The sequence below is a fragment of the Perna viridis genome, chromosome 8, assembly GCF_037379345.1.
Source record: "Perna viridis isolate PV_CMFRI_1.1 ecotype Kerala chromosome 8, ASM3737934v1, whole genome shotgun sequence".
Lineage (NCBI taxonomy): Eukaryota > Metazoa > Mollusca > Bivalvia > Mytilida > Mytilidae > Perna > Perna viridis.
In genome coordinates, this window is record NC_142452.1 from 38,625,898 (window position 1) to 38,910,776 (window position 284,879).

The 284,879-nt window shown below is 33.3% G+C and overlaps 13 protein-coding genes and 1 long non-coding RNA gene across 29 annotated transcripts; 8 read left to right on the top strand and 6 right to left on the bottom strand.

Moving 5' to 3' along the window:
- The first annotated feature begins 2,856 nt into the window (after positions 1–2,856).
- LOC148610419 (uncharacterized) lies at positions 2,857–35,292 on the top strand. Of its 4 annotated transcripts, none has more exons than XM_088543228.1 (6): positions 2,857–2,993; positions 18,636–18,733; positions 21,357–21,446; positions 29,784–29,948; positions 32,547–32,636; positions 33,669–35,292. In XM_088543228.1, exons 2-6 carry the CDS (start codon positions 18,639–18,641, stop codon positions 33,859–33,861), a joined length of 633 nt encoding a protein of 210 aa, XP_088399354.1. In that variant the 5' UTR covers positions 2,857–2,993; positions 18,636–18,638; the 3' UTR covers positions 33,862–35,292. The 4 variants fall into 4 exon arrangements, with proteins under 4 accessions (XP_088399354.1, XP_088399353.1, XP_088399355.1 ...); XM_088543227.1 differs by lacking the exon at positions 2,857–2,993 and adding an exon at positions 14,503–14,656; XM_088543229.1 differs by lacking the exon at positions 2,857–2,993 and adding an exon at positions 14,840–14,862.
- Positions 35,293–37,868: 2,576 nt separating this feature from the next.
- On the top strand, positions 37,869–39,888 carry LOC148610420 (uncharacterized). Of its 3 annotated transcripts, none has more exons than XR_015914558.1 (3): positions 37,869–38,013; positions 39,241–39,346; positions 39,733–39,888. It is a non-coding gene; the product is annotated as an uncharacterized LOC148610420 (long non-coding RNA). The 3 variants fall into 3 exon arrangements; XR_015914557.1 differs by lacking the exon at positions 37,869–38,013 and adding an exon at positions 38,183–38,502; XR_015914556.1 differs by lacking the exon at positions 37,869–38,013 and adding an exon at positions 38,698–38,862.
- Positions 39,889–42,633: 2,745 nt separating this feature from the next.
- LOC148610421 (uncharacterized) lies at positions 42,634–45,398 on the bottom strand. Of its 2 annotated transcripts, none has more exons than XM_088543246.1 (2): positions 45,280–45,398; positions 42,634–44,455 (listed from the first exon to the last, which is right to left on the bottom strand). In XM_088543246.1, the coding sequence occupies exon 2, from the start codon at positions 44,399–44,401 to the stop codon at positions 42,824–42,826; it is 1,578 nt and encodes a 525-aa protein (XP_088399372.1). In that variant the 5' UTR covers positions 44,402–44,455; positions 45,280–45,398; the 3' UTR covers positions 42,634–42,823. The 2 variants fall into 2 exon arrangements, with proteins under 2 accessions (XP_088399372.1, XP_088399371.1); XM_088543245.1 differs by lacking the exon at positions 45,280–45,398 and adding an exon at positions 44,678–44,826.
- A 10,637-nt stretch (positions 45,399–56,035) lies between these two features.
- Positions 56,036–116,918, top strand: LOC148610422 (signal peptide, CUB and EGF-like domain-containing protein 3). Of its 3 annotated transcripts, none has more exons than XM_088543247.1 (24): positions 56,036–56,129; positions 61,401–61,635; positions 67,615–68,259; positions 83,659–83,778; positions 91,911–92,033; positions 94,005–94,130; positions 95,861–95,971; positions 96,633–96,749; positions 98,105–98,221; positions 98,652–98,774; positions 99,345–99,461; positions 100,914–101,036; positions 101,369–101,578; positions 102,995–103,114; positions 106,091–106,249; positions 106,707–106,809; positions 107,375–107,478; positions 108,182–108,346; positions 108,723–108,890; positions 109,261–109,422; positions 111,316–111,513; positions 112,175–112,327; positions 114,021–114,100; positions 114,898–116,918. In XM_088543247.1, the coding sequence occupies exons 2-24, from the start codon at positions 61,599–61,601 to the stop codon at positions 115,039–115,041; spliced, it is 3,525 nt and encodes a 1,174-aa protein (XP_088399373.1). In that variant the 5' UTR covers positions 56,036–56,129; positions 61,401–61,598; the 3' UTR covers positions 115,042–116,918. The 3 variants fall into 3 exon arrangements, with proteins under 3 accessions (XP_088399373.1, XP_088399374.1, XP_088399375.1); XM_088543248.1 differs by lacking the exon at positions 56,036–56,129 and adding an exon at positions 61,149–61,167; XM_088543249.1 differs by lacking the exons at positions 56,036–56,129; positions 61,401–61,635; positions 67,615–68,259 and adding an exon at positions 78,042–78,739.
- A 1,398-nt stretch (positions 116,919–118,316) lies between these two features.
- LOC148610423 (uncharacterized) lies at positions 118,317–151,239 on the bottom strand. 2 transcript variants are annotated; one of them, XM_088543253.1, is made up of 17 exons: positions 150,094–151,239; positions 143,384–143,521; positions 140,425–140,493; positions 139,844–139,873; positions 138,765–138,950; positions 137,083–137,178; positions 136,212–136,332; positions 135,019–135,127; positions 134,250–134,343; positions 132,601–132,705; positions 130,922–131,036; positions 127,647–127,771; positions 126,800–126,887; positions 126,113–126,182; positions 125,254–125,321; positions 124,812–124,981; positions 118,317–122,292 (listed from the first exon to the last, which is right to left on the bottom strand). In XM_088543253.1, exons 1-17 carry the CDS (start codon positions 150,337–150,339, stop codon positions 122,254–122,256), a joined length of 1,869 nt encoding a protein of 622 aa, XP_088399379.1. In that variant the 5' UTR covers positions 150,340–151,239; the 3' UTR covers positions 118,317–122,253. The 2 variants fall into 2 exon arrangements, with proteins under 2 accessions (XP_088399379.1, XP_088399380.1); XM_088543254.1 differs by lacking the exon at positions 150,094–151,239 and adding an exon at positions 146,351–146,469.
- A 1,872-nt stretch (positions 151,240–153,111) lies between these two features.
- On the top strand, positions 153,112–158,147 carry LOC148610424 (large ribosomal subunit protein eL32-like). Its single transcript, XM_088543255.1, has 4 exons — positions 153,112–153,192; positions 156,113–156,215; positions 156,895–157,047; positions 157,965–158,147. The coding sequence occupies exons 2-4, from the start codon at positions 156,123–156,125 to the stop codon at positions 158,121–158,123; spliced, it is 405 nt and encodes a 134-aa protein (XP_088399381.1). The 5' UTR covers positions 153,112–153,192; positions 156,113–156,122; the 3' UTR covers positions 158,124–158,147.
- A 3,241-nt stretch (positions 158,148–161,388) lies between these two features.
- Positions 161,389–173,607, bottom strand: LOC148610425 (leishmanolysin-like peptidase). Of its 2 annotated transcripts, none has more exons than XM_088543252.1 (4): positions 172,671–173,607; positions 169,817–170,347; positions 168,667–168,953; positions 161,389–166,801 (listed from the first exon to the last, which is right to left on the bottom strand). In XM_088543252.1, exons 2-4 carry the CDS (start codon positions 170,302–170,304, stop codon positions 165,567–165,569), a joined length of 2,010 nt encoding a protein of 669 aa, XP_088399378.1. In that variant the 5' UTR covers positions 170,305–170,347; positions 172,671–173,607; the 3' UTR covers positions 161,389–165,566. The 2 variants fall into 2 exon arrangements, with proteins under 2 accessions (XP_088399378.1, XP_088399377.1); XM_088543251.1 differs by lacking the exon at positions 172,671–173,607 and adding an exon at positions 171,478–172,631.
- Positions 173,608–179,498: 5,891 nt separating this feature from the next.
- On the bottom strand, positions 179,499–180,781 carry LOC148610426 (transcriptional adapter 2-alpha-like). Its single transcript, XM_088543257.1, has one exon. The coding sequence runs from the start codon at positions 180,779–180,781 to the stop codon at positions 179,504–179,506; it is 1,278 nt and encodes a 425-aa protein (XP_088399383.1). The 3' UTR covers positions 179,499–179,503.
- On the bottom strand, positions 179,499–187,417 carry LOC148610427 (nudC domain-containing protein 2-like). 2 transcript variants are annotated; one of them, XM_088543260.1, is made up of 5 exons: positions 187,179–187,417; positions 184,746–184,794; positions 183,669–183,820; positions 182,796–182,841; positions 180,804–180,942 (listed from the first exon to the last, which is right to left on the bottom strand). In XM_088543260.1, the coding sequence occupies exons 1-4, from the start codon at positions 187,362–187,364 to the stop codon at positions 182,809–182,811; spliced, it is 420 nt and encodes a 139-aa protein (XP_088399386.1). In that variant the 5' UTR covers positions 187,365–187,417; the 3' UTR covers positions 180,804–180,942; positions 182,796–182,808. The 2 variants fall into 2 exon arrangements, with proteins under 2 accessions (XP_088399385.1, XP_088399386.1); XM_088543259.1 differs by lacking the exon at positions 182,796–182,841 and having other exon boundaries at positions 179,499–180,942; positions 187,179–187,416.
- Positions 187,418–187,570: 153 nt separating this feature from the next.
- On the top strand, positions 187,571–216,853 carry LOC148610428 (leucine--tRNA ligase, cytoplasmic-like). Its single transcript, XM_088543256.1, has 29 exons — positions 187,571–187,722; positions 188,437–188,583; positions 189,434–189,521; positions 190,027–190,107; positions 190,768–190,899; positions 191,487–191,648; positions 192,095–192,207; positions 192,680–192,743; positions 194,944–195,011; positions 195,875–196,100; positions 197,255–197,342; positions 198,172–198,248; positions 198,757–198,810; positions 200,040–200,180; positions 201,408–201,485; positions 202,545–202,630; positions 203,193–203,341; positions 204,159–204,297; positions 205,194–205,406; positions 206,413–206,470; positions 207,268–207,331; positions 207,854–208,037; positions 208,654–208,744; positions 209,507–209,887; positions 211,325–211,432; positions 212,645–212,749; positions 213,872–213,967; positions 215,195–215,330; positions 216,586–216,853. The coding sequence occupies exons 2-29, from the start codon at positions 188,438–188,440 to the stop codon at positions 216,786–216,788; spliced, it is 3,531 nt and encodes a 1,176-aa protein (XP_088399382.1). The 5' UTR covers positions 187,571–187,722; position 188,437; the 3' UTR covers positions 216,789–216,853.
- A 10,786-nt stretch (positions 216,854–227,639) lies between these two features.
- LOC148610429 (transmembrane protein 45B-like) lies at positions 227,640–239,286 on the top strand. 5 transcript variants are annotated; one of them, XM_088543263.1, is made up of 3 exons: positions 227,640–227,656; positions 228,044–228,101; positions 232,548–239,286. In XM_088543263.1, the coding sequence occupies exon 3, from the start codon at positions 232,551–232,553 to the stop codon at positions 233,430–233,432; it is 882 nt and encodes a 293-aa protein (XP_088399389.1). In that variant the 5' UTR covers positions 227,640–227,656; positions 228,044–228,101; positions 232,548–232,550; the 3' UTR covers positions 233,433–239,286. The 5 variants fall into 5 exon arrangements, with proteins under 5 accessions (XP_088399389.1, XP_088399388.1, XP_088399391.1 ...); XM_088543262.1 differs by lacking the exon at positions 227,640–227,656 and having other exon boundaries at positions 227,707–228,101; XM_088543265.1 differs by lacking the exons at positions 227,640–227,656; positions 228,044–228,101 and adding an exon at positions 229,006–229,128.
- A 6,001-nt stretch (positions 239,287–245,287) lies between these two features.
- LOC148610430 (ER degradation-enhancing alpha-mannosidase-like protein 2) lies at positions 245,288–259,030 on the bottom strand. Its single transcript, XM_088543266.1, has 10 exons — positions 258,823–259,030; positions 256,694–256,804; positions 254,806–254,951; positions 254,088–254,213; positions 252,656–252,867; positions 252,071–252,212; positions 250,476–250,600; positions 249,495–249,639; positions 248,836–248,957; positions 245,288–248,026 (listed from the first exon to the last, which is right to left on the bottom strand). Exons 1-10 carry the CDS (start codon positions 258,942–258,944, stop codon positions 246,896–246,898), a joined length of 2,382 nt encoding a protein of 793 aa, XP_088399392.1. The 5' UTR covers positions 258,945–259,030; the 3' UTR covers positions 245,288–246,895.
- LOC148610431 (small ribosomal subunit protein eS10-like) lies at positions 258,967–267,121 on the top strand. Its single transcript, XM_088543269.1, has 6 exons — positions 258,967–259,015; positions 261,765–261,906; positions 262,150–262,327; positions 263,991–264,056; positions 266,184–266,239; positions 266,964–267,121. Exons 2-6 carry the CDS (start codon positions 261,766–261,768, stop codon positions 267,009–267,011), a joined length of 489 nt encoding a protein of 162 aa, XP_088399395.1. The 5' UTR covers positions 258,967–259,015; position 261,765; the 3' UTR covers positions 267,012–267,121.
- A 2,892-nt stretch (positions 267,122–270,013) lies between these two features.
- Positions 270,014–282,931, top strand: LOC148610432 (dolichyl pyrophosphate Glc1Man9GlcNAc2 alpha-1,3-glucosyltransferase-like). The gene is given in 14 exon segments (XM_088543268.1): positions 270,014–270,111; positions 271,766–271,844; positions 272,110–272,303; positions 272,650–272,759; positions 273,692–273,759; positions 274,035–274,155; positions 276,285–276,382; positions 277,109–277,229; positions 278,549–278,688; positions 279,634–279,773; positions 280,716–280,813; positions 281,983–282,055; positions 282,687–282,912; positions 282,914–282,931. Coding segments are annotated over 14 exon segments (1,551 nt in total). The 5' UTR covers positions 270,014–270,046.
- Positions 282,932–284,879: the final 1,948 nt, after the last annotated feature.

Below are 284,879 nucleotides of genomic sequence, written 5' to 3' on the forward strand. Positions count from 1 at the left end.
AATAATAGATTGTTTGTTTGTTGGAGTTTAACGTCCGAGCAGCAATATTTCAGCTGTATTCAGACGATGAACATGAAATTGATGATAAAATGAACATGAAATGATGATGAAATGAAAAAGGGATGGGACACAAGGACAATGGGGTCGACAAATTTTGATTACCACTGGAAATAGGGAGAGATGGGTAGGATCGGGCAATTTAGCCTCCTGTGGCGGAGCCCTATGGTTTCTACTGCGGGAGAATACCAAAGTAGAGTTCTTTAACGTGCGAGGAACGTGGCACTTTCCCAACACGGTGCACCACTATGGTTTGCGGTCAGGTTTTCCGTATTATAGCCTGACAACCCCAGCATGTAACACGCCAGGAGTACCCCATTCCAGCTCCTGGGACAGACATCCCAGTTGCTCTGAGCACTATTTAGTCGCCTTTTACGACAAGCTTAGCGCTGCTGCAGGCCTATTCTTTTAACACCCGGACCTGCACGGGTCATTTTTTATTCAATATATCTTGTGAATATGCTGAAATGTTGCTTTGATGCGGCTTATTATATGTTCACGCATTTTTTATTTTTTCTTCACATGTCAAAATGAAAATTTGATGAAATTTGCGTAGAAAAATTTTAGGGAAGGGTTGTGAAACGGGTACACAAAAAAAAAATGATATTGTTTTAAAATTGAAGAAACAGATACTTACTCAATTTCTCATGGATTGATTAAAGACTTTAAATCCTCCTTTACTCGCTGAAGCTCGCATGTTAAAAAATCTTGATTTTAACTTTCTGTAAAATAACATATAAAATAATAATTCATGTAGACACATTTTAAGAAGTTACATAATATAAAATAACATAACGCGGTACAAAAATTTATGGCAGACGTAGTCATCTGAAAGTGTAGTGCACGGGTATTGTTTCATACAGGAAACCTAACACCAGGTATAAAACTGCACTTCCGAAGTTACACTATTATAACGAGAATATGTATGGTGAATATTTCAAAGAGACAACAACCCCACCGGGATGAAAATGTCACAAGACCGCTAGTTGGTCTTCAATAAACGACGGTACCGTGCAGGTCCGGATTTCAAAATAATATGCCTGCAGCAGCGCTACGCTTGTCGTAAAACGCGACTAAATAGTGCTCAGACACCTAGCCGGGGGCTAGGCGCTCTGCGCACAAAGCAACTGGAATGTATACCCCAGGTGGTAGAATTGGGTACCACTGGCGTGTTTCATGCTGGGGTTGTCAGGCTATAATACGGAAAACCTGACCGCAAACCATAGTGGTGCACCGTGTTGGGAAAGATGCCACGTTCCTCGCACGTTAAAGAACCCTGCTGTGGTATTCGATAGGAGTAGGAACCTTTGCGCTCCGCCACAAGAGGTTAAATTGTCCGACCCTTTTTATAGTGGCAATAAAAATTTATCCTTGTGTCCCATCCCTTTTTCATTTCATCATATCATCCATTGCATATTCATCGCCTGAATATAGCTGAAATATTGCTGCTCGGGTGTTAAACACCAATAATCAATCAATCAATGAACGACGAGGAAACCCTCACACCGCAGGGCTGTCTGTAGCTGTTCCCATATCATCATTGTACACAGGTACAGCGAAATAGTTGCCCCTTAAAGTAGTCAAAGACAGAGCATTGAAAGGAAACAGGTAAAACAGTCATGCACATATAGCAAAAGAATTACTCGAACACAACTAAAATAAAAAGAAAACAACAACACAGACGCCACTTGATACTGGGCCAAATTTATCTTTAAAGTATTTGAATTTTCTTTTTTGGTAAATTCATATATCACTAACTTTTTCATGTCAGATCCTGTTTAAGATGAAGAATAATGAAGAAGATTTATTGTATCAGTATAAACAGCTACAAAACATGTCAATGGTTAGGACATGACATAAGATACTTAAAGAAAAGACTTCATTCAAGAAATTAAACTATAGAATAATAACCACATAAAACAAAAATACAAATGCACATGTAATTCAGATATACCGTAAGTATTTATGAAAGTAAACGAGTCTTTGTACCCCAACTCTCTCCTCAGAAATACATAATGTTATATTTTTTTCTAAGATTTTGTATTCAGGAGCCTCATGATAGAAATAATTATATCATCTCGGTTACAACCTCGTACAAACTTTTAAATGATATTAATCCTGAGTAGGTAAAAATGCATTTGCGATTAATATATGATACCCTGATATATGTTTTCTGAAACTTCAATGTTCTTCAAAAAAAGGAAAAACTGGGTAAAAAAATACATCACACACAGACACGATATTCATACTAAGGTCCCAACAGATGTTGCCGCATCTCACATTCATCACGCCATAGAAATTTAGGACCAGCAAAATCATGAATGTGACCCTTTTTTAACATTATAACTTGCAAAATGTGATGATCACCTGAGAAATTTAAAAATTGCGAAACTATCATGATTGTTTGTGTTCCATTGAGTTTCTATTCCTATCATATCTATCTATCAATATCACGACAGAAGGTTTTATTTGTTCATAATAGCCTAACTCCAACAGTAATTGGGTTCTCAACCCCCTCAATGTGGGCCTTGCATAACAACTTCACTTTTTTCCTCGTAATGTTTTGACAAGATTAGTATATCGTAATAATTCCAGTTTGTATCATTTCACATCGTCATTCTGATAAAAAAATATTTCACGTACTTTAAGCATCATTCCTGCCTTATCAAATTGGGGAATCACTGTAAAGGATGAAAGACAATTAACATTAATTGCATTATTTGGACACGATTTCTCGAATCTACTTTAATTTCCCCAATTCCTAGAGTGTCGCTCGGCACACATGCGTAGAACAGAGGTGTATATTTGCTATTCATTTAATTATATTGTCGTCGTACTTTTGTCTAGCTATAAAATTAGCACTTAATTTTTACTGGCTCAATTCAGTTCCCTGATATCAACAATTGATCTGCTATACAGGCAGGAATCTCTTACAGGTAAGAACGTCAAACTTGTTCTTTCTTATAACTGTTTTATTACCATCAACGGCATTGCTCTATTTAACTATACCTTCTAGACAATGCAATCCACCAAAAGAAATCAAATTTAATTGTCTTCAACTTAATTTTAAAAATGTGCTATAAAGATATCATGAAACATTTGATAATTTCAATATTCTAAAATGTTTGATTGCATATTTAAAATAAATTTAAGAAGATAATTATGTAAAATTAAAAGTACTTTCAAATCAGAAGTTTATTCCAAAAGGATAATTGTAAAACATGGTGCTTTTTAAATTTGTTTATAATGTAAACGCCAGATGTTCAATGAAACCTTGATGGAAAATTCGCTTTGCATTTCCTCACGTTATACCTTAAAAACCTTTCCCCTCAATGTTCATAGGCCACCAAAAATGTGTTTCCATGTGACCCTGTCCTGCACTGTACTTCCTAGATTTTTCCGGCCCTCTTCCATTTCATCAAATCTGATGGTTCTGTTTAAAGGTCATGGCATTGTTTCACAAAAGCCCTGGTAAGACTTACGTACATATAAGTTTTACGTAAGCTTTGTAAAACAGTATCAATGTGTTGCCTATTCAACTCCAACTAGATCGAAACTTGATTAAATTGTTTCTTATTGTAATAGCATTTAAGTTATGCATTTATAAGTCATATATATAGGAAAAAAAACCAAAAAAAGATTTGCATTCAATTCAAATGTTTTTACTGATAACAAATATTTGCCCATATTTTTGGGGATGGTATCAAGATCATTTTAATATGTTCGTCATTTTGTATTTGATGGAATCCGATCCATCGTTCGTAAGGAATTTGTTGTCTTATATGTCGTAGAACAATTAGGCGACTAAATGGTGTTCAGTAGAAACTTTTGTGCTCCGTCGCAGTATGCTAAATTGTAGATCCTACCCACTCTCTTTCTTTCATGTGCAATCATTATTTGTTGACTCTATTATCCTTGTGTCCCATCCCATTTTTCATTTCATCCTCCTTTCAATTCCATTTTATCATCCACTTCGTGTTCATCGCCTGAATATAGCTGAAATATTGCTGCTCGGACGTTAAACCCCAACAAACGAACAAAATCATTTGGGTGTTGCGCTTTTTGAAATAAAATTTATATAGGTTGTACACGAAATTAGCACTTTACAAGAGTTATCGTTCTTGATTTCTTTTGATTAGGTTGATTTTAGTGGGAGGATAAAGTGAAAAAACTTTAATATTCAAAATGTAAACAATCTTTATTTTTCTTATTAAGAAGGTAGACATAAGGTAAGGGACATTACTCATGAAATCAGTGATATGTTTGTATCATATTCAATTTCACCAAAACCTCTCAAGCAGAAACTTTGAAACAGAATTAAATCAGTCCAAGTTGATTAGATGCTTACATTAGATTGGTGTAAAATGCTGAATACAAACATTCCAATGATTTGTAAGAGTTGTGTCCCTTACCCTAGGTCTACCTCCTTAAGTTGTGGTCTGTATAAAATCAGGCAGGACGTACTGTAAAAGTATTACTGTTTGTTGGGTACCAATTATCGCGTTTTTCATGGGTTTTGTAAACCGCGAATTTTGGTTCCGAACAAAGGTCATTTGCAAGGGTTGTCAGGTCCACAAGTTCAAGAATCTACGAACTGACGTCTTTCCCTAAACTACTAAAATTGGTACGCACGAATAAAAGTACTTTCACAGTAAACCATGCACGGCAAAAGCCTACCAATTAACTATTATAATACAGATGTAATTAATAATCAGTTTTAGACTTTGAGATTGGTACTTTGCAAGACTTAATGCTTGTTAATTTTAGTAGGAAATGAATGTATGGTTTTTCTCCTGCAAAAATGTATTCTTCCACTGAATATCGTCTCTTGGTTACCTTTTTTTCAGTTGTGATCAACGTCAAAAACAGGAAACCGGTAACAAGTTTAAAGGTGCCCTCTTTGACCGCCGCGTTCAAAGGATTGCTGAAAAAAAAACATTTGAACAAATTTCACCTGTTTTAAAGAGACAATACATGAACATTGCCGAAAATATCAATATATTTATTTGTACTCGCTTCGAAACATTCAAATTAGCTCGCGATCTGACTGTTCCTAAAGCTCGTCAAATGAATTTGATATTTTCCGGCATTATACATGTATTTTATTTGTAAACAAGCCTATATAGTTTATCTATTTATATGGTGAATAGATCGAAAAAGGCATTAGGACCCGTCCGTGCGAGACCCGACGGTAGTCAAGGACGTTCAAAAACCCCTTAGTAGTAGCAAAAGCATTGTTTATTTGATGGGTTTACTGCTCCTTCAATTCCTCAACCATTGGCAGTGCCTGAATTTTATATTGACTGATGCATAAAATGAACATATTTGTTTGTTGAGGTTTAACGTCCGAGCAGCAATATTTCAGCTATATTCAGACGATGAACATGAAATTGATGATAAAATGAACATGAAATGATGATGGAATGAAAAAGGGATGGGACACAAGGACAATGGGGTCGACAAATTTTGATTGCCACTGGAAATAGGGAGAGGTGGGTAGGGTCGGGCAATTTAGCCTCCTGTGGCGGAGCCCGATAGTTCCTACTCCGGGAGAATACCACAGTAGGGTTCTTCAACGTGCGAGGAACGTGGCATCTTTACCAACACTGTGCTCCACTATGGTTTGCGGTCAGGTTTTCCGTATTATAGCCTGACAACCCCAGCATGTAACACGCCAGAGGTACCCCATTCCACGACCTAGGGACACATTCCAGTTGCTCTGCGGGCAGAGCATCCTCGCCCCCGGTTAAGGTTCTGAGCACTATTTAGTCGCCTTTTACGACAAGCTTAGCGCTGCTGCAGGCCTATTCTTTTAACGCCCCGTGCAGGTCCGGGTGTTAATGATGCACCCTGGTAATCTATCTGTTAGGGCCGCTATTCCCAAATTTATGGATTTTCAACTGACATCTTGAAAAAGTGCAATATTTTTCTTAAATTCTGCAATTTAGGTTATTAGATTTGAAATTCAACATTTTTATTTATAGGACGTCCAAGTTAATTATTTAGAATTTCAATTTAATCAATGGAGAAGAAATCGGATTACGTTGACTTTTGATAATTAACAGGGTACCACAGGGACCTACAAAGTATGCGAAGCAAAAAAAAATGTCTTGTCCAGGTCGTGATCTGATATGTAGACTACATTTATAGCCTTAGACGATGTATCACAATAGAGATGACGATTAAGATGATTATTTACTGAACCTATCTTATTTTGATGTTTGTTGGGGTTTAATATTTTAATATTAATAATTTTCATTGCCGTTACGGGATTGGCTAGGTTTTTAACATTATATCAAAATTTTCGACATTCATTGTTATTGAAGATCGGATCCAATTAAAACGACGCATTAATGACTTGACATTAGAATGAAATTAAATGAATCTTACGAAGAGGAGGAACCGTGATATAACATTACTGCTTTTGACAATTTTTGCGACATTATCTTTGTAACTACTCTTTGTACTGAGATATTTTAATACAGCAATACATGTTAAGAGAACAAAATAATTTATGTTTTGTGCATTTCTCCTATAATACGATTTAAACCTATCTAAATCTGCGGAAACTGCTCACTCACGAATTCTGGCTTTTCGAGACTCACTAAGAAACGAGTATTAACTGTTTCTGAAGTGAAGTTACAAGTCAAATAGTAGTGCATACTGACCAATATAATTTCCTGCAAATATACAAAAGCATGTTTTCTCAAAAAGATATGATTAACTTTGTTTATATTAAAAAACGGAAGATGAACATTCCACCTGAATGTGAATAAGATTTAACACGAAAAATATCCGCTTCCTCGACAGAATTTGAAGTAATCTTGTTAATACTTTAACTTGACTCATTCTATAAGCCCCGTGCAGGTCCGGGTGTCAAAAGAATAGACCTGCAGCAGCGCTAAGCTTGTCGTAAAAGGCGACTAAATAGTGCTCCGAGCCCTAGCCGGGCGCTAGGGCGCTCTGCTCACAGAGCAACTGGGGTAACCCTGGCGTGTAACATGCTGGGGTTGTCAGGCTATAATACGGAAAACCTGACCGCAAACAATAGTGGTGCAACGTGTTGGGAAAGATGCCACGTTCCTCGCACGTTAAAGAACCCTACTGTGGTATTATCCCGGAGTAGAAACCATAGGGCTCCGCCACAGGAGGCTAAATTGCCCGACTCTACCCACCTCTCCCTATTTCCAATCAAAATTTGTCGACCCCATTGTCCTTGTGTCCCATCCCTTTTTCATTTCATTCCTATTTTCAAAATTTGTCGACCCAATTATTGTGTCCTTTCCCATTCTACATTTCATTATCATCCATTTCATGTTCATGCTCGGTCGTTAAACCACAACATCCAATCAATCTTTCGGGTATGCTTTAAAAATGCGAGATAAGGATGTATTTAAGGTTCCTTTACTGTTGAAATGTTTTGATGATCATATTTTTGGTTTATATTGTTTATGTGGTCCACATTGTACTCAATCGGGTATTTTATTTCTAAAGGTTCCAAGAAAATGCCGTTAAATTAATGTCAGTATTGTCAAAGAGATGTTTTTATTATTAATTTTTTTTTCATTTTTGTAGACAGAAAATTCTCATTTTATGTGTAAAGCAATACCACCCATCAAGTATTCCTTTTGACGTTCTAAACCGGAAGTGAAAAAGATAACTGCTTTTTAATGACCTTTACGAAAGAAAATGATCTTCTAAACTACATTATAGTAACGTAATTTTCCATGTTCAGCTGTTCAATGAGAACTTTTAACCACATTTCATGTCGATGTCTAGTTATTATTCAATTTTAACTAAAAATTTTAAATAATTAACACTGAAACTAACAGCTAATAGCCTGTTGTCCTTGACATAGCTATATCAGAAGAGGACTCCTTTGGAGTTAAGGTTCTAAGTAACCTTGCTATTACTGCATATCTTTGGGATAAAACTCGTTGCAATAAATAGTTTGTTCATGTATTCAAAACAAAACAATTAATTACAACGAGTTTTAAATGCATCTGCAATCATCATTTAATTTATAGTTACATAATGCCTGAGTTATTATTAAGTAGAACGCTTTTTTCCAATTCCGCATTTTGTCAAAATCAACAACATATGTTGGGCTATTCAATTTTAGCATGTATCTTTATCGTAATAAATTGTCAGCATTTGTCAAATAACCATAGTTATCTTTCAAACACATCACATTTAACCATTATGTTACAGTTACACTTAATATATGACTTTGAAAGCTTCGTGTTATTGCTGTTTAGTTGCATCACATTTTTTACACCTATAGCTGTTGAAAAGTTGATAAAATATATTTATGAATAGTAAGCAACTAATCAAAAAAGCCATGATGTTTGTTTGTTTGTTTGTTGGAGTTTAACGTCCGAGCAGCAATATTTCAGCTATATTCAGACGATGAACATGAAATTGATGATAAAATGAACATGAAATGATGATGAAATGAAAAAGGGATTGGGACACAAGGACAATGGGGTCGACAAAGTTTGATTGCCACTGGAAATAGGGAGAGGTGGGTTGTTTGTTTATTTGTTGGGGTTTAACGTCCAAACAGCAATATTTCAGCTATATTCAGACGATGAACATGAAATGATGATGAAATGAAAAATGGGATGGGACACAAGGACAATTGGGTCTACAAATGTTGATTGCCACTGAAAATAGGGAGAGGTGGGTAGGGTCGTGCAATTTAGCCTCCTGTGGCGGAGCCCTATGGTTCCTACTCCAGGAGAATACCACAGTAGGGTTCTTTAACGTGCGAGGAACGTGGCATCTTTCCCAACACTATGGTTTGCGGTCAGGTTTTCCTTATTATAGCCTGACAACCCCAGCATGTAACACGCCAGGGGTACCCCATTCAACCACCTGGGGCACACATCCTAGCTGGGATTCTGAGCATTATTTAGTCACCTTTTACGACAAGCTTAGCGCTGCTACAGGCCTATTCTTTTAACACCCGGACCTGCAAGGGGCCCATGATGTAATCTTTGTAAAAAAAATAAATCCTAATTCAACAACAAATGTAAAGATAATAAAATAATGATTGTGTTGAAATGTTTCATGGACAACATATTAGTACAGTTTGGTGAAATCATGTTCTTTACCAAAAATAGACAAAATGCGGAGCTTTAACCGAACCATTTGACACACATGACGAATTTTGTTTCTCAACACGTATGCTTTGTTGTTCCACTGTTTTTCTGAATACATGTAGAACATAGCGACTTACGCATATTTACTTGGACATGGATGTGTATCCCAAAAAGTAAAAACTTGTCAAAAAGGATCAGCAATATCCAATTGTTATTGATGTCCTTGCTCACATTGTTCGAGCTTCAAAGAGCAGCTGCGGGTTTCTAGCCAGGCGCAGGAAGTACTCACTATTAGATAGCACCTAATTTTAAGGAGGTAGACCTAAGGTAAGGGACACAACTTTTACAAATCATTGGAACGTTTGTATTCAGTTTTTTTTTCATCAATCTCGTGTAAGCATCAAAGTAACGTGGACTGATTTCATTGTTTTTCAAATGAAAGCTTGAAAGACTGAAGTGAAATTAACTGTGATGCAAACATATCGCTGATTTCATGAGTTATGTCCTTTACCCTATGTCTACCTCCTTAAGTAAAAACATTGTTCCTTTTTTGATCTTTTGTATTGCATTGTTTGTTCGTCGTGTGTTGTCCTTTTATCGTTCCTGGTGTTATTTTGTCAAAGGATTTTCGATTATGTTTACCTCCGATAGTAATACTTCTTGTTTTGTGTAAAACGATTTCGAAACAAGTAACCAAAATACATCATAATTTAGATAAAGTTCAACAATATTTAAAAGCCGTTGTTACTTTAGAAACCATGTTTTAATTTTTGCTATTTTCGCGGTGGACATAAAATTGCGAAAAATTGTACCCGCGAAATCAATTATAAACACTTTATAACTGAAATCATTTTGTGAAACCGCGAAAATCGATTCCCGCGAGTATATTCACTTGACAGAATCCGCGAAAATTAATACGTTTATAGTATTCAGATATTAGAAACATTCCTTTTAATTTGATATTTTGGCAAAACTATGATAAATTCATATTGTTCTATTCCAATACACACACTTTTTTAGTCGTAGGCCTTTTGAGCTATTGCAATCACTGTCTGTCGTCGTTGTTCTCAACAATTTTCAAACATCTTCTCCTCTGAAATTGTTGAATGGATTTGGATGAAACTTACCTAATAGTTTCTAAGGGTATCCTGCACAAAGTTAATGCTTCGATTTTTGATTCGTCGAAAACCATGGCTGTCGTTACTTTAAATAGAATAGTGTTTTTTCGTATAAAACTTCAAAACCGTTACGTTTAGACAAATTCTGACGTTGTGATACAAGTGTTCAGCATTATGAGAGCTACCTGTGTCCACCGATGTTTGAGTTACTGTCCTTTTTCGACGTTTTTTGGCTATTATTTATGCTATTATTTCAAAAATGTTTTCTCTCAAACTACTATTCAGAACTAATTGAAACTTAGATTGTTCTTCTGAATTCTGAATAAACTGATTGTTTAAAATGTTTGAACCATTGAAAAATGTGACTGCTATAACTAAAAATAGAACATAGCGGTCAAAATAGAGTTTTTTTGCAAATAAAAAAAACTGTTGAATTTAGCAGAATTCTGTGTAATATTGTTTACCATCAGAAGATGATAAACATGATCACCTGAATTGAGTGGTGATAATGAAAATGTATAGCCATGGTTTAACTTTTTCAACAAATGTATACTTGGCTTATGAACGATTCAAGCTCTTCGAGAGCCCCTTGTTTCAAGGATTATTTAGTTGGTCCTGTCAAAAGGGGTGTGGTATGAAATTTATGAGCTTGATATCTTAATGATCAGGTGATATGAAAATGTTTTATCGAAGATAAAATAGAAACGACGGCAGCTTATCTAACAGTAAAAACGGTCATATCGAATTATTTTGTATTATTGCACGTTTGGCGCTTTGATTACAATCATATTGCGCTGCTGTCCTATTGACTCAATCACATTAACTGTTTATAAAAAATATCTGACTTAAAATCAAGATGAGCAGTAACTTTGTGAGAAGGTCTTAATATACGAAGAAAGTATTTCAGTTCAGTGCATGCAATATCAAGTTTAATGGAATATTCAAAACAGATGTCGAATCCAGTGATTTGTAATACTTTTATAATATGTTAAATAATAACTTTTCCAAGAAACTTCTATATAGCTCTCTCAGTTCCATAAATAGATCAAAATATCACACCTATAGTCATTCCAACTTAGTAGAAGATTCACACCATTGGATGTCGCCAAATCAAGATAAAATTACATTTTCTCTTCGAAATGTTTATGTCTAACACAGCAGTTTGTCACGTTAATTTAATCTATGCCATTAATTATTAACGCTTATACTTTTCATTTTTTGAATGATAAAGCTTTAAAGAACTTTTGCAGAAATAAGATTGGTTGTCTTGTCAACTTTTTTATACAAATAAGTTAAGTAAGATTTAAGATTTTGAAATATGTATGCAATTTGGTTACATGTGGAAGTAGTATTTCAATAATATGCTGCCCGGTTACACGTATATCAATGCGTTAAGACCAAGACTTTGCTATATTAATTAGAGAAGCATGGCAATATAACAATATGACAATATGAATTTGAAATATATATATTTTTTGGAAATAAATTAGTTCTAATTTTTTATGCCCGTCCTTCAAGACCGATTTTCTGACGCTACTATCTGAAGTAAGCACATTAAGCAAAAATTATAATGTTGATAATTCATCGGGAAATTTGCGCAGATGATAAAACATTATGTAATTGCCTGTCATGAACACTTATCCTGGAATCAGAAGCTATTCAAACAATTACAAAACTATTGATAAAAAACAAAACGTTATCTTTAACAATCCTTAGCTATTTTTTAACAAATGAAGAAAATATATCTATGAAGTCTAAATAAGCGTCGTCTTCTGGTTCTGTGTGTTGAACAATATTTGAAATATTTAGAAACCAGGCAATTGTATGTTAGCAAAATTTAACAAGTCCGGTTTTATCATTATTATCAAAGGCTAGAGTTTTAAATAGTGATATTTTATATATTACAGTAAATCTGACGTAACTGAATAAATTTAAAACCTGTAAATCCCTTCGTCTCAATTTAAGTAGAATGTCAGCTAAGAATCATGCGAATTCTGTTATATGTGATGTACCCAAAAAAAGGCTTAACATTTTTATTTTTGTTATTAAGTTGCTTTCTAGGTCTATATGATGTAATGTATAATTATTCATTTCAATATGTCTGCTCTTAGAAGATAATCCACGTTATAAATCAAACAGTTTCTATTGTATTTTAGTGTCATTTACAGAGTTACTTCCTTCATTTTGAACACTACAGTGCATTCTGTATAGTTTATATCTCCTATGAACAAAGACACCTGACCGCAAACCATAGTGGTGGACCGTGTTGGGAAAGATGCCACGTTCCTCGCACGCTAAAGAACCCTGCTGTGGTATTCGATAGGAGTAGGAACCTTTGCGCTCCGCCACAGGAGGCTAAATTGCCCGATCTTACCCACCCACCCCCCTTTTTCCAGTGGCAATCAAAATTTGTCGACCCTATTATCCTTGTGACCCATCTTTTTTTTTTTCATTTCATGTTCATTATATCATCCATTTCATGTTCATTGTCTGAATATAGCTGAAATATTGCTGCTCGGACGTTAAACCCCAACAAACAAACGAACAAACCTTTAAACAGGGGCAATGTTATGTTTACCATAACATTTTAAACGAAAGTTCAAAAATAAAAATATGTAGGCTCACCAACCATAAATCACATTTTGCATGATTCTTAGCTGGAGTACTATTTAATCTTTTGGTCTACCGTCATCGAAATCGTAAAGAAAAGATACTGCTTCAAATCGCCTTTAGATATTACCATCTTTGTTGGTTCATGCATGTTAAAATGATCTGTTCACATTCAAAACTCGTTCACTACAAGTGGGTTAGAAATTGTTGAGTTAATTTGCCAATGTAATGCAACAAAATGGGAAAAAAAATAGTTATTTTCTTCTAATATTCCCTTGTAATTTTAATTGCATCGCAAATGTTATTAGAACAGAGTTCAGTAGCTGATAAATGTAAAATTTAACTCCTCAATGTGTATTAGATTAGATAGTTTATCGATGTTATAAAATTTGTTGAAATGGACGACGGTAGTCTGCTTGTTATTGGCTTAGCACAAAACTTTACACTAAAAAATAAGACCTTTTTATCCTTTTTTATTCGCTGAGACCATTTCAATATGTTCAAGCAAGCATACTTCATGTTTGGAAACATTCTTAAGAAAGAGGATTTGATTTGTTTTGCAAAAATGTGTTGAAGTTTTGTGAGAAAAACGAGTACTCACTTTTATTGTACAAGATATAGAAGGGTATTTTATCAAACTGAGTTGGTGAATGGTTTAAATTGTGATATATTAAATTTTGACAATCGTGTTTTCCTGAATGTTTTGATAGTTTGATGCATCGAAAATTATCTATCGAAGGATTAGATTCACTAGCACTTGTTTCAGGCCTTTTATTTTGGGAACATTTCAACTTATATTCTTTAATTTCCTATTTCGTACTTTGAAACTAACTGAAATCCGAATTCTAGCGTTCACAAATTATACGATTTTTGTCATACTGACGTCATTAGCTACTATGTGGTTTTCGAAGATTTCTGTGAAAATGTGGTTTTAGGGTGGTTTGCCATTCAAAAATACAGATCAAAGTCTAAGAATGACAAAACATTTTGCCAAAAGTTGTGATGAAATGGAAGACAGTTTTTGTATAGATATTAGAGTTCGACACTTCTACATATTAACGTCTCTTGAATAATCTGTTGTTCTATAAGTTGTCTAAATTTTCTCATTGAAATTTTTTTCAGTTTTCAACTTTACTGAAATACATGCATGGACGGCAATAAACGTGTTTTCAAAAACACATATGTAACAAGTGAATTATGATTTTTTTTAAAAAAATTATTAAGAACTCTTTTACTTTTAACGCTGATTTTGACATTATCACAACATACCCCTTTGAGCTATTATCTCTCTCAGACACAATTTTACCAATTTTTATTGATACAAAAATTTCTCATTAATCCTGTTCTTACGGTAACCATGAATATATCTGAATTATATCAGAACCCAAATTATTTAAAATAAAATATTTCGATTATTCACGTTTAGCAAGTCTTGATATCATAAAATGATTATTTCAATTTCATGCATGTCTTCTCATTCCTACACAATATATCCTGATAATAGATACTTCGCCATGTGTCACAAATTAAAACTATCTTCAGACTACTTTACGATATCCGGGGTAGATTAAATGATTTGCAATCCATTCTAAACAGCTGATAATAATAGAATAAATTATGATCACGGTAAATTTATGAATAAACAAATTTGTTTACCAGTGTATTGATTCTTTTCTTTTAATCAAGGGATTGTTTAAATGCCTATCGTAAATATCTTGCACTACCCAGGATTAACATACGGTAGAACTGATATTTGACAGAATCGTGGTAAGGATTTACTATAATTTTAGTTGAAATAATTTTAATTTGTTAAAGCAATTTAATTGAATGTCGATGAAAAGATACATGATATTCAATTTTCAACATACATTTAGTGTAATAACAAAATAATTGGCGGATATAAATAGTGATTTTTTGGCAGAAATGTTTAGAATTTCACAGCAATACATGCGATGCGTTTATTCCTGTAGCAAGTAAGCATGTTTTGTCACTTTAAAAGTGAATTATATTGAAAAACATTTTTCTAAAAACTGTGTAAATGAGTACATAATCCTTCCAATAACAGGTTTTTGATTAAAAGGTTTGATAAATAAACTTGAGAATAAACCGTTATGGGTTGCATGTGTCAGTTGAATGATAAAGGCTTCATCCTACTTTGGTCCTTGACAAGGACAATATGCACATGGAGGGGTTCAAACTCTGCCCTGTCTATACACAGTCTAAAAATATGGTGTTTGGGTCTCTCTCTCTCTCTCTCTCTCTCTCTCTCTCTCTCTCTCTCTCTCATTTTTAATGAGTGAATTAAATTAATTTACGTAGTCTAAAATCTGTTTATCTTTGATATCATTCAAGTCAAGGTAATTGACCTTTTGAAGTATTCTAAGTGGAATAATCGAGGTTGTCTGTTCTGACTTAAGTATAGGGTTTCACAAGTAGTACGAGATGTGCATGATATAACTGTCAATAGAATACAGATTTGTTTAAGATAAATATATATTTAACTTCAGTTAACAACCATTTATGACTCTGCATAATGATAAAGGAATTTTCCTCAAAAGTTCAGGTGGCGATGCATTATGAATGTGATTATGAACTTTAAATTATTATTTTTTTTATTATTCTTTTGTATACAGAAAATACAAATTTATTCATTTTCACATTTAGTACAAAATTTGTCAATTATAACAGGAGTTACTTTACTCTCATTGCGATTTTGTCGAAAAGCATTTTATTATCAAATTTATTTATTTTTATGGAAATTTAAAAGAACTATTAAGGTAAGCGATTCCATAATGCGATTGTTTAATATTTAGATTTTAAGTCTATGACATTTTTTCGAAATTTTGATTAAAAATAATTTCCGCAGGACTTAAAAGTGCATCTGTTTATTGTAAATTGTACAATTGACTACTTAATGGCATTATCTTGATTAAAACCCCTTTTTTGATATGAAACGTAAATAAACATCGTTACTAAATACTATATAAACTAAACAATACGGTATTCCATAGCATCTACCTCCTTTATAATAATGCCTGCATGCTTCTGAAAACGACTTTAAAACGGTCAGTAAACAATATTAAACAGTCGCATTTCAACCCCAATCAGGCTGAGTACATGAAGATTGTATAGTACGTAATTAATGTGAAGGATATGACTTATTCCATTTTTAAATGCTTCGTGCAGTGTACATTTAAAATTAGCGCATGGAATTACATTGTAAAGTACAAAGTGCTAAAAGGTCATCACTAATATAAGACGATTTTTACTATTAATGGGCAGTTGTATAGTTTTTATTTAACAAATACGGTATGTAAGTCTCGTCATGTGACTCCGTGGTTTCGTAAGAGTGGGTCCTAGTCTACTATTCAAATGTATGGAGATTCATCATTAACATAGCATTGAGTATCATTTTTGGGTAAAAATACTGATCAAAAATGAGAATTATCAAGTTCTAAAAGATAAAAATGTTTAGAATAGCATAAAATAGAAGATTTTGCATTGTGAAGCAGCGTTTGAATTTCCCGGAAGTACACACTAAAATGCAAATCGGTCTTCGGGTTTCAATACGTTCTACACCGGAAATTCGAACCTAGAACAAGACTAACAAACCCCATTGAAACCCCCAAATGGTAACACTGCATTAAACATCAAAGATTGTTTCACTCAGGAATAATAATTCCTCGGCAATAAGGCGAGTATCGAAGTGTCCAATTAAATGAATAATAATTTGTAATACTCAAATAAAATATTTTAATATAAAATGATACAAATTGCAATCAAATACCTGATATAATTTGATATTAATTTTGGTAATGTCTTAATTTCAGGAAATTGTATCAATCGATATTCAAAGCGCAGGAAGCATTTAACACCTTAGTCCCACGACAATAAAATATATCTTTTGTTTCTGATTCTTAAAGTGTCCTGCTACAGCTTTTGTCTCTATCTTTAATGGAACAATGTCGACTTATATAACACTTGCACCACGTTTGTTGTCCTAATGGTGAAATGATCGTTGAACTGCAGTGTCAATTTAGTAGCGGTTCATTCGTGTGAAAGTAAAATTAGATTTCATGTTTAAAGGTGTTTTTTTTAAATTACACAGTATATAAAATTTAAGGATTCCGACTGCTTACATACCAGCGAGAATTTCATGCATTTTCAAACGCTGTATTGTATAATTCGCTTTTCATGAGTAATATTATGTGTTTTTTTTTGTTCAGTCTCCATCGGTTGCTTGCAAATTCTGTTTTTTATTCTGGTAATTGTACACATTTCGCACTAGATATCAAACTGCAAACCAGTTTTTGAGAAACGATTGATATTGATATGCGTTAAAATATATGCTAAAAAGTCTGTTTTTCCTTTTGTTTCACCAGCCCCGTGCAGATCCGGGTGTCAAATGAATAGGCCTGTAGCAGCGCTAAGCTTGTCGTAAAAGGCGACTAAATAGTGTTCAGAACCCTAGCCGGGGGGCTACGGCGCACTGGCCACAGAGCATCTGCGTTGTGTGCCCCAGGTGGTGCAATAGGGTACCCATTGCACCACATGCTGGGATTGTCAGGCTACAATACGGAAAACCTGACCGCAAATCATAGTAGTGCACCGTGTTGGGAAAGATGCCACGGTTCTCGCACGTTAAAGAACCCTGATGTGGTACTCGATAGGAGTAGGTACCTTTGCGCTCCGCCACTGGAGGCTAAATTGCCCGACCCAACCCATCCCCCATTTTCTAGTGGCAATCAAAATTTGTCGACCCTATTATCCTTGCGTTCCATCCTTTTCTTTCATTCTAGCATCATCATTCCATGTTCATTTTATCATACATTTCATGTTCATCGCCTGAATATAGCTGAAATATTGCTGCTTGAGCGTTAAACCCCAATTATCAATCAATCAATCAATCTGCTTCACAATCACTAAGAATTTTAATTTATGAAACTTGTTAAAAGATGGTATAAAAATAAAAATGGTAAGCACGGTGATAAAAGTATCAATAGACGAAGACACCTGAACACAAATTTTAAATCAGACAAAACAATATATATATATATCAACTGAAAAACACAAAAAGACATGAACATTTTGCTTTGGTCATTATTAAGGACGTGTAATTAATAATTAACAAAATTATACTATTGAAAGTACATGTATAAGTATCAAGTACCAAACCATATAAAATTAAGACAGTGGCTATGGTACATATGTATGTAGAGGATCATGATCTACAAAACTGTACCGAACAAACAATGGTATTTGGTCTTCATATGCTATATTTTGATGTAACGATAGTCCTTTGTGTAATCTGTGTTTTCTTTTTTCTCTTTTATTTAATTTGCCTTATTTGTGATATTTTCTCGTTTTCTTGGTCTAGTGTTTGATTATAGATACCCAGTTACTCATTCTTATGGTAGTGTTTTTTGACTCAAGAAGACTTTGGTAGGACTTGCCATAAGGATTATTTCATCAATTGAAAGTTTCATCCTATTGAATATAGTTGTCAAAATTGTAGCTGAAAGCTGCTCAAAAATATAATTTTTTGCCTTTAAAGAGCAACTACACTATCAAGGATACCACAAGGAACATTCATACCAAGTTTGGTTCAAATTAGTCAAGTAGTGTCAGAGGAGAAGAGTTTTGAAAAACTGGTAACGACGACGACGGGTCAGGTGAGCTAAAAAGTAATTTTTGTTCATGCAAATTTAGAGCTATTTAAGAATTGACTATTTTTTACCCTTTTCAGGAAATGTATCAGAGCCTACGGAGATGTTTATTACCTGTCGTACTTTTACAGTTGGTAGACTTTTTACACGCAGATGACAGAGAAGACGACGCCAGCAGGTGACATAAAATTAATTCTGGATTGTTATATATTTAAAAAATCATTGTGCTGATAATGCAGATGTACAAATGTTTCAGTTCTAATTTCACTATCATTGTATTTCAATGGTTTCTAAAGCAAGGGTCTTAAATACTTACAAAAGCATCACCATTTTTTCAAAATGTAGAGGAGTTAATTATGAGATACACTAGTACTTTCAGAATCTAGAATACGTTAAAATCTATGTTGTTTGATTGGTTTTGAATGAACTGAGTATCTACCAACTTTAACCTGACATGGAAGCCCGGGTAATATTTTCGTTACACATGTTTCTCTCAAATATAACCCCGGGTCACCAGTGACGTCTTCTGTCGTTTGATTGGCTGATCGCTTATGATATTGACCAGGGAACCAAATTACTACCAAAGTATAGAAATTAAGCATTTATAAAGAATCAATAACAAAATGCTTAAAAATGGAACTGCAAGATACATGTTCTTAGCACCATTTAAAGTCCACCTTCTCCGTTCGTTTTATAGAAAAAGTTAGCAGTTGAAGCCATGCTAAAATTGATGAAGCCGATTTTAAATGTGCGAAGAAAAAATTGTTAATACATGAATTTCACATTTCTACAGTTATGTGCTTGCTTTACGAAAAAAAAAATTGCATCAAAGGTATTTTGTTTCCTTAGCATAACTCATTTCAGTGTTACAATATGAACTTGTCATTTAAAGAAATAAGGAAATAAGCATAGAACTTGGGCTTTCAATATTGCATTTTCAATGGGATTTTTTCTAATTGTATTTATTAAATGATATACTTTTTTATGACAATATTGTATTTTCTGGGTTTCTTAATTTCAAGGCTGTATCATGTCTTTTTTCTGGGTCATATCTCCATCAACAAAACGCATTTATCTTTCCCTTTGCGTACTTGATACCAATGAGCATATCAGGTAACTGCATGACTACTCCTATTAAACCTTAACAGATACCTGTCATTATTGAAAATATTTCCTCGAAATTAGTTGCAAACGCTTTCCATGAAATCAACTGCCATTCCTCAAATAAACTACGTGATTGGACAGGAAATTCTTCCATAAACAATGCATGTCAAGTTATACACTTATTCGTTTGTATCCTTTTTTCTTTGAAAATATTCATTTCTTTCTAAAAATGTCTGAACTATTGGACTAATACGTCTAGCACAAATTTCCACATCCTTGACATTTGATATTTTACGGTATGAAAAATAATCACGGCACGAACCTGGACCGGAAACAAGAGAATCGTGTCGTCAAATTTCATTTGTTGCATTAAAACATTAGTTTTTTTCTAGAATATCTGACAAGAACACGAGTCAAACATCTTACTTAATAAATGTGTCTAATTTCCTTTGTTTCTAGTAATATTAACATTGAACTATGATCAAGGATTTTTTATTCAATGTTATTTCCGTTTTTGTGCTCATCAAAGAAGTTTAAATATACGTCCTGATATTATATAAAATTAAGTGGTTCTTGGTGAAATGGTATTGTTTTGAACCTAAAATTGAAAAGAATGTACATCAACATTTTTCAATTACAATTGCGAACTTAATACAATGAGTTTCCCTTTTATGGTTGTGCATTTTGATATATTGCCAGACATAAACTCGGATCCGAGAAAAAAACGATATAAGGTCTCAACAACAAAATTATAGGCTATGTAAGTCTCGTCACTTGACTCCGTGGTTTCACGAGAATGGATCCTCTACCATTCGTTATTAACATATCGTTGAGGTCAATATTTAATGCAAAATATCTTTTTGTGTAAGAAGACAAATTAAAAATGACAAATATTTAGTTCTACAGGATACAAATGTTAAGAAAATCATAAAATGGAAGATTTTGCATTGTGATGCAGAGTTACGATTTCCTGGAAGTAGACAATAAAATACAGATCGGTCTTCGGATTTCAATACGTTCTACATCGAAAATTCCGGAAGGGAAACTGTAACCAGAACGAGATATTTTTTAGGTTTTGACATATATATATATATATATATAGAAATGTCTGAAAAATTCCCAACGATGTTAGAACTGTCAAATTTGCGATGGAAATTTTTGGTCGTTCCCTTCGCGGGACTCGAACTTGTACCGCTGTGACATCTATGGCAACACAGCCTGCACAAAGTCCAGCGCCCTAAACCACTCGGCCAGCTAGGCTATATATAAATATAGCTTTCGCTGGCCGGGTCGTTCCTCCTCGTAGGATTAATCTAGGGCTGTAACTTAGTACACGATATATGGTAGTACGGGACAGTTCATTTAGATGTTATTATGTAGGATAGAGGATCAAATTAATGATGCAGGTCACTTCAAATCAATATTATACAACGTCTCAGACTGTGACGACTCTATTCGCTACACTGCTTCATCGGATCAAATTGCTATAAGGAAGATATGTAAACGTATATAGAAAGGTCTGAAAAATTCCCAACGATGTTAGAACTATCAAATTTGCGATGCAGATTTTTGGTCGTTCCCTCCGCGGGACTCGAACTTGTGCCGCTGTGACATCTATGGCAACACCGCCTGCACATATATATATGTAGAATATTCATTTTTTGGTTCCAACTTGATTTCTTTGCTTCGCTTTTCAGATTGATGCAATCGCTGATGGACGCACAGAGTGAAATTACATCTATGATGAATACAATTAACAGTTTAGATGGCCTGTTGTCAACACATCAGTATGTATCAATCTGTTATACTTTTAAAGCAACAAATAAATATGTATTTGGGAGGATGGGTACTCTACGGAGTAAAGAAACTATGACTAACGATTAAGAAGGAATATGGGAGTTGGTATCGAGGCAGGTATTGAATAATCGTAATATTAAAACCATTAATTATGTTTTATCGACACAAATAAACTAAGAAAATTGATACACCTACTTCTGTTTCATACCGACACTTAAACCTATTAAAACTATACCTGGATGATACAGGACCTTTGAAACTTTATAACAAACGTGATGGCTTTGGCTTTTAAATTGTAATAGAATGTTTTTTTCAACTGGTAGTATACCATCATTTCCAACCTTTCAAGTTAACATTTTACACCTGTTTTGGTGCTGTCGTACCTGTGAAATGTACACGGCGTTGTTTTGTAGATTGAGAATACTGTCAAATAAGCTTTACAGTCATTGGTATGTTAATCCTTTGTTGATATCATCGTTACAGAATTTTTTTCCCATCGTCATACTCTGGTTGACCGATATTAGGTTTCTCGCATATGAGATACCTTCATTGGATTCAGCCCCGTGCCGGTCCAGGTGTCAAAAGAATAGGCCTGCAGCGCTAATCTTGTTGTAAAAGGCGACCAAATATTGCTCAGAACCGTAGCCGGAGGCTAGGGCGCTCTGCCCACAGAGCAACTGGGTTGTGTACCCAAGGTGGTACAAAGGGGTACCCCTAGCGTGTTATATGCTGAGGTTGTCAGGCTTTAATACGGAAAACCTGACAGCAAACTATAGTAGTGCATCGTCTTGGGAAAGATACCATGTTCCTCGGAACGTTATAGAACCCTACTCTGGTTTTCTCTCGAAGTAGGAACCTTTGCGCTCGGCCTCGGAGGGCTAAATTGCTCGATCCTACCCATCCCTCCCTTTTTCTAGTGGCAAGTATAATTTGTCAACCCTTTTATCCTTGTGTCCCATCCCTTTTTTCATTTCATCATCATCAATTCATGTTCATCGCCTGAATATAGCTGAAATATTGCTGCTCGGGCGTTAAACCCCCATAATCAATCAATCAATCATTAGATTTAGTCTCATCGGATTGACAACCCACCGAACTTGACATGTCGGATTCACCTCCCTTGCAATGTGACGGGGCCGCTTTCGGAGCAGGCATGCTTACCCTTCCGAGCACCACTTATAACTCCCATTGGCAGTTGTGTGAGAATTCCTGTTGCAAGTGCCATTTTTTCCCTTATCTTCTCATTTGAAATAACATTTAATTCTGATATCTGCTCCGTTTTCATGTCTTGGACATAAACTTGGATATTGATATTTTTGTATTGTCCTTCAGTGAATCTTATCTTGTTCAGCAGAAAAGTCCTACTTTCGCTTGAAGATATTATTGAAACTTATGCTCAAAAAGTGCCACATTTCGGAAAATTGTCGGGAAATTCGGAGATTTGCAAAAATGGGACATCATATCTTCAATAAATAAAAGATCATATGCTTATAAAAGTGTTAGAGCATACAAAACATTCATTTAAATTTTAAAAGGAAAAAATTTCTCCTTATCAAATTTCAAATTTCCAGTTGGGGAATACGGGCCTAATCGTTCCTGGATCTTTATATTTCCAAGATCACCTATTGATCACAGCTTTTGGAAGTCAAAGGTCAAAAGTTTAGAATAAGTGTCTAATACAGGACTAATACATGTTGTACTAGATCATTTTTGTTAATTTATGTCTCTTTGTTATATTTTCATGACACTTATCTCGGGACACCCTTCCCACTAATGCCCGGAACTTTGGTCAAAGCATTTAAAAGGTCTTCCCTATTGTGGGCTTTGAGATACCCGTTTTCTGATTTACGCTTTTTTTGTTTCGTAAAATCTGATTAAAAAGATTAATTCCGTTTATGCTTTTGTCGCCGTCGGAACTTCACTTCCTGTATGGTGACATGTTTCATTTTAGTGTCGTTTGTAAGTTCTGTTATAAAATTTAAAGTGATTACACATCAATGGCCTTTAAGGAGGTAGACCTAGGGTAAGGGATATAACTCATGAAATCAGTGATATGTTTGTATCACATTCAATATCACTAAAGTCTTTCAAGATTTCATTTGAAACGGAATGAAATCAGTGTTAGTTACTTTGATGCTTATATGAGATGTAAAATGCTGAATACAAACGTTCCAATGATTTGTAAGAGTTGCGTCCCTTACCCTAGGTCTCCCTCCTTAAATAATTTATAAATTATTGTATGCGAAAATGTTCAAATACTTTTGCTATTGTGTACTGATTGAAAATCAATTATAAATTAGATCTTTTTGACAACTAGTTCTGCTGGGAGCAGTTAACGTGAAAGTTAACACTTAAGTATTAAAGTAACGTAATTTTGGCCCATAATCTATGTTTATCTAAACTGTCCTTTTGATGTACCCTTAGATTGTGACGTAATACAGCATAGCCGTATCTCTTCGATATTATTTTATTACATGGAAAGTTCCTGTATGTTGACTTCCTTTTTGATATACATATTTAATTCAAATACACGTTCTGTCAAATATAAATAAATGAAATAGTTAATTTTATAGCACCTGGCGCTTCTAGTTGTAATCACACCATATAAAATCTTAACTGTGCAACATATCGTAATGTGTATCTTTAAATGTCTCCCTTTCATTGATGAGGAAGATCTTTGATCAAGTTTTTTGTTAGATTAAACACGCAATCGCTGTAAATTACTCAATATAACTACATTTTATTGTTCAACATTTTACACTTTTATGTAGTAAAATAATGGTCTGGTGTTATTAAAGGTCTTGAGAAAATTATCGCCAGTTAAGATGTTTAAGTAGGGAACGACTACTGCAGCAAACCAATAAAATTCACACATAAAACCGGAAAACTAAAAATTGTCTACAATGTGGAATAGTTCGCGTTATTTTTGGAATGCATTCCTAAATGAAATTTATTAGCGTAGCAATTAAAGCTGTTTTTTTTCCCAATTTACGTTGAAAGTGTAATCATGTAATGCAATCCTATCGCTATGATCTTTGTAAGAATACATATATATATATATGTTTATGTTTTACTAGACAAAAAAGAACAATATTTATTGGAGTTGCAGAAATGAAAGCATAGTTATGTAGAGTGCCATCAAATTATCATAAAAAGGATGATTCATTTCTAACCTAATATTTTATCATAAGTAGTATATAATAATTCATTTAAAAAAATCTATGCAATGTTTGTGTCTAAGGTAATTCTGTATATTATGATATAATTTTAGATTGTCGATGTTCAAAATTGGGCGGGAAATTTCCCGAGCTCATTCGTATAATAAATCCATTGGAATGTACTCAACCAACAATTACTGACACTTTCACTGATAAGAAAAATCTATTAGGCCTTTTGAACTTCTCAGAGGCGGAATTGGCTTACATTTTCATCCAGGTTGGGTTGTTGTCTCTTTGGCATGTACACCATACATATTCTCGTTATATACGAACATTTTTGACGTTTCTAATATTGGCGGATTATAAGGAGGGAGACCTAGGGTAAGGGACATAACTCATGAGGTCAGTGATATGTTTGTATCATATTCAATTTCATCAAAGGCTATCAAGCTTTCATTCGACACAGAATGAAATCAATCTAAGTTACGTTGATGCTTATATGACATTGATGTAAAATGCTGAATACAAACGTTCCAATGATTTTTAAGGGTTATGTCCCTTACCCTAGGTCTACCTCCTTAAGCTCAGAGTAAATATTTTGCGAAATTTATTTTGACGATTTTAAACCGTCCTCCAAAATTAGCACCCAACGAAAATTTCCCGCAATACAGAATCCGTTGAAATTTTCAAATGTTGTCTTGTAAAAGATAAAAATGAATTAATTTGGTAAAAATTTACACTTTATGGTGGTAGTCGTTACGATTACAGAAGCTAATATATAACTTCACCTCTTTCCTTTTATTAAATAATTCGACTATTTATACTTTTTTATGCTGTCCCTCAATCTTTTCATGACTTATAGAAGTGTCAAATTATGTCATTAAACATTTCATGGTGCTTTATGATAGCGAAAGAGCCCAGCTTTCCCTGATACTTTTATTTTATAATTATTTTTTTTCTATTACTTTTTATCATGACATTATTTCAAACTAATAGTTTCAAATACAGTCTCTTAAGGATTGTTTCTGAGATTAGTCATATGTTTTATGAAGGAAGTTTTTAATATCATAAGGACCAATTTAGTAAAAGGGCACCAATTTAATGTTCATGTAATTATTAAGGTTACTCGCTTGGCATACTTTTCTAAATGAGGGGGTAATAACAGATTTACCGAACGGATAAAATCTGCGCAATATTCAAAAAAACTTATGTAAAAATAAAGTCAGTATAACAAATGACAATACAAAGGTAAAAACCGGAAAGTTTGAACCGCTGAAATAGTCCTGATTTTGTACAGGCATTTCCGATGGAATAAAGCGGGTTTTGATTGTTTTCTGCTATCAACAGGAACACTTCAAAGTGCAATTTTAGTTATGCCTCGTTTTGTTGATATAGATTTAAATGTTTATATTGGAGCGCCTTTGAAAGTAAAACGCTTACGCTGTACTCTTAAGTGACCACTTGAACGATTTAACGATAGCCATTATCAGACACACAACGTGTGTCATAGGAAGTCTCGCATATTATTGTTGGTCGAGATAAAGCGGTACATTATCAACCAAATTAAATGTTTTCTGAAAAATTTGTATAAATAGCCCGTCTCTCATTAGTTAAAAAAACTCGAACATCGCTCACAAAATTATCTCTTTCAGATACTAGCCTCATAATGTTAATTTCAATTAATACAAAATTCAACATTGCGATATTCAGTGGTATTTTAAGAAGACAAACCTTTGAAATTTCACTGCAATCTATCTATCAATTTGAATGAATTAATGATACAAAGCATTTAGGACCAGAGTCAGTCTGAAAGTTCTTCTGTAAATGAAATGCACCAATAAGCTCATATGAAAATAATAGGTTTATATCAAATGTAAGTTTAAGGAGGTAAACCTAGGGTCAGGTACATAACTCTTGAAATGAGTGATATATTTGTATCATATTCATTATCACCAAAGCCTATCAAGCTTTAATTTGAAACAGAATGTAATCAGTCCAAGTTACTTCGATGCTTACACGATATTGATGTAAAATTGTGAATACAAACGTCCCAATGATTTGTAAGAGTTGTGTCCTTTACCCTAGGTCTACCTCCTTAAATATATTTTGACTTTATAAAAGTTTGTCCAAACATCAGAGTACAAGTATCTCTGTACATGCCAAAAACCATAAGAAACAAATAATTAATGAAATCAGCTTTGAAATAACAGGGTCAACATAAACAAGACTTTAGTCTGATAATTAAAAAAATGGTTTTGCCATTTTAGTGGCGGATCCAGATATTCCGGAGAAGGGGAGCTAACTATCCGAAAGGAGGGTCTGCTCTCGTGATGTTCTATATAATCAATCAAATTTTACGAGATCGAGGACCTCCTCCTTGAATCTGTCTGCGTGTTTTGTTTTATGGTCGTCATCATGAACTCATGGATCGGTACGATGTATCCGATGCATGATAATAACTGATTTGTTCAATCGGTCATATTTTTTCCTCTTTCGTCTACCCCGGAATTGACTTTTAATGAGCAGCTCGGCGGGTATTTCTAGAAAATCAGAGGAAGCTTATTGTATTGGTGCACCTGGTCCATGCTCCCAGTTTTCAGTGGAGTCTGAGTCGCTCATATTTTTTGCATGAATCGCCTCCTGTCTGATTTTGATAAATACTGCTATTTAAACATATATAGTTACCTATTTACTGCTATTCAGTTTTGGCAATTCATCTCTCATAACTGTGACATAGTCTTCATGCATGCCAAATATTTTCGAGAGGATATTAATTTTTTTTCTACATCAAGCTTTACCTTAGACATATTCATTGACCTACCATTGAAATTTGGATATACAATTTTGTCATGTTCCCATTGCACTTTGGACATTTATGTTGGCCGACCAAAGCTTGATTAACCGATCACGTGACCCATTTTTATTGCACATTTTGACATTGTGTTGATCTTTTTGTGCATGGGAAGTTTTATTCTATGAACTGGTATACTTAAAATATGAACATCGACGAAATATATTGTAAAATTCAGCTTAAGGCAAGTTAGCTATACCCTACTAGTCATTAATAAAGAATCTATTATGTTCCTAGCTTACCCTGTCAGTGCACCTGGTTCATTCTCACAGTTTTTAGTGGGGTTCGAGTTGCTCATTTGATTTTGTTACTTTGTATGTAATATATTGGTTATTTCATGTTCTGTGTTGTATGTGTCTGTTTTCCATGTTCTAGTCTTTGTCCCAGGATCACATTCATTTGATTTCCGCTAGGATTTTGGTTCTCTTGAATATACTTACTAAAACTCACTAGGTAAAACAATTAGATGTAGGCGAGCCAATGACCGAATCCGTTAAGGGGGTAGACCTAGGGTAAGGGACATAACTCATGAAATAAGTGACACGTTTGTATTATATTTTATATTCAATTTCACCAAAGCCTATCAAGCTTTTGTTTGAAGCAGAATAAAATGAATCATATAAGAATAAGTTAATTAGATGCTTACATAAGATTGATGTAAATTGCTGAATACAAAAGTTTGAATGATTTTTAAGAGTTGTGTCCCTTACCCTAGGTCTACCTCCTTAAATACTGTATATACACCCATGTGAAATGTTTGTATATATCTTTTGTGATTCGTGACAAAAAGCAACAAAATATAACATCACAGACATAGATAGAACGACAACATCGTCAAACAAGAAGTGAGTGTTCAACGAATTCAAGATACTCGACGTCAAATCTTTGACATAACAGAAGGAAACTGGCAAAAATTTCCAGAACAAGATGAATTGTAAAGAATAACATACAAACAACACAAAAATCGAAACAAGTCATCAAACAGGAAAAAAAAGTACCAAGGGTATGACCGAACGAATGGAAACTTTGGCAAAAAAGTCAAGAAAAACGAACAGGGTTAATTTCATACCACTATGCAGAACTTATACATGGCATTTAAACAAATGAAAAGAGTGTTAAACGAATCAAAGATGCGAGACATCAGTACTAAGCTTCTGACCTATCAGAAGGAAACTGATAAATATAGGAAGAAAAGCGAGTAAGGTTAACGAAAAACGACGAACAATGTTCCGATGGGCCCGGCCTGTAAACAAAGCCAATTATATCATGCACAAAAGATTGTAGTGTAGTTTAGATGTAAAGTATAGATCTTATTACAGAGAGGAATATTTTCATATAAAAATATAGTATATGTACACCAAAAAAGCATCGTCTGGTCAATGGGTTTTTCTACACCATGAATCACCTATCATAGGCGGTGTCTGAATTTTATATGTACTTTAAAATAGAAATAACCGAGGTTTGTATCGTTGGATATCAGTTGAAAAACTGGAAACAGGTACTAGTTCGTGTAGAAATTTGTGGTAAGCATTTTACGCGAAATGGTACCTTCCATTAAGAAATGTAATTATGGTTCATAATCTGTGTTATCTATTGTCAACTGGTAAAGGTACTTCAACATTTCTTTACCTTTTGGCGTACACTTTGAACTGTGACGAAGCATTTCACATCAATCTATGTCATATATATTTTAAGTGCTTAAAAATGTTATAATAGTTTCTCTTATTCCTTTTATTTAATTCAGATATACATTATATCGACTAAAGATTAACTGGAATGTTCTTTTCATTAGCTTCTTAAGCATCTTGTCATAACAACACAAACATGTTTACTGTGCAACTTCTGTGAATGTGTATCCTTAATTAAAAACTCATCTTAAAGACTTATAATCGTTTTCTGATTTACTACGTATCTCTCTGCTAGATTATAGTAGTTTCAAATTCGCCAAGCTGTTTCCGGTTTTTACTAATTTGCATGAAGGGACACTAAGTATGGTAGAGGTTTAAAAGCTTTGAAAAAGCGAATACACCTTTTGCGTAGGAGATTGTTCCCTTGTCGCTCTTCATAAGATTATATGTATTATTTATCAGACAAATAAAGAAAAAACATTTGTTTAGCCGTAAAACAGTTGAAGCAGTTAGATTTGTACCGGTTAAGGCACTACAAGGTATAGTTCCATCTTGTTTTGTTTTGTTTTGGTTTTTTTTGTTGTTGTTTTTTTTCTGCACCAATTTCTAAATTTTATATGGATTAGTACTTACAAGAGGGTATTTCTTATAATAATTTGTTCTTCATACAATTTGTTTCTACTATTTTAGGAAAAGAGCATGCAGATTGGGTATTAACAGTCATCAATGTATCTTGGCGGAATATGATAGCAGAAAACAATCTCATGAATATTTAGCAGGTGGCGACAGTCCGGGAAAGCGATCTTTGATATCCGATGAGAAATCAAAAATACTTTCTAAGGATGAATTAAAAAGGTAAATAGTATTAGGGAGGTTTAATCTTTAAGAGGACAAAGTATTAAGCCAGAGTGGCTTTATCAATGACAACTGAAGTTCTAGTAGACTTGGGACGACTTGTCCGGCTGGGTTTCCCATATGATCAAATACGAAACTAGCTTACTCTAAATTTCAGGTTGTTAGTCTCATTCGGAAGTATTCGATATTCTTCCAATATAACAATAAATTCCCAAAGCCAAAAGTTCCACTGAATGTAACTTCCTGTCTGATTGAAAACAGGCTCTCGGTGCTTCAAGTGTTATATCTTGAATTCGTATGTATCATCATTATGAGGGCTTCATCCTCCACATTGAAATGGATAGCTAGCAATTAATATACAAAAAGTAACATTTTTTTATAACTGCCAAATCACATGGTCGGTGGACGTGCATAAAGGAATAATAATTAAAGTCACGGAAAAACGATTGGATCTTAAATTCTCTATAAAATTCTGCATTTTCACAAGACAATGTTGCACTTAAGTTTCATTTTACTAGCAATTTAAAACTAGATTCTCAAAAAAGAAATGACAATTACATTTTCTTATGTGCAATGATTGGCTTAGTGCCTTATTCTTCCGCAAGGTAAATCCTTACTCTGATTGCCTTTCCGAGAGAAATAGTCCTTATTTTATCGAGCGCTTAACATTGTAAAAATAAATTGAAGTACTTTAAACAATTTGGAATGGAACCATATAATTTAATTTTCTCTTGGAAGATAAAAAAAGAAAGCGTATCTTTTTTTTTTGGCTTGGTTCCGTTGTTTCAATATGTTTTGGTGTCACAATGACATTAGTGCATACTTATATATATATATAAAACAGTACGTACTAGAATCTAATTACTTGGGGAATATTTTATTACACGACGTGTCAAAATAATTGCTATTGCTTTTATAGTAAAGGAAACGGTCGGTAATTTGCTTTTTATTCCTATCTAAGAATCTGTGAATGAAAGGGAACGATTTTAAAACTTGACGCTTTATTGCAATTTAAAGATTTGTTGATTAAATTAGGGAAATAGGAACAAAAAATCGGAATGTAGCAATATAGGTTTGATGGGTAATCTCGTTATGTTCACGCGACTACGATAATACGCCTCGAGGGACGAGTTAGTAGTATTTATCGTCTGATTAAAATCAAATGAACAAGATATATTGCCATTTATACTGATTGATTTTGTCATAATTGTTTTATGAGTTACTAGGTGTTTACATGCGATACATTAATAGCACTGAATACAAACAAGCAATTTCCGTTTGTCATGTAAATTGACAAATGAGTCCCTCATATCAACGACAAGTTTGAACCGCGACACTTAATCAAATAATCCCTTATGTCAATGTAAACAATTAAGCTGTTTCGGAAGTGACGTGAGTTGATGGAGTAATTTTTATTAAATTCCTCTTATTCGTTGTAATGACAAAATGATATCTTTTTTAATTGCAATAATAATAAGTTCTGTATGAATGCCTATATATAATTTTGTTGCAAAGGTGACCGTTTACACATTCTATCGTTTGAGACTCTCGGATAGCCTAGGGCTAAGGAATCACATCTTTTTTAACGGCCCTCCTTTTTATTGGCAAATTTATTATTTTTATGTGTAAAATTGACTAAAATGGTAAATAATGTCCTTGTATCCCCCTTTTTCTGAGGAACCCCAGCTGGCACCTCTCTTTTTCAAGGTGTTTGGATCCGCCCTAGTGAATATGAAGAAAATATAAACAGTGTAAAAAATATAATAGTACAACAAAATCTGTTTTAACCGGTCCCTGAAAAACCGGAAACTCGTCTAAACAAGACACTTAAAGTAGCACTCCAACTAAGAATCATGCAAAATTTAATTGATGGGTGAAAAACCTACATATTTTTATTTTTGATATTTTGTTTGAATTGCCATATTAAACCGAAATAGAATACTAAAATACTATAGAATATATTGGTTTCTCAATGTTGATTATCTGTTAAGAGCAGACAGATTGAATGAATAATTACACATTTCATAGTATCGACCCGCTGACAACTTAATTACAAACAAAAAAAGAGAAAACATGAAGCCTTTTTTGGGGTATATCTCATTTTTCAGATTTTGGAACCAAATTAAAAACTTAGACTTGTTATGTGATCAGTAACTGTTTCGGAACAAGAATTGAATTTGGTGGGTTTTTGACATGCATTAATCACCTCCTCCTGTCTGATTTTTATAAAGACTGATACTTAAGATGTCCCTTTATGTAAGTTTAAATGTATGTTTAACCTGAATAAACTGAACACCGGTCCTTACAGTCCAAAGATTTCAATTTGGACAGGTTTCACTGTAGCTACTCTTTTAATTTGTCGTTTAAGGAGGTAGACCTAGGGTAAGGGACACAACTCTTACAAATCATTGGAACGTTTGCATTCAGCATTTTACATCAATCTCATGTAAGAATCAAAGTAACTTGGACTGATGTCATTCTTTTTCAAATGAACGCTTGATAGGCTTTTGTGAAATTGAATATGATACAAACATATCACTGATTGCAGGAGTTATGTCCTTTACCCTAAGTTTACCTCCTTAATATATTTTGTTCTAGATTATTGGATGATATTGTGAAGAAACGAACAGATTTGAACAACATGCGGGCTTTGCTTAATGACGCTAATGACAACATTATACAAAACAGGTACAAATCAAAGTATTTGTTTACACAGTATGAAGTATACAGTTGATCGAGTTACGGCGGTAACAAAGTGCATACCATCATGATGGTGACAGGCAACTATCTGGGAAAGTCGAAATTATTATTTAATAGGGAAAAAACGAATGTAAATCTGAAAAGCATGTTAATCAAATGATACCTAAAAATGCGCCTGTTATGGTTGGATATCTTTGTCAATTGGTTTGTGGTAAACTATGCTTAATCTTGCTGCCTTGTGACCGATAACAAATCCGCTCGTAATTCATTACTGTAAACCGTATTTAACGGCACAATCCTGTATTTTATCAGATTTTTACTGATTGGGTTTCAGTCGTCTCATGAGCACCCGCCTACGTTTTTACTTCAATTGTCACATATAAATACCAGCCATTGGAATTTTCAACTTGCCTTGGCGGAGAGACTATCCATATTTTGCATCTTGTATTGTTCAGCTACCTTCATATTGTAACATATGCCAGTTGTCATAAACTTGCCTTTATTTTTCCCAATGATTCAGCATGAACGCAACTTTCAAAGAAGTCTTAGTCATTAATTAACATAGGAAAAGAAATCTATTCTGTTTAAAGATTCTAACATTCGCTTAGATAAATTATAAAGCTCTTTAAATACTGCGTTTAGCGACATATGGACAACACAGTTATTACTTTGTGGTCAATTATACCATTATGGTAATTCAAAATAACCTATGACCGGTCAATGCACCATATCAATAAAATATGGAAACAAGTAAATATTTAAATTTCGGGTTTTCACAGTGGAGACCAATAGTCTTAAGTCGACGAGCATTCTCAAAATACACTTCCGCAAAGTATGGCTTGGGCAGAACAAAAAAATATTACAAAATGGCGCATTTTTGTTTGTTTGGTTGTTTGGTTGGTTGTTTTTTTTGTTTTTTTGTTTTTTTTTTAAATTGTTTAACCCACTGCCTATTTCTTAAAGAGTAATGAACTTAAAAATTACATCATTAAAATGTTGGAACATATTCTTTTCTTGTAGTAAAAGGACGTGCACGGTAGAGTTGGGAGGAGCATGCCGAACAGAATGGGCGTCATCAATAGCAGACCAGTACTACTACCTTAAGTCCCCGAACAGTCCGGGACGGAGACGTAGGTCATTCCGGAAACCTAAATCAGTTGTTAAACTCTTTCACAGTCGACTCAATGAAATAAAGAAGAGGCACTCCGTTTAGACTGTTATACATATAACTGGGAATACGACAATATATTATTGATCTCTTTTCAGTATTTTACCTTTACCATTACATTACATTTTTTTATTGTGCAGCATTGAGGTATTGAAGAATCTTCATTACTTGCATTGAATTTTAATAAAAAGACCAACACAAGGATTGATATTTAAAAGTTATCCATGATTTGGATATGCATTGAAGTTTTAAGTAGTAATCTTAAATACGCAAACCAGCAAAACTACTATAAATGACATATCTCCAGATTAGTAACTTTTTAGACAAAATATTATCAATGTCAGAAAAAAATAACAAAAATTAATGGTGATTATGATTGTGTATGTATTGAATGTTGAATTAAATGTATAGAAATAATTTCATGTATCAGAAATATATGCACATGCCTTTATTACGTTGTGTTGCTATCTGAATACACGAATTAACGGGAACGACGGAGAAAATGACCGTGTGTAGTACATAGTGGTGGGTTTCAGGGGGGAAAATGTCGATTTTGAGCTAAATTTTGGCAAATGAGCTAAATTTTGGCAAATGAGCGAAATTTAGTCTAAAAGCCCACGACCTTTTCAAAATCTCTAATTCCGTATCTGGTACAAGGTACACAATAACTGGACGCTTGATAATATTCCGTTCTTAATCCATTGATTTCTCAATGGCGGTGGTATAATTATGCTGGGGACTGAAATTCACGTATTTGATAAAGTATGTACAATGAATCAGTTATATACAGAATAAGTTAGAAGCCTGAATTAGTGAAATATTAATTAATAAGAGGTTGAAGGGAAATAGGGTACACAAAAAATGTATCATTGATTAAAAGTGGGCGAGGAAATAGGGAACCGTAAAAGGTCTTGTTATCTTGAACCTATGTAGAATTTACCCCAAAAAATCGAGTTTCCTTATGTACCGTAACTTACTTATTCTCTTCACATCCTGAATTTAAAGCGTGATTCATTAATAAAACAAGCATAAATTTATTTGAATCTCTCATAATATGCTTTCATATGAATATGTGTACAAGATTTATGTTTTGCCATCCCATCTTCCCATCTTGATTATATACGCATCAATCTCCTATTCAGACCGAATAACCGCTGATTTATTACGTACCACTCCGCTAGCGTATTAGCTATGCTATTCGAAATGCGAACATGCATTCTAAGACTTTAAAATCTGCGAAGCTCTTAGCGGTTTATTGTACAAACTTGAATAAAAACGCAGGGTTAAGCACTGAGTAACACTCTGAAACAGCGAATATAATTCTGTGCAGAAGATGCACATGTATATCGAACCATTTACTCGTGGATCTCGGACTAGACTGTAATATACCTGATAGGGTAAAATAATTCAGAAAAAAATGTGGTGTTTTAAGAACATGTTACATGTTTTTGTTGCATTAAATGGGACTTTTTAATATATATGTGTTGTTTTTATACCCCACTAAACAAGTGGATGTTATACAGAAATCATTTAGTCCGTCCGTCTGTCATTTCATTCATTTTTTTTGCCTAAGAATTATATTCCAGAAATGTACCAATCCGCGGCCTGGGATGTGATAGATGTCCGCGACTACCTAGTTAAAATACAAATCATAGACGGACCCAAGTGAGGGGCGGGAACCCCTCCCCTCTTCAGCTTGAAAAGTTTGGTTAATTATAAAGAAAAAAATAACTGGCACAGATGTGGGCTTAAATTTCTTGATTTCTGTTCCCACCACTGCGTATTACAGGTTATTACTACACCTATATGTATCACAGAACAGATGCAATGAATAAAAAGCACGGATAATCTTTAAATTCATTGCAAATATTATTACTCCGTTAACTATAGTTTCATACCTAGAAAGTGCCATACATCAGAATCATGCACATATGGTACGAATCATTTATGCAAGAATCGAGAAAAATTTGTGAGCTACCATCAACCAACAATGAAAATTATCAAGTATAATCATCGGATCTTAATTGACAGTCTCTGTAAGAATCAGGCAGTGGATGAAACATAGTATGAAAAAAAAGCATTTCAAAGGTTAATTTCAATTCATTTTGTACACCGTCAGAATGAAAAAAGGGATTTTCAATATCATTTTTGAACATTGAATTATAATTTCATTAAAATGCACTGTAATTAAACATTGCAAAGGCAGATAACTTTGTCAAAACTCTAATTTTCCTAACATTCCCTTTAAAAATTTCTGAGTAAATTCAGTGATGCCGAGATCTAATATGGTCTTTTTAAGTCGCTAATATTGTTAGCGACTTCTTGCACTCGTAAATACAATACTTTATATTCGCATAATGATTTGTATTATTATTTATTACTACACCACATTACGCTGCTGATCGATGCCGTGTTTATCGTCAATTCTAGCTTCATACGAGTTCAATATTTACTTCTTAAAAATATCAAACACATGTCTACGTGTGTTTTTTGCTTGTATGAGAATGGGAAGCTTACATTAAAAGATGAAATGATCGGTTAACATTGAACGTAATGTAATATTACCCAATTCCCAATTCAGACACAGGGGCTCGTCACAATTGACTATATAGGTCATAAACATTATCAGGACCACGATATATCTGATAATGTTTACGACCTACAGATCAGTTCTAATCTCTCACAAAACTGTCCTAGAACTGTTCAAAGACAGATTTAGGGCAGTTCTAGAACCAACTCTTCTGACATTTCTAGCAGTAGAGCCGGTTCTACTAGTAGAACTCTTCTCGTAGAACCGACACTCTAGAACTGCCAGAAGAGCTTGCTCTAGTAGCAGAACTGTCAGCAGAGCTGGCTCTAGTGGCAGAGCTGCCAGAGGATCTGGCTCTAGTAGCAGAATTGTCAGCAGAGCTGGCTCTAGTGGCAGAACTGTCAGAGGAGCTTGCTCTAGTGGCAGAACTGTCAGCAGAGCTGGCTCTAGTGGCAGAACTGTCAGAGGAGCTGGCTCTAGTGGCAGAACTGTCAGAGGAGCTGGCTCTGGTGGCAGAACTGTCAGCAGAGCTGGCTCTAGTGGCAGAACTGTCAGCAGAGCTGGCTCTAGTAGCAGAACTGTCAGCAGAGCTGGCTCTAGTAGCAGAACTGTCAGAGGAGCTGGCTCTAGTAGCAGAACTGTCAGCAGAGCTGGCTCTAGTGGCAGAACTGTCAGCAGAGCTGGCTCTAGTAGCAGAACTGTCAGAAGAGCTGGCTCTAGCAGCAGAACTTTCAGAAGAGGTGGCTCTAGTAGCAGAACTGTCAGAAGAGCTGGCTATAGTAGCAGAACTGTCAAAAGAGCTGGCTCTAGTAGCAGAACTGTCAGAAGAGGTGGCTCTAGTAGCAGAACTGTCAGCAGAGCTGGCTCTAGAACTGTTATATAACACCTTTATAACTGTCCTAGAACCGGTTCTTGAAGGCTTAGAACTGATTTTATCTATATGTAGTCACCTGTGTCTGAATCGGAGACAGAGTAATATCACATTAAGTTCAATTCTAACCGATCATTTCTTCTTTTAATGTAAACTTCCCGTTCTCATACAAGTAGCACACGTAAATACTGGGACCATGATAATGTTTACGACTTATATAGTCATTTTCAGCTGTTTAATCTGGTTCCCTGGTCAATATATATCATATGCCACCCAAAGATCACTAAAATTTGAGAGAAACTTGCGGGACAAAAATATTACCCACACTTCCAGTTATTTTGTTTGAGAAACATTCGGGTCATCACGGTTACGAAAGAGTAATAATATCAAGGGAACCAAGATTCTAGCGGAAGTCACCGGATTTTAGAGCATATCGAATTCGTGCCATTTCGGATGTTGAAAGCAAGCCAAAATCAGTAGCATAGAATATTTGACGATTGGCGACTTAGAAGACTTCATTCTTTAATTTAAATAGAGAATGCATCCTTGAGTGAAATAGTATTGTCAAATCGGTGTATATATATAATTTATATGGACGAAGCGTCAGCAACGTCCTTTATATGTAAAATCAGCCCATGGAAACAGAAGTTCGGAATTCTCGGACTTTTACATGACTTTTGAACTAAAATCAGACTTCCGAACGGTATTTTGTGAAAAACCATGCTGTCAGATTGGGGGGGGGTCGTCTGAATTTGAGTTTTGTGTACTCACATATGGACATATATTCCACCAAAAAGTAAGTGACACATTAAGGTGAATACAAATGAACCTGAAAATCGTAGTTTGAGATAATTCCAAACCTTCTACAAAAAACGCCAAAGTATTTAAAATTTTCTCCATTGTGTTTTTTTTTATCAGCAGCTTGCTTATGAACTTCGGCATATTTGTCGCTAAATTAATGTTTTATTTTAGTATATTTTTTCATTTCGAACATGACAGTTTGTTTTTATTTCAATTGTTTGCTATATTTTTTTGTTTTTATATTTTTTGTATATCAAAACATTGATTAGCACGAATATTAATGATATGCATTCATTATTGTTTACAGTGCCGCCATGATGAAAATACCAATATTTTATTTAGCTCGAACACAGTTACAATAATGAAGAATTATGATAAATAACTTAAATGTTTATCATATACCATGTATTTGTTAATTATAATTTGTCTAAATCATGTGCTGTAGTCTAAGTAAATGAGTGCAGTTCAAATTACAGGAGATATGGTACACAAAAAACTTTCTTAAGCCTTATACGTGTACTGTATACATGTTCCATAGTCCATACAAACATTTTTAAAGACATGAAGAGTTGTCGTTGAGTCAATGACTGTTGATTTTCATTTAAATGAAACAGTCTATGATACAAACTTGTTGAACATGATGAGTTGTACAGTTACTTGATTATAGGTAACACAAAACCTTACAAGAATCTGTTATTTGTGTATACAGTACCCCATATTTCATTTTTGAGAACAAAAATAAATTCATGTACAAGGTCAAGGAAACTCCAGTGAAACAAGTATTGCTGAATAGTTGACCAAGAGCAATCAAAAACAATATTTAATGTTCCTTGGTATTGTACATGTAAGTCATATGAGAACATTTCATACATAACTTGAGGTAAACTACATGAATTATATGATTTAGAAATTAATCTAAACATTAACATTTGTATGACCTTATATAAGACACAATTTCCAATTTTTTAAGAAGTTTATCGTGCTATATTTTTTTTTCACTTTTTTTAGTAGATCCATAAATACAAGATGTTGACTTACATTGTATATCTGTAACTAAGGATAAGGAACTAGTTTTGTCAGTCATCAGATTTCTTTTGCACAGTATGTTGTCATGAACATGTACAATTATACCACAGTCATGACAGTATGATGAAAGTCTATCCATGTTGATTTTCAGTATCTCTTTCCATATTAAAAGGAAATATGTTTTGCTATTTTCCAGAAAATTTTGGATGCAGCCGTCATGTTCACCTACCAATGATACAAGTTACCAGACAAGTCATACATAACAGGAAGCTCTGTTCAAATGAAGTATGATAATAGATTGTGTAGGTATTTGAGGTTCTGTATACAATATTTTTATGCCTTGTTTTTATTTTTTAATTAATATTGATTTGGGGTGTTCCAAAGGTAGGAACCACCTCTTTTGTTGGGAAATGTTGGAAGTAATGTGGAAATTTTTTTGCAAAAACGAGGAAATTAATAGCTTTGACCCCCACTTTCACAGTTCCCATGACACTTAAATGAAGGTTGTAGCATAGACGTAATATTTTAACATAATGTGATGTTTTGTTTGAAGAAAAAAAAACATCCAATGAACCATATAATGTAGGGTTTACTTAAATAGAGGTCTACTTCAATACAGAAATCATGAATCACAATTACTTTGAACATGAGTATTATGTATATTTATTACTGATTTTTATACTTCCAGGTCATCCATGGCATATATATGACTGAAAAGAATTCATACATGTAGAATTTAGATGATCTTCAATGCTGTTCAAATCTCTGCTTACACTGTAATGAAAGCTGATATGAAGCTGAAGTTTGAAAATAAAGATTTTCAAAATCATATTTCTTATGCAAATGTACAAGGTTTAAATGTGTTGTGCTTCAAAAGTAAAAGTCACTTTCATACATGTATACAATAACAGCCATGTACACTTCTTGACAGTACTATCCTGGAATACAACCTAGAATCCCTTGCACTGCAAGGTTTCACTCTATCAAATGAGCTAAAAAATACTTCATTGTTTTCTGTAGATTAGGTTGATTATGGTCTTTTGTAAACAGTTTTACTTTATTTGTTTTTGGGCCTTTTTATAGATTGCTTAATGGTATGTGGTTTGCCCATTATTGATAACCATGTGGTGATTTCACTTGTAGAAGCTTAATCGTTACTTGCTTGGTTTTTTGAATGACTATCTCATTGGCAAACATAAATGGTACATGTATTTAAGTTTTCTACTTATGACAAGTGAGTGCTAAATCTTTCACTGCTTCTCAAACAAGTAATTTTGTGTAACAACTATTTGGCTAAGCAACTGTTGATTCTGTGAGGTAGCACTATGAAACCGCCTCAAAATGTCATAATAGTAGAGTAGTATAAAGCAGGATCATTTCATACAGTAAAACATTCTTGTCCTGAAATGCAAGAAATAATTGCAATATGCATTGAAACCACAACCAATCAAAGTGTCTGGAGCCGTTCCTGTTCACTAACCTGTAAATAGCTTTCATCATATTTTGCTTTAACCGTTTAGCATGAAACAAGTTGCCTGTTTTGAAACTATGCTAGAGGTTGTCTGGCAAGCTATTTTCTGACTTAGTGCCATCCTGGGGTATAGTGGAACGGAATTCCAACCTCTTACGTTGTAGGAGTAACAGGGACGGATCCAGGATTTTAGATAGGGGCGCACAGTAAAATTCTGCCCAGCGGAGCGAGGTGACACAAATTTTGAGGTTATTTTTTTTGAAATATTATAGAGTGGGTGCAATGTAGATATCTTTTGTGGTAAAATTAGCGAGAAGTTTAAAGTTTCAACTTGAAACCGCCTAAATCTACCACTGACAACCCATGCTTTGCAAATTTTAGGGGGCGTACGCCCGCCACTCCCCCACCCGAATACGCCTCCGAGTAACCATGTTGATTTTTATGAGTGGGGGCCGGGGCCAGAATCACATTTGAAATAGAAAGGCAGGACAAGATATATGATTTTATATAAATACATGGATGCAATAGGCGAAAAAAAGGTTCTGGTTTGAATATTACATAAAAAGATCCAGGACACAAAATTTGACTATATAGCCCCCTTTTTCCCCTTACGATTCAAATGAATATAGAAATTGATCATTATTTACCTGGGAGGGGGGACTGGTCATTTTGAAATTATATAAAATTTTCTTGACCCCCCATGATATTTTCTTATTTCCTTAAAAACATTTTTTTTCAAATGTGATACACCCTCTATTAAACATGCGTATGGAGTTCATATAACAACTCCCACATTATGCCAGAGCTTACCGAAACTACGCAGAGTTTTTTTTATCTCGCTAGAATTATAACAAATAAACTTCTGGAACAGGGTTGTGTTGCTACAAGATTGAAGTCATCCCTATAGAAGTTTTATGTTGTGGTCGTCATCATGAAATCGATACGGTGTATCCATCTGCGTCATGAAAACTGATTTGTTCAACATGTCATGGTTTTCCTTTCCTCTTTCGTCTACCCCGGACTTGACTTTTTATGAGCAACTCGGTGGGTGTTTCTAGAAAAGCAGAGGACGCATACCCTATTGGCGCACCTGGTCCATGCCAAGTTTTTAATGGAGTCATAGTTGCCCGTTTGCTTTTGTTAATTTGTATATTTGATTTTAACAAAATTTCATATTCTTTGTACGTCTGTTTTCCATGTCTGGTCTTTGTCCCTGGATAACATTCTTCTTATTACCGTTATAACCGTAGTTCTCTTGATTACTCTTTGAAGCAAAAGCAGCTGAGATGTTAAAGAATTCTTACAATAAAAAATTCAAGTCTTCAATTCCAAAACTTGATACTTTGGAAAAGTCTGATCAAAATCAAGCAGAATCAGACACAGCTCTTCATATTCAAGATATTGGTGAGGAAATTGAATCGTCAGCAGATAAGTCGGACCAATTTGATTTTATAACTGTAAATGTTTTAGGTCCTGATGGTTATGTTGATGTGTGAACTTGATTTTACCAGAGATCGTGCATTTGACAATGAAATAAAATGTTTAATGGTGGTAAAATATGTTTTAATTTGACTGGTGTAATGCTCTGCTTAAGTAAAAATTTGGATCCCCCTTGAAATCCACTTACAGAAAAAATGACCCCCCTGGATATATGTACTTGCTTTGTTTAAATTTTCAAATAAATGTCTACGGTTTGAATATTATTTGTAAATTATTATATAAAGGATATCGAATCTAGCGGTTTAACCAAAAAAACAAAGCTGTTATATATGCACGTGGCTAATTACAATATTCGTTATGTTTCGGCTAAGTTTACAGCCAACGAAATGAACATCTCGTTAGCGAGAACACAGCGTTACTTTATATATTTATCGGGAATTTTTAAAGAACCCAAAGCTTTTCCGAGAGGAAATAATCGCCATTTTCTTGCCGGATATTTCTCTGTTTCCTTCCCCTTTCCCTATGATATCCCCTGGTAAAATGTAAGACCAAACCTATGAATGGTTAAAAAATATTCAGACGGAAGGGAAGAAATTTGTCGACATGGAAGTAGCTCATTGTGCAAGTGCGGACCCTCTGTTTTTTTTTATTTGTTTGTTCTTTTAAAACGTCGATGGATACTTTTTAATATTTATTTATTTATTTAATAATGATAATTTTGAAAGTATCGGCTGCGTAGAAATGTATTAAACGTTTCCTGAGGAAAGTTTTACACATTCTCCTCACCGAATGGGACTTCGCCCATACCAACTTGGCGCAGAACCGTCAACAAAGAATGAGCTTCGTCCACCATAAACATAGCCCAAAATCAAATTATTTCCCCTATTTCAATGTCTGTCCTAGTTATGACCTTTTCGGATATTTTCAGTTCCTGTAAGCACAGACACTGACTAAACATATTCTTTAAAAAGTCTATATCTACATTGTCCATTCCTGTAGTCAAGTTAAGTCTGGTTAAATTCGGACAGAACGGAACTATCAGAAGAACTGAATCCTTTGTCAAATTGATGCACATTTCTAAATTAAGTTTACTCAGTTTTGAAAGAGACCGTCGAGTGTCAGAACAATGTTTTCGGTTAACCGGAACATCTTCATTCGTTTTATCGGCAGAATTGTCTTGATTGTTATCTCCGTTATTCTGTTTTATGTTTCCTGGTTGGAACGGACTCATATCAGTTAGATCCGTTATACCTTTGCAGAGTGAAACATTTAGTTCTTTTAATTGAAGACATTTGTGAATTAGTTCCATCACCCCTACCAATGATATTTTCGGACATTTACAAAAATCTGCCATTTCTAAGAGGGAGCAGTTTTGTGCCACTGTTTTCAGTGAAGTGTCAGTAAGTCTAAAACAACCTGTTAGTCTAAGTTGTTTTAAATTCAATAAAGAAGATACAAGGGCAATAACTCCATCATCGTCGAGTTTTTTGCACCCTTTGAATGAAACCGTATGAAGCTGACTGCATTTGACAAGGTACTCCAATGCTGATCCAGTTATTGATGGTCCGTTCACTGGCGGGTTACTTCCAACGAATATAGATTCTAATGAAGTACAGTTGTCTGCCAGACATTCGAATGCTTCATCACTAACACCTAAGGCTGTTTCTATGTTAAGGTACTTTAAACCGCGAGCTCTTTGCACTAATCGCTTCAGGTCACGATCGCCAAACATCGGAGAATGAACAGTTACGCTTGTGAGATTCAGACGTTTAGACGTTGTTTTAAATGGGGACCCCTGAAGAAAACAACTCGACATTAAAACTGTATCGATAGATGGACACGTATCTATCACTTTAGCTAGAATATCACAGCTTTCCTCTTCTGTCTCGAAAGTAAGACTGAATCTTTTCAATTGTTTCTGTACACTTACGAAGGCTAAAAGTAGTCCTTGGTGTACGGCATAAAATGAACCTATTCCAAACGATTCCAATCGAAAATTTAATAGAGTTTCTAGGAATTTTTTCATATCATCGCTTTCTTTAGGAATGAATTCAAACTCTTTTAGTTTTCGACAATTCAAAATGAGTGACCGAATAGATTGAGACCACTTCAACTTGGTCGTAATCTTCAGAGAAGTCAAATTGGCGAAGAAAAATGAATTATCGGAAGATGCTATTTGGTTAAACAATTCAGCTGATAGCTTTAACTTTTCGACAGTGATGTGTATTTCGTTAATGTGCTGAAGGCTATCAGGATATGTTTCGTAAAGAGTCTCGGTTTCAACTTCTCTCCATAAAGAACCTGCCTTGCTAAGTTTTTTCCAATGTGTACATACATCGCTGATATTATTCAGCAGATCCCTCTGTGGTAGGTAAGAAAATATTTCGCACAGTACTTCCGGAGGCAGACCGTTTATGCCCTTGACTTTGTCAATACAACGATCCATTTTTCGGTATATTCAGATGGGCATTGTTCTGTTTTGATCCAGCTGTTGACTAACCTGAAATGAATAGAATGGAATTAGCTGTGGATTTCTTTGCTCTCATATCCCTACTACCAACTGATCATGACGGCAGTGGCTTCCATTTAGGCTAGGGCGAGGCAGTTGTCTGACTAAAACTTCGTCAAAACATTGAGAGTAACCATTTAAGCCTACATTCGATCGTGCTTAAAGCAAAAAATAAATTTGATATGATGGATATTAATTAAAACAAATACTTACCAAGTACCGCCATTGTATTCTATACAAGACTGCTTTGAACCTTCAAGCATGCCAGGAATGGCGATACAGATTCTATGCTTTAAGTTTCTGAGCGGTGTTTTGAAATGGTGTATTCTTTCGTTACACATCGGTAAGAATGTAAAACATACACACCCTTCGGAGTTTAAACTATTTCGTCCTCGATAATGACCCAAATATAGAAATAATTTAAAAAACTCACTTAAAAGCATTAATTGATTTATTGATTGATAACAGTTTAACGTCCTATGATAGATATATCGCGCATCGATTGACCACGTAAAAATGACGAATACTGTTCCTATATCATTTAATCCCGATACAACGATAGGAATATAGAATGACGATTAGCGGGTCCAAGGGGAGGGGTACAGGGAATTGGCACCACTCCTTTTCATTGTAAAAATTTGTCATTTTCATGTGTAAAATCTACACAAAAATGGCAAATAATGTCCTGGCATCCCAGCCCTTTTTCTGAGGAACCCCGGTTGGCAAACATCCTTTACAAAGTGTCTGGATCCACCCTTGTTTTAGTGCGTGTTCGTCTTAACCTCAAAAGGGGAGACGTCATAATTGGAACTTACTTCTAAGAAGAAAACTGCTTCCTCTAAGCAACACAGTGTACTTTGAAAATACATTTTGAATTAAATGTCGGTTACTCGTTAAAACACTATCCTGTGTAATATAATTCTAAATATGATCATCAACCCACGCTTTCAAATATATTATATACATTAAATCCCTTTAAATGTAACCCGGGTCAATATATATCACGAATGGGTTAGGTTGAAATTAGGTTGAAATTGAGGTCAAGGGAGGTTCATCGGCAATAGTGTCTAAGATGTTTACTGAAAAGGTTCTTAAAACGGTGTTACAAAAACGCATTTCCAAATATATTTTGTAAATATTTTGTCAAAAAGATGCATTAACATTCATTTGCAAGTTTATTTCTCAAGATGTACGTGTTGCAATAAAGGAACATGACAGAAAGGGTATGTTCTGTTTGTATCAAATTCAGTCTTGAAAATAAACTTTCTCAAATAACCATAAAATTTGTCATTTTCATGTGTAAAATTGACAAAAAATAGCAAAGTATGTCATAGAATGCCCTTTTTTCTGAGAAACCCCGGCAGGCACCCCTCTGGATCCACCCTTATTTTAGTATTCGACTTAAATCGCAAATAATAAAGGAGCATTATTCTTAAAGAAATCGTATTCTTTATTTTTGGCCAGCAAAACCTTTTTTTTTGCGGTTGGTCTATGCATATCACAGAAGCTTAGTGCAAAAAATGAAGCCAGAACACGATAATTAACATGATGTTATTGGGCCTATTTGTAAAAAAAATAAATTAGGCAACTTAGCCTTCTGTGGCGGAACGCAAGGTTACCTACTCCTATCGAATACCACAGCAGGGTTCTTTAACGTGCGAGGAACGTGGCATCTTTCCCAACACGGTACACCACTATGGTTTGCGGTCAGGTTTTCCGTATTCTAGCCTGACAACCCCAGCATGTAACATGCCAAGGGAACCCCATTCCACCACCTGGGGCATACATCCCAGTTGCTCAGTGGGCAGAGCGCCTAGCCCCGGCCAGGTTTCTGAGCACTATTTAGTCGCCTTTTACGACAAGCTTAGCGCTGCTGCAGGCCTATTCTCTTGAACCCGAACCTGCACAGGGAGTCTCATCCTCCCAAGTCAGGGTTTTGAGACCACCCTCGCTCCCTCAAACCCCTGACATCACTCATTCATATTTAGCGGGTATCGTTCAGCGCCATCTAGTGAGTTACTTAAATTTAACCCGGATCCAAAATCCAATCAAATCACTCGTTATAGAAACTTTTCGATATAACTTACAAAATGGCTACACATAACGTCATTTTTTTCAGTAAAGACTTAACTGAATCTACAGTTATCATTTTTGCTCATATTGCATTATTTGTGACATCATACAACTTTCAGTTACTATAGCGGATCGTCCATTACCTCGTATTATTGTTCATCTTTCCACGGACATTTTATGTTAAATCGATTTTCATTGGTGCTTCGCTCCCGAAGAAGCAACCAATCGGATTTGGCTGGACGGTACCCACTAAATATGAATGAGTGATGTCAGGGATTGGAGGGAGCAAGGGTGGACTCAAGATCCTGACTTGGGAGGATGGGGGAGCCGCGAAAGAAAATTTCTGATGGTTTTACTCGTACACGGAACAAGTTTCGCACACTTGTTAAATCTTGACACTCGTTGTCATACTTAGGTTGTTCACTCTTTCCAATTTTCATCGTTTTAATACAAAACAATTTTAAGGTTCACGACTTTATTCGGCTACAATTAATCGTAGTATTGGTTTGAAAGAAATTTAAAATGGTCGAGCTCGTGCAAAAGGAGCTAAATAGGTTTCGCTTTAATGCTATCTACTTACCCAGCACATGCAACATGGATAATCGAACATCTAGGGTTAAGAAAAAGAAAAAAGTCTTATCCTTCCAACGGAGGTCCAAGTGACGAGAATATTTATGAACTATTTTCTTGTTTACCATAGGTATGCAGGGGCGGATCCAGACACATTGGAAAGGGTGGGCGCCAGCCGGAGTTTCTCAGAAAAGAGGTTGCTAGGACATTATATACCATTTTTTATCAATTTGACAAATGAAAATGACAAATTTTCCAATTAAACGGTGGGTTGCCAACTCCCTGCACCTCTCGGATCTGCCACTGTTACGCTAAGAAATTGTATCATTGACTCGCGCACTTTTATTGATCGATCTCCATTTGAAAAAAAATCACTTGTCATTCTGTAAGCATCTCTTTGGAACAAAAAAAAAAAAGACTTCTTCGAATATTGAAGTAAGAACAGAGGTAGACTACCTGTTGAAAGTATATAAATACGCAACTAATTTATATCTGGCCATATATACGGACAACATAAACAAATTGATTAAAGAGGCTTACTTTTTGAACTTTCAATGTATCTTGATTCACCAGGGGTACTCTTGGTATACATGAGTAAACAACATTGGTGTAGACAATGCTCAAATAAACAAAAATTGACTGTTGCAAGAATAACAAAGAGGTAAAACAATAAAAAATAGATTTTTAAATTGAAATATCTGAAAAATAAAAAAAAAGTATTTATAAGATAATTAGACGAACTTGATGAGAGCAGCAAGTTTTTCCTATACATGTATATAAAAATTAGAACTTTCATAAAAATGAACTTCTATCAACAGTTTAATGACTTCTCAATTAGGAGTATATGTTCTTAATTTCGAATTGGCGACCATAGTCTTGGAATAGAATAAGACCGTTATAATAAAACTCCACGAACTTAAAGAAAGTGAAAAAAATTTGAAGTTTTTGAAGATAAAATCCATTTCATAATAAAATAAAAAGTAAATAAAAGTTTGAGAGAAACTGTTTAAAAATATAGAATTAGAGAATATAACTTTCCAAAGTATTCAACTGAACAAAAATTAGAATATTTATTAAATCTCACTTCTTTTCGACATTTTCGAGTTATTGTCTTCTTTTTGACACGGTCATTAGAACTGAGGATATAGGTATTACATATATCAATCAATGTTTTTTTCTTCTTTGTTATTTTGTTCATAAATGCAAATTTTGCTGTGTTGTTTTTTGTTTTTGCTTGGGTCGCAAACATACATATAGAAAAAACAAAAAGGAAATTTCACTAAAATACTCGCTGCCATTCACTATTTCAAACATGATATACATACAAAAAATATCTTCCGATATGAAACGCATGACATTACGAAGTACCGTGTAAAGTGAAGCATATGTACATGTACAAGCATGACAAATGATGTCAATACAGAAACAATCATGGACCACACTACTAGTATTTCCGGTTTATCCTCGACCTCGGATTACTCGAACCTCGGATAACTCGAACATTTTTGCATGATCCTTTCGACTTCGACTTAATGAGGATCGACTGTAAATGTTATGTATATTTTATGACGATACAGTTTTTTTTATTTGAAAATATTATAAGGTATAGAATTTGATTAAAAAGGAAAACACGAAAGACGATATTGATCTGAATATGTACATAGGCATGCATGTAATTGTACTTTTTGGTTTAAGATAAGTTAGTATGTGGGGTGCTTGGGAATTACTATGGAGCATACGAGTGACATATCAAAGTATGATTAATACGATTACTGAAAGACAAATAAAGGGAACCAAGATTCTAGCGGAAATCAAAAGAATGTAATCTAGGGACAAAGACCAGACATGGAAAACAGACACACAAAACAAAGAACATAAAGTAACTAAAATAATAATTCAAAGTAACAAAAGTAAATTAGCAACTCGGATTCCAATAAAAACGGGAAGCACGGACCAGGTGCAACGGTAGGGTAAGCGTCCTCTGCTTTTCTAGAAATACAGCCGAGTTGCTCATAAAGTCAAGTCCAGGGTAGACGACAGAATGTTTAATACAGATCTATGTTTTCAATTATATAGAGTATCTGTAAAACGTATGAATGAATCTGAATTTGGTTATCATTACTGTAAATATAAATGACACAGATGACAGACGAGTCTAAACCGTTCTAAACGCGATTTGGATTGATTGATTGATTGATTGTTGGTATTTAACCCCCAAGCAGCAATATTTCATCTATATCCGGGTAATGAGCATGAAATGGGACGTCATTTGGAGCAGGTTCATATACATGTAGCTGTTTGAGGGTCTACATACAGGAACACCTGTATTTTTTTTTTAAATGTAATAGGATTGTTCTTATGAAAGTTCAAGCTCAATTTTCTGATTTCAGATGTTTTAAACTGCAGTATAATCCTAAGTTGAACGACGTAATGATAAAATGAAACTTCCGCTGTGCATTGATTAATGTTGTACTTCATCTTTGTCGTTTAACACGTGTAAAGGGAACTAACTCCGTTTAGAAAAAAACTTCTCCATACAGATTAATACAACGCGTACTTTATTGTCTTCTGGATTAGAATTCCCTCCAATTTCTGATTTTCAAAAGTGAAATCTAAATTTAAAAAAAAAGTTTAAAATATCGTTTATTGACGGTTGTCACAAGATATTTTTGGTTTTGTTCAGTTTTATTATGTGATAAAAATAATATTTACTATGTGACTTGCGAAAACAAAGGAACTGTTTCCCCGAATTTGTAGAAAACAAAGTCGTATCAAGACCGCCACACTAGACGCGCGCCCTTTCGTTTTTTTTTTCATGAAAAAAATCGGTAAAAATAAAAAAAATTCTGAAGTGTGACGATGCTCTCCCCATCTTTGGTCAGCCAGACCCCATCCCCGCCCCCACCTCCCCCAAAAAAATATTTCTCTCATACATTGAATTATTTATTTTCAAATATGAAATTCAAACATAATGTTCGATTTGAAAGAGTGGTTTGATGTTGATAGGATCAAATTATTTTCTCCCAAAGTGTTCTTAGTCAAAATATTTATTTTGAACTTTTTCCAAGCCCCCATTCCTCCCTAAAATGTAATGGACGTTCCTTCTCCTAAAAATGCGCATTCTGAGCTGCCAATTTTCCCAAAGCAAAATATATATACGTATCTTTGAAAGGAGTATTAGACACGTTGGTGGGTTAAGATGCAATTGGCGCTTTATGGTAAGATATAACTCTTGAAATGATTGATACATGTATGTTTGTATCATATTCAATTTCACCAAGACCTATCATGCTTTCATTTGAAACTTAATGAAATCAATCCAAGTTACTTTGATGCTTACATGAGAATGATGTCAAATGCTGAATTAAAACGTTTCAATGATTTGTAAGAGTTGTGTCCCTTACTCTTGGTCTACTTCCTTAAACAGTAAAATTGAAATTATTAGGAATCATTTATGAATCCAACCTTTTATTATGGGCAATTAATTTTCAAATAATGATCGACATTAAGGGACTGTTCGTAAATATGAGCACTAGAGTTCAAACACTTAGTCTGATAGTTCGTAAAAGTCGCAGCATTTCTTCCTTAAACATGGTTAAACAATTGACACGTATCCATACACTGAAAATTTGTTACGCCCAAATTTTACGATTCATACAAATGCAAACTTCGTATACTTATCCCTGGAGCAGAATGGGTTACGCGTGCTCGTCTTAACTCGTTCTCTTAACCAATGAAACGTCGTAAAAGTGGCAGCGTCATAGAAATGTTCAAAACCAAGGCAAGAGAAACAAAGGTAAGAGACGCATAACCACGTCTTATACGGGTCGTCTCAACTCGCAAAGGCCCATTTCCGATGAAGATCTAGTCTTTTACTCAGTTTTGTTGGAGTCTCAGTTACAAATATTACTTTAGGGCATGTTTTTAGCATTGGCAAAAAAAAAAAAAAAAAAAACACCGATTAGAATAACTCAAAAACATGAAAATCCATGCACATGGCCTAAACGGCGAAACAGGACACGGAGAAGTTCTACCTTTATATTGTAATGAACAGAATAAAAAAAACAATGACATATTAAAAGCGAAGTTAGGAAAAACAAAACACAACACAAAACAAGACCCCCAAAAAATCAACAAAAAAACCCAAAATATAGGAAATTTATATAATAAATAGGATAATCAATTGGTTATCGCGAATAACCAAAATATTATCACTCGTGCCAAGAACGCATAAAGATTTAACTCGTGCGCGGAACAAGTTCCGCACACTCGTTAAATCTAGGCGTTATTCGGCATTCGTGATCATGTTTTGGTTATTCACTCATTAATAATCCTATTATTATTATATTTACAGATAGTTACTTAAAAGAATCTTCGTCACAATAACTATAAAGAGAAAACAAAACTAGAGAGCAGTGTCAAAAAAAAAATAGAGAGCAACGTCTAATAAAACTAGAGAGTAACGCCAAACAAAATTATGGAGCAACTTCTAACTAAACTAGAGAGTAAGGCCAGACATAATAATGGAGCAACGTCTAACAAAAGTAGAGAGTAACGCCAGACAAAATAATGGAGCAACGGCTAACAAAACTAGAGAGTAACGCCAGACAAAATAATGGGGCAACGTCAAACAAAACTAGAGAGCAATGTCAAACAAAATTATGGAGCAACGTCAAACAAAATTATGGAGCAACGTCAAACAAAAGTAGAGAGCAACGTCTGAGAAAACTAAAAAGCAACGTCGAACTTAGACCTCACACAATTTAACCTTAACATTGCTATCTTTTCTCTTTCTTGTTGTATCTATGTTCATTAAATTTTATTTGATATTATAGTCTAGGTATCTCAGACCGTGATTCTCCTTAAAAAAATAGTTCATCATCAAATAAACCCCTTAACTGCAGGGTAGTCGATGTGCATGCTGAATGTACACTTCGTTGAGGGAAATTCTTTTATTCTAACCCAAGCCCTATCAATTGGAAATATATTCTTCACGCATGTTCTATAATTACATTTACAAACGACACTTCACGGTGAAACGATATAAAATTTTACCAGTGTAAAACTTCATGCCTAACCAATATTGAAGAAGAGAATATGATTGTATTATTGTTAGTGTTTGTTTGTTGGGGTTTAACGCCCGGGCAGCAATATTTCAGCTATATTCAGGCTATGAACATGAAAGGGATGATAAAATGGACATGAAATTATGATGATAAAATGAAAAAAGGGATGGGACACAAGTCAATGGGGGTCGACAAATTTTGATTGCCACAAAATAAAAAGAAAGGATGGGTAGGGTTGGGCAATTTAGCCTCCTGTGGCGGAGCGCAAAGGTTCCTACTTCTATCGAATACCACAGCAGGGTTCTTTAACGTGCGAGGAACGTGGTATCTTTCCCAACACGGTGCACCACTATGGTTTGCGGTCAGGTTTTCCGTATTATAGCCTGACAACCCCAGCATGTAACACGACAGGGGTACCCCGTTCCACCGCCTAGTGCACACATTTCAGTTGCTCTGTGGGCAGAGCGCCTAGCCCCGGCCAGGTTTCTGAGCACTATTTAGTCGCCTTTTACGACAAGCTTAGCGCTGCTGCAGACCTATTCTTTTGACACCCGAACCTGCACGGGACGTATTATCGTTAATGCACCGACCATTTTTATCCTGATTGGATGGGAGTGTGATTGGTGGATAAGAAATCAAGTAATGGGGAAGATGTAATGTTATTATTTTTATTTTTATTGGAGTAAAATATTGTTTTCTCCAAAATTTGGAAAACATTTCTCAGCTAATATAATGATTGAAGCCTTTCGAAGTTCAACCCGGCTTTCTTTTAACAAAATACATGCATAGTTCTTTTCGCACACTTTGTATTTCTTTTAAAATACATGGAAAATGCATGGAGAATTGATCTGGATAACATGTCGAAATCATGAGAAATAGGTTATAATTTGAACTGCAATAAAACCTTGCAGATGATCACTACAAACAAAACTGATTTTACTGAACGAACATCTGACCATCAACCTGTGTACATCTGATTTGTATTTAAGGGGAAACATTTTGTCAATATTCACAAGTCACAAGCGATATACTGTAAAAGTACTATTGTTCGTGGGGTACCAATTTTTACGGATTTCGTGGGTAAGGTAAACCATGTTATTACCTAATTATAAGGTTTTATCTTGTTTATTAAATATACACATATTTTTTCAAAATTTATTCAGGACGGGGCGATCTATTGCACTGTCGATGTACTATTGCACTGACCCCATAATGACCTTTATCTAAGCCTTTTGATTGGTTGAACTTTTTTAAGCGCTTCATTGAATTGGAATTTACACACAAAAAACTCGTCTGTAAAAACGTAGATGTGACTCTCGTCTGCCAATTCATAAACATGGAGCGGTCAATTTCATATTCCTGGTCGAATGGTTGTCTCTTTGACATATTACCCATTTCCATTCTTTATTATATCTCATAGACCAATTAGGTAATAAAACAGTTATTAAATGGGTTGGATGCAATAGACCAGAACATTTGTCCTTTTGTACTGAGAATGACCAAGTGTTCTATAGCACTCGGCCAACAGAACACTTGATCATTCTCAGTACCTCAGGACAAATATTCTGGTCTATTGCATCCAACCCATTTAATAACTGTATAATATTTGATTCCCAACGAAAAGGTTTATTTACTTTAAACTTCATAACAGGATCATCGAAACCACAAATTGAAGGATCCACGATCTTGTGCTTTTCCCCTAAACCACGAAAACCATCATAATGGTGAGGGATATTATAACAATAGGTCTCAAACGAAATTTCCATTCTCCCTCAATTGTTTGCGAATACATGGAACCCTCCCAAAATCTATTAGCATAATTACATGTATAGTATAGAGCTACATTTCCCGAGTATTTTGTAAGTACTTCATTATATTGAAGCTGAGGTCCTGTCATTATTTTTCTCTATTCTGCATTTACAGCCATGTTATAAATGTAAACTTAACTGCACTACTCTTCTTGTCGCTAAATTTGAAGTGCTTCTATCTGTTATACGGTTCCATTATTGGTTCGTACGAGTTGTTCGTCTCAAACGACGAATCAGACGAACCGGAAGTAGAGTTAGAGAAAGTTGATTCGTACCGGTTAATGGAAAAGAAGCCAAGTCTGCGTCTTGGTCTGATACATCTAGCTGTCGATTCGACTTATTCACCAGACTATGACGTCAGCTCAATTTTTGCAACATTTATAACAATGCACCAAGCTAACTCCATGTGCAAATATATTAATGATGGTACCAAAGGAAAAAAAGTAAATACATACGATAGGAATGTTGAGTTTTTTTTTCTACTATTCTTTGTTAGAAATTAGTTACATAAAACTAGATTTACCCGCAAACAAGCATGAAACGTCTTGAAAGACAGTACGCAGTCTTGTTTTATGACGTTTTTTTTATTAATTGACGTCATTGGTGTGCTTAGAAAAGCTTAGAAAACAAAATTAATAGTTGGTATCAATCCATAGAAATATAAAAAAAATCGTGGCACTGAAGTAGTTAAGTGTTTTCATCCGAATGCTTTATGATATTTCTATTTTGAAACTATCTTACTGTTACATACTAATATGTTAATCGGGGCACTTAGTTCGAATTCCAATTTCTTCGAGAAGTGCAAATATATGATTTAATTTTACCTCCAAGTATTTATATTTTGTTAAATATTGATGTTCAGTTTTCTCTCGTATTTTGACATTATTGAATTAATTTTTAATTTCACTTACACTGGGTACAGAACAAAATAGTTGTACAACATTTACATGGAAGTTTACGATCACAAACACGAACACCTATCTTTGCCAAATTACCCATGAAGGAATTATCAACCACTATAATCAGAGAGCCGTATTGGTGAAACGGAATATGCTTAATTTCCCACAAAACGATTTGATGCTACATTACTCTCCACAAAGATATAAACAACTGGCACATATATTATACAAACAAGGGATATCGCTTACAACGTACAATATGCTCCTGTCAGCGAGGTCATACATTTCTGTTGGAGTTTGTATGGGTCCTATCATCACCGGGCTAAATTACCAGATAGTTGATACTGTTAAACTAAAGCAATTATCCTTCATCGAATTTCAGTTTGGTCAGTAAGGCCGGGCAAATGTGATTTTTGTTTAAGTTAAAGAGTTATTAAGGGAACCAAGATTCCAGCTGAATTTGGCAGAATACATGTACATTCCAAAGGTAAAGACTAAACAAGGAATATATACACACACAAAAAAGAACATAAAGTAACCAAAATAACACGTACAAAGAAACAAAAGTAAATGAGCAACTCGGACTCCACTAAACCTGGGACCATGGACCAGGTGCGCCCGTAGGGTAAGCGCCAATCAGCATTTTCAATAGTATGAAAAACATGATTATATGTAAAATGAAAATTCAAAATATTCCGTCATTTGTTAGTAGAGATATTTTCAATATAACAGTGGTTTTGAATACATTCGTCGCTGTGTCATCCGCCTTAACAATTAATCCACAACAATTAATTATCTGTCACGAAAAGATGTATCGTGCTTTCTGGTAATCCTTTTACTAATAACAGTGAATTTACTTTTTCTGTTGAACAACTGTATAGGTGGGTAATCGCTCACTAATCTGTTCGTCTAAACCAAGACATTTTTAAAACTTAGCCTAAAAAGACGTCAATTTGTAATCATTTTCATCTTTATTACTTCTTATCTAAATAAGCAGAAAATCGCCCCAAGGTTCTGGACCGTGAAACATCGAATTTTCGTGGGACCGTTTTATATATTAGTTTAATACAATAACAATAATTAACAGATTAGCACGAAATGGAAAAACTGATATAGTTTGCATACACCTTATTCAACCGCAAGAATATACATTACATTGTATTGATAGATAATTTGATTACATAATGTGTAATTATTTATTTATACTTTGGGTGGAATCGGAAAATATATATTTGTCTGATAAATTAAGGTAAGACCCTTTCTATAACTTGCACATATTTTTGGTGTATTTCTAACAACAATAAACGAAGTTATAGATAATAATCAACACTTCCCGGTAAGAATCAATCTTAGTTTAAAATTAACAAAAACTCTCTCTCAATTAACGTTTAAATAACATACAATTCTCAACTTTCTGTATTACTTAACAGTAAACCGCGTAATAAATTGAATTGATGACAATTGCAAATATGTTTTATCCTCGTGAGCAGCTTCCGCATAACCGTGCTGATTTGTTCTTCGTACCTCTAACACTTGAAATCTTATCACACAATTAAATGATAAATCCCTCGAACTAAACGTGATAGCATAGCACAAATTCAGTTACTTCACCGCGTGGCTAAACGGGATGACATGATTTGTATGTCCAGTAAATTTTGAATACTCGAATTAGTTTCGTAAAAATTATCCACAAGAATGTAAAAATAATAATAAAAATCAATAATTCAAAACCTACATAAAAAATCATTGTATATATATGTTAATAAGTAATTGAAGATATCTGTCGACTGGATATGTTTCCCTTGAACATATTTATTGGATCAAACGAAATATTATATCTTATGATTGAACAATATGCCCTTTAGACTACTATTTATACCCTGTTTGCAATCTAGATAGGTTTTTTAAACTACTATCAGTAATTATATTGTTATAACGGATTATCTATTTATCGATAGAGCAGGGATCACTTAGAGAGCAGATTTTGGGACTTGAGGAGATCAGACATTTCTGTCAGATTTTCGGACTCCTCTGGTTTTATCCATTTCATAACATTGATATTTTTTGCCAAGTGACCCCATTTTCCCTTTCATAATTTCATTAAGCACACCTTAAAATGTTATTTGGGATTTTTTTTAATGAACACTTTGTCTTTTTTTGCGGATTTTTTTTTTTTTTTTTTTTTTTTTTTGAAACTGTCTGTCCTTTTGATTGTCCAGGTTTGAAGATCGTGCAAGCCGTGATTTCAATTCAAATTACTTTGTAAATACATTATACTTACAAAGGTTAGGTATTAAAAGATGAAAAAAGGTTACTTAAAGGGGGCATTATCATACCGACAAGTTTGTTTATCTAAAACGTCATATTCGAAAATGTCACGCGATTACTTAATACTTTGAAATTGAGGTGAACATTGTTACAAATGAGTAAACTTTTTTTATCGTTTAAAAGACCCAATTGTAACTAGTAAGAAGAAAATGGCTTTTAGTATGCCAACTAACATTATTGCTACAGTGAAACTTGTCTAATCGGAACCCTCAATAATCTAAAAACCTGTCTAAACCAGACATTTTTAAAAGCCCCTTAAGGAGGTAGACCTAAGGTAAAGGACATAACTCTGAAATCAATGATATGTTTGCGTCACATATGCTATTTCACCAAAGTCTATCAAGGCTATCAATATATACAAATGTTCTTTAAACCTGGGTAAACCGAACATCCGTCTAAACCAAATTTTTTTAAGTCATAAAAGGCTCGGTTTAGACAGGTTTCACTGTTAATTACTGTTGTTCACGAGAGCTAGTTATGCTTACAACTCGACAAAACCACAAAATCACGAACTTTATCATGTTTTAAGTAATTGCGCTATCATTACATTGTCTGTTTATGTCAACTGTTTTTTTGTTGCATATGAAGTCCCATCATCAACGCCAAGAAGTTTTGTAAGTGGTTGTTTTTATTAGAGATTAGGTGTGGTTTTATTTGTATATAAGAATCTTTAATTGCATTAGCACGAAAATACTTTAGTTTTAAAAATTACACTTCAGCGCAATTTCAAGTTTATTTATTTGTAGCATTGGGTTAAATCCGAGAAACTCGAAGGCGTTTATGTAAACCACCTGAAGTCAGTCGAATGCATGTATAGTGTTTAAAAGTTACAGCATGTACGAGCGCCTTGTGTTCATTTTCATACGAAATAAAGTAAACGATTTGTTTGGTTTGAGGATGCATGTTTAGTATCATGCTACAGCTAATGAATTAATGATTGATTTGAACTTCTTGATCGTATCGTGTTAAGTACAAGGGGGTTGCGATGACTGAAAAAAAAGTCTTGAAATATCTTTGTTTCTATGGTAGATTTTAGCGTGTGGCAACTATCCATATGGCGGTTATTATTAGATAACAGAGGGAGCCTGTTGGTGAAAAAGGTGGCAAATTGAAAGTAAACAAATTCATATTATCTGATGTTGTTACTATAGTTGAAATAAACAAGTAAAAAGTGACATCTCATAGATTGATCCAAGGGAGACCCCAGGGCCGCCCGTCCCCTTCATACTCAAAAAGTTTGGTTGAACCCACCCCACTTTATACTCGAAAAGATTGAATGAACCCCCGTTAGGTCAGCCAGATCCCCTTCATAATTTATGGATCTCCATATGGTGAAACCTGGTGGCTAAAAAAACGAAGTTTTGGATTTCTTATTCTTTCAAGTTGCTAACAAAATGACGAAGTAAACAGGTATTATACCACTTTTCATCAGTCCGGCCAAATATGAAATGTCACATTGACTAGCGTCATATCCGGTAATAAGAATGAAACTACTCAAATCTAACGATAAATATTAGACAATGATGCGGTTATCGACCTACCATTCGTGATTAAGTGGGTGAACCAAAATAAATCAAAATGGCTTGTTATAACAATTACAGCAAATTACTTCGTCCTATCTTGTTCAATAAAAAATAAAATAAACTCCTTTACAATTCGCTCTAATGCAAAAGGATACAGTATAAAATTAACATAGTGATAAACTAGAAATGAAGGCATTCAAGGACAATTTTGTCCCTATAATACCTAAAAATTAAAATTACAACAAATAAAGAGGATAGCGTTGATCTATGTAATCCTTTAGTAATGCACAAAACTCCTATCTATTCTTGCTGGTTGTAATTATGCATGAAATCTGTTGTTTTAAAATGAGTCCTTCCTTGTTTGTGATGGCCTATTACATCCTGAATTCAAATACATCATCGTATTTACCTATGTTACATTTTCATCTAGTCCAATCACATACAACCTTGCAGGAACTATGAAATAATTATCTACTTGTTAGGTCTTTAAACTTGCCGCACATATAGTTAATTTTCACGAGCTGTTAAGGCGTTGTGAAAACACATGGCTGAAAGGGCAATACACAAAACCGTAACAAGTTATGTGGCTGTTTTGTAAGAATCATGCAAAATCTGAAAAATGTGATACACCCCAAAATAGGCTACATATTTTTATATTTGTAATTAAGTTGTTTTATGGGTCTATATTGTGAAATGAGTAATTATTTATTCAAATCTGCCTGCTCTCAGGAGATAATCAACATTGAAAATCCCATGGATTCTATTGTATTTGAGTGTCATTTACAGAGTTCCCTGTATTTATAAATCTACAGTGCATTCTATATAATTTTTATCTCTTATGAATTTGGGATATACGAAAAAAACACGTGCTACTTTCTCTTTACTATGACATTTTAAACAAAATATCAAAAATAAAAATATGTCACGTGAAGTATGTAGGCTTTCCAACCATGAATCACATTTTGCATGATTCTTAGGTAGAGTGCTACTTATGTGATGAACAGATCATTGAATTATTTAATATACTTTATTTACTTTGATTTATATTTCAATTTACAAACAGTTCGTCTGACTTAAGCCCCAAAATATCCACTAGATTTTTTCTTTATATCATGTTAATCATAAAATTACTAGGAAAGTAAAGGGCACTTACCTCATTGTTGGTGTTGATGGAGCAAGTACGTCATTGTCTGTGCTGATGGAGGTTGACCTGTTTAATTTTGAATTTATATATTTTACATATATATTTTATTGCCTGTATTTTGTTTGTTGATTCCTCGTCCCGATTTCGATTTGCTTACAGAATGAAGCCAGGTCCTCTCAGCACCAGACATTTGTTCCTCCTGTAATACTAACCGCTAAAGACACGCCTTTCGAAATTCTTGCACTTGTTTCATATCAAACATCATAATGTCGCGCATTTCCCAACATTCAAGAGTCTTGCATATTCTGAGAGGGTGGTCTGCGATGTCTGCAGCTAACTTCGAACGACAATTGATGTTTGGAGCATGAGAATTAAGATGCAAATGAATGTTTGACTCAAAAGCTTAATATTATTGAACAAAGATAACTTAAGCCCTATATTTATGAGCATTTTCTTTTCTTATAAAATCTATTAAAACAATTTAGAACCATTTTCATGAATTGCATCTTTTTGTACTTTCACGTGTAATGCACAGATGATTTCTGCATAAATTTTAAATAATCCTAATTTACATTTTTACGCAAAAATGACTCATCGTATGCAATTATAGATATTGCTGTTGCAAATACTCTATCTTTCTAAAAAGATTATTTGGTCACAAAATATAATTTTGGTTTAAATATAGTTTTATTGGTATCTTCTAGTCGTCCGGAACAGAACTGAATCGAATACAATACTTATTGCATGACGGATCAGTCAATGAAGTTTAATGAACAACTAAATCTCAAACATATCTCAATATTATACGGCTTATCATTTCATTTACCCAATATCTTCTTTTCAGTGGTATTTCATGATTATTAGATTGCTCACGTGTACGATTGCATCAAGTCCAACTGTATTTCTTATAAAGGAAATGACTCGTCGTCAAAATAATTATCGATGTAAGGTTCTTTTTCTTTTTATTTTACCGCTCAGTTGAAAAGTTGTAGATAATTTGTTTCACAATGTTCTGCTTATTAATTCAGATATTGTCGAGCGGAACGATACGATCTCACCTGATTTGATTTTGTTCAATGACTGCTGTCACAACGGCGAGGAAACAATGGAGTTCACCCTTCTAAAGTTACACGATTGGGCCTTTTCCTCCCTTGTCAATGAAAATGACGGCTGATTTAAACCCAACAATACCGTTGACGTTAAAATAAATATTAAAAGGAAAACCATATATTTGATTAAGAAAATAAAATTTGAAAGAAAACTATTTCATTTTATTATGCTGCAATTTTTGTGTAAATAAAGTCGCCTTCCTCTATGTATTTTATACGTTTCATTTCAAAGGATTCGAAATTAAATAAGTTACTAAAACTACTAAACTTTTTAAGCATTCAAAAAGTAAATTTTGATAAAACTTAATTCCTGGAGTTTTAAATACGTTCCTTTGACAGTTATAGTTTTAGAGAAATGTTGTTCATTTACTTTTATCAAAGAACTAGCTGAATCTGGAAAATTTCTTACTTTTCAGCAAGCATTTGAAGGTTTGTGAAGGAACAACTTTGGAATAAACAAACAGATGCTGCAAAGACTCATCCCAAGGAAGTCTAATGTTTCGTTAATCACTTTCAACTCAACCGTTTAAGCCTTTCGCCACAGTGCCGGTACATGATACGATGACAAGACGTAAATACTCGGAACGTTGGATAACTTGTGGTGGGACAAACTAATGTCAACAATGTTCCAAACACGTTACAAGCTTCTAAGTAAGTTATGTTCATTACTTAAAACATATTTTTCTGTCTTTTTTTTACATTAATGTATATTTTCTTGATTCGTAAAAACAATCGTTGAAATTCATTTTGTTATGTACAATGAAATGCGCAATTTTCAATTATTTTACGTGTCATTGTATTTGCTTAAACAGCTAACAACGATATATAGTATTTTCATCAAACTTATAAACAAGCAGATGTTTACTAAAATTTATTAGGCTCGAACTTATTTTTAATTTATGCATAACTTAACTTCGTATTCACGGCTATTCATTGGTTCATTGGTCTTTTTGGCATTAATTTATCATTAAAAATTCTTTGAATCTTTTTTCAGTAATTAAAAATATTAATTAACCCTTCCGGTTAATTGACTATGCATTTTTTAATCTTATACTGTCAATTTGACCAAGTAGACCTATAAAGAAATTTAACCCCACAAAGTATCTTGGATTGGAGTGTTAAAAGTTAAAATCTATTTTGGCCTCATCGTACGAAACTATTCTTTCTCGTCAAATATTTCAAGATTAAAACCGTGTAAATTAGTACACTTTAGATGACTGAGTGCATCCTACAGGAATCTAATCCATGTCAAAAACTGTTGTATTTCGTAACAAATCAATGTTTTTTCACATAACTGTCAGAATGGTTTGTAAACATATATACAACAAACAGGCGGGGATCTTAAAAATCAGTCATTTGTATTTTTGTGAAGTACATAAAATTGACCTTGATGAACCTTCCGTCTCTGGCTAATTTCTTCGATAATTGTAATTTACTGTAACGTCTGACGTGTACACTATATCGATTGTCGTTTACCTTAATCTAAAATTATGAAAATATGAAAAAAAAGATCATATAAGAAAAGTCACCATTTTTTAAACAGAAGTTGAATGGGGGTAATACAATACTATCTATTCAATGCAATATTATGGTATATGGGGAATGTGGATTTCGGATGTTGGGCATTGGGATCTTGAATGGGAAAATTAGTTTAAAAGTCGTTATTTATTGTAAGAATATAACGAATTTAAATAAATATCATAGTTTGAATGTTTGACAATCTGAAGATATATAATTTTAGTTGATGTTTTGATGACGTAATAGTATAATAAGAAAAAAAAAACTTATTGGTGATTCTTCGGGAAATGTGAATAGGGATGGAGACAAATGAAGAAAACGGGGTGGTATATGATTAAATGTAAAGTTTATAACTTTCAAAATCTGAACTGGTTCAACATTGTACACATTCAAATACATATCAAGTCTTTTTTGTCATTTAGTTAAGTACCCTGCTGTAACTATTCTACTATATTGAATTTGAAAATTACGTAGAAAAGATATATTTTGGAAATGTTTTATAAGTATGTGAGGAATACACCCGAGTCAGACATTCTTTTATATCAAATTTGTTCACCTTTATACTTTTTCACCGTTTGGAGGATAGTCCTCTTCAATAACATTAATTTACCACTGTTCGATTAATACCAGATATATTGTATATCTTTATAATGAAAGACCCCTTCTTTTTGTTTACAACTCGGGAAATAATTCAAATTGTTACGAGCTCTTATAAGGAAAAAGTAAACGGTGATCGGCGTTTGATCGATTTGAAAAAAGGAATATTGACTCAAACAAAAATTTGTACTCCACTTTAAAAAATTTCAAACTGATTTTTAGAGTGTGAGGCATGCACTATATTTATTAATTGCCAGACTTCTTGTATATGCCCTTTAAGTTGTGATATACACAGGCAAAATTATTTCACATAATTTTCACACGAATCTCACATGTTTTTCGCCCAAGTTGAGCAAATAAACTTTGTGACCGAGTTCTAATGAAATTCGGGTGAATTGAGCCTTCGCGTGAAATGCACGTGAGTTGTTCACATGTAATTCGTGTTAAGTGAATTTCACCTGAAAATCATGTTAATTTTATATGAAGTTCATGTGAGTATCACGTGAAGCTAAATTAACATGAATTTCACGTGAAAGATATTTGCCTGTGTATTTGAAATTAATTTGAATGAGTTTACTTCTAAAATCCATGATTTCATTACAACTCAAAGTTATCATCTAATTCTTTCGGGGATTAAGGTACAATATATTACTTTTAGTACAGTTTTGTCTTTGCAGTAGAAAACACCTTTTTCGTTCCCAATTCCATACTAGGACTTATTTTGTTATCATTTTTTTAATGAGTACCGTGCTGTAACTATTTTGCTAAATTGTATTTAGAAAACCACATTAAAAAAATGTTTTGGAGAAGTTTTACAAGAGGCGAGGTATCCACATTAGTTATTCAGACTTTTGTTTGTATCATAAAATATTTGTACATTTTTTATCACCATTTAAAGGATAGTCCTCTTTTATGACCTTAACTAACCACTTTCGGTTAATTCTAGATATATTGTGTCATTATAATGAATAACTCTGGCAAATAAGGAAATAGTTTAAATTATTACTATCCCTTGAAAAGAGAAACGGCGTATATTTAACAGTGTTATCACGATGATAGACGTTTGACCGAATAAGAAAAAAAAAATGGAATTTTAACACATTCAAAATACAAAATTAAAAATTTTAAATGTGAGGCATGTAATGTGTTCATTTGCATTTGCAAGAATTTTTGCATACTTTATTTGTAGCCTTTTATGGGAAAATAGAACTGGATTTTGAAGTTGTTTTACTTCCACTTGATTTTATTCAATATTACCGATGATATAAATTTGAAAACCTCAAAAGAACGTGTTTTTGTAACTTTATTCAGGTATCATTAATAATTTGCTCTCAATTGTTCTCTCCTTTCATATAAATGCCATTTCCCACTATACTATATATAGAGAGTACTTGGGAGCGACCTCGTCCTTGTGCACTTTGTTTTTAAATGTGAATGGGCTAGTGGATTTTGTCTGTACAAGTACATATTTTGTTTCTTTAAACCCGATGCGATCTGGTGTTTGAATGTATTTATCTCTTTATTTGTAAACATTTTTTTTTCATTTTATCAGCAATTCATCACCAAGAACCCTTCTCGAATTTCCTGTAAAAATACAAACATATCAGAAACATAAAAAACAAACACTTGCTGAGATAATGTGATATATTTAATGTCCTATCTTGTTAAAAAAAATCGTTCAAAAGAAAAAGGTTTTCTTGGGGAAGTAGACCTAGGGTTAGAGACACAAATCATACAAATTTGTGGAACATTTGTATTCACCATTTCACATCGCTCTCAAGTAAGCATCAATGTAACTTGGACTGATTTAACTCTGTTTCAAAAAAGCTTGAAAAAGCTTTGCTGAAATTGAATATGATACAAACATATCACTTATTGCAAGAGTTATGTCCCTTACCTAAGGTTTACCTCCGTAAGTTTAAACAATAATATACCAGTATTTAAAGTTATCCAATAACTGGTAATTTATATAACTGCGATTTCATGTGATCTTCACGACCACCCCGCATCATCTCTGAAATCTGGAAACGTAAAATCATAGATATAAGTAGATTTCAAATAAAAACTGGAAGATTGTTTTTTATCTTTATACTTTCCGTGGAAATGATGGCATAGCAGCCGTTTCAGTAATTTTTGTTGGTCTGAATCACTCACGTCATCTTAGCATCTATTTATGAAGCAATGATATTGCAGTGTCGTATCCAAGTACTCCATTAAAGTATTCTCCAGTTCAAATATATAATTAAGCATTATTTTAGACATATTTTATATCATTCTCGGGGCATTTGTCGAACATATGTTGAATTTGTTCTTCGATATTTGAATTTTTCTTCTTTTAAGATAAATATAAACGACATGTTTGAAATGGACTGAATTCATTAGCACTATGCGCACTCCCCATATAAACCGCAACATGGAATGCTAGTATGTATATCGAAATAAAATCTGAAATAAACTCATCCTAAAAACAATCCTTATAAAACAAAGTCGAAAAAAATGAACCAATACCATAAAATAATTCCGTGGAGGAATTTAGGTTGCTGTCATCATTTTCATGGTATTATTTTATTAAAACAAACGTTTTCTTTAAGACAATACATAAATCACTATTTATTATGACCGGTTGTGAATGTACATCTTATTCAATTAATATATACACAATTGTTGATGCTTTTATTGTGTACATAAATATACACCTAAATCAAATGTTAATTGAGAATTTATTGACCCCTTTATGGCAGAATCTCTGTTTTCCATTTTATGACGAGGCTTTGATTTCAATTGTACTGTCTGTGGGTGGATATTAACAACTACACTATTGTATGTCTGTTTGCACGTCGTATGGTAGATCCAAATATCTTTCAGGAAGTTCTTTTTTTGTTTTTTTTTTTATTGTTTTTCGCATTTTTTGTTTCAGAATAACCGATTTTAGGTATCGTAAAAAGTGGGATCCTGTATATTGTGCCTTATTACAACAGATATATTTATTTTCTTGTTACATTTAATTTTAAAATTCTACAATATTTTATTAAAAGAAAAATTATAAGGTAAATACCACAAGTGTATAACAAATTGACTGTAGGCATTGCTAAGTTTTTTATAGGACAAAACATATTTAGCTTTCGACACACTGATTTTACTTTTTTCCAAAAGAAGTTGAAATCAACTGCTTATCCACCATTTAAATATTTTAGCCTGGTCATGAAAACCAGTTTTTTTCCCTTAATTTTGTACAGAACGCATTCATTCTACGAAAAGTGATATTCAGTTACTTACTTTTCATAAAAGAATCACAAAAATGAATTTAAATAAATTTATTTATTTGCGAATTTGTCTAGCAATGCGTACTTATGTTTACCAAATTTCCCTTTTGTGACTTGTTGACAATTTAATTAATTTGTATATTGCTACAAGATCACAGTAACAAGGCACTATCTGCCACAAAGTGTAACTGGCTGCAAGGTGTAAACAATACATTTGTTTGATACGCTAAGTCTATAACAAAATTAGAGTTCTTTCCCTTTCCTTCATTTTCACAATGACTTTCAAATATATTCAGATATAATTCAAATGCATAGTCATTTTTCAATGCCTTGTCTTACATTACGATGACAGGGAAATTGAAGACGGCTCCGATACGATCGGTCTAATTACCTAATTGACTTGTAATCTACACTAACCAACAATGCACCGAAAGGAAATTTACTTAATAGTTAAGCTATACACTTCAGATGATTGGCATTCTGTAATTCGACACGATCGTATTCAGGACTAGAGAAATATTTTAATAAACTTGTACCTATAACAGGTGATAGATTATATAAACAATAGTAATACCATACGGGACATTCCAATTGCTTACCTGTCAAACCTTAATACTGGTCTGTGGGTGTAAAGTGGTCTTGAATGTAATTCACACTTTCTATCAAGAGTTTTGAGAAAGTTTTCTTCAAATGACCGAAGATATCACGTAATTGCCAAAGAATTTATTTACAATTTTATTATTCTATCTGCAGATTATTCATTACCTAGGGATAACACTCTGAGAGATACTATCCATCATCTCGAAATCGTATTCAGGAACTGATTCGTGAAGAAGAAACAAAAATAAAAGCAAATATTTGATTAGAGCTATACAAAAATACATTAGAACAGCATTTGTATATAGAATATCTATGTATAACAATAAAGCACAATTTTAAACAAAAGGCATGAGTGCTGTAAATGATTAGAATATACATCTTTATGGTGTATAGACAGACAAATCAAGACTACAAACAAATTAAAGAAGAAAAACTTCATTGAATGTCGCACATAAACTGCATTAAGATAAAAATAAAAAAAAGAAGACTGTTATGGTTTTGTTTTTGTTTTGTTTTTTCACATATATGTATGTAATTGTTTTCGTAGTTCGTTACATCATTAAGTTTCATATGCGAAATGTTAGTACAAAGTAAAGTAAAAAAAAATCATAGTATACATGTATATTTTTTTAAATTTTAATTTCTATTTCAGTTTTGTTGCTTTTTTGCGTATTTACATCAGCTCTCTTAGACAACGTCGTTGACCTTGACCTTCGTAATGGAATAGTTAAAGGATATAGCCCTTATATCTCCTTCGTGCACCGACCAAATACTCGCGGTGGTTTCGCTTGTAACAAACAGGTTGTGCTTAAAATAGATTTTTCTGGGAAATATGATGGCGCAAGATTTGTGTTCGATTATTCTGAACCTCCTCGGATGTGGACAATGGATATTTCAGATTCTCCGACCGGCGACGGATACGGAGGTGATAACGGTACCACGAGCAATATGGCGGAAACTCAAATGCATAATAAACAGTTCCGTATCTATGGTAATAACCTTAAAGGTCACATGGACGCATCATCGGACGGAGGTCTTTTGATTCGGACTATTGACAATTTCATTAGGAAGGGTTCCCGTGTGAAAATTGATATAAGCGATGAAAGATTAGAATACAAATCAGGAAAATATAAAGACTTTTTAGAATCAAGATTTCTGTATACATTAAGCGGACAAGACACAAAGTACGGCCTAAAAGATTACAGTATTTATGTTGGTTTAAACCGTGTAGTAGGTGGTAGTTACAGGAGCGGAAGTGGCCTCTGTCGGGCGACGATAACTTTGTACTCACTTCCAGGTAATTTAACTTTGTTGGTATATAACTGATATACGGTTTTATATTTATGTATATCGCATTTATCTTACGAGTTTATGCTAAGTTACAATACCAGTTAATTGATCATCCTCCTCAATTCTTTAATGATTACCGTTTGCGTTTAAACTGTCTCGTGGAAAAAGATTTAATTTGGTACATTTAGTACATAGTGAAATGACATATTACAGAAGTAAACCAGTGCTATAATGTAGTATCAGTGTGACCGGCGGTACATTTGTTGTTCGTTGTTATCTTTGAAAATATATTGTAGAAATCATTTCAATTTCGACCAGTTAATGGAAAAGCGGTAACTTATTACAGGTCAAATATCAAAACAATCCTCCCGGTGGACCTGGTCAATGCTCCCAGTTTTTAGTGGAGTCCGAGTTGCTCATTTGCTTTTGTTACTTTGTATGTATGATTTTAGTTACTTTGTCTTCTTTGTTGTGTACGTCTGTTTTCCATGTCTGGTCTTTGTCCCTGGATTGACTGCATTCTTTTGATTACCGCTACAACCTTGGTTCCCTTGATTACTCTTTGATTACCGCTATAACCTTGGTTCCCTTGATTACTCTTTGATTACCGCAACAACCTTGGTTCCTTTGATTACTCTTTGAAGATTTAATTTCCGAACATTTTTATTCACTTTCATTAAGAAACTTGGTCTATTTGAATACATTGTTGTAAATAATTTTCGGATTATTTTAATACTCAATTTTATGGCATTGAATCTCCAATATGGGACAAGTAGATACACAATAAGTTTGTTTTGTTTGTTTGTTAGGGTTTAACTTCCGAGCAGGAATATTTCAGCTATATTCAGACGATGAACATGAAATTGATGATAAAATGAACATGAAATGATGATGAAATGAAAAAGGGATGGGACACAAGGACAATGGGGTCGACAAATTTTGATTGCCACTGGAAATAGGGAGAGGTGGGTAGGGTTGGGCAATTTAGCCTCCTATGGCGGAGCCTTATGGTTCCTACTCCGGGAGAATACCACAGTAGGGTTCTTTATCGTGCGAGGAATGTGGCATCTTTCCCAACACGGTGTACCACTATGGTTTGCGGTCAGGTTTTCCGTATTATAGCCTGACAACCCCAGCATGTAACACGCCAGGGGTACTCCATTCAACCATCTGGGACACACATCCAAGTTGCTCTGTGGGCAAAGCGCCCTAGCCCCCGGCTAGGGTTCTGAGCACTATTTAGTCGCCTTTTACGACAAGCTTAGCGCTGCTGCAGGCCTATTCTTTAACACCAGGACCTGCACGGGGCGATACACAATAAGAAAATACATTGAAGTCATACGCAGATTGACGACCGAAAAAAATGCAGCGACCAAGCTGCCATTCTTACAAACATGTTTCCGGAATTGTTATCAATACATGTTTTTAGCAAATTTAGATTGATTAATTATGGTTTAACGTCCTATTAAAATTAAAAAGCTTTCTATTTTCCTTAATATCACCAGGAAAGATCTGATTCAAACTTATCGATTAAAACTGTTCAATTTGCCATTTAAATGATATAGATAACTTGAATTAACAATACTAAGTAAAACCTGGTGCTTTTCGTGATTCCTGATAGCGTTATGTTTGATATTATTGTAGGATAGTTTGATATCATGTTTTGAATTTAACAATTTATAAAATTAAAAATATGTTCTCATACCTGTCTAACTCAGTATAACACCTTTCAACTTCCAAAGTTTGTGTGTTTTTCAGTGTGTACATGCTTCTTTATTTTGAAAAAATTCTGAAATAAAAATACGACATTTTTGCCAAACGTTTTAACAGTCAAGCTAAATACACAAACACAGGAGGCAACAATAATTTGGTCGCTTTCTCAGGGGGATTCGAACCCCTTCTCTTCTCTGATATCTATGTCAATAACGCCTTGTAAGTAAATATATATATATATATATATATATATATATATTGTTTATTTACATATTAAAATTGTGGGCTTTGTTGTATATATGCGTTAGAAATATTTTACCCTTTACCCTATACTGAAACGCTATTATAGCGGACCTGTTCTTGCAACACACTTTAAGTATATTTGAAATATATGATATAATGAACATGACATGTCCAATTCGACCCATATCAACCCTCAGGGTAATCGACCTAGTCTGAAATACGGGTCTCGGGTTGATACGAGATATAGATGTGATATAGATTTTAACAGGTTAAAATTTACTGTATGAATATATCTGATACTAACAAAAATACATTGTTTTTGGCTATGCTAAGGGACGCATCGATCAACACAGTTTTGGCGAGGTAACTTTATTATAATATAGATCACAAAAAGTTATGGTCTCCAACACTGTGCAAATACCAGATATATCGAACAATGTATAATGCTGATCTACTTTTAAGCAGAAATATCATTCACCCATCTGAAATCAACAGAGTAGTTGCTTAACCATAGAAGTCAAACTAATCATTGAAGGATATATATTTTTCGGTTTTATTTGGTTCTTTTGTATATGTGTTCTACGTTTTGTTTTTCGAGTGTTGTAATTTTGTCAAATGACTTTCCCTCCTTTACCCATTCCATATTAAAACTTCCTCAAATGAATCTTACTAATGAAGGGCTTTTGTAAATATGATTTATGGCTTATCTTTTAAGGGACTGGGCTATTTATACTCAAATCACATTTAACGTTCTTATTAATGCACCATTCTGTTGTTATATCGCTGATGTCTCCACCAACGGGCATATATGAGACTTCCTATAAAGCACGATATGCGTCTGCGTTAAGAGTTCCAACAATCACATCCTTACTGTATACATCACTACCGAAGTGCGTCACTTCCGACGTTTTGACAGATTGCGTAACTCACGGTACGAAACAAAAATTTGGAAATTTTTAATTCGTGAAGTAGGCACTCTTAAGTTACCCTTAGGAACGTTTTGCAGGATATCGATTTCGCGATTTTGTCCTTAAGTGTCCGAAAGTGGCCAATTAATTTCGGGACTTTAATGTTGTGGAGCTGTTCCCATATTTTCTAAGATGTATCGAAAATGACGCGCTTGTTGATAATGTCTACAACCGTTCCTCAGACTCATACCTCCCAAGAACTAGCTCGTGCAATTAACGTGATAAAAATACTAATTTCAACATGAATATTGATTTAAAATAAATTCAATTTTGCGTTTCTAGCTATTCAAAGCTCTTAGTGGTGTCATAAACTCACCATAGGAGGCTATCGAAACAGGTTAATGTTATATAAATTGCGCTTAATGTGTGAATTTGATGTTTTCAAGATCGTAGATTGTGATGCTTTATTATCAGCACGCGTCAATTCAATATAGATCCTAGACTGGAAATTACATAATGTTTGAGAAAAACCTCTGTGGTTAAATGTGGAACTGGTACAAGTATATTTTGATTAATGTTGATGCTATCATGGAAAAGATTTTTTTTTACTTTGAAAAGAAGAAACTGCATCAGAATATAAAAAAAAATTGTACCCACAAGGGAAAAACGCTTTCTAGACAATTGCGAATGAAAAATTTTGAGTGTAAATATTTCAAAGACTCTAATTTTAATCATAATGGTATGCAAAATAAATACAAAAAGTGGTTCTCCCATACTGTCAGTGAGTTTCAGACACGGACACTACTGGTAGTCTCATTCGGTCAATTTTTTTCCTAGACCAACCACAATAGTATGATAAACCATTACGAAAAATGAGTCTCTTATTCTGTCTGTAATTTTTAAACATCAACATTACTGGCGGTCTCCGGACAAAACTAACCCGAATCACCCTAATGGTATGATCGATGATTTCAGAAAGTGACTCTCTCCTTCTGTCTGTTAGTTCCATAAAACACTCGTTCTGTCTGTGAATTTTACACGCGGACATTACTGGCGGTCTCATCCGGACAAAACTAACCCGAATCAACCACAATGGTATGATAAATCGTTACGAAAAATGACTCTCCTTCTGTCTGTGAGTTCCAGACAAGTAAACCTATTGACCGGACAGAAGAACAAAAGCTATGATTGCACCACTTGACTGCGTTAATAACTTATTTTAAGACTCTTGTGTCTGTGATGTTCATCACACAACGTATATCTGATTGATTGTTAAGCTGAAGAAGTAATTTTAACTCAGTTTGTCAAAACCCATATCCTAACCCTTCAGAAACGATTGATGTTCGATTTATTTATTTCCGCTTGAAATATAATACTCTGGTATTCTGATGTAAAATATAACAACTCATTTATTTTTGGCCATCATCATGTATGTTATGGTTTGGACATTATCCCTCGTTGTGAAAATAGGTTTAAAAATGATATGGTACAACAAATGAATCAGGTTTGCTTCATACATTTTCAGTGCATTCAATTGTAGCGTACAGAGAATAAACTTATCATGAAAAGGAATTATTAGATTTGATTTTGGTTTTTCAAGTTCTTACTTTAAAAAATAAGATATTGTAGGAAATAGATTAATGGCCAAACTATAACAATACTCAGAATGAATCCAGAACTTTTGGATGGGGTTCCAGAAACAGGGGATTCCGGGTAACTGTTTTCCCATAATTGCACAAAAAGAAGAAAGTTTTCCTACAAGTGGGAAGATCAAACTCTAGGAACCGAGCTTTTGTGTCCGCCACTGGCACAATGATGGCAAATGTTTTCCTCACACTGTAAACAAGAAACAAAAGCATTGGAATCTGAATCTCTCATCGTGACAGAACTGCTTTGTTTAGTAGTAATATTATCACTAATATCCCAATAAGCTCGATTTGCTTGATTACCCTACCGGTGCACCTGGTCCATGCTCCCAGTTTTTAGTGGAGTCCGAGTTGCTCATTTACCTTTGTTACTTTGTATGTATGATTTTAGTTACTTTATGTTCTTAGTTGTGTATGTCTGTTATCCATGTCTGGTCTTTGTCCCTGGATTACATTCTTTTGATTACCGCTATAACCTTGGTTCCCTTGATTACTCCTTGATATGCTTGATGTCATAATGATATTTCGTCTGAAAAAAAATGCTTCAAAATATTTAGGTATTAGAATACGATTCATTTTTTGGTTATGGACTTTCATTGAGGTCAAGTCGTCATATATATAGACCTGACATAGTGATATTAAACGAGGACTACGTCCGAGGTCAAAATCACTCCACCAGTTCCACGTATGGCATTTTGAAATAGTAAAAGTCCTATTTGTTATACTGTGAATTTCAACCAATATCATCCTCTTTTTAGGCTAGCAAAAATCATAAGAATGCTATAATGAAAGTGGTCGGACTTGTTATTTCCAAATTTTAAAAGAAAAACGTGGCTGCTTTTACTATTTACAGAATCGTAAGGTTTCCAGGGAGTCAGAGACCAGGTCCGTGTGAATTGAAATATAAGCCCAACCGATAACAAAGAAGATATAGTAGTACTCATGTATTTTTATCAACGATATCAGCCGATGCCGCGTGATATAATCTTTCCAGTATCTCGGCAACAGGCAGATGTTGTTAAAACAACGATAAAAAAAACCCTTAAGTCCCCTTTATACGTAATTTAATAAATAGTTGCAGAGGTACGATCTCTATAAGGTTCATGTAATTTAAGGATTTTCATTTTTTTTTATTTTTAAATTAACTTAATATATTTGAGTAAATAGTTAGAATGACGAGCATTTTGCTTTATCTATGCTTCAAACTAAGACCCATTTCTTTTATACTATTCTTTTATTGGACTATTTTTTATGGTACTTTGTATGTGTGTTCCCCAGGTTCAACGCGAACAATCTATTTTCTGAAGTAATTCATAAATATTGACGATTCCATGACCTTTTATTTTATAAAACGTTTCCTGCCCTGCATTCAATGTTAAGACAAACCACCGCAAAAAGAATGGACACTTATCATTTGTAATTATCACAAAAAATGGAAACCGCATCATTCATAAAAATTGCCATAAATGACAATGTATATTTATCGACTTGTTCTGTTGTATTAAACTCCTCGGAAGTCGGGAGATGAAAGCTATATGGGTCATCCAGGTTCACCAAATGATGTCTGGGAATGTCCTGTGTTACAGACGGAGAAATTCACAATAATGTGGTAATTTATTCTGTAGATTTATTCACATAGACCGTCTAAAGGTAGAGGCCATATAAGGATACATTTTACATGAATAGTATTGTAAGTAAATAGAGGCTTGGCTTCCTACGTGAAAGGCCGTAATCTTTCAGTAACCAAAATGACACTTACATTGACCAAATCATATTTATTGTGACATGATTGACTACTCATTAAAAAGTTTTTAAAAAAGATTTTTTCCTATTGGTGACTCAAGTAATACGGTATTTTCTCAAGTCATACGATCATTTTTTTCACAATAGGTCAATTCGGTTGAATGATGTATACTTTATTGCTAACATTACACAAGCTTGATAAAAAATTCCAAAGAGAAACACGGCGATTTCAACAATAAAGTGGGAATAATAACGGTTATTAAAACCAGGATATTCCTTTTTTCAAATTAAAGTAAAACTTTCTTATTTCTTTGACGATTTGCATTAAAATTTTATTGAGATTTAACTTTGACAGTCTATTTAATTGTGATACTTTGAAGATTAAATTTAATTTGAATTTTCGGATGAAAAAAATATGCACCTGTGTTTCGCTGCATGAGGTAAATCCATGGGCTTAGGTCTTAGGCTATTATCCCAGTGATTTTAACGATGATATAGATTGATCCGTTCTCAATAGATTGACAAGCGAAAGTGAATCTATTTCCGATAATAGAAAAGACCGATAGAGTAAAAATGCATTCGGGAATAACAGCGCCATATATTTTTGTTACTGCCATTGCTGTACGTTATTTAAAAAAAAAGATTAAAACATGTATCTTTTCGGAAATAGTTTAAAGATAAAGCTGTCCTAATATATTTCCAGTGTGTCGGTGGGTCCATATAAACAATTTGCAGTTTTCTCGTTTAGAAAACTCAGCCATTTTTATGCATATCCTATTTTAGCTCATATATGATTTATCCTTGCTGGCTACCTGGCACTGTAGCAGAATTAAAGGACGCCTGGGTGCAGAGAAAAGGGGGGGGGGGTTCCAGGATATCATATTCTACTTTTTGACCAATTTTGCACGAAATTAAAAAACTTTTCAAATCAAAGGGAGACAGAATCCCCACAGAAATTTAAATTCTTCCTGACAGAGTTGTCCACAAAGCTTATTATAGATTTACTTTATTTGATCATAAGCTCAATATTTTGGTTATTGTTTGATCCTGAACTTTGTGACGAACTTATACCAATTGCGCCGGCCAAGACTGAATTTATTTTGCTTGTGTTAATGATGGGACGGGACTTGCTTACCATGAAACATTCAACGATTTTGAGAGTGTAATACATGTGTTGTTCTGGTTATTTTCTTCATATTGTTGGATTATATATACCAACATTCACATGTTTTAAAACGGAAACATTGTTTGTAAGTATGTTTTACTTGAAATTACTATCTGAATCGTTGTAAAATACTTTTTTACCAGTGTGTGTTCAACAAGGGTTTGTACTGGTCGCTTCAGCTTCTACCACTACCAGAAAATTTAAATAGGACGTAAAAACATATACGTACTTTGGTCCAAAATGTTCTACTGTTCATTTTACAAGGAAAACAAGAATTAAGTTAGAATCTTCAGTTGCATGATAGTGTATGTTTCGTGAAATAGACCCTTTTGTGGTAAGTTGATGAAAATGCTCAATATACACTTCCTTGAGGTAGAGCTTTGGTAGAACAAAAGATTTTTTTTCTCGCGGAAGTATATATTGAGCATGCTCTGCGCATGCTCATCGGAGTAGTCTACAGTTTGCACAAAAGAGTTTATAAACTATTTCAGTCTTTATTTGTCAGACAACTACAACACCCTCAAATTTGCTGCGCACAGATATCCCATAGATGTATTTCGAACATTGAATATCAATCTCTGCCACACTCGGCACTCAATGCGCCATTTTCATATAATCAGTAGTGCTCATCCCAATGCAAATTTTTTAAATTCAGGGTAGCAGAGCTAAAAGCTGGTGGGTTGCTACGTTATGATAAATCCGGAATGGGTTGTTAGGTCTGCAGAAGAAATTACAAAGTTGTTTCCATGATTCTTTACCTTAATGGTTTTAATGGTCAGTTATTAATATCCTGGGCATAACATTGATCTGAAACAGTAAAAAGACTATTATTGAATTTGAACATCTATAATACTGGGATATCAATGTTGAATTTATTAAAGATAAGATGTCACTCAGTCTAGCTCCAAGCTCTTGATTTGAATCATTCTGTAACTTATTGTATTTTTTTCTGCGTTTTCCTTAAGTTTATTTATAATAACGATTAGTTATTCTTACTATTTCTCGGGCACCGGTTGTCAGCTTCTAACGAAACTTTGGTGGAGGGATGCAAACGCATATTAATGAAATAATTAGATTCATGGGGTTTTTTAATCACTTTTCTCAGACTGCACAGATTCACCTTATCAATACTATCAGTGCTTCCGAAGTCAAAGGTAATTTTTTTATTGACGACTCCGTCCTCTATTTCTGTTTGTGGACACGTGTCAATCGCTATCAAGTTTTTAAATGGATCCCTCTTAACTGTTCATAATTTATAAGTTGATAATATATGACAACAAAAACCCTATCTTTTTGTTAAGTTGATTTTATTACCAAATTTTTTTTCATATTAATTTTAAAGTTTTTTTATGATATGAAAATTGGAATCCGTTTTCTTCTTTTTGCTAATGAAGAGGGCCGGCAGTTTTTGAAAATAAATACCTTTGATTTGCAAAATGTTGACATGAATATTCTAGTCTCCAGATTGTACTGTAATAAATTATTTAGCCGTGTAGCATTTGAAATTAACTTTTCTGATTCTCTAATTTAAAAAAAAAAATTAATATTCTGTCCCCTCCAAAACTGCCATGCCCCTCCTCAGAATCAAATGGCTGTCCCCTCAGGGATCCCTCAGTATGGTTTATATCTACAAAATATTTACTAACTACTTAAGGAGGTTGACCTAGGGCAAGGAACACATAGTTGGAACATTTGTACTCAGCATTTCACATCAATATCATGTAAGCATCAAAGTAACTTGAACTGATTTCATTCTGTTTCAAACTAAAGCTTGAGAGGATTTGGTGAAATTGAATATGATATAAACATATCACAGATTTCAGGAGTTATTTGTCTTACCGTAGGTCTACCTCGTTAAAACTTAGTTTCCTTTCGATATACATTTTGTAATGTGATTTAGTTAATGTGGGGCAATATATATTCTTCACGACAAGTGACGAGTTTCACACTTGCATTATACCTTTGTGCCTAGTAATTCCCCCTCATTATTACGTTGTAGCATTAAGTTATGAAAGTGTCATTAAAAATCACATCAACTGAACGTGCATTGTCATCGTGTATAGAGCGACAAATTCCTTCATGCATACTAAACTTCAATTGTTAAAAGTCGGTAAACATATTAATAACACAATCACAATTTTAATATATATTTTTTTTAAATTGTGGAATAATTCGCATCATTGTGCGAACACTTATAACTTGTTTGATAAGATCGAAAGGCCACAAATGTCTTTGATTTTGTCGTTCCAGTTTGGATGTATTTTATATTCTTGATAACAATCAGTTTCACTGTCGTTTATGATTTCATCTCGATTAACTCCTCGTAATTTTTATACATTGATACATTTGCTAATATTATACAGCAATTTCTAACCTTTGTGGAAGGCGCATGCTTGTATATTGACATAAGAAGTTATAACTAATTGTTAAAAGGTATTTGTGCAAAGTTTTTGATGATTTCATATCTTTACTTTCATTGTGGATAGTTAGATAACTTGTGAGTTAGAAGGAGGGATTACGTCGTGTACTTGCAACATACTCCCCTGTTTCGTGATCAAATCGATACAAATTTATACGGACAAAACTTTTGTACAATAAGCATTTAAATATTGAAAAAAATATTCTGTGTTCGACGTTTTAATTCATTTACATTTATTTTCCATTTATTATACAATGACAAAGTTGCTAAGATTAGAAAACGGCTATCCTAACTGCACGTTACATATTTTGAAGAGCTATGAACTGAGAAGAAACCGTCAATATGGAATGTAAAAAATTTGTTAGTACAAGAATTCAACATTGCACCACAAGCAAAAAGACGTGAAATTTCATTGACATTTATGACGGGATGATATCCATTCCTAAAGGTGGTATAAATCGTCATGATGAGTTCGAAAATAACCTAAAACGGATAGTTCAAAATACGACTGTTTAATTCGATTCCTATAATTAGTAATACAATGAAATTTAAGAGAAATTTACTTATAAGTGGTTTTACTATACTTTTTCTGTTGATCATCATAACCTCGACGGCAAGTGCGAGAAAAGGAAAACGTAAAAAATCTAAAGGTAAGAAAATGATTATATATCTTTTTTTCTCATTTTATTATTATTTTTTTCTGAATAGCTTGAGGCCGAAGTATGTGTGTGGTATTTGGCGGGACATTTATTGATGAATGATTGTAAATTTTATAGTCTTATTATTGATATACGTCTCGACTGATGGAAGGTTGAATATACTTACTGACTGATGCGTAGTTAGGTGATAGGAAAGCTTGATTAAACCATTTTGAATGGGTCTGATATGGCCCGCAGTCAACATTTGGGTCTGTATGTCTGTTTGTTAAGCTTGCGTTTAGTGAAGGAGGCTTCACATCATGAACAAATCTGATGTGCATGTATTCCCATCATGACCAAGAACTCTTTAACACGTATATGCTATTTTATGGTTGTGCCTCGAAAAATGTATCCAACCGAGTAATAGTTCTTTTCTTATCTGTCGTTTTTAATTGTGTGATTTGAAGCTATTTTGTCTTCTGAAAGGACCTTTGTACAACTCTCTTACATCAGAGCTAAGTTAGAAGAGAATTTTTTTATTTTATTTGTTTGTGTGTGTGTGTGTGTGTCTTTTTTGTACTAGTCGAGTAGGATCAGTTTTTCACCCTACTTCATAGTATGTCATGATAAATATAAATTAAGATTGACCAGTGGTGGATCCATGAAATGGGGCCACTTACTGGTCAAATGGGGCCCTAAACTGATTTTCATTTTTTTGCAATATTTGCAACCAATGTATTCGAGCACAGGGACCCCCATCTTATCTTGGATCCACCTAAGTCGAATAATTTTCCTCTCCGTTATTCTCGTAGTTGAAACGTAATTGTACATTTAAATATAAATCAGCTGATTGTTCAGGAGAAAGAGTTTCAGTTCAATATGCATTGGAAAATAAATTCCAGATTATACAACCAGTTCTAAAATTGTTGATCATTTTCTTTTGTCAGTAGGAGAATTACTATCCTTCTGTATAGAACCATTCTATTCAAAGTTTATAACCAATTTCTTAAATTTCACGTAACATCCAATCACGCAATCAATTCACAAAAATTAAATGAATTGACACATTGCATTTGCCAGTAATGCGTGCATAACGGTCTTAATCAGGTATCTACTTAAATCTTTGATCTGATAGAATTTTAATGAACCACTTACGTTAGAAGCCTATAAACATGAGGTAAAGGAATTCTCTGAACGCATGTTATATTTCAAATGCACTTCGACGCCTGCCATTCTAATTAGTAAGAAATTAAGTACAAAAGTTTTTATTGCCTGTTTATTGACGAGTTACACTCGCTACTTTTCATCACTTTGTAAAATTAACCACAAAAAAAAACTGTCATTAGAACTTAATATGTTGCTATTTTGAAGCGACGAAAGGCTTGTTTGTTCGTCTTTACGACCTAAATAGGTCTCCTTCTGTTCATTGTTGTTTTTCTATATACTACCTTTAGCAACGTTTAATTAAAATCTAAGCTATTTTGTAACAGTTTCTAATTGAAAATTCTGAACAGGGAATCAGTGTCTTGTCTTCACATTATTTACTTTATTGTGTTTGTTTGTTGTTCTATGGGTGGTTTTTGTTTTGTTGTGTTGATCTTGTACGAAATTGCTTTTTCGCAAAATAACAATGTGTAGAGAAAAGGGAAAAACAACTAACGGATATGCATTTCCTACGTAATTATATTTTATTTCTTGAGGGTATGAAGCAATAAAATGCCTATTAAACCCCCTGCACTCAGATTCGTATTAAATGGCAATAATTTGCCAAGAATGGAGTACTTGAAACAGTCAAGGATTGTTCTCCCGTTCAAATCATTGTAATACCACCAAGAAAGATGCAAGTTGATTCATCTTGAGAGTCTCAACAGGACGTTAATGTTGTAATAATTTGTTAAAGAGTTTAACACTGCATAGTTAAAAGCAACATTACATCACTATAAAAAAGTGTCTGCATTTTCCTATTTTAATTTTGCAATGGAGACGACCACCCAAACAAAGCTTGATCGATCAAGATGTTGTATTACTTTTTTATTGCACACCTTGTGCAGGTAATTTGTTAACAGTGGTTTGGCTTTCATGTTACAGTTGCGTTGGTGATGTATTATATAGTGTATACAATTAATACATCTATCTTGTGGTAAATGGCTGTATGGGACTACAGTTGCCTTCAGTGTTTTACGGAATTATTACATTGTGTACTTTTGTAATTGTTGTTTGTTTTCCCGCGGTTACTGATCTCGGTTGCCATTTTCTGAAAGCACCAACTATTTCATTTGTGAAGGGGGCTGGGATTTTTTTAAATTCAATTATTCTAAATTTTAGCAATTTTTTTTCTTTTCTAATGAACAGAAATAGTTTATAATTCAATATAACGCCCATTATTTATAAATGACGATTTTTTATAGAAAATTAAAAATCCGGCTGCTGCTCACCCCAAGGTGTTTGTGACTTTAGCAATAGCTTTTATCACTATGAACATATACTACAGAAGACAACTACACATTATAATGTTAAATTTAGAGCTCTTGTGTTTCTTTCAAATTAGCCCGGGTGCCATGTACAAATAGAGATCATAGGTAACTGGAAAACCGAGGACACTTACTCTCCCGTAGCACGTGGTCAATTTTCTCATTTTTTTTAAAAGTGTACGGGATTTATATTTAATTTGGGTTTCTCTGCGTTTTCTTCCTTTTTCCAAAGCAGTCGGTATAGTTTCGCTTTTTACCCTTTGACCTTAAAGACGCTCTTCCATGGAAACGCAAGTCACCTGATCGCAATTCTGTTTCCCGATTGGTCAAATACTGATAACATAGTGGCATTAGAAAAAACTGTATCGAAAATTAAAATTGCATGCCTTGTGTTATTTCCTGAATGAAATGTAGAAAATATGTGTAAAAGGACCAAATTTTACTGCGTCAGCTATCTTTATTTTTAAAGAGAGTACTTGTTTATGTTTATGGTTGTTCCCGTCTCAATTGTCTATATAGAATATTAAATGAGGAATTACTTTCGAGTGCGTCTCTTGCTTTGTTAATCTGATTTTACCTTCACTATTACTAAACCCTATTTTGCCGTTTTCTCACGTTTTGGTAGTAGATATCTCTCCAACACTTCGAAAAAATATTGTATTACTATTCGGAAGTGCAAATGACTTGAAGATAAATACTTAGTACTTTAATGAATGGATCGCGCCAACCACAGCGTGTTCCGGCATCAGGAAAATATATAAATTTATGAATCAGAAATTTTGTAGTAATTTTACTCCCCGATGATAATATCAAAATATGAGATATAAAATATTTTAAACACAGTGTTAGCAGTAAAACGATAAATTAAATGTGAATACACTGTGAAAGTTGCATAATTTGGCAATAACATCCTACTAATATAAATAGATTTACCCACCAGAAAAGGGCAAAACATCGCTTTCATGTTGTTACAAAACAATTATATTTGTGTTCCACAGTATAGGTGGTCGCTTTAATATTCAATATAGAATTTGGCTTACACACATAGATGATTTATTGTGTTGTTCCAGGCATAATTTAAGTGTAAGTATTTGTAAGAATCAGGCAAAATGGAAAAAAATCTGAATCATGCATGAAAAGACCCATGCACCGACCTGACAGTATGTTTTCATTCAAGGATGCTTTTTTTTTATTTAAAAAATCCATTATTTGATCTCAGCATCATTGGATTTACTCAGAAACTTTTAAATAGAAAGTTATATCAGTGAGGTTTTTGACAGAATTATCTATCCCTAGCTTTTCAGTGCATTTCAATAAAATATAACTCAATTGCCAAAAATGATATAGCAAATCTTGTCTGTTTTCCTTGATTCTGAAGATGCAAATAGTCAGATTAAACTTTAAAAATGGTGGTTTTTGTCACACCATATTTCACCCACTGCCTGATTCTTACAGGGACTGACACTTAACACGCATTCTTGTTTTATTTTCACAAAGTTTTACTTTACAAGGCATTATACGGCTGTCTACTTTATTACATTTTAAACTTTACTAGAATAAAGTACAAGTTAAATTATTTGATTAATCTGTGTGAATGATGAAGCCTTTCGTGAGAGAACACCGGCTTTAACGTGTAGGCTTAGGAAAACTATAATTTCGATGGGAAAAACTCCATGATATCCAAGTTATTAAATAAAGTGTATTTAGTAAAAACTTTCATCTACTTGAAGGTTTTAGTCCTCAACAATAACCAATCTCATAGCGAACTTTGCCCAACTAATAAATTGAAAAAAACACATAGCATAGATATATTAAACAGAGAAAAACACTTTGTCTTCTACTTTTGAAAGTAGGATAAAACATGCGACATACATATAATGTCATCGTAATTTCTAAGCAGAGGACGCTTACCCTACCGGTGCACCTGGTCCATGCTCCCAGTTTTTAGTGGAGTTGCTCATTCACTTTTGTTACTTTGTATGTATGATTTTAGTTACTTTATGTTCTTTGTGGTGTATGTCTATTTTCCATGTCTGGTCTTTGTCCCTTGATTACATTCTTTTGATTACCGCTATAACCTTGGTTCCCTTGATTACTCTTTCTAAATAGTGTCTATCCTTTCCCTATTGCAAAGGAGCTTCTATCAGTAAGATATCCTTAAACAATGGCGCATCGTAGAATTTTATAACGGGGAGGCGTAATTACGAGAATCAGTATAAAAGGATACCAGATTATGACGGGTTTAATGAATGAATATGATAAGTTGCCTTATTCAATACAATATTTAAGAGATTACAATAGATTTTTTTCTCTTTGAAAAGTGGGGGCGTACACCACCCATTACGCCCTCACCTGGACCCGCCTCTGTTAAATATCAATATTGTTTAAACTGTGTATGCCTTATATTTACGGACCAAATTGTGTATCTCATGTAAAATACGATTGTTTTTCTTTTTGTAGAAGACGCCTGCAAAAAGGGGACCCATGATTGCAAGGAAAATGCCATTTGTGTTAGTACTAGGAAGAGCTATAACTGTAAATGCAAACCCGGATATTATATAGATAAAAAGACTTGTGTAGGTAAGATCTTCATTCAGCTCTTTCTCGTTTACAGAGAGACATTCTTTTTTTTTTACAGATGTTTATATTACAACATGCATACAATATTGTACCAGAAGCAATCGAATAGGTTATGAGTTTAAGGCACCGACCATTTTTATATTGAGGGGGGAGGGGGGGCTGGGATATGTTTGAAAAAAAAAAAAATTAATTTTACTTTGAAGAAAAATTTCAAAAAAATGTTTTTGTGTTGCAAGAAAAAAATAAATGAAGTTCCTTATTGGTAAAAAAAAAATAATAATGTTGCATTCTGTTTTTCATAAAAAAAATGTTTAGATAGAAAAAAAATTAAAAAAAGAAAGGAGAGGAGAGGAATCTCAGGTACATATAATGAATGTACCATAAACTGCCACTCAACATGTTATTATATAATAAATTATGTATGAAGAATTATGTAACAAATGTCTTTTATATTAACATTTTACAGTTTATAGTCGAAAAATTCATAATGGTATAATGAGCAACTAAATGGATATCAATATCCAGAGATACTTTGTGTTATATTAATCACGTATGTTAATCAAAGTATTAGAAAGATGCAAAAATTTCATGTACTATTACTAAACATAACCAATTTAGATTTTATCTCCATAATAGAGAAAAAAAATAAGATTACCATGCCGTCCGATTATTTCCCATTGTGGAAATTGCATAGACTTCTTGACTTTTTTTTTGCTACCTATAGTTAAAGATCAGGGGACTTATATACGAGATAGCTCGGAACTTTTGCAGTTTTTAAAAACAACAAATTCCCTATGTACTTATGACATGACAAGCATGTATACAAGCATGTGCATTAATGAACTAATTAAGGCGGCTGAAAACGTTCACTTTGAAATGAAAAAAGAAGTCTATGCTATACTTTTGAGCAATGATAACTTACTTCTAACATTATAATTTGTTCTATTAGAATTAGTTCTTAATGCGATGTACAATGAGGACAGTTCCTAGCCCTGACATATGCGACATACAAGCGTAAGAACTTTATGGTTGATAAGTTCCCCAACAATAAAAACATAATTAGCTCCGAGATGATGGTTGTATTATCTTTAATGGGTCTTTTGATCAACTTCTAATGTTATTTAACATAGCTAATAAGAACGTGAAGTACTCAAATTTACTTATACGTTATCTAAGTCCACAGTAAATTTCTTAGAGAAAGTGCAATTAAATCCAAACGGAATAGGGTGAAACCTTACGACACTTAAGACTAAATAGTAGTCCAGTGTGCCTAATGCACAATCTCAAAAGTTTTAATTCATTAAAAAGTTACTCAACTGCAAAATATACAGCTTGTACTGCCCATAAGCAGAGCGTGTACTCTCAGACGTAAAGTCAATAAAAAAAAATAATAAAAGGTTATTAACATTTGTAACAAATTGTATCCAACATTACACGCAATCTCGTATCTGTTAGGAAAACACTGGTCTTGTATAATTAATGGCCCTGAATGCTCTCAACTATTAGAACCACCACTAAAGCAGACCCTGGTCAAACCTTTATAATGCACGTCTTTCAAGAACAATTAAACTATAAATATTACTCCATAGCACTTTTTTTTATCTCTTGAAGATCAAATCATCACATGTATATACTGTTCTTTATATATACATCCTTTACATAATGCATTTAATTACGAAACTAATTAATGTATTCACTATATGATCTGAAGCCAATGCAACATTCCTGAAATATACTTGTGATATGTGTATATGTTTTACAAATTACGCCCCGTGCAGGTCCGGGTGTTAAAAGAATAGGCCTGCAGCAGCGCTAAGCTTGTCGTATAAGGCGACTAAGTAGTGCTCAGAAACCTAACCGGGGGCTAGGCGCTCTGCCCACAGAGCAACTGGGATGTGTGCCCCAGGTTGTGGAATGGGGTACCCCTGGCGTGTTACATGCTGGGGTTGTCAGGCTATAATACGGAAAACCTGACCGCTAACCATAGTGGTGCACCGTGTTGGGAAAGATGCCACGTTCCTCGCACGTTAAAGAACCCTGCTGTGGTATTCGATAGGAGTAGGAACCTTTGCGCTCCGCCACAGGAGGCTAAATTGCCCGACCTTACCCATCCCCCCTTTTTCCAGTGGCAATCAAAATTTGTCGACCCTATTATCCTTGTGACCCATCCTTTTTTATTTCATTTCATGTTCATTTTATCACCCATTTCATGTTCATTGTCTGAATATAGCTGAAATATTGCTGCTCGGACGTTAAACCCCAACAAACAAACAAAATAAAACATTACAAATTACATTCGATTTCACTTAACTATAATTTTTCATCCGCCGATGAAACTTTTCTCCCTTAAGACTGCCTTAATGGTTGCAAGCTGGAGTGTGGACACATTATACGAAACCGGAAAAGCTGCCCGGGCTGCAGTAGAAATGGAGCGCTACAACTTTGATATTTTGGGACGAGGTTAGATGGACATCTTCTGGAGCGGTCATGCTATCTTCAGGGCAAACTCTACTGTACTCTGGACCGCCAAACGAGGATGGTAACCATCAACATGGAGTAGAAATCTCACTCAACATGAAGGCCAAATCATCATTCATCGAATGGAATCCTGTGAGTGAAAGATTTATCGTGGCAAGATTTATGTCATAGGTACAAAAAGTAACACTCATTCAATGCTACGCTCCTACCAACGTAGCAGAGGAAGAAGACAAAGAAGAGTTTTAAAACCGGCTCCAAGCAACCCTAGATTTAACAACACTTGGGGCATCTTGATTGTAACGGGTGACATGAATGACAGAGTTTGAAAAAAAGAACTCATCACGGGGAAGGAATGAATTGGTAACATCAATGAAAATGGAGAACTCAGAATGCAGATTTTTCTCCCAGAACGATCTGGTCATAGGAGGTACGACATTCCAACTCCCTCACAAGGAAATATACAAAATAATTAACCCGGATATCTCCAGAGATGAAAACTAGAAACCAGATAGACCACATTACGGTTGGCAGGAGATGGAGAAAGAGCATGACAGCCGTTAGAGCTTATCGAGGTGCTGATATAGCATCCGATTATCAACTTGTGGCGGCCAAATTTAAGATCAAGATAGCCATGGCAAATAGACAAGATCAGATTAGGAAGCGAAAGTATATCATAAGAAAGAGGCGCAGTGGACAAACAATGGGAAAGAGTAAAATCCACAAATAATAACACATGCCAAGAAGGACTTGGATTCTCAAAGAAGGAATACAAGCCATGGTTATCTGACGATACAATCGAGACAGCTGAGAAGCATAGGCCTGTTAAGATATAACTTGACCAGGTCAAGACAAGATTGCAGAAAGAATGGTTGACGAGCGTACATATAAAGCATTAGGAAAGAAGTAAAGAGAAAGGACTAGACAGGATAAAAGAACCTACATCAACAAGCTCGCTTCAAAAGCAAATAATGCGATGGGCAGAAATGACACGAAAACTGCGTACATCACACGCCAACTGGCAGGTAGAAAGATCAAAACCAGTGAAAGACAAGATGGCAATGTGATAACAAACCTAGATCGACCACTTTTAAATGGAGAAGATATATCAGATGCTGATGATCTACCTCTTGGAGAAGACCTTAATGTTGATATTGGCCCAATCTCGAAGGATGAAATCATAAAAGCCCTACGAACAAGGACTGAAAAAGTCCCAGGACCAAACCAAATTTCCACCTGAGGTCTTGAAGATCAACCCGGAAAAAACCTACATCTTGAATGATTGATTGATTGTTGGGGTTAAACGCCCGAGCAGCATTATTATCGCCTATTCTTTTGGCACTCGGACCTGGACTGGGCCCTACAGCACCTTGCATGAGCTGTTTGAAAACGTCTGGGAAACACTGGAAATCACTTGGGAGTGGAGTTTAAGCTCCATCATTTTGCTTCCAAAGAAGGGCGACCTCAGCAACTGCCAAAAACTGGATAGGAATTCAGCTACTCTCCAGATTCCGATGCGGTCGATCATGTATTGACCATATTGCCACATTACGGGTCATCATCGAGGAGTAAATAGAATGGCAATCAGCCCTCTATATAAACTTCGTGGATTTTAAGAAGGCCTTAGTATAGAAATGTACTTTGGAAGGTAGTAAGACACTGTGGAATCCCTGTCAAATTGTAAAGATTATCCAAGGACTCTACAAAAACACCAAATGTGATCCACAGTTCAACACTCTCACCATCCTTCAATGAACATACAAAAAATACGCCAAGGTCGTCTCCTGTCACCCCTTATTTTCTATATAAGTGTGCAAGAATTTTAAATAGATATAATTTACAATCATGAATGTTCTCATAAATTGCTTCTTGCCTAATTAATATAATTTGGGGTGCTTAAGGGCTATAGACTCTAGATTGGCTATGCATAATTGATTGTGACGTAGGCTGCTTCCCTGCACAAGTCTCAGACTTTCTCGTGCTATCGCAGGGGAAGCTAATCCCGGCCTGCACGAATCCCAGACATTCTCGTGCTTGTATGGTTTAGACAAAAGAAGCAACTCCTCATCGATTTTTGGCTACAGACAAAGCCATATCCTGTTGCGGTAAATTTCATCCAACCCTCACCAAAAACATGGAGTGGTTGGGAGGATTTTATTTTTTATTTTTTACTCCTTACCATATATTTGCTGGCCTAATTTTATCTTTTTGGTGTGTAGACATGTCCTAAATCCATAGTCACATCAGTATCAGAGAAGAAACATTATTTTGGTCACCAAAAATTGAAAGATTTGTGTATTATAGTGCCTAAATACAAGAAACCGAAGTGAAAAAATCCCGATTTTGAAATTCCCGTCCCATTTAAAAAAAAAATTGTCCCTTTTTTTAGGATGTAAACCTATTATAGTAATTTTATTTGGTCTTAACAAGAATACAATATCTGATTATCTGTGTCTTTACTTTCATATGTCCTCCTTTATTCCTGAAAAAAAACTGTAATTCAATTGGTATTGAAAAAAAAATAATTATAAGAAGAGCAGAAAAAAAATATTTAGCAACATTGAAAATCCCCCCCCCCCCCTCAGTATAAAAATGGTCGGTGCCTAAGCACAAAACTCATACAAACTAATGGTAGTACCAACCCCGGAACCATCCCCTCAAGATCTACCACTGCTACACAAACACCACATATTGCTATGAAACGATATTAAACTTGGTAGTGTAACGCCTCATACCATACAATTTACACCGTGAGCTAAGTTAATAAGAAACTGACATGATTTCAGCATAAATGTACAAGTGGAAAAAGAAAATTGTGTTGACACTTCAGGTGGAGAATAATAGGATAATTAATTGGAAAGCGTGATTAACCAAAAAAAAAACAAGATCACGAGTGCCGGAGAACGCCTAGATTTAACGAGTGTGCCGTGCATGTGTTAAATCTTCATGCGTTCTTGGCACGAGTGATCATATTTTGGTTATTCACGATAACCATTGATTATCCTATTTATTGCTTTATTTCTTCCATTATTCATAGCTATTTTTAATATGAATTTTATATTTTGTGAACGGCAGATTGATATTCGTGTTGTGGCGGGAGAAAGTGCGAGAGTGAAATTACCGAATTTTTACGCTAGGAAGATTCGGTAAATCACTGCTATCTATATAATAAAATAGCTTATCTCTCACGAGCTAGTCCTCTTATTGTTTACTTTTAAATATATGGCAATATATCGATAGTTTTCGATGAAGTAGATATCCACCTAAGATTTATACGAGTTATTTAAGGCTAAAAGAATAACAAGTTAATGTGTTGTTAAAATGCGTATTTACTTTTAAAGGGAGGTAACTCTGATTTAGCCGGCATGTGACAAGATGACGTCATTCCACTTCACAAATGCAATTATTCTAGTTACCTGGCTTAAAACGTAAAAATATGTGACCTTACTTCGAATGTATCATATAGTTCTAATTTTGCCCGGTGGACAGCTTCTTTTAGTCATGCTTTCAGTATAAACATTTTTTTACTCTAAAGGGATGCACTCAATCCGAACTAAGTGTGAACTTTCAATCTACGTAATAGAGAATATTATATTGATCTTTTAATATAAACTTCAGTCCCGACTCAGATAGAATCAATTCGATATTTATGAAAGTATAAAAAAAATACACATAAGCAGTCAATGCATTTTGAACTCCGTAAATTAAATGACGTGCACATCAATGGTTCCGCAAAGGTTGATTTCCATTATCAAGATTGTTTTATTTGTCAAGGATCTTTATAGTAGACTATATTTAACTCCTTGTACTTGTAGATCTGATTTTCATATTTAAAATTTCTCTCAGTTACTGTAGTAACTTTATTATTTTATAGACCATTTTGAAGTGGATTCCATTCTTAAACAACCGCAAATAATTGCGACTGTATATTGGTATTGCGCTGTCGTATTGGTCGTCCGTAGACATTTGCTTTTCGTGCAAGAACTTGATTATTAATGTATTGATCTTTATAAAATTTTATAATAAGGTTTCAAATCATACAAGAAAGCCTGGTATTGATTTTGGGGGTTATGGCCTCAGTCGTTTTTGAATTAGGTGCCAAAAAGGGTCCAAAACAAAAATTTCATCGAATTTCAACTACCAGTATTTAACTGCAATAAAAGCAATTAGGACCCTCTATGGTGTGGTTCCATAATATTCTATACCACAATAGCGAGACTGGGATTGATTTTTGAGGAAAGACTTGAACTTTTCAGAAATTATGTCCCATAAAGGGGTCAGACACATGTAATTTCCTGATGTTCAGACAATAACTTCACTATTAGTGAATGAGTCTTTTTGAGATTGTATTAGGTGCTATACCACAAACAGAAGACTAGGGTTGAGTTTTTGGAGTGGTGACTTGAGTCACGTAAGAATTAGAGTCCACAAAGGGTGCAGAAAAAAGCATTTTGTTTATGATTTCTTGACGATAGCATGAAAATTTCTGGTCTGATTTTGAATTTTTTATTAGATTCCTCAAGAAAATCCTTCAATCAGATTTCAAATATCTTTCACAGTTTTCGAAATATAAGGGCCAAACGAGGGCACGCCCTAAAAAATTCGTCTTTTTTATATTAGTGCGATTTTGAAAAAAAATCAGATTCCTCATGAAAACCCCTGCCTGCATTCAGATATCTCTTACGGTTTTGAGTTCTAAGGAGCCAAAGGGGAACAAGTCTCAATGCAAGAGCTTTAAGAAGCATGCTTACCAAATTAACCCTATCATTTAACGGGGTACAAAGTGATCCTTGAACGCACCCTGAAGCAGACATTTTATGTGCAGTATTGTGTCCAAATGAGTTGGCTGTGTCCATAACGAAACAGTTAGTCACTACGTGACTAGCGTGCCAAAAACTAGTATTGTGTCCACACTTGCCTCAAGTAAATATAGTTCAGCTGGCTGTGGTCGTATCATGCTGCCCTTGTCGAAGCTTATTATTTTAATTTCAAAGAACTCTTTCTCATCTACTAGTGTAAGTTCTTTTCAAAGACAATTAATACATTCTTGTGATGTTTTCTTTCAATAGACCCTTTTTGTGTTAACTGCTGGATAGTCGATGTGCATGCTAAATATACATTTCCGCGAGAAAAAATATTCTTTTGTTCTAAGCCAAGGACAATCTCATCCTCGGAACTATAACCGCTTCATGATTTTCAATGTATCACTCCGCTTGCTGATATGATACCAAAACAATTCACATGGCATGGGCACTACGCATTACAAATCCGCGGATCTGTTTCCAGTTTACTGTACTAATTTGCATAAAAGAGTGAGATTTTACACTGAGTATGGCAGAGGTGTAAAGCTTTGAAATAGTGAAAATACTCTCTATGCAGAAAATTGCCACAAGCCCTAACTGCGGAAGTATATGTCACGCATGCTCATCGACAACCCCGCAGTTAACACGAAAGGGTATGTTGTTATGAAAGTATCTGTCTAGGATCTATATTTTCGTAGTTACAAATTATATTTATCTTACATATATGGACACTTAGATATTTTACTGGTACCAACTGTTAGGATATAAAGCTGCAAGTGAAACTTTGTTCAATTAAATATACCGATTTTAGTTATAAATAAAATATTTAAAACTTATCTTATATATTCAAAACAGATAGAAACGAGTGTAATTATGATAACGGCGGGTGTGTTCATTTCTGTCACAACACACCAGGGAACTATACATGTAGCTGCAAACCTGGTTTTGTCCTAGACAAAGATGGACATAACTGTTTAGGTAGGTTTGGCTTAGATAAAGATGAACACAACTGTTTAGGTGGGTACGGTCTAAATGTACATGGACACAACCTTTGGAGTGGGCATGGTCTAGATAAATATTGACACAACAGTTTAGGTGGGTTTTTGCCTAGAAAAAGGTGAACACAACTGTTTAGGTGGATATGACCTAGAAAAAGATGGACAACTGTTTAGGTAGGGTTTGGCCTAGATAAAGATTGACATAACTGTTTAGGTGGATATGATCCGATAAAGTAGGACACACCTGCTTAGGTGGGTTTTGGCCTGAACAAAGATGGACATAACTGTTAAGAAGGTTTGGCCTGGATAAAGATGGACACAACTGTTCAGGTGGGTATGGCCTAGATAAAGGTGGACAACTCTTTATGTAGAGTTTAGCCTAAATAAAGATTGACATATCATCTTACGTGGGTATAGCCTAGATAATGGTGGGCTTAACTGTTTAGGTGAGTATGGCCTAGATAAAGGTGAACATAACTGTTTAAGTAGGTATGGCCTAGATAAAAGAGATACTGTAAAACAATTAATTTTCGCTATTTTCATGGTGGACAGAAAAGCAGGGAAAAATGTACCGGCAAAATTGATTTTTAACACTATAAACGCTTCATTTTTTTGAAATCGGGAAATTGATACCCGCGAATATGTTCACTTGATAGAATCCGCGAAAATTAATTCGTTTACAATATTATCAAGATAAAGGTAGATATAACTGTTTAGATAGACATTGCTTAGATGAAGTTGTACACGACTTTTTAAAAGGTTTGGCCTAGATAAAAGTTGGACAGAACTGTCAAGGTAAGTATTGCTTTGATAAAGATGAACAAAACTGTTAAGGTGGGTATTGACTAGATAAAGGTGAAAACAACTGTTTAGATGGTTTGGCCTAGATAACGGTGAACACGACTATTTAGTAGGTTTGGCCTAGATAAAGATGACCATAAATATTTTGGTTTCGGTCATTACTTGTTTTATATTTCGGCAGAATAAGTCTTGAATATAAGTTTGGTGTTCATTTGTAAAGACGGATAAAACTTGAATCCTGAACTGTTTTATTTTAAAAGGACGTCGTTATTTAGGCAGTAATTTTTTAAAGAAAAAAAATATATTTCAGAAGTCTGAACCCATGATTTATTTTAGAAATTGGCAGTTGTTTAAGTTAGTCTGGACGTAATTTCAAGATTGATACAATACATGTTAGTTTAGGCTCGATGCTTACTTTTAATTAATCAAAATGTAGTCAGATTGACGTTCACTTACTAGACACAGATGTTTGTTTTCAAAAGAATGACACTTGTTTCATTGAATTGCATGTCTAGCCGTTTACAGTTGGACGAAATGTCGGTGAACGTTGGATTTGCACTTTACTATCATTCATTTATTGCTATCATGATATTTCAACTAATATAGATATACAAATCAGGCGATAAAAGGTTTTTCTTTAGGGCGCATCCAGAGATTTAAAAACGGGGGAGTAGTCATGAAGGGGTCAAGAAAAAAGGGAGGTATTAAGCTATAGTTTGTTCATATTTGCCAAAATTTTGCACGGAATCAACACCATTTGCCAACAAAGTTTGCCACTGGGTTTACAATTTCATATTTATATGTATTATTTCGAGCTATTATTTATAACTCTAATGATGTAAAAATAAGACATTTACCGAAGAATAAATATTTATTCTAATATGACATATTTCAAAGCTCAGTAGACCACAGCTGTAGTAAAAAAAAGTGATAAACATATGACTAACATTTCATGCAACACATTGTCTATGTCTGTTTAAAAATATGAAGAAACTAATCCTATTAGAATCGAAATAAATCACGGAAACTCCATTTTATGTCGTTGTTTAAAACAATGCGACATAAATGGCCAGCCCGTGGTATAACAGTGTTAAAATAGAGGTTCCGTGAATCATTTCTCAATTGATACAAGATTGAATTATAATTTCAGATGAGAATGAATGTTTCACCAATAAGGGAGGCTGTCAGCATCAGTGTGTAAACAGTATAGGAAGTTATGAGTGTAAATGCAATGCAGGGTATTCTTTATCTGCCACAGATTCCAAGTCCTGTCAATGTAAGACACATTCGTACAAATGATAAATGTCAGATAGTAATTTCCGAAATAAAGTCAATGGAGAACAGTTCGTGGTCGAAACAAGCGAATGTGTAGGAAAATGTTTCTTAGTAAAACGTACATGAAACAACAGGCATTGTATTGCTTTGGTGCCATTGAATTTTGTTTCAATTAAGTACCTGTCCATCTAAGAATCATGCAAAAGGTGCTACACTGATAGACAAAAACAAATGTTTTTATACTTATAATTTATTTCATTTTCGTCCTAAACATCGAAAAATATGAAAAAAAACATGTGTTTGTCATGTTGTTGCTATGGTAACAAACCTCCAAGAGGTGGCTTCTTATTCCTTCTTCAAACTTTCCTTTTCACGTGTAAATTTACCTTTGGTATTATTTGAATAACATAAACACCCCACAATTTAAACATCTAACTTTCCTAGCCATCTTATATCTATTATTTCTCTAAAAAAAGAAATGTGTTGGCTTTCAAATCTTGTTGAAAAAAGACAGTCAAAACTGTTTGAATATTCTAAAGTTGCTCAAAAGATTAATCGTCTGTCTCACTCGAAATTCGTGTTTAGCGTTGTTGCCCTTGAAAAAACAAAAGATTCCTGTTGTCGTAACGAAGTTTTCTTTAAAAATAAAAGATTCCTGCTGTCTTAACGAAGTTGTCTTTAAAAACAAGATTCCTGCTTCATGTTTTCGTTTCTTACTTAACGATATATTTATGTTGTACCGAGTCAGCAAGTCTACCTAGCTTGTTTAATCCGAATCTAATGTCAACAATCCTGCTGTGTGTCCGTCAACAAACTATCCTTTAACATGTATTTCATGAATAAATCATTCGATGCTGTTTGTTAAGCAGGAGTCGGAAGGCATCTAATGATTAGGACTAACTTATGTTTTAACTTTTCGTTGATATTTGACGTCATATCAACTGTTGTGTTCAATACAGTTCTCTGGCCTGCAGGAGGAAACATCTTTTTTTTTAAATCTCAAGAGACATAACAAGCTCTTTATATTTTATGTCTTCAGATGAAAGTCTTAATTTAATACCTTCTGAACTTATTTCTTATCTTTTTGACGCGGTTATAGGTGTGAATCCTTCTCTTTGGCTGCCTTATGCCTTACCGTTTGTATTTGAATGTGCATCAAAATGGGGCTTATAGTATACTCGTAGTTCCGTTCCGTCTTAGTTTTGTGTACGTTAAATTATTTATATTCCTATGATTTTTGTTTATTTCTTTTTCTCATCTGGCTTTTGTACGTTTTTCTTTTACATTTCTGTGAAAAAGTTTGTGTGAAAACACTGAATCAGAATAAAATTTCAATCTCTGGTGATATTTTTATGAATTAAGGAACTTTACTCTCACTTACACTAGTAAGTAGTTTTAGTAAAATGTTTTGCATGGCTCCTTTCCTAATACTAGTATGGTTTGATAATGGCGCGCAGTTCTAGTTCTATCATAGTCAGATATGTATATTTCTAAATGCAGCAATTCCAGACTTGAACTCGTTGTTTGATAAATTGGCGTTGAATGTGGCAAATTCACCAAAGCCTATCAAGCTTTCATATGAAACAGAATGAAATCAGTCAATGTTACTTTGATGCTTACATGATATTGATGTGAAATGCTGAATGCAAACGTTCCAATGACTTGTATGAGTTGTTTCCCTTACCCTATGTCTACCTCCTTAACTAAAATTATATTTGTTTTTTTGCTCAGATGGAAGATGGTGTCAGGACCGACTTGGTTGTGAACATTATTGCCTAACCAACGGTGTATGTGGGTGTAGACACGGTTATAGATTACATTCCGATGGAAAACGATGTATCCGTAAGTAAACATGGTCGTTACATTCCAATGAAAAACGATGTATCCGTGAAGTACACGATATTGTTACATTCCAATGAAAAACGATGTATCCGTAAGTAAACGATATTGTTACATTCCGATGGATAACGATATCTCCGTAAGTACACGTGAACTTTACATTCCAATGAAAAACGACGTATCCGTAAGTACATGAGATCGTTACATTCCAATGAAAAGCGATCTACCTGTAAGTACATGTAATCTTAGATTTTTTTTATATACAATCGAAATATATGGGAACGTTAACTGGCGATCAGTGATCGATTTCACAAACGTCTTAAGTGTAAAGGTAGTCGTAGTTTTCGTCATAAAAGAAACTGGCATTGTGATGTCATTATATTCTATCGAATTACCTTTACGACGCAACGACTCTTTATCTTCCATGAAGACAAAATTATTTCACTTTCCATGCTCCAAGTTTTTATTTTTAAGATTTTTATTCCTTTCTTCCCTATTTTTTCATTGTAACTTATTTCTTTCTGTATGTCTTGTGCTATTTCTGTCTTCTTTAGTATTATTTTGTTTGTATTTTTAATCGTTTTTCCAAATGGACATCGTTTTATACCGTTGTTGTCACTATGAAATAAGAAAAACCAATAAATGTGTTGTAATTGTATTATAGAAACGTGTGAAGCTGGAAATGGCGGTTGCCAACACAACTGTACTAATTCACGAGATGGAACACAGTGTTATTGTGCTCATAAATATCTCTTGTTGAGTGATAAAAAGACTTGTGTTGGTGAGTATTTATGAGATATTATGGAAACCAGAATATAAATGATTATCAAAAGAATATATTCCAAGGATAACCACTAGACAGGGAAAATAGACACAACAAAGAATATGAAATACTAGTAACCAAAATAACGCATACAAAGAAACGAAGAAACGAAAGCAAATGTGCAATCCTGACTCCACTACACAGGCAAATGTGCCACACATGAGAATCATGGTTTGCATGATATGATTATCAAATAAATCGAGCACCATATGATAATCATTTGTTTCGGTATACATATGATTATCGCATGATTATCATATGATAATCATGGTTTTCACGAACATATGATTGTCATATGTTTTTAAGCCAAAATTACCATATGAGAATGATATTACTATCATATCTTCAATATCATATGATTGTCATATGATTACCATACGATTATCATATGAATCGAGCACCGTATGATTATCATATGTGGCACATTTGGCTGTGTAAAATCTGGGAGCATTTACCAACGTCGATAGAGTAATCTTTCTTTGCTGATACGGAGTGAGTGAGAAGTCATCTCGTTTGTCGTATAGAATGTTCATGAGTTGTCCCTTTCCATGGAGCTCTAAGACTGGGTCAAGACATGAGGCTGACTTAATAGTCTCTGTTGTATCCTTTATCTCAAATTCTTAGGTGTCGTTTTGATGTATTAGGTCCCCAAATCTAGAATTGTTTAAATACAAATACACATACATAGGAAACTAATATCAAAAGTTCTGGCTAAACGAGGTTCCTTCTTTTGGAGAAAGTCAGCTATAAAGTCTGATATCAGTGATCCAGAATCAAGTTCAGGAATATTTTTGAAAAACAAATAAGTACTTTCAATGCAACTTTAAAACATCACTGATGATTTGCTACTAATGGAAACACATGTGCAGCATTTCGAAATTTGCTATATAAACTGTTAAAATTTTATATTTGATAACCACTGGTCGATGCTACTGCAAAGGACCAAAGCTTCATGAGGGTATTCACTATCCCAGTAGCCAGACTTTTCTTATTCAGAATTATATCAGATTTTAATCATCATTTTATTATAATTTGTAGTTATACAAATTCCTCATTCCTCGTATTGCACATGGCATAACCTCTCGATGATGGAACTGCCTGCCTATTTCGATATGTTTGGTTTTGAATACTTCATGCATGCTTTTCAATTTTGGTTTTAGATCTTCCTTTCTAGAATTCGTATGCCGCTGATGAGAGGTCACTCCTTGAGATACGTGTACAACATATAAAAATTTGCAATTTATATGATTGGTAACTGCATATATAAAAAGCCTACGGATTCTTAACTAAGCTACTCTTATGTTTAACTTCAGCAACATGTGATGTCAATAATGGTGGTTGTGATAGAAAATGCTCTGATACCAGAGATGGTCCGAAATGTTCGTGTCCGAAAGGATATAAACTTCATCAGGATGGACGCACATGTCTTGGTAAGTCTTTTTGTAAATTGGTTTTTGTCACTTTTGGTTTTAGGGAAAACCTGGTAACATCTCTATTAAAAGACTGTGTGTGCAAATTAATTGATTCAACTTTAGGATACGAATATAAAATTATAATCAATTATTCATTATACAAAATAGTGCATTTCAGTTCAGTTTTCCTATCATTAAGTTCAGATGGAAATCGAGCTGCTTCATGCATTTTCTTCGAAACTTGTTTTCCATTTCATTCTTTCGTTCCTTGCATTATTTTATTTAACACGATTTGTTTGGATCTTTTTTCTAAAAAATATATATATTTTTTCAGAAAAAATTGAACTGTTTATTCCATTTAAAGAGTTTTTTTTCAAAATCATCTTTTCTTGCGTTTTGTCGTACGCTATGGGACTTGATTTGGTACAATTTGCTTCAATTTTTGTAGATATTGATGAGTGTGAAACAAACAACGGTGGATGTAGCCACGAATGTGTCAATAGCGTAGGAAGTTATGAATGTGTCTGTCCAAAAGGCTTTAAAGTAGAAATCAATCAACTCAGATGTGTAGGTATGGTCCTGAACTCTATTTTATACAATATGATTTAATGTGATTTGTTATAAGTCTTCTGATTGGGTGGAGCAACTTATTTTGTGTAAACTAGTTTGTTACTGTGGAGTCATTATCATCGATTTATTCGCAGTGCTCGATTTGAATAATACCAAACTAAAACATATTCATTAAACAGCAAATCTTAATCTGGATTTGAGTTTATATGATAAGGATTTGACTAAAGAATGCTTGCCAAAACGCCTTTTGGGGCAATTTATTCTTGTTCATTTACTGCTCCGTTCATGGAGCGTAAACTGCCCAAAAGTTGGTTATATCGCATATCTTGATGCAAAAGGAAAAAAAACAAACCTTAAAAATCATGTTTTCATTATTATATATCAAGAAAAAGTGGTTTTTTTTAATAACAAGAACCATAATTCTATTGCTGCTAAATGTAAATAGTTTTTAATTCGTATTTTATATTGCTGTGGTAAATTGTAGATATTTCAATGCCATATATATAATAATTTACAATTTATTTTACCTTTGCATGCTATAAATGATGATTACTTCTATGTTTAATTCTAGATATAAACGAGTGCGACCTGAACACTACCTGTGACCATACCTGTGTTAACACACCTGGCGGTTATCACTGTAAATGTAGAGAGGGGTATCAACTGTATGGCACTACTCACTGCGCCGGTTGGTATTTATCATTTATTCAGTTAACCAATTCATTATTTCCTTTTGTAAAAATAATGATATTGTAGTGTCACTGCATTTTTTTTTTATAGTTTTAAGTACCAACCCATATAAAATTCGGACAATGCCAATGGTAGATGCATATGTGCATATGTGTTTACCTTTGAAAACCCACTATAGGGGGAAGGGTTTCTCACGTAAAGTGTTCCTAAAGAGGGATATCTGTTGCATCGTCGTTTTCTCGAAATGTTTTAGCTGTCAACATTATTTGTAATAAAACTATATAAGTATTCGTGTCAATTTGGTTTTTTTTTTCAAACATTTATTATAAGTGATTCAAGGCACGGGAAACCCAACTGAACAAGTAATGTATTTTCGCCATCATACGATAAATTTACACCAATATTGTCCTCTCTACTTAAAGACCTGTATTTTTGGAAACCAAACGTTCATCTTCCTCTTAAAATAACAAAACTTAGAACTATATCTCTTGCAAGGTGCCAAATTAGAACTCACTATATACAAAACATGTAATAAACAGAGGACGCTTACTCTACCGGTGCACCTGGTCCATGCTCCTAGTTTTTAGTGGAGTCCGAGTTGCTCATTTACTTTTGTTACTTTGTATGTATGATTTTAGTTACTTTATGTTCTTTGTTGTGTATGTCTGTTTTCCATGTCTGGTCTTTGTCCCTGGAATACATTCTTTTGATTACTCTTTAATCTAAAAGTGATACAACCTAATGACAAACTAAGACAGGTGTTTTGCTTTAACTGAATTATTTGGTGGGTTTTAAAATAAAATCATATAGACATATATTTTCTATTAATTGAAAGTGTTTTAAATGATTTAAAATTAATCTGTTTAAATTATTTCAAATGAATTTTTTACCTAAAAATTAGAATGAAGATAAAAAACATTTTTTTTTAAAAGTCTCTTTCAAGGGGAGATGATTGGCGGGAAAATGTTCTATTGAAATGTGAAGGGAACTTTCGTTTTTTTATATTGTTAGAAAAAAGTTCGGTGACCCCCAATTTATCTACTAGATTTTTAGAAATTTGCGAAATATTGAAAATTTCCTACATAATCCATATAAAATGTAGTAAAACATTGGCTGTTTTTAAAGCTCAATTTTCTCAAAAATCAAGTTCGGTGATCTTTGTTTTATATATTAAAATTCTAAAGTATGTTCATTCAGGGTCATCTTAGAGAAAAACTAGGAAAATTTATCTGCTAGAAATATTATGATCTACCTTACCGAGTCATTTAGACCAAGTCATTCGTTAAGGAATATCAAGGAACGAAATACAGATAACTAATTAAATTATTAACAAACAGCGGGTTACTCAAGTTAATGAGTTACTGATGACTAGTAAGCTCTTGTAAAGATTCCCTTTCAGCATCAGGTACTAAACTTATCGGAATAACACTGAATTTTGTTTTATCTAAAGACATAAATGAATGTTACATAAACAAAGGAGGATGTCAGAACAGCTGTCAAAATACAGAAGGTGGTTTTACATGTAGCTGTGGGAAAGGGTTCAAGCTTCATGCCAACGGAAAAGATTGCATTCGTAAGTAACTGATAAAATTTTAAAACTTCAGCATGTCATTGAGCCAACATCATGATAACTGATCCAGTTTTCATTTTGATATTCAATTAAGATTCCTAGAACGGCTCTGTGTATGTTTTCATGTCTATGTTCATGTGCCTATAGATTACAAGTGCCTGATAATATATATTCTTTTCAAAAGTGTTTTTTTTTTTTTTTGTTTTTTTTTTTGTTTTGGTTTTTTTTTGTTTTTTTGTTTTTTTTCATTCTTTCACTACTTGTTGAAGATTTTGACAACTACGTCATTACGTATTGTAATTTCTAGAAATGAAAATAAGCCTTCTTAATTGCAGCCAACAGTGTCTGTGATAAACTAACACCATCTAGTAACTCACGGCTAGGCTGTACCAAACAAGGCCCTACAGAGGTATGTAACTTCAAGTGCGACTCAGGTGCCCAGGCAACCAACACCGACAGCCAATTCTCCTTTTCATGTGGTCCTGCAACAGACTATAAATGGAAAGTAGGAAATACTACAATAACAAAGGTTCCATCTTGTTCTAGTAAGTTAATGAATAACGTTCAGCATTATTTAAGGAATGACTTTTAATCTTAATTCTGCATATTTGAAATAACCTCATTGCCCGTGGTGCACAGTCTGGTAATTGGTATAATTTTATTTTAGTTCCAAATCATCAAAAGGTTAATGATGTAATCGTCGCATAATTAACATTGGTCTAAGAGATGGTAAACATATTGTTATCTAGGTAGAATTCTGAAATCTTTAGATTATTTCATGCTTTTGATAAGTTTGATCTTTATAAAATAAACAGTATCTATTATTAATATAGTATTCAAATCTCGAAAGAAAATGATTTAGCATTAGCAGAGAAGCAAAGAATGAAACAAAAATGGTAAACATATACAATATCCATGTTGAAATAAGATGATAACGAAATATTTAGTGGTAAAACGCTATGATAGTTGTATAAATGAATGGTTTATACCAAGACGGCTTCGTTAAATGTCTTCCTTGCATTTTGATGAATTATATGGTAGTTTACTAGACAATGCAGATTAAAATTTGGATATAAAAATATAATTCGTTTTCTTCATCAAACAATAAGGACCACTTACCTATTTCTTATCTGAATAAATACTATATTTACGTAAGTGTGAAATTGATCGTAAATTATGACGTCAAAATACTATTTTAGGTTGTGACGTCATTTATTACGATCAACTTTACTTTTACGATTTTTTGGTGAATTCGACGCCTGGCTAAAACCTGAGAGCTAGAGATGTATCTTCACCTGTCGTTGCATCGTTTAGAGCATGAATTCACATCTTTTAAAATTATGGGGGGGATTCCAATCATACTTGCAAATTTCGATATGCTGTGCACGTGTAAGGAGTAACCTCTGATCAGGAACATAAATATCAAATACTTAGAAAATCAATTGTATGCAAGAAGTAAAGACAAGTCAGACAAGTTTGACTACAGGGTTGGCGAATACCCCGGGACCTTATTTCCACCGACTGGCATCTACCCAGTGCTTATTAAATACAAAAAATGCCAATTAATGTATTGCAAATTTCGATGTGCAGTACACCTGTTTCAAGAAGTTACCTCTCAACATGCAGTAGCATAAAAGTTAAATATTTCAGACAAACTTTCAACAACGTATCTTTATTATTGCCAGAAACTTTCGTCATAAGACTGTTCGATATATTATGTAATTCTGATGGATTTTCAGCAAATCATCGTTAGTTTTAGTTTTTTGCTGTAAAATATTTATAAATGTCTTGTAAACATGAAAACAAAAGGATGTTCGTCGTTGCTAATTGGCATGTCTATATCAGCTTAATTGATGTTTTCTTTGACGATCAACAGATTTTTTTTATAATTTGCTTTGCCGCACGACTTAAAAATACATTTTAATTATCTATTTTATTTTTATTTATTTTTTTTTTTGCAGAATTGGTAAAAGGTCCAAAATTAAAACGTGTTTTGACGTTTTTATTCATATCTGAAAAATGTCGGACAAGAAGAAGTTTGAGGGAATTAATTAGAAGAAATATCACGCAGCAATTAAATGGTATGTGTCAATGATAAATTGTTTCATCTTTGCTATAGCATGTTTCTAGTAGTGTTGGCATAGTTGTTCTGTTGAACATGTCATATCTTTTGCCTAAACATCTACTGTAATATTTACAGCGAATAAAACAGTAAACTCTAGCTGAGTTTTTGTTTCCCCTTTTTATGATCATTATTTAATTGTGATTATCTGGTGATTTGCCTGAGGTAGTTAACTGGATAATTGAGAAGGAGATTTAAGGTGTCTATCAAACGATTCATTCACCAGCTGATTTATTCCTTAGATGTTTGAATCTGTTTTTTTTTAATGAAAATATTATCATTATAATTTCAAATTTGCACAGATAACATATACAGATATTCGCAACTGTCTTTAAAATGTGTCACTTTCTCAGAAAGGATAATAAAATTCTGAGAAAAATTATATTTACAAATTCAACATTTGCATTTATTGCTGCATATCTGCTGTGAAATTATGGCTAGACAAAAGGAATTACATAGAAATATAAGATTTGTTTCATACAACGGCAAATCTTCAAAAGTATACCTTATTGCTGCTCGGGCGTTAAACCCCAACATTTAATCAATCAATCAAAAGTATACTTAATTGAAGCGCATAAGCATATGTGTTAGCTAACTGAAAATACGATTAAGTTTTGTAGATTGACATTTGTAATGTTTGACACGATGATACAGTGAAACTATCTTTAACCGATTACTGAATATTCTGAAAACCTGTCTAAACCAGACAGTTTTTAAAGTCCCATTATATCAATGTAAATGTATTTTAACCTTGGTAAACCGAACACCTGTCTAAACTGATATAATTTTAAAGCCGGTGAAGACAGGTTGCACTGTAAAACAAACAAGAATTTAAGAGCCAGGCAGTGGGTGGCACGTGACAAATTGTGTTTTCAATATTTTCAGACCTATTCCATTTTACAAATGCATCCTTTCTTAATGTTGATTGTTGGTTTGTGATTAACTGCAAAAGTCAAAGAGAAATGAATTACATTGACATTCGTTGAAAAGGGGAAATGAATCTAGATTTAGTTGCTCTGTCAGGGAATTTAAAATTTTTTCCTGAACCATTCACGGTCGATTTGTAAATATCTTTATACTTTTTGACATACATGTGGTATGACCATTACATTGGAACAAAAATAGTTTTTGAGGATAAAGTTTACAGTGTGTCACCCATATTATAGAAACTGCCTGCATGGACAGCGTCTTTAAATCAGTGATATGTTTGTATCATATTCAATTTCACCAAAGCCTATCAAGCTTTCATTTGAAACAGAATGAAATGATTCCCTGTTACTTAGATGCTTACGTGAGATTGATATAATGTGCTGAATACAAACGTTTCTATGATTTTCAAGAGTTATGGCCCTTACCCTAGGTCTACCTCCTTAAACATACTTGCCCAGTTTGTTAATGATCTTTCAATCAATGGAAGCCTTATTCTTTCACCGAAATTTTATCCTTGTACACACTGTAAGTAGATAAAACAACCGAGAAAACAACAACATACATGGTTTACAAACCTATAAAACAACAGCGTACGGGCTTTACAAACCGCACAAAAAATACTTCTAAAAAGCTAAAAGACTATCCACAGAGAACCAGCAGCGTGGACCAGAGGAACCGATAGTATTGGCGTCCTACTGATTCTGAACACACTAATTTAGTTCAAAATCTTAACAACAGACATATTTAAATATATTTTCGAAGTAAAAAATGACTCACTTAATCAGTAGACATTTGGTAACGAACATAGTGAGTATGAAAGAGTAATCAAGGGAACCAAGGTTATAGCGGTAATCAAAAGAATGTAATCCAGGGACAAAGACCAGACATGGAAAACAGACATACACAACAAAGAACATAAAGTAACTAAAATCATACATACAAAGTAACAAAAGTAAATGAGCAACTCTGACTCCACTAAAAACTGGGAGCATGGACCAGGTGCACCGGTAGGGTAAGCGTCCTCTGCTTTTCTAGAAACACCCGCCGAGTTGCTCATAAAATGATTGATTGATTGATTGTTGGGGTTTAACGTCCGAGCAGCAATATTTCAGCTATATTCAGACGATGAACATGAAACGGATGATAAAATGAACATGAAATGATGATGAAATGAAAAACGGGATGGGACACAAGGACAGTAGGGTCGACAAATTTTGATTGCCACTAGCAAAAGGGAGGGATGGGTAAGGTCGGGCAATTTAGCCTCCTGTGGCGGAGCGCAAAGGTTCCTACTCCTATCGAATACCACAGCAGGGTTCTTTAACGTGCGAGGAACGTGGCATCTTTCCCAACACGGTGCACCACTATGGTTTGCAGTCAGGTTTTCCGTATCATAGCCATGTAACACGCCAGGGGTACCCCATTCCACCCCTGGGGCACACATCCCAGTTGCTCTGTGGGCAGAGCGCCTAGCCCCCGGCTAGGCTTCTGAGCACTATTTAGTCGCCTTTTACGACAAGCTTAGCGCTGCTGCAGGCCTATTCTTTTGACACCCAGACCTGCACGGGGCGTTGCTCATAAAAAGTCAAGTCCGGGGTAGACAAACGAGGAAAGGAAAACTATGACCCGTTGAATAAATCAGTTTTCATGGTGCTGATGGATACACCATAACGATCCACGAGTTCATGATGACGACCATAAAACTTCTGTAGTGATGACTTCAATCTTGTAGCAACATAACCCTGATCCAGAAGCCTATTTGTTAGAGTTCTAGCGCGATACAAGAAGTCTGCGTAGTTTCGGCAAGCTCTGGCATGAAATTATGTTTCTCTTTGATAAGGAACAAAACCTGTGCTTCATCTTTATTTCTGTAGTTATTGCAATGATGCATGAGTTTTAAAAATAGAGACTCCATAGGGTTATGGTCTGTTTGTATGATATACAATGCTTCATAGTACATGCGGTGAAAACAACCAAAAATTAATTTTACCTTTATTTACTTTAGAGCAAAAGAAGTATAAATGTAGGCAGACTTGTAACATACATTCAGTGGACATAGATTGTAGTGCTCGACTTCCGAAGAAATTCCGGAAATACGCTAAACCAAAGCAAGCTGTGGTTACTGTAAAGTTAGAAATGGAGATTGATTCTCTGCCACTGAAAGGTAGGTAAAGGGAATTTGTTTTGACATTGGTTTATATTTAATAAATGCCGACGTCGATATCGTACTTCCTCCTGTTGATAAGTTTACCCCCAGCGTCATAGCGTCAGTAGTGACCAATGTGACATTTTATGTTGACAATAATTCAAATACCGTATAACAAGAATTACCAATTTAAATAATGAGATAAAGCTGATTTGTAGTTTAAGTAGCTCGATTTTAGTTTCCCAAGTACCGCTATTGACTACAAAGAATTGATTTGGGGGAACATTTTAAACAGCGTCTCTGTCAAACGCGGTAGAAAAAAGGTCTACGAAAACATAAATTATGCAATACATGTGTTGCATCTGTAATTAAAAATCTAAAAAAAATGTATCATTTATACTTAATAGTTGTAGTTAATACAATATTTTTTAATTACTGATCTTGTTTACGCATATAATGTTGATTCAAAATATAGGCAAATGTGATGCTGCTTGTACCAAGAAAAGAACTGAAAGACGAATGAAGAAAGCATTGAAGAAAATGAGAAAAGCTGCCAACAAAAAAGACTTCTTTTTCAAGTATTTTTCTACAAAACTACCTTCTGTATAAATGGCCAAAAGAGAACACGTTTGTTTTTAACTCGAACTCACATGAATTATGACTTAATGTTTGACCATGAAAGCCAGCAACATTTAAACAATACACAATCAACTCACTGCAAACGTACACGTCTAATGGTCAGCATTTGAAGCAGTTTGAACTACAAAAAGGGGGAATACGTAATAAGGGTGTGAAACTAAACCCCAGTCAAGTTTCCCATGCGTTTAAACACGACCAATCCAAGCGCAGACCCTGCGATTTAGAGAAATGGAAATAACTAGGGCCCCAATACTGTTCTCAAAAATACATGAAAGTATTTTTTTTATAATATTCACGTATGTTAATTAAGTTAAATTGCTTTTTGAGTATTTTACATTGTTATAAAATAATAAATACCCCTATAATGTTTAAAAGTTTGTTTTTTTTTCGTTTCCGTTAGGGGTTAAGTCATCCTGTCCCCTTTTGGATCCGCGTGTACAGTTCTTATGTTCTTAAGATATGCATGTATATGAACCTTTTATTTCGCTGTCTGTTCGTTTTCAGGTATGACAATAGTGATCGCTACGTTCTAAAGAAATCATTAAAATTTAAGAAGAAAGTTGATATGTCTTGTAATGAGGGGTATATCTTAGTCAAGGATGCTTGTGGTAGGTGTAATATCAGATATAAATCATCTACACTGTAAATGGTTTCAGTAATTGTGTAATTGTATAAATGCAGGTTATTTTGTATGCTTACAACTCTGACGTTATTTATGTGGATTTGTCTGCACTTATCAATTCAAATAATCTTGAAGATTATGATTTGATTACGATTCAAATATTATTATTTGGACTGCCATTCATTAGAAATGGGTTTTTAAGGAATGTTTCTAAGTTTGGAACAGGTATGGGCCATTTTAACGGTTAATAAAAAGTATTAAAGAGTAATCAAGGAAACCAAGGTTATAGCGGTAATCAAAAAATCAAATTAAACTATACCAAATAACATATTTGGGCTACTTCACACTTTAAAAAAAAAAACTGACTACAGGTCTATCGTCATAGGAAAGTACACAGGTCATCCAGGGACTGTTCTGGAATATTTATCAATAATTCTTAATGACTGCTTGATTGAAGTTGTTTACTATTTATCTCCTTTAGATCTTGAAATGATAATAATAAAAACGTTATAATTTATACATAAATTTAAGATACGAATCTCAGCTGTAAACAATTCATCACTTTAATTTCTTACCATTGAGTTTTATATGTGCATTAATTTTTAGTTAATGTTAAACATGTATGTCTGACATATATTTCGTGTTTGTTTTGCTGTCTAGAATCAACTGTAAATACAACTTTGTTTTAGTTTCATGCAGTGTTGGTATGTTTTATGATGAGAATACTGGTACCTGTAAGTTTTGTGGACGGGGTACTTACCAGGACAAGGAGGGTCAGACGTCTTGTAAACGTTGTCCACAAGTCAAACTAGGAATTGGAATTATGGGAGCTGTCAATATAACCCAGTGTACAGGTATGTATTAGACATTTAGTTAAAACTGGACAAAATAACTTTCTTTGGTATATTTATTTGTCACCAGGGCCTGGTAAATTAGATTTAAACACAGGGCTAAAGATTTGCAGTGGATACGTGTAGTACAACTGGTACAAGTGGATAAATATTAACCCAACGTGTATTGTTTTGAACAATTGTGCCCAGAGCACTGATATATTTTTGCCAGAATCTTACTGAGCTAAAAAATTGGACTTTTTGTCATCATTGATAATCCTTCACTCAGTCTACAGACACTATTGGACTGATCCATTGCGTTAACAACATATTCTTTTTAGTATGAATTGTAATAGAATTATAAAATAATTTCTTATTTTTTAACCAACACTATTTATAGTCCTGTGTCCGCCTGGATCATACTCAAAGGATGGCATGTTGCCTTGTCTTGATTGTCCGAGAAACTTTTACCAAACTGAATACGGTCGGCTCCGGTGTGAACCCTGTGGTGGAGGATTGCAGACAAAAACCACTGGAGCACGAAGTTTTACTGAGTGTTCAACTAAAGGTAATTTGTTAAATGATTGTATTCATAATCAGTGCTATTATTCAACATATCCTTTCTCGACATATTATGAAAGTTTATACGACAATACAAAAAGAATGTATTTTTGGGATCGTACGGACAGCCATCAATTCTTATGATAAAAAATTGAAGTATACGAAAAAAATTACAAAAATTAGAAAGAAACAATTATAACGCATTTAATACACCTTTTAAGGATGGTACTCTAATTCCAGTAACATGTATCTCAGTCCACATCTTGCATTTCCAGAATTAAGAACTTAAATGTTTTTTTTAACGAATGAATAGTTGATAGATGTTGAGAACAAAGAAGGTGTAGGTGTTCAAACTTATGAAAGACCTTTAATTTCAGCCACATGTTCTCCTGGACATTTCTACAATGTACAGACTCACTCGTGTGCTGTGTGCCCTACTGGTACCTACCAGATGGAGTATGGACAGAATTTCTGTATTGCCTGTCCCGGGGATACAGTCACAGATGGAAGTGCTACTGCAAATGTCTCAGAGTGTAAAAGTAATGACTTACAGTTAAACCTGTCTTTAAAGACACAAATCGAAACATCCCAATACAGTGCATTCTATGTAAAGTTAACCTGTTTATAAAGCCCACCTGCATAATGTGACCATAAATTTTCTCTTCCTTGGAAAGTCACTTAAGACAGATTTCACTGTAATTTTAGCGGTATTAATTCATTGTTTTCGTTGATATCAATTATCGATGGTAAAGAAAAACATAGGCACGATATCGATGATTATTATTAAATCATTTTGTCGCAGTTAACGTTAGCTATTGTCTGTTGTATGCTTGAATCCGTGGTTCCATACTGTCCACGAAAAACAGGAAAGAAACTGATGCTTCGTGTATGATTATGAAACCACAGTATGACTTAATCTCAAATCAAACTTCAAAATTGTCCTTTCCTCAGTTGATCCGTTGCAGATTTGCAGAAGTGAACGATGAGAATTGACCTGGTTCATTAGTCTCACTCTCAATTTATAGAGATCTACAAAATCACGCGTTTGTAAATGGTATCTACTCCACTCCATACATATTTTAAATAATGGCTTTATAAATATTGGTCATTTGATCTTCAATTTTTATCTACTCTACTAGCTTGATACTTTACATTCAACATTATGAATGTTCCTTTGTTATTAATCACAAAACCATCAGCTGTTATAAATAGGCTTTTTATAAGACAACATCATACGTTGTTTATCATATTATAACTTAATTTGATCTGTGAGAAGCTTTCTGATTCTCTTTAGGCAAACCAGGTTATTTTGTATAACCTGGGTGTACTAGAGTGTAATTTACGTCAATTGGTATGCACTCTGCGATTCAAAAAATTCCATACAACATAAAGCTTTGATTACGCATCAATTATCGATATTTTGACTGTCATCCAGTAGAAATTAAATTGTCAGAAATTATTCTAATTTCTGAACAGGTTATTGGGCCAGTTTACACATTTTTTAAGTGTAAACTACCGCTAACCAGGTTATTTCGTATAATCTGTTAAAAATTGAAAAAAATTCTTAAAATAGTTATACAAATACACTTTTGAAGCAGGTTCGTGTTACTTCAAAACTTAACTTTTGATATGTACCTACGATATCTCAAGTTTAAGATTATGAACTTGTTGACCGTATTGACTTGTCACCATTAACCAGACAAAATAACTTTCGTAATTAACTTTATTATTCCGTTTACTGCCTGACATGGCATGAGCAACCAAGCTCCGAACAGCGTGCAACATTCGAAATTCATTCATGATGTTGCAGCCAATCCTGTCTAAGAAAATGCAAGAACTGCGGGAAATGTTGAATGTTTTTACGCGACGTGTGAATTACGCACGAGAATTTCGAAAGGCCTGTCTGCAGCGGTTAGTAAAAGAGGAAACGAGTTTCTGTCGCTGCGCGGAGTATGATGAACAACTATCTAGATACGCAAAGTCGCAAAGTACGCTTACTCTTCTGGTACACCTGATTTATGCCTTTAAGCTTTGAGAGGTGTCTGGGTTGTTCGAGTATTTTCAAATTTCAGTGAATTTGCTTCCAGTATGTTAATGCAGTTTGCCGTCTCTATTATGTATCTGAATGCAAAAAAAGATATTAATGAAACATTGAGTGATACTCTACTGGATAAAGGTGGGGGACGTAAAAATGTACATTTGGGATTTCGGTTTAAATTGAACTTAATCTGTATTTTATTGTACATAACAACTGTGCAAAGTATCGTCTTGAAACCGTCGGGACGGACGCGCGAATTTTCGGAGGGTATTACATAATGACTCATCACTTTGTGTGACATGTTATGAAAGAGTGAATTTTATGAAATTGTGCTTTTTTCGTTTGTTTCTACTTCCTTTAGTGATCTCACTTTTCTTTTTTTTTTGTTCTTTAGATACCGTGTGTGGTGGGCTTATTGGAAAATTACATGGATTTATCCAGAGTCCGAACTACCCAGGAAATTATCCAAATAATGTCGAATGTATATGGAAAATTAAGCCTGGTAAAAAGAGAAGAATTCTTGTAATAATTCCAGAAGTGTACCTGCCAGCAGTGGATAGATGTGGAGATGTTCTCGTCATGAGACAATCAAGTAATTGTTCAGTCGATTGTTCAGCTACCTAGTTTCTGAAAAAAGATGTTATTAATAGGATAATTAATTGAAAATAGTAATTAATCAAAATATGGTCACAAATGCCGAAGAACATACAGATTTTAAGAGTGTGCTGAACTTGTTCTGTGGTATGAGTTAAATCTGCAAGCGTGCTTTGCGCACGATATATTTTGCTTAAATCGGGATAACCAGTTGATTACCCCATTTTATGATATAGATTTAGGTTAAAGAATAGTTTATGTAATGGTTTGCTTTACATTCGTACTTTCAGTCTTGATAACGTTCATAACTATGTTTTTTTTAATACTTGTAAGGACAATCAGCTTTCTTCTTTTTTATTGAATACTGGTCTTAACATCTCAATCGCCGATTTTAGAAAAGCTGAGGACGCTTTCTCTACTAGCACGGCTTATCCGTGCACTAGACTTATGGTGCTGCTTTGTGTCAGTTATTGTGTGAAATGTACATTTGGTGTTTTTTAACGTTTCTTTTTTTCTGCAAAATTCCATTTCTAATTGGTGTTCTAATCGATACTCTATCGCATGATTTTAGATACGGCTTGTAATTACCATAAAATATAACATACGCCTGAATATATCTATTTTCCCTTTTTCCATCTTAATGATATTTGTCTTTGCAGAGAAACCATCTTCTGTTACATCATATGAGGCTTGTGAAACGAAAGAGCGACCAATAGCATTCACATCTCGTTCAAAAAGAATGTGGATTAAGTTTAAATCAAATGAACTCAATACTGCTAAAGGGTTTTCCATCCCTTATGTAACTTACAACGGTGAGTTACGCATTAAGTAGTACTCTTTGTAAGAATCATGCAAAATGTGATTCGTGGGTAAAAAGCCTATATCTTTTTATTTTTAATATTTTGTTTGAAATGTCATAGTAAACAGAAATTAACATGTGTTTTTTCATATAACCCGTGCTCTTAGGAGATAAAAATTGTATAGAATGCACTGTAGATTTCAAAATTAATGGAGATAACTCTGTAAATGATGCTCAAATACAATAGAATCTACTGGTTATCTTCTAAGAGCAGGCAGATTTTAATCAATTATAATACATTCCATAGTACAGACCCATAAAACAACTTATTTACAAAAATAAAAATGTGTAGCCTTTTTTAGGGTGTATCACATTTTTTAGATTTTGCATGATTCTTACAAAGACGGATACGTAAATCATCGCTTTCCACATTTCATGCTGAGGAAAAAATGTGTTTTTTTATACTGATTCTTCACTTATAGTTGTCAGATTTGTCTGGCCCCGCTTTCTATCATATTATATTTATCAAAGTGTGAAGTTTTACAAATTTCAAAATATTTACAAAAAAACTAAATTTCATTACTTGTATTACTCATGGGAAAACTTCTTGGTTGTGGATCAGACTTCCTATTTCGATAGTTTTTGTTTTGAGAACTTCTTGTATACCTTTTTGGGGGATAAAGTTCTTCCTTTGTATTTAATTCTAATGCTTTGATGAGAAGAAATTACTCCTTTAAACATGTGTACGGACGGCATATAAAATTGGCAATATATATATATAATTGGTATTTTTGTGTTTACTTAGTCCTATGCTTATTTGAAAAATCATATGGGTAGCTAAATGTGCTGGCTTCCGACATCTACAGTCCTTTACTTTGTCCATCAAGTCCTAGATCATTCCAGGGAGGGTTGTGTAAGGACTTTCCCCATGTATTATTCAGCCTTCCTGTTTTTCAGGGACAATGTGGGGCTTGAGTCATCACCATTAAACACTTATTTACTGGCATGAAAATTAAGTTTTTGTCTGTCATAATCTACCCTTAATTCGTTTGTGTTTGAATTTGTTGTTTTGGTTGTAAGATGTCTTGAAGCATATATTTCAGTTAATATAATTTTTAGCTGATAAATACAAAAAATGCCCTCATATTAATGATGCAAATTCGATATGCTGCACACGTGTCTCAAGGAGTACCCTTTCATTATCAGCATTAAGTACTTCTCTGTTTAAGAATCAGGCGAAATTAAAGTATGACATTCCTCTGGCTAACAAAATGATTTTCACTCTTTAATATGTGAACATTACAAATACTAGTGTTATAGCGCTTGATCTGCACCATGAGAAATGATTTGTTCAACGTGTCATAGTTTTCTGTTCTTCTTTCGTCTACCCTGGATTTGACTTTTTATGAGCAACTCGCCGGGTGTTTCTAGAAAAACAGAGTACGCTTACCCTACCGTTGCACCTGGTCCATGCTCCCAATTTTTAGTACAGTCCGAGTTGCTCATTTACTTTTTTTACTCTGTATGTATTATTTTGGTTATTTTATGTTATTTGTTGTGTATGTGTGTTTTTTGTGTCTGGTCTTTGTCCCAGGATTGCATTCTTTTGATTACCGCTAGAATCTTGATTCCCTTGATTACTCTTTCTGTGGTATGATGATTTTCAAGTATTGTTCAATTTCATGCAAAACTGAATTAATTTTCAGAGGATTATGAACCACTTATTGAGGACATAGTTAAAGATGGAAGACTATACAATTCATATCAACACCAACATACGCTAAAGGTTTGCTATCTTTTATACCGGTATCTGATTGTTTTCTTTTTATACCGAAATCATAGAACAAAAGAAAAAGGTCAAAGCGCAAGAATGAAAATGGAAACATAACCAAAATCATACACAATTAATATATAGAAGTAATGAAGTAAATGCACAACTTAAACATGAGCCCTTATCATCGTTTGGGTAGACGTCCTCTACTTTTGCTAAATGAAACACACACACTGAATAGCCTTCCTCGTGCATGGTCGTTTATTATTGACAGGATGTACATCCAAGAAATGCAGCGACTGAGTTGTTCGGTTAACTTGCATTTACGATACAAAAACCAGTATTGAAATATTATTTTTGCGATATTACATTAAACGCTGCTTCGGTATTGTTTTTTTTTGTTGTTGTTTTTTTGTTGTTTTTTTTTTTGTTTCGTTATTTTTTTTTGTTTTGTTTTTTGTTTGTTTTTGAGTGATTTTTTATTTGTTTATATCAAAGTCAGGATTCTACAAATCCCTGCACATCACCACATGACAAGAGTATTCAGGGTAAAGTAGAGAAAAATAATATAAACTAAGAGAACAAAGATTACATTGTACACTGACTAATAATTGTATGACAATATATAATAATTTATCCAATGTAAGAATAACAAAAAGATTGCATATATACTGATGAAAATGAACATAGCTGTCTATAAATTAAGTTTTTTTTTTATATTAGGAACCTTAGTCGTATGTAGGAAAATTGAGATACGCTGTTTGTTTTTGAACAAGTTGGTTTTTTTTACACTTCTTTTCTCTTCCTTTCAGGATAGAAAACTATTGAATGCTTTGATGGAAGTTATTGCACAACCACTGAATTATTTTAAATATGCAAATGTTTCACATACTTTGATGCCTCAGTCTTTAATCAGACTTTTAACGTCCAAAGTACGGAGGTTTTTTTCTTCATGACTAGGCGGGCGGTAATCTTGTAAAACCAGAAATTGTGACTGGTAACGCTTTTAAAGCAATGAACCAGTTTGTCTCCAGATATAGCACAGTCTCAAAAGTGTTGAGATTATCGGATGAGAATACGGAATAGATCAGTGAGACCATTTTATAATTTATTGCTTGTACATAGTTTATGTATGAAACCTGTTCATATTAGTTGTCTAACAACTTTTGAATATCAGATTACAAGGTTGTTGCTACCTGTTATCAACGGGTGTTTTTGTGTTCATAGATGATACCAAAATATTTTAGAAATGTTATGTGTAGTATCCTAAATTTCTATATAGATTTGTTTACGCTCTTCTAAATTCGTTCAATTCTGCCTATATCACCGAGTCTAATTCAATGCAACTCTGTTGGCTTGTTCCGACAAAGATTGACGATAATAATTAGTTCATCGTTGTTCCTTCTCGAATGTTTCATAAAGTGGATATTCCAAACGTAAATTCAGCTATTTCATATTTAAACTTTATATTGCATTGACTTTTGTCTATATTAGCCAATAGTTTAAACACATTATTACAAGCTAATTTGATGAAGATTGTATTTTGTATGTAGTACTAATATCTGTCTTGTTCTGATGTATACATATTTGTACTGGAAACATGTGTACAGTATTTTAATATGTTTCTTCACCATTGTTGTATTATAGTTCTACAAGTATTTATTATTAAGGAGGTAGACCTATGGTAACGGACATAACTCTTATAAATCATTGAAACGTTTGTATTCAGCATTTTAAGTCAATCTCATGTAAGCATCAAAGTAATTTAGACTGATTTCATTGTTTCAAATATAAACATGACATGCTTTGGTGAAATTGAATATGATACAAACGTACCACTGATTACAAGAGTTATGCCCCTTACCCTAGGTCTACCTCTTAAGTCATCGCCTTGAAAAATTGTTATATATGCAATGAAAGAATCGGTTGTAGGAATTATCAAATAACTTAGTTTGATTTGTAACAAGCTCTCTGATTGGTTGGTTCCCTTCAAACAAGCATGTTGTTTTGCATGATATGGTTTAGTCATCACTACAGAATTTTTCCTTTCCTTGTTTCTATACCCCGGACTTGACTTTTTATGAGCAACTCGGCGGGTGTTCCTAGAAAAGCAGAGGACGCTTACCCTACCGGTGCACCTGGTCCATGCTCCCAGTTTTTAGTGGAGCCCGAGTTGCTTTGTTACTTTGTATGTATCATTTTATTTACTTTATGTTCTTTGTTGTGTATGTCTGGTCTTTGTCCCTGGATTGCATTCTTTTGATTACCGCTATAACCTTGGTTCCCTTAATTACTCTTAGTGGTGTGACGTCATTAATATCGATTGTTCCACACTGTGATTTAAATAATACCAACCAAAATAAAATTTTAATCAGTTCTTAACATTTTGGCTTTTGAATCCATTAGAAATTAAAATATTTTAAAAAAGGAATTCAGAGGCAATTAGTATGTGTATGATCCGGATTTTGTGATATTGATAAATTCTTACTGGTACAAAATAAAAAAAAACAAGATATTCTTAACGTTGAAAGTTTCGGGTGGTAATTATTTTCGCTTCTTTAAAAGAAAGATATGTCTGCATATATAACCAAAGACAGAAATTTTGTTTTCTGAAAAATTACACTTTCGAGGCCACCACTGCCGCGAATAAGAACACCCAAGGCTCCAAAATCTCAAATTTGGACTTTTACATTATATGGTTATGTGTTAGATTTGTTGACAAAGATGGTAAAGTTGAGATTGCCGATCACTATTATTTTTTATGAAATGTCCATTTAGAAAGAAAATTTTATTGTTGTCATTTCAATAAAACTAAGATATTCTTTGAATGAAATTTTAGTCTCAATATGGCTGAATCATTATACCATATTCCTTTCCATAATGTTTAGTTTGCGTCTTAATATATATACAAACGTCTCGGAATGTGACGACTCTATTCGCTACACTGCTCCATCGGATCAAATTGATACAGGGAAGATATGTAAATGTATAGAAAGGTCTGAAAACTTCCCAACGGTTAAAGTGCGAACATTAGCACATGATATAACTGAATAGGACAACCTTTAATGGTAAGGGAAAAACAGTGGAGGATCTGCAACATCATACAAATACAGCCACACCAAGTATATAGTATATAATACATATAAAAAGTCTTATGGGACGCGGCAACTCTGTTATCTTACTTTGTAGTGCATTATAATTACTATGAAGATACATTGCATGCACGGCGAGGATCAACAAAGAATTATATATATAGAGAGAGAGAGAGAGAGAGGTCTGAAAAATTCCCAACGATGTTAGAACTGTCAAATTTGCAATATATATAGCCTAGCTGGCCGAGTGGTCTAGGGCGCTGGACCTTGTGCAGGCGGTGTTGCCATAGATGTCACAGCGGTACGAGTTCGAGTCCCGTGGAGGGAACAACCAAAAATTTGCATCGCAAATTTGACAGTTCTAACATCGTTGAGAATTTTTCAGACCTTTCTATACGTTTATATATCTTCCCTGTATCAATTTGATCCGATAGAGCAGTGTCGTCACATTCTGAGACGTTATATATATATATATGGTGTAAAGGAAGCTACCAACCAGCGAACTTAATAGGTATCGGATCGTCGAGTTATGACGAAACAACACAAACATAAAATCATACAAGTCTAGAGGACTGTAAAGATGTTAAGCCATACCAAAATATAAAAAAAGAAGAATTTTCAGTCAAATTGTGTCTCAAATTACGTGTATTTGGTCCAAGATAATGCATTCAAAATGGATGATTATGAGGCATACTAGATTAGGACAAAAATGTGTATTCATGTTTCCCTCAGTGTTGTTTTGAATGTTTTTTTTCGTCTGTGTTGTCAATCAGCCGTATTCGGACACAAATCGGTTTTATTCTTAAGCTACTAAATGCGTTCCCGTCATTAAATTGTTATTCTACTGATACAAGACCAACTACAAGTCTACTCATTACTTCCCTTACAATCATACAGACCAATATACATGTATAAGTACGACAATGAGCTTACATGTAAGAAAAGTTCAGTAATTCAAAATATGAAAATCCATTATCGCTTACAATAAATCGAAATAGAAAAAACCACGAAGACAGGACATCATACAACTTCGTTCAGTCAGATATAAAAAAAATAGCAAAAGGTGGAATCGGATAAATGTTCGAACTGTCATTGAGACAAGTCTGTGTTCTTGGTAATGAGAAAATAAAACAATGACAACTGTTAAACATTGATTTAATATTGATGATAAAATGATATGAAGACCAAACAATGTGTTCAGCCTTTAAACATTCCAGCCTGTCCTTTATACACAAGTTACCCGTGTTTCACAAAGGGCTCACTCAAAAATCAATCTGGCACATCATTTCATCATAACCGGGCAAATTCTTCAAAACTATCAATATTACAACAAGTTAAATGGTTAACTTCATGGAATAAAGAATTGACAATCAATTGATGAAATTACTCGGGTATTAAACTGGACAAAGAGATTTATACTCTATATTTAATATAGACTAAAAACCTATGAAACGATAGGAAGTTTAAATCTCATTAACTAGTAACATTTCATCAGGTCATGGTCATTCTTCCAAGACAACTCAATCCCTGAAATTAACTATTTTACTTGCTGTAATAAGATCAACTCATCCACATCCTCATCTCAATCTTAATTGACAAGATTGATATTAAAGCTACTATCACAAAAAATATTCTTGCCCAAGACATCTTGTGTCTTGACAGAGGCATTATAAGATCTTTTCTCTTAAAAACATATATGATTCATGTGAAGTACATCTTCCAATATTTTTGCCTCATTATTAACACAATCATAGCCAATAGCTAATCCACCTATCAAATAGTTTTACTTTGAATATACTTGTGTAATGTTTCACACTTTTAAAAGTCGAGCAATGAAATTGTCCTTATAGTTTAAGTTCTAATTATGGGATGACTATTTGCTTCAGAGGGGTGGAGCATGTCAGTTTTAGTTGAGTAGGAATATCTACATTGAACAATTTGTGAATCAGAAAATTTATTTTCACAAGCTAAACAGCTAGATTATCTATTTTCATTATTTTGTACAGTAGAATATCTCCAGGCCATAAAATGACATTACATTGTACTTATTTTATAAGTATGGGAGACCACAATGTTTATTTCCAAATTTTCCAGGCCAAGATATTTATTTACAAAAACTCCATGCCACCCCTCCCCCATTCAAACTCAAATGGTTGTCCCTTTACCAACTTTTTTTTTTCAAAACCGATGGGATTTAAGGTGTTGTGAAACATCCTAGTCCTCATCAATTTTATTTTTAAAGAGAAATATTTTAACTTTCATTATCTCAATTCGGAACATACATATATGAAACGACAAATACATAATCGTCAGCATTAACACAATAAACAAATAATGACCTGCTTTTCTAAAGAAGAATGGAACAAATTTCAATTCTATGCTGTTTACATTTCTCCAGAACACCAGTCTAATTTTATATTTTGACCAATTTTGTTCATGACTTTACAAAGACAATATATATTTAAAGAAGGCAAAGAGTTGTGACCAAATTTGGAGACTGGCATAACAACATCATAGGAATATCATATTGAGGAGAGGTAAGCAACCTTATTAAAAATGGTGTAATTTGACCCAAAGAGCAAATATCTATGTATGCATGTGAAATCTATATAGATATTAAAAAGTGGTTCCACTCTTTCAACTTGCTATAAAATTTAAGATGATGCAGGTATTTACTTCTGTCTAGTTCACTGAAAGACCTTATATCTAAACATTAATATTATGCATTTTTTAACCTGATCACATGTTAAAATATTCCACTAATCACTTTAAATATGGCACAGTATATTACCTTTAACTTCAAAATTAGCCACATAATCATACAGATTCCAAAAAGCCCATGTGAAACACAAGTAACTTTTATTACAATATAAAACTGATCAGTTAAAAACGAGATAGTTACATTTTACACATTTCTAACATAAATTATATCACAAACAATTAATTCTATTTGCATTGTACAAAATGTATAATGTCTTGTGAATCTCTAATAGATTCTGTATTTTACAATATCACTCATGTTGAATAGTGGTCTTCTCATCACAGACATGGTACTTCTCCAATGAAATAAATTATCTGGATCAAAATTCAATAGTGTGTCTGTCAATCTAAATTAACCCATGTACAGCACATGAGGATATGACACTGTCTTATCTTTGTCCTTGTCTTGTTCTGACCACATAATGTGCCAAAATGATCATTTTAACATTAATTTCATTGTACGGGGCATAAAAAAAATACTAATTAAGACTACAGAATAGATTTGAACGACCAACCGTATCAACAAAATCTGGTGTCCAAAAAAAAAAAAAAAAACAAAACAAAACAAAAACAGTTATACAGTATATTCATGGAAAGGAATTTCTTGATATGACAGTCACACAATTGAACTTTGCCCTTTGAAATGTATACATCACCAAGGTTTACAAAGCAATGACACCACACAACATGCATGTACAATACTGAAGTCAGCAAATAGGATTTTGTTTAGGGACCATCTCAAAATGATGTTTGTAGGTAATCTGTTACATAGTTCTATAAGAATGGAATGAACATTCTATTATAATTCATGATTTGCTGGATCTGCAAACTTCTCATACGATTGATCTTTTGTGCATTTTTCTTCCTGCTTATAAATTATATTGTAATGAAACATTTATGAACTAGCACTTATTAAAACAGTGAATCCTGTCTAGACAGAACACTGAAAAAATCTTATAACTTGTCTAAACCAGACACTTAAAGTCATTCATATCAGTTCAAATATATGATGAACCTGTAAACTGAACACAAGTCTTACCTGCATCCAACAAGGGGTTCAGTTTAGACAAGTTTCACTGTAAATATTGACAAGGCAAACATCAGGCCTTGTCAATGTGATGTTTGGAATAGATTTAAACAAGACATTGAAAAAAAAACAATTATAAATATGAGAATTCTTTTAACATAATGAGAAAATGAAATCAAACAAAATCGTAAAAAAAAAAACATGACAAACTTAACAACAATATGGCAACAACTAAAAAGCACCAAAATCAAGAGAGAAATATAGAAAATACTAAAAAGAAATCATCAGAAACATTATAACCATATATTAATCTTCAGGAGGAAGACCAAAGCTAAGGGACATAACTCTTGTAATCAGTGTTATGTTTGTATCATATTCAATTTCACCACAGACTTTCAAGCTTTCATTTGAAACACGATGAAATCAATCCAAGTCACTTTGATGCTTACATGAGATTGAAATAAAATGCTAAATACAAACATTCCAATGATTTGTAAGAGTTCAGTCTCTTGCCATAAATGATTAGTGGTTTCACTTTCAAGACTGTTTGAAAAGAGCTGTGTTACACAGAAAATTTAATAATTGCATCTACTGACCAGCAAATGATTAAATTTCTGCAGAAAAAATAGAATAATTTAATATTCAAACATTTACAGTGCCTTTTAAAAAAGATGGCAGTGTGATCTGAAAGTGCTTGAGTATTAAAAAAATAATTACAGCTTCTAGAGCAAACAAATATAACACAGTAAAATAAAGCAATGTTCCCTATGAAATCTCTAATATCGGATATAAAGCTATTACACTGAACTGTTCTCATACATTTTACCCTTTAAAAAAGCTGTTATAACATAAACTTGACGAGTTTCAGATACAGTCAAACCTGCCTTAACCCACATCTGTCTAGATACAATGATTAAAGTATCCTCATGGAGTGCATTCTTTGTAAAATTAACCTGTATATTAAGACCACCTGTATTATGTGACAGGTCACGTAAGTCAGGTTTCACAGCAATTTCTGATCATCTCTTACATTTTTAATTCATTACAAACAGAATGTGCTTAAACACACTACATCAACACTTTACATTAGATCCTTTAAATATATATAATTCTTTATTAATAAAAAAAATGAATTTTACAGCATGCAGCTTTTACACTATGAACCATCATACGTAATACTTTTAATAAAGTATTTTGAGATGGTCCCCACCATCATCACAGTTTCAAAAAAAAAACAAAAAAAAACAAAAACATGAAATCCCTCGGAGCACCACAGGAAATCACAGCTACTACATCTGACAGCTGTAAGGACTCTGTATACGTAAGTACTGAAATGAAGACATACATAAACAATCATTATGTGAATTATTTTTTTATACTTCCGCCATGCAGGGTGGTCATAGTGATCTTGGTGTCCGTGTCTTCATTTGTTTTGTTAAATTTCCCTGTAACTAATGATATTTTTACAGGAGCTCGATACAGGTACACAAGATCATGGAATTGGATTTTAGACTAAAAATTATCACCCATATATTTATAATTTGACCATATAGTTACTGAAATGGTGAGTGTGTATATTCTTTAGTGAACTTTTACAGTTTTAAATCTGTATTTAAAAACAGCATGTTTATCTATGTGTCCTGACAGAACTTTTGTCCTGGCAGATATTGAACGTCAAACAGTGGCAGACCCGATTTTACAAGGTCTACAAACAAAGTGGAAATTGGCAAAATCAGAAGTAAATATACTGTTAAAAAAAGAATCGTAACAGTAAAATCTGGATTTGAAAAAGCAGAATTTTGCTAAAAAGTGAAAAAAATCATAATTCTTGAAACTTGAAAAACTGCAAAATATCAACATAATAAGAAACTCACCAATGATATTGACATCAAATAGCTTCAATTGATATTTAACTTTCACTTTATGCAAAACCTTTATACATTTAATTGATAAAAGAAATTATCAGCCTGTGAAACAGAACAAAGTTTTTGAATGAGTGAGTCCTAGTAATTGAGCCAAAAATAAATAATTGTTTGTTTCCCCAAACCCGACCCTATCAAGTCAGGTGTGGGTAGGTAGGTAGGTAAAATATTCATTTTTTGAGAAATTTTTTAAAGTTTTTTAAGTTCTAGGATGTATTAATTTATCATTTTCCTCTTGTCAGATATATCAAATAAAGTGTCAAGCGATCTGAAACGTATTTTATCAATATGTTATAAAAAAATTATACTAAATAATCATGCTGATGGTATGGTCTAAAATGTGTAACCCGTACCCATACGAACTTTTCCCATTACCCAAATACTTTTTGACAATTTCTTCATTATTACTTGATATTTTCCAGCTGACAGTTGGTACATTTACAAAATGACATGATGGATAGGCTAGAATTAATGATTTTTAAAATGTTTGTTGAAAAAAATAGATTTTATTTGATTTTCTGTTTTCAAAAGGTCTAAAATGTGTAAACCCGAAATTCCCGTACCCAAAATCAAAATACGGTATTTTTGTTATCTGTACTAATTATTGCATATTTAACAATAAAACATCATAATATAATTAAAATTTTCATTGAAGATAAATTAAAATCGCATCAGACTCTATCTATGAGATGTTGTTTGTCATTCTGGATAAGATCATATCCATTCTTTGCTGATACGGGGATTGATGCTAGGTACATTACAGATTTCAAGCTCAATAACTTCTTTTTTAAAACAATATCAAATCTTTCAAAACTTTATCCATAGTCTTAAGGTGAAGTTTTAACCTCTTTAATAATTTTAGAAAAATATAAAATTCGGACAGGAAACTGAGAAATAGTCAATAAATAGTAGGGTACAGTAACTTTCGGTCAAACATTTTAGACCTTTTGACTTCAGAAAACTGATCAAACAAGTTATAAAAGAAAAATATACATCATTTTCTTGATTAGAAATGCATTTAAATGGACTTTTTCTCATCTCGTGCAATTTTCAGTTCTTAACATACCGTAAGAATGAATATTATAGCAAAACCACGATTTATATACAGCTTATATATTTAATTCCTTGACAAAACAATATTTGGGTACAGGGAAAAGTGGCTACGGGTATGGGTTACATGTTTTAGACCCTGCCCACGCCGATGCCAGTGTTGTTCTTGCTTATTTTAGTTGCCAGACTTTACTTTCAGATACGAGTTTATCAAGACTCGGAAAAAAATAAACAATCCTAATCACAATGAATGAAAGATAAAAAATGCCCGGAACAGTGCACGAAAATAACCGTTTACCACCCACTACCAGGAGAGAAGTATGAACTGTCTGCTTTTACGAGACTAGAGTGGAATGGTCCACTTCAAATATTTCCTTCTTAGAAAATCTCCACAATGCATTTGTTGCCAAGTTTTTCTTAAAGTTTACAGCCAAATAAACGGCTAAAGAAACCGACAGAATGGCGTCTATGTGTTTATTTAAATTTATGAAATCTAGAGGATATGATAAAGACCTGAGAAAGCCTAATCGCATCATCAAGGTGTTTTTTTCTATGTAGATTACAAATGTGCTTGAAGAACAGCGTCCCCTTCTTAAGTATTTTAATCCTCCATTTCATAGGAGCACCACAACATGGATTTTAACAACAAAAATAATTTCTACAGAAAATTGGCAATAAAATTATTCATGTCGCGACGATTTTTTCAGGCCGGGCTAGATTGGGGAAACAAAGAATATTTTATTTTTGGCCTAGAATTGATAACCTGACAAGGAAAAATACAGTGGTTTACAGTATACCAATAGTTACCTGTAAAACCAGTGAGCAACCTTTGGCCACTACATTTTTCTTTAACCATTAAGTATACAAATACAAACCTGTATAACCAGTGAGGGACCCTTGGCCACAATCTCAGGTGGAATCTGTGTTAATGGGCAGTTCTCTATGCTCATAATCTGTAGATTTCCACACAAAACCAACTCGAATGGTAAACTGTGAAGGTCAGGATTGTCATTGATGTACAATGACTCTAAATTTTCTAAAGAACCTAAAATAAAATACACAGTTAACCAACGAAACATCTTGCATTTGCTTTTTTTAAGTTGTGATTTCCATATTTCAGAAAATTATGAAAAAATGCAAGGGGAATTTCTCTCCATGAACAGAAATATTGAACCACAATATAATAAAAAAGAGTTTTGGTTTTGGAAATACCATATAACGTACATGCAAAATGACTGTAGTATACTATTATACAGTAAAACCTTGATAAGTCAAAGTAAAAAAAGCCCAAGAAAATTGTTTGATTTATTCTATTACCTATTTCTGCAGGAAGGGAAGTGAGATTATTTTCTCCAGCACCAAGGTACTCCAACTTTGACAGGCATCTAAAATTAGAACAAATACAATTTGATGAGAATAATAAACTAGATTCTATAAAGAGCATAAATTATTCATCTTGCTTGATTAGCCCAATTATAATTTCTGTAAAAGTGTCCATATATTTTTTTTTTTATAAAAATTCCAGAGGCCATTACCTAAGGAACAATCGTATCAACTTTTGTTGAATTCTGTCCAGTAGTTTCTGAGTAGAAGATTTTTTAAATTAATAATATTAAAATAGTGAAATAACATCAAAATAGGACAATAACTCTGATATGGCTTCACAGATGTATACGAAAATTTGACCACTGATCAATCTTTTACCCCATTAAAATTTGGTTAAAACAAAGGGTTAAGGAGATATATATGCTATTTGAACCCTAATTCTATTTTTAGTAAGGTCAGTTCAATGTCCATTGTTAGAAGAACAACAAATTACAAAACTCTAAAATTCTGCTATTGATTTAACAGTTTAGGAGGACCTGGACATGAACATTATTTGCATTACCTCCCTTAGTAAGAGACTTTGTATAGTTCCAATATCTTCATGTTCACAAAATCAAGTTTCTAAAATACAATGCATAATGGTTTTGAAGAAGCTTCACTGAATACTGGTGTACAACACAGTGAACCTCACAAGGCCCAAGGAACTGATTTGGTTCTATTACTACTGTTTCAAGAAAGGGGAATGTCCATAAAACAAAAAAAGATATATTCTTATTGAGCCTTAGTGGTTCAGTTATTAATTAAGAAATATTCTGATTTTTGCTTGATTCCAAAATTTAGGGGTACTTACCCAATAGCTCTAGGTAAACTGGTCAGTTGGTTAGATTGTACCACCAATCTGGTTAATTCTTGTAACTGACCTGAAAATCAAATAATAATTAATTACATGCATTCCCAACATAAAGTTTCACATGTAGTCATGTTAAGTAAATCCCCACTCTTACAGGAAACTGATATTGGACACAACAAAAAATAACTAACAATATATGCCCCATCTATAAAAAGCCACACACCAAATTTGAAATCCATTGTGAGTTGGGATAATTGAAAGGAAATTTTTACAAACAAACGGACATGGTGATTTCCAATGTACCATATAGTGGGTATTTTTCAGGATATGCTAATTTTGATGTATTTTAAAATATTTACCCAGTGCACTAATCAGCATTTGCCAAAATCTTGTGTAAAACTTTTTGCCTCAAATTTGTCAAATTTTACATCCGCCATACAGTACCAGCAGACTTATTGAGTAGGGGTGTAAACAGCTATTTAGAAAATATCACATAAACAACCTTCAGATCAAGGCTTCAAGATTTATACCATATTCATGAAGAACTGACTTTTCTAAACATGGGTCTTAAATTCAATTTGTTGCCAGTCTAGATTAAAGAATCAGGATTTTCATTTTCTTGCTATTCCACAGGATTACAAAAGATATTATATTTTCAACGCTTCTGCATTCTGAAATAACAGTTACCTATTTCTTGAGGTAGTGATTCTAGTTTATTCTCCTCTAAGTCCAAAACTCTAAGTCTCTTCAGATTGCCAATACTTGGAGGTAATCTCTGCAGTAAAAACAAAATTGTATAATTTTGAAAGAAACCAATGATGTAAAAGTCTTATTTAGAATAGAGTATAAGTCATGGTGTGCTTGTTAGCTTTGCACTTAATTTTCATTACAAATTCTATAATGGTTTTTAAGGTAAAAAATAAGAATGCATCTCTGCAAATACATGAAAAAAAAATCTTATTTGATTGCTAATTGAATTAACTTTTAAATATACCCATTGTTCACATACAAAAATTTGCTTAACTTTTCTAAATTGCTCACATTAAACAGGTCAGACAATTATGTGGATACTGACATTGGTTGGATAGCATTTCAAGTAGCTAAATAATAATTTGCACAAGACATTAAGGGAATGTTAATTTTTCCTACTCCGTTGATCTAACTAGTTTTCTAGATCATCTGACGGGTGAAATCATACAACCTCCAGAAATTTCTAATTTAGACCAAACTTCTCACTCAAGTTGTATTTTTTTTATAAATCACAATTTTTGTGCATGTATCATTTTAACAAAATTGGCTTAATCACATCATCCTATCAATCATGGACAAAATGTACCATCTATCATAATATCAGGGATGATTTTCCGAGATCTACAAACGAAGAGGGAATTTGCAAAATTGGCAGTAAATATACAGTAAAAAAAGAATTGTAATGGTAAAATCCGGATTTGAAACAGTGGCATTTTGCCAAAAAGCAGAAAAAAAATAATCTCTGTAATACATATTCATATACATAACATACATGAATAATTACCTTCAATAAATTATTACTAAGCGTCAGAACTTCTAGTTTCTCTAAGTTCTGTATGTCATCAGGAACTCGAGTTAGTTGATTGGTTCCTAGGTTTAGCTCTACCATGTTGACCCATGTACCAATGTCTACAAATTATGTGAACAAGTATTTAGTGGCCAAATTCAAAAATTAAAAAGGAACTAAATACAAATAAAATATGATAAAACAAAGAAAGGTATGCTAACATTTTTGGCCTGAGAGCCTTCTTTGAGGCCGAAAGGAAACTATAAAAGCCTATTGGAATGTTTTAGTGAAATCAAGCACATATTTCTGTGGGGAAAAATGATGTTCCTCGTATGTTAAAGAACCCTGCTGTGGTATTCGATAGGAGTAAGAACCTTTGCGCTCCGCCACAGGAGACTAAATTGCCCAACCCTACCCATCCCCCCTTTTATCTTGTGGCAATCAAAACTTGTCGACCCCGTTATCCTTGTGTCCCATCCCTTTTATCATTTAATGTTTCATGTTCATTTTATCATCCCTTTCATGTTCATTGCCTGAATATAGCTGAAATATTGCTGCTCAGGCGTTAAACCCTAACAAACAAACAAACAAACTGTGGGTAAAATGCAAATCAGGATATTGCTGCTCGGGTGTTAAACCCTAACAAACAAACTGTGGGTAAAATGCAAATCAGGATATTGCTGCTCGGGTGTTAAACCCTAACAAACAAACAAACTGTGGGTAAAATGCAAATCGGGATATTGCTGCTCGGGCGTTAAACCCCAACAAACAAACAAACTGTGGTTAAAATGCAAATCAGGATATTGCTGCTCGGGCGTTAAACCCTAACAAACAAACAAACAAACTGTGGGTAAAATGCAAATCGGGATATTGCTGCTCGGGCGTTAAACCCCAACAAACAAACAAACTGTGGGTAAAATGCAAATCAGGATATTGCTGCTCGGGCGTTAAACCCTAACAAACAAACAAACAAACTGTGGGTAAAATGCAAATCGGGATATTGCTGCTCGGGCGTTCAACCCTAACAAACAAACAAACAAACTGTGGGTAAAATGCAAATCGGGATATTGCTGCTCGGGCGTCAAACCCTAACAAACAAACAAACAAACTGTGGGTAAAATGCAAATCGGGATATTGCTGCTCGGGCGTTAAACCCCAACAAACAAACAAACAAACTGTGGGTAAAATGCAAATCGGGATATTGCTGCTCGGGCGTTAAACCCCAACAAACAAACAAACAAACTGTGGGTAAAATGCAAATCGGGATATTGCTGCTCGGGCGTTAAACCCCAACAAACAAACAAACAAACTGTGGGTAAAATGCAAATCAGGATATTGCTGCTCGGGCGTTAAACCCTAACAAACAAACAAACTGTGGGTAAAATGCAAATCAGGATATTGCTGCTCGGGTGTTAAACCCTAACAAACAAACAAACTGTGGGTAAAATGCAAATCAGGATATTGCTGCTCGGGCGTTAAACCCCAACAAACAAACAAACAAACTGTGGGTAAAATGCAAATCAGGATATTGCTGCTCGGGCGTTAAACCCCAACAAACAAACAAACAAACTGTGGGTAAAATGCAAATCGGGATATTGCTGCTCGGGCGTTAAACCCTAACAAACAAACAAACTGTGGGTAAAATGCAAATCAGGATATTGCTGCTCAGGTGTTAAACCCTAACAAACAAACAAACTGTGGGTAAAATGCAAATCGGGATATTGCTGCTCGGGCGTTAAACCCTAACAAACAAACAAACAAACTGTGGGTAAAATGCAAATCAGGATATTGCTGCTCGGGCGTTAAACCCTAACAAACAAACAAACAAACTGTGGTTAAAATGCAAATCAGGATATTGCTGCTCAGGTGTTAAACCCTAACAAACAAACAAACTGTGGGTAAAATGCAAATCAGGATATTGCTGCTCGGGCGTTAAACCCTAACAAACAAACAAACTGTGGGTAAAATGCAAATCGGGATATTGCTGCTCGGGCGTTAAACCCCAACAAACAAACAAACAAACTGTGGGTAAAATGCAAATCGGGATATTGCTGCTCGGGCGTTAAACCCCAACAAACAAACAAACAAACTGTGGGTAAAATGCAAATCGGGATATTGCTGCTCGGGCGTTAAACCCCAACAAACAAACAAACAAACTGTGGGTAAAATGCAAATCGGGATATTGCTGCTCGGGCGTTAAACCCCAACAAACAAACAAACAAACTGTGGGTAAAATGCAAATCAGGATATTGCTGCTCGGGCGTTAAACCCTAACAAACAAACAAACTGTGGGTAAAATGCAAATCAGGATATTGCTGCTCGGGCGTTAAACCCTAACAAACAAACAAACAAACTGTGGGTAAAATGCAAATCAGGATATTGCTGCTCGGGCGTTAAACCCTAACAAACAAACAAACAAACTGTGGGTAAAATGCAAATCAGGATATTGCTGCTCGGGCGTTAAACCCTAACAAACAAACAAACTGTGGGTAAAATGCAAATCAGGATATTGCTGCTCGGGTGTTAAACCCTAACAAACAAACAAACTGTGGGTAAAATGCAAATCGGGATATTGCTGCTCGGGCGTTAAACCCTAACAAACAAACAAACAAACTGTGGGTAAAATGCAAATCAGGATATTGCTGCTCGGGCGTTAAACCCTAACAAACAAACAAACAAACTGTGGGTAAAATGCAAATCAGGATATTGCTGCTCGGGTGTTAAACCCTAACAAACAAACAAACTGTGGGTAAAATGCAAATCAGGATATTGCTGCTCGGGCGTTAAACCCTAACAAACAAACAAACTGTGGGTAAAATGCAAATCAGGATATTGCTGCTCGGGCGTTAAACCCTAACAAACAAACAAACAAACTGTGGGTAAAATGCAAATTGGGATATTGCTGCTCGGGTGTTAAACCCTAACAAACAAACAAACAAACTGTGGTTAAAATGCAAATCAGGATATTGCTGCTCGGGCGTTAAACCCCAACAAACAAACAAACAAACTGTGGGTAAAATGCAAATCGGGATATTGCTGCTCGGGCGTTAAACCCTAACAAACAAACAAACTGTGGGTAAAATGCAAATCAGGATATTGCTGCTCGGGCGTTAAACCCTAACAAACAAACAAACAAACTGTGGGTAAAATGCAAATCAGGATATCAAGTGTAATTGATTGCATAAAAAGGAGATATGACATCATTACCCACTGCCAATTTTACAGAAATCCACCATGTATCTCAAATAATATGCAAATGCAGGTTAATATACCTAATGGCAAGAACGTTAACTGGTTGTCCTTCATATTGAGCTTTGTTAAACTGGCCGCTCGAGAAAATATTCCAAGTGGAATCTTGTTTATCTGGTTATGTTCCATGTTAATAGACTGAAAGTAAACCACAATAATTAGACAATCCTACTGTAAATATACTAATTTTCACGAAATTGATTTATAACATAATATGACACTAATACTTTTTGAACTGCAAAAATTGATACCCGCAAGTTTCTATGTTCACTTCTGGAAATCTGTGAAAAATTAGAAACCGCAAAAATTAAAACATTCCTAGTAGTACATATTGACAAAGTGTAGTTTTAGTAGTATTTATGAAAATGAGTTGTAAAATCTTAAACTTTGGTGTCAATTTACAATGGTATTATGGAGATTTCACAATTTATAGAGTATAATTTGAAGTCAATATCTGTAGAAACCAAGCTGAAATTGTAGCATAGGAATTAACAGGTCTCAGATGTATAGAACTTGGAATTAGTCAGTATGGAACATTTACCAATACATTCTCTACCTAAAATAGTGAACCCACAGAAAAAAACTTACCCTACTAATTGAGTCTGATTATCTCCCTTAAAGAATTTTGAGAATTGTTGCAGATTGCTTGTTGGTTCAACTTGAAAATTTGATACTCCATTTTACGAAACAAGTATTTTTTATTTTAGTCCATGGACTGAATTCCTATGTTGCCTTTATTGCAATAATAATAACAGTACCGGCTACTTTTGTTTAAATCATCAAAGCTGTCTAAATACAATTTTCACTAATACTGTGAAAGTATTTTAATTGTGGATACCAATTTTCATGGAATAGTGAAAAAAAGCAAGTTCGTGGATTCATGAATTTGTAGATTTGAGGTTTTTAGTATACACATCAATGGAAATATCCTTTTCAATGGGAACCAAATTCTGTGTTTTCGCCAACCCACAAAAGAGTAATCAAGGGAACCAAGGTTATAGCGGTAATCAAAAGAATGCAATCCAGGGACAAAGACCAGACATGGAAAACAGACATACACAACAAAGAACATAAAGTAACTCAAATCATACATACAAAGTAGCAAAAGTGAATGAGCAACTCGGACTCACTAAAAACTGGGGGCATGGACCAGGTGTACTGGTAGGGTAAGCGTCCTCTGCTTTTCTAGAAACACCCGCCGAGTTGCTCAAAAAAAGTCAAGTCTGAGGTAGGCAAACAAGGAAAGGAAAACGATGACCCATTGAATAAATCAGTTTTCATGGTGCTGATGGATACACCATAATGATCCACAAGTTCATGATGACGACCATGAAACCGAAAACCATGAAAATTGGTTACCCATGAACAATAGTACTTTCACAATAGCTTCAATGCAAATTTATACTATCATGTATAATCCTTTAGTATATACAATCAGCTGAAATTCTATGCCTTTCTTTCATTGTTTACTAACACAATACAATGGGGAACAAAATTTTATTATTTTGATTTGATAAATAGTACTGCAACACATTTAAAGTATTTGCATGTAAATGAACATAGATTTATAACAACATGGCATTATGTAATTCCGAACATAACAAATGTTGGATTGCTCTCAAAATTAAGAATCTTATAATCACTGAAATTTTGAATAAAATGACTAAATTGCAATAATTACTGACTTAAAAAATATACTTACAAAAACGGAACAAAATTGTGCAGGTCCTCCAGACGGATAGGACTGGAAAGCATTCCGTGACAATGTTATGGAATTCAATCGAGTCAAATTTGACAAAAGCCCTTCCTGTAAAAAAAAAGTTACGTAATTTTGAAAATTTAAGACAGCCATAAAGCAATATATAAGTACCATACATAACACATGAAAATTACTTATAAAAGTAAACTATTCGAATGATGTGTTCAATCAGATCTAATATGGAACACACAAATACAACAATGTCAAAAGCAAATACATGTAGATGTCAAGACTAAATACATGTAGTAGGAATTTGAAAAAAAAAATAATACAAGATAATACTTAAATGAGTGGAAGGTCCTGAACTTTTTTGAATTTTTTAATCAATGGTCCACTTAAAAAAATCAAAAGACTATAATAAAGTGTTAATTAAAACAGATGAAGTTCGAGAGTAAATAAAATTTTCAAAGGTCCTCTGTCAGGAATTAAGAGTCCCAGACCTTGGACTAGAATTTAATTTGAGCCACAAGTTAAACCACTTTACAATTTTGCTGTCAAGTTTGAAAAACATACTTTTAATGCTACAGCTAAAAAATAAGGGTTGATAGCAATGGGGTACATTCTTCATAAAGAAGGCACTTAGGCTCCAGCACCAAATAAAACATACTCATATTCTTTACTTTTAAAGACAATTTTACCAGGTCAACAAAGTGGAAAATGTCCAAAATCATACGTAAAGAAATGAAACGGTAAAATCTGGATTTGAAAAATTTGAATTTTATTTTTAAATGGGAAGAATATAATGTCTGTACTTTCATGGCAACTCTAATCAAAGATTTGAAATTTTATGCCATAACAATTCTTCAGCTTTAATTTTTTCTATAATCAGGTGGTGCTAGAATCAGATCTTCAACCAGTAGCCAGAGGGAAAAGAGCAAACTTCATGTTACAGGTATAAAATATATCTCGCTATTATATTTTTTATTTCAGATAGTATTTTAATACATTAAAAAACTTAAATCCAAAAGAATTGAGATGATTAAAACTGTTTTGCCTAAAATAATTGCTCGTCTTTCCAAAGGGCAAAGGAACTTTGCACTCCTCCCTTTCTGAGTAGCTTAGGCACAATTCAAACAGTACTTATAAAAGAAAACATAAATTCACCGTACAATTAATTGCAGCATATTGAAAATTTTTTATAAACAGAATAGTGATGATAGTAGAGAATTGACAACATAGCAGGGCTAGAAATCTGCAAGCTAATGTCTATTCAAACTTTATGATATAAACAGTCATCGAATGTGACGTAGTCGTTGCCAACAGACCATATGGAATCTCACCTCAGAAGCAACAGGTAGCTACGACTAATAACTGCAAAATTAAGTGTTATTACATCACAGGATAACAAGTGTGACGCACAAGGGTAAATTAATTCATTATATCCCTTCTTCAGACCAGGGATATAAAAATGAGAATAAACAGAATCCACAGTATGTGAAAAATAAGGTCATCTGGCTTGACTGACAACAGAATGACCCTGAATTTCATATCCTGCACAGTCGAATCATCAAGACTGAGTAGACGGTAGCCTTTATAAAATAAGGACTGCTTACTTGTTTTTCTCTATATCATTTTAAAGCAAAAAAACTTACTGGTAACTGTGAAATCTTGTTTCCTTCTAAATTGAACTCATCCATTAAAACACAATTCGCTAAGGACTTTGGAATACTACTTAAATTATTGTACCTGAAAAAAAGAAAGTGTAAATAATTGGTTTTAGTTTTCTTTTATTTAAATGCTTGATTAAATGGTTCATGGTAGGGACACGAAATGATGAATCCACATGCTATTTTACTATGAAGTATTCAAATACCACTCTATGTAAAAAATCAGGCAGTGAGTGATACATGCCCATACATGCCAACCCTATCACTTTAAATGGTAGACTACCAATTTCATGCAATTTCCTACCAATTTCAAAAATTACTTACCACATTCTTCATATACATCTTTTATAAATTTTTTCAATAATCCAACAGTGTTTACGTCGAGCAAAATGTTATTTATCGGTAATCTGTAATTTTTCCCATTGATTTTGTTGACAAATATTTTTCCTTCTTTTGAAAATATCCATCAAAACATCGGGAATGATTGTGACCTACTTTATAGATGTTTTAATGGCAATGACATCACACACCAACAGCAGAAAATAGAATAATAATTACTTTCAACTTTGAAACTGATGATATCATTTGGAATATCTCGACAAGCGCATGAGCGTGAGTTGAGATGTACCAAATGATATTGTTGGTAACAAAATCAAAAGTAAGTATCTTTAAAAAGACTTTTGGTGTTACAAGTACAGGTATCTTTAAGCTAGAATACATTTATATTTAAATCAACTAGATCTAATTTACCTACCTTAAACCTAATCGTGATAAATTTTTCATGTTTCCTATTGTTTCTGGAATATCCACAAGCTCATTATGTTGGAGATCTAGAGAACTCAGATTAACACAGTTACCAATTTCTGTGGAGAAAAAGTAAAAGTAATACAGATTTAAAGAATTTCTAAGGATTAGTAAGTTGTAATATGTAACAGAACTATGTTTATACAAGTATCACAACAGTTTGGTATATCATGTACATGTAATTTTGATAACCTTATCAACATATGTACCTTTTGCACATTCTAGACATGCGATTAGTCCTATCGACACTTAGCTATAATCAAATGAATTCCAAGAGTAATCAAGGGAACCAAGGTTCTAGCTGTATTCAAAGAGTAATCAAGGGAACCAAGGTTCTAGCAGTATTCAAAGAGTAATCAAGGGAACCAAGGTTCTAGCGGTATTCAAAGTGTAATCAAGGGAACCAAGGTTCCTGCAGTAATCAATGAGTAATCAAGGGAACCAAGGTTCTAGCGGTATTCAAAGAGTAATCAAGGGAACCAAGGTTCTAGCGGTATTCAAAGAGTAATCAAGGGAACCAAGGTTCTAGCAGTAATCAACGAGTAATCAAGGGAACCAAGGTTATAGCAGTAATCAAAAGAATGTAATCCAGGAACAAAGACCAGACATGGAAAACAAACATACACAACAGAGAACATGAAGTAACTAAAATCATACATACAAAGTAACAAAAGTAAATGATCAACTCGGACTCCACTAAAAACTAGGAGCATGGACCAGGTACACCGGTAGGGCAAGTGTCCTCTTGCTTTTCTTGAAACATCCAGAAATAAATCATAGAAACTCCAGTTTATCATTGTTTCATCACAGGTTGGCCATGTTATCTTCGTTTTACCATGAGCTGGCCATTTTTTTTTAATTCACTGTAAGGCCATAACCTTTATTTTATTATCATGAACTTTACAAAAGAATCACTGAAGTCTTCACTATGCTTTATTAAATATAGTTAGATATTCCTTCACACTACTGGAATAAATTGAAATGTATTTATAATAAATAAACACGGGAAAAGACACTTCAATTTGTTTACATGATTATTAAATATTGGTGGTAGGTAATTCAGACCCAAGCAACACTTATCATATCCTGTACTCCTCGTACAGTAAAGAAAATTAAGCATCAATTTATCAACAATAAACTTACCTTCTGGTAGATGTTCCAAGTGATTATGTGAAATGTCAAAGGTCACTAAATTAACTAATTGTCCTATTCCTTGTGGAAGCTTCGATATTTTATTTTCTCGTAAACTTAAAATAGTTAAATTCTGAAAATAAAAAGTATGGTTCAATCAATATATGTACATGGTACTTTGTATATAAAAAGAAATTCTGTGCTAAATTGCAGGCAATGTCTACTTCATATTAAGATATTGAAGTCTTTCCTCTTTCCTACTAAGACTGTTTTATTTCGAAAAGTCCTGTCAATTCAAATTAAGAAAATACAATGTAAATTAACAATTATTAATATGTGAAACCACTGATGAATTGTTAGTAACTCACTGACAGCCAAATTAATTGCTGGGAAAACCCTTTCCCTACTAAAATCACCTCAACACATGAGACCAGGAGGTAAATATTCTAAATTGACCAATCAGATAGCTTGAAATCAGAAATAAAAGTTAAAACTCAGAGATTTGACAAAGGATAAAGAGATGAAATCACCTATCTTATTTTCCTTGACCTTACAACACAACATACACTTGACTGATTGAATATAGTTTAACTTTGTATGGTAGATATTTCATGCATTTCAAGGCAAGAATGCTTGACAAATCAAACAGACTCTGTCGAACAATCTGAGCCATATCTTTATCGTGCTACCAAACAGAAGCTACAGTCAGCAAATAGGCATGGTGGAGAAGCAGTAACTACCAATTATTTTTTATGTTATTGGTGTGATTAGGCCAGGGGGTCGAACCCATGACCTCCTGCATTCAAAGCTAACACACTACCAAGAGATGACACAGGCAGTACCGTCAACTGGAAGATATTTTATTAAACTATACTCAACATACTGTTAAATTTCTAATGGCATCGTCTACATGTCTGATTCTATTGAATCTAAGAAACAATGTCGTCAACGACTGTAACCTATATACTACTTCTGGAATCTGAAATTAAAAAAAAAAAAAACGAAAAAACGATTACCCATAAATATAGTAGCAAGGTAAACTCATACATAAACTATTTTTTTTATACTTCTTGTTGTAACTACAGGTATCAGACTTTTTAACATTTTGTGAATCATGTCCTTTTGGTCAAGTGAAAGAAAATTCTACTTGTTCGAATTGAAAAATAGGCTGTCCTTCAGTTAATGCATGTCAAAATATACATAAAATTTTATCCTCATAACTGCAAGAATTATTCATTTTCTATTTCTCCCAATTGTTATTTTACCTGTCCCAGGCAATAACGATAGGCACTCTTACAAAGAAAGAAAACCCAAGTCTGTTATTCAGTGGTGCTTCACTTTTAGGTGCCTTGTAAAAATTGCATTTGTAGGGTTTAAATTACTGATCGATTTCCCAAAAATCCCTTACATGTACATTCCATCATTTTGTCTTGGAGTCATGAAATATGCTTGTAAAACTAATGAACTTTTTAATTGTCCACTTTCTGCATGGAACTATCTATAGAATACAAATGTTTACTGTGTAAACTCCACTAAGAAAAGCTGTATATCAATATTATTTCATCTCATAAACATATTTATGGATACTTATTTTCCAGAATGACTAATGGATCTGCATTTGTTTTCTTCCTCTTTACCAGACACAACTCACCACGTTGCACAGCAGAAGTCTTGCAAGAAACAGGAACTATTCACCCTTCAGGAGGACCTGAGTTTACATTTGTTTTTTCCCAAGAGATTTGGGCTGCTTTTGTGTATATTTATTGTTTTTTCTGTTTATATGCTCACAGACATGTTTTAGCACAAGAATTTATACTCTATGATATCCCCCTTTTTCACTGTCACTTAGGCTTTTTTATTCAAGAAATAATTCATGGGGAGTATGGTGATGTACTCATTTACACATGGGCTGGATCCTTTTATTTGATTATTTCATACCAAGAGTTAGCAAGGTATAAAATAAGAATATAAAGGCCAAACTGTTTGTACCAGTAAACGAGTACAACACCATACCTAACATGAATTATTTTTACTCTAATATGACTAAAAGACTATTTCTGCATCTGAATCGCCAAGGAGTAGATGTATGATATTGTTCAACATTTATAGGAAGTCATATTAGAATTTCTTTTCTGTCAGACTGAACAATTAAATGTAATGAACTTGTAAATGAATTCAAAGTCATACAATTAAGTGAAGTATAACAATTAACATGTGCACCTATTTTTACTCATGAAGAAAATGGCACAAACATAATGACAGAGAAACAGACGAACAGACTGTAAATCTAAACATAAGCCAACATTGTTCGTAGATATTTGACCTTAATTTAAGGAGGTAGACCTAGGGTAAGAGACACAACTCTTTTAAATCAGTGATATGTCTGCATCATATTCAATTTCACCAAAGCCTTTTAAGCTTTCCTTAGAAACAGAATGAAATCAGTCCAAATTACTTTGATGCTTACATCTTATTGTTGTAAAATGGTAAATACAAACGTTCAATGATTTGTAAGAGTTGCATCCCATACCCTAGGTCTACCTCCTTGATTTTAAAAAAACATACCTCATTTAGCCTATTATGTCTGAGATCTAGCACACGAATCAGTTTCAGATTTTCTAGAGAGTCCGGTAAATTTGTTAACGAATTTTCACTTAATCCTAGTTTCAATAAATTAGTTAAGTATCCTATTTCTGATGGCAATGTCCCTAGTTTATTTCCATACAGATAGAACTCCTGAAGCTGAGTAAGCTGCAAAAGAAAACATATTTAGACATCAGTTGGATGTTAAAAAACACCATGACTGATATAAATGAAATGTCTGAAATGTCAAATCTTAGTTTTTTCAATCTCTTTACAGACATTTGTGCATAAGCTGATTATTGCATGAGGTGGTCAGTTCTTCAAGAAAGTAGGGAAAAACTAACGTGTATTTGGTCTCACTGAAGTTTACTGTAAACTGCATGATTTTCCAGGACAATCACATATCTCTTTTTATGAAAAGATGAAAAAATCATGAAAATAAATTATCAGGAATTTTTATCATACAATGTACATGTATATGACAAAATATGTAATTTTAGCAAGTTGTTTTCCTGAAAGTGCATTAATACATCTGGTACATTATTATGCAAGTAATATTCATGCAATTAAAATTAAGATATATACTCAATTAAAGAGAGTCTGAGTCATTTTGGTTCATTTGTACTTTTTCAAGAAACAGTATTCCATTTAAGTACCAGTCCATATTAAATTCAGAAACTGCCTATGGTAAGGTGATTCATAGTGTAGAAAAACCCATGGATCAGACGGTGCTATTTTGGTCTACCTATGCCATATTATTAAGAGACAATAGCCCTTTCTGTATTTAGATCTGTACTTTTGAGAAAACAAAACTTCAATCTTCCATTAAAGAAAAACCATATCAAACCAAATCAAGAATGATAACTCTTGCAAAGTTCTAATATCATGTACAGTCTGTATAAATTTTATCCCAAAAGCACAACCCTCAAATGAAAAACTAAGACTGTCATCAATAACGATTTCAGAACAAGAAATAAAACTGAATTCAGTGGGTTTTTGACAAGCATGAATCACCTCCTGTCTGATTTTAATAGAGACTGATACTTAAAATATGAACTAACCTCCTTCAATGAACTTGGAATTGTAGTGATCTAAAAAAGAAATGAAATTACATATATTACGTATATTTATAATCATTCCAAAGGTCCTTGTGACATTAGCAATTAATCAGATATTGTCAGGCTTAGATTTCATAAAAATATGTGAAGTTGAGAACTTCCTTATATCCTGAGTTTCCCTTCAATTCTTCGATTTCAGGGGATCTAGCAGGTTGAAATTTTATTTGAGGAAGGATCTGAGGAAAAAATCAAATAGGGATATTTTATGAAACCAAGCCCTGTTCTAGAAAATTTTTTCGATCAACATAAACAAGAAAGGGTGTCAAATTCTGAAAATTTCACATGAACAAATGTAATAAATGCCTTAGAAAATGTAGTTTGGTCCAGTAAAATTTAAACAAGAACTGATGATATGAAGAGACCGTCCCATCAATTTTAGTGTTCCAAAAAAAGCATTCTTCAAAGAAAACAGGGAATTTTTTGTACAAGTGCATGACTCAGAATATATTTTCTAAGTTTCACATGGGAAACAGAAATTTACTAAAATTTTTGGAGCACTGTATGTACTAGTATACTGGACTTACCTGTGACTTGCTCAGGTCTAGTCTCTTGGCTTCTTCTTCTTTACATTTCTTGAATTCTTTGGCAACATCCTACAAAAATGAATCATTTATTTTAGCTGTACATGTAGGTAAAAAATTACATACGGTAAACATACTAATTTTCAAAGTGGACAGAAAATCACGAAAAATAGTCGAGGCAAAATAGATTTTTAACAACATATACAATTTTTTTACCGCTAATATGTTTTCTTGACAGAATCCATGAAAATTAGCAACAGCAAAAATCAATACGTTTACAGCATTTAATTTTTTTTTTACTTTATTAAAAAAATCTGGATATGATATGATTTTGTAAAATGTATGATTGTACATCAGTATTTTTACTTCTAAAACTTAACACATGTACATTGTAATTACTTTTAAAATCAGAAACTTGACACATGTAATTACTTTTTTAATCAGAAACTTGACACATGTAATTAGTTTTTTAAATCAGAAACTTGACACGTGTAATTATTTTTTAAATCAGTACAATGACATAAGCAGTTGGTTTTCAGCCACACAGCAAGGATATGCAAATATAAAACAAATACTTCACTTTAAAACATGTTAACAGGAAATCATGCAATGGTTTTAAATTCTGAGTACATGTACAGTATAAAAACATCTTTTACAGTGGATAAATATTTTGAGTTTACCAAAGTTTACAAGTTCAATGACCTAAAACAGATGTACTAGTACCAGATATTACAACTACTAAACAGCTGTTCACAAATCATTAGTTTCAATGTTTCATTAGTTACAAAATGTACATGCATCTTTATGATTGCATGTATTTTTATTTATATATGATCATACATGTATATCACATGAAAAGAAAAATGACCCATTTACTACATATAATGAGAATAGGTATGGTGAATATTAGTGGTGTTCTGATGATCGGTTTAAGTCGCAAATCAGTTGGTTTAGGTCAGCGATGGCGATAATCGATTGGAAAGTTGCTCAATCGATTGCCGTCGCAAATTTCCGGATTTCTGTTAGTTCCACTCCCGATCCGTAACCGCATTTAAAATTAGTAAAAACATGGCTGACGACAACAACAACGTGGTTGTTGTGGATGAAAATGAGAAAGATAATAACGATATTGAAGTTTCGATGGAAACTGATCCAGATTTAGAAAAAATATCTTTGCATACCAGCCTCATCTGTATCTAGTGAAAGGGTGTTTAGCTTAGCTGGGCAGGTTGTAAGCAAAAAGAGAGCAAGAATGCACTCATCAAATGTAGACATGCTAATTTTTCTGAGGAAAAACATGGAGAGATATTGGAAGTGAAAGGAAATTTTGCAGAAGAGTGATAACATTCTAGTCATTCTATATGTTTATGTTAATTAATTTTATTTTGTTTATTGTCATGCTAAAGAGAAAATGACATTTATGAGGGTTGTTATTAAACATATTTACAGTATCATGTATTACTTGCAAACATGTATTGAATATTGACTACCAACTGCAATACTGCATAAGTGGTGTTACAACAACCAGGAACTGACTATTCTTCTGGATTGTTCACTCAAATTTTAAGTGTTCATTGTGTCGTCCGTCCGTCTGTTTGTCCTACATTTGTATCCACAACTCCTCCTAGCCTACTGAATTGAATTTGATGAAACTTTCAGAGAATGCCCATGATGTCATTGGGCACCTCCTATTTTAGAATTTCATCTGACCAATTTTTGGGGTTTCCAATAGCAAAACATGGACATTGCCATTCATTGTGATAGGGAGTAACAGTATGCCATCCACAACTCCTCCTAAACTACTAAATGGAATTTGATGAAACTTTTAGAGAATCTTTATTTTATAATATGCTGTTGTTCACTTCCTATTTTAGATTTTGATCTGACTAACAGTTGGGGTTACCCATACCAAAACATGGACTTTGCCATTCATTGTGATAGGGGATACCAGTATGCCATCCGCAATTACTTCTAAACCACTGAATGGAATTTAATGAAACTTTCAGGGAATCTTTATTACAAAATTCCATAGTGCACCTGCGAATTAAATTTTGATCTTGCCAACTGTTGGGCGAAGTGCCACTGATGAATCTGGTGACTTTCTCCAGAAGTCAAAACAAGTGTCAAGGTGTTCATATTTTTTTTTGCAATGATCTTTATCAACCTCTGTATTTACTAAGTGTATTTGGGTAACTTGGTAAATTTAAAATGTAAAACAGTGCTCTAAGACATATCCAATAGGCAATAGCTTTACAATCTGTTTCATACAGTTAGCTTTATAGACTTATAAAGTATGTAGTTTTGTTTTTTTTATACAAAAAAGGCCAAGCCATAAAGAGGCCTATTGGACATGTTTCATCCTCTGTGTTAATGACCCATGCAATGCATTCAGGACTCATCAGTTAGAAATGCACCATTAACTAGAGTCAACCAAATAAAAGAAGTGTAACAGAGTTAGTAGTAACATGCAACCGAACAGGGCATGCAAAAAAACTTTATAAAGACACAGTAGTTTTTTTTTTTTTATTTTTAAGTGCATTCTGCATTAAAACTGAGATTTAATCAAATTTTGCTAAAGTCTTCTTTAAGTAAATACTTCTATGTGCATGTTAAAATTATATTTTTGGGGGTTTATTGAAATTTGAAAGACATTTTAAAAACTACTGTGACTTTAAACAAAAGAAATACACAATAACAGCCAGCAAATGTGTGCAAACCAAGTTTTCTATTATGACTAACAATTTAACCGATAGAGAGAGATAATCGGTCGATTGAGGCCAACCAATAGTAATAGATAATCGGTTGGTGTTTTCAACCGATTGCACAACACTAGTGAATATGTCAAAGTGACAACAACCCCACAGGGATGAACTGGTCTACAACGAATGAAGAGGTAACCCTCATACCACAAAGCAGGCTGCAGCTAAAATTTTACTCAAAGAAAGTACATCAATACACTCACTAAATCAGCTTTCAGAGTAGCTTTCTTGACAGTTGGCTTTGGATTTTTTTGTCCAGGAGTTTTAACAGTGACCTCCTTCTGCCTTATAGGATCAATAGAACCAATACTCCCAGAACTAGACTTCTTGTCATGTGGATGCTGAAAATAAGCAGAAAAACAAGTATTATCGAGAGAAAAATAAATCTCCAGTTCATGATTTCACAAAAACCTATTATGAAATATATCATATATTACAATAAAACATGAGAAGAACATATTAAGATGTAAAAACTTACATTTGATCAAACAACAGCAACTTGTAAAACTGACTTAAGAAGTGTTTGACTCATCAGACTATCTGCTGTTCTGTATAAGACAATGTTATAGGATTTTTCTAAATTTTTGGTTTACATGGAAAAACTCTTAATGAAGGTGAACTTTCCCATACTTCACAAATCCTTGAAAAAATTCAAGATTTCCACTTGCCAAAGGGAAAGTGGGGCATACCCGTTAATAAACAGCTTTCCAACACAAAAATTGCACTAAAAAAAGTACCAGGTGATGGGAAAGTGGAATCATAGAACACTGCAAGTGATTCATATATACTGTGAAACCCATTTTAACCAAAACCTGACTACACCAAAAACCTGCCTAAGACAGACATGTTCTGAAGTTAATTCATATCTCGGTTAAAATGTAATCTGAATCGAACACCTGTCTCAACCAGTGAAATTCTACAGTCTAAATAGAATTCAATATAGGCAGGTTTTACTGTATTACATGAACATGCATGTACAATGTATGTGGTTATATTACACAGGAATTCCACCACATAAATCAGGAGTTCAAGTTTACTTTCAAGAGTGAAAAGTTCTTTTTTAACATCCTTAATGCTGGGATGATTTAACAAGTTATACAAACAAAGCGGATATTGACAAAATCAGAAGTAAACATACAGTAAAAAAAAAGAATCGTAATGGTAAAATCCGGATTTGAAAGAGTGGAATTCAGCTAAAAAGCGGAAAAAAATCATCCCTGTTAATGAAAATTTCTCAATAAGAGTAAAGGTAAATAAAGTAGGTCCTAGGTACGTATGTATACAAAAATGATATTTTAGAGTTCTTGCATTGGAAATTGAAGGGTCCAATTTCTTGGACCTGTACTTATTTGAATCCCTATAAATATACAACTAACATGTACACATGTACAACACCCATTTCAGCAAATTTTAAAGAAAGAACCACTAACATTATACAATGTGCTTGAAGATAAATAGCACATGCCACAATTTTAAATAAAAAATATATGTACAATTATGCTTCAGTAACTCATTTTAGCCAATGACGAATGATTTCAAGAAATGACGCCATTTTTCAACACAATTTGCATGTTAAAAAGAAAAAAAAACAAGTCTTGGAATCTTATACATGTACATGAAGTGATACCAAAGGCCTGTCAGCCCGCCCAAAGGAAATGTCCAGTTAAAGTATCTTTGGTACAGTAATAATTTAGCAAATTTTATATTGCATGTACATGTGTAATGATCACTGGTAAACAAACAGATCTACTCAGCCATTTTTCCTACACTAAAAAATATACTAAGATGAAAAAGAATTTCTTCTTGAAAAAAAATGTAGTCATACACAACTCAATGTAGTTCTATCCACCATATGGCGCAAAAAAATTAAGTTAATTATCACTGGAAATAAAGAACAATAACTCTGTCAAAAATTTTGGCACAAAGCCAGGAACTAGTAAAAAAAAGTAATGGTAAAAAATTCAACCAGTAAAACTATTATTTTAGAATTGGATCAGTCAAATTCCAGACAGATTCTACCACCTAGTGCCTCTGTAGATTTTGCTTTGTGTAACTAGAAAGGTTGAAGAGTTCCGATTGCACTTGTAAAATGTTTGGTAAAAGCAAAAGCTCCTCTGCAATTACTGTACATGTATCAAACACAAGTTGTAGACTTAACTGTAATTGGTATTCCCCGGAGATGTGAGAATTCAAAATGCAATACAGACGCAAACTTAAGGAGGTAGACCTAAGGTAAGGGACACAACACTTGCAAATCATTGGTACGTTTGTATTCAGTATTATACATCAATGTAACTTGGACCAATTTCATTCTGTTTCAAATGAAAGCTTGATAGGCTTAGGTGAAATTGAATATGATTCAAACATATCACTGATTTCAAGAGTTAAATCCTTTACCCGGGGTGGATCTAGGATTTGATTTTAGGGCGGGGCATTAATTGAATTAAATGCAGTGCAAAGCAAGGCAAAACAAATTTTTGGGGTGAAACTTTTTTTTTCTTACCGATTTAGAGGGGGGGCGTACACCGGGTACCCAAGTCCTTGGATCCACCTGTTCACCCTAACTCTACCTCCTTAATAATTGTTCATCTACCATGTGAAAAAAAACTCTGTTCCTTGGCAACACACAACAAAGTGTACAGGTCTGTACAGTGTACTCCCCTCAACAGAACTGAAGTACTCAGTACATGTTACAAGATATAAAACATACAACAAAGTGTACATATACAGGTCTGAACAGTATACTTCCCAGAACTGAACTGAAGTACCAATAAATGTAACAAGGTATAAAACCTTAACAATACGTGTAAGATGACTAGTTGGAATCATTTACATATTTTCTCCAAATGGACATTTATGAACATTTCCCAAGAACACAATGTGTGTGGATCAGATGACAGTGGTATATACATGTATGTTTTAACATTAGTACTTGTAATTGTTGTGCATAGACAAATAATGCATCTTATTGTACATGTATTATTGTTGGATTTTCCATTTCAGGAAAATCCCAGTGTTTTTCACTGTAATATTACATGTATATTATATATATATATATACATGTACATTCTAAGTAATGGAAGATTAAATAGAATGGGGGAATGACCTGCATGGTCATCAACTGATACATGTACATGTACACAATGTAGGTGTACATGTAGTTGTATTACCTGTACATGTATTGCAAAATACATGTATCCACTGATGCTAACCACTATGCATTTAGAGGCTGACCTTAAATTGTTTTAATCTATCCCTGCATCACCATAAGGAAATAATAATTCTTCCTGTAATGATGCTTAACACTGATTGGAAATCATGTGCTCAAATAGGATACGCTGTTTTTCCTGGTAAGCATTTTTTTTCAAAATAGATCAAATTCTAAGTAAATATTAATTTCATCAACTTTATAGTATCACGACATGCAAGTTTATGTAGGACAAGTAAATTTAGGGTAAAGATTAATATCAGTTCACTCTCAAACACTTGATATACTTAGGACTTTTACAAATTTAAGGAGACTTTGTACCAGTTTCAAGTATATACATGTCATGTATATGTTCTTGCAAAATAATATGAATCATGTGATGACTCCTGCAAGGGTACAAGTAAACATACATGTATATGCTTATCAGATGTAAGTCTAGTCAATACACATACAGGGTACAGTGCATCAGTGCATCAAGATCCTCAGTAACAACCCAAAATTGATCTTCCAACCATAATTGATATTCCGATTCAATACGTCAATTAGCTACAGTGAAAGTCAAAATTGTAGTAATAACAATAATTTTGTTTTTTTTTTTTAAATCTAAAACAGGTTGACCCCTGAACAGCTGGGGCAAGTACATGTATGGACATTCTAGCTTGATACAGCTTCAAATTTGGGTGGGGTAAAGTGATGATGACCCTTTCATTCTGGAGAGGGGACTGGCACTATTTTGGAAATATTCTGGCCTGAAAAAGCTGAATATAATATTGTAGCATACACTACACTCAAATGGAATGGTTCTGTAATACCCAGATTCCACCTAGCCAACACTGACTATTCGCATATTGTAATAGTCGTAAAATTCAATGAGCCATAACAGGAAATTCATTGAAAGATACAATGTATTCTGTTTCTGTTTCTCAGGTGTATATCCTTCATTAATTCGGAGCACTCCAGTTAGCATAAAAATTTAGTCATGTCACTTAAAATTTGGTACATCCTAATTTTTTTTTATTTTGTACATGTTTATTATTCTTTTATGTATAATTTTTTTATTACAGTGTTTTAGCTAGGATTTGAAAAAGGAGGGGCGCAGGGAAGAGGGCACTTTAATGCGTTGCATGTTTTTTTTTCAACAAAAAAGGGACATTGATTTTGTATGTTTGTGTTAAGTCAGTAATTTGTATTCTTATTGCTTACCTGCCAACTTTTGAAAATGAAAGTTGCATCATAATTTGCAAACTGAGTAAATTTGACAGCATAATTAATATATGCATGACACCCTTATTGTATTGAAAGACCTTCTCAGATGACCAAGTGCTTTTAGAAAACAGATACATCTTATATTTCACACAAATATAGTGGTGAATGAGCTGGAATGGTATTACTGAAGCCATATGTTCCCCTGTGAAAGAGTTAAGAATTCAGTTTCAGTATATCAGATTGTTGTGTTGACTAAATTTGTCAATGTTCTTAAAGTGGGGCAGCATGTTGACCCCTATTCGTGATAAGGGCAAGTGATTCTTTACTATGAGGTGAAATGTTGCATGAAATGTTACAAATATTCAATATTGCTCCAATTAAATAACAAAATCTTCAGTAAGTAGAAGGAATATCATTTCCTATAACTATTGCAATTACAACTTATGGAAAATATCCTTTACTGTTGAAGATACGGAAAATTTTTAAAATATTGAAATTATAAGGGAGGTAACTGACATTTTGCATAAACAAACATGTGCAACATGCAACTGTTTACACCGGTAGTTCTTCAAAATTTAGACCTTCACAACTAAAGAAGTATTGCGATTATCTAAATAAAACCTTCATTTTCCAGAACTCCTATTTTATATCTTAGCTTCACGTTCATACCACATTTTTCTTTTCACCAAAACAAACACAAAAAAAGTATTTTTCACAAGTAACCTACCAAATAATTCATTATTTTCAAATTAACCTATCACACCATTTTCGTTTTTTAAATATAATTGACTAAAAGCTTCAGTTTCTCATTTTTACCTCTTCCGGGTGTCTGCTACAATTTATTTCAGATCGATCCATCCAAAGGGGAAAAAGTAGTATGATAAATAAGTAGAAAGGTCATGGAATCTCATTATCTGCTGCACGATAATTTTATTGATAAACTGGCTAATTAACATGTTTCTTATCTCTTTAATTATTAATCTCTGGTGTAACTCTTTATGTCATCCAGAAAAAATCTGACTGACACCATGTTCACAAACCAACACAGATTTATGAGTTGAGTATTGGAGAACCAAATGTCCCTTAGTGTACTGTACACCTGCATGAAAACAAATAGATTTTTTTACATAGCTCAGTCCAGTTACAAACATTTGTAGTGTACTCCATAAAGTTAAATGGAAATAATCATGACTAATCCGCACTAGACTTCTTACAATTAGGCTTCTGGAACAGGGTTATGTTGCTACAAGACTGAAGTCATCACTACAGAAGTTTTATGGTGTATGGTACCTTCTGGTATGCCATACTGTGGGACTCAATTGACATCAACTTCTCAACTGACAACTGTAACAGTTACTGGGTTGGAGCAAGGGTATCTTTTAGCAAGTTTTGCTAACAGCTTTTCTAGTTTGAATGTCAAAATTTTACTGAAAAGTTGAATCTTCAAAACAGGTCAATTCATAGATAATTTTGACAATTCTGCCTTTATTAAAAATGTTCATCTTACCGTAATTAACTTTCCTCATGCTTGTACAGGTCTTACATTTTTTGTACATGTACAATGTACATTGTACATGAACAAAAAATAATGACGTATTTACACATGAATCTCTAAATTTTGTCATGTGGCAATTAATGTCACTTGACAGATTAATTGCACAACCACTTTAATGTCTGAAGTAGCTGCAGTTTTGCATTTTAAGTTAAGTTTTATATGGACAATACATGATGTCAAAAGTATAAATATACATGTACAATAGATGTACACGTACATACATAAAAAACAACCAAGATGTATAACAGATACCTGTGCACAATCAGAATGTTAAAAAAATTGTATACGGCCTCATTAATCAGATTAACTTTTGTAAAGTACAGGGGTTCAAATTAATCTCTAAGAGTGACAGGTCCTGGACTTTTTGCACCCTAAATTAAAAACAAAAGGTCTTTAAAAGAGTCGACGTAAATATGGTAAATCCAGGACCTTTGCCAAAGATCATACATCAGAAATTGAAGGTTCTAGACTTCAGACCAGTGCTTATTTCAACCCCCGAAAGTACAATTAATAATACATGTAAATACACATGTATGTTTACCATAAAAATGGAGTTGCTTGCATTGTAAAACTTCAGTACAATTTGTACACTGTACATGTATGTACCCACACTCGAACAGAAGTTGATACCGGACAGCAACTAAAATTGATTACAGCGCATGTGCTGTCTATATAAAGCCACATACCATATTTAAAATCAATCCATCCATTAGGAGTAGAAATACAGTAATAGCCAGTAAATTTGAACTGAAGAGCGACCAATAGAATGGCAGACAAGGTGATTCCAATACATACAAAATGTATATCCGAACTATCCATTGATTGGAAGTACAATATACAATTTCATTAACACAAAGTGAGACACTAGGTGAGGTATCATTACCTGTATTTAATTGCTATTTTTTCATTCCATTTCATCTAAACTATTTACAATTTCTTGATACCTTTATGTCACGCTGAATATCCATTTCATCCATCGATGACGACATTTCATCTAACAGATCATTAGTGTCACTCGATGCATTGACCATTGTTACTCCACCGTGTGCGTATTCCTCATGGTCAAATGACCCAGATCCTGACCCTGAGGAGCCCATACCAGGGCCAGGAAACGGCATGGCTGTTTCTCCCGTGTAATCTGCCAACCGTTCAGCAGCAGCAGAATTCCCTGGTTTGCTTTTCCGTGACATGTGCCTCAAGTCATCACAAAGCTTTCAACTCCAGTTAAAGATTGTCCAGTAAACTTCTTCCACAGTTATTAAATTAATTATATGTAACTGTCTGTTGAAATTATATATATGTGACCTTGATCATGCAAAATATTTGCTGAATCCAGGAAGCTAATAAAAAGCTACATTTGTAAAATACTTCATGCACTTAAAATCACATGTTTCTCACAAGTTTTAAATTTCGACTTGAAGAGTTAAATGTCGAGATAATGAAAAGGATATTTTGAAATGATAAATGTCTATCTTCAGTTACAAAATCCTATCACTTGGTGATATAAATGTTAAGTCAATTAAAAGAATGTTGTAAATTAGCTATCTATGATGGTACAGTCATCCATCTCAAGTGGGCAAAACTTCAAGGAATGATATCACTATGAGATCATCAACTCTATTGTAATGGCATTTTTTACGATTTTACTATCATCTTTTGAACCCGTGCACTCATTTGGGTGTCTGCATAAACAAATTACAGAGATTTGATGTTTGAGAAGCTGAGGCTATTTATAATTGGGAAAAACAATGTTGTCGTTGTGAAAGACTACAGTGTGTTAAACATAATGACATTGTCATAAAAGTGTTTTGTCCACATGATGGTTTCTCACGAAGACATCCATAGAAATGAAATCGAGGTTGTGTCCTACTTTCTCAGATACATTTTACTCCTTGACAGTTCGCTTCGTGTTGGGTATATTGCACTCATTTGCACGAACCTTTAGCAATGTGCATGAACTTACAAACTCTTCGATGACTAAAACAACTACTCTCGTTATGCAAGAATTCTACACATAAAGAATTATGCAGTGTATTTGGAGTAAATCTTTAACTTTCTATTGCAGTCGACATAAATAAACTGATTCCAGTTGCGCATATGAATTGCGCAGATACAGTCCGAAGGGAAATGACGCATTTTGTCTTTTGACTTTAACCGAGTTTTAACCAACGTCTGATTGTTGAAATTTATTTACACTTTCTATTAATAAATTAACAAAGGGACTCGTCATTTATAACCGTAATGGTGAAGGAAGAAATTATAGGGGGAAGGGTAGCGGGTCTTGAAACTTTAAGGCACCGAAAAAAAGTGATAAATATTAAGGGATATTAAACTTTTTAACCACTTTAAAAATCAAATTAGGGGTTTGAAATTTTTTTGGGCTGGATAGGGAGTCTTGATTTTTCCTAATCTACAATGAGGGGCGTTGAGGACAAAATTGAGCCAAAGGACATCCCTTTTCAGATAAAAGTAATTAAATGACCATGCAGGTCCTGATACGAAACTTGACAACGATGTATTTTGGCTGGAGAGGAAAAGTTCTGACACAAAACAGGGACTTTATATTACTCTGATATATACTCCATACACAACATACACACAAAATCTAAAGGCTTTGTTGAATTTACAAGAAAAAAATATTTTCAACTTCATACAGCCCATTTTTACCACGTGATTTTACAGACCATGCAATATTGGATTCATCACTGATATATCTTCCCTGGTAGCAGATATTGACACAAAAAATCCTTACAAGGTCATGAGCAAATTGGGTTTCATACATACAGATGCAAATCATGTTTATCGAGATTATTGTTGTGATAGATTTAATTTATATTCTTTGATCAAGTTTAATTTCTTAAAACAATCTGATTTTTAAGGATAGTAAGGTTTGTGTTTTTAAGTGTTATACAATACAAGTATATTACCGGAAAATATCAAATTTATTTGACGAGCAAGGGGCTGATTCAGGCGGGGGCGTTACGGGCGTGTCCCCTAAAATTTGCAAAGCATGGGTTGTCAGGGGTAGATTTAGGTTTTCAGGTTGAAACTTTAATTTTTCGCTAGTTTTTCACAGAAAAAAATCTACATTGCACCCACTCTAGAAGAATATTTCATAAAACTAACCAAAAAAATTTTCGCCTCGCTCCGTTCGGCGAATTTTAATGTGCGCCCCCTCAAATCTGAAATCCTGGATCCGCTCCTGCAAGCTGTAAAAACACTGAGTCATATCGCGAGAGTTCCCCCTAGCTAACCTGACTGTTTCGAAGCGAGCACAAATAAATATATTGATATTTTTGGCAATGTTCGTGTATTGTTTTAATCCTGCAATTACGTTTTCTATAAATAGAACATGCGAAATTAGTCCAAAATAGTTATCTTTTGATTACGGCGGTGGCCGGGGGCACCTTTAAACTAGTTATCTGTTTCCTGTTTTTTTGACGCCCGATCATAACTGAAAAGGTAACCAGGAGACAATATTATGCAGCGAAGGAATAAAGCTTTGCGTTATTCGACACCCTTTATTTGTATATAAGAAAGCTTAGTTGCAGGGTAAATGGCATACGCGCGTACGTTGTTCTAAAAGTGGCCAGAAACTATTATATAAACAAATTTTGATGTACAGGAAAATATTTTTAATTGGGAATTTCTTTATTACATATAAAATAGTAATTTTGGCGATATAGTTCGTTTGTTTTGCTTATGATATTATGTTTCGTTTCGTTTCGAAGTTCGTTGTGAGTACTTTTCAGTTGTGTATAGATACATGTAATCAGTTTAGATTTGGATTTTTTTCATGAGCCATAATTGTGTCATTTGAAGGGCAATAAATCGTTATAATTAGTGAAATGTTTACAAAATAAGTTTTCGGATTTTTGTATATAATTTCATACATTAAATCAAGTTACACATACATCTGTTGAAGTCGCACACTTTTTGTCCGTTGTTGTATATGATTATCACAAGAGTATTGGTTATTGTTTTGACCAAATTTACAAGAGTTACCCATCGAAACTTCCTTTTCCGGTTGTCTGTTTCTTGAAGTATGTTGAAACCAAAAATGTATTGAAATCAGCTGCCATCGTTTCCATCTAATTCAAAATACCTTTAAAAAATAGTTAGTTATGGAGTTCAAGACATGACTTGTTACTAACAATTGATATTGTTTCACTTTCATACTTAATATAGGCTCTAGGTTATGAAACTCCACAATAACTCAGCGAATATACTTCTTTTAAGTTTGAGCAGCTAAATAATCATTCATTTACATCAAGGTTATATTTTATTATGCAACATGGTAAAACAATATAAATTCTCTATTGAAACATTCTGCTTCAGGTCAACTAAGCCCTTTTAATGAGAAGTGAGATGAACAACATATACAATGTAATTTGTATTGGATGACATTATATCTTGCCCTACTAGTCCATAATCATAAGTCTGCAGGTGTCGTGGTACAGTGTTTTTTTATTATTGCCATTGTATTTTCATGTTCACTCTTTACATTGTCCCCAGTAGGTTACTGAATCATGTATTAAGTATTGGCATCCTTTGTATGTACATGTATGTGCTTAGCATGGGGAAATTATGTAATACATGTACATATGAGAAAATGTCTAGCTTACTATAATTTTCATGTATGTGTGAAAGGCATCATTTGACAAAACATTTGAACATTAAATACTGAACTGGAACAAGAACGTGTATTTTTGACTATTTGTAGGATAAGGAATATAATAGCTTGGATGCATGTTGTAAGGTGGAATTGTACAATGTAGGTCAAGTTACCATGCTCTGTACGTTGTTTAAGGTTCATAACTTTGGACAAGTATTGCTTGAATTGTACACCTGTGTATTAGGAAACTTCTGCAGGCAAGCATACCCTAGATAAGAGAAATTTATATCAGTTTTACATTGTATGTAAAATAAGATATCAAAAACTAACCTTAGTCCTTCTGCTGTTTTTTTTTTTTTTCAATTTTGCATAGAGTGCCGAAATAAACTAATACCTGAGATACACTTGATATGATACTGAACTTAGTTTATTTTGGCATTCTTTGTAGAATTGATAAACAGCAAAATTATGTTCAGCTTTTGGTAAAATTTTAAATGAAATGGGTTCAATTTTTTTTCTCTAAATCTTGTCTTATTTTTCATTAGATCTAAGAACAGAAATGTCATTACCCTCTGCGGACTACCTGTTTTACCTCTGAAGTAGTCCTGTTGACCACTAAACTAATGAAGTTACAGTCCTTGCCTTCAAATTTTTTTTTGTCCAGTAGCCCTTTGGGCTAGCAAGTTTGAATTTTTGGTAGCCCGAACTCAAAACTAATAGCCCGAAAAATTCAGAAAAAAAATAAAGAATTTATCAATGAAAAATGACATGCAAATTATCCGAGGAGTCGATTGACATCGCTAAAATTTCAATACCGAAAACTATCGACGGACAACAACAACCCTCAAATCAAAAATAAGAACCACGGTAATTTTAATTTGACAACTAAATATTATGTTGTCCTACAAGTATTTGTGAAAGATTTTATTATATGAATCGATTAGTTTTTATTTAGTTTTACTTTTAATCATAATTAATGCTCGGTTTTCAGATATTTGTCAGGTTTAACTCGGAATGATTCGACTCGAAAGGACAAAAGGTCGTGAAAGTAAATAATGACAAAAATAAACAATAGTGACATTGTCGTAACTTTGTAATTATATTTCGGACAGAATGTAAACACAACAATGTACTGTAGGTCATTGAAACACTTTAATCTTACACCTTCACAACTCGAATCTGACTAGCCCGGTCGGGCTGCGGACATTTAAACTGTACTAGCCCGAGGCTGATTTTACTAGCCCCGGGCTTCGGGCTAGTGGCTAACGTCGAGGACTGAAGTTAGTGTCAAACTGTATCGTACATAATGTATGTTAAACAAACGCAAAACCTGTAAACTCACGGTAAATGATAAACACAAACACTAATGGGAAATGTGAACGTCTCTAGGAGTGTAATTAAGCATTTTGCAAAAACTATTATTCTTTATTTTGTTCCATTTGGTTGATTTTAATAGGAGATGAATGTACATACATGTATATGATTTTCTCAAAAATGCAGATCTGAATACTGAAATGATTATTGTTATGTAAAGTGTGGCATACATAGACTGAAAAACCATTGTTCATTGGGTTTTTCTACACCATTAATTACTTTACCATTTGCAGTGTCAGAATTTTATATGGATTGTTGCTTAAGTGGTTGACATCATTGGGTTTCAGGCCCCACATGTGAAGGTTTTCAGGCATGTACATACTTTACAGCCCAGGGTTTCATTACTATTCCAACTTGAACAACCTGGCTTTCTTCTCCACAAGCTGGGCTACAAAGAAAAAAGCTCTTATTTGCCTAATGTTCACTATAAATCTTACTATTGTTTAAAATCTGTTCATTGTTGACTGGTACTGTTGGACACTCCATGCATGTATATATTGACATAAAACAAATTTACCTTTATTAAATTTGACATGTCTACAATAAGCTATTATATTTGCCCTGTTATTAAACTATGTAAAAGTCTTAATGACAAAAGGATTACTAGTGGCGTCTAAACTTACTAAATATGGATATCCTGAATTGGTACACAACTCTTTAAAGATGTTGGGGAATTTTACACCATGTTAATGCCATCCTTATTCCAAAACAGTTTTGATCATGACCTTCTTAATAAAAGTAATGCCTCTCTTTTAAACTATTGCACTTATTACCAGTGTGTACATTATCTTCTTTGGCAGGATTTTAAGGAGACAGAGCCTTCAATTTGTTATTAAATTGACCAAGTTAGGAATGAAATCTACTTCTATGATGGAAATAATCAATACAATGTACATGTATGTTCCATTTTCAAATAGATTCAGTCTGTGAACTGGAGAAAAATATAGTAAAATATCATTTCATTTTACTTTTAGATAACCAAACATGGCAATCAGGCCTTTAGAAAAAAGGAAACAGATCAAAAAGAGGACCAAGAAGTTCATAAGACATCAGTCTGACCGTTATGTAAAAGTAAAGGTGAGTTGTTACTAGGAATTTCATGCTGCAGCTCGATACAAATATGTCTACTTTTACTCGTACCATACATTTAAAAGTCGGTTAATTCATTTTTAAAAAGATTAAGCTCTTATTTTTTTTTCATTTCACAGTCTCTTTTTTAATGACTTTTACCTTCTCTAAATTGTCTACACAATTGAGGAATTATCACTTCACTTTATTTGTGATATTGTTGATATTTTTTCCAAGACTACCCCATCCCATTTTTATTTGAAAAGTGAGTTATTTTTGTTCAAATTGGGAACTAACGTTGGATTTGTAGTTAAAATCCTTCATCTCGGAGAAGATAACAAGAACAAATGTTTCAAAAATTAATCAATGCAATTTTGATACTAACATATCCAGCACTTTGACTATATCATATTTTAAATAATTTTTTAGCCTTTTAAAGAATATCATTTTTCGTCTATTCTTAACACTTGTTGGATGAATATATCATATGCCTCAGCTCAGATGGTATATTTTCTCTTCTTTCCTATCACATTCTATATTATACACTTACTCAAGCTAGCAAACTCAAATAATGCCTATCGGAATAATCTAACCAAGTAAGATTGTCGTCATCGTTACTTTTTACTAAGTGGTTCTGGACTGATGCATTAAAGACATCCTGTTGTTATGAGCAAAATTGATTTTTTAGTCAAACTGGAGAAAACCAAAGGGTATTGACAACAGAGTAAGAAGACGTTTCAAGGGTCAATATTTGATGCCAAACATTGGTTATGGTTCATGCAAGAAAACCAGACATTTGATGCCTGATGGCTTTCAGAAATTCCTTGTACACAACATTAAGGTATGTTAGCATTTTGCAAATTTAAAAAACATAGTTCATGCAAGAAAAAGGTTTCTGTTATAAGCAAGGTTCCATTTGAAAATCATGTAAAGGTGAATTTTTTATTTTAAGGAGGTTTTGCAGGTGCCAATTTTTGGGATTTACTCTGAATAGGTTTATAAATCTGGGATGATTTTGTTCCAGAATTCCACTATTTCAAAGCTGGATTTTACCGTTTCAATTCTTTTTTTACTGTATATTTATTTCTTATTTTGCCAGTTTCCCCTTTGTAGACCTCGTAAAATCATCCCTGATTTTAGCAGTCTTACTGTTTGTTTATAGATAAGCCATTGAGTTAACTGAAATATCTGCATTTAAATTTGGCGAGTTTTTACTCTCAAGTTCCCAATTCTCAGGAATATACTAAAAATTAGGACTTCATGAAAATTGGGATATAGATAGCTGTGCATTATAGAAACTACCCTGTTGTGTCCACCAAAACAATGCAACACTTGAGACATAAGGCAAAAAAAAATAATACTCTTGTTTCTTGCTACAAGGAAGACTATACTTTTTCGTAGTAATGTTTTTGTGTTTATAAAATATTTTTTTATTGGATATCAAGTGAAATTGTGTTAAAATTTTGGCAGGAAATTTCTCTTTTTTCAATGCAAGTAAAATTCACATAATGTGATACAGGCTGCTTTCAGCAGCATTTTGTTTACAATCGCATAAGTGTAGTTTGAAGGTATATACAAGTACAATTCTGAGTTTTCAACATTTTGGGTGTCATCAGTATTTCACTGCAACAAATTGCACAAAAGTAAAAAAGACATGAAGCTCTAAGTTCAAATTCTATTAGTTGATATAATGTATTACTTTATGAATTTTGGGGCATATGAATTTGAAAAACAGATCTTACATTGCTCTCATTACAGGAATTAGAAGTTCTACTTATGCAGAACAGAACATTCGCAGCTGAGATTGCACACAATGTATCTAGCAGAAAGAGGAAAGAAATTGTTGAACGTGCCCAACAGTTGTCAATTAAAGTGACAAATCCTAATGCTAGATTGAGATCAGAAGATGATGAGTAGAAAAATAAATGAAAATAAACACTGTTTTTGTTAATTTGTAATTGCGTAAGAAAAATTTTGGATGTGGGTATTTTTGATCCATCGAAAAACATGGCTGCCATTACTAAAAATAGAACATAGGGGTCAGACAGTAGTTTTTCGCATATACCTTCTAAACCGTTAGGTTTAGCCAATTCTGATATGGGTTAAAAGTGTTCAACGTGATGAGATCTATCTGTGGTCAAAATTTGGTGAAAATCTGTGGACCTATGTTGGAGTTGTTGCCCTTTTTGGATGTGTTTTGCTGTTTTTAATGTTATTATTTTAAAAAATCTTCTCCTCAGAAACTACTTTATAGAATTTAATGAAAGTTGGTATTTTTGTTTTAAAGGGTATCCTTAACAAAATGACTGTTTGGATTTTTGATCTTTATAAAGCATGGCAGCTGTTACTAAAAAACAGAACAGGGGTCAGACAGCAGATTTTTGCATATATCTCCAAAACGGTTAGGTTTAACTAAAATCCAATTTTGGGGTAAAATTATTCATCATGAAGAAATCTATCTGTGGTCAAATTTTGGTGGAAATTTGTTGACCCATGTTGGAGTTATTGCCCTTCTTGGACTTTTTTTTGCTGTTTTTGATGTTATTACTTTAAAAAATCTGCTCCTCAGAAACTTCTGCAAAATTCAACTAAAGTTGGCATTTTTGATTGCTGACAAAACATGGCTGCCATTTCTAAAAATAGTACATTGGGGTCAGACTGGATTTTTGCATACATCTCCAAATCTGTTACGTTTAGCCAATAGCTTTCAATTGCTGAAATGATCCTTATTATAAGGCTTACAAAAGTGTCCAATGAATCAAATGGAGTCAAAATTGTCTGAGGTCTCACTAACCACTTCTAACGTTTCCATTACTTTACATGTTAAAAAAGTAATTTTCAAAGTCTCACTGTGAATTCCCAGGACAAATGACATCTTAAAGCTGCATACCGTTGCGAAGCTTGGAAAATAAGGCTTCCAAAATCATTATGCTAATGGTACGATCATAGTAGAAATTCTTCACAAAATTTACTTGAATAAATAATACTGAAAATCCACATTTTTACCTGTTCTGCTAACTGACAGCATGGAGGCAAATTACTCACACATGTAAACAATATTCATACACTTTTGTAGTTAATTACATATATGATTTTAAAGTACACATTCTCAGCTTTATTTTGACTACTTTTAATCATAATACACACAAATAATGCACTTACAATGCATATGTCTAGGTTCAGTGTGTTTTTGGTACTACATAAGGGGATGGCCATTTGACCTGGAAGTGGTTAGTGAGACCTTAAAAACATTTTATGAGTTTTTATGTTTTTCTTTTTTTACATTTTATGAAAGCTTGTGGTATTGTGAGTCTAATAAGACCAAAACTATCAAAATCAGACATAGGACTACAAAGAAATGGTCATTTTTATATCATGCCCCTCAGTGATATTTTCCCTAAATTACTAAAAAATTACAATTTTAACTAACTTGTCACACCAAATTGATACCTATGATAATTCAAGAAGTTGTAATAGTAAATATCATTTATCATTATGAAAAAATAACAGATTTCAACAATTTATATGATACCTATTTCATTACTGTGTGATTCTTAGTCTGTGCTGTGTGACTATTTGAGTACTTTGAATATCCCAAGCAGTGACGTTGTGTATTTCATGGATGACGTCAAGTTATGAGTCACTGTTACTGATAAAAATCTTGTTGCTATGTTGTTTTTTAAAATACCTTGCACAATGCACCTCTTAAAATATAGCCAGATTACCAATATCACAATACTGATTTTATGGGGAAATGGAAATAATGACCAGGAAAGGCAATTTTCCTCAAATTATGCATTTCTCTGAAATATGCCATAATTTAATTTATGGTCTCACTAACCACTTCTAACGTTTCCATTACTTTACATGTTAAAAAAGTAATTTTCAAAGTCTCACTGTGAATTCCCAGGACAAATGACATCTTAAAGCTGCATACCGTTGCGAAGCTTGGAAAATAAGGCTTCCAAAATCATTATGCTAATGGTACGATCATAGTAGAAATTCTTCACAAAATTTACTTGAATAAATAATACTGAAAATCCACATTTTTACCTGTTCTGCTAACTGACAGCATGGAGGCAAATTACTCACACATGTAAACAATATTCATACACTTTTGTAGTTAATTACATATATGATTTTAAAGTACACATTCTCAGCTTTATTTTGACTACTTTTAATCATAATACACACAAATAATGCACTTACAATGCATATGTCTAGGTTCAGTGTGTTTTTGGTACTACATAGGGGGATGGCCATTTGACCTGGAAGTGGTTAGTGAGACCTGACAACTTGTTAGAGTTATTGCCCTCAAAAGGCAAAAATTTAACTAGGTGAGGGATTCAGGCTCCTGGGAGCCTATTGTTGAGTGTCATGTTGATTATCTGTATTGATTGATTATTGGCCAACATTTTTACAGAGAAAATCCTGATCATGATAAATCCAAATTTTTGTGCATAACTGTTGGAATTGGTGTCAAGATGTACCTCTTCAATGAATTTTTTAAGCAATATGATTGTTAGATGTGTAGTCGTGCTTTTTATAAGTGCTGTTCAATGTTTTCAATATACCATTTATTATCACCTACAAGATGTGACAGTGGATTCAGCCATTTTATAAGTAAGGGGGGTGCTGATATTAAAAAAAAAATCCCGAATTTTAGCCCAATAAATCTTTTACTCAACAATGGACAGAAAAACAATTCAATATTTTCTACACCATTTAAACAATATAGATTTTCAAATACAATCAGAACTGGCTGCTGCAGAAAAAATTTAGTTCTGCTTGCCTGAACAATTTTTTCTCAATTAACACCAGCCTTCTCCCCCTTCTGATAGAAAATGGTCGGTGTCGGAGCTGAATTTTTGTTTTGGTTCTTTGATGATTAATGGTTTGTTCTTTGTGTTTTTCCTTGAGGTGCTCCTAGGGGAAGCTTGAATTAAATTTTGTATCCTTGAATTTTCTTCAGTATAATTTCTGACCTGTCTTTTTATTTTTGTACTCTAATCAGTCCTGTATCGTTGATTTTGTATACTTTACATAATCATCCTGCTTTTAAATTTTAATATGATCCCCCATAAACATTAAATGGTAGCACAGTGAATAAGTGTACAATAAATAAAATGTTTTTTCGAGACGTATGTGCAATTTTCGTCACAAATGAAAAAAAACTAAATAATTATTTTTATGCCTTTAAATAACAGCCTTGTATATTGCACAAAGTAAATTTATATAAAATGATGCACACAACAAATGTCTATACTGTGAAAGTACTTCAATTGTGGATTCTTGAATTTGTGGCTCAATATTTTCAGTACAAACAATGGAAATCTCCCTTTCGATGGGAATCAAATTTCCTGGATAAGCCTTCCCACGAAAATTGATACCCCATGAACAATAGTACTTTCACAGTAATCCTTTCATTAGTGCTTGTAAGTCCTGTCACACAGTCTTTAAATTTACAAGCATGTGAGGAGATTGTTCGTACAGTAAAGACAACAAAAACCTCTTGTACATCAATATGGCAATTAAGTTCATGTATAACACACAAATATTTCTACACTACATGTATTAAAAAAATAAAAATAATTCTGATACATGTACATGTAAGTATGCATCATTTTACTGTGCACCAAGTTTGTTGGGGTTTAACGCCCGAGCAGCAATATTTCAGCTATATTCAGGCGATGAACATGAAGTGGATGATAAAATGAACATGAAATGATGATGATATGAAAAATGGGATGGGACGCAAGGATAATGGGGTCGAGAAATTTTGATTGCCACTGGAAATAGGGGGATGTGGGTAGGGCCGGGCAATTTAGCCTCCTGTGGCGGAGACCTATGGTTCCTACTCCGGGAGAATACCACAGTAGGGTTCTTTAACGTGCGAGGAACGTAGCATCTTTCCCAATACAGTGCACCACTATGGTTTGCGGTCATGTTTTCTGTATTATAGCCTGACAACCCCAGCATGTAACACGCCAGGGGTACCCCATTCCACCACCTGGGTCACACATCCCAGTTGCTCTGTGGGCAGAGCGCCAAGCCCCCAGCTAGGTTTCTGAGCACTACTTAGTCGCCTTTTACGACAAGCTTAGTGCTGCTGCAGGACTATTCTTTTGACACCTGGACCTGCATGGGGCCTGTGCACCAAATAGATAGTTAGGTACAAATGAGTTGGTGGGTTTGTTTTGAATGCTTAGAATTTCAGGATGAAAAATAAATTGAGAATGAGACTAACCAGTCTCATGCCGTACACTAATATCATAAGTCCGTGTACTACTGATGTTCATAAGATCACAAAAATAAGACCTCATCCTGAGACAGACATCAACTGGACTTTTAAGGGCTATTTCATAAAAAAGTGTGTCCTGGAGGCAGAACACCCATGATATATAGGAGTACCACCAACACAAAAAATTTTGATGCAAAACATGTCTTACCCCCCTCCCACCACCATCAAGATATTAATAAGTCGACTGCATTCAGCTCATTAAGTGAATGGAACTATTAGGATGGCACCAATGAACATGTCAGAAAATAGCTTCCAACAATACCCAAAAAAACCTCAATTTAGGAAGTGTAAATTTTCAGTACTTGCTAAATTTACCTTGTGGAAAAATTTCTAAAATTCAATCTCTGTCAGCCTGTATAATATTTTACAACCTGCAGTCCTTTTCACGAAAAAAAGTATAAATTAAGTCATTAGTAATCACGTCGTAATATATCAAAGTAATGTGAGGTCATCACTTCTCACAAATTATACACTTACAATTTTTTGTGAAATGGAGTACAGGTTCATATCCACAACAGAAAAATTATGTCTGGTGTGGGCTAAAAAATATGCATTTTGGTTTTAATCATGAAACAGATATTTATGGAATGCACTAACTGCACAGATACTACATGTGTAAATGCAGGAGTTAATCACATAAGTCAAAAAATAAATGCATTCACATAGTAATTGGTAGAATAAAATCTATGAGATTCATTTTTGATAAATACAATACCTGATGTTGAGTAAAACTATAAAAAAAATAGTTTCTACAGATAATACCTCATTACAGAAACAATGTACACCAACTTGTTCACATGTTGTTTTTTTCTCCTAAAAAATAATGAAGACCAAAATTTGATGCACAAGTTACTGTTTTTGACTAAAAACAATTCTGCAATATGGCACAGTCTGAAAGATTCACTACAGAACAGCATAAAATGATACTTTCAAAAGCAAAAAAAAAAAAAACCTACAGAATACACATCATTGAAATTAAATTTAGACCTAATTGTTCCATTCAGTCACAATAGGTCTGATTTCAAATGAATATGATAGTGCACGTTCATGGAATACATTCATCTAAACAATCATGAAAAAATGTAAAAAAGTTTGAAATCAGAATCCAAAATTTTACACCTAAATACAGGAAAAGAAAGCAACTGTCTGATTTTTGTGTTTGGCTAGGATCAAATTTTCTATTTTGCCTTTCTATTTCGAGAAAATTTAGATCCTGCTTTTATTTTATTTCACCGCTAAGTGTTACACTTTTTTATTCAAGTTAAACGATAAATATATAATAATAGATCCTGCCTTTTTGTTTCAAATTCGATCCTAGCCCCTCTCCCCCTATAAATATCGAATGGTAGTTCTCTTAGGATTCAGCACAAAAATAATCCCTAGTGTCCCATTTATATGAAATCAAATGACATACAACAAGCATCATGTATAAGTTAAAGCTTTGAACCTCAATCTAGACCCATTTAACATTGGGTCAAAAATTGAAAACCTTAAAACATGGTTAATGAGAATGCAATTTTGTTGAAATAAAAAAAGTTCAGTTTTGGACCCCCAATTTAGACCAACTTGAAAACAGGACCAAACCAGTATACTGTTCAATTTATGCTACATGTACATGTAAGTTATAAATGCATTTTTAAGCCCCTTCATGGTTAAGACAAAAACTCTTTGGTATGGAACCTTGTGTTAAAATTTCATCACAATGCATTCAGTAAAACTGCAAAGTATGTGTATTGCATGAAAACTAAACTATGTATGACTATGGGGATTCCAGCACCATACCATTATATCATGAATATGATTGCAAAACTTATGCAGTTCATAAATAAAAATTATAGAATTTAATATAAAAAATAATACAAAAAATGTTCTATAAACAACTAGAGAATTTCTAAAGTAAATGAACATTTCTAGATGGTAAAACTATTTGAAAATGTAAATATATTACATTATACCTTTATATTACTTTACAAATTTGTGATACAATGGATTTCATTCAAAACAGATTTTTTCAAATAAAAAAAATTAAAATAGACCATTATACACATTTTACCAAAATTATACATGCAAAATGCACATCTTTGTATGGTTAATAGTATACATTTTTGTACATATTTATTTCATTTACTATTTTGAATGGTTTTTGGGATTCTGCGCTTACAAAATATGATTACGAAAATCTGATTTTTCTTTAGACTACATGCACATTTTCATATGGTAATCAACAAATTTACAATTCTATAATGCAGGGCACCTAAATAAAAAGTCAAACATACATGTATATGAAATTTCACAGAAATAACCAGCATCAAAAGCAATAGTAGTAGATGAAAAAAATATAAAATAATAATGAGATAAAATGAATTTTAAGTAGCCATTCATTGATTTGTAAAATTAACTATAAAATGTGCAAAAGCATAAATAAAAAATATAAATACAATAAAATAAGTACCACTTAGAAGATCATTTTTGCTTAACTGCTTGGTATCAGTAGTCAATGGGCATGTGTAACTTACACTGGCAAATACTTTTCAAATGAAATTCATGTTAATCAAGCTTCATGTGAAATTCACATGAACTTTCACATGAAATTCACTTAACATGAATTGCAAGTGAACAATCATGTGAATTTCATGTGAAGGCTTGATTGACATGATTTTATGTGAACTCTTGTCACAAAGTTTATTTCCTGAATTTCGGGGAAAATCATATGAAATCCTCAATATATCTTCTGTACTGTTTTGACTACTGATTTTACAAACTTTGAGTTGACTTCCCCTTGGTATAGATTTTTTTTAATTACATAAATGCAAATTTTTTATGTATGAATTCAATTATTTAGTATTTTTCACAGTAAATATAATCATTTTCACCAAAAACCTCCCACAAATCTTCCTTTTATATGTGGGAAATTATTATTTATTTTTATTGATTTTGTGGAAAGACTAACAGGTATGTACTTGCTTGCAAAAATAAGTCTGTTTACAGTACTGAAGACTGAGAGCAGAGAATAACATAAATAGTTTGTTTGCTATCATTACAATATGTACACTGTCACATCATAAATAGAAATTAAGGTATAAAACTAACAAAGAAATTAGATACGTAAACATGACAACCTTTGTCTCCATAGCACCACAAGGAACCCTTTGCGGCACGTCATCAATAACATGATATGGTTCTCTTTCCGGTGGGCAAACAAATCCACCGTAATCACACACTTCCATGCAGGAAGGGCAAACAATAAACCCATCATGGAGATATTTATATTCAACATAACTAATGCGTATTTTTTGGCCTGCCTTTAGGCACTGATATGACCGACTTTTAACATACAGTACTAAGCCCTGATTTTCGATGCAGTCATAGCTGTAACAACCACTACCTGAGTGAGAAACTGGATATATAATATTACACTGTTGTATACGCCATGCACCATAATGGCTAAAACATTTTGATCCCTGCCCATAAAATTCACCATAAAAATTCAAAGACGGATGTGGGTTATTCTCTTGCATTGCACATCTGGAGTCTCTTACTGTTCTCGTTCCATCCTTCCATGTAAATTCCTGAAGATAAGGGCAGTAGTCTGCTAAAGTTACAGATCCACCATAACGATTTACATGAAATGGTTGGATGCCAGGCAGGGAACTGAAATACTGGTAATGAGATGGGAGAGGCCCAGTAAATTCTTGTAAATTACAGAATGCAATGGCCTCACGGCTCCTGGTACACTCTGTCTTTAGGATACCTTGTCTAACATTGTCACAGAAAGGGTGAATATCACCACTTCTTCTCTTCTGTGTATCTATCCAGTCTAAACAACTTCTTTTAACGAAATCACAACCTAAGCCCTTTCCCCAGGCCAAGTGTTCAGCAAATAAATAATTAACACTGTACCAGCCAGTGTCCTCCATTAAAGCTAGCGTGATCCTAGATATAACTGGATTTTGTGTGTACGTGCCGGTCATAGCCTCATTTTCAAATATTCGTTTCTCCCAGTGTGTGAGAAATGTACCAAACATTCCTTGGTTTTCTAACTCAGCACCTTCTAATGTAGGACAGTTAAAGTGTTTCCTAACCTCACGTACCACCCGAGGCGTAACTAAGAGATTCACCTCATGTGTAACATAACCTGAAGCTGTTTTCCACATCTGTCGCTCATATTTTTTGACAACTTTTGTACTCCACTGATAAAGACCAAGGGCAGAATTATAAGGTGGTTTATTAGACTCTGGAAATCTTGGTGTGTATGGTATTCCTGAGTCATCTCTGTAAAAGGCAAACAGACCAGCTGGAATAGAAAGATTAACATGCTGGTACTTTCAAAACATGTCAGTTTACTTCATTATTTCATGGTCAGATCATAAAACCTGCAAAGGTGAAATAGTCAATTGAAATTCTTACTACAAATTATACATGAAGAATAAAGTAGCACTCAACAAATGCAAAAATTGTAATTCATGGTTGGAAAGCCTACATATTTTTATTTTTGATGTCTTGTTTAAAATTTCATGATAAACAGAAAGAGATATGTGGTTTTTCAAATAACCCTTGTTTTTCATAGGAGATAAAAATTATTTCAGAATGCACTGTAGAATTCAAAATTAAGGGAAATAACTATATAAATGACACTAAAATACAATAGAAACTATTGGACTTTCCATGTGGATTATCTCCTAAGAGCAGACGGATAGGAATGAATAATTATACCTTTCATCATATAGACCTATAAAGTAACTTGATTACAAAAACAAAAATATGTATCTTTTTTAGGTGTATCACATTTTACAGAATTTGCATGAAATCATTCTTTAAAAGACTGCTACAAAATGTGATCAGAATTCAGGGGCGGATCCAGGATTCGAGTTTAGGGGGGGGCGTAATTTGAATTAAATGCTGTGCAAAGCAAAGCAAAAAATATTATGTGGTGAAATTTTTTTTTCTTACCAATTTAGGGGGGTGTAAGCCTGGCACGCCAATCCTTGATGTGCCTGGAATTTAATCTTTGATATCTGTAAGCCAGCTTATTTTTTTTTTTGATTTACTTTTGCTTATTTCTTGAGCAAGACAAAAAAAATGAATATAAATTGCCCGAAATAAGGCTCTTTACAACAAAATACATATATGAGAGTCTGAAAGTTAGAAAAAAACCTAAACTGTCTGTGAAATAAAGTTAATATCCTAACTCACAAAAAATAGAATGCACAAAAATAAAATGGTTTACAATACCTCAATAGATGTAAAACTGTAGACCCAAATGCATACATTTTTAATTTCTTATTCAGATTTACAGATTAAAGTGCATGCACCGATACATGTACACATATCAAGTTTACCATTCATAACAGTACAAGAATTTAATCTTTTATTAAATAAAGCATGATTAAAGATTGCAGACCTGAATTTATGAGGTTAAGGAGGTAGACCTAGGGTAAGGGACATAACTCTTGAAAACAGTGATATGTTTGCATTATATTCAATTTCACCACAGCCTATCAAGCTTTCATTTGAAGCAGAATGAAATCAGTCCAAGTTACTTTGAAGCTTACATGATATTGATATGAAATGCTGAATAAAAACGTTCCAATGATTTGAGTTGTGTCCAATACACTAGGTCTACATCCTTAATAAACAAAGTGGAAATTGACATAAACAGTAAAAAGTCCAGAATCGAAAAAATTTGAATTCCAGTTAAAACAGAAGAAAAATAGGTCTGAAGATTGCATTAATTAGTTTATCTGTGTCATGAAGTGGGGTTCAGTGTTAGTACTTTGCTGGTTATTAAATAATAAAAGGCAATCATGTTCATTCACTGTATTCAAACTGTTGACATGATGCTACAAAGTTGACGTAAACAATATATAGATAAGTACGTAATATCAAGATACGGAGACCTTACTGAGCCAGTAAAACTGATGTGATTCAACTATTATCTTTGACAGTCTGCTTTAAGGCACATGTTGTATATCTGAAATTATTTTGTAAGAGATAAGTAGTGAATAATTTGACAGTTGTTTAGATTTGTGAAGCAGAAGTTTTGGCGAAGGAAGTGCTGAGTGGCAATGTGATGACCTTATGCTCCATCTGGAAGGAAGAGAATAGGGTAGGTTAGGGGTTTAAATTACAAGTAGTTCTAACATATCAATCCATTTATACCTGTAAATCCAAGTGCATGTAGTATTTCATGTTTAATTGTGGACAGTAACTGAAGATGATCCTGTGTTTTTGATGAGATTGATTCTGGACAGATAGTAAAATATCCTGCCACTGGACGATCTGATTGATGTTCTTGTTGACAGTGGGCAGCATAGGCTATAGTCCGTCCAGCACCACATCGAGATGTAGTCTTAGCTGCTATGTAAAGAATAAAGTCTGTATCTATACCAGGTCCAGCGTTCATATTACTTCTACGTGTACCTGTAGCACGGTCATAGTAGTAGCACCTATAGGAGATAAAGATAACATACATGTACACTACTGACAACAAAAATTTTAATTTCTCCGCTCTCCACAGTGGAGTCACTTACATGTATGTTCTCCACTGTGACTCCACCAAAGTAAAAAGTGGGATAAAATTGCTCCATTTCTTAACTTATTAATATTTATTTATGTCAATTACTTAAATGTTATTAAACTGCTAGAACCATTATATATGTATACTTTGGTATAAAGACAGAATTAGTAAACTACAGACAATTTTGGAAATGGTAACTCCACTGTGGAAATATCTCTACAGTGGAGACACTGTGGAAAGTGGAGACACTGCGACTCCACTCATAATATCTCTACAGTGGAGAGTGGAAAAATTAAAATTTGTGTTGACAGAAGTGTACATGTATACAGATGTAATTTCTATCCATCATTGTATAATGAAATATGCTGATGAGTAAGTTACATACAGATTCTCCTTCAGTCTCAAGGGGATTACAGGATTTCTCCACTCGAGATTGTTAAAATCTAAAATTTAACTATTGAGAGTGGAGAAATTCCTTTAATCCCTGAGAGAAATGAAGGGGAATCTGTTTCTCCCATGAATAAAACCATAAAAAATACATTAAACAACACCCTAAATTCTCCCAACATCAACTACATCATCAAGGATCTCCCCTACAGTCATCATGTCATTGTGTCATCGATAACTCTACCATTATAATTAGTTGATACACTTCTAACTAATATTCTAAAATATGAATAACATTCGTGAATCAACAAGTATTTAATTGATCAACAATATGAATAACAACTGTAAACATGGTAAATACGGTAAGCGTGGGAGTCCTCATTTTTATAACCTGACAACATTTACCTTTCAAGATGAGATTCTGGAATGTAAATATCACCACACTTTGTTTCCTGGGCACATCCATCTACACAATACCGCTCCCCTGTAAAGTATCGAACATCTCGTGTTGAACATTGTCGATTTAGTCTTACATTAATAACCCCTCGACGAACCATCAAAGCACTCTTCCAGTATACAACAGCATCATTCACTAAGTTCTGGACAAGTTCTCTGTGATCATAAGACAATCGGTAAATACTGTCGTCATAATGGAGATGGATTCGTAAACTCTCAAAAGTACTCCTTTTCTGAATATGACCTGAACTACTATCGTGGAGGCGAACATCCTGAATGACTTCTTCTTGTGAAGGTGGTTTATGAGAGCATAAAACTTCTTCAGGTAGTTTTAATGGTTCAGGAGTGGAAAGGCTTGTAATATGAGAGAAACAGATGAACGTTATAATGAAACTGGCAAGGATACACCAAGCACCATTTGGTTGGAGATAAACCATATCTTCAATTAAACCCTGTAGTTATCACATTTTCAAACTAAACCTGAAAGGAAGTAATTAAAAGCATCAATAGATGTAAGCAATAATGAAAAAAACAGCAAAAGATACTAGAAACACTAGTTTTACTGGGTAATATTTTTTTCCAAAACTGGCTTTAAGTTATGAGTTATTTATACTTCCACAGGAAGAAGTTATCAAAAATAAATGGAGCATTTTTGTAAGTATATTTTCATTCAGCCTGAAGTTCTTACTGTGAGTAGGTGTTCAAATTAGCACTACTCCAACACCTGGGACCCTCAATTTCTGATGCAGGACCATCGAAATTTCATTTACCTAGGTCCTAGAACTACATGTACGTGTATTATACAATGTACTTTATATTAACTTTTATTGAGGACTTTTCACTTTCTTCTGGTGGCCCTTCCATCAAGGATAAATTGCAGAGGACCTATGCTCATCAATATCCAATATTATATTCAAATTAATTAGGATGTCTGCCCATAGAGTCTGATGTTGGTCATCATTTATTAGTGTGTCTCTGTGTCACATATACACTCCTTAAGATGTTTAGGTTTCCAGCACGCACAATACCTAATCCTGTGCTAAATGCTCACCAAACGCACAATAAACAAACGCTTGTAGCATGCGTTTAAACGAATGCTCCTAGTGTGCGTTTAAATGCACGATAGACGAACGCTCACAGCGTGCATTTAAATGCACGATAAACGAAAGATGAAAAATAATAATAACAAATAATGATGAAAAAGAAAATAGATAATAGAATTAATGAAAATATATAAATTAATATTAGCAAACAATATTAAAAGTAGAGTTGAATCAAGGGAATAATCAAAGTAAAAAAAATAAACTAACGCTTCTATTGTGCGTTTAAACGAACACAAACATTTTGTAAATGCACGATAAACAATGCACGAACTCTAAAATGGGAAACGTGAAGGTTTCAAGGAGTGCAACCGTATAACAATGAACATTAGTCATTACTTCTTAATTTAATTTTTTGAATTGACAATGTTCTGTCACCTAGTGTTTGTTTAACTGAAGTATAACGTTGTGTGTGTATATGGGTTCAGTTTTATATGCATAATATACAAATGTAGGCCTGCAGTATCGGAGGCTGTGGCCAGTGTCACTGTCAGTGAGGGTTACACTCACACAAATTCGATTTCATCTGCTGTCGTGCTGAGAATGCCAATGGAAAATTGGATTTATTCGTTTTATTCTCCAATTTACCAATGAAGTGGTGTATTGTATAATTCATAAGGAAATCTCGATAAGTTCTTCCTAACAGTTTTAGGAGGAAAATGCAAAAGGAGACAAAAATTATGGCCGGAAACGCTAATTGTTGGAGAAAAGCCTACTCAAGTACGGTACTGCTATTTTTTTCCGAATATTGAACAGGTCTACATATCGTTATTTAAAGATTTACCATTTAGCCAAGGATTTATATATTAAAAGATTTACAATTTAGCCAAGGATTTATAAATATACATTTAACTCCTTGGTTTAGCTCAACCGTAGTTGATAACAACGAGAGACTAGCCGATAACTGGGACTCATTAAACAACCGTTAATCACAGCCCACAGGTGGAGATCCGCCATTGAACATGAAAATATACTGTATGCAGGGACTTTCATATTACACTGCCTGCTGTTACCAGCCTCATTTTAGCAATATACTAAAAACTACATCATGATGATTGGGGGGTTTTGCGGTCTTGACTATCATTACGGATCTCGCACGACCGGCCTTAACGGGGATTTTGTTAGTAACGTTAGTTAGTAATAGAAGGTAGCGGAGCCCAGCCTTCGGGATACCTGACCGAAGAACTTCGTCAGAATATGCTCTACTAGCGGTTGGGCTGCTGTGTTGACGCTCTGGCTTACTCCCAAACCCCACATTGGTCCGAGAGCGTTTCCCCACTCTAACTGTTTGGGAGTACGTCAACGTGTAGAGTGAACTATCATGACATCACTTTGTATCTTATTTATATAACCACAACGATTACAATATACACGCGCTATACACTGTTACATGTCATTCAGGCTACATCCTATATATTGTGTCCATTTCACGTATACATTTATTACGTCTAGTTAATTGAATCGATATTCACTTTTAGGCACAAAATGATACGGTGAAATTTTATATTTTCTATTTCTTAATATTTAATTAATTCGTGTAGCATTTCCACTGTGTGGAGCTACATGGTAAGCTATTGTACAACTTCATAAGCAATTTTCTTAATGTAAACGTTAATTTCTTAACATTTTATAAGTATATTGAAAACTGTATTAATTTGTAATTCAAGGAACAGTCAGACACGATTTGCTATTGTTGAATTTACCAAAAGTAAAGAAGTTGAAGTAGTTCCAACCAATTGGATTAACAAAGAAAAAACAACATGCCAATGGCCGAACTTCAAGTCGGTAACTGAGTGCTTTATCTTACTACTGCATTTAGCAATTTCTTTGACGCGGCCGTTTTTTCAACCGCTACACGATGAAGGAGGGATGCTATTTCTGGACCTGGTATTTGATTTTGGCGTTGGTTTTCAGGAGCAAAAATATCTCAAGTTTTTTTTAGTCTTGAATGGTGATGAATCATATTTCTGGTGTTGGTTTTAACTTGCGTATTAACCTGATCAAATAATTAAGTCACTAACTCGATCCCAGTAAATTGTTTTCTAGTTCAGGGATTTTCCTTTTCATGTTCGTTACTTGTTTTTCAATTTCAAATACTCTTGATGACACAGAAGTTATTGACTTCCTAAATTCACCTATTTGTTCATTCATCTTTTGTTCCATTCTTTCAATTCGTTTGTCAGTGTTGGTAACTATTTTTAATATTAGTTCTAGCATCTTTGAATCATTTCCATTACCAGATTCTACTAGTTCATGACTTTCCGCTATCAATGCAGTTGTCTCGTTCATGGATGAAGACATACTGTTTACATTTATTTTAAGAGTGAAGTCCCAAGGTCAGGTTTACTACTGCGTGACTGTAAGGTCCAAAGTCCAACTTATCGTAAATTTTCGTGAGCTGTTTTGGATTTAACTTCTAACCGCAGAAATGGACACAATGAAAAAAGTTAAATTGAAGAAAAAGAGCACAAAACGGGCACTTGGTCGACTAAGTTTTGAGTATTGACTAAAAATATGTATTGTTAGTCACGTTTGCGAAGTTATGATCCGAAATTCACACAACTTCTATCCTAAATCCAAAAAAAGATTGTGGACAGTAATAATTGAGCTCCATTTTGATCTACATCATGTGACATTAGTCATCAGATATGAACATGATGGATATAAATTTGTAACGAATCTAAACAAGGTGTTAGATATATATAAATGCTTGATTTGAAGATGTATGGCAAGTCGTTGTGGAATTTATAATAAATATAATTATTAACATGTTGATAATTAGTTCTATTTATTGATATTAATAAATGATTTATCAACACGTTAATAATACATCTATTTATTGATATCAATAAATCATTTTATACACATGTTGATAAATATTTATTAACATGTTGTTAAATTTTTATTAACATGTCATGAAATATTTATTGAATTCTACAACGGCCTGCCAGAATGATGTGTTGTAATATATAAAAGTGTCTATTCAGAAATTATATGATCAAATTTCACATTGCCCGTGGTGGGTCCAGAAATAAAGATTTTTTTTTTTCATTTCGTATTTATTTCACATCAAAGTTTCAAAAATATAACCCCCTATATGAAAAGCGCCAGTGGTAGCAAGCAATCCCATTCTCAAGTAACGTAATTTTATTTAACAAAATAATTAAAAGGTTTTATTAAAAAAAATAACCGATCTTTATGTGTTAAAGAAACAATATTCTAGAAAAAAAATACTAGACCTGATTAAAAGGTTACCTTCCGAACTTATATCACCTGGCTGAATTGTATGTCTAATTAATCAAACAACCCAGGGAGTATAATAGTAAGTCCCTACGTACATAATGCTACATGTAGCTACTAGCAGTGAATGATCATCATTTATTGAATTTGACTTACGGCATGTTTGCATACAAACGTGGGAGGTAACAAGATTTTCATTTGTTGTACTATGTATAATTATGTTTTTCTTTGCTTCTTTTACATCTTAATGACCGCTTGGTTATACATATTGGCCACCACGCACAGGGTGGGGGTAGGGTAACTTCAATGGGTAGGTAAAGATGTGTTGCCCATATCGGTCTATTTTTTATGATTATTATTATTAGAAAAGGGTAGGAATTTAGTTGCAGTATATGTGATTGGGGTTAAAATTTACAAATTATTGCCTATATATTTACACTTGGTAATTGATTTGACATCAATTGAATCACCCTTAAAATCATCAAAGTAAATAAAGATTAACACTAAACTGAAAAGCAGGAAGGGATCCAATTAGCTCGGACATGATAATGTCTTTAGATACAATGTAAAATGTTCTGATCAGCATCCTGATGTGATAGGTAGATACTGATAGACACCCGTTCATATACATGTGTATATGAATGGGTTACATAAATGCATTACATATATATTTTTTCATTGTCAGAATGTATGAATGGGGTAGGTAAAACGTTTTGGGGCCGCACACCTATACCCTTTTAATCCCCCCCCCCACGTGTGCCACGCAATACTGTGGTGTCTAAATTGGGTTCCAATTCGTTTTCTTAGCCACCATAGATTGAATTTTTGTTGTATTCGAGAATCACTCAAATATTTTTTTAAAAATCATATGGGCATTGCATTACCTGTAATTTACTGAGTAAATAAATACTATTCTATAGCAACATGACCAGTTCTTCTGGAATTAATTTGGTATAAGATAAAACTACATGTTATGTACTCACATGTGATAAGTTTTAGTGTCAGGGTGACTCGACTCAATTAAGTAATGTTTTCCCTTTCTCGTTTGTTTCTACCCTGGACTTGACATTTTATGAGCAACTCGGTGGGTGTTTCTAGAAAAGCAGGGGACGCCTACCATAACGGAGCATCTGCTCCATGCTCCCAGTTTTTGGCTTTTTTGCTTTTGTTTCTTCATGTGTACGTTATTTTGGTTATTTCATGTTTGTTATTGTGTACACTCTCTGATCTTCATCCTGTTTGTTATTGTGTACACTCTCTGATCTTCATCATCGCCAACGAATTTCGATTTCTGTTCGAACCTTGCTTCCCTTCATTAGTCTTTAATTACCGGTTTCACCTGGAATATTAAATGGTTTTATTAAAACAGGATTTTATGAGGCCGTGTACATTGTAGTTCGTGTTCGTTTCTAGATCTGCTTACTGAAAATACAAAACACTTGTCATAGTGCCATGAGTGCATGTGTCTTGATTGGAGACGACCTTTTTGGGTAAACAAATAGCTTTGCATGAATATTTCTTGCCTCGCTTTACTCGGCCTTTAATTCTACTTACGCCCATAACCTGAAGTCTTGGATCCGCCCTCAATTCCCATTTATAAACCTTTCTTTTTTAAGGGTCACGTAGTAACAAATGCTTTAATGAATGTTATATGTTTTGATGAAACATTCAGCTACAAAAGTCAATGATTCGATCGGATCTGTGGAAAAAAAACGACTTGGACCAAGGGAAGGACAGATAACAGAGATACGGCATAAAGTAGCGGTCTTTCTAAAAATGAGACAGAAGGTGGTTCACGCACGTCAAAAATCCACCGAAATCAGTTTCATTTCTTGTTCAGAAATAGTAACTGATCACAAAATCAGTCTTAGTTCTTCTTAGGTTGTTGCGCTTTTGAGATAAAAAATTATGTAGATATTATACATGCATTTGGCACTTTGCAAGGGTTATCGTTCTTGATTTGGTTTCAATTGGTTGATTATAGTGATTTTCTGAACAGTGCGGATCTTAATGCTGAAATGATTATTGCCATGTGAAAGTATAAGATATGTAGACTAAAAAAGCATGTTATTTGGTGCATGGGATTTTCTGCACTATATGAATCACTTTACCATTGGCAGTGTCTGAATTTTATGTGAAATGGTACTGAAGTTGTACCCTTTAAAATAAAAGCTTGGGTGGCTGATTTTGTCGAAAGTTTAATTTAATATGTTTATTTTTTAACAGTGAAATTTGTCTAAATCGAACCTCTTATCGGGACCTACATTGAATTTGTTCGGTTCGAGGGATGTGTTCGGTTAATACAGGATCAAAATGTATTGAAATTAATATCAAGGGACTTTAAAAAAATCTACTTGAGGCTCGGTTTAGACAGGTTTCACGTCGCATCAGTTCCTGTTAAATAGATATCATCTATAAATTCAAGCAGTCGAGTTTCACACGATCTCTTACCTTCCGGATTGCATACTGATTTTATGGATGTCAGAATGCATCGTAAATGCTCTAGTAATTTGCAGCAGTCTTGTTTTTCGTGGTAATGAATAAGTTCTGTGCTTTCGTCCATTTTCAAGAGCAGAGCTCTTTCCGGATACTAGTATTTAAGACCGGGTAAACTTGCACTTGCAGACTTACAGACCTAAGCACAAATCTCACATTTTATTAAGTATAGTTTTATCAAAAACAATATGAATGTTGGTCCTGGTTACTTTTGATGATACAAGATGTTTAAGTTTGCGGATGAAATACGCAGGAAAGCTCAAACTATACAAAGTTGCGATGAGGGATGGACAGGGGGTACTTCATACCCGCTTCCCTCTCCCTAGATTACCGCCTCACACCCTCCGGACCACCGCTCCCCGACCCCTTTCATTAAAACCCGGTTATTGTTCCTAATAATAACCATTATCCCCGCTTCCCGTATTTTTCACTCCTCGCCTCTTCAACCATCGTTCCCCGTCCCCTCCACCAACCCTTCCTTATTGTAACAAAAATGCACTGCATGAATGATTTTGTTTCTCAAAACAATTTCATTTTCACATGGTAAAATGCAACACTTTCATATTCATTCCCCATACTCAGTTAAAATCCCAACTTAAAACATTATACATGTTTGTTTTTCCCCAAAAGATGGTACACCAAGATACAAATATATAGTTCTTGGTAGAGATTCCTCATACTTTGTAAGAAATAATTCAAAATCATCTTCCAGAGGAAGATGTTTACAAAATGCTGGAATTTTTAATCACAACATATTTGTCCAGTGTGATGGACATGTTTTTCAACAAACGGTCAGCATTCCAATGGGAACAAATTGTGCCCCTTTACTTGCTGACCTATTCCTTCATTCTTATGAGGCTGACTTTATAGCTGATCTGATCAGAAAGAAAGAATATTGTTTGGCTAGATCCTTCCATCTCAGTTTCCGCTATATAGATGACGTATTATCTTTAAACAATCCTAATTTTGGGGATTTGATACATCGCATCTACCCAAAAGAACTTGAGATAAAGGATACTACAGACACTGTGAAGTCAGCCTCATATCTTGACCTACACTTAGAAATTGATGGTAAAGGAAAACTATTGACCAATCTTTATGACAAACGTGATGACTTTTCATTCAGAATTGTCAACTTTCTTTTCATCTGTGGCAACATCCCTTCAGCACCTGCGTATGGAGTGTCCATATCACAACTCATATGTTATGCCAGAGCTTGCCGAAACTACGCAGACTTTTTGTATCACACTAGAACTCTAACAAATAGGCTTCTGAAACAGGGTTATGTTGCTACAAGATTAAAGTCATCACTACAGAAGTTCTATGGTCGTCATCATGAACTCATGGATCGATATGGTGTATCCATCTGCACCATGAAAACTGATTTATTCAATGGGTCATAGTTTTCCTTTCCTCGTTTTTTTCTACCCCGGACCGCAACTCGGCGGGTGTTTCTAGAAAAGCAGAGGACCCTTACCCTACCGGTGTACCCGGTCCATGCTCCCAGTTTTTAGTGGAGTCCGAGTTGCTCATTTGCTTTTGTTACTTTGTATGTATGATTTTAGTTACTGTATGTTCTTTGTTGTGTATGTCTGTTTTCCATGTCAGGTCTTTGCCCCTGGATTACATTCTTTTGATTACCGCTATAACCTTGGTTCCCTTGATTACTCTTTCACTATACGAAAATAAAAAACAACATAAAAAATTTAACATCTTACACAATTTCGATTTACAGGGCGGATTCAGGCGGGGGCACCCCCCCCCCCAATATTTGCAAAGCATGGGTTGTCAGGGGTAGATTAAGGCGGTTTTAGGTTGAAACTGTAATTTCCTTCTAATTTTACCACAAAAGATATCTACATTGCACTCACTCTATAAGAATATTTTAAAAATTTAACCAAAAATTTTTTTAACTGTGTGCCCCCTAATCTAAAATCCTGGATTTGCCCCTGATGAGCATTATCAACAGAAAAAAAGCTTACTGAACTTCCATTTTAAAGACCAGTAACTCCTATATAATATTCTGTAATTATTCAAGTTTGATATAAATGAGTGTCTTGTAGATCATAAAATCATTTAAAGGTTTATAAAATACCATTTTTTTTTGGTTTTCAAGATAAAAACCTAAAAGTTATCGTATGGACAAACACTCATATAAGGTGCCATACAAACTGGACTCAATGAAAATCATACAATTCAGAATGTGATAATTTTGGCTTTAGTCCTACCAATAGTTTCAAAGGAGAAAAGCTAGTGAGCAACTGAGAATATGACACAGACCATTATCTTCAGGAGGGAGTGAATGGCCTGGGATTTTTGTTCAGTGAGTTTTTTTTCAGTAACACACTTCAAAACGATGAATTTTATCATTATCTGTCCATAGTTGAGTAAAAAATAACTCTTGTTAAAAAAACATATAAACACAATGCCATCATACAATGTAGCAATTATCCACAAGAAAGTAAATTTATGTAAAATAAGCAAATTTCCCTGTAACATTGTAAGCCACTATTGTTTTAATTTGTTAGATGTATGATCTTGGTTTTATTTATTTTTATTTGCTGATTAATGAATTTTAGTCCAAACAAATGTATACAGTAAAACCTCTCTAAACTGAACCTCTATTGGACTATAGAATTTGGTCGGTTTGGACAGGTGTACAATTTATCCAGGTTCGAAATACATTTAAACTGACAAAATGGAACTTCAAAAGTTGTCTGGCGTAGGCAGGTTTTCAGTTAATTCAGGGGTTGGTTTTGACTGGTTTCATTGTAATAGTAAAATAAAACAAAAAAATCTATTAATCTTTATTTATCATCCCTGTACTCAGAAGAAAATCATAAAGTTTCCTTGTCTTATTAACATCAATTTTAATTAAGGATCTAGCTTGTCCAAGTTTCAAGCAGCCATTTTTCTTGCACTCATTAATAAGAGAATCTCTAAACTCCATATAAGCTTCTGGTACCAGTCTTATGTTAGCACAAATTTCTTGTTCAGCTTCAGACAACTTTGTGTACCCTGGCAGGTTTGAAATGTCAAGAGGGGGAGCTGATTTTCTAGGTACATTTGGTAAGGGTATTGTTCCACCTTTAGAAATGTTTTCTAGGACCGCTTGACGATGTAGCCATGTTTGACAAGCAGTTTCATCCTTCATATGAGACAGCAAGTCTCCCATAAGATGTCTTTTTGACCTTGCTTCATTACGACGCAAGGACATAATGTGATACATTTTACACTGTTTAAGTGTAGTAAGACCATTTTCTCTCCGACACTGGAGCTTCTTAATGTCATTCTTCAGCTGCCTTTCGTAATGGAGAGATTCAATGTATTTATCGTACTCATATGGAGACAATAGAGAAATGAACACTCGTAGCTTGTCAATTAGATCTTTGATCGTGTAACCATATCTACGATTTGCTATTTGTATCTTTGGTATGTTGATAAGCCCATAGTTTCGTACAACCTTTTTCCTCTTCCATCTTTCTTGTAAACAGTCATAATACACATCTACAACACCAAGCTGCATTTTATGCTCTTCGTCATCACCTGTGTCGAAATTTAAATTTTTAACTTCAAGTTCCATAAAATTGTCATATTCAACCATGAAGTCTCCTCTTCCTGCCATGTAGCCACTTAATTCATTATTTTCAGGATAACGTGGAGGATCATCACACAATTTGTACACGATTGGCTGAGGGAAAAGCGTTCTATCGGCCTCGACAAAATGAGGCAAATCATCATGAGGCTTATCAATGTAGCACTTATTATAGTGATACTGACATTCTGCTTGAGTTTTTGTTCGTAGTCTATGGGCAACATCAGACCAGTTTCCATATCCACAATCTGACATAATATCAAGAAGGTTCAAGTCCTCGTCAGCTGTCCAAGCTTGTTCAAACAGTGCAAAGTCAGACCTACAGACAGTGTATGGATGATCATTCTGATGAGCTCCAAAACTAGTACCCTTAGAAAAACAGTGGATACATATGGTTACAGACAGACAAACATCAGCTTTACACAATATGTATGGTCTACGTAGCTCACATTTACAGCTCATACAATATAGTTCCTCTTCCATAATATTAATATATTAAATTTTTCACAAGTGCTACAAAAATTAAGTCTTAAATATAGATATACATTGTATATAAAATAAATAATATCATTCTAATTGAGTTGAGGTCCCCCTTTGTGGTAGTTTCCTGATATAGTTGCACCACTGAAGTCAAAACCTGGATTCTACAATATAGAATAAAAATACCATTCACAAATACTGTAAAAAGATGCAATATTTAGGAAAATGAGACAGAAGGTGTCCCGTGCTTCATGCATGTCAAAAACCCACCAATTCACCTTTATCTCTAATTCAGATACTGTAACAGGCCACATAGACAATCTTAGTGTGTCATTGGGTTGTACTTTTGAGATACGAATTATATACAATTTTTTATAAAATTGGCACAGAGTTATTGTTCTTGATTTGGTTGTTTTACATAGGAGATGAATGTATGGTTTTCTTAAAAATAAACATTTTGTAACAATCGGTACTTAATACTTAACAAGAGACTCTCAAAGAGCCTGAATCACTCGTCTGGTAAATATTGCCTCATTCACATGTTTAACCAAATAAGTAAAGGTATCATGCTTTGTTACCATGTTTGACAAAAAAAAGGCAGAAAAAGAGCATAATTTTATGAATGCAGTAATTTCAACTGGGTACCTAAGGCACTGTAAAATATTGGAAATTGTAGAATCTCTGGAAAAAACTTAGGCATGGGTCTCCCTATGCCCTGTTATCCCATACGGTCAAAAGTAACGACAGCCATGTCTTTCAATCGATGAAAAATGATAAACAATAAGTTTGTTCAGGATACCCTAAGGAACAATTATGCCAACTTTCCTTAATTTTATCCAATGGTTTCAGAGAAGAAGATTTTCAAAACTTGTACACACGAAATACGACAAAAAAATCTGTTTCAAAGGGCCATAACTCCTACATCAGGCGACAAATCATTTTGAAAATTTCAGAATAGGTCCGTTTTCTGATGGTGAACAATTTCACTTTCCTCTCAGAATTTTGTTAAATTCAAAGGTTTTTGAGTTTTTTGCCAAAAATTTTCACCCCTATTTTCTATTTTTAGTGACAACAGCCATGTTTTTCAATCAATGAAAAATTTTAAACAATCAGTTTGTGCAGGATACCCTAAGGAACAACCATGCCAATTTTCATTCCAATTAGTCAAGCAGTTTCAGAGGAGAAGATGTTTGAAAAAAGCTAATGACGACAGACAATGACAGACGATGGATACAAAGTGATGATAACGCGCCAGGTGAGCTAAAAATAGGAGACATAATGGAATGAAAATAAGTTATGTTTCCCTGCAACAAAATATACACTTAAAAAAACAAAACCATACATTTTGTAACTGCATAACTGGAGAACTTCATGTAATAAACTACTAATAATCATCAATACATACATATCTAAAATTAAATTATTTTTTTTTAATTTTAACTCCAATGTTAATGATGAATTCAAATGAACAAGTATAAAATATTGTCAGTTCACTGTTTCAGGGAATATGATTTGCACCATTAGCTGTAGTTTCACTACAAGTTCTACATGTACATATAACTGTGCATGTTACTTATGTACTTGTATACAAGGTTATTGCCACAAAGGCTTTGTAATCAACAAGGTAATAACCTTTAAAAAATGACAGGGTCAAGTCAAAGCTATTATTTGTGCATGTTTGTTCAAACTTTGACCCCAATTAACACAGTTTTCCAAAAAGGAGGGTTATAACCCTTGGAAACCCCCTGGATCAAGTACCAAGTTAAGCAGCAATGAAAAAACAGAAAATATTTCAGTGGAGATACAGTAATAGGGTCAGATGTGACACTTTGATATCCGTGTTCTCTCAAACCTTTCAAAATTTATGTGATCCTTTTTATTGGTAATACTGAGAGTATGACCCCTAGATTCAACATTACTTTAAGTTTCATATTAACTCAATACATGTACAATTTATTTCTTGCTTAAAACTTTCCATAAACCTAAGAAAATGTTGACAAATGCTATTCAATCTTACCAAAAAATTGTCTTCATTGATTTTCCATGATATCACCATATTCTCTCTGAAACAGTGAACAGGAGTTTGGAAAGCACAAAAAAACATGGACTAATTATATATTAAATTAAGTGATACACTGTCTCTGAATTGTGAAGAAAGTTTAAATATCAAAGCCATGTCAACTTTTAACATATGGTTTAAGTACACCCAAAACAAAACATTACATCTAAAAATATACTAATAATGTGACATGGGTGTGGAAATTTAATATTTAATCTCCTTGAAAAAAAAAATACCTGAAGTAATTTATACCTAAAATCCCAATCCCAGCCTCGGTGTTACATTGTATAATACGATTACTCAGTTCAATGTGCAATCAGTACAACGAGGCATACCCATTAACCTTAGGAAAGTTCATGTAGGATATTCTCCCCCATCGACACTGTCTCATGTGGGAAATTTTTATGTAAAAGCAAATTTTTAAACTAAAAATTCAATTATTTCCTATTTTCCCACAGAAAATGTAGTAATTTTATCCAAAAACCTCCCATAGATCTTATATTTTTATGTGGAAGAATTCATTTTATCATTCATACTGTGGGGACATCCCACTAAATGTGAGAGGATAAACAGGTATGCAGGGCTTCAAAGTTGAAGGTCCTGGAATTTTTTTTAAGTTTTAAATTAATATTACACAATAAAATACAATGCATTAAAGTCTTAAATAAAGTGTCTTTAAAAGACTGAAGATCTAGGACTCGTGTAAATGAAATTTCAAAGGTCCATGGTCAGAAATTTAGGGTCCCTGACCTCATCCCACTAATTTGAACCCCATACATATAAATTCATCAAGATTAAACTTTTCGTGAATTTACAGTGCATTTTTTGTACCTCCAACTGAAATCTTTCCAATGTCATTTTCTGTTCCATTTGATCATAAGTAACGGGATCTACTTCATATCCAGTCTTCAGTAAAGCTTTCCAACAATTATCAGATTTATTCCTACTCTTTGGTAGACACACATGTACCAGCTTCTTGTCCTCTATCAATGTACAAATATACATGTAGGACTTAAATGTAATCAAATACAGAAAACAGAACTCCTGCAATAGAATTTTTCGCCTTGTTTATAATTATGCAGGCTAACACTTATATATGCAAGTAGGAATTAAATATATTCCCTAACAGAAGATAATGTGAGACAGATAAAAACTGAAATGTTCCCAAATAAACATAAGCTCACACTCCCAAATTAGTAATTTTTGGAGTTATCTACCATTTTCATGTACAAATGTAGCTACCTTTGGGAACATAGTACTTTGCATTCGTCCTGCAACATGTATTTACAAGTATGCAGACTAACAGTTACACTTTTCAATACATGAACATGTATAAGGAAGAGAACAGTCAAAACCAACACAAAGTTTGCTAAAAAATATCTTTTCCATATTGAAGATAAACATGAAATATATTAATTTCAACAAGAAAATACATGTAAACATGTAAAAGTATTTTATGCTAAGCAGCTGATGCTAAGATTTAATGACAAGGCTTTCAGCACGATCTATAAAATGAAATTCTACAGTATGCCACTAAGACATTGTAATATTCATTTGCTGTACTTCTACCTTTTAAGCCAGGGAAAATGCTAGTACATAAAAACAGAAATATATACATGTAAATCACAATAAGAGAAAGTTGATCAGGGTTTTAACATGTATCCCTAACATTCCATTTTTTTTTAAATCAAAAAGCTAATTAATTTTATGTTTAAACAGAATTGGCTGAATGGTTCATCCAGAACCCCAAACATGACTGAGGGAAGGAAAGTCATATAGACCACTACAGTCTACAATAAATGTAGGTTAAGCAAGACTTAAACTTTGTACACAATTGAATTTCTTGCTTCAATTATTTTTGCAATGTAAAGATTTCAAATGTTCTACACTATAAGCCTGACATTTTACCTAAGGTCCAGATTGCTTCATCTGCATGTATTGTAGCAAATAAGTCACCCTGAAATATAGGAAACAAAAGTCTTAAAATTATTTCACCTGTAAATTGTGGCTTAAACTCATCAAATGACAATAGGTCATATAAAAACAGTTAACCTGATAATTAGCCTTAATCACAGAAAATAAATGTACATTTTGTATTTACACTTGTGGACACCATTGACAAAAATAAAAGGGAGCACCATGAAGCAGTGTGAGCTCTGCAGCATAAAATTTTCCTTAAGGTTCCCTAATATACCAACGAAAAAGAGGCATGTTCCGAAGTAACAAAAAGTGAATGTCCTTATGGAGAAAATTAAACTTTTTCTTAAATCAAACAAATAAAAATATAGTAACGGGAGAGCATGATTTCTAAAATTATACTCCGCCACCGAGGATCAAACCCTAGACTGCTCAGTGACAAGGCAGCGACAAACTGATTCAGCTAAAGAATTAATCCTTTAGCCAAGTCAATTAAAAGGCTATTTAAATATCACTACCTACTACAACGCAGGTAGGCCGTCCTGCCATATTTCCCCCACCTTAAGAGTCTTCGTACCATGAACGACTCCAACACTACCTCATCAGCTAACCAAACCCTGTGGTTTTTTAGTTGGGCGCCAAATGTAACGGTAGAGCATGATTTGACTCCCAAAATTATACTCCACCATCGAGGATCGAACCCTAGACCACTTGGTGACAAGACAGGGGCAAACCAATTCGGCTAAAGAATTAATCCTTTAACCAAGTCAATTAAATGGCTATTTAAATATCACTACCTACTACAACACAGGTAGGCCGTCCTGCCACAATTCCCCTACCTTAAGAGTCTTCGTACCACAAACAACTCTAACACTAGCTCAAAAGCTAAACCAAACCCTGTGGGTTTTTTAGTTGGGCATCAAATGTAACGGGACAGCATGATTTGACTCCCAAAATTATACTCCGACACCGAGGATTGAACCCTAGACTGCTCGGTGACAAGCCAGCGATGAACCGATTTGGCTTAAAAATTAATCCTTTAGCCAAGTCAATTAACTTGATATTTAAATATCACTACCTACTACAACACAGGTAGGCCGTCCGGCCACAATATATAGGTTAAGATTACATATCAGTTAAAATAACTTCACCTTTTCTGATAGATTTCAAGTCTTTTTTTAATTTTGTTTAAGTGAATATGACGTGTCAAAGTTTTCCTTTCCTCTTTCTTCTACCCTGGACTTTACTTTTTATGAGCAACTCAGTGGGTGTTTCTAGAAAAGCAGAGAACACTTACCCTACCAGTGCACCTGGTCCATGCTCCCAGTTTCTAGATGAGTCCAAGTTGCTCATTTGCTTTTGTTACTTTGTATATATGATTTTTGTTACATTTGTTCTTTGTTGTGTATGTCTGTTTTCCATGTCTTGTCTTTGTCCCTGGATTACATTCTTTTGATTACCACTACAACCTTGGTTCCCTTGATTACTCTTTAACAAGTTCAGGATAAAACAGGGATGTGTGTACATGAATCTCTGCTGTTCTACTGTTGCTGTTGTCAAGAACCTAACCTGACTCGGAAAAAATATAACTCTTATTGTATTATCCAAATCAAAGCACCCATGTGGCTTTTCTACGATAAGAAAGGCAATGTTTTCTTTTTGGAATTTATACTGTCAATTGCACCTGAATTTGTTTATGTCACATGATACACATATGTGTAAAATATTTCCACCATCTGTGGAGAACTGTAATATTTCTGTTGCCTGTATGAATAAATCAGACTCTCTAAGACTAAACAGGATGTTATACCTTAAGGGTAAAGAAATGGTAGAGTATGGCGAAATGTGTATAAGTCATCAACCATTTTGATAGGGAGGGGGAATATTTAGGAAAAACAAATTTTTAACTCATTCACTGAAAAAATTTTGAAACATTTCTCCCATAATTTAACAAGGCAGATTTTCAAATAAAATTATTTATTTTGCTTGCTGCTGAGCTTTGTAAGTATTGCACTTGCGAAAAAAATCTTAATCATATACCTAAGGTTTTTTTTAATACTGTTGTAGCCTGGTTGGAGGTAGGAAACGCTCACTGTGCTTGCTGATTTACATGTGGGCAATGCAATCAATGCCTACTCCAGATTATGTTTTCCCTTTGTTTTCATTCTGAAGTCTCCTTTGATTAAAAGATGAATGACGTCACAATTAAAAATTGCATTGTTTCTACAACATCAAAAGGTCATTCGGAGCAAAATGACAAGTACATTCAAGAATGCCTTTTATTGCTCACACTATTAAATGTGTAACCAGAACAGTATGGGAATGATTATCTGAGTGAGATGACAATGACAACATTGGAAAGTTGTAAATTTGAACCTACGATGCAGGTGCTGCAGTGAGAACATGGAAGAAAATAATACATACACTTAAGATTTCTTGACCATTGAGAACTACTGTAATGGATTTTGTTGTTATTTTAACAAGTAACTCTTTCGATTTCGTATTTTCTGGTACAGATATTTCAACATGAACTTCTTCTAATGTTTGCCACCACTTTCCCCAAGGTGTTACAGATGGTACAATGCCACTTTTTTCATCAAAGTTGGCCATATCTTGTCCATAGCCTTAAGATAAAGTGTTCATTTGCAACTGTCGCCATGTGATTTCAGTGAAATAAAAGAAACTATAGTTATTCCAATTTAAAAATAGTAACATTTAAAATACGAAAAATATTAATGATAAAAAAAAAGATGATTTAGATTATAGTGCAAATCAACGCGAGATTAATTTTGTGGGCAAGCTTCCATCTTTTATCTTCCCCCGGAATTATGAACGTGGTCTTTCCCCAAGTTATATTTGACAGCCATGTGTGTCGTTTGATTTCATCATCATTTTGATTGTATATAAACAAACAGTTACGAATTACATTATCAGAAATCACAAGTCGACAACAAACGCAAATTGTGAGGTATGTGTATGTACTGTTCCACAGAAAAATGAAAAAAAGGGGGAATACCTTCCATAATACCATATCGGCATATGCACACTGCATATTCTGTCACTAAAGTGAAGGTCGAGAGGTATTTATACCACCTTTAAAAAATGCATTAGATTAATGGTATCACGTTGTTGTTGTGTCCGTGTTGTGTTGTTCATAGATATATTTGGTGTCTGGAAAGCAACTTGAGTATAAATGAATGGATCTCTTGTAGTGCCATAATCTGGAGTAGTCCGAGATTGCTTCTACATCTAATGGCTGATTTGCCAGACAAGCTGGGCCATGGGATGTCTAAGCTCGTCCCATATCAGAAACACGGGATAATATCTGACAATTAAGGTGTTGGACTTACAGCAATCTCGGACTAAGTCTGGAGTTGATATAACAATGTGAGCAATTGAAATATCCTCCTGGTCTTCAATGAATTTGAAAGCAAATTAGTTGGTAGCACAATATAGATGGATCTTCCATGAGTTTTATTTAACTTACCAGGGAATGTAGACAATGGAATGCTAGAGACCTGATTTTGCTAACATTTTATTCTGTGGACCTTCTTTTTAAAACAGCAGATATTTTGATTGCATTATAAACCCCATGACTTTTTGTGAGCATTATATCTTATTTTTAATGCAAGTTATGCACATGAAAACATATCTAAAACAAATTATTCTTGATAATTTTCAGGATGGACAGACAGGAAAGCACTGTTCAGCCCCAGATAGAAAGAAAAAGTACAGCCAAGTTAGATGAAATACTGAACATAGAGAAGCAGGTTCAGGAGAAGTGGGCAAGAGAGAGAGTGTTCGAGGAAGATGCTCCCAATGACCCTAAGTATGAAGCTATTTAAAACTAGTCTTTTTGAAATGAGAAGTGGTACAATTATATAATGTCCTGGCTAGCCTTGAATAGAAGGTTCTTACTTCCTCTTTCTTTTTATATGTACCCCATTATGCAAATACATATAAAACATTAAGAAATGATTTTTGTCATGAATGCATTTTTTTTCAAACTATAAACCTCTGTTTTTAATTCTCATTGAAATGAAATGCACACCTGAACCATATTCATATAACTTTTACTTTGTTGATAAGCACTGTTATGTCATTATATTACTGATGCGTTGACCAAGAGGAATATGTGAGACTTCCTGTAACAAATGATGTGCATCTGCATGATAAGTTCAAACAACCACATCTTACCTGCATGTTTCACTTATGACAGAAAGACTTTGAGTCATTAATGATTTGACGGAGGATCTACATGTGTTGGATGTTGCTAACAATCCGTCCCTATTACATGAGAATTCTGTTTGTATGTCTGTTTGAAGATTCATCCCCATTCGTCATTTGTGCTACTACTACAAACAATTATAAGTGCTTGTACATTATATTACATTGTTTAAAGTTACATTGTACATAATATTACATTGTTTACGGTTACTCTAGTTAAGGTACTTTTTTTTTAAGTACAGTAGAAATAATAGTTGAAAGTATATAGGTACGTGTACATGTAGATGGACAGAATTTACACTCTCTAGTTTCACAACATTTGAACTACAGATTTTATTGTCTTTCATTTTGTAATGATATATATATACATATTCTAAAAATTTGCTAGGTACAAATGACTGGTATATGGTATACATGATGATGATAATTTGATATGTCATTTTTTTTTTCAGGCAACCAAAATATATGGTGACTTTCCCATATCCATACATGAATGGAACCTTACATTTAGGTCATACATTTTCTCTGTCAAAATGTGAGGTATGTAATTTTGTGTTGATATTTATGCAAAAACTTGAGTCAAATAGTTTGAGTCTCTATGAAATTGAAGAATTGATGGATTTAAAGGATTATTGCTATAACCTTTAGGAATAAGGGGCTAAAAACAGGTCAGCAATTTACTTATTTTCAACTATTTTTGTGTCTTGTTTGATTGGAAATTTTAAGATCTTGGACCACTTTACATCCTTGTCAGAAGCTTATACTGTTTCAAACATTTAATCACAATCTAAATTCAGAGCTTTTTCATGCTTGAATATTGTGTCAAAACTGATCCCATTTGTTCAAAGTTGACCTCTGTTTATTAGTCTGCATCATTTGAAGCATTTTATCAGCTTCAAATTTTCCCTTTTTTCTTCAGTTACATGTATTTGTTGGACTCATAAAATCGTGTTTGATATTTATACCAGTTGGACATTTAAATACCATTGTAACTGATCATTGCGTTATATGATGTCAATTTTCTAATGATGCAGATTTTTTTTAGTTTGCAGTTGGTTATGAAAGACTTCAAGGGAAGAAGTGTCTGTTTCCATTTGGTTTACATTGTACTGGTATGCCTATCAAGGTAGGTGAACAAGATTGACCATGTGCAAATCCAGTACTGTAAAACATTTTTAAAATTTTAAATACCATAATCAGTAGTGAGTAGTCAGCATTAAAGCAATGGAAAAGAAGACAAAAACACAATCAAAATATAAAATATGAAGACAAAAATAAACACAGAAAACTTATTCAAAAGTGAAAAAGCAGTCCAGACTCCACAGACATTTAATATGATCTTATGACTACAAAATTGGTGCTATGCTTGGTTTTGTACTCTTTATCTGATTTATCTAGAAACTTTCAACTCATGTTTATAGGATTTGTAAGTCTCGCTCTAGTTTCAGTTTTTCTTCGGGAATTTTAGATGTAGAACGTATTGGAATACGAAGGCCGGTCTGGATTTTATTGTTCACTTCTGGGAAATGAAAACGCTGTATCTCAATGCAAAATCTTCTATTTCTATGCTATTCTTAACATTTTTATTCGGTAGAACTAGATATTTGTCATGTTTTATCAGTATTTTTTCACAAAAATATATTTTGCTTTTAACATTGAACTCAATGCTATGTTGATGACAAATCTCTATGCATTTGAATGGGAGATGAGGACCCATTTTCATGAAATCACGGAGTCACGTGACAAGACTTACATGTATATAGAAAAATAACATTGTTTTTTGAAGGCCTGTGCAGACAAGTTAACCAGGGAGGTTGAGGAGTATGGCTACCCTCCACAGTTTCCTCCTGAAGAGAAAGAGGAAGTTAAAGAAGAGGTCAAAGAGGTGGAGGTCAAGGACAAATCTAAGAGCAAAAAGGTAAAACTATGTTTATCATAGAAAGAGCTGAGATGTCCCTGACATACATGCTGGCTAAATCTCACACTTTAAAAACTAGCTTTTAGTATAATTGGACACAATGTCATGATATTTAAGAAAAGTTCATTATGCTGAGGGAAATATGTGGACCAGTTGGTCTACCTCCAAAAATTATCTGGACTAGCTAAAGACCCCATTGAATGTTTTGGGTGGGGCAACCAACTTATTCATACATCAAAATTTGACCCAAAGTATCATGAAATATTTGCTAATAGTGATGCCATTCAATTGTGGTTTACTTTGGAGTATTCATGTGGAAGAAAAGAGAAAAAAGCAAGATGGTCCATATAATGTAATATGGACCGGTAAATATAGCAAAGGAAGTAATACTTGCATATCCACATTATATATTTAATTATTTTTATCGTGAAAGATTGTTAAAGAAATCCAATTCAAATATTTTGATATTGATTCAGATGACCTTAAATCAACTCAAGTTGTTCAATAAAGAGGTTTATTTATAAATGATAATTTTATACTTGCATACAGCAGAGTAGCAAAAAAGTACTGAACTTAATTCATTTTAGAGTAAAGTTAAAGCCAAAACAGGAGGACTTAAGTATCAATGGCACATCATGGCTGCTATGGGTTTTACAGACCCTGAAATCAAGAAGTTTTGTGATGTACAACATTGGCTTGAATACTTCCCACCAAAGGCCAAGGAAGATCTCGTCAGAATGGGTGTTAAGGTAAGTACTAATTGGATAATTTGTTGGAAAGAGTGAACAAACAAAGTATGGTCATGAGTTCTGAAGAATGACCAGATTTAAGTTCATTTAACGAGTAATTGGAACTAGTTAAGGAGGTAGACCTAGAGTAAGGGAAACAACTCTAACAAGTCATTGGAACGTTTGTATTCACCATTTTACATCAATGTCATATAAGCATCAAAGTAACTTGGACTGATTTCATTCTGTTTAAAAGGAAAGCTTGAAAGGCTTTGGTGAAATTGAATATGATACGAACATATCACTGACTTCAAGAGTTGTGTCCCTTACCCTAGGTCCACCTCTTTAAACATCCATGTGAACTCGTCATGAGTGATAAAATTTTATTATTCACTAAAATCAACTGATTGTTAATATTTTCAAATGATTTTTTTAATTTTATGCATGTATTATTTTTTTTTTGACAGGTTGACTGGAGAAGGACATTTATCACAACTGATGTTAATCCTTACTATGATTCCTTTGTACGATGGCAGTTCATTAGACTGAAGGAGAGAAATAAAATCAAGTTTGGCAAGAGGTACTTTAGAAATGTTTGATATAGGCCAACATAGTTATTATATATTGTTTGATGTTTCTGTGTGTTTCTTTACTTTGTTTCAATCCTTTTTACTTTCAAGACTTGAATATTATTCTTTTTTTTTTATTTAAGTTCATGATACCAGCTTCAGATCTAGCAACTAAATTAAATTGAGGCATGTGAAACTTGTTCTGAGTGTTAGTACTTTAAATTTAAAAGCGAGATGTATAATAAATAGAAACATTTTAAACATTGATGTAGAACTTGAAGGTCAAATAGGTTAACTTTGATGACTTCATTTTCATTAAAGACATTGTGACTATTGTATTTGATAACTCTAAAAATGCTTTTTCGTCACACTGTCTGTAGGTACCTCGTTTTTTTTTTCTTACCAAATTTGAGTATATTTTTATAAATGCTTCTTATTAAGTCCTTGTGTTTTTGACTCAGATTTATATACTATGTTTTTTAGGCATACCATATTTTCTCCTAAGGATGGACAGCCATGTATGGACCATGACAGAAGTTCTGGAGAGGTGAAGTATTATATAATTAAATGACACTACATCCTATATACTTTCATTGGTGGTCTATTAATAGCCTGCTATTTTAAGGACAAAAGGAGATGAAGTGACATATTCTTCTGTGGGTTGATGCTTTTGTTTATTGGCATGTAAAACATTAAGCTTTTCATTAGTCTGCCACAGGCTGGGTGTTCTCAACAGATGTTGTTCTCTATTAAAAATGAATGAACACTCACTCGATTAGCAGGTGTCTCACTTCTCTTTATTTAATCAGTCTCACATACTCTATATATTTTTATGACATACTAACATTTCTTTGCTATCTTTTGCAGAACAGTAAAAATATTCCACATTCTTTAAACCATCCAAGAAGCAATTGCTTTGTATGAATAAAGCAGTACTGCATATTTTTTAATGTCTATATTTTTACCTGCAACAATTAAAAACTCACTCGTTTAGCAGGTGTCTTACTTTCTTATTTTATCAGTCTCACATTCTCTTTATATACTTTTATAACTGATACTCACATTTCAACATTTCTTTGCTATCATTTTCATAACAGTTAAAATATTCCACATACTTAAAACCACTTAAAAAGCAACTGCTTTTTTATGAACAAGCCAGCACTGAGATATCTTTTAAAGGGAAAGACCACCTTTGCATTAAGTTAGGCTCTTATGATAAATCATATGCATGTAAACAAAAATAAATTACCTTTAATGCAAAATGCACTTTTATAAAATACCCAAAGTATGCAAAGTTCGAAATCCTTGAAATACAAGTGGATAGCCATCTTGCAGAACTCTCCTATCTGAAGGAAGATCATAGCCAGATTTTATTGATTTTTACCGAGAGCTTCTGATTTGCTCCTGACGTCACTAAGTCGGTTTGATACTGATGCAAGTACTGCAAATAATATGTAAGCAAAGAATATTCCGTAAATATTTCTACGATCATGTTTATCTAATCACCAAAACGTGATGACTTGTAAAGCTTACGATTGATAAAAGAGAAATGTTCTAAAAGTTTTTTTTTACCAGTAACACGAACATTCTTCGGAAGTAGCCTTAAGATTTTCCTTACAAATACTAGTCATCTGGCTGCAAATCCCATTGATTGTCAATGATGTCTGACATTTGCTTACATGTTGTGCCTCAATCTCTTCTTCTATTAATTTTGGGTTGAAATTATAGGGGAAAAGTCCCAAATTTGCGATTTCTTCAGACATCTTAATCAATTACCTATTTACTTTCACTTTACAAACCAACTTTGTGACATCACAGTTCAGCTGATCATGGTGGCGCCCATAGGCGCGGGAAATTCAAATTTCCTTATTCTAAATCTCAATTAATTAAGGAAAGGAAATTGTTTTGTTTCAATTTAATTTTCATGAATATTTAACAGATTAGTTTCGATATTTATGACTTGCACAATAACATGGTCTTCTCCTTTAATGTCTATATTTTTACCTGCAACATCAATGGTGAAAGCAGGTCTAGTAGCCGTTCAACTTATTTCGTCTGTCCATCAGGCTGAGGTGTTCCTGCTTCGTGTAATCAGTTGCTCAAAAATCACCAATCCAATATTAATGAAACTTTGCACAGTAGTTACATACATATTATAGATATGCACCCGCTATTATGGATAAATTTGAATAATTTTTTCCTGCATGTTTAGCATGTTGAACTCAGCCATTTTTTTGTCACTTTATGTGCTGACAAATAGAAGATGGTGACCCAGGTCCAGACATTTATTGACCTGGTTGCACTGTTTTCAGTAAATTATAAGTTTGAAAACTGAAGAAGTGTTTAAAAAATATCAGTTATCTGTTTGTTACCATCACTTCAATTTCTTAAATTTGCCAAATGATTCAGATTCAATTTACAGACCTGATTTTTCTTTTTTTACTGTATGTTTACATATGTACCTCCAATTTTTCCAATTTCAACTTAGGCCAAAAAATATATGTCTGTTTCCTGCAACTCTGACTACCCTAGTTTTTCTTATACATTAGGTAGCCATTTATGGGTCAAGGACTGTTAAGGTCTTGATAGTTTCCCCTTTAACTCAATCTAAAATGTTTTTGAAAAATAAAGTAATTTCCTTACCTACCTCTCCTATTTTTTTCTTGCTAGTAGCAGGAAACAAGACTATTATTATTTTTTTGGCCCAGTTTGAAAGCTCGGTAAAATCATGTCTGTTTCTATTACAGGGTGTTGGACCTCAGGAATACACATTAATCAAGCTCAAAGTGTTAGAACCATATCCACCTAAATTCAGGTGAGCTGTTTTATAGGACATTCTCATACCTGTGAAACTTTGAAGCAGTTCATGTGGGAGATTCTCCCCAGTTGACACTGACGTATGTTTGAGATTTGGACTAAAATCAAAGTTTTGATGTTAAAACTAATCATTTTCGGTAGTATTTTTCACAGAAAATATAGTGATTTTAACCAAAAACCTGCCACAAATCTAACATTTTTATTTGGGAGATTCTAAATTTTTCATTGATTTTTTGGGAGTCTCTCCCCTAATGTGAAAGGTTAACAGGTATGAATTCTGTATATTTGACAGTGGTTATTCCTTGTAAAACACTTTCATGAAAATTAGAATGTGTCTTGAATATTTAGGAGAACTCCAGTAATTTTATAAGTGTTACTGTAATAATTTTATGTCTATGTTTTTTCACACTTTGGTTTGGAAATTGATTTCTCATGGTTTGAAGAGTTAATTTTTGGTTAAAAATGATGTTAAACTTTTAATGTGACAATATGGATGTTGTCCTTAAGTGTTGTTACTTTAAGGAGGTAGACCTTGGGTAAGGGACATAACTCTTGAGATCTTTTATATGTTTGTATCATATTAATTTCATCAAAGCCTATCAAGCTTTCATTTGAAACAGAATGAAATCAGTCAAAGTTACTTTGATGCTTACATAAGATTGATGTAAAATGCTGAATACAAACGTTCCAATGATTTCTAAGAGTTGTGTCCCTTACCCTAGGTCTACCTCCGTAATCAATTGTTTGAAGAAAAAGGAAAATAATGGCTTTTCAGATTTAGCCATCTTTCTTGTGTGTAGGATGTCCCTAATTTCTCAGTCTTACCTGAAATATTTATCTTATGTGCTTAATGCCTTATAGTTCCCTGAAAGGAAAAAAGATCTACTTAGTAGCAGCCACTCTCCGTCCAGAAACTATGTTTGGACAGACTAACATTTGGGTCAGACCGGACATGAAGTATGTAGCTCATGAGCTGAAGAATGGAGATATATTTGTATGTACCAACAGGGCAGCTAGAAACATGGCTTACCAAGGGTTCACAAAGAATGATGGGAAGGTGGATGTTGTTGTTGATCTGGTTGGTCAGGTATGCATTTGAAACGTACCTGGTATTTAAGTAGTACTCCAACTAAAAATCATGCAATATGTGATAATTGGTTAGTAAGTGTACATATTTTTATTTTTGATATTTTTTTTGAATTGCCATAGTAAACAGAAATTAACATTCAGTTTTTCATGTAATCCATGTTCTTAGGAGATAAAAATTATATTTAATGCATTGTAGATTTCAAAATTAAGGGAGATAACTTTGTAAATGACACTCAAATACAATAGAATCTATTGGATTTTCAATGTAGATTATCTCCTCTTGTTCAAAATGTGGAAGTAAACAGGAATTAATATGTGGCTTTTCATAGGAGCTATAAATTATAAAGAATGTACTATAGAATTCATAATTAAGGGAGATAACTCAGTAAATGACACTGTAATACAGTAGAAACTATTGAATATTCGATATGAATTGTCTCCTAAGAACAGACAGATTGGAATGAATCATTATACATATATCATATAGAATCATAATACAACTTAATAACAAAAATAAAAATGTGTTGCCTTTTTAGGATGTATCCAATATTGCAGAATTTGCATTACTGCTACTTAAAAATTCCCTTTAAAATATTTGACATATTTCAATTTGATTTATTCCCCTAAAATTTCCTTTTACAGCAAGTTGAAAAAGACTGGCTCTAACTTCAATGTCTGTCATTTTCAACTTGCTGTAAAAGAGAATATGCTTATGCCCACACCCTATAACAAATGCAACACTTCTTCTTAGATAATCAGGTGGGTCAGGTATGCATTTGAAAAGTACCAGGTCTTTAAAAATTCCCTTTAAGATATTTGACATATTTCAGTTAGGTGTATTTACGTGTGGTCACGTTTAAAGTATATGGCGTCTCCGAAGCATAGGTGCTAAAAATGAAAAATGATGGTGAATTTTTCCGAAACTCTCATAGAAATCTGCTTTTATTCATGTTTCTATATTAGTGAAGTTTAAGTGAGTTTGGAGTTGTGAATTTTTTTATATGTCATAATGGGTCTGCTGAAATGCATTACAACATTAATTTGGGTCTCGTACCTTAGGATGCTTTGGTTCCATTATTAGGCATTTGGTCTCCGTTTTCTTCTTGTTGTCTTTTTTTGCAGTAATAAAATCTATTAATATTTTTTTTTCAGGATATTATGGGAGTAGCTCTGTCTGGACCATTAACATGCTACAAGAAGATATATACCCTTCCTATGCTGACAATTAAAGAAGATAAAGGTTAGATATTTATGGCTTCTGTGAAGAAAAAGAAAAACAATGGCTAATTTATCCAATCCATGATAATTACATGTATAAATCAAGCATCTTATGTTTATTAAGTGAGATGTACCTGCTGGCTTGTTTGATTTGATTAATGAAATGTCTGTTTCAGGTTTACATATTTTAGTAGATTCTGAGAAGTGTAGTCTTTGAAATATTTGAAATGTCCTTTGAAGTTAATTAAACATCAAATGTAGGTGTACACGAATGAAGATACCGGTATATTTGATTTTTATTAGATGCCTGCATGAGTGGATTTTTCATATTTAGAAATTTAAAAAGTGCAAATTCTCTTCAGTCAACTTTTTTGATGTTTGAAGACAAACATGAAAGGCAAGTAACTGTTGTTGGGTGCTTTCAGGGAGAGTTCGTCCAAATTTAGAGTTTTAGTGTTTGTAGGGTATTAAAAGGACATAAAACTAACTTACATGCTAAAGCCATATAAGTCCAAAATGTAGTTTTCCCAGCAGCTTTTGAAAATGGCATTGTAATCCAGTAAAAAAGGGCACTCGAAAAGTATGAAGGCACATCCAGTTGGCAGTAACATCTGTTTAATTTAAAACTGTGGGAAAAGGGCAGGGCAAGATAGAAACCCATTATAAAGCATGTCCTTCCAAAAAAAGTCTTTAGGAATACTGAAGTACATGTATCAACTTTATAGCTGTATCCTTAGACTGAAAACAATCTAGTTCTTGAGCCAAAATGGCCATAAAAAGTTTAGAGTAGGTAGGGAAGCTGGAGGCAGACATATTTTTTTTGGCCTAAATGTCTTCAAACTTTTTTGTAGGAACTGGAGTTGTAACAAGCGTTCCCTCTGATGCTCCTGATGATTATGCTGCACTAAGAGATCTTAAAAATAAGCAGGTAGGAAAAATAATTTGTCGTGGCACATTTTATTAAGAATAACATCAGTTTTTGAAATTGAGACAGAAAATTTCGCATTGAGCTAGAGACATTTTAAACTACTATGAAAGTACTTTAATTTGTGGATACCAATTTTTGTGGATCAGTGAAGAAACACAAGTTTGTGGATTATTGAATTTGTAGTTTTGAAGTTTTCAATATTCACATCAATGAGAATCTACTTTGGAACCAAATTTTGTGGATTGAATTATCGATGAAAACCACAAAAATTGATACCCCACAAACAGTAGTACTTTCACAGTAAATGATTCTGTATATCAGCCATGTTACAGTTGATTTCTAAGAGCAATATCATTGGAAATGGCTGACATTATTTAGTATCATAGCAGTAGATCAATGGAAAAAACAATAGAATTGTTGATAAAAGTAATAACTGTGCACTATGGAGATTTGGTGTGATAATAGATACAACTTTTTCGAATATTTTTACATTTTTTCAACATTTCAGGCCTTTAGAGAGAAATATGGTTTAACAGACGAGATGGTTCTTCCATTTGACCCTGTAAGTAGCTTCTCTAATAAGACCCATTTCATACTATGCCAACAAAATTTAGAGATGTACATACATGTGTATTGTCTATTAATCTTTTCCTCTCTCTATGAGTTATTGAAGTTTTTGTAGTTTTTATGGATCAAAGATGAGGTATTGCCATCACTTTTGATCTGTTGTTGTTAACCTTTCTTTCAATTTTTTTCTCTGAAGATGGATTGTAACCAAACTTGGTGGCAAGCATCCCATTAGTATAAACTTTAAATTAACAGTTTCTTAAATGTTTTCTCTGTGTTGAAGTTGTTCAGCATAACCACATAAGACTTATTGCCCTTGAAATACTAAATCATGGCTAATATTGACTTCTTATAAAAAAAAAAACATAAATGACAGGAAAAAGTTTCAATTAATGAAATGAACCATGTTTATTACTGTAGCAACTTCACAGTTACTTTGATGTCACATTGTCGTTGGAAACCGCAGGTATTTTCATTCATTGTCATTGCAGTATCAGTAAAACCTCTGTATACCGAACCCTTTTTGGACGATAGAATTTGGTTTGGTTTGGACAGGTGTACGGTGTATTTAGGTTCAAAATACATTTAAACCGGCACAATGGAACTTCAAAAGTTGTCTGGTGTAGACAGGTTTTCATTTAAGTCCGGGCCCAGTTTAGACTGGTTTCACTGTACATGTGTTACGAGGAAAGAACAATGGGAGAATATTTGAAACCTGTGAAAAATACACATTTTAAACTTTTACTAAAAAGTGCTTATCATGGCACCAGTGTAAATATTTTTTTTTGTAAAATAGAAATGGGTTGCATGAAATTGAAATTAAACTATGTCTACACAGTCAAATATTGTTCATGTGAAACTCATTTGGACTGAATATGAAATTAACATGATTTTCACATTAAATTCACTTAACTTAAATTTTATGTGAAAAGTTGACATGAAAATCGTGTGAAGGTTTGATTTTTAATTGTGAATTCTGTTTTACTGAACTTCTCCTTGAATTCTTTCATTTAAGTTTCAACAAGTGTTATTTGAATTATTGCTTATAAACCTGAAAAAAAGAATATTCAGTCCCAATAGGGTTTTACTGTTGAAAAGCAAGTATTTCTGTGCAGACTTTAGATTTTCTAACTTAATACAGTCCGTCACAAATGTCAAATGACATATAACTCAGCCCTCTTTATTTTAAAATTCCTATTGCAATTATGTGTTTAATATTTTTAGGTACCTATCATAGAAGTGCCAGAGTTTGGTAACCTGTCAGCAGTGACTGTGTGTGATCAGCTGAAAATACAGAGTCAGAATGATAAAGACCAATTACTGGAAGCCAAGGAGAAGGTTTATCTGAAAGGATTCTATGAAGGAGTAAGTTGTAACATATAGAAATAGGTTTAACTTAGTGATTTGCAGTTAGACAGGCTAAGTTTCTATGATGGAGTGGGCTTTTAACTCATAGAAATAGGATTAACTTAGTGATTTGCTGTTAGACACCTAGGCTTAAAGTTTCTATGAAGGAGTAAGTTTGTAACTGACAGAAATAGTTTTAACTTAGTGACTTGCAGTAAGACAGCTAGGCTAAGTTCCTATGAAGGAGTAAGTTGTAACTGACAGAAATAGGTTTAACTTAGTGATTTGCAGTTAGACAGGCTAGGTTTCTTGGAAGGAGTGAACTTTTAGCACTTAGAAATAGGTCTAATAATAATACCTAGTTGCTGAATTTTTTATTCTTTCGACTAGTTTTGCCTCAAGAGAGGCATCATCAGGTCATGATGACACCCCTCTTGAGGCGAAACCACTGTAAACGTGTTAATTTTTGCGGATTTTGTCAAGTGAGGATATGCGGGTATCAATTTTTGTGGATTCAAACAATGAATAGCGTTATTTAGTGTTAAAAATCAATTTCACATGTATTATTTTTGTGGCTTTCTGTTCACCGTGAAAATTAGTATGTTTATAGCAGTTGATGGAATAAAAGATTCAGCAACATGGTGACAGCTTCAGTGCTCTTGTCTTTATTATTAGATTAATTTTTACTATGCAAAGACAACTGCCGCATACCGCTAGGTATCTACTTCAGTTATCTTACCACATGTCTACCATAGATAGGTGTTGGTTCACTATCATTCTCTTTTAATCATAGAAATAGAGTTATCTTTAATATTGTTTTGCAGTTAGGCACTTTGACAGGCTAGTTTTTTTTCTGTTTTTAATATTTTTTTCTGTTTTACCTAAGTTGTATTTAAACATTATCACTTAAGAACATCCAATGAAGCTTTATGGTATTTCTAGGTGACATATTTCAGGGGACCTCTAGTTCCTTGGGAGTATAGGCCTGGTGTCAGTTTTACGAAAAGTCGTAAGTGTAAAATTGATCGTAAGTTATGATGTAACAATGCTATTTTCTGTTGTGACGTCATTACTTACGATCAATTTTACGCTTACGACTTTTTGTGAAACTGTCGCCTGGGAAGTAGTAAACAATTATTGATAAAATTTAGCTACAAAATAATTCTGATAAAATATACTGGTAGATACTTAAACTTCTATATCATAATTTGAATATTTTTAACAGATTAATTGGTCTATCTATAGGTGATGATTGTCCCAGAGTTCAAAGGTCAGCTAGTACAGAATGTTAAAAAACCAATCCAGAAAAAAATGGTGGATGCAGTAAGTAGAAGATGGTTTTTTTTGTAAACAGCAAAAACAAATATTTGTATTATAATTAAATTTCAGAAGTTACATGCTTTCTGACTGGATATCAATTTTTTTTGTCTATCATCTCCTAGACCAAATTTTTAATATGATGTCATTAACCTTTTTTAATGATTTATTAGTTGTGTTTTGATACAATGTACTAAAATTAAATTATAAGAAATAAATCTTGTATACTTTTGTTCTGTTTGAAATAACCTCAATGCCCTTAGTGCACTATGCAAGTTACTTTGTATGCACCACATGATTAAGGTTATTTCTTCATAGACCGAAAAAATTTCAGTCATTCCTTAAATATTTTAATATTTTCACTGTGTCTTGAATTTTTTTAAGCTTCCTGCATTGTCATGGTGACTTAATTTTTTCTATTAAATCATTTAATTTGATAGTAAAGTCAACTTATTTCATTATTATAAGGGCAGAGTCAAATATCAATCACTATCTCAAAGCATGAAATCAATATAAGCAATTGTAATCTTGAATATTATGAGCATTTTAGTGCCATTCTTTGTAAGAATCAGGCAGTGGGTGAATCATAGTGGGAAAAACTGCAATTTTTTCTCTCAAATGTAATCTGAAATACAAAAAAATTGCAATTATTTCTTTTTAAGGGTCAGTAATTCGAGATATGGATAATATGAAATGCATTGCAAGTTCATCATCAAAGGGAGATAACACACTTTTCTATTATAAATTTAAATTCCCTTTTCTGCATCCTCTGATACTTCTTAGACAAACAAACTGTCAAAGTTTCTTCAATAGACCATAAACTAGGTGCTCACATTTTGTCAAATTCTTAAGTTTTTTCTGAGCATGATTCATTATTTTTCAGTTTGCCGGATTCTTACAGATTTCAGCACATAATTCGTTGTAAAATACTGCTTTCATTTTAAATTATTACATTTTTGAACTGTTAAACAGTATTTGCAGTAAGTTATAATGAAAGGAAACTTAAAGCAAGTTTAAAAAGTGACAATTTATGCAGTTACCAAGTCTGAGATATATATATTTTAGGGAGAGGCTGTGATATATTTTGAACCAGAAAAACAAGTGATATCAAGATCCGCTGATGAATGTGTAGTCGCTCTCTGTGATCAGTGGTATGTATATCTATGAGGATAACTTTCTAAAAATTTAAAATGTGACTGTTAGGTTTTTATATTTTATTATTTGTGCAGTAAAACAAAACAAAAATTGGTCTAATAAATGCATACCTAGTAACTCTCTCACATAAGGGGGGACTCCCATAAAATAAGTGAAAAATTTAGAATCTCCTTCATAAAAATGTAAGATTTGTGGATGTTTTTTGGTTAAAATAAAATTACTTTATTTTCAGTGAAAAATATTACTTAATTAAATTTTTTGTCAAAAATGTGCTTTTACATAAAAATCCCCTACACAAGACAGTGTCAGTGGGAGAGAATTTTCCTCATGAACTGTTCCAAAGGTTAACAGATATGTAAAAGGCCATGAAAAAAAATGCTATGGTGTTATCTGGATAGTACATTAAGACTGTATTGAAGTAAAGGGGCTTATTCACAGAGATTTATTTTTTGTTTGTTTTTTGTTTCCTTTTTTGCTTAATAACCCAAAAAATATCGCTCCCAAAAATGGTTAGTTCTGAGTATTTTCTCACCAATTTCTGGTGTACTACTGCCACAGGTACTTAGAGTATGGTGAAGAATCATGGAAGGGGTTAGCTATGAAGGCATTAAATAACCTAGAGACGTACTCAGAGGAATGTAGACATAACTTCCTGTCTACGCTGGACTGGTTACACGAACATGCCTGCTCCAGGTCATATGGTTTAGGTTAGTTTCAATAAAAGATGGTATTTTTCAACTTTGGAATTATTTTTGGAATGTAGAAAATAATTTGTATAACTAACCTTTACTAAGAGGGGTTAGTCATGTCAGCTTGGCTAAGTGGTAAGGTTAGTTGGAAAACTAAAGGCTAGGAAAACTTACTTACCCCTTTAGCATGAAAGCATGACAAACCTCCTTTGTAGCAGCAAGTTTCATAGATATTTTTTGCTCATTTTCTGTAATCCAAAATAATTCTAAATTTTAATACCTTGTATATGCATTATTACAGTAAAACCTGTCTTAACCAAATCTAAAATTATTCAAACTGTCTAAACCAGACACCTTTTTAACTCCCTTTACATCAGTTTGAATGTGTTTTGACCCTTTGTAAACCAACCAATTTTATAGTACAAAAGGGGTTCAGTTGAGACAGGTTTAACTATAAATAGCCATGAATTATTGAATGTTCAAAGTTAAATAAATTTCGATGATTCACCATTAGATAAATTCTGTATTTTCACTCGAACTTTCTCCTGCCAAAACCATGCAATGTTTTTCTTTTGTGGTGATAACTGCATATGATGTTAAAAATGGGTGTAACACCAGCATGACCAGAGCAGTAGATGCTTCATACAGAATTATCGAACTTGTGCTGTATTTTATTGTTCACAGCCTTGTGTTAAATTTGAAAAGATTGGTTCTTGAATTATAATATTTATACAAAAAGTGTACTTGACAAATGACTGTTTAGACATAAGGAAGGAAGGGCATAAAAGTCACCTTACATTTATTTTTTTCCTTAATTCCTTTTTTTAACTCTAAGGTACCAAGTTACCATGGGATGAGCAGTACCTGATAGAGTCACTGTCTGACTCTACTATATACATGGCTTACTACACAGTAGCACATCTCTTACAAGGTGGAGTCTTTGATGGAAGAGGCCCCAGTCCAGCTAACATCAAGTGAGTAAAGAGCTGCTATATCTTTCTGCTCATTCTGTGTTTGACATTTTACGGTATGCCACTTGATCTGTTCATGAGAATATTGTACAACTTTCTTTTTTCTTTTTGTTTTACTATCTTAAGTTTTTGTAGTTATAAGTTGTGTTGATAAATAAAATCTGCCACAATATCCACTTGATTATGAAATTTCTCACGTCAAGAGAAATAAATTTTCATAGTTTTAATTTCGAGATGTGAAAAATTTCATATTCAATGAGATGAAGTTCAGATTCTGTTTCTCTTAATTTTTCAAAATGGAAAGAGCCCTTAAAATGGCAAAGTTAAAGTTAAATGGAGTACAAAATGTTGTAGTTCAGATTTGCACACAAACCTGTTGGCATTACATGCATAAGAACATTTTAAATAACGTAAATTGGTCAGTTTAAGACTTTTTATATGCTTCAATTCTTTGTAATTATCTTCAAAAAGCATATTTAAGGTAGGAAAATTCCAAATATATCATGTATTAATGAAATAAAACACCTTGACCATCATGGTAATTGAAGATAGAGCCCAGGACAATCAATATCTGAACCAATTAAATGCCGAGATTGGATTGACAAATATTTTTATGTTTGTTGGGGTTTTGCTCGGATATTAAACCCCAACAAACATAAAAATATTTGTCAATCCAATCTCGGCATTTAATTGGTTCAGATATTGATTGTCCTGGGCTCTATCTTCAATTACAAATATTTTTAACCAACCAGTCAGATGTTGTTAAAATTTGCTATAATTTAGAGAATTTTGAATAGTTAGCAGTAGGAATAAAATTATATTGTAGAAATTTTAATTTTATATCTTGTCTGTAGTTTATTCCTCTTGTATTATTACTAGTATAAGTTTTCTATTAACAGACCAGAACAGATGACACCTGAAGTTTGGGATTACATTTTCTTCAATGTTCCTTTCCCCAAGTCTACAAAGATCCCTAAAAATGTACTTGACAAGCTGAAACAGGAATTTCAATACTGGTACCCTGTTGATCTGAGAGTATCTGGTAAAGATTTGGTACCAAACCATCTGACATACTACATCTACAACCATTGTGCCATATGGCCTGATGACAGGTGAGACAGATTCTTCTCAGGGATACGGTTTTTCTGCAAATAAGTGGATTTCCACTTTTACAAATTTGTATATTACCGTTATAATTTTTTTATTTTACTGTTTTTTACTTTTGATTTTGCTAATTTCCACTCCCTGATGTTCCTTTGATCTCTTCCTTCTATTTTGTGTAGAGGGGGAGGTATGCTTAAATTACTTTGTCCATCCATGCATCCTTTCAATTTTGGGTAAATTTTCATGCTTGTACTCGGCTGAATGTTCATCAGGAGGATATCTTGGCATGATGAATTGTATGTGGTCTCTTTATTTTGATTTTGGAAGACCTCAACTTTTGAGTTTCAATTGAACCAATTGAATTATATATATTTCTTCCACCTTTTTGTGATACTGTAAATATATTCATTTTTACCCTTGATAAAATTAATCTATTGGTAGGTATTAAGTAGCACTCCAGATAAGAATCATGCAAAATGTGATTCATGGTTAGAAAGCCTACATATATTTATTTTTGATATTCTTTAAAATGTAATAGTGAAGAGAAATTAATATGTGGCTTTTCAGATAAAAATTAAATAAAATGTACTGTAGAATTCAAAATTTGGTGTATAGATATATTGTTTTTGCTCTGTCCATCCGTCTGTCACACTTTTGTAAGTGCAACTCCTTGAAAACTACTGCTCCAAATTTCAGGAAAACTTGTATGAAGTTAGGACATGATATGTAGTTACACATATTATCAGGAGTTTAAAGTCTACTAAATTTTGTGGAGTCATACCCATCTGAACTTAGGAATGAGGCAGAGGCGTACCTTTTTTGAATGCAAAAGCAAACTTTAATATACTTTCATGATATAATATGATATCTGGTTGTAATCTATAGGCAGGGTTATATTATGGTCTGCACTTTTCACATTTATTGAAATAAGCCATAGGTTTCTGTACTTATTATAGTAAATTACCTGCCAATTTCTTTGGTATATTAGTAATCATAATTATTTCTCCTTTTCAGTTCCAAATGGCCACAGAGTATTAGAGCCAATGGACACATTCTACTGAATTCTGAAAAGGTGTGTAAAATTTCATTTCTTGTGATCTGAAATTTTCTTTTTATAACTAAAAAGCATTATTATATGGGTGTGGTTAAAATGTTTTGTGTATTTTGTACATGTTATAATTTTTCGGTTTTATGTAGTGGTAGAATTAGCCTATAGTAGTAAAGCTTGAATGTTAATTGTTGTTGAATTTAGAATTATCTTTTTTATCAATGATCTTTAGTGGTTGATTATTATTATATTTTATTGGTTAGATATTGAAGAATTAAGTGACAGTGTTTGTAAGAATCATGCAAAATCTTAAAAAAGGCTACATATTTTTATTTTTGTAATTAAGTTGTTTTATGGGTCTATATTATGAAATGTGTAATTATTCATTCAAATCTGCCTGCTCTTAGGAGATAATCAATATTGAAATTTCAATAGATTCTATTGTATTTTAGTGTCATTTACAGAGTTACCTCCCTTAATTTTGAAATCTACAGTGCACTCTATATAATTTTTATCTCCTAAGAACACGAGTTATATGAAGAACTGAATGTAAATTTCTGTTTACTATGGCTATTCAAACAAAATATCAAAAATAAAAATATGTAGGCTTTTTACCCATGAATCACATTTTGCATGATTGTTAGCTGGAGTACTACTTAACTCTTGAGATATTTAGAGTATAATAAAATATGCAAGCTCTTATTTTTTTTTTCTTATTTCATGGAATTGTCAAAAAAGGGAAACTTTAGAACTGTGCAAAAACTTCCGCATTATGTGTTTTGATGCTGTTGTTAACAATCCTCTTTTTTTATACCTTTCAGATGTCCAAGTCTACTGGAAATTTCCTATCTTTACAAGATGCTATTGGAAAATTTTCTGCTGATGGTAAAATAATAAGCATTTTCATATATACCTGCATCATTTTTTTTAATTGTCATGTTCCTGGAAAAAAAAAGCATTTCATCATATCTATTATTAACACACACTGTCAAAACAGTCATTTAAAAGAATATATACAGTGTTGTATGAATAAATCAGAACACTGTCTTAAACAATCAGTTCTGAGGCACATTCAACTAAATCCTGTGAATATCAAGCACTTCCCTTACCCAAACAAATCATTCAGTCTTTTAGAAAGGGATTGAGTTTAGACATAGTACACTGTACATGTAGAGAATACATTTGTAAAGTTTGTTTTTCAAATATGATTTATGTAGATGTAATAGCAGAAAGAGAACAACATTATATTTTTTATTAGCCTACTGTCGTTCTATGATGTGTCAAAACAGCCTCCCCCCCCCCAAAAAAAAAAAACCCCTACAAATTCAGGGGAAAATACATTCACAATATCTTGACTCTCTCCTTATTGGACTTGTAATTCATATTTTTCCTCTGAATTTGATTCAGGTATGCGTCTGGCTCTTGCTGATGCTGGAGACACTATGGAAGATGCCAACTTTGTAGAGAAGATGGCAGATGCAGGACTATTACGTCTCTTCACATACCTTGAATGGGTGAAGGAAATTCTATCAACAAAAGACACCCTCAGAAAATCACAAGAAATGACTCTCAGTGACAGGATATTTGAAAGGTTTGTTTTTTTGTTATTTTTTTTGGTTGCTTTTTTTTGGCATTTTACCTTCCCTTTGTTTTTATTGTAAAGAGTGTCAACTTACAGTCAAACCTGTCTTAGCAACCACCTATGTCCAGCAATAACCTGTCTTAGCAACCACCTATATTCAGCAATAACCTGTCTTAGCAACCACCTATATTCAGCAATAATCTGTCTTAGCAACCACCTATGTTCAACAATAACCTGTCTTAGCAACCACCCATGTTCAGCAATAACCTGTTTTAGCAACCACCTATGTTCGGCAATAACTGACATGACTATGATTTGAATATCCCTAACTATTACATTCTATGCATAACCTGCATATGAAGACCACCTGTCTTATGTGACCATCAAGTTGCTATCCCTTTTAAGGTTTAACTGTTTTCTGATTGTGACATCACAAATAAAATTTAACTTTGAACAGAAAGTTTTAAATATTGCATCTTGCCTTAGGGACTCTGTTGAATACTGAAGATCATTTCATTTTTAAGTCATCAATTACATATTATGTTATGTATTATCCAGACCTGGATGAAAATGCATTAAAAAAGAACACTTTTGTGTAAATTAAGTGTACATTTATTTTTCATAGTGAAATGAATAAGGCAATAGATGAAACAAAATCAAACTATGAGAAGATGATGTACAAAGAAGCTCTAAAATCTGCATTCTTTGAATATCAGGTAGGTATTTCTTATATCAGAATCATTGACACCTATAGAAAATCAATAGAATTTGAGAGCTAGTATACAATGTTTATATCTTGCTACATCCTAAAATTATGCTTAAGGCAGTGGCAGATTAGGGAAGAAAGGGGAGGATATTTGAGGGGAATGGAACCCTTGCTTTTGTTGGAAAATTTCGGCAAAATTGGTCAAATGACAACCTGGACTTTACATTTTCTAAACTCCCTTTTCCTTAAATTTGAACCTGCACCTGCTGAAGGGATTGACATATTTTTCCATGGTCTGGTAAGGAGACCTAGTTTAATTGCTAAATCTTTTGATTAAAGAAAAACCAGCAAAATCTCCAATCTCCAGGTGAAAGACACTTTCTGCAGAGAATGTTCTCTTTTTTAATGATAAATCTGGTTTGTATCGTTTAAGATTTGCCATGTACTTGTAGAACTTCCATCAATTTATGGTGGTATTACAGCGAGTATTATAGCTAACTTCATGGAAAAAATGATTTATTGATTAAATGAGTGAGAACCACCTGATGAACTTCCTAATTAACAAAGACATTTCAACTTTCTGATATAGATTAAATACCTACAAAATGATAGAAAGTTTAAGTCTCCTTGTTAGTTGTCCAGTTAACGATCTGTGGCATTTCTTTGGGTAATGGTCATGTTATTAAAGGTAGACCAATTCTATTCCTGAAGTTAACTATATTACTTGCTGTGATAAAGTTGATCACATTAATTTTTATCATGATTATTTCAGGCAATCAGAGACAGATACAGGGAAGTTGAAATATCAGGAATGAACTCTGACCTTATCTTCAAATTCATACGCACCCAAACACTGATGCTGTCACCTATCTGTCCACATCTGTGTGAACATATCTGGGATCTTCTTGGTAATAAGAGGAGTATCATGTCAGAATCATGGCCTGTGTCTGGACCAGTTGATGATACCCTGATTAACATGTCCAGTTACCTAATGTCTGCGGCCCATGATTTCCGTGTCAGACTCAAGCAGTTAACAGCACCTGGTAAAGGAAAAAAATTAGCTGGCAAGCCAACCCATGGTACGGTATGGATAGCAAAGTCATTCCCACCATGGCAGTCAGCTGTTTTAACTACACTCACAACACTGCATCAGGTAAGGGTATAATTGAAGGTTTGCTACAATGACATAGAAGATCTAGTTGATGATGACAATGAACCTACTTAGATGAATTTCTGTCAAAAGGAATATAAAATTGTTTTTTGAAAAGCCAGATAGGACAATTGGACAAAGTACTAAGTCAAGTTAAGGGATACACACTCAGTCAGGACAACAGTCAATAAGGACAAGTCAAAGAGTCATATAGTCAAGTTGGTCAGTGTTGGAGTACTTAAAATTGTAGGTCAGATTTTAGGTGTACTCAAACAGTCATATAGGCAAATTGGACAGTGTGCAAGACAAAAAAAAAGATCATGGTTTAGGGGTGCTCAAATAATTATGTAGGGCAGGTAGATAAATGTGTGAAGAGTACTCAGATATGTTTTAGGGTACTCAAATAGTCAGATAGATTAAGCTTATCAGAGTCAAAGGGTAACGTTATTGTTGTTTAGAGATATTTGGACAGACAGGCATGTCACTTGACTCACTTGACAAGTAACACTACTGATGCTCATGGCCACTTACTTACCAACATTGAATTTGGAAATATGTCCCATTGGGGAAAATATCTTTGATACCCCCTCCCACTACCACCCTCCCCCCCCAAAAAAAAAAACAACAAAAAACAGTGTTGTAGCACTCCAAATAGGTAAAATCCAACTTAAGGGTTTACATGTTAAAACTTTGCAAGCTTAATTCCTCTTAAATTGCTTAAGGGATTTGGATGAAATTTTATAGGAAGGTTGGGCATCATTTGTAGATGTACATGAATATTTCCAATCAGAGGACTGCAAAAGGGAGGTAATTCAATTTAGGCGTTTTTACATTTGGCCTCACTTACCACTTCCAGGTCAAATGGCCACTCCCCAATGTAGTTCCAAAAACACACTGAACTTAGATCTATGCACTATAAGTGTATTATTTGTGTGTATTCTGATCAAAAGTAATCAAAATGAAGCTGAGAATGTGTAGTTTAAAATCATATTTGTAATTAAATTTACTACAAAAGTGTATGAATATTGTTAACATGAGTAATTTGCCCCAATTCTGTCAGTTAGCAGAAAAGGTAAAAGTGTTGATTTTTAGTATTATTATTCATTCAAGTAAATTTTGTGAAGACTTTGTGCTGTCATTGTACCATTAGCATAATGATTTTGAAAGCCTTATTTTCCTAGTTTTGCAGTGGTGTGCAATTTTTAAGACGTCATTTGTCCTATGAATTCACAGTGAAACTTTGAAAATTACTTTTTTAACATGTAAAGTAATGGAAACATTAGAAGTGGTTAGTAAGACCTTTAACATTTATCTCCATTGCAAGTGGGGATTATTCTCTTTTTGAGTTTATTTGTAGTATTTCTGGTTTCTTACATGCATTTTACCCTGTTGCTTTTGTCTTCCATTAAAAGAACTATTATCTCTACAAAATATTTGCAGAAAAACAAAGGATTTCCTGAAAACAAAGTGATAGCTGCAGAACTTAGTGGTAAGAAAGAACTTGATAAATACAAGAAGAAAGTAATGCCATTTGTACAAGCTACTAAGGTATGTGTGCTTTATTACACGAATATTATTTTTTCACTTTTTCTAATTCTTTTTATACTCTAAATTTGCAGACTTTATCTTTGTTTGTTAATCTCAGTCTTGAAATCAGGTCTGATGATAAAGCAGAACTAGTATATATTTTGATAATCTTATTTGTACTTGCACTTAGTCTAATTTAAATAAATACATGTACATGTTAGAATTGACATGAAAGTAAAAAATGGGTACGAGTTTACAGCTACAGTGAAACCTGTTTAACCAAGCCAGATTAGATTTTAGATTAAAGTTTTTTGTTTTTATTTCGTCATATGTTTGTAACACCTTTGGGGAAAACTACATTTGCAATGTATTACATAACATTCTATGATAAAATGTGCTGTAATTCAGAAAAAAAAATTCAGGTTATATTTTGTTTTACATTTTCACTCGCATTTTAGGGTAAACATTTGTAAGAAAAAATGGCAAAATGGGAAAAAATAGAAAAAGGCATATCTAAAACCCACCGATCTGACAATATATAATTTCACTTCATGATCATTTCTCTCTATGAAAAGGCCACTTTCTCTGCATCACCGGATTTGTTCTCAAGTTCTTCAAAAGAATGTTAGAAAAATGATATTTTTTACAGAGTTATCTGCCCTTGAAATGTTGATTTTATTTTAGTCATTTCAATGAAATCATATTTCAGTTTACCAAACTGATGTGGAAAATCTCCAATTTCCTTGATTCTGATGGTGCAAATAGTCAAATCATACTTTCAAAATGGCATTTTAGAAGTGCGATTTGTCTATTTGCACTATTTTAATGGTGTTTTTTTTTCATACCATGTTTCACCTACTGCATGATTCTTAGAGAGACTGACACAAAAGTACACGTGAATTTTGTGTGAACTATGTCACAAATTTTTTTTTCCTCAATTCACATGAAAACCATGTGATATTGATCTGTGTATAAACTGAATAGTTTTTAATTACCAGTAAAGAAAGTTGATGTATAAAACGAAGTCCTTTTTAAAGGATTAGTCATGCTGTCAAGTTTTGGCTAGGTTAAGAGTAGAAGACAAGAACAATTTACAATTTATCTTATATTTCAGTATAACTTACCCTTAGTATAGATTGATGTGATAAATGATTTTCTCAGAGTGTATTTACTGATTTCTTAAAAATAACTCCATATTTAAACAATACCCAATTTTGTTTAATAACATTGTAGGAGAATTTTGAGAAGTTAGGCAGTAAAGCTCTCCAGCTCACGATGGACTTTGATGAGAAGGAAGTACTCACTACATATTTACAGTATCTGATATCAACTCTAGATGTAAGTTTTCTGGTTACCAATCCAGCTGCTGTCTGTACATTCGTAAACAACCAATTGTATTATGGCACATTTATTCATCTGTAAAAAAGTAATTATCCATTTTGAATTAGCACATTGTCATTTGAAGTTACAAAAACAGCTTGACTTGCATTCAGTATTTAAACAGGATTATGAATATAGTGTTTGTGAAGGGTTAATCATGAATTATGTATCTTAGTTGCATGTAACCAGCCCATAATAAATGCCAACTAGTAGAACTATTTACATCACAGGAGATATTTTTTTAGTGAGTTATGTTGACAGTTTTTTATACTTGCCTGTAATAAAAAATATGCTGAAGGCATTTCTAAGTTACTGCATTTCTGGTGTCAGTGTAGGTGTGGGCATCTGCATCCTCATTACATCAGTTTGATAAGAACCACTTGTGCTAGGTCAATCATATTTAATATGCAGTTATATCATATATTTAGATTAAAATGTAACTTTTTCGTATATGCATTATAAGTGTTTGTTTAAACCCTATATCATCTACCCTATATCGCATACCCTATATCACACCTCTAGACCCATATCTTATACCCTATATCACACCCCTAGACCTATATCACATCCCTTATATCACACCCCTTTACAGACTATACTTGAAGTATGGTTAAAATATATGATATAATTAACATGACATGTTAAATTCAGTATCACATGCTGTATCAACCCTCAACCTATATCACCCGGTCGGCAGGTGGCCCTTGGGATGATATAGGAGTCTTGGGTTGATACAACATTTGATACAGATTTTCAGTATGTATTAGCATTACTAGGTTAGTTCCATGCATATGCCTGGAGGTCACAGCTTTCGACCTCAAAATTAATAAAAAAAATTAATGTAAAGTTTTCTGATTTTGCCTGTTTAACATACATGTGTATACTACTCACTCGGGATAAATGGTATTTAGTGAATAGTTGCATAACCATCACTACATTACAATCCCATACCTGTTTCATGCATATGCCCCAGCAGTCAATATCAAATAGTTAATAACAGCAACAATGTGTGACACACGAGACATTTTTATGATAACATTTTGTTCTACCTATAAATGTGAACCATTCCACTATTTATAGCTTGAAGGACTGGATATAAAGTACTCTGATGATGCTGACAATAAGATTAAAGATGACTGTTGTCCTGGGAAACCTTACATCACATACAGAATAGAGGTAATGTCAGAACTGCCGGGTCTCCTGTTGATTTGGAAATTATAGTGAAGTTTTTTATAATTGCAAAAATGTGACTAGTTTGTAAGTGCAAAAGTTATTACTGTCATTAGAATGTTTTAAGTTACGAAAACCAGTTTTTTTCTTTTCTTATTAAGGCAAAGTATATTTGGTGAAAAATATTACTAAATTACAAAATTAAATGAATGCTGAATTTCCATTTTATTTTAGGAGGGATGAATTTTTCAATATTTATCAAAGCTGTTTCAAGCCTGAGGTTGCCCCTTGAATTATTAAAATTATATTGCATGGAATCTTATTTTTTTCCCTTGAAGTCAAGCAATTATTTTGAAATGAAAATGATAATGGTGCATCCTCCTTCACATCCAAAGCCCAACTTAAGGAGGTAGACCTAGTGTAAGGGACATAACTCTTGAAATCAGCGATATGTTTGTATCATATTCAATTTCACCAAAGCCTATCAAGCTTTCATTTGAAACAGTATGAAATCAGTCCAAGTTACTTTGATGCTTACATGAGACTGATGTAAAATGCTCAATAAAAACCTTCCAATGATTTGTTAGAGTTGTGTCCCTTACCTTAGGTCTACCTCTTTAAAATTCTAATGCAACATTTGTTGTAATGCGGAAGATTATTTGATAATACCGTAAATCTTTGTCAATATGACTAACTGTCTCACATTTTTGTATGTGCAAAGTTATTTTTTGTGTATTTTCAAATGTTAACTTCATAGATATATTAAACAGGTTCATCAGAATAGAGATACATACTGCCTGTAAACTAAATTTGCCACTATCAAATTCTGGATTGATGCGTATAAACTTTAAACACTATACAGTTATCTTCTGAATATCCTAAGGATAAATAATTGAACTTAAATTGATGATTTAAATTGCATCATTTTACAACCAGTTATATAGTTAACTTCAGAAAATAGAGTTGGTCTTACATCTATTGAATAACCATTACCTGATGAAATATCTTATATTGTTAAATGAATAATTAATGAGGAGTTGTTTCTGTCATTTCATAGATCATTTATTCTAAGTTTGATAGAAACTTTTAATCTCTGTCAATTGTCCAGTTAACTTCCAAAGAAAGTTCATTTATCAAGAGAAGATCTAGACCAGCTCTATTCCCTGAAATTAACTATATCACCCGCTGTAAAAAATATTTAACATTGAGTAATTGTTATTCTTTCTTTTACAGGCCTCCGTAGCAGTTAAATGTATAAACCCCCAGCCATACAATGGACTTTTTGAACTGTCCCTACCCATATTTGAAGGAGACTCCAAGGCTAAAGTTGTAGCCAGACTGATGAAAACTGACAGATCTAAAATGAAAGGTAGGATAGGGGTATTCTCAAGATTTGATTTTTATATGAGCAGTTTAGTCCAAATTGGACTTCATATCAATATTGAGGTCTCTTTATCTTTTTGGAGGACCTGTCATTTACTGCTCATAAGACCTGGCAACACTATCATGGCCTCCCTTTCTCTTCAAAGGACCTGACGTTCATATCAGAGCCTTCCTGAAAAGTACATGTACAAGAAAGATGTTATTTTATTACATTTTCTATGTCAGATCAGAGATTGTTCCTCGGCTCATAGTAGGCTAGGGCTGTTTTGTTACTTAATAAGGGGTTTGGTAAGACGCTTCAACTTGTATAAGATTGTCATCAAATAAAATACATAGAATATAGTAAATTCTGTGCTACCTTCCAAGTTTCATGAGATTCAGTTGAGTAGTTTCAGAGGAGTTGCAGTGACAAGCATTTTGGGATATTCAAAAAGGCATAACTCCCACAGATACTTAAAAAATGATCATATTTTGCAGGTTATATGCAGAATTGCCTATGGTGTCCTTGCTATCTAACAAGTTCCACAAGAATTATTTGAGTCTGAGTAGTTTCCAAAGAGTCCCAATGACAAACTGCCCCAGTTATATATTTTGGAAAATTTCCAAGTTCAAAGGAATATGTCTCCCACAAAAAAATAGAGAATAAAAATCTCCTGGTATTATGCACAACTACATATTGTGTACTCATTTCTTACAAAGTTTTGTTAAATTCAGTTTAGTAGTCACTGAGGAGTTGCATCTGTCTCAGAGGTATATTTCCTGAAAGGTCAAAGTTCACTGTAGCATTACTCCACAAAATTCAGTGGATCGAAAACTTCTCATTTTTTCACCAACTACATATCATGTCTTAACTACATACAAAATTTAATTTCTCAAGACAACATGAGAAAATAAACTGTAAAACACAAAGGAACAAGAAAGTACACACAGTTAAACAGCTTGAATCCCATTCAAATTCACTTATAAAATCTGGTGCTTCAGAAGGATGAGTTATTTCCTCATGTCTCATTTTAAAGCACATATTTAACCCTATAGTGAGGTCCCATACTGACAACCAAACTATTCAGTATACCATCTGTTATGATTGAAAACAAATATCGATCACAACATTAATTACTTAAGGTTCATCATTACCATTTGACTAATATTGCCTTACTTTCATCATATATTTCACTCATATTTGTCAAAGGTAATGATGGATCTTAAGAGCAAAATATAATATGTAAATTGTTTTCTTTTAGATGCTAGCCAAATAAAGCTTCTAACCTACACAGATCCAGATATAAACGGTCGTATGATCCCAGATTACAACAATATGGAGAGAGGTCTTACGGCAGTGCCAGATAATGCCATATTCAATATTCAGACTGATTCTGTTACCATGAGAACTTACTCTGAGAAGAAAGACTTCGGTGGAAAATTTGTCTATATTGTCAATCTTTAACAAAAATGATTTTAGAGTGATTCAATTATTGGCTTGAAATAAAGGAAAAACATTGTTTCAATGAATTTGTAGTTTATTTGTTTATTTGTATGTTGGTGATAAGTCATTTTCGATATTTACAGAATACAAGCCATCTTAGCGAATGTTTCAAAGGGACATAACCCACCAAAACAATAATTATTTATATGTATCCAAATACTGAGCTCCAATAAGTCAAATACTTGTATTTAAGTCCATACTGCTGTCCATTGCTCCAATCAGACAGTAAACCAGAGTGTCTGGTTGGAGCGTTACTTCTCTTTGCTCGAGTTTTTTAAAAAATGGAGTAAAAGGTCTGTTATGAGAAATATACTTACAGTCTGGTGAGCTTGTAGTGATTTGGGCATTGTTTTTAAGGTAGATCATACCTAATGATTCTGGTATATGGATTTTCCTGGTTTCTCAAAGATGACCTTGAATGAACTTACTTTAGAATTATAATGTAGAACTTGATTTGATATAATTCTACCTTAAAAATAACATTTTTTACAACATTTTATATGGATTCAGTAGGGAATTTTTTCACTATTTTGCAAACTATTAAAAAAGTTGAACATGTATATAGAATTTATTATAATGTATATGAAGCGAACATAACTGACATTCTTTCATTTTTCAAAACTAAAATTTGGGTCACCAAACTCTCTTTCTTGTAATATTAAAAAAACTTAAATTCCCATTGCATTTCTTTAGACCATTTTCTCACCAATTATCTCCCCTTGAAAGAGGCTTTTTGGGTTTTTGATCCTTTAGGATCAAAACTCTTTGTGTCAACAGTCCATCACTGGAACTTCCCTACTATTTCTGAACACTACATAAAAATATAGTCCAAATGTAATTCCTTCATATGTCATTTAATACCTCTTTCATAACCAGTAAATACGTTTCTTGCAAATAATCAGCTCAGTAATATTCTATTATTTTTGCAAATAAAATTAAGGAAGTGATGAGCTGTGATTTTAAGCAAGTAAAATTGGCAGTAAAATTCAAATTGATGAAAGTGTCTAGTTTTTTAAAATTTTGTGTTAAGGAAATAATTTTCTTAATCTGAAGCTGGTTTTATTTAAGCATAATTATACTCTGTTAGTTTAAGCAGTATTAGCTGTCATTTTTGTAATTTTTTGTTTCTGTTATATATATATTCCTTAACTTTGAATTAATTCTACTAAATTGTGCTTTTCCTGCACAATTTCATTTGATATCCACAAATAAAATGCATTAATTACAAGAAATAGGTGTCTGTATATTTATTGTCTTGCAAGACAAAAAATCCACCTAGATAAATTCGTATGCATGTGACTTCTGGTGACCTTAATCCGTGCATGTGCTGTAAGGGTTGCTTCTTGAATAACAAATCTGATTGCAAAGCGAAAGCGGTTATTCAACGGCAAGGAAGACCGACGGACTCAAGATGTAAAAGAAAAAAGTTTGAATAGAATACAAGGATCTTTTTGAAATGTACGTATTGTGATAATGTTGCTCAAATATGGTCATTATTTATTTGAAAACTAATCAAGTAATAGTAGAAATTAAAACAAGACACATGCTTACCTGTGTACCCGTTATTGTTATTTTTTACCAAGGTTAAAGCATTTTTAACCCTGGTGAATGTCTTGTTGCCAATCTTCGGTAGTAATGGCGAAAAATATTATAATTAGATCAGATCTGTCGATCTTCTCTGATTTATTAAAAATTTTCACAATATTCTGTAAGTATTAGTGACCTTTATTGCTTCAATTGCATTACTACAAACTTATTTCAGTGAATCAATAAAATTCAGTAGAATCAAAACTGAACAAATTTGGCAGCTAATGCAGCTTTTATTTTCTGAATGTAAATGCACATTAACTTTAGGATAGGTTTAAAATTCGGGATAAGAGTGAAATGCCAAATGGAACAAAATTTATAAATGTGTTTTAAGTTCGATCAGTAGTATATATGGATTGACTTGCAGTTTATATGTATTAGAAAAAAGACAGTCCTTAATAATATTTAAAATGCAAATGTATGATCACAATTTTATGTAACATCATGTTATCCATAAAATTTTGTCCATACTATAATTTTCACAGGAATCTAATACCCCCAGTGCTATCAGCACTTTCATTACAATTAATATTTGTAACTTAACCATATAAATTTTTACATCAAAATTCTCTTAAAATAATTTCCAACAAATTATTTTTACATCATTTCAAATATAATACAATTGATTAATTGAAAATACATTTGTCTGTATGATTTGGCAAGATGACAGAAAAATATGCTGTGTTATCCTCGTTTTTCAGCAAAACTTTATTTCATGCGTTGTCCACAACGCCTCCAGAACGACCAAGGATTGATATGAAACTTAATGGAGCGTTAAATGGCCATATTGGGATCAGCATATTGTCAGGAATTTATTTTTGAACAAAATTTGAGAAATGATGACCATTGAACTTTTTTCAGCAAAACTTGGTCTCATACATTGTCTGCAACTCCTCCTCAACGACTCACAAGATTGTTATAAAACTTAATGGGGGTGTTACATTACCATATTGCAATGTTGTCAGTAATTTTTGTTTGAATAAAAAACGTAGAAATGATGACCGTTGGAACTTAAGCGTTTTTAGCAACACTTGGTCTGTTGCTTTCTCTGCAATCCTCCTTATAATTAGCTACTTGCAGAATTGTTACGAAACTTAATTGGATCTTAAATTACTATGTGGAGATTTGCATATTGTCAGGAATTAGTCACGTTTTTTGTCGTGTTCTCAACGAAAAAGATAGTACTGATTGCTGTTTGGAGTTGGGTGTTTCAGAAATGGCAGCAAATTGTATGTCAAAAGTGCTTGGTCTATCCACCATAAAATTATGTCCAGTATGAATCGTATGTCCACATTAGTTGGTCCCTAAATGTACAGGGTCCAACAAGCTGCGGGGGTATTACTCCCGTCATGGCAATTTCTATATTTTTAGTGTACATATTTTTTTTTTAAATATTAATATTTAAAGTGGTATGATATATCTGTTCAAAGGATCGGTTAAAAGATTTTTATAGAGAATATAGGATTGTTGACAAAAATTGTTGTTTTAATCTTTCTTATTCTAAGGACACTAAGTGTAGCATAAAAGTTTCACTACTACTGAAGCATCCAACCCAAAGTTGTTCTTTGTCAACGCAGAAACAGAATGGTCTTTCAATGCCCATGTCTTTGACTGGATGGCCCGCTACTACATGTCCATCAAATGCAAGAATATATAGATACAGTCTCATCTGGAACGCTTTCCTAATTCGGAATAGGTATGAAAAAAAAAAAAACATTTTCTTTGAATTTTAAATTATACAAATAAAGATAAGCATTGAATTTTACTCAAATCATTTTCATGTTAAAATTTGCGAATATCATTTATGAATTTTCAAAATTTTGCATATTTTTCTTTTGTCATGCGATTTTTTATGTATTTATTTTTTTTAAATTGTTATTAATATTTACATATTAATATATATACAGCATTCGCTGACTGTGTTGAAGGGTGCAGGAATTGTATGTGCCACATTCATTTTCTCGTACTAATGAAGCTTTTGCTTCTTAGATGAGTGTGTTTTTGCCGACCTTATGCGTTTCTGATATTGTACACTCCAGCATAGAAGCACTGTGCGTAAAGAAACCCTGGTACGTGTGATATGAGCCGTTCCAATGCAAATAAATTGGACCCATTATAATGGGACTCGTAGTTTTGCCCTTTCGTTTCAGTTTGTTTTCTTGAAACACAGTTGTCGTGACATAACAAGCACCAAGGTTGAATGTTCTGTCAACACCAATGATATAAGACCTGCAGGCACTGACAAAATGCTTCATTTGAAAATCAGTATAGCAAATAACATTTGGAGGCTTGCCTGAGGTCTGAACTATCTCTTTTATAATAGGATGTTTGGTAGAATTCATGCTAATAACGCTTTGCATATCTTCAGCGACATTCTGTTTGTTCGAAGGACTAATTATCGTTCCTTTGCTTTTCCCTTTAGTGAAACAAAGGTAACATTAAGGATACCAACTGACTTGTCCATGAACCCATTTCTAGGTGGATAGACTGACTTAATCGGACAGCCAATAACTGTTGCTGCTCCTACGATGGCCCAGGCAGATGACCAGCTTTTGTTTGTGGCAGAACTTTCGCATGCCTGATCATATGTATTAGATACAAGTCTTGTACGATCATATTTATGAGTGTCATGTTTTGCTCTATTGATTACAAGTTCAATGCAAGTTAATACCCTGAGCCGACTTGCTAGGTTTTCATTGCCCGTAATATCAACTGACAGTGCATTAAAGAGACAATTGCCATTGCTAGAGACATTGATACGTTTTCTGTCAATGAAAGACATTTTGTGCTCATTCAGTATCTGTTTAGATACATTGTTTTCTATCAAAGCAGATTGAGCTGAGTAAGTTAAGTCAGTCTCATTTATAATGCCTATCAGAGCTTTGCCCCGCAATATAACCTTTTCAATTTGCACTGCCTCCGTAAGCCAATTTCTACGTGCATATTTCTCTAACCGCGTTAGAGAGAGGTCGTAATCAAAGGTGCCATTTGTACGACAACAATTCATGAAGACGAAGTCTATACTTCTACATTGCGTTAAGACAATGAACTGGTCTTTCTTTATTTTTTGACATTTATTGTGAAACCACGAATCACATGATTCACAGTAAACACAAAGGTTTGTGCATTTTTTGCCACAGTCTCCACAAGGAAACTTTGCTGTTTTGATTCCCATGCCGATGGTATTATACAACTTCACTCCCTTGCCCAAGGGGAAACCTGTTCCTAAGGGTTTGGACTAACACAAAGTTTTTATTCCCTTGTTCAAGGGGAAGCCCTGCTCCTGACGGTATTTATTTATTAACACCGATGGTATTAATGTCAGCGTAACGAAGCGAAACCGTATGCAAATACGTAGCAAAGATTCTTACAAACGCACTGAGTCGTACTTTTGCAAGAACCAGAGTGGCTGCTTTGGATCCGGTATTTATGTTAAAGATGAGTTTGGCTTCTTCAGCTTGGGTGCATTGAATGCACGTATAAGATGAGTAAAGTTTTGGCTTCAGTCAGCTTGGTAGAAAACAAGTTCTGTACTAGTAACCCTTTGAACGTAAATGCCTAACAAAACAACCACGCTTAGAATCATCAACTGTCTTTTTACTTAACTTAGTTTTCTGGTCTATGGCTTCATAAATTATGATACTTAAAAAAACTTATTACGGCCAATATCATTTTTTTAACTTTTACATCAAATAATCAGTGTATTTGATTCTGAAGGTTACAATAACAATTATCTAGCTACCAAAGCTCTTGAATGCGAGATCAAAGGGTGACTGGTTCTTTTAGGTAACTAATATCGTAACTACCTCAATTAACAATTTAACGACCCACGTGCCGGGGAAAGCCCACGTGCCATCATAAGTCAGTGATTAACACCTTGCTGGTCTGGCGCGTGGATGAATGTCATAACTTAATTAATCCGATTGGCTGATATGCGTAAATATACAAATCTATCGGAATTTAGAATGATCAAGAATCCTGACATATCTGCATTCTTTAAGAATGATTTCAAATATTGAAAAAAAATATATAAAATAGAAACCTTCAGAATCAAAGAAATAGATAACACAGATCTTAATCTTTTGATAAAAACATAGCATTTTAAAACTCAAATTTTTGCAAATTACGTTATTTTTTACCCTTTTCATCGGTTTATTTCTTAATTAAATTTTAAAATGTCATTTAAAATGATATGTTTGATTAGTATTAGTTTTTAGAAATTTTAAACCTTATATGGCAAATTTTTACCAGAGACATTGATGTGTATTAATGTCTCTGTTTTTTTTATAAACTTTGCATGTACAATTTTTTATTAAATATAACCAGCGGTTTATAACTTCTTACAATTATTTCTATTTTTTTCATCTTTTTATAATTAAAACAGCAAATAAATACAGTCTCTCTCCTCTTGTCGGTATTTTTTAGTTTCTTGTCGCTTCTTGTCGGTAATTAGCTAGTGAGACCGGCGACGATCTTTAAGTCAAGTTCAGTCTATAAATAGACTTCCTTGACAAAAAACACTTTCCAAAGTACTTTATCATATACATATTTCCGCGGCCGGCTCGTGACGATCAGCCTAACGGTTAAAAAAGGTGTGCTTGATTGCACTGTACTGTGTGAAGGGAGACAACTTAGACCGGGCCTCTAAAAATGGACAACACAGACAGAATTCTCCTGCAACAAAACGAGCAACGAATTGATTGACATGGTAAAATGGTTAAGGTTCATCTGAAGTCAATATCTAGGACATTCCTTAATGAAATGTTTTCATTTATAGTTTCAATAATAAATTATATTTAGCACTGAAACATTGCTAAATGCATATCTATATGTATATGACACACAAGCACAAGTCAAACTTAGCAACACGTTTTATAACTTCTATAATGTAACAGTGAAGTCAAGTCAAGTAAACTGTATTTAAAGTCGATATATATCAAACAATAAACATAAGCTCTGTAGAACTTTTAAAATCGACATAAATAAAACATAAGACATACATATTAACTGAAATCAACATGACATACACATTATAAATAACATGCCAAGTAATCAAGCGCACAAAAAGCACTATAATAAAAGCAATGCAGACTAAATTTAAAAGCAGATGTTACTAAGCAGCTAAAAGCATTCAAATTAATATGCCAGCAAGATCAAAATAATAAATTGAAAGATTTTAAGGAGATTATGTTGCATCCATCAGTTGGGTAAGCCAAACTATTGGAAAGAGGAACAAGAACATCCCTTCCTCTCCCACTTATTTATCAAATTTTTAAATTGATCAAGGCCCATGTCCCCTCTTAATTCATTTGGAAGTTGGTTCCACAATTTAGCTGCCCCATAGCTGACAGTGCATGCCATACCTGGTTGTGTTTACTCTTGGTATGTTCACCAAGTTTGATACCTAAAAGAGTAAGAACTTTCTTTAACAGTTATCATATCATGTAAGTATACAGGAGTAAGTTTGTTTATTATTTTATATACATGTATAGCTAAAAAGCTCAATCGTCTAAGTCTTAAGGATGGCATCTTAGACTTTATTAACAACTCTTCATATGTACTTTTATCATCATTATAAATAAAGCATTAACAACAAAAATGTAAACAACATATTTTAGAATAAATCTACAGCTGTCAAAATTATGATCTGACATCTGAAATTCATATAGTTTCGTTCCTAAATGAATAATGCAGTGCAAGCTAGCAATTATTTGTGACAAATTGCTAAATCTGAATGAAAACTTTACTATTTCATATTTATTTTATATTGGTATTTAGCTGTATCATTGTTTAAAATATCTCAATTCATCTGAATTTAAAGAAATTGCAATTTTTTCAGGAAAATTAATGTTAGCTTGCACTGCATTATACATTTAGGAACAAAACTACTGTGAAAGTACTTTTATTCGTGGGTACCAATTTTCGTGGATTGAGGAAAAAACACATGTTCATGGATTCTTGAATTCGTGGTTTTTAGGTTTTCATTATACACATCAATGGAAATTTCCTTTTTGTTGGTAACCAAATTTCGTGGTTGGCCTACCTACGAAAACCACGAAAATTGGTACCCCACGAACAATAGTACTTTCACAGTATATGAATTTCAGACTTCAAATCTTGTTTTTGACAGCTGTAGATTTATTCTAAAGTATGTTGTTTACATGTTTGTTGTTCATGTTATATAGAAGTTATAAAACATTTGTTCCTAAGTTTGACTTGTGCTTGTGTGTTATATACATATAAAGATGCATTTAGCGATGTTTCAGTTTTTAATTTAATGTATTATCAAAACTATGAATGAAAACATTTCATTAAGGAATGTCCTAGATATTGACTTTAGCAGAACCTTAATAATTCACAAACTACAAAACTTAATCAGTGTAGTGGCTTATTGAAATATTCTTGGAAATATTTTGCCCATAACCCCAGTCAGGAAACGAGAGGACACTAGCACAGGCGTTTGTTTCTATCAATAGGGGGATACTATCGATGGCCGGGTCGACTATCCATGTCCAGTCAAATCTGGCTTGAAATTTTAGAGTTAGAATAGAATTTTTTGGTAAATAAAATTAGTCTTCGGCTTCCCATCATTTAAGTGGAAGAACTATTTACGCTCACTGACTTGAAATATAACTATTTTTGTTCACAGACTTGTTCAATTCTTTTTACGGAATTAAAAAAATGTTGAGAGTGCACTATAAGTTATATTAAGGTGCACTGTTTTGCACACCAAGTTACCCCCGTCAAAAATTGTTAAACTTAAACGTGGATAGTCGACCTGGCCATTGATAGTATCCCCCTATTGATAGAAACAAACGCCTATGGACACCAGGTCTGAAAACTTCTGGTAGTTCAAAACCCTGACCTATTCCAGACAAATTTTGATGGATCTTCATACCCCATAGTAGACAAATGGGTGGAAGTACAGACCCCTTTCCAGAGGAACATTTCAATCCCTAATGGTACATAAATTAACATGAGGATGTCAAATCTTGCAATAAAACTTAAAAAAAAAGATTAATACAAACTTTTAAATATGTAACAAGTATGTCAGTTGGCAGATATAGTTCATGAATATTGAAAAATCATACCCCATTTTAGACTCTTTAGGTGAATACCCTGTTTGTCAGAACATACCTTGTACTATATTTATTGAATGCCCGCCTCCCCCTACTTCACCTGCCACTGCACATTTATATATAATGTATGAAATTGCATACATGTTCATTTGATAACTGGTATAACGCTTGAAGTGACTTACATAGGTATATTGAAACCTGTCTAAACTGAACCCTTATTAAACCAGTAACCTGTCTTATCCAATTCAGTTTCAATGTATTTTGAACCTGGATAAATCTGTCTAAAACAAACAAAATTCACTCCTGGTATTCTGCTTAAACAGGTTTCCCTGTATTTTAAGTGTCAGTCTCTGTAAGAATCAGGCAGTGGGTGAAACATGGTTTAAATAAACCCATCATTTTGATAGTGTAATTTGACTATTTGCACCATCAGAATAAGGATAAAAGACAATATTTTCCATATGTTGGTGCATTAAATTATAATTTCATTGAGAAGCACTGAAAATGAACATTTTAAGGGCAGATAACTCTTGTCAAAAACATAATTTTTCCATCATTCTATTCTAAAATTTCCAAGCAATGCCGTTGATGCAGAGATCAAATAATGGGCTTTTTAAACAGAGAAAGTATCCTTGAGTGATATTACATAGTCATATCGGTGGGGTTTTGACATGCATGTTTCGGATTTTTCCCATTTTGCCTGATTCTTGCAAGTACTTACACTTAAATCCTAAAAGTGATTTGGTATATTGTACAATTCAATTCATAAGTCATGACAAATTGTAGTCATTTAAAAAGGACATTGTTTCGTCAAGGATCAGATTTTATCTAATAGATTCAAATAAATTAGATAATGGGTATTTACTTTTTATCCTCATATTTGTTGAATGATACTATTTGATGCTTTGATCTTTAATTAGATTTTCTGTATCTGTACATTACAAATATGGAAAAACATTCATTATCAAATGTGAATATTAGTTGTTATTCATTAAGGCAGGGCTCCAAGATCAGGGGATCAATTGGGATAAACAAAAATTTTTTGCATGAAATCTTGATTTTTTTTTCGTAAATTCTACCTAAAAAAAAATAATTTTCTTGCATAGCTTCACTGGTCATTCATTCCGATAATGCCCCAACTTGAAATCCTTAATTAGATCCAACCTATGTCATTTGTGTCAACTTCAGAAATACAGTGAAACCTAGCAGTCTTAACAAAACCCTTGATAAACTGGCAACCCATGTAAACCAAACATCTTCTGAAGTCCCTTTATCTCAATTTCAATAGTTTTTAACCTGTATAAACTGAAAATCTGCATGTAAGGCAAACAAAATAATATGTCTGTTTCCAGTTACCCTATCTACCTTAATTTTTTGTGCCTACCCTAAACATTTAATGCTCATTTTGGCTCAAACACCATCTAGATTGTTTCCAAATAACTCAATATAAAATGTTTTTTAAAAGTAAAATAATTTCCCTATCTACCTATTTTTTTTTCTTGCTGGTAGCAGGAAACAAGTCTATTATTTTTTTGGCCTAACTGAACAATCTCTAAGTCCAAAAAGAATTTAGGCAGATTTCACTGTAGTTGTTTAAATACAAGTTATGGTTCACTGGATGTGTTTAAGTAAATGTCTTTGTAAGAATCATGCAAAATCTAAAAAAATGTGACACACCTCAAAAAAGGCTACATATTTTTATTTTTGTAATTAAGTTGTTTTATGGGTCTATTCTATGAAATGTGTAGTTTATTCAAATCTGCCTGCTCATAGGAGATAATCGACATTTTGAAAATACAGTAGATTCTATTGTATTTGAGCGCCATTTACAGAGTAATCTCCCTTAATTTTTAAATCTACAGTGCATTCTATATAATTTTTATCTCCTAAGAACACAGTTTATATGAAAAACCACATGTTTATTTCTGTTTACTATGACATTTCAAACAAAAATATCAAAAATGAAAATATGTAGGCTTTTTACCCATGAATCACGTTTTGCATGATCCTTAGCTGGAGTGCTACTTAAATCCCTCTGGCCATGTGATATGGCATAATGTGAGGTTACTGTACAGGTATTTATTATATATCTACAATAGGTATTGATACAGTCAGTGAATTTATTTATTGCAGATTTGGGTACCAGTTACAGTAATTATATAAGTAGTATTTAAAATATTTGTGTTACCTGACAATATGTCTTTTTCTTCATTAGATCACACAACTGTATACAAAGCCTTAGAGTTAGTGAAAAAAGAATTTCATTTTATTTAGTGAAATTTTAACAATGACAAGGCATAAATTTTTTCTATGAATTTTAAAATGAAATTATTTTATTCGTTTTTCCTAGGAGATAACTGAATTAACACCTTTGACACAGGTATTCATGAATGTACATGTCAAAAAAGTTCGAGGCCGTCTATAGATTAAAATTTTGATATATCAATGATTTCTCGGTAATCTTAGGATCTTAATTTGTTTGTATAATGTTCACCACAGGCCTTTAATTGACTGAATGATTGTTCTCCTCTTTTGTTGTTTTAAAACAAGTGGTATGTACGTAGTGGATGTTTGGATGTAATATCACAGACGTTGATTATCTTAAGAGGTATGTGCTTACTTAAACACTAAATATTTGTGTGTATAGAATGATGGAAATTTTGAATTAGTAACAACGAGGAACATATTGAAAAATTGCAATTGGATATTTGAAAACTGTTATGTTTTTGAATAATTTCACTCTTTTATTTTTATAAATTACATTCAACTCTCGTATACCAACAGCCAATATTTTATGAGAAATCATTTGGGTCTTTACTCATTTTCATGAATTTCTCATTTTACAAATTGTTAATCTAGTTTAAATTTTCAATAGGGTTACCTTTTATGTGCATAGTTAACAAAGGTACTGAAGTGAATATATGCTATGTCATCAATTTTTAAAATAATTACCTCAGTAAAAGTGGTTTACTGATACTTTTGCGTTGCATTACACCTGTATTAACAATAAATTGATGTCCCAGAACTTAGGTTTCAGACTAGATCTAGTAATTAATTTAAATTATTTATAATAATCTAAATGTTGGCATAGTTGTTACATCAATTGTTATTTAACTTCAGTAAGTACATGTATTTCTATAATTAAGTTGTTTTTATATAGATAATAGCATTAATTTATTAATCTTGGACATATTATAAAATGACGGATTTTCGGGTGGATTTAGATAAAAGTATATTGAAATACCATTTGACGGTGACACTGAGCAGGAAGTCCTTTGCTTTATAGTAAAAGTCAATAAAATCTCAGATCCAATAACTTTTACTGATCTAATAAACTTCGTAATGTAAATAAGCCCATTAGCTGATTTTATAGGAGGTCCTTATTGATCCTTCATTCTATATTTTGACCCCAGAGCATGTTCAGTATAATATGGAAGTTTTATTACTAATCAATTCTATGTACTGGTATTACATTTTAATACCCTATGAAACTGAGGTAATAGTACAAGGTATGTCATCATGCAATCAGGATATTGAATTAAGAGAAGTTGCAAAGGGATTGGTGTTTTGATTTACCTCCCCTGAAATCAATACTTTGCTATTCTTTAAATAGCAGTCCATGCTCCTCCTGTCACGTATGTATTGAATTTTTTAATTTACAGTGGTTTAAATATTTAAATATTGGTTTATATATAGTTGTGGTAAGGATATGATGTTCTACAGTGTTTACTTTGTTTGTTTCGTGTAATGAGGTTTCATCAGATGTTTGACACCTGTGGATTTACTGTATAATACATGTACTGGTAATTTATTTCTGTTTAAAACATTATTTTAAAAATTTAAGATATGTCTTTAAAGAAATTTTAGGTACCTTTTAGAAATGAAATGGAGGACTAAAAACAATTTTAGTTCATCCACAATGTAATTCTTGATAATTCTGTGTTGTCTTGTATTTATCATAGACAATAGACAATTTTATTTGCTCAAACACATTTACAGTAAATGGTTATGTCATGAACAAAAACAGAACAATGTAATACACATTACATATAAACTAAATTTGTGACCATGGTGCGACAGTGGTGTAAATCTGATCAAAACAGATTAATCTGTAGTTTTAACGTTATGTATTAGTATAATTCCTGTTAAATTAAATTGACCTTCGATTCCAACATTCCAACATTCATGAATTTGATAGTTATTTTTAGTATTTCTATAGAGCTACTGTTTAATATATGTATGCTATGTCTCTTGGTGTCAGCCGACGTTTTGATGAAGAAATTAAATCATGATTGTCCAATTGCATTCTGTATTGATTTCTTTGCGGTATGTAGTTGGTGCACACCGAGAAGAAATGATATTCATCCTCTATGTTCCCACTATCACACGATTTACAAATACGTTTTTTTTCTCTGTATTTTTTTGTACCGACCCCTTTCTATTTCTAGTGCATGTGCACTCAAACGAAATTTACTGATGATGGATCTTTCTATTTTAGATTTACATAAATCAATATATGGGGTTCTTTTAGATGGAATAAAAAAATTTACGGAAAAATGACAGTTTTTCACTCATAGCTATTGAGCCTACTAAATTTTGCTTAAACTGATCGTGTAGTCTTTGTTCGATTCTTTTGATATAAAATTGAAGCTTATTAAGTTGTAAGTTAAGATGACTGAACCCTAATTTATTTAGTATATTTTTTACATGGGACATCCACAAGTTGTTGTTTTTAACTTCTCTGAACATTTCGTAGACAAGTGTATCAGGGGAGTTAAGGATATGGTTTAAAAATGTAATCATATTCAATTGAACTTTTAGGTGTAGAGATGTTCTGTTCAGCTCTGCTAAGAATGCAATGTTTGTAGTTTTACTATTTACTCCAAGGATTTCTTTTATGAATTTCAAATGTAAGTGTTCATATGGGTCAGAGTCACTGAAAGTTTTTCCAGCTCCCCAGACCTCACTTCCATAAAGAATAACAGGTATTACCAAAGTGTCAAATAACTTTTCAAGTAAATTACAAGGAACATTTATAGATATGACTTTTTTTTTTATTTTAAATCAGGCCTTTCTTTCCTTCTCCATTAGGTTATTTTTGACAGATCATATAATAACAAAAGAAATGTGTCAGAAAATCAGCTGCTGGTGACACCTATTATATATAGGCAGTTACCATATTATCACAAAGTGTTAGCATTGACAACACAATCTTCAAGGAATATATTGATTTTCTGCCTTATCACTTAAAACTGATGGTCAAGATGAAAACTCATCTGACAGTGAAGAAGAATTAAACTAATGAATAGTAAATAGTTAGATTATAACTATGGTATAAATGGCAGATCCAGGATTTCAGTCTAGGGGGAGGGTAAATAGAATTAAGGGCAGAGCAAAGCAAGGAAGGGAAATTTTGGGTGTGGAATTTTTGAAAAATCAAGATTTTGTGCATATATTGTTTAGGAGGGTATGTGGCCTCCGTATGAATCCACACTGTGGTGTCTTGATTTATTGAAGAGTCACAGTTCAAAAGTACTTACAATAAAACATAGTCTTAATCGAGCCATGGACATTGACTGTCATGTCCCTTGAAGAGTAATCAAGGGAAGCAGGATTCTAGCAGAAATCAAAAGAATATAATCCAAGGACCAGGACCAGACAGGGAAAACAGTCACACACAATAAATATAAAATAACTAAAATAATACGTACAAAAGTAAATGAGCAACTCGGGACTCCACTAAGATGGGAGCATGGTAAGGTAACTTTTCTACTGAAACACCTGCCAAGTTGCTCATAAAATGTCAATTAAGGGTAAAGTAATAAGGAAAAGAAAACTATGACACATTGAATAAACTGATAAATAGGGCTTTATAAACATGGCCACTAAATTTCATGCAGGTAGGATTGTTCCCACTTTTTTTCCATATTTTAAGTTCCATATAAACTCTTAAAATATACCATGCCCTTTAAAACTTTATTGGAGATCCCCAAAATGACACCCTTTTAATGGCAATTACAGATCATTATTGTAGACATAATATTATAATGAAAAATAAAAAATAAAAAACATAAAACATAAAACATAAGAGACCAGCACCCTATGGAGACTAACATAATGTGCCAGTAATTATACAACTATTGCTAGATTGACAAATACACATTTATGTACGGTATAATAAAAATCATCAAAATGCATGTGTTTTCCTGTTGTAAATATACTTGTCTCAAAAACCTCTGCAAACAGAGATATGATGGATTACTGCCAATCAAAGTGTTACTTTTGATTTTAGAAAGCGATACCAGCATATTCATAATATTTTCAAACTGGATATATAGAAAATAATCAGTTGCTTTGTTTCTAAGTATAGCAAACTTGATTTGCCCATTTATTAGAAACTGAGTATTCTATAGTTATGACTGTATAATTTGTATCAAAGCTGTATGTGTTGATATTTGAGAAATTACCATTTCATTCTGATAGTAAGGTATATGACCTGATATTTTAACTTGTTCAGTGGTCTTTTTATCTAAATATTCTGTTCACCTAACGTGGTATTAATTCTAGTAACGGAAATAACACAAAGTACCCACGAGAAAAATATCAATGAGACAAAATACCTAGGACTCGGCATGAAAATAATATCAGTGGGACGAAATACTTAGGACAAGGTATGAGAAAGAATACCCATGACTCACATGAGAAAAATACCCATGAGACAAAATAACTAGGGCTCGGCATGAGAAAGAATACCCATGACTTAGCATGAGAAAAAATATACATGAGACAAAATACCCATGACTAATAGCATGAGAAAAAAATTTACATAAGACAAAAAACCTATGAGTGGCATGAGAAAAGTATCCTTGAGATAAAATACCCATATCTTGGGATGAGAAAAAATATCCATGAGCAAAATAACCCATGACTTAGCATGAGAAAATATCCTTGAGATAAAATACATGCCTTACAAGGGTCTTTCTTCATTGCATTTTCCCTAAGGTGAGCTGTTCAGATGTTTGATAACTTTTTTCTGTTTTATTTTCTTTTTCAGACCATGGGTAACTTTGGTGGCCATGCCTTACCAGGGTCTTTCTTCATTGTATTTTCCCTATGGTGGACTGTACAGATGTTTAACAGATATTATACATGTCTCCGGAGAAACACTCGCTTCAAATCTACACCAACGTATCAACTGCTTTGTCAGTGCAGGAACAAACAAGAGTTTCCTATTGAGCCATTCTTCAAACTGTTTCTTGCCTCAGTGGGAATATTTTTAGAAATTTATACAGGATACAACTTTACTGTGCACAAGTTTACTACACCAGGAAATGCACAACATGCCACAATGTTTTTCTTTTTCGGATTCACAGGCGTTATTGATCTTCTACTGTACTGTAAAGCACCGATTCCTAAAGATTTAGATTATGTTGTTTTGCTTCTTGCGCTAGGTGTTGAGGGTATACTCTTCCATTTTCATCTACATGGTCGTACTATGCTAGACGTTCAAATCCATACTTTGTTAATATATGCTGTGGTGTTTAACTGCATAAGTTTAATTTTAGAAATGAAATATCGCAACAATATTTTGACAGCCTTATCAAGAACATACTTTTTCCTTGTTCAAGGAACTTGGTTTTGGCAAATAGGATTTATTTTGTACAATCCAAATCCATTGGCAGAAAAATGGAAGCCTGACGATCATGCTGAATTTTTAATGGTGACAATGTACTTTACATGGCATTGTGGGATAGATTTCTTAATCATGCTTGGAATTGGCAGCTGTGTTGCTTTTTATCATAAAAAATTCCATTCATACAGAGAGGAGGGATATAGTATGAAAAGATTGATAAAGACTGGTTCCAATGGGGAGACTTTAATTTCAATGGGAGAAAGTGATGATAGTGATATAGAATTCCAGAAACCAATTAAGAAGTGAATCACATTTGTATTATTTATTCCTGAAAAGAAATCCACCATAAAATATGTGATCACATACAGTTATTGCACTGTTGTTGTCTGCAGACGTTTTCCTATTAATGTAATATAATAGTGTAGTTTTCCATTATAATTGTCAATCCACGCGTGGGTCAATCAGACTTCAACAACAAAATAGTGATATGGGAAATGAGCGCAGTTAGCTGCTCAATTAGTATAATCTTACTACATAAAAAAAAAGAAAGAAAGAAAGAAAATCTACAGTAAGATAAAAGGGGAACAAATTCTTTTGTATTTTCAAAAGGAACCAATTCCATTGCCAAAAAAGTTAGATTGTGTGAAGAGTTATTTCCCCTTACTTATACTTTAATATTAGTTTTCAGGTTAAAAACTGGAGGAGTGTAGAACTTAATTGAAAACTGACATATATACAGCTTTTATTGTAGTGAGGCACCAACCATTTTATTATTAGGGTGGGAGAGGGCTAGGGTTTTTTTTAGAAAAATAATTGATCACAAATTTTTGCCCAAAATATTTACTCAGCAATGGACAAAAAAAATCACATTTCATTATTTTTCCCATTAAAATAAAAAAAAAAATTAAAACTGGTTGCTGCTGAACTCAAAATGAATGAAAAAAAATTATTTCTCAACAAAAAATCCCTGGCCCCCTCTCGACAAAAATGGTCTGTTCTGAAGTAATTGAACTACACAATCATTGATGTAATCTCAGGTCGTTATTATATTAATTATATCATAATCAAGTTTACATGTATGTTGTGAAGTTGTTTTATGTGATCGAAAAATCATTCATGTTTTGTTTTTTTTTCTTTGTTCTATATGAGGGTTTTATGTCTCAACTTGAATTATGAATATTTTTTTTTTGATTACCTCCCCTTGGAAATATCCAACCTTGAAATTTTAAAAATAAGTTGGCCAAAGGTTAAGTTGCGAGTAGGCAGAGTTATTCTTACAACTTTAATAAATTCCTTTAATTTAATTAATTTCTCTTAGAAATATGTGACATTTTTTCTCCTATTCTAAGCTGGAGATTGAAAATGCATGTGACTTTTTAACTACCGGATGGTGATTAAATTTCAGCATGAGATTTCATACCATTTTTTTTAGTACATTTCATTGGAAAACTGGAGTCTTCAGCCTATTCACAATTTATATTTTTCTCCATACTTTATGTTAAAATTAATTTTTCAGCATGTGAGCTTTCTATCTATGGTAAAACTAAGATTTTAATATGTTTGCCTGAGCTCCCATGTTGGAAATCTTAATTTCACCATGGAGAATGGAGAAATGATGTAACCAACTCATTACTGTAGGAGAATCTGTTTTAAACATGGTGCTTGCCACTACAGATACGTGTAGAGATTTATATGGAAATGCAAACTCTTCTATCAGACCAATTTAAGGAGGTAGACCTAGGGTAAGGGACATAACTCTTAAAATCAATGATATGTTTGTATCATATTCAATTTCACCAAAGCCTATCAAGCTTTCATTTGAAACAGTATGAAATCAGTCCAAGTTACTTTGATGCTTACATGAGACTGATGTAAAATGCTGAATACAAACGTTCCAATGCTTTGTAATAGTTGTGTTCCTTACCCTAGGTCTACCTCCTTAAAAATCTTTTGTCTTTAAAAAGAAGTATCCTTTTTTGTTCCCATTTATTTTAAGGTAATAATGGTAAATTTGTCTTAATATATAATGTACATGATACAATGAAACTTGTCTAAACTGAACCCTGACAAAATTGAAAAACAATGTCAAAATGAGACACATTTTAAGATTTTTATCAATTTTAAACATATTTTGAATCGTGGTAAACTGAACACTGAACACTTATCCAAACCAAACATTTTTTTTCTGTCCAAAGGGTAACAGTTTAGACAGGGTTCATGTTATACATTTATAACATTTAGGTATTAGTCCCTGTAAGAATCAGGCAGTAGATGAAACATGGTATGAAAAAACCCATCATTATGGTAGTGTAATTTGACTATTTGCACCATCAGAATCAAGGAAAACAGACAAGATTTTCCACATCATGCTGCACCATTGAGTTACAGTTATATTGAAATGCACTGAAAATGAACATTTCAAGGGCAGAGAACTTTGTCAAAAACCTCATTTTTCTAACATTCTATTGAAAAATTTCTGTGCAAGGCCAGTGATGCAGAGGTCAAATAATGGTCTTTAGAGAAAGTATCCTCAAGTGATATTACATTGTCAGATTGGTGAGGTTTTAACATGCATGTTTCTGATTTTTCCCATTTTATCTGATTCTTATAAACACTTACACTGAAGTGCTGATATGTTCCTTAGAAGAAACGAAACTAATCTATATTTTATTTCTCTATGCATAACAATTGACTTCCAGGAAAACTATTTAGTAAATTGCTGTCAAATTTTACCAGTATTCAAGTTTTCAAAATTTGGAATCTTGTTTTCAGATTTTTTTTTAGGAAAATTATGCAAGTGAGCAAAATTCATAAAATCTCAAAAAGAAAAAAAGAAGGTGTTAAAATAAAATTGTGCTGTTGTGATGAAGGAATTAAAGAATATATATAGTAAAAAAGGTTTCCAAGCATGCAATATTTTTCAACTTTAAAATGTAAAATGAACATTAAAACTGTGGAAGGGAATTGTAGACTGTACCTGGTAATCATTTTATTGAGGATTTTTATTTAATTTTGAAAGTTTGGCTAGGCCAAGTAAGTTAAGGTGGTAGACTTAGGGTAAGGTACATAACTCTTGAGATCAGTGAAATGCTTGTATCATATTCAATTTCACCAAAGTCTATCAAGCTTTCACTTGAAACAGAATGAAATCAATCCAAGTTACTTTGTTGCTTACATGAGACTGATGTTAAATGATGAATACAAATGTTCAAATGATTTGTGAGAGTTGTGTCCCTTACCTTAGGGATACCTCCTTAAAATTATGAATAACATTAACTTGTATTATTTATTTATTTGTAGTATCTTGCAGATGCCATGATCTTTCATATTAGTGAGACTTATTAATTTTGGTATATTCTTTCCCAATTTATTTATATGGATACTTATTTTTATATTTTATGATTTCATTTAATTTCACATCTAACACTCTCTCAGATATGTATTCTGTCTTAAAAAGATTTATACGCAGCAATTTGTTTCTATGTTTATTTTGCTTTATCCAGCAATAAGGAAAATAAACCACTTGCAAAAACTAGTTGGTTTACAGTAAAAAGTTAAAGATTTTGAAAAGCATTTATACCTTATATGATGTTTTTATTTGAATGCAGTATCGTAGTATCTTCCATACATGTTTAAGTGAGGTATTTTCAATTTCATCATAGGCTTAAAGTGTTTATATTTGTAGAAATTAATTTGTTCCAAAGTATAGGAATATATGTTAATTAGTAAATATTAGTATTTATTGCAAATAATTGGATAGACTGGCAATAGCATTGAAATTCATTGTAAATAATTTGTTGGGTACAAGTCTTAATAAGAATCAGACAAACAAGGAAAAATATAAAAATTGCATGCCAAAAACAAATGTAGATCTGACAACATACTTCCCTACAGGAAGTCTCCCCAATTTAAATAATAAATATTTGATCTCTGCATCTCTGGATATGTTTGGATTTTTTCAATGAGACTTTTAATAGAGTTATCTGCCCCTGAAACGGTCATTAATGAAGTTATGATACATTTGAAAATTCTAGTCTTTATTTCTGATCCTGATGGAACAAACAGTCAAATTACACTGTAAAAGTGGTGGATTATTTCATACCACGTTTCACCGACTGCTTGATTCTTACTAAGACTGACACTGAATTAGGGTTTTTTTTTATATCTAGCATTCAGATCATTTATGAATAGATAGACACCCTGACCATCTCTATTTCTTCAATTTTTACAATAAAATTATGACATTTTTTCAATTCTTGCCTAAGATTGCTTTTTAATTTCATAGAATAATTGTGTTGATTGGGGACGTATAGGATGATTGAGTGATAAGTGGACAAAATGTAGTAATCAAAATATTGTCATAATTGTGGAAGTAAGTGTTTTCCTATCAAATGAGACAAATATGGAAATAGAATAAAAAAAATGTAATGGTTACTGTCTAGACAGTATGGCATCCTCATTGAGATTGCTTTATATAGAAATAATAGAAAAATGATATAAAGCTGAAAAATGACTATTATTCTTGTTTCTGTGAAAACTTGCCACATTTTTAAACACTTTATTTTGAAACGAGATATGTTGGAAATCTGGCTAAAAACTGACTATTTAACTTTTTTTGTGAAATCTTAAAAAACATATATTTATCAGATTTAAAATAAGTATTTGAAAGTGGATGTTTGTCAGTAAAAGATCAATGATGTTACATTGTATATTAATCAGTGGGAGATTCAGAAATTTGGGGCAGGGGAGTTCAGTAATTTTCATTTTTTTTCTATATAATCAGCCAAACTTTTCAAACTAGCTCCCTTCCCCTTCTATGTCTCTGTACATGAAAACATCTTTGCCATTGCATAACATACAGTAATGATCACTGGTAACATTGTTGCAAAAAAGAGCTACTGAGATACTTCAAAGTGGCAGATCCAGAAATTCTGAAATTTTTTTGGGGGGTGAGGGGGGGGGGTGTAGAATGGGGGTGAGTGGGGTTCTATTTTTTCAACCTTACAAGCATAAGGAAGGACCTGCCTGCCTTCCCTTCTTTCTGTTAAAAAATTGTTTTTCTGGGAATACTTAATAAAGTATTGCTACCCATAAAATATACTACTATCAAACTATTAATGTTTACAATTTTTTTTAATAAAACTCTATGACTATTGTTATTATATAGTTAATATTGAAAGCAGCAACACAATTTGTACCGAGAAATGTTGAAGTTCCAGTAGCTATGGCAGAGGTGATTCATGGTGTAGAAAAACCCACCAAAGAAAGTACTTTTTCAGTGTAAATAGGCTATGTTTTTAAGAAATGATAGTACTTTCTGGATATAGATCTACATTTTTTAGAAACGTACATCTACAAAAATCAATCGTACCATACCAAATCAAGAACAGTAACTTTTGCAAAGTGCCAATTTCATACTGGATTATGAAATGCTTATCTCGAAAGAGCAAAAAACAAAGGACTTCGAGTGGTTATGTGATCTATAACTGTTTCTGAGTTAAAAATAAATTTAATTCAGCGTGTTTTTTACGTGCATGAATTGCCTCTTGTCTGATTTTTATTATGAAGACTGCTACTTAAGTACCATTCTGTGTAAGAATCAGGCAGTGGGTGGCACATCATTTTCCCCAAACTAGTCATTTTTTCCTAAAATATATTCAGTACGTCTAGAAAACAACCAAAAAACTTTTTAAGTTTAGACTGAAGCATCTGTGACGTAGATATTTTTTGACTGCTTATATAGGGAAAGAATGAGAGAAAATTTTCCTGTCATTTTTCAGTAGTGCATTTCAGCTAAATTTGACCTATTAATATCTTAAAAAGGCAAATTTTACAAACACTTTGATGGTTATTTCTGGTGGTTATAAGGTATAATTAATTGGTTAATGCAATAAAATCTCTGCGTTTTTTCCTTCATGTGCTACACCCTATATATTATTTTGCCTGATTCTTAGACGGAGAAGTACTTAAAAGTTGTTTACATAGTACAGCTGTTTTCTCACATATTCACAATAAAATATTTCATCATATCATATTTACATGCTAACGTTGTGGTATAAATTTATGAATTATTTTTATTTGGTTTACATAGATCTATTGTTGTAATGAAATCCATGTTGTTTCACTGTTTTTCAGTGAAATAATAAATGTTGATTCAGAATTTTTTTGTTTATTTTATTGATTTAAAATAGTACTAACATCTTTGTATTTTGCCCAACAGGCCTTTGCTTGTAATATAAATTTTCCACAAGATTTTCGTCATAATTGGTTTTTAAAACCAATAGAGTTTAAATACCATAGTTATTTACAGGAAAATTGAAACACTAATTTTTAATAGATTTTCTTACTTCTTGACCAGTGTGAGAAAAATATTTCTCATCTCTGGAGAGATTCAAGTTGGCTGAAATAGACAGAGGTGATTGGTTGTTGTGTGCTTGCATCGCATTGTCTATAAAATCTCCTTTGTCGAAAGTGACGTGATGTTTCTGATGTTGTTCTACCATGACACAGATGCCAAACGACGGCTTAGTTTTCATTTTGAAAAATAAAGAGAAACAGTCTACATCTTCAGCTCCTTGAAAAGAGAAATTTCCATAAGCAACTTGCTATCGTTTTAGATTTTATGTTTATCATATGTTTGACTAATGTGGAAATATTTGTTTTTGTGCATATTAAAACAGGTAAAAAACCGAGGTATTTTAATTAAACTAACCCTTACTATGGGGGTTAGTCATGCCGCCATGGCTAAGGGCTAAGATTAATTAGATTACAAAAGGTAAGGAAAACTTACTAACTCTGTGTTCTAGGATTTATCAGAAATTGAGATTTCCTCGGAAAAAATCCATATAAAATCAACTTTCCCGCAGTCAATGACTGCTTTCCTAAGAAAACAAATCCTTACAGCATATGAAGTTTTCAACCTGCCATGGGAAAGAGTAACTAAGTACCTAATTTTCCCTGACCCAAATTTCACTTGCCCCGGGTAATGGGAAATAAGATACCTAGAACACTGTAATCCCAATAGTCATGATGGCATGACTAACCCACTTATAAGGGTTTTTTTCATACATTTTTTTTTCTTATTTTCTTAAATTGAAAATAATTCCAAATTGAAAAAATACCTTGTTTAAAAGCGTATGATTTCCGAAATCAAATGAAAACTGTACTCTTTCATGTATTAAGTCCTATGGAAAACATTTAATTACCATATGATTTTTATTTAATGGTACTTGTTTTTCATGAATAAACTGATAGTTCAAACATATTTTTTTCACATGTTTTTCATGGTGATCCTCAACATATGGAAGTCATGTGACAACCCTGTTCTTCAAAAGATATGAATAACATATGATGCAATTTTCCCTGCAAGTTTATGGAACAGAATTGGCTGCTCGGCCCTTTTTAATACTGCTACATTGTACATAATTGCCCATGTAAAAGATGATTTCTGAACAAGTCAGAATTATGTCTTTTCCTACCTTTTTGGTTTATGTTTATGTGCACATAATGGTTTTAGTTACTTTATGTTCTTTGTTGTGTATGTCTGTTTTCCATGTCTGGTCTTTGTCCCTGGATTACATTCTTTTGATTACCGCTATAACCTTGGTTCCCTTGATTATTCTGACACAACTCATAATTCTTCAATGACCAGACCAGTTTAACAGCAGAACAGTGATTTTGCTTCCATTAAACCTCCATTTAAAGATTGCATATTCATTAAAGTAAATAGATATCTTTCTTGTCACACACCATATCTGAGTCTTTTTTTTTTTTATCAAAACCAACAAATGTATCAGAAACCAAGCACGATCAACAGATGAAAGAGCAGATTTTGAAAAGGTGGGTTTTAGACTTATCTGCTCATCATTGCTCATATTTTGCAAAAAGTCAACAAATTTTCCAACAAAAGTGGGGTATAAACCATAAGTATCACCCCCATTGATGCGCTGAAAACTGAACTCTATAGCCCATCTCTCAAAATTGGGGTAAGCAATGATTTTAAAAAATTAAAAAAGCTAATTCCCAAATCATTCCTACTGGAAGTATTTATATATGCCCATAAATAATGAATTCATCTATGGTTGAATGGACATGTTATTTATCTTTTATTCCTTCAACCTTAGAGAATATAAAAAGTAAAAATCTTTTTTAAAACATGTTTGAATCCGTATCACAATTCCTCTAAGTTTTTATATCATGCTTCATTAGCCTTTCATCTAATATCATGTTCCACATTTTTGAGTATAACGGTTTCTTTCATTTAAAGTACATTTAAAGTTTTGGTCTACTTAAATATGTTAGATAGAAGATGTTTTGAATTACAATGTACTGTAGGTATGAGAAAAGAACATTTTCAAAGGGTCAGAGTATCTGACAAATAAGTTATTCCTGTGTGCGAAAGATGGTACATATGGTACTCTTAGAGCTGTCCCTGCCTTGAGCTATATTTATAGTGAAAATAACTCGCTATCAAAAGTACTTCTACATGTTGTGCCTTGAAATATTACTCTGATATCTGAAGCGAGCAATAAAACATATCCGTCTCTTCAAAGTTATTTTTTTGGGGGTTTCAGACCATTTTTCATGAAAACCAGTAAGGGGACATTTCATTTTATTGCTTTCTGTTGTGTTTTTGAAATTGTTCATAGCAAGAAAAAATGATGAGAGGACTGCTTCTTTAATTTTTTATATCCTGCCACATAAAGTGGTAAGGTATTATGTGATACCCTCCAAAAAGTTGGTTCTCTTTCTGTCTGTCTGTCTGTCAAGTGACAGTTTCCAGATTACTACTTTCAAAGATATCAAAGAATCTTTATCAAACTTTGTATACTTATTGAATATCATAGAATACAGACCATGTGCTTTCTTTCAGTTTGACTGGATTATTTACACAAAAGAAATGGCCATTTTAATTTGCTTTTATCCCTAAATTTGTTTCACAACATGGCAGGTATCATTTAATGTCCCACTAGATGCCCTATTTGTTTTATTGATATGGCAATAAAATAGGTAATGAGGCATCCCCAGAAGAGATGAGGGACAGCCTGAGAACCAATTCATTAACTGACCAAGCAAGAAAATATGAGACCCTTGTTAGAACTTCTCTATAGTCCTAAGTTAAAAAAAATCATGTTTTGAAGAGTTTAAAGGTTTAAATTATAAATGTGAACAGATTATTATATAACTCTACTTGACACAGCTTGTTACATCTGTAGAGGTTGATTCCTGAACAGTACATTTATGGATACTATATTTAACAGTTAAGCCTGATGCATCGTAAAAAAAGTCTTGGGTGCCACTTGAGAATTGCATGTATTATTGAGTGAATTTTGTGGTCTGTTTATTTCAGTTAATTTTTGGTCTTTCATTAAAAGGGTATGGTTAAGGCTTTATAAAACTAGTTTAATATACAAACCCAAATGCAGATTTCATGCTCTTAACCGTAGTCAAATGTTTTTAATTTGATTTTGAAGAACTCTCATCTTTACTGTTACTGTGGATTTTATAACTTTTGTTGCTGTGGCCTTCCAGAGTTTACTTATAGGTGTGTTTCACTTGTTGAAAACCTTTTGATGATCTGTGAAATTATTTACTATTTTAGATGTAGGTTATACGCTGTTGCATTTTATGTGTTTCAACATATCCATTCTTTTTTCCACAGCACAGGTTACTGACACAAGTTACATGTGGTCACAGAACAAAAGTTTGAAACTGGAGGTCCAAAAAAAAATTACATTAATGCGAATCAGTAAATAGCATGGACCTTACATTATCAATCTTCATCCATGCACATCAAAATGTAACTATAATGCCTATTTTTTCTGTAAAATTAAATCAAAATCCGTTTAGTGGTTACTAAGGATTTGAGCTAATACAAATTTTTATGTTGGATTATCTCCCTTTGCCGGCTACATATGATGTCTAACATTCTTACAAAATGTCAGCAAAATTCATTGCACAGTTTAGGAGAAGTTGTTAACAAGCAATTAAGATATATGTATGGACAAAAGAGGGACGGATGGACAGACAAACATACTGACAGACAGGGTGAATCAATAAATATCTCCCTGGCTAAGTTTGCTTTCTGAATTCTGAATTAATGGTGGTTCATACTTGAAAGGTCAAATGAAACAGAATTTTCAGTTTTTACAATCACATTGTTTTTCTTCATAAAAATATAGTAACAAGAATCACATCAAATAAATTACAAAAATAATTCACAAAACATTGTAACATAATGAATATATTCTCACAATAAGTAAAGATCTTACATGCATGTACACCAACAGAGGTGGATTCAAATATTTTAAAAAGGGAGGTTCCAGAGGGGTTAAAGGCTATTGTTTGAACATTACTGCATAAACTTCACAACATTTTCCAACAAAGAAGAGGGTCCAACATCCAACCATACCCCTTTGGTTCCGATTTTTATTAAATACCAGATACATGTACATGTATTTGATTTCAAAATGTCCATGGCACTACAAATACGTACAAATGCCCTTCTCAATAGCTGATTCTGTTATTCTGCAAGTCATTTATGAATGGTTTTTAAAACGATATTGTTGTATAAAGGTTTTGTAAAAAATTCCAAATATTTTGATTTCAATTGAGTTGTTTAATGTTTAAGTTGAAAGTTAAAAAATCAATTAATCCACACCGTTTACATTGGAACTGAAAAATGCCAAACATGATATCCTTATATTTATATAAAAGTTTAAACATCCAACTTTTCACAGTGCATTTTTACCTTTAACAGCTGATAAACTTTTCACAGATAAAAGCAAAACCCAAGATTGGTTAAATATTACAATTCAAGGGCAATAACTCAAATTTTATCAACAAATGTTCCAAATTTTTTAGCATATGAAGGAATGTTACGTTTATGTTTTAGTATGGATACAATATAAAATTGGTGACTTTCCCACAATGCTAAAAAGCAGTCATGACAGCTATGGTTAGCTCAATTAACCAGTTACATGTATTATTTAAAGGTTGTCTTTAACCCCTCAACTTAAGAAAGGTGACAAATGATAGCAAAAGCAAACATGCATGGACCTTTGATTGATTGATTGATTGTTGGGGTTTAACGGCCGAGCAGCAATATGGACCTTTGATAATGGTGAACTAAAAACAAACAATATCACAAATCAATCGTAGCAATATCATTGTAAATAATAATTTTTAGGTCGAACAAATGTATCTTAAGGAGGTAGACCTAGGGTAAGGGACATATCTCTTGAAATCGGTGATATGTTTGTATCAATTTTAATTTCAACAAAACCTATCAAGCTTTCATTTGAAACAGAATGAAATCAGTCCAAGTTACTTTGATGCTTACATGAGACTGAAGTAAAATGCCGAATACAAACGTTCCAATGATTATTTAAAGTTGTATCCCTCACTTTAGGTCTACCTCCTTTAATAACTGTCTTAGAAAAAAAAACATTCATATTACCATGCATCTTTTCATACATCAATGACACAGCACTTGATAAGTATTTGCAATATTGATAAGTATAAACATCCACCATTAAAAATATTGCACAATAAAATAAATTTATAATTTTGATAAAAATAACCACAACAAAACTATTTGACACATATGTTGATATTTTAACACACTGGCATCCATAACTAATATGCAAATAATAACTGACTACATGTATTCCTTTAAAGTTAAAGTTTTTTTCTCTTTTTTTAATCAAGAATTTTTTTATGGAATACTGGTATGTAATTTAAAACACAAAATTCAATCTAGTACGTCCCAAAAGGAGCATGGGTTTGAATTTACTTTTTAGAGTAAGAGATCCTATACTTTTTTGCCATAAGAAGAAACTGAATGGTCTTCAATAAAAGTACTGTTAAAGTACTATTGTTCATGGGTTACAGGATTTCATGGATAGGTCAAATCACAAAATTTGGTTCCCAATTAATAATAGATTCCCATTTGATGTGTATACTGAAAACTTAAAAACCACAAATTCAAGATTCCACGAACTTGTCTTTCTTCCCTGAACTACAAAATTGGTATCCACGAATTAAAGTATTTTCGAAGTAAGTGTTAAGTATGGTAGGTCCAGGACCTAGGCTAATAAAGTTTTGATGGTCCAGAAACTGATGTTCCCAGACTTTGGACCAGCCCTAACATGAACCCCTGAGGAGGTTGATCTTTGTCCTAAGTAACTGATTGTAAAGTGACATTTATCTTAGGATAAATTATGCATAGTATAAACTTAAAACATCTCTCAGGTCCTGCAATAGTCAATTACTAATAATTTAATGGTCAAATGCCCAGATCAAATACAATGAAAATTGGGGAGTAATCCAGACAATGCAGATGAGTAGGTATAGAAGTTCAAAATGAACTCAAAAGTGACAATGGTTAAAATCTAATTCCAAATTTTAGAAGTCAAGGTACAAAGACCAAGAAAATTGAGCTGTGTGTCTGAAAGAACAGACTTCATGCAGACATCAGAATAATAATAATAAAAAAAATAATAATTGTACCACAATAAAGGAATGATTCATTGATATGATATCATATTTTACAATGCTGCAGAAATATAAGTTTACAGTGTGATACCACACACAACTGCATGTTGTTTTCATGTTTTTAACAAACTTAGCAGGGCTTGCATTTTTTAAGTGGACACACAATCTAATTAATGTACTTCATTTAATTCCCAATATCTAATTTAACTAGATTAATTGGATTATGTGGACTAACAAAGAATAAATTCAGGTTAAAACAGGTAAACACATCAGAAGAGTTTTCTTCCCTTTCAAGCATTTGACGATAGTTACCTCCCTTAGTGTACCAGTATATAGAAATATGATATACAACCTTTGCATACATGTATAAAGTTTCAATGAAATTGATTGAAAAGTTTAGAAGGAGTTCATGAATGGAAATGGTTATTCCTATACAGTATCCCCTAAAAACTGCATATCCTCGCTGGCTCATTCATACAAATTGTTCCACAGAAAACTGGAATTTCACTTCACAAACCCAATACACAAACACAGTTTCACTCATTATAAATACATGCAAAATCTAAAACGCTTATTTTACTACTCTAACCATTCTCAACTTCTCCAATTTATACATGTACATATGTAAATATCACAAAAAACTTGTAGCACCTTATAATAAGAATATTAAGTACCATTCTGTAGAAGAATTATTGCAAAGGGTGGCTCATCATTTTTTCTCAGTTTGGTCTTTAATTGTCTCAAATATAATCTAGAAAAGAACCCAAAATCTATTGAAATTTATCCTGAAGCATCTGTGAGGTATATATTTAGTTACTGCTTATATATGGTGAAAGTTAGGAAAATAGTGCATTGCAAGTAAATTCGACCTATCAATATCATTTTAAAAAGACAAACTTTACAAACACTTTGATGGTTATTTCTGGTTATGAGGTATAAATACTTGGATAATGCCATAAAATCACTGGTTTTTTTTCTTCATGTGTCACACCTTATACACATTTTGCCTGATTCTTAGACAGAGAAGTACTTAAATCATTCTTAAAATTGAATAAAACATGCTTACACTTAATTTTTCTTAAGATAAATTTGTCAGGAGTTAATTTTTCAATTTTACAACACATACTTTGCTGATGGCAATGCAACATGCTATGGCTTCAGATGCAATAGACTTTAAAGATACAGATCATTATTATATTAACAACACACTTAGTCCCCTTACATACCACATCTTTTATAAAATAAAAAATAAATTAATTAATCAAATACGTCCATTAATCATTTTCACTTTCAAACATTTCACCATTAACAGACCATCTCATATGGAATGATTGAGCTTTACACATCATAAGTTCAGGTTTAGATTTATAAACACTAGGATAATACTGGATTATTTGGTATAAATGGTTGACATCAGGGTGCCATTCCTTATTATCTCCCTTGGATAACTGTTTCCCAGACAACAGGCTTAGTAACTGCACTAAAGTGTTTGTACTTGGTAAAGCCGGTAAAGTTTCTTGTTTTTCAGTAACTTTTAAAACAGATAAAACTTTACTGTTACTGCTTTCAGTTATATTTAATTGAGATTCATTGTTTTGAGATGAATTTTTTACACTTTGAATTGAACTATTGATATTATCAGACTGTTCATCTACAGTTTGTTGTGTTTTTATACTTTCTGTCTGCTGAATGTGTTCTTTTGATTGTTCAGTAACAATTAAATCATGATTTTTATCACTTTTGCCCCTTTTCTTCATTTCATTTAGATGTTCTGACTTTCTATTTGGAACAGTTGAGGATTTATCTTGAATATCTTTTTCTGTATTCTCAATTTCAGTTCTTTTATTTGTAGATTCCGCATTTCTTTTATCTTTGCTTTCACTTAATTTTTCACTTTCTGTTTTTATATATGTAGACTGTTCATGACTCAAGCTGTTTCCATTATTTTGATCTTTTTCCACATCTTTATTTTTTTCCGTTTCACTGTTTCCAAGCACAGTTGAAGTCTCTCCTTTTGGTTCCTTTTCCTTAGCATCAGTCTTGTCTTTACTTGTTTTCAGTATCAGTTTTTCACCAATGATATCCTCAGTGGAATCTAAAATTTCTAACAAGGTCAAAAGGTCAAGGTTATCATGCATGGACTGAAGTTCTGCATCATCTGCTTTTTTCTCAGCACTACAGCAGTACACAGCAGCAGAATCTATAGGATGTGCTTCTGTGTTGAAAAAATACCCTCCAGCATCAATTACACACTCGCCATTTGGTGTCTGTATGACAGTACCTGAGCTACCATTATTATGTATAAAATTATCTGGATCAAACAATAAATAAAGATACTTGGTAGTCTCTGCCAGAAAGAAACTTTCCATTCTATTCTCTAATAAGTGTGTGTTGACATCCTTTACCTAAAATAATAACATAAACATGCTCAAAATGTAGGAAATTAATTATTAAATTTCTCCAAAATAGGAGCTTCACATCTGCAATATGTATCTTAACACCATAAAAAGTTGGAACAACATAGGTTTTATTCTCTCCAAGTTAGAGATTATTAGGTAGGTACCCTATAGTGTAACAAACAGATGTATGGATAGATGGTTGGAGTCAAGCAACTACTACACTTAGCTTTTGGCACTGCAGTTCTGTTTATGTCTCCTTTTACGAAATATCGTTGTTTTTTTTTTGCTAAATTTTTACATGTAACATTGCTTTATGCATTTAAAGGTATAAATTAAAAAGGTTTGAAATAAATTCAATCACATAGTTGTAATACATATTTGCCATATTGTGCATCAATGAAGAAGAAAAAAAGAGTCATATTGTCGCGACACGATTAGAAATGATAAAATGATACAGTGAAACCAGTCGAAACTGAGCACTGAAATATCCAGAATTCTATCAAAACTGAGCACTGAAATATCCAAAATCCTGTCAAAACTGACCACAGAAATATCGAAAATCTTATCAAAACTGAGCACTGAAATATCCAAAATCCTGTCAAAACTGAGCACTGAAATATCCAAAAGCCTGTCAAAACTGAGCACTGAAATATCCCAAAACCTGTCGAAAGTGAGCACTGAAATATCCAAAATCCTGTCTAAACTAGTCAGGTATTTAAGTCCCTTTATATCAGTTTAAATGTATTTTGAACCTTAATAAACCGAAAAACTGTCTAAACCAAACCATCGTCCTACATCAATCATATCAGACTTACTGTAGCGTATCCACAATCTGTTTTGGTAGAGTGTTCTATAGATTCTACAATATCGATACCAATATCCAGTAAATAGGGATCTTTTGTAGCTCTGTACAGGTACATCACACTTTCTATCAATTCTATAAATGAAAAAAAATCAAAGTGCTGAGACACTGAATCAATTCTACAAAAAAAAAATAAATAAATAAAACAAAAGGTGCATTAAGGTATTGTAAAATGGTCCAGATGCTTTTTACTTTATATTGTTTCTTCAATAAAGACCTTACTATGTTCTTGAAAAGACTTATTACATGTTACACCGACACATATGATTTACATGGTATTCTACCTTTTGGTGTTAAAAGTCTCATAACTCTGAAACAAAAATAAATAAAAAAAAAAAAAAGCCAACACTATGAAAAAGGAAAGGAACTACCTTCAATAAAGACTAAACTGGACCAAAAAGTTTTATAACCCTACAAATTATTTCATTTGTACGTGGTTTTGAAACTGAATGTCGGCTTTTACTGATATACACTACTGAGAACAACTCATTCTGTGTAACATATTTTTTATAATCAAGGAAGTTATATAGGACAATGCATTTTCACCTTTTTTTCCTGCTCATGAAATTTGCAAAAAATCAATGGCTAATGATTTACATATCTTATCCATACCTGGTCTGAGTGGGTAACCCTCTCTACCTTTGTGTGCCTCAGTTTTAGGAATGTTATAATATTCAGGAGTAAATCCAAACTGTTTCCAAACCTGATGGAAATTATGCAATGTTTTCATAGCCTGGTCTGTCTCTCCCAACATACTCTATAAAATATACCAAATTACTTATTCTGTACATTAAGTCAATAAAAGGTCAGGATTTTAAATTTCTTACTTCATTATTGTTCATCTTTATTCTATATGAATACATGATGCCAAACATTCATTAAGCAATAAAATAAAAGTGAGAAAAGTAAGTTGCTAGCCCAGAAGCATATTAAGTGTAAGTGTTTGTAAGAATCAGGCAAAATGGGAAAAATCAGAAACATGCATGTCAAAGCTCCATCAATCTGACAATATAATATCACTCAAGGGTGCTTTCTCTATTTGAAAAGACTATTATTTGATCTCTGCATCATTGGATTTGCTCAATTTTTCAACAGAATCGTAGAAAAACAATGTTTTTGACAAAGTTGTCTGCCCTTGAAATGTTTGTTTTCAGTACATTTCAATGATATTTGTAACTCAATGTCCAGCATGATATGGAAAATCTTGTCTGTTTTCCTTGATTCTGATGGTGCAAATAGTCAAATTACACTATCAAAATGATGTTCTTTTCATGCCGTGTTTCACCTACTGCCTGATTCTTACAGGAACTGACACTTAATTATCTATACAAAATCAAATGTATTAAACATTACAGCATATGTTGACAATGAAGAAATACATCTTTATTCAAAATACAGAGAGACCTGTCTAAACCAACCCTGTGTAAAGCAAAAACTGGCCTGGTTACTCCAAACACCTTTCTAAACTGAACAAATTAGGCAGTCTGTAAGGGTTTTGGAATAGACAGGTTTCATTGTATTGTCATTGCTTTATAAATGTTGTTTCATTTGAAAGAAATATTAAATTAGTACATGAAAAATAATGATCATTACCAGTACACCAGGCCAGTAAGCATCCAGTGATGTAAACATTGGTAGAGTTATTCCCCCCTTGGCCATGTTTGCCCACATGTACCAGTCATCTCTCTTGACATATTTCTTTATTGCTTTGTGATATTCTAAAAAAAAAAAAGAATATTTATTTTAATACATTTTGCAAAGCAAAAACCAACAAATCTAACTGATTAAATACAATTATGTGTGCTCTCTTTCAAATAATAAAATGCTTCACAGAGCTCTCCTTGATACAACCACATAGGCTGAACCCTGAACAGTTGGGGCAAGTATGGACACACCAGTGTGGAACAACTTCAAAGAGACAATTATTTATAGGGACATCAAGATATTGCTTGTTTTTTGTCCCCTTTTTGTCCCTCATTCCTCAACCGTGAATGTTTCAAGTCTTAACCCCAAAATCAATCTCAGTCTGACCTTTGTGGTATTGAATATTGTGGAAAAGTATCATAGATAATAGACTTATATATTTAAATGCTTGTTTTTGGCCTCTAATTCTAAAAAGACTGGGACCATAACCCCCAAAATCAATACCAACCTTCCAATTATCATTTGAAACCTTGTTGTAAAATTTTATAAAGATCAAACCACACATAAACATGTATTAAATTTATTGCACAAAAAACAAATGTCTTTGAACAATGAACATTATACCACAGCAATTGTTTTTGTTGTTGTGAAAAAAAAAACATCAAAGTATAGATTCATAAGAAATCTTTACAACTGCTGAGAATTTAAAATAAACAAACATCATTATTTATAGGCATCTTTGATATTCAGTAAACATAAAATAAAATCTTATTCAAATTAGTCTAATAAAGGATAGTGTAAAATATTTGTAATTCTAAAAGCAGTTAATCTAAATATTCTGGCAGAGTTCTTTTTTAATTCACTGAGGTAATTGATAAAAATACAAAGTGTGTGTCATGTGAAATTTAAGGGCAGCTGTTTTACATTTCAGCTGCATCTCATATGTATAACAATGCTTATGCACATGCACAGCAAATCACAATGTTATAATATTGTACAAATCATTTAAAAATACATATGATAAACATTTACACAATTTTAGGCTTTGCCTATGAGTGACAGAGCTACTTATATTCAAATAACATTTAACTTTAGTGATTATGCACCATGCGTGCCGTTTTGTCTCGTCTAAGAGGAAAATGTGAGACTTCCTTTAACATATGACCAGCATCTGCGTGAGCAGTTCAAGCAACAACATTTAAACTGCATGTTTCACTTCTGACAGAAAGATTTTGAGCCATTAATGTTTTGACTGAGGATCTACATATGAAGGACCTCACTATAATAGACCAAAAAGACTATTCAGCCTGATTATTAATTTTATAGTCTAGGGCTGTTCCATTTAAATATATGAGGTACTGTGGAAAGCCACTTTTTAATTTAGACATAGATGGTTGTTAAGTCTCTTGAAAAAGTGAATGAATTGTAGACCTAGCTTAAAACTGCTTAGATTGGTGAGTCCTCCGACAGAAAAAGTTCCGTCCCCCAATATGTTTTAATGGAACAGCCCTAACCAATCTACATGTACATGTATGTATACACACCATGAAACTGTTCCAGTAGTTCAGGAATATTGAACATGATACCAGCCTTTACCAAATACTCAAAATAAGAATCTATACCACCGCCTATACCGAAGTCTACTGCTGTCCATTTACTTGTTTTGACATCTATGTGGTTCCCAACCTACAAAGAAAATTTTTGTGATGTAAATTTCATTCCTTAACAAAAGTATCTAAAATCCCTGTTTTGTAAAAAAGTAAAGGCAGAACTTGTCTTCTTTGAAATTACTTCTGACAGTTTGTTAACATTTGAATTAAAAATATATCTGTTTGCCATAGCCTGAGTGCTTGATAAATAAAATTGGGTCAATAGGTAGGTAATTATCCTTGTTCCTCCAAAACCTTCCAAGTCTGTAAATGCAGGTCCAGAGATTTTAGAATTGGAGTTAAGACCATTATTTGCTTACTTTGCTAAAATTTTGCACAAAATTAATAAATTTTCCAACAAAAGGGGGGAAGGGGTCCATTCCCCCTGGATCCTCCACTACATGGTACTAGAAAAAACATGAAGGGTTCATATATGTACAATGAACAAGTCGGATAAATCATTATCACTTGTTAACCTACCAAACCTAACTGGGATCTAGTATTCCATAATGCCCTCATTGCTCTCATGGCCACCTTCTCAAAAACAGGATCACCAGTAAGACGACTCAAGGTACCAAACTCAATGATAAATGTACCAACACCAGCTGTACATGTAACAGTTGTTTCCCCTTTTGGTACACCGTGTCTTAGATTAACTGTTCCATATGGCATGCCAGAGGGAGTATCAAAAGCTGTGAAATACATAAAAACTTATCAAAATGCATTTAATGTTTGTCAAGGAAGGCTATTTATAGCCTGAACTTGACTTACAGATCGTCCGCAGGTGGGATTCAACCGGAAATGGGATATTGCCACATGGAACCGCCTAAATATTCTGCGGTCTGTTCTCTTTACCCTCCACTTTTCCACCTTGCAAATTTACGTTAGTAATCCCCAGCAGACAAACACAACAGTGTTTCTAAAATTTACAGGGTGTTTTATTTTGTTGGTAGGTTACATCAGGATGATTTTCTTTTGACTTTCCAGATTTTCTAAAGTATCGTCGATATGGGATGGAAAACCTTACATGTTCCGAATAGACACCTGCTCCAAAGGGAGATAAATGTTGACCCGCAAATCAGGTATATCGCTGTATCCTGTTTTGAATACATTTTATGCAATGTAGGAAAACACAAGTCAACATATATTAAAATCATCTTGTAATCTACAAAACATTTGTACAAGATCTAAAAACTTCATTTTTAACATAAAATGGAGAAATTCTATCTACTAAAGGAGATTCTATTTTCTACCATATCATTTTCAATATTTTTTTTCCTTTTCTGAAAAGATATCTGTTCAAGAAACTATAACAAAACATACCTGGTACTTTATACAAAAGCGATAATATGATTTTAAGCTTTGCTTATGTGGAATGGAACTATCTATACTTAAGTAATGACTTGGCTAATAATGCACAACTATGTTTTTATATGAGTGACGTCTTAACCAAGAGGAACATGCAAGACTCCCAAGATCACTCAATCTATGCCTGCCTTAAAGATTAAACAATCACATCCAAAGTGCATACATAATTCTGGTTTCAGACCGCCAATATATATGTAACGTTGCAGACACTCTGTTCCTATGAATTAGCATAGAATTTTGTATGACAATCTGGTGATACTAAATAGCAGTAAGTCTTTAAACAGTTTGTGTATTTATTTATTTATGTCAGGAAACAGCACAATACATGTTCTTTATTTTATGTTTCAACAGTACAGTGAAACCCCTATCTACACCAAACTTGTTTTGGAATGGAAGGTTTGTTTGTTTAGGCAGGTGTTTGATTTACAGAGGTTGAAAAAACAATTGAAATTGCAAGAAACGGATTTCAGAGGATGCCTGGTTAGACTGGTATTTGATTTATTCAGGGTTCAGTTTAGACTGAATTCATTGTATCTCTGCTTACCAGGTAATATCCTCCTAGCCACATCTTCAGCAAGTCTCAACAGGGGACCAGAGCACGGCCAGCCTGGTTCTAATTCCATCCCAGCTTTCTTGTACATCAAATGAGCAGAGAGTAATCCACCTAATACTGAAATAAAATAATAAGTCAGGCATGGATTCATTAAATCCGGACCATATGTATGCCGCCCTACAATTTGAAAATTTGTTTTGCTTGAAATCTTGATTTTTCAACCCCCCTAGACTTGCTACCAGTCCCTCTCTTTATATTAAAGAATACATAAAAAAGTTTATTGATTGCATGTATCCCTCTGATATCAAATCTACTAATTATTACGGGAGAGAGAAATTAGTAGTGGTGTTCATTTTTTGTGTCATATATATAATAAAGAGGGACTTTTAGCAAGTCTAAGCCACCCTCCCCCACCCACCCAGCCAACAATAAAATTATCTTGCTTTGCTTCACATTGCTTTTCATACAATCTACACCCCGATCTTTTTGCTTCGCTTTGCCTTTAATACAATCTACACCCCCATCTTATAGAGGCCTATCTGATCTAGATGAGTAAAATTTTCTCTAGATACAAGGGAACTTTAAAAAAGTCTATGGAATGGTTTGCATGAAGATCAAGTCTATGATATAGCACACTCGAGGTGAGCATGCTACCCTGAGACCAACAAGGTCACTAAATATGTTGTTTTATCCTGTTCTCAAGACTTACTTCTGATATTTGTTTCAAACACTGAAGCATTGATGTCAATATCAAAATTAATCATGTTTGATATAAGCTTGGCAACACGTCTAAATTCTGTATAATTTCCCATCACTGCTAGAGTATCTAAGGCATCTATGAGGGTCAAGGAGTAACTGAAAAATAAATAAAGCTAAATAACAGTTGACTGGTAAAGACTACAATAATTTAGTAAATTTGAAAATATCTCTACACCAAAGATTCCTAAAATCAGTACTAAAGTAAATGCATTTTGTAATAAAATACTTTGCTGGACTCAGCTTAATATGACCGCATAGGTTGAAACCTGAACAGTTGGGGTTTGCTCTGAATTATAAATACTTTATTTTGATCATTTTGGCCTCTCAATCATCAATAGTTCAAGTTACAACCCAAAAACCAATCCCAGAATATTGTGATATGGCACCTTGTGGTACAATTTCAAAGAAATCCATTCACTTATAGTCAATTTATTTTCTAGACAAAATGGAAATACTTCTTTCTGGCCCCTTTTGACCCCTTACTCCTAAATGATTCAAGTGAAAACCTCCAAAAACAATACCAGCCTTCCTTTGGTGTATATTGCCAAAAAGACTAGAAGTTGTATTTCTTGTAAAATGTATATAAATGTTGTAATTGCTCCAGATGTTCTAATTATCAAGGTGCTAAACAGATTGTATATTAGAAACATAATAGAATATACTGGTAAATGTCAAATTAAGAAACACACAAGTATTCATTCATATAATTAGTGTACCAGTACTACACTTGTATCCATTTACTCAATAGCTGTACTGGTACCACACAAGCATTCATTCATTCAATTAGTGTACCGGTACTACACTTGTATCCATTCACTCAATAGTTGTACCGGTACCACACAAGTATTCATTCATTTAATTAGTGTACCGGTACTACACTTGTATCCATTCACTCAATAGCTGTACTGGTACCACACAAGCATTCATTCATTCAATTAGCATACCAGTACTACACTTGTATCTATTCACTCAATAGCTGTACTGGTACCACACAAGTATTCATTCATTTAATTAGTGTACCAGTACTACACTTGTATCCATTTACTCAATAGCTGTACTGGTACCACACAAGTATTCATTCATTTAATTAGTGTACCGGTACTACACTTGTATCCATTCACTCAATAGCTGTACTGGTACCACACAAGCATTCATTCATTCAATTAGCATACCAGTACTACACTTGTATCTATTCACTCAATAGCTGTACTGGTACCACACAAGCATTCATTCGTTCAATTAGTGTACCGGTACTACACTTGTATCCATTCAATAGCTGTACTGGTACCACACAAGCATTCATTCATTCAATTAGTGTACCGGTACTATACCTGTATTTATTCACTCAATATCCATATTGGTACCACATAAGCATTCATTCAATTAGTGTATTGGTACTACACTTGTATCCATTCACTCAATAGTTGTACCTGTACCACACAGGTATTCATGCATTCAATAAATTTCATACATGTATAAAGTAAAAAAAATACTTCAAACATTTTAAAATGGTATACTAACTATTAAAGAATAATCAATGGAACCAAGATTATAGCAGTAATCAAAAGAATGTAATCCAGGGACAAAGACCAGACATGGAAAACAGATATACACAACACAGAACATGGACCAGGTGCACCGGTAGGGTAAGCGTCTTCTGCTTTTCTAGAAATACCTGCTGAGTTGCTCCTAAAAAGTCAAGTCCGGGGTAGACAAACAAGGAAAAGAAAACTATGACACATTGAATAAATCAGTTTTCATAGTGCAGATGGATACACCATAACGATCCATAAAGTATTTGTTAAAACTACATATAATTCATATGTTTAAAACCATACCTGCCCCATGTATCATGTCCATCACACGTCAATGGCCTGAGTTCATCATAAGGATATGCATGATGTATATATCCGTCATATGCGTGATAAAACATTTTTTCTACTTTGTCTCTGAAAAAAGAAATGAAATTTATCTAAATTGAATCAAATGATATTCAACCAAGAAACTATAATGTAATCAATTAATACATGTAAAATATTTTACCTACATGTACATGTAGATCACTTCAGTTTGAGGCAGAATGAATGGAGAATAAATGCATTAATTTTGAAAGCCTTCCATCAGATCTTTTTATACCACTTGATGACAATCCGTATTTTTCACAGTATTCTATGGAAATGATCCATAAAATCTTGAACTTTCTGAAATTTCAACAAAAGTACTATGGAGATATTCACAATCCGTAGAATGTAATTCGCAGTCAAAATCCGTAGAAAATACAGAAAATCTGTATATGTAAACACCTTTGCTTCATGTAATTTCATCAGCTAAATATAAATTGGTACATGTATTTGCCTCCATCAACCTCCTCATTGCCCACCCAACAAGTCTGTCCATAATTTTTGTTAATGTTCAATATAAAGAGATTAGCTGAATGATATTACTTACATGTACATGTAGTACTTCCCTAGTATTCTACTAAAAGTTTCGACAATGTACATGTATACCAACAAAACCAAAACATGGGATTTAAAAAAAGTTAAATTAATCAACAACAAAAATTGTAGTATATATAAATGATTAAAGAAGTTGACAGACTATTTATTTTCACTTTTCGTCTCAAATTTATACAAAAAACAATGGCTAAAATATGTTTCTGTCAACTTGTCTGTTTAATTTAATTCACATAACTTGCAAAGATGTGTTATTACTAGTTTTTTATGTTAAAAAATATTGATAATTTTCAATTGATAAAGATATATAAATTTCTATACATTAAGTGCAAACATGGTAAATAAGAATAGAACAAGTGTACAATTGGACCAAGTAAGCAGCTCAGAAACTAATTGTTGTTAGTTCTATCACATAAAAACACTCTTGTTAAGTTTATCTTTCATGTTTCCATTTTTTGTTGATAGTAAAACACTAGTTCTATAACCAAGCATTGTATGTTTTGACTGGAGGTAAGGTATTCTCGTGTTTAACGTTGGTGAATAGACATGAAGGTACAAGTTAACAATTACATGTACAAGTAGCATAAGCATTGTAGAGATTTTTAACCAACAAGAAGATTTACTTCCTTTCGGCTTCATTATACAGTGGATTCCAGTTAATTGCATACCTGTTAATGCATATTCCTGTTAATAGCATAAAAAATCTAAGAACAAACAAATTTCCCATCTTATCCATGTAAAAAAATCCTCCTATTTGTATAGTATAAATCCAAAAATGAGAAAATTCCTCTTAATTTCATAAAGTTCTTCAAAATTTATTTAAAAAAATGTACCTACATGGGTAAAACTACCATACATCATTAGTAAAATATCTCAGTTTTCTTAAGAAATTTGTTTTTATGACAATATTTTCTCTTTCTTATGACTAGACACTAAAGCAGGATTCTAATAAGACATGAGGAAAGAATATACCCCACTTAAAAATTGAAAACATCAGATATCTTCCCTTGAAATGAAAATTTCTGTTAATTGCATATTTTTTTTCAGACAAAAAGGTTATGTGATTAACAGGAATCCACTGTGTGAGGTTCTACAATGGTAGCTAGGCTAAGCCTGATATCCAATATGTTTTTCAAAGGTCTGGAAACCTTGACATGTAGATGTTATGGAGTTCAAACACATATGTGACAGTAGAGTTGACCTTGCATTATACATTAGTCCGCGAGCCACCTGCCCTAGAAGTCATTGTATTTTAGCATAAATACTAACATAGAAAAAGACAAGCTCTTACTGTAGTTTAACACATAAGGTTGGTTTAATCAGACATCAAGCTTTTGTATTTTTTAGTATTGCTAGTTTGCAACATCTTTGTTAATCCCTTTTTCTGATATAATAGCTCCGGACACCGACAGGGATTACATCTTCGGTAATGAAATATTGACTTTTTGTAAAGTATTCCATCTATTTGCTAATTTTTAAATGTCGCAGTCTAATTTCTAGCATAATTTTCGTACCTGTATCTCAATATATCTTTATTAGTGTATGTTTTGCCCAAACGAGATGTTGTCAAACAAAGCAAAGAGGAGAAAACAAATGTAATTGCCACATAATGAAATTTTACTATGGAGGCTGCCATTGCGTCTCGTTTTGTTCGAGATCTTACCTTTCTACTTCCTTTTCCGGTCTGCCATAAACAAGTGCAGCAAAGTAGGTTATTACCGTCAGAAATCGGTTGAAATCTTGTAAAAATAAAGTCATCTTGTCCAAATGATTATTCAGGGTCATAGAATAATAAAATACCTAACGCTTCCACTCTACATGAACCGCTGTTGGTTTCAGAATTGAAACAAATATTCTTGTGAATCTCGGAAAGGTTGCAGTAGTACACATGATTCCAAGTTATTCGATTTGATTCGTCGAAAAATTGTTCTTAACATTTGCTAAATAACACTTCAAGCTCTAACATATATTGTTGTACTCCTACGACTTTTTCAATGCTTAGTTTTCAATATTTCAGGTTTGAAAATGTACAAGGTGACAAATGTATCAAAATTTCTCCCTCTCGAAGTCTGAACATGATTTGTGGAATTCTAAACATAACCTTTTTCAGGGGTCTTCTTTTGTTCATCAGTTAACACTTAAAATAGCCATATCGGTGGTTGAGGACCAAGTTGTGGTAGTGCAATTGCCTTGGATATGGCCGTTTCATGAGGTCTTGGTGGACTTGGGTTATAATAAAGGGTTTTAGGTCATTTATTGATGTAGAACGTATTGAAATCTGATGTTCGATCTGCATTTTATTGTTTTCTTCCAGGATCTCAGAAATTATGCTGCATCACAAAGCAAATCTTCTACGGAGTGCTTTTGTCATGTAGAAGTATATAGACTATAGTTGTCATTTTTATCGGTGTTTTTACACAGATGTTTTACTTTTAATTCTGAACTCAACACTCTATAAATGACTAAGTTTCCTTGTATTTGAATGGCAAATTAGGATCCATTCTCGTGAAACCAGTCATTTGATGAGACTTTCTGAACATACCCTATTCCTCTGTCCAATCACACCAAATAGTGTTTATGATTAATAGTTCTAGTATTCTTCTATCAAGAGCACTGCAAAAATGTAGTGAAACCTGGCTGGCATGGAGTCAGAATGATGTGTTTGAGAGTGGGGTCACATGCCTACCTTCTGGTTGTTGCTTCTGCAGGTTATGTGTAGCACAATTTAATTCTGGGACAGTAAAATACATAGACCAATATTTTTAAATCTATTGATTGCTTCACGCTCTATTTTGAAAGCTGTATGTTTTTGTATTGCCATTATCAATCATGTTTTGAATCGCCCAGTAAGTCCCAGTTAAATAGCAACTTCATTAATAATATATTATTTTTCCACATTATTGTGACATTTGTCACTTTGCCATTTGTAATAGATGGCAATGAGCACGTAATTCTTTTGTAACTTGTTACAAGTTCTAGCAGTGATTGGGATTAAAATTTTCCCAATGGGACTATGGCCCCCTTACCCTTCAATTGAATGGGACATTTTCAATTTCAATGGACCATTCTAAAAAAAAAAACATGGGACAAAATTTGGAATAGCAGCTAGGGCCGGCTAGACATGGATATTGAAAACCCACTGTAACAGAAACAAACTTTAATTTACACTGCAGATCAAATGTTTATTAAGAGTTAACAATTAACGTGTCAATTAATTGTCAAGTCAATTTTTTTTTCTTTTCTAATATTTGAGTTTTTATGCTAATGTATTGTCTAGTCCTTTATCACAGTCCACAGATCCGCCATCAGTTAAACCCTAACTTGACAATTAAAGTAGTTAATCGCAAATGATAGGAAAGAGTCTTATTTTTGTTTGTTTGGCTGCAATTGGATTTTACCATGACCAGGTAATATGACTCCACCATTATCAATATTTTCAATAGAGGGTTCATAATCATGTCTAGCTGCCAAGTTAGTTTCTTGGGTCTAGCTTAAAAATGTCTTTGGTGGCATTTTCAATTTCAAATGGGACTGCCAGTTCATGCTTTTATTCTGTTTATTGTTCTTTCAAACGCATAAGCGATCAAGAATATGTAATATAAAAATCGACAAAGTACTGTTTCATTCCCCGGTCTTCAAATCCCCTCGAAACCGTGGCTATCAAAGGATACAAGAGCGCAATTATTTGTAATGCATTTTCCATAGGGTACCTATGTAGTTTGAAAATTAATTTCAAGAAAACCACACTAATTAGTAGAAAATGGGTTTCAGTTCCTGAAACTAGAAAAGTATATTTTTAATTTGCACCAAAAATAGTATATAGTCATGCGGCAAAAGTTGACCTAAATTTCAGTTGTTATGGACCCTTGAAAATTCAACACAAAATACACTGGAAAAACAAATGAAGCACCTAGATTTCATTGGTGAGAAATCATTTCAACCCTTTAACATTTTATTAATTATTACTAAAATAAAATCAATCATAAATGGGTAAGCTTGGAAATGAAAATAAATTTCAAGCCATATCCAACCAATCAGGTACCACCTTGTGTTCAGTACTCAGTACCATGTTGGGGTAAAAAAGTTCCTGGTAGAATGTAAACAAATAATTGCGCATTTGTATCCCAAAACATCCACCTGTAGCTAATAAAAAAATTGTTAAAAGACACGTTCATGCCTTTTTTAATGTCACAAGTAGTGGACAACACTCCATCATCAATGATGGAAACTTAATGCGTGCATGTGACGTGATACATTAGTCACTCATTGCACCATTCTAAGAGGGAATGCGACTATGGTGCATGGTAATCCCAATCACTGTTCTAGAAATTTCTATACAATTTTTTTGTTGCAACTCTTGATTAACAGTACAAATGTAGATCACCAGTTGAACTTATAGACATTAGTTGATTTTGGTAACTTCATCCATGTTACTGAACTCTTGATACAATTTCAGGATGTTGATGCCTAAGAAGAACCGTGTCCAGATTTTTGAATATCTTTTCAAGGAAGGTGTTCTTGTTGCCAAGAAGGATTTTGGTGCCCCAAAACATCCAGATATAGATGTTCCAAATCTTCATGTGATTAAAGCTTTGACAGTAAGTTTCATTGTATCATTGTTTATGTTTAAAAAAATATGCTTATCTTTGGTTGTGATATTATCTCTGATTTGACACTATGTTGCAGTTGTGGTCTAAATTGCATGTCATGTCTATAAATAAAAAGAGGAAAAATATAGAATTTTTCTTGTCAGTATCTATAAGGCTTTTAAAATAAATACATGTATGATTAGCTTTAAATTGAAATGAAATGTACTTCTCAAATTAAAAATTCTGTTTTAGTCTTTGAAGTCACAAGGATATGTCAGAGAACAATTTGCTTGGAGACACTTCTACTGGTATTTGACAAATGAAGGAATTGAATACCTTAGAAATTATCTCCATCTTCCTGCAGAAATCGTCCCTGCTACATTGAAAAGACAGACACGACAAGATGCCCCAAGACCTACCAGACCAAAGGGTTAGTAGAAGTATACCTTTTCCATTTTTCTTAGGGGGGGAGGTAGTTTGTCCTTAAACCTTCTTTAATACTTGCTTGAATTACTTATTGATTGTAGATACTTGATGCACATTATGTAAGTGACTAATTAATTTGGTTATAGGGGTGTACATGTACAATTCCAATCTGCCAATCTGATACATATCACAATTCTTGGTGGACGATCAGATTCATATTGCAATTTTTACAGACATGTCTTGTTAGTGTTAGTACATTTACATTTCAACAAATTACGAAAAAAAATGACACAACAGGGTTCGACCTTAACTTTTATATTCACTTGTCCAGTCGGGCAAGAGACCTATGTGATTCACTTGCCCGAAATATTGAAATACTTGCCCGGACTTTGTGTCACTATATAGTGTTTTAACCAGAAACCCTTGTTTAATAAGACATGGATAGCAAGAAACTGTTCAACTATAATGCAGATGACAGTGCAGATCATGCCATTTTCAGAATCAACAATGCCATCAAAGTCTTTCAGCCATCCATCATTAAACCCACGTTTTCGTTTTAATTCATAGTCAGCTTTTGTATTTTTCTGTGGAATTTCGGGGACCCCAGTTACCCCAAAACAGTCAAGTGTCCCCTGCTTGGCCATGCTTACTCCCTCGACACTTGGGGAGAACTGATTAATTGCAAGCCAAATAAATCGAAAAGCCGTCATATTTTTTGCGGGAATAAGGGGTAAAACAAGAAGCAAAGAAATTACAAGTATTCATGTGAGGAGTTTTTATTTCACATCTTTAGTTTAACAAATGGACAACAATAACTATCTTCAATAGAATTTTATTTCTCTTTTTCTCTCATATTTTCGAAGTTTTTGATACAGATTTCTTACAGTTTTCCAAAGTAAGAAATTCCATAAATAAATTGCGATGTTCAATTGGATAACGAAAATAGATGTACAATTGGACGCATCCGATTGGTCGACATTAATATCATACGATCTATTTTTGGCAAAGGGAAAATCAGAAAACTATCCAATGATAATCTAGGTCAGCAAGGTCGGGAAGAACGGCGAACTATACAGAAGTAATTTTCGATGTTTTAGAGCTGCGATGATCAGAAATAATGTAATTTGGGCACATATTTTTTTCACTTGCCCAGTCGGGCAACTTTGATGTCGTTTTTACTTGCCCAGACCGGCGATTTACTTGCCCCGGGCAATCGGGCAACCGTTAATGTCGAACCCTGCACAACATAGTCCTTAGGTATTGATTAGCTTTCATCCATTACACTAATAAGCAAATCTAAAGTGTTCAAAACAGCAACATATCAGTTTGTGATTGATATTGTAATTTTTTGCAGTCATTACTATGATTTTGACTTCCAGTTAAGCTAAATGAGGAATCAGACATGAATTGTAAAAAAGGCCCTGGTATCGATTTTCGAATTGAAACTAACAAAAATTGTGATGCTCTGGTTTAGCACTACCCCCTATTTGATTGATTAGAATACTGGTTCTGAAAGAACATGACTTTTTAGTGTGATTGCAAAATGTACTAAAACAAATTTCAACAATTTCAAGAATTTTGAGAATCATTTGTCACTATGAAACTTACTTCATACTTAACTTACATACTCAAATATCAATGAAAAAATAAATATATTTTTGATACAGGCCCAGAACAGCCTTCAAGAGGTCCTGGTACTGGTGATCGTGATGCTTACAGAAGAACACAGCCAGGTTTGTATATTTAATTTAGTGACTTGTACTGAAAACATATTTACCTCAGTAGTTGCAAAAGTTCAGATTCTATCAAACTGGTATAAGAAAAATATGTTATAGATTTTTGCTGTAAAGGAATGGAAAATTCATTCTGTGAAAAATTTAGTTTCTTACTGGTATAGTGAAACCTATTTGAACTGAACCCCTTTTCGACTCTAAACTGGGTTTGGTTAATACAGGTGTTCCGATTTAACCAAGCTAAGTATGCACAGTGTTCTCGGATTCCACTTTCCCGTCACCTGGCGCGAGTGCAATTTTGGTGTGGGAAAGTAACTATTATGGGCCCCATTTCCCTTTGGTGAGTAGAAAGCTTAATTTTTTTTAAAGGATTTGTTAAATTTGGAAAGTAGCCTTTAAGTGTGGGAAAGTTAATCTGCCTTTAGAGTTTTCCTGTGGAAACCTTAAATTTTGAAAAATCCTAGATCGTTGTATACATGTGAGTATACAATACTGCATGAGGATGTTGTTCTTATAACTGCAAAGTGTCAGGCTTAGACAGATTTCACGGTACATCCTTTTATCAACGAAAAATGAGTATGACAAGGAAAAAAAAATCTGTTTACACTAGAATAAAATGTTCAAGTGTAATGATTTAGAAATAATTGTTTTTTTTAAACTTAACTGAAATTAAGTTTTAATATGGTAGAACATACTCCTCTAACACACTACCATGTGATTTCGTAATGATTTATTATCGGACAGGCCTTTAATCACTACTACTTTATGGAGGAAACTCCTCTTAGACATTCTATCAATTTTTTTGTAGAATAAAAATCATTTAAATTTTTCTGCTTAACCACATAACATTGGACAAGACTCAGAAAGTTTTTGCTTATGTTTTATAATTTTTGCTTTGAAAATGTTTTCATTTATCTGGGAGCCATTGTCTTCTTTCATTTTTTCTTTGGCAGTAAGCTATTTAACAATTGTCATTTCATTTATGATGTTGTAGGAGTGCAGATATTTTTCACTGTGGATAAGACTGGTATACTTTTCTTCTAATTTTGACTTAGATTTTATGGGAATCAGGAAAACGGTGGAATATAGCTTCGAAATATGAAGTATTAGTGAACTGATCAATGTAAATTTCGGTTTAATGTTTTGGGAAAATTACTTCTGGGAATTTTGTATGGAAAGCTTTATAGTACTATCCATCATGATAAAAAAAATATGTAGTCACTGCTCTCAATCATATTTTTAGCAGGGCCCCAGCTAGCCTTCAGTAGAGGGATGCAGCACCTCTCCTTTCTTTTTATGTGCCCCTCTGCCCTATATATCAATCAGAATTCTTTTTATAGTTCTACATACTGTATCGATATGTTGAAATGCTTACTTGAACAAATGAAAAGTCAAAAAACCATAGCCTTTTATTCACATGAAATGTAAGTGTGCTCTTGGAATTTTTTAGCATAAATGTCATCTTTTTTGAGATAGTGCTCCTCTTTCCTATATTACTTGCTGGATCACTGCTGGGAAGACATTTTACACTTTGCAAGGACAAATCCTATTTTGGAAATGATTTGTTATTTTTTAATCTTTTCCTATGGACCCAGAAACTTTCCTTTCCAGTGTTTACAATATATTTCTATTTGACAAGTGCTCTTTTGGTCTTGTAGTTCTTTGCTCTCCATGTCTGTAATCAACTGGTATGAAATCATCTACATTATTTGTTCTTAATCTCAAGTGTTAAGGTTGATAACTTCTGGTACAAGTTCTGTATTTAATGCAAAGTAGAGCATGCATATATTTTAAATAAAAAAAATTGATGTATATTTTTATCAACTCTGTTCTCATCTGATATTAATTTGGGAGATTGGTTCAAGACTTTCACATATACAGTGTACATGTGAGCAGCATGTCACTAATTCAAAACCCTAGGCCAATTAGAATTTGTGGCTGAAAGTCAAAAGAATTATTTAAAGTGTGCACATCAGCATTTATGTATGTTTTTTTAGAAATGTTTCAATTGTGAAAAGACCCTGTCACATATACCATGATAACATGTATTGTAAACTGATACAACATATGAACACATTTTGATTGTTCTTGATATATGTGTAGTGAATGAATTGCTGTCTGTTACAGGTGGTGGCGATGACAAGAAGGCTGATGTAGGCTCAGGAAATGCCAACTTCCAATTTGTAAGTATTGCTTGGGTTTTATTCCATAAAGTTCTGGGACATCTTTCTAAACATTGTGAGTGACAATTTTATTGAAGTCTGAAAACTTTCAACAATAGAACACCTTCTGAATTGACATTCACTGAGAATGAAGACCTAGTTTAGCTTTGTATTCTTCTTTTTTCTACTCGTACTAAAATTTCCGCAACAATAGCCAGAAGATAAACTGCATTTGCTGATTTTGTTTGCTGCCATTATTAGAAGTTGTCTTGTTGATATGATTTTGTTGTTTTACACATTTTTGTTTGGGAATATTTTTAAAAGCAATAATCTATTTGACAACCAAAACAAATCTCGAAATAAAATTTTGAAATAAAGTTTTCAAGGGAAAAGTTTGGTCAGCAGTGGATTAATAGGGTCAGTTGAGATGTCTGAAGTGATGTGGCAGACATGGCATTTTCTTGTAAAATACAGGGCCTATATTACAATAAAAATCAAGGGCTTTTGTCAAAGAATATTGTAAAATTTCAAAGTAGTTTTACCATTGCCTATCCTGTGATTTTTGGACAGTTTTCCTGGTATTTTTTAAATGTTTGAAAGTAGGTAGAAAAACAAAGATGCTGTCTCCTGTCCATTTATTTTGAACTTAGTGTTGACAAAACTATACATTTCACAAAAGCATGTGTATTGTTATTTTTTGGTTAAAATGATAGTTTATATTTGTCTTTTTTTTTTTTATTTTCAGAGAGGAGGATTTGGAAGAGGAAAGCCATCACAACCCCCACAACAGTGATATGGACAATAAACTTTAGGGGGGAAATAAAAAAATATGAAAAAAATTATAGAGTCTATTTCAACCATCTCTTGTTCAGAAATGTAATACAGCAAAAAAAAAAAAAAAAAAAACTACAGCAATCTACAGAAATGCAAATTTAAAAGTAAATGATGTTGTTAATAAAGCTAAATAACACCAAAATACCAACCATATATATATATACAAAATAGGGAGCTAAATCCATCATACAAGGAAAGAAGCCTCAGTGTTTTTAGTATTTTGAAATTTGCAAAATTTGATAAATATACATGTGAATAAAATCTGATATAATTCGGAGTTAATTCTCCATCTGAATAATATATCTCTTAATATCTTGTTTTACCTTATTTGGTACGTGCATATATTGGTCTTGGGTCGCATTGGGCATCTTGGAAGTAAAAAAAAATCACAGTTGCAAGGAAAGTAAAGAAAGGGAAAGTGTGTTCACAAGCTCTAACATTTACAGGAGTGATGAATAGATAACATTCTTTTTTTTTTTTTTTGCAAGCTTGTCAACTTTGGAATTAGTATGTGATGGATAACTAAACCTAAAAATTCTTGTCAATCGATGTATTGACATTTTAGGCTTTAACCAAAATGCTGGTAGTCAACATGCAAACTAAAAGTGACTATCTTGCAGGGAAGGAATGATTTACATACTTTAGCAGTAAATATGAACATGTGTATGGACATACCAGTAATAGAGGACTAAGTCCTCGACACAGTTATCAATTCAAATTAAGATATAACCTCAGAATCACTAAGAGCCCGATTCATGTCTGACATGAAGTTATTGCTGTCATAATTCTACAGTATTTCATGAGTTAGTATAATTAAAATTACCAAATGAAGGAATGAAAGAAAAACAAAGCTGAATACAGAGTTTTATATCTTCACATTGAAGTCTACTGGAACCTAGAAAATCATCTCTTTAAACTTTGTCCTCTTTCAAGGTTAAACCTACTTCGTTGACTTTCAAATTATATAATAAATTATGAAACCTCCCGAATTTATATTTTACTTTCACAACTCAAATGTTAACAGGAATTAAATATGGGCACCAAAGACACTAGGATTTAGATTTTTATAATAATTTCCACTATTTTTTTCTGTGTGAATGTGTGTTACATAAAATTTATTAAATTTTTTAAGACAAGACAATATTCAAACAAAAATGCAGACCCCTACCAGAGTAACTAATGTAAGAGGAATAAAGGGAACCAAGATTCTATTGGAAATCAAAAGAATGTAATCCAGGGACAAAGACCTGACAGAAAAGCAAACACAACAAAGAACATAAAGTAACTAAAAAAATACAAAGTAACAAAAATAAATGAGCATTTGATAGGTACCTAAGAGAAAATCTGGTTTATGGATATTAACTTGAGTTAAAAGGAATGGGTCACTAAAATGACATCACAACCATAAAGGAAGGTTGTGATAGATGCTTAGAGGTTTCAACTGAAATCATTTACAATTTAGAGGCCAGAAAGTGATCACTTCAACTTTGGTCAATCTTGTATCCTGTGTCAAATATGTAATAAGATTCATACCTGTCAAGTCTCGAGCTTTCAAGCACCAAATCACACTCTCACCTTTTCAAGCACCAAATCACTCTCTCACCTTTGCTGTTGTACTACTTCCAATTTTCAGATTTTTTCTCCCAAAAATAAAAAAATCATTTTCCCTGTTTGAACCTGAAACTAAGTTCATTTAGGCTTGTCCTAAATGTTATTTTACATTTGGTGTCTACTATTTCATAACAAAACCAGCTTTGAAAAATATGGGACTGGATATTCTGCTGAAGCTTCCATTTTAGTTAAAAATAGAGCTAAAAAGCCATTAAAATACTTTGAAAATTGAAAAATCTAAAGCTTTTGGGGTCTATGCCTCCAGATCCCCTATCTTACCCTTGATAGCTCTGTAAACCTAATCAAAACTGAAAGTTGTATCTAGTTTGCATGGCATAGCCCCTACTGCTCTGGGTTCAACATCTGCTGTTGTATCAAGCTGTGAAGCTTTTTATTTGAAAATCTTGATTCAATGAAGGTATCAATCTCAACAACCACAGAGATGAGGTGCTATTGTTACATCTGATATTGTAAGCACATGCCATATGCAAGTTTTCTTTCTGAGACAAGTACCTGTGCCTGTAAGGGAGCAAAGGGAGCAAACATTTCATTTTTAGGGGGGCTTGGGTCAAATTTGAAATAAAAAGTCAAGAGGAGGCTGCACGGTTAAAAAGAATTCAAGGTAGGCTGTAGTAAAAACTGAAAAGTCGGGTCAGAAATTATCCAAAAAAATCCAGGAGTAACAAAATTTGATAGGAAATCAAATGGTTGCTCCCTAAAAGCTAAATGAATAAATAAGTCCAGAGCGGTATTATTTCTTCAGATTAAGGTTACAGACCACCAATTCAACCAATGAGCATTTGGAACGTACGCAAAAATAGTCCTACGCAGAAATTACCCCTGTTCCTCATAGTGCTGTGAAAAAAGTTCTCATCTGATTTAAAAAATTGAAACAGTTTCTGAAAGGAAAAACATTTCTGTACATTTTATAGGTGCATTTTGCTTCTTGTGATGTGAAGCCTAATCTCCATAATGATTTTTAAATATACCCCTATCTTGTGAAAACACTGGGATTTCCCATGCTATTTATAGACCCTTCACTTCCGGTGACCAGTACTGCACTGCAAGTCTGCTAACCCCACATGCCATTCTGAGGATTGTGAGCTGACATATGTAGAATCATGCTGATATATAGTCCTCTGCAGGTTAAAGTTAAGGTAAAGTCCAGAGAAGCCATTGAATATTGTGAAATTAGCATAGAAGCCTATGGAAAGTGGAATTAGTGGTTTTTAGCCTTAAACATATGTAAAATATTATGAACAAAGAAGAATTTTTCACTTGAAATGAGAATAAAAAGACTATAGTCCGAGAAAGGTCCAACCTATTTTTGGGATGACTTACCCTTTCGAGCTTTTACAAACGCTCGAATGACATTGAGTTAAAATGGAGACGTGGGTTAAGGTAGCCGGCACAATCAGCTGTTTTAAGTTGTTATTACTACCGGCATAGTAAGATAAACGCTATTTTGATAATAAATTAATTAATCAAAGTACTTTCCAATGGATATAGTTTACTTATGTCTAATTAAACCTACTACTTACGATAAAATCAAGGTTTTTAGTTAAATACCTAGAGTTGCCTCCCCCTACTTACAGTAGCAAATTGCATTAATCTATAGACTTGCATGCTTAATTCAAGATCCATTCAGCTGGACAAAGTAAAAGAACAGCAAATTAAGAGCACATACAAAGGTTTTGTGTAGGTTATGTTTGTATGTGTTCGTAATTTTCAGTTCAGTTGCTTTTAACTTAAGCGATGCACGCCTGTTTATAATTGTATGTCTATGTGCAGTCTCTACGCTTTGCATGTCTTGTGTATATATATATATATATATATATATGTTCATTTGATTAAAAGCTCACCAGAGCTTATGCTGTAGTCATTATCCGTACCCAATCTAAATAAAGTGTCGTATTAGTATTTGTATTCGGACCATATCTTAATTTAGTTAAATTTGAAGAAATGGCAATTTGTTCAAGCAAATCAATTCCATTTTGCACTGCATAACACTAATATGAATTTTAGACTTTTGTGACAGGACTGCCTACCTGTGTGTAGCATGTAGTGAGATTTTAATTGCCAGTTAATTGACTAAATGATAAATTCTTTAGCCCAACTGGTTTGTTGCTGGCTTGTCATAGAGTGGTCTGGGGTTTGATTCTCAGTGGCAGAGTATAATTTTATGGGTCATATCATGCTGTTCCATTACATTTGGCGCCCAACTAAAAAACACACTGGATTTGTGTAGCTATTGAGCTAGTTTCTAACATACAAAATAATCACTCTGATACACTAAGAAGTTCCCAATTTAATATCTGTTAGCTCCAAGCACAGACAACCAGTCGAAATGAACAGGGGAAAGAGGAAAGAGTTTTTGTCTTACTCACATATTGTTTAAGCAAATATTGCTGTCAGCAAATGTCACTCGGAATCCATAGGACTTGTAATATGACAATGTTTGTTGTTTATGAAATATTAAAGTTATCAACACTTTTTTTTTTCTAAATTTGACTTGTGCTTCAGTGTAAGCTTTGGGGCTACAATAGTAACATGTAATGCATTACTAAAACTATGAATGAAAGGATCAAATCTTAATCTGACCCATATGTTTCATAGTGATGCCATAAATTGGAATCGCAGGAGATGGAGTGAATTCACTCATCAGAAATTTCTTTTCTGCCAACTTTCAGAAATTCATTTGATCCTTATTATATCAGGTCCTTAATTTTCATTGTACCATTATTCAACTCTGCAATCACTTACAGTAGCTCCCTTTTAATTAAGATGTTCTATAGGTAAGGATTATGAAAATAAATGGCTCAAAATGGTTCTGACAGAAATGATGTGTGTGATTCAGAAGTGATCGAGTTTTAAATACAAGCGTGTGGTGTTAATAGATAGTCTCACATATCACATTGGTTAAGACAAGTGGTGGTGCAAAGCAAAATAAGTTGCAATTTGAGTAGAAAGTAAAGGTGAACCCCAAAGTCAAATTATATACCAGATAACTTGATTAAAGAGAGTGTAGTACATGTCTTCCTGTATTTGTATTTAAATAAGAATTGAGTGGGAAACTAATATTGTTCAATTTTATTTTTTCAGCAAATCAACAGATTTTGATGTGCACAGAAACTGGTTGGCTATAACTTTTAGTTTACCAATTAATCAATGGTATTATGAGGTAAGTACTCAACTCATATTAAGCAAGTTCTGTATTAACCTCAAAGAAGTTCTTATACATTTTTATCCTTGTCATGGATGGAAAAAAATATTTTCCAGGAGATTTGTATTCATTTTCCTGTCTTTAAGGGAAATATTTTCTATATAATGAAGAACCAAAGAATTATTTTAAGTTATATGTAAATAGTCTTTAAAAAAAACTATACCGAAATGTCATTAACCATACTCTTTTCTACATTGTAGCAATCCTTTCATTTTTATTTCAGGCAACATCTCAATGGACATTGGATTACCCTCCTTTGTTTGCCTGGTTTGAATGGGCAATGTCACATGTTGCTCAATATTTTGACAAAGAAATGTTAAGAATTAAGAATGTTGATTATAGATCTGATGCCACAGTGTTGTTTCAAAGACTGTCTGTCATAGTTACGGATTTCTTGTTCATCTATGCAGTCAAAGAGTTGGTATTTTGTTGCAATTCTGAGCCTTTTTTCAGTTGACACAAATAGCTGCTGTTTGTAAACATAAACTTTTAAATCATAAAAAGATGCCGTAGCTTGTTTTACTTCCTGTTAACAAGTCTATCTTTTTTTATGTGAACTAAAAAAAAATTAAATAATTGGTATTTAAAAAAAAATTAATTTTAAATAAAATGAACCTAGTCCAGTCCAAAAGAATACAACTTTAAAATAAGATTGGGAAAAAAATCTTGACAAATGGTTCTTTGTCCATATTTCTTTCTCTGTAAGAATGGTGATTTGGTGAATTAATTAATAAGGTGATAGCTCTCTGTACTTTTCCCCTAGATTTTGTGCTATTAGGAGTAAAGAAGATAAGAGAAAGGATATTTTCAGCTCCCCACCAATGGTACTGTTTCTGTTGTTAGTATGTAATGCTGGTCTTTTGTTGGTGGATCGTATCCTTAACCTAAAAATATTGCTGTTGTTTATTAAACACAACAAATACTTACACTCATGATTCACAATTTAAGGAGGTAGACCTAGGGTAAGGGACACAACTCTTACAAATCATTGGACTGTTTGTATTCAGCTTTTGACATCAATCGCATGTAACCATCGAAGTAACTTTGATTGATTTGATTCAGTTTCAAATGAAAGCTTGATAGGCTTTGGTGAAATTGAATATGATACAAACATATCACTGATTTCAAGAGTTACGTCCTTTACTCTACGTCCCTAGGTCTACCTCCTTTACAGAATGTCTGTGAAAGACCAAGGCAATGGGTAACAAATGCCTAATTTTGTTTCCATGAATTGTTCATCATTTTGAGAGCAACTTACTAATATTTTCCCAAAAGTGAATATTGTTTTGTGATTTACCTAACGATGAGGATGAAATAAATTACATGGAAAGCATTAGAAACTTTAAAGTAAAGGGAAATAACTTTTCAATAAGTTCATTATTTCATTGATTTGTAAGAGAAATATATTTTCTGAGTCATTCACTTTTGACATAGAAAAATTCCTGTTCTTTTTGATGATTTTAATGCTACATTTGAGATAAAAAATTAATGGGATTCCATTTACTCTGTGCTGCACATATCTTAGATGACACTTGTCATTGCAAACAATCTTGACAATTTCATGTTTTTATGATGTAAAGCTTATCAGTGTGTTTTATTATTTAGTTATAATGATACATGCATACATGTTTTCGTCTTCATATGTCAACAAACATTGATTTATAATATTGATTTGCTTTTATATAATCAAATATTTGAAAATTGCAAGATTTAAATCATTGTTTTAATAATATTTTGATAATCCTTATTCATATGTAAACAAATTCAGTTTGTACCTATGTATCATATTCTTTGACTTCAATCAGATATACATTTTCAGTACAATGGATTTTTATTTGGATTGCTTGTTCTTTCAATTACTAAGTTGTATGAGGTATGTATTTTAATTACATGTAGTTAACTTTACTCATAGATTTGATGCAAATAAAAAAGTTAAAATGTTTATTGAACATAAATCGTAGTATCGGCACTAGTACGTATGTATAATAGGGTTTTGAATATAAAGAAAATAGTAAGTATAAGACAACAAAGAAAGAGTGATAAGTGAAATCCAGACTTACTTCAGTTACATATCATCATTTTTTCTACTGCTAGGTAACTGAGAATGAAAACATTAATTACTGGTATATTTCTTTTTTTCTTTTTCAGAATAAAGTACTGGAAGGTGCCCTATGGTTTGCAGTTTTACTGAATTTTAAACATATATTTATGTACATAGCACCAGCTTACTTTGTATACCTTCTCAGATGGTACTGTTTTCAACCTTCGGGTTTGTATTTAAGAACAACATATAACAGAGTACATGCTTATAGTTATTTTATAGTTAGGAATTTGGACTTTAAGCACTGAACATAGAGTGCAGGGTGTATAATGTGTTCAAGTGTGTTTATTTTCATACTTTGACAATTGAATTTTTGGTTCAGACTATCTTACTGTGCAGAAAGGTTTCACATATGTATTTCGTACGTAACTTATTTTCATCTCTCTTTCAGAAGAATCAAGCCATTTGCAAGTCCTTTCTATTACTACTATGGTTACTTCAGTCCATGATTGAAAAAAAAGATCTTTCCTTTTTCCTTCTATAGTTATCCTTCATGTATATTTGGATTATCCTCTTTTGAGCTCACCTGGCCAAAGGCCATGTGAGCTATTGCCATCACTTGGCGTCTGTCGTCGTCGTTAACAATTATACAAAACTCTTTTTCTCTTAAACTACTTGACTAATTAGAACTAAACTTGGTATGAATGTTTCTTTGGATATCCTGCATAGAACTGATGTGGGGATTTATGATTCGTCAAAAAACATGGCCACCATTACTGAAAATAGAACATAGGGGTCAGACAGTACTTTTTTGCATATATCTCCAAAACCGTTAGGTTTAGCCAAATTTTGGTTGTAATCCATTAAGGTCTCACTAACCACTTCTAACGTTTCCATTACTTTACATGTTAAAAAAGTAATTTTCAAAGTCTCACTGTGAATTCCCAGGACAAATGACATCTTAAAGCTGCATACCGTTGCGAAGCTTGGAAAATAAGGCTTCCAAAATCATTATGCTAATGGTACGATGATAGTAGAAATTCTTCACAAAATTTACTTGAATAAATAATACTGAAAATCCACATTTTTACCTGTTCTGCTAACTGACAGCATGGAGGCAAATTACTCAAAGATGTAAACAATATTCATACACTTTTGTAGTTAATTACATATATGATTTTAAAGTACACATTCTCAGCTTTATTTTGACTACTTTTAATCATAATACACACAAATAATGCACTTACAATGCATATGTCTAAGTTCAGTGTGTTTTTGGTACTACATAGGGGGGTGGCCATTTGACCCGGAAGTGGTTAGTGAGACCTAAGCCATGTTGGAGTTATTGCCCTTTTTCAATGATTTTTGCTATTTTTAATGTTATTTCTTTCCAAAATCTTCTCCTCTGACACTACTTGACCAATTGAAACCAAACTTGGTATGAATGTACCTTGGGGTATCCTGCATAGAACTGATGTGGGGATTTTTGATCCGTCGAAAAACATAGCTGCTGTTACTAAAAATAGAACAAAGGGGTCAGACAATAGTTTTTCACAAGTATGTCCAAAACCGTTAGGTTTAGCAAAATTATTTCTATAGCTGAAATGACCCTTATTATAAGGCCTTCAATAGTTGTCAGGGATCAAAGTTGTCAGGTGACTCCTGTAAGAGTTATTGCCCTTAAAAGATGAAAAATGACAGCCAGACAGGTTTTTTTTACAGTTTTCAGCCCATATCTTTAAAACTATAAAAGAAAGACACTTTCTATCACTGAAATGATCCTTATGATAGTCCTACCAAAGTCTTCTTGAGTCAGAATTGTTGGACAACTCCTTGTTAAATTTACTGCCCTTGAAAGACAAACTTTAACCTGGTGGGCGATTCAGGCTCCTGGGAGCCTCTTGTTCTTTTCCCCTCTGCATGGGGTCCATTCTCCAACATACATGGGTTTATGATAAATTGTTGTGTTTTAAATAACCTGCTATTTACACAACAATAATAATGGATATTGTTTGAAAGAGTACTCAAGGGAACTAAGATTCAAATGCAAACCAAAAGAAAGAAATACAGGGACAAAGACCAGACATGGAAAACAGACACACACAACAAAGAACATAAAATAACCAAAATAATACATACAAAGAAACAAAGGTAAATGATCAACTCAGACTCCACTAAAAACTGGGAGCATGGACCAGTAGCACTAGTAGGGTATACATCCTGCTTTTTTAGAAACACCCTCTAAGCTGCTCAGAAAAAGTCAATTCTGTGGTTACTGAAAGAAGAAAGAGAAACTAAAGATGTTAATTCAATGGCTAACTTGCTAATATTAACATTTTAAGCCTCTCTTATTTCAGGTGTTTCGTTGAGAACATTTTCCTTCAGCAGACTTGTAAAGCTTGGAATAATTGTTGTATCTGTATTCTGTCTTTCATTTGGTCCTTTTATATTCATGGTAAGTATATTGAACATGTTTTATTGTTACTATACACTTATTTCCTGCAGTAGAGGGTGATACCCAGAAATAACACATGAGGTAGATATGTGCCCTGAGACATAGTCGAGGGTAATACATGTATATATTTTGAGTGTGTTACTCTGTGAATCACCCTCTGCTGCAGGCAATATGTGTTATATTATACTGAATACCCTTTTTAATACATCACACTTTCGTGCACATGTGCATAACCTTTAAGAAACTCTAGTGTAATTGGGAGTTATATTGATGAGAGTGGTATATTGTAACCACCAATTATTTTTTAGGGGCGGAGTTAGGAAGGAATAGACCAAAATAACACGTATTGCTTATTCAATAGAAATTTGTGCTTTTTGTATGAAGTATAGCATAACATAATACTGTAAATCAACTCATTTTTGCTGATTTGTCCAGCAAGAAAAAAATCACAAAAATAAATCACTGTTAATAAGTCCTTTTAATATAGAATAAATAATAGGCAACGTAGATCACAAATATGAAAAACAGTAAAATTGAAATGATTTTGTGCAACTCTGGGAAAATAAGTTGATTTACAGTACTTCAATTATAGAAATGGCAATTTGTTCTCTGTTATTGTCTGTAAGAATGTGATTTTTTATTTCTGAAAAAGTTCAGCTTCCAAGTATGGGGGATTGTTTGAGGTTATTCTTTAAGCATGAATTAACAAGGTATTTTTCATTGCAGGGGCAGTTACCCCAGGTTTTATCCAGATTATTTCCCTTCAAGAGAGGACTGTGCCATGCCTACTGGGCTCCTAACTTCTATGCACTGTACAATGTAGTTGACAAAGCTGCATCAGTTGTCTGTAAGTATTTCATCAGTGAAAATTGAATACCTGTCCACAATACACAGAGACCCAATTATCATTAGCATATTTCCATACAAATTAAACCTGATTGATGGTATTTATACATGCATGTTCAATGGATTTAGATGAAAATTAAAGGAAGATTAGGCATCATATGCAGATGTGCATTGAGAAATATAATTATGGTCCGTTTCCTCCAAAAAGGAGATTCCAAGTGAAGTGTTTAACATTTCAGACTATTTGAAGTGGTGGTATTCTCTATGTGAACTTATTCACAGTATTAAGTAGCAGGCTTTGTAAGAATCATGGCAAATTCTGTAAAATGTGATACACCTAAAAAAAAAAACTACATATTTTTATCTTTGGTACTAAGTTGCTTAATATGTCTATGTGGTGAAATGTATATTCATTCAAATCGGTATGCTTTTAGGAGATAATCCACATAAAAAAAACCAATAGTTTATATTGTATTTTAGTGTCATTTACAGAGTTATCTCCCTTAATTTTGAATTCAATTGTACATTCTATATGATTTTTATCTCCTAAGAGCACGTGTTGTATGAGAAGCCAAATGTTAATTTTTGTTAGCAATAACATTTTAAACAAAATGTTAAAAATAAAAATATGCAGGCTTTCCAATCATGAATCACTTTTTGCATGATCCTTACCTGGAGTACTACTTGATAGTTCAAATTGTATTTGTTATCACTCCAAATTTTAAAGTTAGTGAAGATTGAAATAGGTAGGTTAGTGTATGGAAACAGCATTGTGGGTATTGCCAATAAAAAGTAAGAAATACACAGAAAAAAATCAGGATAACAATGTAAACATGGCTTTACTGCATTCTTCACAATTACCTAAGGAAGTTCATCAGGTGATTGTCATTTCAGGGAAGGCCAACTTTGTCCCTGATGGTGCATGTTGTGATATATTTAGTCTCCTTAATTACAGGCATTTCATCACTTTTCATGTTGACGTACTCCCAAACAGTTGGAGTGGGGAAACGCTCTCGGACCCACATGGGGTCTGGGAGTAGGCCAGAGTGTCAACAGAGCAGCCCAGCTGCTAGTAGGACATACTCTGACTGAGTTCTTCAGTCGGGTATCCCGAAGGCTGGGCTCTGCTACCTCCAACTACTAACAGACATTTACTAACAGAATCCCCATAAGGGGCCGTTGTGCGAGATACGTAAGGATAGTCAAGACTGCAAAAAACCCCAATCATCATCAGGCATTTCATTGTGTAATGAGTTATGACATAACAAAGAGATGCTATACTTAAAACTACTGTTTATGCAAGTTAGTTTTCTTTTGTAGGTAAAAAATTAAATTTGATCAGTGTAACCAATTCTAGTTCTGCTGTCATGACAGGAGGTCTAGTACAAGAGTTTCAACATTCAGTGCTGCCCTCTATATCACCACTTGCCACCTTGATCCTTACTATGTTATCAATTCTGGTATTGTTTTATCGCTCAGCATTTCTTTCATCAGTACTGGTTTGGTTACATATCTGTTAACCTTTGGAACAGCTCATGTGGGAGATTTTCCCAATTGTCACCGACTCATGTGGACTACGTTTTTGTAAAAGCAAATTTTTGGTGTTAAAACTCAATTTTTAGTATTTTTTAAAGAAAATATAGTAATTTTTAACAAAATGCTCCCACAAATCTTACATTTCTATGTGGAAGATTCTAAATTTTTCGTTTTTTTTTAGTCTCCCCTATAATGTGGGAAGGTTAACAGGTGTGTGGTTTTATCAGTATCCAAATTACATGTCTGTTGCTATGGAAACTGTCATGTATTTTCAAAACAGGTATCATTTCATTTTTTGAAAGTCAACGAAAAATGCATCATCTAAATAAATGACTTAAAAGTCTATAAACCATGTACATTGCACTATTGGCAAGAATTTTTCAAATTAAAACTCATTTCCAGTGATCGAATTTAAGGAGAAATACTTGCTAAATGCAAGTTAAAATTCAATTTTGCTAGTAGAAATTATTTGCACTTGCTAAAATTTGCTAGTGGAATTCTATATGTCACATAGGTAAAGTCCGGAAATAACCCAAAAAACTTAAATTTAGTGAGTAAATTTTCAGTACTTGCTTAATTTAGCTAGTGGAAAAATTTCTGAAATTCAATCTCTGATTTCATATTGCTGAAATACTGATTGAGAACTCAATTTTTGTAACAGGAACAATTTCTCCTGAAAAAATGGTTTGAAATATTCATAAGGTTTTCTACTAAGCATTGACTTTACATTCTTGTACAAAAGAAAATTTGTGGAATTGTTTGAAATTTATATCCTTTAAGAGTGTAACGGCTATGGTACTGTATATGATAAATAATTGGCATGATAAAGGAAGGTACGTGAATTCAATTGTTCTCTATTTCCATTGTAGCCATCATTAGTACATTTATGGCGGTATCCAAAAGGTCCTAAAAGTTTTCTGAGATGTTTAATTCTGTGTGCCTTTGGATCTTTCATGTTTGGTTGGCATGTACATGAGAAGGCTATCCTAATTGTTACCATTCCTTTAAGGTATGCACATACATGTATATAGACTTTCATTTACCTCAGTAGATGAAAAAAGTACTGAAGATGCTATAAAATGAAGTTAAGGCCGAAAAAAAATAATTTTGTGTTTCCGATTCACCCCTCTAAAATTTTGTAGGTTTGGGAGGTATGGATTTCTTCTTTTTTTTTAATTTTAAAATGAAATAAGTGTGACACCAAACTCAGAATACAATAAAAACCAAATCTGCAAAAATTTAAAACATAATAGACTTAGTCCATGGCCAAGAGCACACTTACATGTGTTTACAATCGATTCCAAATATAAACAACCAGTATTTCTAACTCTTTGGTTTTCCATCTAGGTTGGGAAAAAATATCTTTGGCTTTATTTTCTTCTTTTTTTCTGTGAGACTGTTAGCAGGCTTTTCATTTTTTTTTTCAAAATGACAAATAAAAAATTTTGGGTAGGTGGTTTTGATGGAGGGTCAGTGTGTCTTGAGGCATCAATTTTTTTTGTAGGCCTAATGTATGTAAAAGCCATCACATTAGGAAGTGAGTGAAACATTGTCAAAAATAGGGAATCAATGGAACATTACCATAAGTGATACTCCACCATGTAATGGTGAAAAAGGGGGATGGCAAAATTTTCAAAACGGCCTTACTCAAAAATGACATTTTGTATCTTGTTGAAAATTTAACTTAACCAGCATTTTTAAACAACAACAAATACATCAATTAGTTCTCAAGTTATTATCTGGAAACTGTCTGGGGACAGACAGAGGAACACACAACTTTTTGGAGGAAATCACATAATACCTCACCACTCCATCTGTTAGGATATTACAAAAAAAAATTGAGGAAAACCTCAAGGACTTTAGGAAATTCTCCACATGAGATTTTTATGAAACCAGAGTCTGATAAACAGAAGTTCCGTATCAAATTCCCGTTCTGAATTTATCTTTTCAGTTTACTAGTTTTGGATAAAAAGAAAGATGCTCAGATATTTCTTATTCTATCCACTGTAGCACACTATTCTTTGTTTCCACTGATATTTACAAAAGCAGGTATGTACCATTATAAGATAAGGATATGGCATAAAGATATCTTTTATATGTATAAAAGTGTTTGAAACTGGTTGACATTGTATGAAAGCTATTTTTTTTTTAAATGGGTTATCTCCCTTTGACTTCAGAATAGAATTTAAAGAAAATGACCATGTATTTTTTTTCTGAACAAGAAATCTACTTAACCAAGTAAGTGCAATGAATGTTTTCATCTAAAATGAAATTTAGGATGTGCGAAGATAGTAGTTATCGTCAAATCTGTTAAGGTAGGACAGAGTATGTGATGGAATAACACAAATTCCAATATTTATCTTTAAATAGCTACAAAAAGGGTTTTTGAAGTTTATTCTCGATCTAGGCAGGTAAAAGACACAAACGTCTGCTGAAATTTGATAAAATGGCCGCCAACATGGGCTGTCAGAATTTCCAGACCCTTGGGTCTACCTATTACGCAGATCATACTTTCTGTCATCTTGCAAAATCATACAGATATATATATATTTTCTATTAACAAATAGTGTTTGAAATAATGTAAAAATAATATTTTTAGATTATTTCAAATGATTTTTTTACATTAGAATGATAAAATTGAAAACATTATTTTTAAAAAGCCTCTTTCTTGGGGAGATGATTGGAGGGAAAACTTTATGTGGAAATGTATAGGGAATTTCAGTTTTTTAAATATTGCAAGAAAAAGAGTTTGGTGACCCCCAACTTTCTCTTTGAAAAATGAAAGAATGTCGGTTAAGTGTTCTTTATAAAATGTTATAAAGAAGTTTTATCTTCTAGTTTCTCTTTCGAAGTTTGCGAAATATTGAAAATTCCCAACAGAATCCATATAAAATGTAGTAAAATATTGGCTTTAATAAGGCTCAATTATCTCAAAATCAAGTTAAGTGACCTATATTTTTTATATTAAAATTCTAAAATACCAGTATGTTAATTCAGGGTCATCTCTGACAAAAACAAAGAAAATTTATGTACTAAAAATATTACATATGATCTAAGTCTTGTTTATTGCCAAAAAACAATGTACAATGTACTATACTGAAGTTAAGGCCTCAGAATTTTGTGCATGTGACACTAAGTATAGAATGTAGTAAATCTGTAGAGTGTATTATACATTTTGTGAATTCCTATATTGTAGTTTTGTTTTTTTTTTTTTTTAGAAACTGTCCTTAAAATCTGCATAGTAATGTTTTATACAGTATATTCATTTCACAGTTTAGGAAATCATTATAGGTAAGGAACATAACTTTCACATCAAAATACTTGTACACTTTGTTTAACTTACCATGATAAGTCCGAAAATGAATTTCACTGAATAATTTACATTTACAGCAATGAACTTTGTCTGAAAGTAAAATCCTTGAAGGATTCATTTTGGGTTTCTGGTTTAACTATTTGGATAGAACAAAATATCTAGTCTGGTGGTCCTTTGAATGGGTACAGTTATCAGCAATAAAATTTAGTCTAACTGCATCTCGCATAAAATTTTACATTCTATAACAGATGTAGTAGTTGATAGAGAGAAAAACAAATTACTGAACATTAAATTTGAGCTATGCTATGTACTTTTTGTTGAATACTTTTTTAAGGGATTCAAAGTACATCCAATTCATGATTTTTTTTTCAAACATGTATTTATAATGTTCACTACAGCTTTTGAAAAAGGCAGGGTAATCCAGACAAAAAGGGCATTTTAGCACATAAGAGGAAATTTAAAGGTACATATCCAAGCATTTACCTCTACATGTTTGTAGGGAAAATTGCCAGAAAAGAGCAGGAAGCACATACACTCTTAAAACCTTCTGTTTGGAACACTAATCTAAAAATCCACAATTATTGTTTATCTCTTATTCAAATATTACAGAATTCCATGGACATTGAATCAGCTTCCATTATGTTCCATAGCAGAGACAATATATCTATGTGGTATTATACCTTTAGAGGTCTATAACAGCCTGGTCCATCCATTACTGGGGCTGGACAAGAGACTACCATTCCTACCATTAATGTTTACGTCAGTTTATTGTGCTATAGGAGTTACATACTGCTGGATTAGATTTTACAGGTTAACATTGAAGAATAAGGAATCTTAAGAGTCATAAGGAATAAAAATGATTAAAATGAGTTGACTTTTTACTTTCCTCTCCAATTTGAAAGCAGGAGGCATTTAGCGATCATGGTGTCTGTTCATCTGTTTGAATATAAGTAGCTACATGCACATGGATTAAAATCAATTATTCAAAAGTAATCAATTACTTACAGTAGCTACAATAAGTCCAATATACAAATTTGAAGCCCACTGCTGTCCATTGCTCCAATTTGACAGTAAACCAGTTTGTTGGGTTGGAAGGTTATTTCTCTTTGCTCAGAATTTAAAAAAATGGAGTCCAAGTTGGGAATATGAAAAAGGTCTATAAAGTATCGTAAAACCTGTGAAAAGTTTCATTTACTTGAAAGGAGTATCATTCTTGTGAGAAATATTGTTATAATTTAAAAAGTATCATAGTATATGTGAATCCAAAGAGTTTGGAAAGGGAGTTCAAGGCTGTTTGTCATTTTTACCACAATAATGCGAGAGATTAACAAAAAAGGAAGTATCAGTATACTTGTAGGAGGTATTAGTTTACTTGTAGTAAGCATAAATATACTTATGAAAGTATCAGTTTACCTGTAAGAAGTATCAGTACACTTGTAGGAAGCATAAATATACTTGTAGGGAGTATCAGTATACCGGTAAAAGTAGATCATACCTATTTTGTCAAGTTGATAAATTTTCTTAGTTTTTCTGGAAGATGACCTTCAATAAACAAACCATAGGATTTTCATATAAAAAACATTGGTCACCGAATTTTATTCTGAGATAAATGAGTTTGAATAAAGGCAATTTTTTAAATAGATTTTGAGGGGAATTCCCCTTCTTTGAGTTTGAGATAATTGAGCCTAAATGAAGGCAATTTTTATGTGGATTCTATTGGGGAATTTTCCTAATTTGTAAACTATCCAAAAAATGATAGATAGAATTTCTTTTAAATTTACATAAAGAGCACTTAACTGACATTCTTTCATATTTCAAAAAGACAATTGAGGGTCACCAAACTCTTTTTCTTGCAATACTAAAAAAAACTAAAATCATTACATTTCTACAGAACCTTTTCCCACCAATTATCTCCCCTTAAAATTTGTAATTTTTCCATACAATTTTTTAGGTCAAAATGCTTTTTAAATAACTTGACATAATGTTTTTACACCAGTTTGAACATTATTAGTTCATTGAAAATGATTTTGTAAGATGACCGATTGCATATGGTAGAACCTCTCGTTGATGGATTAGGCTTGCTTTTTCAATAGTTTTGGTTTTGAGTACTTTTTACAACTAATATTTTGATTATGATCTTCCTACATATTTAATTTTAATGCTGCTGATGAGAGGTTACTACCTGAAACACGTGTACAGCACATCAAAATTTACAATATATAAAACTGGTATTTTTGTATATATAAGGAATGTTCAGTGTAAAAAGTGGTCAAAAAGTACAAGATGAACAGAATATCTAAATTTCAGTAAACTTTAAGCAATTTTTTTTTGTCCTTTTAATGCAAAAATTTTACAGAAGTCCTTATATTTTTTTAAATTGTTATTGGTTCATGTATCCAAATCCACATTTAACACTTGACTTAATTTTAATGCCCCTTCTCCTTTAGTTTCAAAATATCCTAAAATAAAAAAAAATCATGAGGCTTTCACAATAGAAAAAAAGGAATGGCTGTAAATTCTGATACTAAAAAAAGTAATAGTGATACTTCAAATGAATATCATGATATTTTAACAAGTATCAGTATAAAATTCGTAGGTACCAGTTACGTGATACTTAGAATATAAAATGTATTGCTTTAGGGTCATCGTTCTTCTGACATGACCATCACTCAGAGCTTGTGGCAGGGTCAGAGGAAATTCTGACAAGAACCTTACTTATATACTAATAGAGTATGTCCAGCAGTTCAAAAATTGATTAACTGGTATGACCAATAAATACAGGAATGGGTCCGGTAATGGATA

Bases quoted from the DNA above. Each gene is read 5' to 3' on its own strand.
- LOC148610419 (XM_088543226.1), top strand. The intron at 21,447-29,783 runs GTATGTATCAAT...CTACTATTTTAG, and splicing joins GGCCTGTTGTCAACACATCA to GAAAAGAGCATGCAGATTGG. The intron at 29,949-32,546 runs GTAAATAGTATT...ATTTTGTTCTAG, and splicing joins TCTAAGGATGAATTAAAAAG to ATTATTGGATGATATTGTGA.
- LOC148610421 (XM_088543246.1), bottom strand. From the start codon at position 44,401: ATGGATCGTTGTATTGACAAAGTCAAGGGCATAAACGGTCTGCCTCCG.
- LOC148610422 (XM_088543247.1), top strand. From the start codon at position 61,599: ATGTCAACAATGTTCCAAACACGTTACAAGCTTCTAA. The intron at 101,579-102,994 runs GTAAGTTAATGA...TTTTTTTTGCAG, and splicing joins AAAGGTTCCATCTTGTTCTA to AATTGGTAAAAGGTCCAAAA. The intron at 108,891-109,260 runs GTAATTTGTTAA...CTTTAATTTCAG, and splicing joins TACTGAGTGTTCAACTAAAG to CCACATGTTCTCCTGGACAT.
- LOC148610423 (XM_088543253.1), bottom strand. From the start codon at position 150,339: ATGTCACGGAAAAGCAAACCAGGGAATTCTGCTGCTGCTGAACGGTTG. The intron at 132,706-134,249 runs GTAAGTTTTTTT...TTTTTTTTACAG, and splicing joins ACAAGATTTCACAGTTACCA to GAAGGGCTTTTGTCAAATTT. The intron at 126,888-127,646 runs GTAATTATTCAT...TTTTTACTGCAG, and splicing joins TTAGTAATAATTTATTGAAG to AGATTACCTCCAAGTATTGG.
- LOC148610424 (XM_088543255.1), top strand. From the start codon at position 156,123: ATGGCAATCAGGCCTTTAGAAAAAAGGAAACAGATCAAAAAGAGGACC. The intron at 156,216-156,894 runs GTGAGTTGTTAC...TTGATTTTTTAG, and splicing joins ACCGTTATGTAAAAGTAAAG to TCAAACTGGAGAAAACCAAA. The intron at 157,048-157,964 runs GTATGTTAGCAT...CTCTCATTACAG, and splicing joins TCCTTGTACACAACATTAAG to GAATTAGAAGTTCTACTTAT.
- LOC148610425 (XM_088543252.1), bottom strand. From the start codon at position 170,304: ATGGTTTATCTCCAACCAAATGGTGCTTGGTGTATCCTTGCCAGTTTC. The intron at 168,954-169,816 runs GTAAATGTTGTC...TATCTCCTATAG, and splicing joins CCAGAATCTCATCTTGAAAG to GTGCTACTACTATGACCGTG. The intron at 166,802-168,666 runs GTATAAATGGAT...TTTCTATTCCAG, and splicing joins ACATGCACTTGGATTTACAG to CTGGTCTGTTTGCCTTTTAC.
- LOC148610426 (XM_088543257.1), bottom strand. From the start codon at position 180,781: ATGGAAGAGGAACTATATTGTATGAGCTGTAAATGTGAGCTACGTAGA.
- LOC148610427 (XM_088543259.1), bottom strand. From the start codon at position 187,364: ATGGCCAACTTTGATGAAAAAAGTGGCATTGTACCATCTGTAACACCT. The intron at 184,795-187,178 runs GTATGTATTATT...CCTATATTTCAG, and splicing joins ATGGTCAAGAAATCTTAAGT to GGTGACTTATTTGCTACAAT. The intron at 180,943-183,668 runs GTACAAAAAATG...TCTATATTGTAG, and splicing joins TGGAAAGATTTCAGTTGGAG to AATCCAGGTTTTGACTTCAG.
- LOC148610428 (XM_088543256.1), top strand. From the start codon at position 188,438: ATGGACAGACAGGAAAGCACTGTTCAGCCCCAGATAGAAAGAAAAAGT. The intron at 197,343-198,171 runs GTTAGATATTTA...ACTTTTTTGTAG, and splicing joins GACAATTAAAGAAGATAAAG to GAACTGGAGTTGTAACAAGC. The intron at 212,750-213,871 runs GTAAGTTTTCTG...CACTATTTATAG, and splicing joins ATCTGATATCAACTCTAGAT to CTTGAAGGACTGGATATAAA.
- LOC148610429 (XM_088543263.1), top strand. From the start codon at position 232,551: ATGGGTAACTTTGGTGGCCATGCCTTACCAGGGTCTTTCTTCATTGTA.
- LOC148610430 (XM_088543266.1), bottom strand. From the start codon at position 258,944: ATGGCAGCCTCCATAGTAAAATTTCATTATGTGGCAATTACATTTGTT. The intron at 254,214-254,805 runs GTAAGTCTTGAG...ATTTTATTTCAG, and splicing joins GTTTGAAACAAATATCAGAA to TATTAGGTGGATTACTCTCT. The intron at 250,601-252,070 runs GTGTGTATACAT...TTTTTTTTTTAG, and splicing joins ACTACTGGAACAGTTTCATG to AATATCACAAAGCAATAAAG.
- LOC148610431 (XM_088543269.1), top strand. From the start codon at position 261,766: ATGTTGATGCCTAAGAAGAACCGTGTCCAGATTTTTGAATATCTTTTC. The intron at 262,328-263,990 runs GTTAGTAGAAGT...TTTTTGATACAG, and splicing joins AAGACCTACCAGACCAAAGG to GCCCAGAACAGCCTTCAAGA. The intron at 264,057-266,183 runs GTTTGTATATTT...TGTCTGTTACAG, and splicing joins TTACAGAAGAACACAGCCAG to GTGGTGGCGATGACAAGAAG.